At 52.2% G+C, this 256165-nt stretch overlaps 20 protein-coding genes and 2 long non-coding RNA genes across 58 annotated transcripts; 15 read left to right on the forward strand and 7 right to left on the reverse strand.

The window, feature by feature from the left end:
* Positions 1-8713: 8713 nt before the first annotated feature.
* Positions 8714-15567, forward strand: FMOD (fibromodulin). Its single transcript, XM_031605969.2, has 3 exons — positions 8714-9035; positions 11170-12180; positions 14093-15567. The coding sequence occupies exons 2-3, from the start codon at positions 11190-11192 to the stop codon at positions 14242-14244; spliced, it is 1143 nt and encodes a 380-aa protein (XP_031461829.1). The 5' UTR covers positions 8714-9035; positions 11170-11189; the 3' UTR covers positions 14245-15567.
* Positions 15568-21911: 6344 nt separating this feature from the next.
* BTG2 (BTG anti-proliferation factor 2) lies at positions 21912-25988 on the reverse strand. The gene is made up of 2 exons (XM_031605899.2): positions 25733-25988; positions 21912-24720 (listed from the first exon to the last, which is right to left on the reverse strand). The coding sequence occupies exons 1-2, from the start codon at positions 25884-25886 to the stop codon at positions 24380-24382; spliced, it is 495 nt and encodes a 164-aa protein (XP_031461759.1). The 5' UTR covers positions 25887-25988; the 3' UTR covers positions 21912-24379.
* Positions 25989-41369: 15381 nt separating this feature from the next.
* LOC149915027 (uncharacterized) lies at positions 41370-73246 on the reverse strand. 2 transcript variants are annotated; one of them, XR_016459832.1, is made up of 2 exons: positions 72739-73246; positions 41370-41649 (listed from the first exon to the last, which is right to left on the reverse strand). It is a non-coding gene; the product is annotated as an uncharacterized LOC149915027 (long non-coding RNA). The 2 variants fall into 2 exon arrangements; XR_016459833.1 differs by lacking the exon at positions 72739-73246 and adding an exon at positions 42209-42946.
* On the forward strand, positions 50507-56788 carry LOC116239304 (acidic mammalian chitinase-like). Its single transcript, XM_090124407.1, has 11 exons — positions 50507-50617; positions 51176-51205; positions 51638-51839; positions 52205-52261; positions 52360-52525; positions 52627-52751; positions 53236-53344; positions 53466-53651; positions 53806-53925; positions 54029-54170; positions 55079-56788. Exons 1-11 carry the CDS (start codon positions 50593-50595, stop codon positions 55093-55095), a joined length of 1179 nt encoding a protein of 392 aa, XP_089980533.1. The 5' UTR covers positions 50507-50592; the 3' UTR covers positions 55096-56788.
* On the forward strand, positions 56849-64237 carry CHIA (chitinase acidic). Its single transcript, XM_090124406.1, has 11 exons — positions 56849-58195; positions 58797-58826; positions 59362-59563; positions 59929-59985; positions 60084-60249; positions 60351-60475; positions 60565-60688; positions 60814-60999; positions 61315-61434; positions 61538-61679; positions 62048-64237. The coding sequence occupies exons 1-11, from the start codon at positions 58171-58173 to the stop codon at positions 62323-62325; spliced, it is 1455 nt and encodes a 484-aa protein (XP_089980532.1). The 5' UTR covers positions 56849-58170; the 3' UTR covers positions 62326-64237.
* LOC116237027 (acidic mammalian chitinase) lies at positions 67158-69993 on the forward strand. Its single transcript, XM_031605946.2, has 7 exons — positions 67158-67323; positions 67425-67549; positions 68034-68157; positions 68333-68518; positions 68645-68764; positions 68868-69009; positions 69310-69993. Exons 1-7 carry the CDS (start codon positions 67168-67170, stop codon positions 69579-69581), a joined length of 1125 nt encoding a protein of 374 aa, XP_031461806.2. The 5' UTR covers positions 67158-67167; the 3' UTR covers positions 69582-69993.
* On the forward strand, positions 70084-72722 carry CIMAP3 (ciliary microtubule associated protein 3). The gene is made up of 6 exons (XM_031605944.2): positions 70084-70165; positions 70482-70621; positions 70960-71058; positions 71612-71745; positions 72025-72151; positions 72554-72722. Exons 1-6 carry the CDS (start codon positions 70141-70143, stop codon positions 72620-72622), a joined length of 594 nt encoding a protein of 197 aa, XP_031461804.1. The 5' UTR covers positions 70084-70140; the 3' UTR covers positions 72623-72722.
* Positions 73247-74164: 918 nt separating the features above from the next.
* On the reverse strand, positions 74165-81312 carry TAF8 (TATA-box binding protein associated factor 8). Its single transcript, XM_031605849.2, has 8 exons — positions 81212-81312; positions 79884-80040; positions 78706-78804; positions 78408-78470; positions 77838-77962; positions 77386-77533; positions 76480-76622; positions 74165-76030 (listed from the first exon to the last, which is right to left on the reverse strand). The coding sequence occupies exons 1-8, from the start codon at positions 81269-81271 to the stop codon at positions 75887-75889; spliced, it is 939 nt and encodes a 312-aa protein (XP_031461709.1). The 5' UTR covers positions 81272-81312; the 3' UTR covers positions 74165-75886.
* A 175-nt stretch (positions 81313-81487) lies between these two features.
* LOC149915028 (uncharacterized) lies at positions 81488-100811 on the forward strand. The gene is made up of 2 exons (XR_016459831.1): positions 81488-81661; positions 95402-100811. It is a non-coding gene; the product is annotated as an uncharacterized LOC149915028 (long non-coding RNA).
* A 6384-nt stretch (positions 100812-107195) lies between these two features.
* On the forward strand, positions 107196-119980 carry CCND3 (cyclin D3). The gene is made up of 5 exons (XM_031605850.2): positions 107196-107448; positions 108950-109165; positions 115138-115297; positions 115810-115952; positions 118163-119980. The coding sequence occupies exons 1-5, from the start codon at positions 107251-107253 to the stop codon at positions 118322-118324; spliced, it is 879 nt and encodes a 292-aa protein (XP_031461710.1). The 5' UTR covers positions 107196-107250; the 3' UTR covers positions 118325-119980.
* A 1212-nt stretch (positions 119981-121192) lies between these two features.
* BYSL (bystin like) lies at positions 121193-123801 on the reverse strand. Its single transcript, XM_031605847.2, has 6 exons — positions 123398-123801; positions 123173-123311; positions 122791-122924; positions 122405-122565; positions 122019-122121; positions 121193-121808 (listed from the first exon to the last, which is right to left on the reverse strand). The coding sequence occupies exons 1-6, from the start codon at positions 123799-123801 to the stop codon at positions 121460-121462; spliced, it is 1290 nt and encodes a 429-aa protein (XP_031461707.2). The 3' UTR covers positions 121193-121459.
* On the forward strand, positions 123766-128235 carry MED20 (mediator complex subunit 20). Of its 2 annotated transcripts, XM_031605852.2 has the most exons (4): positions 123779-123896; positions 123984-124135; positions 125632-125885; positions 127585-128235. In XM_031605852.2, the coding sequence occupies exons 1-4, from the start codon at positions 123883-123885 to the stop codon at positions 127798-127800; spliced, it is 636 nt and encodes a 211-aa protein (XP_031461712.1). In that variant the 5' UTR covers positions 123779-123882; the 3' UTR covers positions 127801-128235. The 2 variants fall into 2 exon arrangements, with proteins under 2 accessions (XP_089980529.1, XP_031461712.1); XM_090124403.1 differs by lacking the exon at positions 123984-124135 and having other exon boundaries at positions 123766-123896.
* Positions 128236-130813: 2578 nt separating this feature from the next.
* Positions 130814-163273, forward strand: USP49 (ubiquitin specific peptidase 49). 8 transcript variants are annotated; one of them, XM_090124388.1, is made up of 11 exons: positions 131127-131149; positions 132692-132860; positions 133854-137429; positions 138588-138671; positions 144505-144550; positions 145495-145639; positions 146547-147957; positions 149719-149923; positions 151770-151878; positions 152607-152812; positions 155058-163273. In XM_090124388.1, the coding sequence occupies exons 7-11, from the start codon at positions 146575-146577 to the stop codon at positions 155246-155248; spliced, it is 2094 nt and encodes a 697-aa protein (XP_089980514.1). In that variant the 5' UTR covers positions 131127-131149; positions 132692-132860; positions 133854-137429; positions 138588-138671; positions 144505-144550; positions 145495-145639; positions 146547-146574; the 3' UTR covers positions 155249-163273. The 8 variants fall into 8 exon arrangements, with proteins under 8 accessions (XP_089980515.1, XP_031461704.1, XP_031461705.1 ...); XM_090124387.1 differs by having other exon boundaries at positions 132692-137429; XM_090124389.1 differs by lacking the exons at positions 131127-131149; positions 132692-132860; positions 133854-137429 and adding an exon at positions 130814-130837.
* A 101-nt stretch (positions 163274-163374) lies between these two features.
* On the reverse strand, positions 163375-164296 carry TOMM6 (translocase of outer mitochondrial membrane 6). The gene is made up of 3 exons (XM_031605846.2): positions 164125-164296; positions 163922-164023; positions 163375-163577 (listed from the first exon to the last, which is right to left on the reverse strand). The coding sequence occupies exons 1-2, from the start codon at positions 164256-164258 to the stop codon at positions 163927-163929; spliced, it is 231 nt and encodes a 76-aa protein (XP_031461706.1). The 5' UTR covers positions 164259-164296; the 3' UTR covers positions 163375-163577; positions 163922-163926.
* A 340-nt stretch (positions 164297-164636) lies between these two features.
* Positions 164637-176762, forward strand: LOC149915029 (uncharacterized). 2 transcript variants are annotated; one of them, XM_090124399.1, is made up of 14 exons: positions 164637-164690; positions 164864-164977; positions 166434-166571; positions 172370-172486; positions 172770-172883; positions 173094-173231; positions 173427-173506; positions 173843-173973; positions 174092-174225; positions 174323-174445; positions 174728-174841; positions 175402-175524; positions 176092-176199; positions 176445-176762. In XM_090124399.1, exons 1-14 carry the CDS (start codon positions 164652-164654, stop codon positions 176625-176627), a joined length of 1656 nt encoding a protein of 551 aa, XP_089980525.1. In that variant the 5' UTR covers positions 164637-164651; the 3' UTR covers positions 176628-176762. The 2 variants fall into 2 exon arrangements, with proteins under 2 accessions (XP_089980525.1, XP_089980526.1); XM_090124400.1 differs by lacking the exon at positions 175402-175524.
* Positions 176755-180018, reverse strand: LOC149915030 (mitochondrial import receptor subunit TOM6 homolog). The gene is made up of 2 exons (XM_090124405.1): positions 179857-180018; positions 176755-179755 (listed from the first exon to the last, which is right to left on the reverse strand). The coding sequence occupies exons 1-2, from the start codon at positions 179988-179990 to the stop codon at positions 179659-179661; spliced, it is 231 nt and encodes a 76-aa protein (XP_089980531.1). The 5' UTR covers positions 179991-180018; the 3' UTR covers positions 176755-179658.
* A 298-nt stretch (positions 180019-180316) lies between these two features.
* On the forward strand, positions 180317-192497 carry LOC116236960 (uncharacterized). Of its 2 annotated transcripts, XM_090124401.1 has the most exons (14): positions 180317-180412; positions 180586-180699; positions 182156-182293; positions 188092-188208; positions 188492-188605; positions 188816-188953; positions 189149-189228; positions 189565-189695; positions 189814-189947; positions 190045-190167; positions 190450-190563; positions 191124-191246; positions 191814-191921; positions 192167-192497. In XM_090124401.1, the coding sequence occupies exons 1-14, from the start codon at positions 180374-180376 to the stop codon at positions 192347-192349; spliced, it is 1656 nt and encodes a 551-aa protein (XP_089980527.1). In that variant the 5' UTR covers positions 180317-180373; the 3' UTR covers positions 192350-192497. The 2 variants fall into 2 exon arrangements, with proteins under 2 accessions (XP_089980527.1, XP_089980528.1); XM_090124402.1 differs by lacking the exon at positions 191124-191246 and having other exon boundaries at positions 180318-180412; positions 192167-192495.
* Positions 192498-192514: 17 nt separating this feature from the next.
* Positions 192515-199204, reverse strand: PRICKLE4 (prickle planar cell polarity protein 4). 7 transcript variants are annotated; one of them, XM_031605836.2, is made up of 8 exons: positions 198991-199202; positions 195815-195967; positions 195618-195725; positions 195398-195535; positions 195123-195323; positions 194718-194904; positions 194326-194640; positions 192519-194076 (listed from the first exon to the last, which is right to left on the reverse strand). In XM_031605836.2, the coding sequence occupies exons 2-8, from the start codon at positions 195962-195964 to the stop codon at positions 193601-193603; spliced, it is 1575 nt and encodes a 524-aa protein (XP_031461696.2). In that variant the 5' UTR covers positions 195965-195967; positions 198991-199202; the 3' UTR covers positions 192519-193600. The 7 variants fall into 7 exon arrangements, with proteins under 7 accessions (XP_089980521.1, XP_089980520.1, XP_089980523.1 ...); XM_090124398.1 differs by lacking the exon at positions 198991-199202 and adding an exon at positions 196214-196522; XM_090124395.1 differs by having other exon boundaries at positions 192515-194640; positions 195815-196041; positions 198991-199204.
* Positions 199205-200551: 1347 nt separating this feature from the next.
* FRS3 (fibroblast growth factor receptor substrate 3) lies at positions 200552-213510 on the forward strand. 14 transcript variants are annotated; one of them, XM_090124428.1, is made up of 9 exons: positions 200552-200725; positions 201263-201525; positions 202015-202110; positions 202530-202666; positions 202882-202970; positions 203469-203686; positions 205619-205780; positions 206324-206481; positions 208071-213510. In XM_090124428.1, the coding sequence occupies exons 4-9, from the start codon at positions 202664-202666 to the stop codon at positions 208977-208979; spliced, it is 1539 nt and encodes a 512-aa protein (XP_089980554.1). In that variant the 5' UTR covers positions 200552-200725; positions 201263-201525; positions 202015-202110; positions 202530-202663; the 3' UTR covers positions 208980-213510. The 14 variants fall into 14 exon arrangements, with proteins under 14 accessions (XP_089980554.1, XP_089980565.1, XP_089980559.1 ...); XM_090124433.1 differs by lacking the exon at positions 200552-200725 and adding an exon at positions 202379-202442 and having other exon boundaries at positions 200896-201525; XM_090124432.1 differs by lacking the exon at positions 200552-200725 and adding an exon at positions 200896-201131.
* Positions 213511-214011: 501 nt separating this feature from the next.
* Positions 214012-219050, forward strand: LOC116236958 (gastricsin-like). Of its 6 annotated transcripts, none has more exons than XM_090124440.1 (11): positions 214012-214181; positions 214286-214837; positions 215065-215335; positions 215531-215684; positions 216145-216262; positions 216502-216620; positions 216941-217140; positions 217703-217822; positions 218073-218220; positions 218544-218642; positions 218761-219050. In XM_090124440.1, the coding sequence occupies exons 3-11, from the start codon at positions 215280-215282 to the stop codon at positions 218914-218916; spliced, it is 1170 nt and encodes a 389-aa protein (XP_089980566.1). In that variant the 5' UTR covers positions 214012-214181; positions 214286-214837; positions 215065-215279; the 3' UTR covers positions 218917-219050. The 6 variants fall into 6 exon arrangements, with proteins under 6 accessions (XP_089980566.1, XP_089980567.1, XP_089980569.1 ...); XM_090124441.1 differs by having other exon boundaries at positions 214351-214837; XM_090124443.1 differs by lacking the exon at positions 215065-215335 and having other exon boundaries at positions 214807-214837.
* A 1911-nt stretch (positions 219051-220961) lies between these two features.
* LOC116237053 (pepsin B-like) lies at positions 220962-223871 on the forward strand. Of its 2 annotated transcripts, none has more exons than XM_090124445.1 (9): positions 220962-221035; positions 221370-221523; positions 221874-221991; positions 222087-222205; positions 222583-222782; positions 222862-222984; positions 223110-223254; positions 223480-223578; positions 223719-223871. In XM_090124445.1, the coding sequence occupies exons 1-9, from the start codon at positions 220962-220964 to the stop codon at positions 223869-223871; spliced, it is 1185 nt and encodes a 394-aa protein (XP_089980571.1). The 2 variants fall into 2 exon arrangements, with proteins under 2 accessions (XP_089980571.1, XP_031461836.1); XM_031605976.1 differs by having other exon boundaries at positions 220980-221035; positions 223110-223263.
* A 1602-nt stretch (positions 223872-225473) lies between these two features.
* On the forward strand, positions 225474-239612 carry TFEB (transcription factor EB). The gene is made up of 9 exons (XM_031605826.2): positions 225474-225631; positions 234626-234864; positions 234938-235192; positions 235265-235345; positions 236071-236191; positions 236451-236507; positions 236804-236879; positions 237015-237162; positions 237502-239612. Exons 2-9 carry the CDS (start codon positions 234670-234672, stop codon positions 237934-237936), a joined length of 1368 nt encoding a protein of 455 aa, XP_031461686.2. The 5' UTR covers positions 225474-225631; positions 234626-234669; the 3' UTR covers positions 237937-239612.
* The last annotated feature ends 16553 nt before the right edge of the window (positions 239613-256165 follow it).

The raw sequence follows: 256165 nt of genomic DNA on the forward strand, positions 1-256165 counted from the left end.
GGATTCCTGAAGCTGCAGATGCTTCAAGACAACCTCAGTCAGAAACATTTAACTGAGATGGTTGGGAGAGAGAAAAAGGAGAGAGGAGAGGAGAGGAGAGGAGAGGAGAGGAGAGGAGAGGAGAGGAGAGGAGAGGAGAGGAGAGGAGAGGAGAGGAGAGGAGAGGAGAGGAGAGGAGAGGAGAGGAGAGGAGAGGAGAGGAGAGGAGAGGAGAGGAGAGGAGAGGAGAGGAGAGGAGAGGAGAGGAGAGGATGCAGCCTTTCAGTACCTAAAGGGAGCCTACAAACAGGAGGGGAATCAACTCTTTGAAAGGGTAGATAACAGCAGGACAAGGGGAAATGGTTTTAAGTCGAGGGAGGGAAGACTTCGGTTGGATGTCAGGAGGAAGTTCTTTCCTATGAGAGTGGTGAGGTGCTGGAACAGCTGCCCAGAGAGGCTGTGGATGCCCCGTCCATCCCTGGAGGTGTTCAAGGCCAGGTTGGATGGGATCCTGGGCAGCCTGGGCTGGTATTAAATGGGGGGGTTGGTGGCCCTGCACGTGGCAGGGGGGTTGGAGATTCATGATCCTTGAGGTCCCTTCCAACCCTAGACATTCTTTGATTCTGTGATTCTGTGAGAGAGCTACACAGCTCACATGGAGCAGAGCAAAGCTAAGAAGGAGCTCAGAAAGTGAGGATGAGGCGCAAGGGACTTCCCAGTGATGGGGGCTGCTGGAAACCTCCAGGATCATCTTTGCTGTCTGGGGTAAAGCTGGGAGAAGGAGCTAGGAAGAGAAGCCTAGAAGGAATTTTTAAATTACTCTTGCAAATGTTTCCCCAACAAAAACCCCTTTAGTCCCAGGGCTCCTGGCCGCTTGCGTGGTGCCAAGGGTAACATTTGTGCATGTGGAGCTATAAGGAAATGTGTTTATTTTTCAGCACGTTTGTGAAATGCTGTGTGCTGGGTGGGGAGCAGAGCTTTCCCCATGCCAGCAGGGCCACTGCCAGCTTACACCAGCTCCAAAGCCCCCAGAGCCCACATGTAACCACATCCCCTTCCCCAGGACACCCACATCACTTCTGAGCAGCCACAGCTTCGGGCCCAAAGCACATGCATGGTTAAGCAGAGGAATGAGAGGAGGGGTGGCTGTGATGCTTGTGTCAGAGCAGCAGCAAAGCATGGGAACAAGCAGCCTAGAACAGAATGAGGAACTCCCTGGCACCCTGCACAGGACAAAAGCTTTTGTCATGATTTAAAACAAGCAAATGTGTTCCCACCACTCCCATGACACTGCAGGGAAGTATCCTGCTGGGATCAAGGCTGTCTTTGGGCTGATTCCCATCTGAGGGTCCCTGGGAGACTGCACCAGCAATGACAGTGTTAGCTCATGGTTTCTTGTTAAACACATCTGAATGGAGACATTTACTTAGGATTTCACATTATTAACAGCCACAGCAGGAAAAGGTCGGGGAAAGAAAAAAGCCCATGTTATTTCCCAGGGGAAACACTGAGCAAGAGGATGCTGCTGGGGTTTCCTCCAGCAGCTCCATAACAAAGGGGAACTTTCCACATTAAAACACCCAGGGAAAGGAGCATCCCTCCTGAAGGGAGGGGAGGCCTTGGCAGTGGGGAACCCCCATCCAAGGGTGAGCAGGATGCGGATACGTGGGGCTGGGATGCCCCATTATGGTGCTGCAGAGGCCGGGTACCACTGGCAGCATGCAGCCGTTCATCACCAGCCCCTGAGGCTGTGACGTGAGTGGATTAATTAATTTTTACACACCGCTCAGCACAGGGCTGAGCACAATCATGCATTATTCATGCATTCAATAACACAGCTGATTTATTAATGAGGAGGTCAGACTCCCTCCCTGGAAACGAAGGCTTGTTGTAAAATCACTTCGAGCTGGGATGTTTCAGAGGAGCTGCTGGAGCGGAGCCGGCGCGGGGCCACAGCGTTGGGACGAGGACGGCACGCAGAGCTGCCCTGTTCCTTCCAGCCCATTAATCCCCGCGCTGCTTCGGAGGCGCACGTTCCTGCTCCAGCACGGGCAGACAGCCGTGCAAATGTAATGCGGGAGCCGGAGGAGCAGAGCGGGTCCATAGGGGCGGCTTCCCGGCTGCCTCCTCCCTGCTGCAGCCATGGAGGACCTGGGGAGCCAAAGAGACCCAGAGCAGACACATCAGCATCTGGGCCTCGCAGGGAAACGGGAGGAGAACGCAGGCAGCCAACCCCTCCTTCCTGCTGGCTCAGTGGGAAGAGCTGGAGCCACCTCCAAAGCAAATGAAGAGAAAGAAATTTGTGCTGCAGGAGCTGCTTTCCCCGTGGTCACTCCCGGGGTCTGACGGCCCACCTATCTCTCCGTACTGAATTTGTCTCCTATTTGGGTGATCTTTTCCTCTCCTCGTCTCTCTCGGTGCTGCACAATCACAGAGGGATGGACGAGGCGGGGGTGGACAAAGTGAGGTGCAGGCAGCGCAGAAGGGCGATGGCTGGGGTGCTTTGGAGCAGGATGGGGCTTCTCCTACTTTGTCATTGCAAATTATTGCTGCTGTGGTTGGGATGGGGCAGAGCACTGGGCAGGGCATTGCTACTGTTTTGTACTTGCTCCTCTGTGGAGCAGAGGGCAGCCAGCAGCAGTGGGGAGATGATCCGGATCCTGCAAGAAAGCTTCTCCCAATACTGAGGAGCACTGAGGGCAGGAGCAGCCCCGGTGCCGCACTGGGGGCAATGGATCCGCACAGCTGGCGGCTGTCTTGGCTCGGACCAGCCCGCACACTTGGAGAGGGCCAGCAGAAATCAAAAGAAAACAAAGCAAGAATCAAACAGCAGCACGGCTGGGGCACCGCTCAGCCCAGCCTCCATTGCAAACCAAGGAGGGAAGGGCTGGGGGACCAGAGTTAATAGCGAGGGATGAGGGAAAGGGACACACGGCCTCGGGTGCCAACATGCGGTGGGGATGCAGGTGTCCTGCCTCGGGAGCAGCTCAGCCCCTGCAGATGCTGCCCTGCATGCCCCAGGCAGGAGTGGGTGACGCTTGGTGCCGGCATCCTCAATGGTGTCAAGATTCCCAGGCCCCAGCTCTTGGGGCTGTGGAGAAGAAGCCGCTTTGATCATCACTAATTATTGCTGCTGGGCTGACAGCACTCTGCTGTCCCACCCCCAGCTCAGCTGTGCCTGCCCACGTTCCCCCATCACCCCATGCTGCAGCGGGTTTGTAGGTGCTGCCAGTGGGGCTGGAGCCCCACATCCACCTTCGGCCGGGTGGACGGACAAACAGACAGCACCAGCAATGTGCCCCACAGCCCAGGGTATGACAGAGGTCCTGGAGCACCACTGCTCCAAACTGCAGGGATTAAACCCTCAATGCACATCCCCCTCGATGCTTTTTATTCCCCTTAAACTGCAAAGGCGCCGCCAGGTCCCCGAGTTCCCGCTGAAAAACACAATTCGGCTGAACAGAAGCAAAAGCAGAGAACGCCCACACCCTCCTCTTGCTCCTGTTTATCTCCAAAGCTTTTCTTTAAAAAAAAAAGAAAGAAAGAAAAAAGAAAAGAAAACTAAAACACGCCTTCCCTCAATGTGGAGGAGTGCTGCAGCTGAATGTGGAGACGGGAGATGAAGTGCAGAGGGCAGCGCTTCGCTGCAGTGCCCCTGGCCATGGGCTCAGAGGCTGCCAGCCGTGGGACCTGAGATTTGTTTGTGAGCATGGGAAGCCAGGTGGCAGAGCAGGCAGAAACGCTAATGGATTTCCCAAGCAGTTGATGTTATGCTTTCAAAAAAAAAAAAAAAACAAACTCATTTTTCAGATGCTTTAGAGAGAAAAACAGTCCGTGCTCGGTGCAGTGACCTTCCTGAACCAGGGTATGCCAGGGGAGCAGGGATGCTCTGTGCACATCGCATGGCTGCAGGCAGCAGGCAGGACCAGGTCCCACCTTCACCTTTCTTCCCCCAGCCCTGCTGCCCCCCTAGAGCCGGCCTCATTTTGGAGATGGATAGAAATGGGGCAGTGTGCGTCAACCACATCAGCACTGTCTGGCAGGTACACACGGCTGCATGCACGTTGCCTCTTCTTGTTTGCTCCCTGGTGCAGCTCAGGCTGCTGATTATGATTTATTAATGTCTGCATGGGTTTATATTTGGCTCCAAGAGCATCTGCAGCCACGTGCAGAGAGCGCTGGGTGCCGGGCGCTGTCAGTCTGCACTGAATGGGGCTGGGACAGAGCTGGGATGGGACCATGGGGCTCTGCTTACAGGAAACATGATTAGATCTTCCCCATCCAGGAGCCTCAGATGATGGGCTGGAGTGAACCTGTTCCCTTCTGCTGTTTGTTCAGGAGAGCTGGGAGGCTTCTGAAAGGAGCCAAGTGCTCAAAGGGCCTTTGACAACATGAATCGAGGTCTCTGAGCAAAGAAACGCTGCTTTTTTTTTTCCTTCTGCTCCTTGGACAGCTGCAGCCAGCATCTGGCAGACGTTCGTGCAACCTTGATGCACAGTGGGGAGAGGAGAGGAGAGAAGGAAGGTTCTTCCCTAACAAGCCTCCCTTAGCCACGACAATGTTCGCAGCACAAAGCAGACGTCCAGGGGCAGCCGAGGGAGCGACTGCATGAGGAAACGCTTCATAGTTTCCAGCTCTGTTCTAAATTAGGCACTTAACCTTTTCAAACACATTTGATGGTGGTTGCAGCGCAACCCGCTTTGTGCACAGCCCAGGGCCGTGCTGCAAGGAGCACTTCCATAGGAAATTCAGCAGGTGAGGTTTGCAGGGGAGCAGATCGGAACGCACACGGATATTCCGAGGCCATTTGTTACCCAGAGGCACACTGGTGGGGCCAGGGGCTGTGAGGATGTTGTCCACCCCATCATAACCTGCAGACAGCTATTATTACCTCAAGCACTGAGGCCCTAAAAGCAGCCCATAATTACAGTGGGACAGTGCAGAGCCTTCCCCAGCTAAACCATCACCCCCAGGGGTAGGGGACAGGTCAGGCTTTGTTCTCCCTCCCCTTGTGCCATCTCCCAGAAGAGATTTGGGGGGGGGCAAAACAGAGCCGTTTGCAGCCATCTCCCACCCCAATTTCAGCCAGGAAAGACCCAGGCTGAGCTCTCGCAGCTGACTGCATACAGGGAAAGCTTTGCAGCACGTCCCATGGAAGGAGCTGCGCCTGCACCCAACTCAAAGTTTCCAGCAGAACCCCATGGCCCCACCGCCGTCGCGCTGTCTCCGAGTGACCGATTCTCATCGCCTCAAATCTCGGTTCAAGAATGTTGTTTGGGTTGTAGAAAGTATGCCTAAAAGAGAAAAAAAAAAAAAAAAAAAAAAAAAAGAGAGAGAGAGAAAAGAGAAGAAGGAGGCCAGGGAGAGATGAGAGAGGTTTCACTCTGTCCTTCTGCGCTGACCGCTGTATTTCTGGAAAGGAGAGCACAGCCCCAGCTGCAGCAGCCACCAGATGTTGAGTGCAGTCCCTTTGTGGCTCGGCCAGACTGAACCCCAAGGATCTGCTCCCCTTCCTTCCATGATTTCCCCACATTTCTACCTTTTCTGGTCTGGTTTAGCATCTGGCACTGTGAACATTCCCACAAAGCAAGAGGGGTCTGCCAGCTGAGTTGGGGTGACAATCACTGGAAGGTGACAACCACTAGGGAAGCTGTATGGCTGCTCCTCTGGGCACAAGAAAGGCAAACCCCTCTGTGGGCATCCACTGTGGGCTTAGGAGATCAGTGAGGTGATGGAGAGGTGAGAAAGAGAAGAAGAAGGGAAGCTGCAAACATCCAGAAAGGCCATGCAAACCTGGATGCCACAGTCCTCCAGGGCACCTCTGCTCTGGCATTTGGAACAGGAGCCTGGTGCAAAGAAGGGGCTCCAGAACATGGCCTCGTGATGTTGCCCACTATGGTGGCTCTGAAGATGTTGCCTCATTCATTTCCACCTGGAGCACGCTGAGGTTCAGGGCCTCCCTGGGATCTTCTTGGATTCTTGTGACTGGAGCCCCTCAAAACAGCAGCTGGGACCTTCATCTTCAGGAATTGGCTTTTCATTATAAAATTCAGAAGAAGCCCCTGGAGCCCCCAGGTGAAAGCCCCAGGAAAGCAGAGCCAGCAACCCTCACCCCGCAGCACCACAGACCAACAGGCACTGGAAACCAAAGAAAACAGGGAGGAAGAGGACAGAGCAGCGAGCAGCTCCAGCAAGGCTGAAACTTCATGGAAATGTGGAAGAGGCAGTAATAACATTTCCATGAGTAAGAAGGGAAGCTGATCTGAAGTAGCCGTGCTTTATGACAATCGCTGGGTTTGGATGCGCGTGGGACATTTAATAGCTCAGCATCCACCAGGAAGAATGAGCCTTATCCTTAGCAGGAGCATCAGATTGCTTTGATTCTTCATTATGCAATGGAGCATTTGCTACCTGTGCCAGAGCAGTGGTCCATGCACAGGACAGTGCTCCAAGTTCCAAGTGCAGTGTTTGTAAATTAAAGGCAAATTTGGGCCAGTTTGCTGGTTTCAGATACAAAGCTCAGGAGCATTTGATCAAAACAACTGGAGCAAACCCAACCAAAACAGACACTGCTCACATCAGTTTGGTTTAGAAAACCAAAGCAAACCAATACCGCATCTGTCTGGCCCTGATGAAATGCAGACTACAACTGTTAAGTGTAACTGCGCCGGATGGGATTATGCAGTGATAGGGACCATTGGCTTTGAGCAAGCAGGACAGCGTGTTCCCAGCTCCTGGTACCAGTTCAAGTCTTCCTTTGAACAGTAAGCCATTGGGAAGAGGTGTCTATAGATGTCCAAAAAGTTTGATGAAAGTTGAGGACAGCTGCAGAAGCTTTGCACTGGCCTGAGAGGAGCAGTAGCATTGAGGTATTATCAACAGCCATGTTCATGCCAGCAGAACCAGACAAATCAAGCAGGATCACCCCAGGAGTGGCTCAGGAGACAATGGCCACCTGGAACATGAGATTGCAGGGTTAACCAGATCAGATGTACATGCTTCTTTAGATGGCAGCTTTTCACTTCCCTGAGACAGCCCCAGAGGACATTGGAGCTGGGCAGGATGATCAGGCAGAAAGCCCTGGTAACTATGGGGAACACCGAAACTGAGCCCCAGCATGTCATTCTGTTCTGGTTTAGGCTGGGAAAGGGGGATGTGAGCGTGGGAATGGAGCCAGCCATGCATGAGGGCTCTGTGGGACAGCCTGCCCCAAGGCTGCACACCCAGAGTCAGGAGTATTTTTGACTTCCAGAAGGTGGAGAGGCCGCCTTCCTTATCTAACCCAGCTACAGAAATGGTGCTTTTCCAGAAAAACATCCAAGCCCTTTGCAAGTCTCTGAGCTGCTGGCCAGCAGGACACCTCAAGCTGCCAGAGATGTGGGGCTGGTTGACACCATCCAAGCACCAAACAGCAGATGTTGCTGGCTGCCTTTCCCTGGAACGGGGCTGGGGCAGCAGGAGCCCTCTGTGTGGGGTTTCCCCCTGCACCACCCCCAGATTCCCCCCCCTCACACACCAAGGTTGTGAGCCCTTCTCAAGCTGCAGTGGCAGTGCCCCACAGGGACAAAGAGGTGCTGTCAGCTCAATGGAAGCCCATGGGGAGGCTCAGAGAGCACCCCCTGCCCCCCCGCTTGATGAGGGCTTTACCTTCTTTGGGGCAGCACAGCCCCCTATCCTCTTTCCCCACTTGAAGGCAAGGTTTCTCCCCGGAGAAGCAGCACTCTGCCTGCGGCACCACAGAGCTGTGCTTTCCAGGCGTGCTCTTCCTTCCCAGCCTCACATCCTGGCACAGTCCCCACTGTACAGTTTGTCCCTCACAACCCTGTCCATGAACCACCCGCACATTCCTCCTCCCTACAGTGAGGAACACAGATTGATAAGGATCTTTGCAAGTCTCCCCAGGGGCGGAGGATGTTTTGGCTGGGAAATATCAATGGGAAGCAGGGAGAAAGCAAGCCCAGAGGGAGCGTGGCACCTGCCAAGCTTGCTAAATAACTGCAGGCTCCTCAGCAGAGCCGGGTGTGCTGCTGGAACAGGGCACAGAGCAGCAGGCAATGGGCGGTCAGGGCTCCTCCTTCCTTCTCCCTGCAGGAAGAAATGCTTCAACAGCCATCAGAGAGCCATGGCCAGTGCTGAAGTGGGCAGAGACAGGGACCAGGGATCAGCACCCAGCACTCCACAGTTTTGCAGGATGCAGTGGGCACTGCATAGCAGGAGGTGCTGCAAGCTGCCATGTCCACAGTTCTGTCACCAAGAACATGTTCCCACCCCCCACCCGATTCCCTCCCCCGGAGCCTCAGTGGGGACCCTGCAGTCCTGGGTGGGAGGGCACATGCAGTAGAAATGCCAGCTTGGCATCTGTCTCCTTCCAAGCTGAAGAGAAATTCCCAGTGTCACAGTGGCCCTTTGGTAGGCAATTTATTTACTTTGGATGCTGCAGCCTTATCGTTCATGGAAATGTTTATCCTAAATATTTAATAGCAGGACTGCATAAACGGAGGTTTCCTGGGGAAGGAGCCCAGGCTGCAGTTGGGGAAGGCACAGCGTCCCTTCCCTCAGTACTGCGAAAGTTGCAGCTACTTTCTCACTTCTCCCCAAAAATCACATCCTCAGCTCCTCAAAATCAGGGAGTTTTTCATCTGGCCAGAGGCTTCTTCATCACTTCCTGATGAGAAACACAGGAGACCTAACAACAGCCCTTTTAAAAACAACATCCCTGATTCCACTAACTCGTTAAACAGAGAGAGCCTGAAAAGTGCCAACACTCCTATGAGAAAAGACGGGAGGGAGAGAGAGAGAGGGAGGAAAGAAAAAGCAGGTTATTTATAACGCCAGGCTGCGTTAGGGTCTCTTCAGTCTCTCCTGCAAACTGTCTGCTGCTAGGAGGTCACTCCCAAAAAACCTGCACAGCCCGTGACCTGCAAGCACAGTGTTTGATCTGGGATCTAGGGCGGGCACCAGTCCTTGCACACTGGGAGACGCACTCACATGCTGCTTGACACACGGGAGATCCCAGTGCAGCACAGCGAGGCTTTGGAAAGGAGGCTCTCCGCTTGGTAAGTCCATCTCCATATTTATTCTGATTTTTTTTTTTTTTTTTTAAAGCTCAATTTCCATAGCCCTGCTGTGCCACGCAGAGCACATGCCAGCGACACGGGTGGCACAGCATGGGTGCCAATGTGCCCTCTCCTGCTCCTGCCCCAAGCAGCAGCTCCCCAAATGTTTGCCATGGGATCCACAAACCCACAGCACATGCAGCCCCCTGCCCCACACAGCTCTGCCAGATCTTCTGCTGCTTGTGTCGTGCCTGCGATGCCACTCACTCTAAATCCTGCTCCCTCCCTGCGCAACAAGCTTGCCCTGGTGGGACACATGGCCCTCTAGCACAGAACAATGGAGGATGGGAGACTGCATGGATATTGTGCAGATGCCACCCAAAAATGGGGTTGAACACACCGGAGAGGGGAGAGCAGCCTTCAAATGGAGCAGGGGTGGCTGCACTGGGGCTGGTGGCACGCTGAAGGAAGCTCTGAGAAAGGGGCAGAGAGTCCTGGATCCATCCTGCCCCACACAGAGGGACCCCAGGAAGGGGCAGCAGCCCCAGAGCGGAGCAGATGGCTCTGTTTTACCAGGCAGAGTGCCCTGGAGCAGGAGGGAGAAGGAGGAGGAGAAACTCTCCTGCAGCTGCCAAGATCCTGCCACACATGCAGCAGCCAGGAGAGCCATGGCTCCTCTGCCCCTCAGAGCAAGAGAAAACACGAGCCGTGCCTGCCTCATTTGGTCTCAATCCCTGCTTTCTTCCAGCAGGAGCAGCCTGCTAGGGTCACTCAGGGGCAGCCCTGGGCAGAGCTGTGCCCTGTTTGTCTGATGGGTGAGCCGTTCCTCCTCGCTGCTGTGCCAGGGCAGGGGACCAGCATCCTGCAGGCTCCTTGGGAGCACAGTTTGGATGGGAAAGAGGGAGTGGATCCCCAAGGATGTAATTTGGGAATGACCAGTGGGCACAGACAGGTCAGCCAGCTCCACCGTCACAGCTCTGCAGGGCTAGGTGACAGCCCCCAGCATTGCAGGGGTCGAATGGAGGAGAAAACCACAAAACCTGCTGTTTTCACCATTTTACCAGCTGGGACAGGGTGAGGATGCAACATGGTTTCCCCATGCACAGCAGCAGAGCCACGTGTACAGGAGCCTGCGCTCCCCCTCCGAGCAGCACTGCTCAGAGTATTTCCTGGAGGCATTTCAAGCCACCTCGCTCTGCGTGCTGGCATAGCCACGAGGCTCAGGGAAGGACGAGAAGCCATAAGTGGTGTTCTCCCTCTGCCAGTGCAGTGCCCTGAGACAGTGCAGCGAAGCCCACACCGAGCCAAGGGACACCAGAGCTGTTGTGCAGTGCTGAGCATCCAGCCCTGCTCCCAGCTGGTCTCCAGCCCTACACAGACTGCTTCCCATAAACCAGGTCCCAATGGCAGCTCTGGGGATGTCCTCACTCTCCTGGGTCATGCTGGCCTTGATGGGATGGCAGGTGACAGCCGATTCTCATCAGGACAAGAGATGAGGGAAAACAGCTCTAAAATCATTCCAGTTTAAATTAAGGCAGAACTTGTTTACCAGGATTTACATCAGTCCCAAGCAGTGTGAGCATCCAGCATGTTTGTGGGGGAGGGGAGAGCTGGATTAAACCCACAGCAACCCGTGTCACCAGCAAGCACAGTATAAATATAGCTGCATCGAAACATGCCTTGAGCTCCAGCAACCTGCTCCTGCAGCTCCCGCTGCTTGGAGGGTGGCTGAGTCCCTTCTCCACCCTCCTGCATAGACCAGCAGAGGTGAATCGGGATGCTGCAGGCACAGCTGTGGCCTTGCACCAGTTCTGACAACGGGCCCCCATTGGCATCCTCTCCCCAGAAAACAACAGTGGGCAAAGGGCTGGCAAGAAAACGGGCACTAGAATGTTTCTGGAAAGTGTGAGATGAAAGAGGGGGAGATCTTCAAAATAGGGAAATGCTGGAAGGCACATTTGTTTTAATGAGATTCCCTCAGGTCATCCCAGTTCGTTGACTCTGCTGCCAAGTGCCATCAGCTCCACGTCCCAACCCATTCCACCCCAAACCCACCCAACCCAGCCTGCAGGGAGCAGCTCACCCGTCTGTGGCCCCCTGCACTGAGCCTGACTTTGCTGCTGGTTCCCCCCAGGTCCCTTCGGCGCCAGCACCATGCATTGGGCCACCATCCTGCTTGTTGCCGGGCTCTGCGGAGCCTCCCTGGGCCAGTACAACGAGGAGGAGGATCTGGCGTGGCTGCAGTACTACATGCGGCAGTCCCGGATGTCCTCCTACAATTACATGCCCTACTACGAGGATGAGAACAGCCCCTACGTTTATTCTTACCTCCCGGCCCCGGACACTGAGGCAGAGCCCGTCCCTGAAGCTCAGCAGGCCTCATCCTGGCAATGTCCCCAGGAGTGTGACTGTCCCCCCAACTTCTCATCAGCCATGTACTGCGACACGCGCAACCTGAGGTATCTGCCCTTTGTCCCCACACGGATGAAGTACGTCTACTTCCAGAACAACCAAATCACCGCCATCCAGGAGGGAGCTTTCGACAACGCCACTGAGCTGGAGTGGCTCGCACTGCACAACAACCAGATCAGCAGCGAGAAGATGGGCAAGAGGGTCTTTGCCAAGCTGAAAAACCTGGAGCGCTTGTACATGAACAACAACAACTTGACCAAGATGCCCAGCCCCTTGCCCCGGTCCCTGAGGGAGCTCCACTTGTCTTACAATCAGATCTCCAAGGTCCCCTCCAATGCTCTGGAGGGTCTGGAGAACCTCACTGCCCTGTACCTCAGCCACAACTACATTTTTGAGATGGGAGCATCCCTCAAAGGGCTCAAGTCCTTGATCCTCGCTGATCTGAGCTATAACCACCTTAGGAAAGTCCCTGATGGGCTCCCGATAGCTCTGGAACAGCTTTACCTAGAGTACAACTACATCAACACGATCCCTGATGACTATTTCAAGGTGTCTCCCAAGCTGCTCTATGTAAGGATGTCCCACAACAGCTTGACAAACCAAGGGCTTTCTACCAACACTTTCAACAGCAGCAGCATCCTCGAACTGGACCTCTCCTACAACCGGCTCCAGAAGATCCCCCGGGTCAGCACCAACCTGGAGAACCTCTACCTTCAAGGGAACCAAATCAATGGTGAGCAGATGCATGTCAGCCACGCATAGTGGGGATGGGGAGGTGGGGAGGGGGAACTGTGCATGAGGCTGCCCAGGGAATGGTTTGAGCAGGACACTGGAATTTGGCAGATCTCTGATCTCCTCGGTGCATGGCTGCAAGGCAGGAAAGGGGCTTGATCTATCGCCAGCTCTGAGATCTCCTATGTGATGCACAGAGACACTGCTTTGGTTTTATTGAGCATCTTCTGGCTGGACGTGCCAGAATTGTGGGTAGAGACTGATGTACAACCTGGGGAGGGGCCTCCAAGGATGAAGAATCACCAAGAGTCCTGGGAGGGTCACTGAACATGGGAATAGGCATCACCCTTGACAGGGCTAGTGTGCGGCTGCAGGCAAACCCTGCAGTGCTCAGTGCTCTGCAGCACTGGGGCCGGCACATCCCCCTGCAGCCTCTCTGCCCTCCTTGGCAGGATGCCCTGAGCTCTCCAGCTGCAGCTCTCCCAGTCTGACACCTCCAGTTTATTCTCAAGCCTTCAGTAATCCACAGAAGATGTGGCTCTGGTCGTTCCCAATGTGCCAGAGGTGGCCCTGATGAGCCCCATCCCTCCCCCAGCCCCTGGAAGCCCCCAGACCTCCCCAGGAGCCACTGCCTGCAGCTGATGGGTACATCCTTGCCAGGGCTGCGACAGGCAACAGCTTTTAGTTTTTAGAGCATCTTCTGCCAGGACTAACATTCACTCTATTTAATACACACGCACACATACACACAAATAAAAGGAACACTTACTGTTTGCAAAATAATAATAATTAGAACAACAAGCAAATTGTATCTCGTGGAAAAATCCCCGCTTGCTTCTCTTACCTGGCAGGGCTGAGGGCAGAACCCTCCAGGAGCAGTGCTGCTGCACCGGTGCAGCCATCAGTTGTTGCAGGGAAAACAACCCCACACTGAGGAACTGACAGAAACACAAAAACAAGAACAGATTCCCAAATGTTTGCTTTCAACATTTGTAGCTGTTAATGTCTGCCCACAAACTCCATGAAACCACTGTGGAGTGGAGCTTTCCACGCTTGTCTGAAGCTCTGCTCCAGATTTGCTGCAGACCTCTGGAGCCCCGTGTGCCCTTCGGTGGAGAGCGGGGCACCCACATCACATCTGGGTGCTGTGCAGCCCCCCGGGAGATGCTGCTGCCTTCCATGTGCCCCCTCCTGCCACCAACCCCCCGTCCCCCGCCTCTCCTCCCTGTTTCAGACAGTGCGGAGCTGCACAGCCCGTGAGGAGCACAGGCTGAGCGCAGACAGGGGGTTTGGGTGAGGGCTGCGCACCCCAGTGCGCCCCAGAGTCTTTCCCAGAAGCTCGCCTGGAGCTTTGCTGCCCCCTAGGCGGTCGTTTCTCTCCTGAGTCCCGCAAAACACGAGATTGGTCCCGTATCCCACCTGCAGACCCAGGGAGGGATGGGCCTGAGAGCTGCAGACAGCAGTGGGTGGCAGAGAGAGGAGAGGGAACACGGATGGGACAGGGACCTCCCCCCACAGACACAGTGCCTGGGTGGTCCCGCTCCCCGTCGGTGCCAGAGGGTCTGGATGCTGCAGCATGAACTCATGAACTGCAATGACACTTCCCTTTGAAAAGTGACTGGTTTTGTCTGACACCACCCAGCTCTGTTCTTTTATCCTACCAAGATTCCAGCTGTGCTGGGCAAAGTCACAGCTCCGAAAGCCCTGAGCACGCACAGCCTCAGCGCTGCTTTGGGCTCCAGCTGGAAGCACCACCCACTCTGCTGGTTTAGGATGGAAAGGCGTGGAGTCCAATTTAGTTGTAAACTGCTCATTTAGGGTTGCGATTGTTGTTCTCCTGCCTGACCTGCGTCGGCTGGGCACCCTCTGACCCACTGCAGAACGGGGCCTTGACAGCTTTCCTTCCCCCACAGAATTCTCCATCAGCAGTTTCTGCTCCGTCGTGGATGTGATGAACTACTCCCGGCTCCAGGTGCTGCGGTTGGATGGGAATGAGATCAAGCGCAACGCGATGCCCCCCGACGCCCCCCTGTGCCTGCGGCGTGCCACCGTCATCGAGATCTAGCCTGCTGCCAGCCCTGCTCCTCAGGACTCTGCTCCCTCCTTCCCGGGGAGACACTCACTCCTATTTTAATGCAGCTTGACAGTTTGACTTGGCTTCTGCAATAGTGCAATAAGGGTGCTCCAATGCCAGCCCACGCAAGGGGGCAGGATCTGCTCATCCCTAAATCCCCACCGTCTCTCCGGCCTCACAGATCCCACGTAGCCGTGCCCGGTCCGTGCAGGAGGCAGTGGGGAAGGAGAGGAGCTCATCCCATCTCCGAAATGTGGTGCTGAGCATTCGGCTCCGGATGTGGGTCCTGCAGAATCACCCTGGTGGCTCCCCCTAGGCAAGGGTTTGGTGATCGCTTGGAGCTCAACAGGTAAAGGGTTACAGATTTCCCAACCACCAGCATTCCTCTCTCTAGGATGGGAATAAGCAAATCTTTATCTCTACTTCCCCACATTTCCCTGAAGCTTCCTGCTCCAAACATCAAGCCAAGAGGAAAAAAATCTTTCCTGCTGCTGCCCAGCAGCCTCCAGCTGCTGAGGTCAGAGAGAAACTCCTTGAGGAGCAGCCATGGCCAGAGGGACCCTCACACCTCCCCAGGTTTTGGGACAGGACTGGGGCCGAGAGACGGGCACATTGCAGTGCCGTCACCCCACAGAGCTCCGGGTCCATGCCAGGAGCAGCCCTCTGTCCCTGCTGTCCCTGCCCAGGCACCAGGTGCTGCTGTGAGAGCAACTGGGCCACATTCTGGGTCTGCGCACAGCCGTGCCCTCCCACCCCATTGCTGTGTGCCACTCAGCTGCAGCTGCCCCAGCTTAGGGAGAGCAGCCCCACAGCAGGTGAGATTTCGAACCAGGTGGGATCCACCTGGCTTTAACAGGGGAGGGTTTCCTGGTGCCTGACTCCTGTACTCACCCATGCTGCAGGATCTGCCCTACTCGTACCACTCCTCCACCTGTTGGCACAGCTCTGGACTTCCCACCCAGGGAACTGGGCTCTCCCATTAAGAATAAACGATGCAGCAGTAATGTCTGCATGGGCAGCACATCTCGATTTACAGAGAGCTGAAACACCCACTTCGTTCCTTGGACAGGCTTACTGAGAACCAAAGGGGCAGCTGAGCTTTGAAGATGACCTGCAAAGCCAAAGAGGTCATCCAGACCCTCTGCATTTAAACTGCATGCTAACATTATAGAAACAAACAAAAAAAAAAAAAAAAAAAAAAAAAAACCTGCACTATCACCGGCGCATGAACTGTAGATGTCATAGCGACGAATAAAGCCCTTTCTGTAACTGCACAAAATGTGTCTGAGGAATCCCAGCGCCACGTGGAGCCGCTCGCAGCTCAGACCCTGTGATAACGCTGCGCTGTGCATCCGCCGTCTGGTGGCTGCTGCAGGCACTGCGCTGCACTGCGGGGTTCGTAGAATCTTGGAGTGTTGGAGTTGGAAGGGATCCCTCAAGGCCATCCGGTCCCACGCTCTGCAGTGCACAGGGGCACCCACAGCTCCGTGCTCACAGCCCCATCCCTGCCCTTGGGGGTGTCTGGGATGGGACATCACCACCTCTCTGGGCAGCCTGTGCAGTGCCTCACTGCCCTGACTGCAAAACACTTTGTTCCTATATCCAACCTAAACCTCCCCTCTTTCAGTTTGAAACCATTTGCCCTTGACCTGTCACACAGACCCTGCTATATAGAGTCTGACCCCTCTTTCCTACAGCCCCTTTAGAAACTGAAGGCCGCTCTCAGATCTCCCCACAGCCTTCTCTTCTCCATGCTGCACAGCCCCAGCTCTCAGCCTGTCTTGCAGGGCAGCGTCCCATCCCTGGGATCACTTCTGTGGCCCTCCTCTGGATGTGCTCCAACAGCTCCACGTCCCTCCTGTGCTGAGGACTCCCCATCTGGACGCAGTGCTCAATGCAGAGCAGAGGGGCAGATCCCCTCCCTGGCCCTGCTGGCTGCGCTGCTTTGGATGCACCCAGGATACGGTTGGCTTCCTGGGCTGCGGCCGTCGGGCAGCGGGAGAAGCGCTCCGGCCTCACTCCGCTCACCCCGGCTCCATCCCCTCCGCACGCCATCGCTGCCCCCCGCAGTCACAGCCCCTGTAGGGACAGATGGACAGGAGTGGGGCAGACGGGGCCGCGCAGAGCCCACACACGGCTGGTGCCGAGCTGCCCCGAGGGGACGCTCCGTCCTTCCCGGCGGGGCGGCCTCAATCTCGGCAGCGGGGAGGGGGGAACGAAGGGCAGAGGGGCTGCGCACTCTCCCTTCCCCACACTCCCCCACTTCTCCCCCCTCCCCCCAGAAAGTGGCAGATCCCATTGGTCTTGCGAGCCCGCTGGCGCCCAATCAGCGCCGTGTTGCTGTGTAGGGGACGGCAGGATGGGGGCTCGCGTCCCCTTCCTCCTCCTCCTCCTCCTCCTCCTCCTCCTCCTCCTCCTCCTCCTGTTGCTGGGAGGAGCGGTGTCCGGGGCCGCAGCGGTGTCCCCCCGGGGAGGAGGGGCGCGGGGTTTTGACCGGACTCACTAAGAGCCATAAAGGAGGGGAAAACCCCAAAGCAACTGAAAGCGACTCCGCTGCCCCCCCCCCCCCCCCTCCCCCGAGGTGTCCCCGTGGCTTTGTGGGGCACCGCACACCACGACCAGCAGCTCCCACAAGGACGGGCAGGGCTTCTCCACAGTCCCCCCAAACCCCCTCACATTTCAGCTCCCAAAGTCCCCAGTTTTCAACATCTTTTCCCACATTTTCTTAGCCTCCTTTCTTCCTACTCCTCTCTCCCCTACCCCCCTGCCTCCCCCCTTTTGAAGCATCCCTTAGCTCAGACCTACCCAGGGCGCTTACAAACAGCCCTTTACCACCACATTTCTCCACGGGATTTATGTTTCAACAGCACCATCTCAGATTTTACCCTCTGGGGACACAGATGAGAATGAAGCAAAGGACACCTGTGACCCAAAGCCACTCCCAGGACACGAGTGCTGGGCACAGCATACACACCCCGTCCTTCAGCATTGCTCCATTCTCCCCAGCCTTAACCTAAAACCTTTATTGTTGTGATGTTAGGATGTGTCAGTGCAGACAGAGCCATCGGGATTTCTGCTTTTTTCTGATTTCTGCGGTGCCTCATTTCTCACACTGATGCTGAGGACAAAAGGACTGAGTCCCACACACGGCTGTCTGCAGACGGGCAGCAATAAAGGTTGATTATTAATAAACCACATGGATTCGGGCCACGGCAGCTGCGACATTGCTGGGAAGAGATAAAGAAAATTGCAGAGGTAGAGGGAAAACATGCCAAGGGGGGGGACCAGTGTGTTCCCAGCAGAGATCAACCAGACCCCAATCTCTGCGTGGTCCCACATTATGGAGGAGAATGAGGATTGGAGACTACCCAGCTCCCACTCCTCCACACCAGGGCTGAAGATTCGGGATGTGGGGTTTCAATGCTCAGGCAGCAGTCAGTGTGAAAGTTTTGGGGGCTGCTGGGCAGCCCAGTGCCCCCGCATTGCAGAACCCTGGGACAGAGGGAAGGGCAAGAAATTCCCAATCTGTTCGGCTCCCATTCTTGCCTCCCCTTTTGTTCCACTCGCCATCTGTCCCACAGCCCCGCGCGCCCCGCGCTCCCTCTGCACGTGCTGTAAATATCAAGCTGGGTTTTGTCTCTGCTTCTAAAGGCACAACGCACCCAGAGCCGTGCTGCAGCCCCAAGTGCCAGCCTTAAAGCTGCGAGGGCTGGCCCTGCCAGGGGTCCTGCTGCTCCTTCCTGACTGCTGGGATCAGGGGGGCACAGCCCTGCCCCGCTCTGCTTCTCGGGGATTTGTAAGTGTGCCGTTCCCTCTCAGAGCCATCCCTGGGGGAGGAGGGTCCCAATCCCTCTCTAGGAGAGTAGCACCCCAGCAGCTGTCCCAGCCTGGATGCGGCCTTTAGCTCACAACAAAGCCACCAACCCGTCAGCAAGGGCAGCTGCTCTGCTTCAGCTCGGTCCTTCCCCTTCCCTGTTTTATCTGGGGCTATAATAGACACAAACTCCCGGGTAAAAGGGTATTGTCAGAGGGAAAATGGGCCTCACCCTTCATCTGGCAGCTGGGAGCCGGGGGACAGCGCGGGCTCAGGGGCATTGTTGCAGTTTCCATAAGGCGTTTCCTGGTGTGTCCCGGAGGAGCAGTGCTGCACGCAGTGTGTCACCAATCCCAGCTCATTCAGTGGGTAACGGAGCACAGAGAAAGCCCAACATTACTCACATGGCTCTGAACCTCCACCTGGCAGAGTCCTTTAGGGGCTCAGCATCCCAGACAATGACCTGTGGGAAGTGGTGATGCTCCCATCCCAGGGCCAGCCAGGCACCATGTCCCCACTACTTCAGTCCCTTGGTGTGCTTTGGGAACGGGAGTAGGGCACAGCCCTCAGGGACAGTGGCACAGCATCTCCAGGGACATCAGGGCATAGCACTGTCCCTATGGTTCATGCCCCACAATGTGCTGGGACACTGCATTCCTCCCAGCTCACAGAGTGGAGGACAAAAGAGTTCAGGACCAGGTTGCCCAGTGCCAACAGACTCCTCAAATAACAATAATTACTATTAGAATATTTAATAAGAACAGCATGCAAAGCAGCAAGCTCTGCCCTGACCTGCACGGTGTGGGGAGCTGCTTTTCTCCCCAGCGCTCCCAGCCCTTCTCTTGGAAAACAAAAGGTGCAAAGTTCAGTGGTGCATGAAAGAGAAACAAAACCTGGTCCCAGCTGCAACTCCCCCACCCCCCCCAACAGACAGATGGCAGCAGTTGTCCCTGCACACCAGTTGCTCACTGTTGCCAATAAGCCCCTTTATCCCCCAACAGGTCATAAATGAGAGCATTGGAGCTCAGCAGCCGCTGTCATGGAGGGGCTGGAATGGGGACAGAGACAGGAATGGGGATGGCATGGTATAGGAATGGAGACAGGGATGGGGGTGGGGACAGGGACAGGAATGGGGACAGGGATAGGATAGAGATGGGATGGGGATAGGGCAGGAATGGGGACTGAAATGGGGATGGAGACAGGGATGGTTCTCCCCATGGGATGTGCAGTGGAAAACAAAAAAAGCAGCTCAGTGCCGCCTGCGCATTTGTCAAGGCCCCAGGAGACACAGTGGGAGGGTGGCTGGGGAGCCCCCAGGATCCCATTACCCTGTTTTTACCAGGGATTGGAAAGGGGTGATCTTCTCTGTGCTGGTGTCTGTAGGGCTGGTGGGGACACACAGGCTTAGGGTCAGGGCTGCAGGGAGCTCAGGCTCTGCTCTGCAAATGGTGTGAGGGGAAGGGAGGAAAGGTCTGTCAGGACAGAGGGCAGGTGGGGAGCACGGCCTCCCAGCAGGATCTGCTCTGCCAGCCCTGGCGAGGGCAGAAACCAGCAGGAATTCACACGCAGCACAAGATGTGGGTTCGCTGGAGCTGGTGCTGCTGCAGCCCCTCCAACCACACAAAGCACCGTCCCGTTGCTGGGCCACGTGAGCGCAGTTTCTCCAGCTCTGGCAGATCCTGGGAAGATGGTTTGAGCTGCGCACACCGCAGGTGACGGCGTGCCCTGGGCATCCCCTCCCATCCCCAGGGCTGGGGCAGAGCTGCTGGATTGCCCCAGATACAGGCACCCACGCAGTGCTGATTGGCCTCAGCTGAGCCGAGGTCCCCGCTCCCGTCCCAGTGGCAAAGCCCGGGCAGGAAGCACCTGGAGGAGTCCGACCCCACGCCATGTGCTGGGGCGGGTGGAGGCTGGGTTTCACTTCTGCTGATGTTGCTTTTCTGGTAAGTTAGAAGTGAGAAATGCTCAGCTTCTGCTAAAGGGACCCCTGGAAAGAGTGCAAAACAAACACACAAAAATCCAATAATATTTTGTCATGAATTGAGCAAAATATCTTCACGGAGTCTGTCCGCAGTGGTCACTGCCTTCAGGTCAGGACATTTTCCGCAGCTGATTTGGACTTTGCACAAATGGCATTTTTCCAGCAGACAGCCCCAACCCAGCAGGAAGGACAGGTGGGCAGAGCAAAGGGCATCGGGCAGTGCTCCGGCCCAGGACACGTCGGGGATGAATGCTGGTTTGTGCAACACGCCAATTGCTGGTGGTAGGGGGAACCGACCAACCTGGGCTCCTTGAATCAAACACTTCCAGCAGAAACATCCAAATTAAAATAATAATAATAATAATAATAAAATCCCATCAGGAATCCAGCAAAAAGCTTGGCAGAAAGAGTGTCAAGATGGTAACAGGAGGTGGGGAGCAGCGGTTGTGCCTTTATTTACTTCCAGTCTGTCCTGAGCTGGTCCTGGGGTGTCACCCTGCACCCCTCCCCACACCCCAGAGCTGATCCTGAGGGACCACGATCCGACCAGAAGGAGAATGATGAGCAAAATAAAAATAGGAGATGAGTCACCTACGAGAAAGCCAGTGGGCAGACCTGGCGGCTGTGCCATAGTGCTGACTCCTCACTGAACACTCCTCTACGTGAGAGCTGTGTTTTTATCCAGGCTGAGAGCACTTCAGTTTTGGGCCATCACAGCTCTGCTTGTGGGGACTCAAATGGTGGTGGCTGCAGCCCTGCAAGAACCCAGACAGAACCCATGGGCACAGCGGGGTCACGGGCTGTGCTGCCCCCCCGGATCATGTACACAGCAAATGGGCACCAGCCCACCACTCTGTGCCTTTGAACCCACATGACTCCAATGTAATCAGCAACCAACGGATCCCATTCCTCCCTAACAGCCCTGTTTCACAAACAGCAGCAATTTGGGTGTGCTTACTGAAACTAATGAAGGGATGAGTTCAAAAAGGAGTGGCCTTGACAGAGCACCAAAACCGACACACCAGTTGTTTTCCAGGCAGGATAAAAGCAGGAGGGGGACATGGCTCTGTTCCCAAGCCAGTGCCCACACCAGCATCACTTCTCTGGAAGCCACCAGGGAGCAGCTGGGGGTAGCAGTGCCACAGTCCAAAGACTTTTGGCAAGTTTAGGACCAAAGCTAGCACCTACGTAAGCTGGCTTAGCTCAGTGCCCCTAAATAAGGTCATCATGAAGAGGAAAGATGAAGCACACAAGCCACACAGTGAACAAGCTGCAGTCACCAGCCTGGGCACAACTGAAACAGGATCTCCCATGAATCAGCCCCAGGTGCCTTTGTTGTAACAGCCCTAAGCATTGCCCGGACATTGCGATCCTCTGATCCCTCAGCCTTCCTCCTGCTGACTCAGCCACCCCTGGAAGGAGGGCAGGAAGGGAGCAGGGTGGTACCTCCAGATACCCAGGAACTGCCCATGCCTGGCTCAGGTCATTACCTGCTCTTTTCCAAGGTGAACAGTGGTTCTAGCATTGAGTAAGAGACCTGGCAGGCAGCTCTATGCCCTTCATGCTCTGCACTCAGCCCCCCAACTGCCTCTATGGGACAAGCCAAGGCAGCCCCATGGAGAAGGGCAGCACCCCACAGCCCCATGTTACTCATCAGGCCCAGCCCCACAGCCCAGCCCCCAGCTCTACGGGGCTGTGCTCAGCCAGCACATTGAGTAAGCCGGTTTTTCTAAACCTCCTCTGTGAGAGGAGAGAAGCAGTCCCCACTCTAACCAAACCCCAGCAGCACTGCATGGTCACAGGGTGGGATGGAGGCTGCAGTCCACCCCCCATCGTCAGCCCAGCAAGGAAACAAGGCTCAGCAACACTGCTACATTTTTATTAAAGTAACAAAAGCATAAGGATCTGTACACTCCGTATATAAAAACACTACTGTACAATTAGTAACCATCCATTTCTTCCTCCATGTGTAGCTTACAAACTTCCCACCACATCCACCCAATAAAAAAGCAGGTCCCGGTCAACAGTCCAGCTTTGTTTAAACAGTGAGAGAAACCCCCCCAGCCCCAAACACCTTCTGAAAACACACCATTCAGGCTTGTAGGCAAGAAGGCAACAGCACAGTAATTCACAGCTTTTACAAGGAACCAGCTACAAGAGGAAGGGGTTGCACCTGAATTTGATTGGGCTTGAAGCTAACAAGACACTTGAATGTGAGGCTCCTCCACGCCAGGGACAAGGAATGGGACGTGGCTGCTTTTGTGCTAGAAGCAGGAGCACAGTAAGTGCAACAACAGCATGTTCCTTTGGTGTGGGCTGATCCTCTGAAGTTCTTTTCTGCTAAGAGGAGGGAACAGTAACAGGGAGGCAGACATTAAAGCCCAGGGAAGCCCACACCCAGCCACAAGGGCCAAAGCAAACGCAGCATTTGTCCTGAGCACACTGCAGTTCCCACATGAGCAGATCTGAAGCATCCTGATCCTCTCTCTGCTGGAAAGGGAACTTGTTTTTTTGGAAGTTCCCAAGTGCTCCCCTCTTAGTGATGTCACCTACTGCACCAGGGGAAAAGTCCCAGCATTTCAGTTCAGCTTCTGCTTTGCTGCTGTGAGGAACTGAAGTGATGCAACTCCAGAGCCACCGCCTCGTACTGCTCAAGGACAAAGTAACACCACTTGACTTTTAATCAAAACGCTGGTTTTCCAGTTCAGGAAATCATGATTTGAAACTACTACAGGAATCTGTAAATTTTCCTACAAAAGTAATAGTCAGAGTTGGGGAGCTGCACTTCTTTGTTTTCAATTATTAAAAAAAAAGCCAAGCAGCAGACAGGAGGCTTCCTTCCTCTCCCAGAGCATCCATGGTTTTGAAATATATTGCACAATTGTCTGAGAACTTGAACCCAAGGCTGGGAAAGAGCAACTCCGGGATGCCAGTCAGCTGCTAGCTCAGGAAGGAGGAAGGTTAGAGTAAGTGTTCTGCAAAACAGATCTGAGGAAGTTACATTAGAACAGGCCACGTCAATGCCCTGAATTTCCTCATCACTTCTACTGGGATCATTGGAGGAGCACCAGCTGGTTCCTAAGGCAGTGGATCTCATGCTGGTGAAGGCTCACTCCCCAGCAGGCAGTGTTTGGGGCAGCTCTTTTGGTTCCCCCCTCACCTGCAGAAGCCAGAGGGCCAAACACCTGAACACCACTCAGGCAAGCCTCCCTGCACACAAACTACCAGCGGGACAGTGAGAGGAGCTCTGCTTCAAGAGGTGAAGGGCCAGGCATTGTGCAAAGCAGGTACCAAGAAAACAGAACCAGACACTGCCCCTTTGAGATCTCAGCTGAGACAGCTCCAAGGCTCAGCCACAAGCTGAGCACCCAGGGGAGGAGGGGAGGGAGGAAAAGATGTGAATTTAAAAGCAACATAGACACCAACCCCAGGCAGCCACAAGCATAGGGGAAGAATCTCCCAATACTTTTAAATTTAAAGAGAGAGGGCAAGAGGGGAACTTACACACCAACTTCTAGGGCACAAGGTGAGTTGCTTCAGCTCTTCCAGAGAAGTGATGCAGAGCAGTATCAGCATTGGATTAGGCAACTTTTACACACAAGAAGGGATGCAGCTGCAGGACACGGGCTGATGTCTGAACCCGATGGAGCAGAAAGGCCTCACAGCTCAGTGCTGGTTTCAGAGCCTGGAGCAGCCCTTCCAGCAAGCAGCAAGCTGTGGCGACAGCCAGGTGCTGGGCAGCACCAGGAACAAACAGCACTGGGTGCCACCACAGCATTTACAGTATTGGGAACCTCCACTGCACAGGAATTCCAGGGTTCCCAGCACCACCCAGCCCTTGAGGTTACCAAACACCATCCCCAGAGAGATCACACCAGCTTGGGCATGAGCTAGTGAAGGAAATGCAGTAACTCGCTCATCCCTTCCTTAACAGCACTGCAATGCTTAGTGACACTGCAGCACTGCTGGGTACCAGGATGGAGATGAGGTGACACTCAGGTCCTGTCACCAGCCACACTTCCCAGCTGGCCTCCTCCCCCTCTTCCTTCATTCCAAGCTGCCCAGTGAGCAAGCCAGCTCACCAAAATTGCCATCCAACACTAATTAGGTAGATATCAGCTTTGTAATAAAAACCTCAAGACTGCAACAGCTTTAAAAAAAAAAAAAGGCACCTAAGAACACTGCTTCTGTCTGAAGCAGCGCCTGATATTTTAATTTTGATTTTCTTGGATTTTCTTAAAAAATATAAATAGCTCTTCATTTTAAAAATAGATCCTCAGGTGAGGTATACAGTAGCCCATGTCTTGGCAGTGTAAGGACAAGAGGAGTATTTAGCTGGAGACAGTCATGATGTAGTTCTTCGAAGGGCTGGTGCGACCTAACATCATCTGGTTCTTACAGGTAAGCATCCCATAGGAGCTCACAGGCTTGGCTGCTGTCGCTTCATACAAGACACAGATGGAGCCATCCTCACCAATGCGGTACGAGACCTCATAGGGGTCCACCCAGAGTGTGAGCTCGCTGGGCAGGAGCTGGTAGAGCTGCGGGAGGCTGAGTCCGATTTGGCTAGCTGCCTTACTGATAATGGGGTCCATTTTGTGATTGATCCGGATGCAGCGGTACCCAGAGCCTTTGAACGGTTTCTCGGGAAACCAGTGGTGTTTGTAGTGCTCTGCAAGGAAAGTGAGAAGGGAAGCATGGTGAGCAGGCGTGCAGCAGCAAGGTCTGCATCTCACTGCAGTCCCGAGGGGTCCCACATCTCAATGCAGGCGGAAGAAACCATGTCCTGCTTCAGCCACCTCTGTCACAGCAGCTCCAGAGCAGAGTGCTCAGCTGCACAGCTGCCACTTGCAGAACCCAAGGCAGAACACAGCTCTTCAGGTCCTGGAAAGCCCCAGTAGTGCCATGGGAGCACCCCAAAGCCTCCTCACCCTGGGACTGAGGGAGATACAGTATCACCAGCAACAAAACCAGGGAGGTCAGGGAGTGGCAGATGGATCATTTAGGGCACACTGCTGCCCCTTATCTTGGCAGAGCAGCAGACAAGTGCCCTCCTTTGGGCTGATAGCACCAAGGCTGCGCTGGGAGGAAAGCCTCGCACCACCCCACAGGACACAGGGTGGATCTTCACCTGTCAGGGACAGGGCACAGAACCCGGCTTTGGGTCCCCCAGGGCAACCCCCAGAGAGGGTGCTGAGGGCACAGAGCCCTCCACACGGGACAGACAGACAGCTGTAGGGCTCAAGTACCACAGACACACGGGTAGGTGCCCACAGGGACATAAGTGGGTGCCCACACCGAGGGGGGCACAGCCGGGTAGTGGAGAAGGATGCGAGCAGCAACCGGCAGGGGAGTCCCGGCCCCGGGAGTGACACGGAAGCTTCTGGCCTCGACAAAAGGTGCCGAGGACCGGATGGAGGTGGGCTCCGCTCGCTCCGGGCCTCCCCCGCAGGGACCGCGAAGCCTCAGCCCCATCCTTGGAGGTGCCCAAGGCCAGGGATGGGATTCTGAACTGGCGGGGGGGGAAGGGGGCACTCAGCTCACGGCAGGGGATGGGGCTGGGAGTAGGCGTAAGGTCCCTTCCAACGCAACCACGCGGCGATTTCACAGTTCCACGACGGCTAAAGTCCCTTCGACCCGAATCACGCTGCGATTCCTCGGCGAGCCCTCCCCGCCCCCCTCACCTGCGAGCGCCTCCCGCAGCGCTCCGCTGAAGACCTGCAGCTGCTGCTCGCTGACGCAGCCCCGCGTCCTCAGCAGCCCAGAGACGAAACCGACGGCGGCGGCGATCTCGGGCAGCATGTCGGCCCGCGGGGGGGGCCCACGGCGCTGGCTCATGGCTGGTGGGGAACGGCTGACGGTGGGTGGGTGCCTGCCGGGTGCCTGCCCGCTCGGCTACGCGCGGCGCTGCCCGGCTCAGCTCGCAGTGCCGCCGCCCGCTCCGCTCCGCCGTTAAGTACCGCCGCGCGGGGGGGCGGCAGCGGCGCCTCGGAGCCCATTGGGCGCGCGGAGCGGTATGCAAACAGCGGCTGAGCTCAGCGCGGTGGAAGGAGTGACGTCGGAGCGGCCGTGAGAGGGCGGCGAGGGTGGGGAGGGATGCTTACGGGAGGGCTATTTTTGGGCTGACCCGGGAGGGGAGGAGGAGGAAGAAAAAGGGGCCGGGGCCGGGGCTTGTCGCGCTGCCGTGCTCCAGGGCAGAGGACCGGCTGAGTGCCAAGAGGGTGGGGGGGAGGGGGAGAGCGGTCTCCTTGGCAGCTCCGGAGCTGTGGCACCTATGGGTGCCCAAGGGGTGCCAGGGGGTAAGGGGACCCGTTAATGGGTACGACGCCCTGCGAGGGTGAAGCGAAGGCCACTCGCCGTCGAGCTGTCGGCGACCTGCGACAGACGGGCGCTGCGGGCTGTGCTGCCGAGGATCGCTTCCCGGACAGCCGCTTCGGTACCGCCCCGCTCTCGGTGTCCGCGAGGCGGCACTTCTGCTGAGCTGTGCTGCAGGGATCGGCCACCCCAGGCTGCCTGTGCCGGCCCGCCGCCGCTGGCCCCGGGGACGGACCCGGGGTTGCCCCCTCCTCGTAGCACCGCCTCTCCCCAGCGGCCTACGGGCACGCTGCCGCATCTCCTTCCCCAGGACACGTCCGACCATCCACGTTCTCCCATCACCCAGTTCTGGATAAGGCCAAAGCCGTGGCGGGGTTCCCTGAAACGTGCAAGGAGGACTCGGCATCCTCTGTGCTGTCCCAAGTGGGTGAGGGGGACATCGCAGCCCCAGTGCTGGCTTTCTGCCCGGGGCGAGGGGTGAGGGCAGCCACCTCCAGCCAGCAGCCTAGACAGCAGGAGCCGGGAGGTGGCTGCAGCACGGGGACGTGGCACACCACGGAACGGGGAGGGCAAGGCAAGCACGGAGCCCGGACAAGTGTGCTCGGGTGCCTCTGTCCAGCCCAGTAGCAGGGGAGAAGAGCAAAGCAAGCAGCACACGGCCTTGATGCGTAGCAAGATGCAGGCAGCACCCAAAAGCCACTACAAAACAGGGAGCTGCAGCGGCCGGCCCCACTGCCAGGATGGAGACGCTCACCCAGCTTCTGGTGAAACTGGCCTGAAGCTAAAGCAACAGTGGGAGACCAAGCTCTGTTCTTGCCTTTGCTTTGATCCAACATGAGACAGTTGGTATCAAAACAGGATAGGTTTTCTGAATATTCCCTGGCAGAGAGCTGGGATCGTTTGGAGCCATTGTCTGGAGCCATTGTCTGGCAGCCCCAGATCTCTCCCTTGGTGTGTGCTGGGGAGGATTTGAAGCCACAATGTGATGCAAACCGTGGTGGAAAGGCATTCTATGGCCAGGGCCTCACCTGGCTCCTCCACAAGCAGTGGCTGCAGCTGCAGGCACCAAAGCAGGCCGGGAGCTCACCTGGCTGTGAGGGCAGGCTGCAGCTGGGGCACGGCGGTTCCCACAGCACCGCTCCTGTCCTGGCACTGTGCTTGTGCCTGATAAGGCTCCCTGATATGATGAGGTGCGGCTGCCACTGAGCTGTGTGGGACCCACCTGGGCACCCTGCTGTTGGCAAGAGCCATCTGACAGCATTCTCCGCCAACAGTGGGGAGTTCAGTGTAGTGAGGGCTGTGGGGGGACTTTCCAGCACCTGTTTGCACAGCAGGTCTCAGAAGTCCCAGCTGTTGTCCATGGCTTGAGGGTGCAGCTGGATTTTTTGGAGGCTTTTTGCTTCCAGAGTCTGCAGTTTGTTTTATTCACACCTCTGTCATTCCTATCTGCAGGCACTGCACAGGGGATTTCACACCTTCCAAGGCATGAAACTATGGCTGTGTAGCAATGTATAGCCCAATAAAAGGAGCAAGGAGAAGAAAACAGCTTTTAAATCGTGGAAGTTTGTAACAGAAGATAATGCCCAAGCAGAGGTCTGTACTGACCCCATTTCTTGTTCTGCACAGCTCAAAAGAAATACTTTGTGCAGCAGCACAGAAGTAGGGTCAAGCAAGCAAGAAGAGGGAGCCAAGGGGTCCTTAGTCCTCCCCCCCACTCCATCTGCTGCTCCATTCATCCACAAAGCACAAGGAATCGGGCAAATCTCTCGCTATAAACCAGATTTGCCTTTGTAATCTTTGAAATAAACCTAAGGATTAAAGTCTAAGGACTTTTTTTTTTTTTAAGTCAGTAACACACATGAAAGAGCACATGGGTCCATGTGAAACCCAGCACAGGGCACAGTGCAGGGCAGGGTGTTTGTACTGGAGCAGCAGCTGGGGGCCCTAGAAGAGGCTGCACAAACACGGAGCGAGCCTGTCCGCACAGAGCTTGATTACTTTAAACACACCTGGACTGTCAGTCAGCAAACACACTTGGAGCGCGTGGGTACAGTCATAAGCGGCATGAAATTAGGAAGTAAACAAAGCCGTCCTCATAGAAGACACCTTTATAGAAATGCATCAGGAAAAGCCAAAGCAAAAACAAACTTTTCTACCACAGTAAAAGGCAGGAGGGCTGAGCTGTGCTTGCAGCCTGACTGAGCAGGCTGGGAAAAGGGGTTGTTCCCCATCCGACAGAAGGAGCCCATTAAAAAGTACTGTGATGGCATCACCTAGAACTCAGTCAGCAGAAGAGGCCCTCTGAGCTCTGACTGCCAAGAATAGCACTCATAGCACCGCCGGTTTGTTCGCCATCAGGGCTCACAGTGCTCCCTAAGTGCTGCTGAAGCTCTGCCCTTGGCAAGCAGGTTCCCCTGGTCCCCCCTGCTCCACAAGTGGGTGCAGTCAGCAGTGGCACCATTCTCCAAATTCAGATCCTCCATTTGTCCTTAATCACTGAGTTAATACAGGCTCCCCTCACACTGCTCAGGGCCTTTGTCTTCTGTGTTTGATGGTCTGACACGGCCCCAGGCCCTGCAATCAGATTGTCTTCGTTAAGCCCTTCCAATAAGAGATTTCCTGAGGAGCTGAAGGATCTCTAAGCAGGTTATGTGCCCATAACTTCTGGCCCTGTTGCAGTAAGACTGCAGTCTTAAAGACAGGGCACAGGCTTAATACATGCTCTCAAATTGCTTTGAGGAGTTAGGGAGTAAACAAACAATTAGAAGATAAAATTCATTTGAAAAAGAGAAGTTAGAGCTGTTTTCATGTCAGTCTGGTAGATTCGTTTCTGCCCTGTGTCTAGCTGGAAATGGCTGAGATCATTTTGATTGCAGTTTAAAATAAAACAAACAAACAAAATCAAACAAAACAAAACCACCAATAAAACTCTCCATAGTGATTGGCCAGACTAGATTTGTAACTGGTTTGATGGGAGTTAAACGTCAAATACGCTTTCAAACACTTCAGCCCTGTTTATCCAAATAAGGTTCAAAACCAGTTGAGGTGGAAGATTTACAATAAAAGCGTAATATTTGGCTTTCAATGAAGGGTTAAAATTAAGCATGGACAGAACAAACTGCTCACATGACTCGGGCTTTTCCAGAGTCAGCAACTCCAGTGTTTTATGTACACCTAAAAGGCGACTGTTCCCACACTGTGCTTTCATCTCCTGGGTTTGGAGGGACACCCATTTACCACGTTGGGCTGCAGTTCATAAGGCGTTAGACACAAAACCCAGCTTTTGAATATCAGAAGAGTCAGCTGCCAGTCAGACAGCCACAGTGTGAATCTGCAGCCCTTGTTATCAGTAGTGAAATAGTTACATACAGAACTCACATCCAAATCTGCCTGATTAGGCATGCCCAAAGATTGCTAAATTAGCTGTCACTTGTCCCGGTTGGGTCCCTCCTAATTACCCCAGCACCTGAGAAAGACTGTAAGGTTATCTGTGTGGATGCAGAAAGGCTTTCTTTACATTAAAAAAATAAAAAATAAAAAATAAAATAAAAGTTTCCAGAAGCTTCAAATCTCATTATCTGGCTCTGCCGGAGACGGCACAGACATCATGATGGTGCTGCCAGCAGCCACCTGGTTGCTAACATGGGTTAAGCATGATCAATTGGAATTTAAAGGGAAAAAAGCCCAGGGGTAAGCAGGGCGAGTGTGTTTAATCATAGCTGTAATTGCTAACCTGGGTCTGACCCCAGAAACAGGCCTAGCAGGCAGGGTAAACAATAAAGCAAGAGTCTTAAGCCCAACCTACACTTAGAGCTAATAAGTCCTTTCAAAACACACAGTTGTGAAATATGGCTGTGACTGAACCATGTGAAACACAGTTGAGAGTGGGGAAGGAGCTGGACAGAAAACAAAGACTCTTTAACCTGCTAGCTACCGAGATTAGTCCTCTTTCTGCAGCACGTATGGATTCCTGGCAGCGTGAACCAGAGCCAGAACATGCCCTAGCAAGGCCCAGCTCTTGGGAGCTCAGCATCCCGCACACCTGGGCTTCACTGAGCACCTTGCTGAATGGCTGCTGGCAGCTCAGTCCTTTCTTGTCCCAGTTTGTGCTGTCCATCACATGGCTCCCTCCCACAGTGCCTGTGCAGCTGCAGCATGGGATAGATGGATGGAAACACTTTGGGTTGTTCCATTGGGCAGTTCCATCTGCAGGCTATCAGGATGCTGAATATTCCCCTCTGCCTCATCCACAGAGGGTATGGAGCGAGGGCTGGATGTTCTCCAGCATTTTGGGAGCACAGCCCGGGGCTCCAGCCGCCTGCTGCATCCCCAGGAGATGCCTTTCACCCAACAACCTCCCTCTGAGCCTCTTTCCTTATAGCAGGCCGTATTCCTCATGGAAAACAGCCTATCTGGCTCACTGCAAATGTCACATCTGTTCAAAAGTATTTTAGGAAGCAAACACTGTTGTACTCAAGGGAGCCATAAGCAAAGTAACTGCTTTTTCTTCTAATTTCTTAGGACTTTGGGCCTGGTTTCCAATGGTGCTCAACACTCACTGGCTCCATGTGCCTTCAGCACAGTCTGGGAGGTTCTCCTCAGCCTTCCCAGCTTCTTGCTGAACCCAATGTTGACAAGCATCTTCTGTAATATATTTGCTCAAAGCAAAGTATTATCAGCTGGAGAAGAAGCTTCAGACAATAGTTCCTCCTGAAGCTGCTGCATTGGGGAAGGTGTGTAGGTGACCTCGTGCTGATTTCATAGCTGTTTCCTGTTCTTTGCACTTGGTTATTGTTTCTTTCCACATCCTCTGTGCAGGATGCCACCACCTACACCTACATCTATTCTGGTTGAACAAAGCTTGAGGAGGGTAAAAAAAGGGGACTTTGGCAGATCCAGAGAAAGTCGCCAGCTGTAAAGCCTGGAACGGGCTTGTTGCTTCATGAGATAGAACGAGTCCAGAACCCTGGCTCGTGCTCTGAAATGGAGCAAGGATCAGTGGGACTCTGGCAGATGCATGTCCTGCTCCACCCCTCTGCCCCCAGCAGCCCTTGGCGCTGAGATCTGCCCCCAGCCCCCACCTGCAGCACAGCAAGGCTAACACTGCTGTGAGACACAGCTGTGTGCAGAGGCAAAGTGCCCTTGGCCCATCTCCGCTATTGCAGCATCCTGAGGTGTGGCTGCTCTACAAAGTCCCCAGACACAGACTAGCTCCAGTCAAAACATGATTTCCCTCCTCCTGGGGATAGGTGAACACAGAGCAACTGGTAGCAAACCCACCGAATCCACCTTGGGACAGGGATCCAAAGCTTCCCCAGCACCACAAAGATACATGGACAACCACATGAGAATCTCACCATGTATGAGGGCAGGAAACTGAGCCTGCAGGGTGCTGGGTTTTGTTCCAAGCCGCGGAGCAGGGGTGGGACGTGGGACCCATCCTCCCCAGTGCTACAGCACGACAGGGGTCCTCTGGTCCCCCTCCACATTCCTAAGCAAACCTCCCCCCTAGGGCCTATTGCACATCGTTCATCGAGGGGAAGCTGCAGGGCTTTCACACTTCCCTGCAATGCAGCCATGCTACGAAAAAGGGATTTTTTTTCTTTTCTTAGAAATGAGAAGTTAAGAAAAACCCTCGGGCTGAAAACCACAAGACAGGATTTTTTTTCAGCAGTGAGAATGTGGTTCATCTGCCAAACTCCAGCTCAGCCACGGAGCAGTGCTGTGATGGAGCTGCCAGAGCAGCACATTGCCGAAATCTGTGTTTATTGCTTATAAAGCATTAATGCAGGATAACGTGTCTTGCAGCACCATAGCAACCCCAGTCATCAGCAACAAAATAAGGGCAAGAGCACCAAAGGCACTGTTGCTGTAGCAGCTGGTAAGTGAGTGTACTGACCCTGTTCAGAGCCACCTGACATCTTGGCACCGAGTGAGGAGTCTGCTGGGCTTGAAGGTGGGTTCAGGGACAGCAGCTGATTTACCCACTGTCAAGGAGGAGATGGTTACAGATTAAAGTGATTTCCATCGTGGCACAAGAGACCTGAAGGTCTCCACACACAGAATCCTTTTCTCAAGGGTTTTGTAGGACATATAGTGTCAAACAGAAAATGAGATCTTTCTGAGATGATCTGTGCTTTTCCACAAGGCTGAAGAGATGAGCCCATCTCACACAGACTTCAAAGTAGTAGCTGGTGCTGCTAACAGGAGAAGGTAAGTAGGTCTACAGCTTCCAGATTTTGGAGTACACCAACAGTGGTACAAGCCAACTCGATCTCATTTATGGCTAACTCCAGAACCTCATTGCCATCAAACCTATGGATCTGGCTTCCCTCTCCACCAGTCCTTTTCTTGATTCCCAGCTAAACTCCACAGCATGGATTAGGCAAGGCACAATCAATAGCTGCTGTATGGACAAAGCTTTGCTCAGTGCACCCTCTCCTTGTGGCCTCCATCTACACAGAATGAAACCCACAGGGGACTTTTGTCTTACAGCTAGGGAGAGCAGCAGTGTGCAGATGGTCTGGGCTCCAGCGTGGGAGAGAAGGGACACTGGGAGAAGGTCCTTGGGGTTCTTCTCAGGCTACACCCACAAATATGAAAGAAGCCAGTAGTTCTCAGAGCCCAGCAAACATCCCAACCCCTGCAAACATCAATTAGTGCACAAAGGCAGCCCAGATAAAGCAGGGCAACACCCTACAAGAGTTTAGATCTGGGTGGTGCCCTTTCCCAAAAGGCAGCCTGATCCTCACTAGGAGAGATACCTCCTGAATAGCAGGTGGACTCTGCAGGACTGCTGTAGGCTGTTCCCAAGGATTCCTGGCCCTCCCTGGCAAAGTCAGTTTATTGTTTTTTGGTGAGTGCTGCACCTGAGCAGGGGGAGGCAGGCATGGGGTGTACCATATGCATCCACCCCCTCCTAATTTCCCAATCTCCCCACGGCCACAATCCCACAAGCAAGCAGCACACTGTGTTGGCCCCTGGCTCTCTCTGAGCAGCACACTGCTCATTTTTGTAGCTGATGCCAACAGACAGCCAAGCACAGGGCAAAGACAGAGCTAGTATCTTCCCTCAGTGGTGCTTGGAAGGAAGGAAGAATGCAGCAAGTATTCATTGGGAGCCAGCATTGAGGTGATACTGTTCTCTTCAGCAGTATCTGACCTTCCTCATCATGATACTGATGAAAAACTGACTGAAAAACAGCCCTCCACTTCCCAAATTCTATTCACCCCAGTGAATGCCCCTCACTTCAGCTTGCTAACTGCATTCATTCCTTTTACTGCTGCCCTGAAGACTCCAGCAGAGGAAGGAAACGTGGTTTCCTTCATTTTATCTGTTGCTGAAGTCCCACCGAAAGTTTTATTTGTTAAGCAAGTTGTTAAGAGAGATGGGAATTGGACACATGGCTGGCGAGCTGGAATGCACCCCACACTGCCAGGGTGTGTGCAGCCAGGGAGGGAGGGAGTAGGTGAGTTAAGGGGTCATTTGCCCCAAAAAAACTGGGTTTAGGCATGGCTTTGGATTGCAAATAGAGTTCATCCGGGTTTGGATTCCAAGTTTCAGGTTAGAACCACATCTGTTACTCACAGAAGCAGCACATAAACTCTCTTCATATTTCTGCATATCAGCAACAACCAAGGCTTTAGCACAGTCTCTAGGGGCATTTTTTTCCCCACTTGTATTTAAAAGCATTAAAGCAGACATGATTTTATCAGTGTACATTTGAGGAGAGGAGGTGGGGTCTGGATTCCTGAGCCATTTTCAGGTTGGACCTTGGTGTCTGGCCAACGCCCTGCCCTGTTGCTCAATTTCTGCTCAGAACTTTGGTCTTGCTTTATGAAAACTCAGGAGCTTCACACAGAAGCTAGGTTTGGAATGAAACTGGTACACTTGAACCTGCTTAAGCTAAACATAATGTCAGAGTCCTGGAAATGGCCTCTGGGAGGCTACCTCCAAGATATGCAGGGATGCAGTGGTCTAAGACTTGGCCTCAAGGAGTCTTTTAGAGCTAGGGCAGCAGTGCAGAAGATCCTGAGACCAGCGACCTGGCCCAGGCTTCAGTGCTGCCCGTGCTGATCAGCATTCCCAGAGCACCTTGAAGTGACTGACCTCCACATGCATCACACCATAATTAATGCTTTTGGGTGCCCAGTTATACCCCAGCCCTGCTCCACCCCACCCACCTGTAATGGCAGGGATGGTCCCACTCCTACCCCAGACAGCTATGTTCCCCACTGGGAGGTCAGTGAAGCTGTTTGGGATGTCACAGCACTTCTGGAATTTGAATGGGCACCAAAAACCAAAGAGGTGGCTACGCCAAGAGCGACAACTGGAAATCCAATGCACGGGCACCGTTCCCTGTGAGGCAACAGAGGAAAAAGCCATGCAACAGAAATGGTGATGGGATCTGCCACAGTGCCTGGAAGGCTGGAGAGTGGTGTGAGAATGGTGTCACAGGGGAAATTCAGATCATTGCTTGTAAGAAAAACAACACGCAGCTCTCTTGCTCGCACACCTCCCCTCTTGGGCACAGCAATCTCTCAGAACACCTTCCTTCAGAACAGCACTCTCCAATGAGGCTCTGGCAGCAGGACTTTGCAGCCACATTCCTTAGGAAACAAAAGAAGGTTTGGAAAAACAATAAACCATCTTCCCCTCTCTGTACTGAGCCGTGGCTGAGGCCACGCTGAGTGAATTATACATGGAGCTCTGTCAGGAAGCCTCCCTCCCAGCTGGGAACATGCAATCCAGTCTGCCCACAGCTAAGACATAGCACAGACCAGGGCTGGGGGACGGGAGGCCCGGCTGCCTCCCTTACAGCCTGTGTGTGCCGAGCTCCTCGATTCGGCAGCCCACCCTGCCTTCCTGGGGTACGCCAAGGCCTGCAAGACTGAAGGGCACACACATTCCCAGTCTCACCAGAGCCCAGAACTGGACACAGCAGTCTAAATGTGGCCTCACCAGGGCAGAGTAGAGGGAAAGGATCACCTCCCTCAGTCTGCTGGCTGTGCTCTTTTGAATGCACCCCAGGACCACAAGAGCACACTGCTGGCGGCCAGCCTGTTGTCCTCCAGAACACAGAGCTCTTCTCCAGCGGGTCATCCCCTAACCTGTATTGATGCATGCAGTTATTCCTTCCCAGGTGCAAGACTCTACACTTGTTAAACCTCACCAGGTTCCTCTCTGCCCAGCTCTCCAACCTGTCCAAGTCTTGTTGAATGGCAGCACAGCCTTCAGGTGTGTCAGCCAATCCTCCCAGCTTTGTATCATCAGCAAACTTGCTGAGGGTGGACTCTGTCCCTTCATCCAGGTCACTGATAAAGACATTGAACAAGACTGCACTGACCCCTAGGGAACACAACTAGTTACAGGCCTCCAACCAGACCCTGCACCACTTATGACAACCCTCTGAGCTCTGACAGTTCTCAGTCCACCTCACTGTCTACTCATCTATCCCACATTTTATAAGTTTCACAGCAAGAGTGTAGTGGGAGACAATGGCAAACACCTTGCTGAAGTCGCGGTACACAACATCCACTGCTCTCCTCCCATCTACCCAGCCAGTGAAATCATAGGCTATCAGGTTGGTCAAGCCTGATTCCCCTTGGTGAATCCATGTTGACTACTCCTGATAACCTTTTCTTCCAATTGCTTGGAGGTGGCATCCAGAACAAGTTGCTCCATCACATTTTAAAGTTGATCCTGCTGCTGGTATTGCAACAGCAACTTACATTTCCTTAGTATGTACTTCAGTTTTCAGATGCACGTGGATACTTCTGAACCTGAAAGTATGCACATCCAATGAGGGAAAGGAGCCAGGAATGTAGCTATGTAACCATCCCCTACAATGAAAAGGATGATTCCTCACAGAAAACACTGTGCAGATAAAGAATCACAGAATCGTAGGGGTTGGATGGGACCTCCAGAGATCATCGAGTCCAACCCCCCCTGCCAAAGCAGGTTCCCTACACCAGGTCACACAGGTAGGCATCCAGGTGGGTCTTGAATATCTCCAGAGAAGGAGACTCCACAACCTCCCCGGGCAGCCTGTTCCAGTGCTCCGTCACCTCACCTAAAGAAGTTCTTGCATGCATTTGTGCAGAACTTCCTATGCTGCAGTTTCTGGCCATTTCCCCTTGTCCTGTCTCCGCACACTGCTGAAAACAGTCTGGCCTCCCCACTCTGCCCCCCACACCTTAGATATTTATTGACCTGGATCAGGTCTCCTCTCAGCCTTCTCTTCTCAAGGCTAAACAGGCCCAGCTCCCTCAGCCTTTCCTCATAGGAGAGACGCTCCAGGCCCTTCACCATCTTTGTGGCCCTCCGCTGGACTCTTTCCAAGAGATCCCTGTCTTTTTTGTACTGAGGAGCCCAGAACTGGACACAGTACTCCAGATGAGGCCTTACCAGGGCAGAGGAGAGGGGGAGGATCACCTCCCTCGACCTGCTGGCCACGCTCTTTTTAATGCACCCCAGCATGCCGTTGGCCCTCTTGGCCACAAGGGCACACTGCTGGCTCATGGCCGACCTGTCGTCCACCAGGACACCAGGTCCCTCTCTGCAGAGCTCCTCTCCAGCAGGTTGTCCCCCAACCTGTACTGGTGCATGCAATTATTCCTCCCTGATGCAAAACCCTACACTTGCTTTTGTTTCTTTCTGCCCAGCTCTCCAGCCTGTCCAGGTCTCACTGAATGGCAGCACAGCCTTCAGGCCTGTCAGCCAATCCTCCCAACTTCGTATCATCAGCAAACTTGCTGAGGGTGGCCACTATCCCCTCATCAAGGTCACTGATGAAGATGTTGAACAAGGACCCAGCACTGAACACCGCTGGTTACAGGCCTCCAACCAGACTCTGCACCACCAACAACAACCCTCTGTGCTCTGCCAGTCAGCCAGTTCTCAGCCCACCTCACTGTCCACTCATCTATCCACACTTCCTCAGCTTTGTTATAAGGATGTTGTGGGAGACAGTATCAAACGCCTTGCTGAAATCAAGGTAAACTCCCCCCATCCATACAGCCAGTGACAACATCGTAGAAAGCTACCAGGTTGGTCAAGCACGACCTCCCCCTGGTGAGCCCATGCTGACTACTCCTGATAACCTCCTTTTCTTCCAGTTGTCTGGAAATGGCATCCAGCACAATCTGTTCCATCACCTTTCCAGGGACAGAGGTGAGGCTGACTGGCCTGTAATTACCTGGATCTTCCTTCTTGCCCTTTTTGAAGACCGGAGTGACATTGGCTATCCTCCAGTCCTCAGGCACCTCCCCCGTTCTCCAAGACCTCTCAAAGATGACAGAGAGCGGTTCAGCAATCACCTCTGCCAGCTCCCTCAGCACCCGTGGATGCATCCCATTGGGTCCCATGGATTTATGAACATTGGTGTTGCCTAGGTGCTCTCGGACCACCTCTTCCCTGACTAAAGGGAAGTCTTCCATTCCCCAGACCCTCTCACTAAACTCCAGGGCCTGGTAGTCCCAAGGGAGAGCTTTTTCACTGAAGACAGAAGCAAAGAAGGCATTCAGTATCTCCACCTTCTCAGCATCCCCCGTTACCAGAACACCCCCCTCACTTAGTAGGGGAGCCACATTCTTCCTAGTCTTCAAGAAGAGAGTGAAAAGTCACCTTGCAGTTTTCCAGTAGCTACAAGCCCTATGAACACATGAGGCACATGTTGTGTTATGATCCCTGCAGAAGAGCCATTCTTGGACATATCACGGACACTCAGTACAGCAATGGCCCCGTGGAGCAGGGAATCATTTCCATAACTCCTGGCTGATGGCTCCAGGGATCTCCGCTCCCTCCTCTGCCCCCCACTCTCCCCATGATAACCACTTTAGATTTGCCTCATACACATGCCCTTAAGATCTGCAGAGGCTGAAGAGTAAACAGACCTTAAAAGGGGCTGAAATTCCTGCCTTCCACTCCCTCGTTCTCAAGAGTATTCTTCAGCAAAGCAGCTTTTGCAGAGACCAGGCAACCGAAGTCCCTCTTTATGATACAAAGCAGCTAATAATAACCCATGCACACTTTACCCTGCCTGCTCCAGAGCCCAGGAGAGCCCCTGCTCAGCAGATGTACATGTTTTTCTGCCGTAAGTGGTTGTTTTCCCTCTTTCTAGCAAGGCCACATTGTGCTCAAACTGTTCTGTTCCGCCATCATAAATTTCAGCTCAAAATCGCCAGTGCAGATCTTATCACAAGACTCCTCATGTTTGGAAGCTTTTCTTCTCTCTGCAAGGGCTGAGCTTTTAATTTAAAAAAGGTTGTCACTAAAAAGAAATCTGAAAACATGAAGTATCTCAAGTTAAGGTCTGAAACAGGTGTCAGCTAAAACAATCAGAGAAAATGAAGAAAGGAGGTCAATGAGAGAGAAGAGGTGGTATGATTTTAAACCTTTTAGATCTACCAAAAGCAGTGAATTCACTGACATCCTTGAAGCTTCCTTGGATGGACACTGCAGAACACAGGGCCCAGTGCACCAGAGGGGCAGGACGTTGTAGCAGCACATGCTGGTATCTCAGTGTTTTCTGCATAGTCCCAGAATGCATTCACAGAGCCTTCTCAGTTTTGCTTTCATAAAGGGAAGTCCCAGCACTATGTAGCTTGGAAAACATGCAGTAGGAAACATCCTGGATGTGTTACTGGCAAACTAGAGGGGGTCTGGCCCAGCCCAAGAGCAGTCGTGCTCTGCAGGCATCTCTGCTGCTTCCCAAAGGCCATTCCTGCTTTTGATGCCCCCTCCTCAAAGCACACATGCAGCAAGATGGGCTCTTCCTGGAAAGTGGGAGAGGGAAAATGAAGTAATATTTTTCCAACCTACAACTTCCTACAGCTTCTGAATCTTAATAGTGTCCTTTCCTGGTGGGTTCTATCAAGACTGGTACTGATCGATATTCAGCAACTGTAGCCAGATCCTGGCTTCTATGTGCCTGGATGAGGACAGAGTGACTCCATATTCAGAGCTGAGGTGCATGGTAGGATCTGGTTTGCCTCAGGCATTTTGCTGATTGAGCAGAGGTCCATCTCCAGGCAGAGAAGGGATAAAATGGCTTCAAGAACGCAGCAAAAAGCTAAAAGAGAGCAGAAAGTTGCCTTTTGTCTCATGGTATTTGCAGCAGGATCAATGTGTCCTTTCACTGAGAACAAAACATGTCAAGGAAGTGTGTTCATATTAGCACTGTTTTATTGGGAACATTTCTCAGAACCAGGGTGGAATTTCTCATGAAAAACAGTGGAGGACAATGAGCAAGTGAGCCTCTGCCCAGAGCAACCCACATTGCACCTGTGAATGAGAGTGCTCCAAGCCAAGGCTGCCTTCTGGCAGGTCACGTCTGAATCTGGGTCGCTCACATCTCGGGTTTCAGGCTGTGTCAGAATAGAGACAAGACACAGAACTCCTCTTTCTTATTGAAAGACAGAAGAAAAAAAGAGTACTTCTCCAGCCAGCTGTTTCCCAGCAGGAGCACAACAATAAAGTCCACTTCAAAGATGTCACCTAAGACACACCTAAGGTGAGTGCTTTAGAGACATGTGAGCAGGTAAATCATTTGAAGGGCCACTCTGGGCCCTATAACTGCCCCTGGGTATGCTAAAAATTGACCACAATTACTCTGTGGGGTGCTTACCTTACATAATCATCTTAATTACAGGGGTCTGCCTAATTACACTTTATGCAGCTTTAACTATGCGAAGGCATCACATGTGGGATAGAAAAGATTCTGACCAAGTCTTGACCAACGTGAGAAAAACAGAAGTAGTCCTGCTGGACCCACAGTGCCTTTTGCCCTGTGACCCTGCTGAGCAGGTTTCTCCCACTGCCCCGATAAGATTAGAAACCTGGGTGTAACCCTGGCTTATGGCAACACACATTAAAGCAGGCAGAACCCTGGGCTGGGCTGGGGGGGGAGGAAAGGGGCTTTCCAGCTGAGCAGCCGATCCCACAATGGCAGCACTGTAATTGTCTTTCATTCCAGGCTGTTTATGCATGGGTAGAAAGCTGTTCTCAGATTAACTATCTCCTCCTCATAGCTCTGTAACCTTGGTAACCTGATTTATTTATTTTTTTTTTTCCAACTATGCCACGTAGGCACAGAGCAGAGCTGTCTTATCGCACAGGCACCCACATGAAGGGAACTCTGCAGCACGCAGCCATGGCAGAGCTGGAGGGAAGGCAGAGCAGCAAAGCCTTGCCAGGCAGGTAGGACGGGTGTGCAGGAGAAAGGTGCCTTGCTATGGATTTTGCATCTAGCTTGGAGTTTTCCCAAAGCTGAGAAGCAGTCAGGTGAGGATCTGACATAAGTCTGTCTTAGAGAATTGCTGTCGATGCCCAAATTGCCAAATGTGTGTGTGTACAGCTAACCCACTAGGAATAACACACCACCTCGAGCATGCTCTCGGCCTGTTTTGTTTCCCCTTCCTTTGGGCACCTGAAAGCCCCCAGACTGAAGCTGAAGGTTCAGTTCTACCACACTGGTCCTTCCACAATACACCACCTTCCTGAATCCCCCAAACTGCCCCAGTTCGGGAGCTGCCTTGGGACACGAAACTGCTAAGTTCTGTGGAAGCAGAATAATTGTTTTCGTTTCATAAAGCACGGTGTTACAGCTCTGTCAGAGAAGCTGGACAGGGGGAGTGCTATCAGAGAAGAAAATCTAAATATAACTCTGGAAAAACATTCCACTCAAATTAATTATCAGCACTGAAATAACATTTTTAAAAGAGAAAGGAAAATATTGTGCTGAGCTGAGAAAAAGAGGGAGGTCTGCCAGTCCAGGCGTGTGTTTATCCTGGACATTGTTTAAGCTCTCAGTGCTAAATTACTGACAGATCCCAGCTGTTCATGAATCTCAGCCCTCCCCTCTGCTCAGGCCAATAGATTTCGCTCTAATCTGCACCCAAAAAAGGACTGTATTTCCCTTCCTGGCCGTGCCTGACGTGGCCTGGCCTGCACACGTCAGCAGGATCAGCTCCCCAGCAGGAAGCTGGCGAGAGCTTCTTGAAAACATGTGACGTAGGAGACAGCCACGCAGCACCTCCGCACCGAGCGCGGAGTGGGGATGTGGAGCAGAGCCATGCTTCCAAAGAAGGAGAGCCTGCATGGCCCTTCCCTTGGTAACCAAAGCTGTGTAACAGCCTCCCAAACCTGCAGTGTTGCTGCCAGGACTGCGCGGGCTCGCGGTGTTGTGGTGCTGGCAGATTGTACGTGTTTGGCACAAGAAGAAAGGGCTGCCTGTGAGAAGCGTGTTCAGGGTGTCCGGGTGCCTGAAAGGGTGACTGCATCCAGCCTGTAAAGAAGGAGAAGAGAAGCAGCACAGATGTATCACCTTGGGCCTGCACAGCACGACTGCTGCGTCCTGCGAGGAACATGGGTGTGTTCAGTTCCCTGGGGCAAAAGCAAAGGATCACAAATCAAAGGGAAGCCCCATCACACATCCCTTCCCACGTCTGATCAACCAGGAAAAATGGCTGCTGTGTGAACCGAGTATTTTGAGACAGATGCTTCTACCACTTCCTTCTCTACCCGCAACCCCCCCAAAAAACCTGACTAACCAATCAAAAAAACCCCAAACAGCTGATAGCCCTTCAAGCCTCCCTCCACAGCAGAGCTGCCCCAGGAGTGCCCAGGAAAAGGCAGGAACAGAGCATTACGCCCAGGACAGTGCTCTGCTCCAGCTTTCCCACGCCCTGCTGAGCAGGCTAGCCAGCAGAAGCGTATTCACACGCTAGAAACCTAATGCTTCCTTCCCTGCAGCATGTCCCTGAGTAAAGTAAATAATTGGCAGCTCCTTTGATGAATTTCACTTTTACTGCTTTCAAGTTAGCCAGGTTAAGTTTTCTGCTTACCTGGGTTTTCTCTCATGTCTGCAATATTCAGAATTATTTACTGAATTATACACCAAACTGGTCTGCACTGAGTCCAAGGAGCCTCCTGAAGCCTTCAGCTAACAGCAAGCAGCCATCTTTCATTGGTGCCCACAGCTCAGTCCCCCATCTCATCACCACCTCACACCCCACGAGGAAGAGATGGGAGAGCTCAAAGTGTTTCCCTCCCGAGCCAGCTCTGAACTAACTTTATACTCATTCAGGCTGGTTTGTCTAGCAACAGGGATCAGTATTTTAGTCTAAGGACCGATATATTAGTTTACCAAAAGGAATCAATGAGTGCTAATTCTAAAACTTTCCATTTCAACAAAGCCTTGTTTTCTCTTAACTCTGCTTCACAAGAAGCACTGGAGTCACAACAAACTACTTATCTTTGCATTTCATGAGGTGCAAGGACACTTTCCTCAGATTTCACAATATATTGTTTTGGAAGTGGCCTAACAAGTAATGGGAATTTGCCAAATGAGGGAAAAACAGCTAAAGGTCAGCCAGAAGTCTCAGTGATGAAGTTGATAGTGGAAAAATGGGGATAAAGCAAGTATGCGTACGCCCACTCTAAATGAGAGCACGCATGCCCAGAGGCACATCAGCATATATTAATGAGTTCCGGGAAAGGAGCGGCGCTGTACGGCAGCGCACCGCATTTCTGTCAGCCCCGCGCGCCGAGCCGCGCGCCCACGAGGGTTTATGGCGCCACCTCGCGGCGCAGCGCGGCGCAGCACCCGGCCCTGTGCCCCACCTCCTGGGGGGAACCCTTAGAGTTTGGGACCTTTAAAAGTCATCGAGTCCAACTCCCCTGCAGTGAACAGAGACAGATCAGGTTTCCCAGGGCTTGATCCAGCCTCGCCTTGAAAGCCTCCAGGGATGGGGCATCAACCGCATCTCTAGACAATCTGTCCTTACCACCCTGACTGTAAAAGACTTTTTCCGTACATCCAACCTAAATCTCCCCTCTTTGAGCTTGAAGCCATTTTCCCTTGCTTTGTCATCACAGACCCTGCTAAAGAGTCACAGAATCACAGAATTGTAGGGGTTGGATGGGACCTCCAGAGATCATCAAGTCCAACCCCCTGCCAAAGCAGTTCCCTACACCAGGTCGCACAGGTAGGTGTCCAGGCGGGTCTTGAATATCTGCAGAGAAGGAGACTCCACCACCTCCCTGGGCAGCCTGTTCCAGTGCTCCATCACCTCACCTAAAGAAGTTCTTGCATACATTTGTGTGGAGTCTGTCCTCTACTTTCCTCTAGCTCCCATTTAGATATTGAAAGGCCACTGTCAGGTCACCTCACAGCCTTGTCTTCTCCAGGCAGCACAGCCCCGCCCCTCAGCCTGTCCTTCGGATTATTTTTGTAGCTCCAGCACCTCAGTACTGGACTCCACATGTGGACACAGTGCTCCAGGTGAGGTCTCAATGCAGAGCAGGGGGGGCAGGATCAACTCCCTGGCCCTGCGGGCAGCACTGCTTTGGATGCGCCCAGGACACGGTTGGCTTTCTGGGCTGGGAGGGCACAGTGCTGGCTCGTGTCCAGCTGCCATCCACCAGTACCTCCAGGTATTTTTTGACAGGGCTGTGCTCCATCCTTTCATCCCCCAGCTTGTATTGGTAGCGAGGTTTGCCTGGACTCAGGTGCAAGACCTTGCATTTGGATTTGTTGAACCTCATAAGCTTCACCTGGGCCCATTGCTCAAGCCTGCCTAGGTCCCTGGGGATGGCATCCTGTTCCTCTGGTGTGTCAACAGCACATGAGATTTTGGATCATCTCCCACGCTGGAGTTAAACATGGGAGTTAAACAGGGCTGTGTGTGCATTTGGCTTGCTTCCATTTTATAGAGTTGAGCTCATGTCTGTGTGCTCAGGAATTGGTGAGAATGGGCCTGTGCCGTGCCTGTGTCAGCAGGCCTGCCTGGTGCCTGCTGCCTTGAGAAGTTTGCTCACAGCTCATAGGCTTTCTGCTTTTGTTGCTGGTATTTTTCCTTGGCTCTGAGGGAGCTGAGGAGGGACCACTGCCCTTTTTGTGGCCTCCTGTACTCTTAGAAGCAGTTATCTGCCAATCCTGCCCCTATATCTTGAGATTTCTTAACAGGTTGTGAATGCTTTGGCTTCATTACAAGATAATAATAATAATAATAATAATAATAATAATAATGATGATGATGATGATGATGATGATGAGTGGAATAGTAGTAAGCCCCTTGGTTTTCATAGAATCATGAATGTTTTCATGAATGTTTATAGGCAAAATCTTACCCTCTGTTGGCATTAGTTGCAGTTCAGAGAATGTAGTATATTAGCTAAAGATGTTCTCTTTGCTGCCCCAGAGACTGAAACCTTGGATGGGAAAAAGGGCAACGTCAGATAAATCCCCATCCTGGCAGTATTTTGAAACTGTTCTTTCAAAACAAGGACAGTATCTGATGAAGTGCAGGGACATAGATATGTCTCTGTCTAGAATTAAGGACACATTTCACCCTGTTCGAGAAGGCTGAACAAAGGGGTCAGACTGACTTCTAACCTGTTTTAAGCCTTTGAGGTTAGAGGGCAGTTAGAGCTGCTGCTTAAGTAGAGAATGTTTTATTTAAAGGCTGTTTGGTTGCTAGAATTTCTAGGGCCCTAAGTGCTATTGAATTATTTTAAAAGCTTTTATCATGCTAATGTCGCAAAAACACTCATGAATTTGAGAGGAGCAAACATCCTTTCGCTAGTGCCTGATGGCCCACATACCCCGGGCTCAGACATAGAGACATTTTTCTCATTCAGTTGCAGCATGGCAGCTGGAGGATGGGGGTCAGCTCCCCCCACACACCCACACCGCCTGTCTGCCTGGTTGTCTCAGCAACTGTTGCTTCAGTGCTCTGTTGTTATGTCCTGTAAATGTTTAATGGCAAGCTTATCTCTCTTACCTATACAGATGGCTGAGGTTATTGAGCTTGTGAGCAAGGATTAATTGGAAATGGACGGATGTCGTCTACCAGAAAAAGAGCTTAATAATTAATTAGATGGGATGCTGTTGTGGGAGCAAAGCCTTCTCTGAAGGTTTCAGAGCAAAACCAAGTCCAAAAGGAACTTCCTGGGGCCTTGTTATAATTCATTCTTAGGGATAAGACCTCATGAATGTGGTCACAAATGCAGATGATGTCTGTACTTCAGACCTCTGCTTAGTGATGGCAGTACCCAGTGCTCTCAGCTAGTCACAGCTGGTCCTTTCCTTGCAGACAATGGGGATTGATGGGTGAGATAGATGGGGAAAATAGGTCATGTTACACGGAGCAGCCTGATGGGACCTTCCAGTTCTGACTGTAAGAAGTTTAAGATCTGCATGCTTAGTGATGACATACATATATAAAAAAAAATAAATTGTAATAGATTAGGCTCCAATATGCACTGTCAATCTTAAGTGGATTTTTTCAGATCACATGCTTTAATAAATCCAAATTTCAAAAGGTCACACTATAAATAATTGCATGTGACATGAATTGCCTAAAAATCGAGAAAGAAAAATTCAGAATAGCTAAAACAAAGCATTCTTCATGTGATATGTCCATAGCTAAAATAACACCCATGTGCATATTCATTCATGCATATACCCTTTTTCAATGAGTTTTGCTCACCTGCACACACCTGCATTTGGGCACAGATATTTAAGTGCAAGCGAGCAGCCTGTGAATCTGTATCACATGCACACACACCCACTTCTGAAGGCCTGTTCTTACTGGCAGGCAGAACACAAAATCTTGGAACTCAGACAAGGATAGGAGGCAGGATCCAGCTCTGCTGCCCGTTCCTACATGCAGATAGCACCCTATTATTCGCTGGGGTTAACATCCACCACAGAGAGCTGGTGAACTCATCCCCTCAGTCCTGACCACCTGGGAATATCAGGCAGATGCTCACAGTGCAGAGGCAAGATTTATTTAAAGAACAGGATTGGCAGAAATCAAGCTTGAGTGTTTCCTAACATCAGAGAAGCTAAGGGTGTGTTTACAGTGCCTAATTACAGCTATTTAGTGCCAACAGACAGAAAGGAAAGATAAAAACTGTGATGTCAGGAAAAAAAGATGTAATGCCCTATTGCAATATTACATCTAATTCTTCATGAAAAGGACACTTCAAGGTCCTAATAAAACATACATAGGGACAAAAGGTGGATAAACGATGACATTCTGTAGAAGTAGCTTGGGAAATGGCTGCAGCGTTTTGTAATCACACTGAGTCAGGGTTATATTTCTGGGAATGTACATGCAGAAGGGAGGAATTTCCCCTGTGGAGCCAGGGAATGGTTGGCATCTGAAAGTCAGCAGTTCTTTAGTTCCATTCAGTGAGCTGCTGAGAGGAGGGAAATCAAATGCCAGAGAAAGATGGTGTGAAGCAGAACAGATTCGGGAACAAGGAGTTAGTGCTGGGGAAACCAGGTGTAAGAATGGAGATCTTTAAACAAATGAATTGTTTTCATAAGTATCAAAGGGATACATCTCTCCTGACTGCCCTGTCTAAGCAAAGACTCCTGTCTGTGCCATGTTCCTGCCCAAAGCCTATGTGGTACGATTATCTTTTGGAGAAGAGAATTTGAGGATCCTTAAAGCTCCTAATTTCTTGCTGTGAATCTGAACAAGAACTAATATCAGACATTTCTTGTACGACCTGTGCTCCTGAACAAGATGACATCACACTGCAGGTAGCATTGCTGGCTCTTTGGCCTGGACTTGCCACAGGGTAGTTCTTACAGCACCAGCAACAGGAGTCTTTCAGCTATACCAAATGATCTGTTTAGTAGGACAGAAAGAGATTTTAGGCATTCCAGCTATCTCCTCGTTGCATGGGGTACTGTTACACCAGCCAGCATCAGCTCAGTGGGCTGCACAGTGGAGGACACCTACAGGGGTTATACGACCTGGAGGGCAGCAGAGATCCTTTTTCATGACTCCATTTACAGGCACTGGATTATAGTGGCAGTAACTTAAGCAGGTGTACGTATACCAAACTGGATGTGGGGCCAGACTCTTAAAGAGAAGGAGACAGTTTTTCCAAGGAACTCAGTGTCCTTCAAGAAGAGCTCAGATATAAAAAGCTGCTAAGCTATTGAGGAAGCAGCATGAAGGCTCTTGAGAAAAGAACACAGACAGGTTCATCTCTTTTAGATGAACCTCTAATGGAATTACATCATGCAGTCTCTTTATTCCCCTGCCCACAGCCCTACTCCATCTTAATCCCATTAGAATCCAAAGTGATCAGACTCTATCTAAAGCAGAAACCAAAGCAAGAAAGGAGATCAGGTATCTCCTGACACCTCTTGGACTGGGCACTGGAAGCGGCATAACTCAGTGGAGCAGTCAGTGATGCACTGATATCCCTCTCTTAGATTATAAACCACATCAAGCAGGGAGACTTTTGCCAAGATAGCAAGGTTAAACTAAAAAAAAAGCTAAAGCTGAGACCTTGTAAGAAATAAAAACAGCCTTGAGTCAAGCTGTCCGAATCATAGAACAAAATCTCCCTCATTTTTAGCAAAGTGGAAACAAGGGGTTACTTCTTTTTTCAAGCACTTATGCACACACTGGTTGTTGATTTTGTTCTGCTTGCTTTTCGACACTCCCAAAACTTTGATATTTGACACAGCACAGCAGAGGCAGGGCCAAGGTGTAGGTCATTGACATGCTCTGGCATCAGGAAGCACATTCCTCTTTACAGGCCCCAAAGCAGGAGCTGAACTCCAAATGGACCAACCCCTGTGTAGGAATCTGAAGCTGCTTACTACATCTTGGAAAGACATGGCTTTGTTTAGTTTTCTAGGAAGAAGTAGAAAAAATTGCTCTGATCATCATGATAGAATGCTTATCATGTATATAGAGCTTTGAGCAAAACCAGGCAGTTCTTTGGAGAAGTGCTGCTGAACTGCTGTAATAAATACTGTAACGCTTATCACTGAAATGAATAATCAGTGTGACTGCTTTGTTCTGTGTCGTGGCAGTGTGAAAACCAGGGGTTGCTCCATAGCAAAAAAGTGTCCAATAGAAAGGAAAGGGTTAGGAACCTAAACGCATCTGAGATGGTTTGAAGTCTTAGCATAGGAGTTAATAAGGGCCATATGCCAAGGCCACACAATTTCACCTGAAGCCACTTGAATAAAATTAGGCATGTTGAAAAGATAGCAGACACATCACATGGAAGCTGGGAATTCAGTCAGTCTTTAATCTGAGCAGTCAGGCCCAGTTTCGCCCATAGTAAGTATTTACTGTGCTGGCAGACAAAGGTGGAAGAAACAAAAGATGAGCCTAAATTATTAATTAGAGATATAAGCAGGTGATTTAGACATTTGAGGTAGCCAAAAAATGTAGGTTTATCATTTCCCTTCTAAGGCTCTGGGATACCCTCCCATGGCAGACACCATGGCTCCTAACATGTTTCAAGGTTAGTTTTTTGGGCATAAATGTTTAATAGTTCCTCTTACTCTCTAACATCTTATGCATGCAGTACAGCTCTGGATAAGTGAACTGAAATAAAACTTGCGTTTAACGATATTACTTTTCTATACCAAGAATGCAGCACTCCATTTGTGTGTTGATCTCAGATCTCTATTTACAACTAAAAAAGGAGAAGCAGCAATTAAGCTTTTTGGTCTGCAAGCACACTGCCTGCCTTGTTACCAGAAGACTGCTAGAAAAGTGCTCTATGTGTATGACTAGGAAGAGCGAGCAACATTGACACCTACTGTTGGATATATTAATTGCTGATAGTACTAAGGCACCAACTTTCCAAGATTCTTGTGAACCAGAAGACACTCTCCTTACTTAAAACTACACGCTGTCACTTTTATTTTGCTTTTGTGTTGCCTCCTGCAGTGCTTTCACTTAATTGCAAACCAAGAATCTGCACGTGAAAGGAAATCTCTTCCTTTAACTCAGTTTCCTCCTTTCCTTTTTTCATGGAATTAAGTGATCCTTAGGCAGTGAGAGCTTTTAGTGAGGCTAGCTTATAAAAATGAAAGACCTGAAAACAAATGCTGCTGTTCTCAGACTAGGCTGTACTGTATGCAAAGTGAGAGTGTGCAGATTATTCAGAAGAGTCAAAGTTTCCACCTCATAAGGAAATGAAGTTCACCTACAGATCTTGCAGAGCACATCAGAAAGTACAAACCAGCCAAGTACAGAGCACAGGTGTGAAAGAAAAAGTTTGCTGTGCCTTATGGATAGGGACAGATCATTTCTAACACTTTCAGAGTTCTCCACATTAAAAAGTTCGTCATCATGATTTCATTCATGCAATGCTTGCTGTTTTTTATTTTTTTGTTCCCAGCCCAATTGAGAGATTTCATGTGTAGGGTTAAGTGACTCTCCCAAGAGATGAAGGAAGAATTTGGCAACCAGGCTGAAAGAGTTAAGCTCTACGTCTTCTTTCCTACCATTAATTTTCTCTTCATCAGGTCCTTTCAGCAAATGAGCTTCAAGAGAAGACCTACATACTCTTGTGAAACGCTTCCTATTTTTCATATCATCAATTTGTAAAAAGAGATGAGAGAGAAAATGCTCTGGAGATAGGAACTTAATGGCAGTTGAAGAGAAAAAAGGCTGAATATAGAACTTAGCAGTGACTGTTTGCTTATATAGTAATCCAAAGTCCTCTACTACAATAGTAAAGTCGTATTAATATGTCCTGATTAATGCAGTATCCCTGGGCACTCTCTCCAAGCGTGTGGCTTCCAAGAAATAATGCTTTTCTTCAAAGGAAATTATTCTAGCCATGTACCAGCAAACATTTACTTTTTGGGCCAGCAGTGCACTCACCATTGAAGGCACTTTGTTAGAGCATTCTGTCCACCTTCTTTCCAACAACAGTCCCGAGAGTAAGTGAGAGAACTCCTCAGCACAAGCTGACTTGCTTTGCCTTTACTGACAGTCACCAGGAAGCCCACTTCACTTCCACAAAGTCACAACAGGCTCGGGTGACACGGGCAACAGAGGCATCAGAACAAAAGCCCCCTGGCTCCTGACCAGTCTCCTGCCAACAGCTCTGAGCTCCTGAGTCCTCCACTGCTGTAGGTCCAAGCTCTGCTCAGTCTCTCCTCTCTGACCCCCAGCCAAGGAGACCAAACCCTTGTAAAGCACCTTGGTTTGGCAGCACCTGCCGCCTCTGGGCAGACACAATGGCAGTGCAAGGTTGAACAGACATCTGCGTAATCACTGATATCGACACAAGGTCTGTCATGGTAAAGAGAATTTCTAAGAAAGTCATCTAATCTTGTGTAATGCCCAATAATGTTTCAGCATCTTTGTTGATACAAGACTTGCAAGAAGTGAGAGCAGCATATAAAAGTGAGAAACAGCCTGCAGCAGATCAGTTCTGGTCAAAGATGGCCAAGCTCATTCTGCTCACCGGTAAGTCCTGCTTCAAAACTTCTTCTCCGCCTTTATGACAGGTATAATGGCTCTGTCGCTCTTATACTGGGGATTAGGAGATATTGCACACTACTATGAAAGGAAAAGATACAACAGGGAATTTCAGGAGGGGTACTTTATTTTTCAGTAGAGCTGGGGTGTATACTTTATACATTAAAAAACAATATGGTTCTTTGCCATTTGATATTTAAGAGCAGTTTTTGACCATGGTAGGAAACTTCTGGATAGGATTACTTCTATTTCTTTTCTATGTTTCCACCTGAAGTTGTTCTAAAAATTGCACCACCTCTAAAAAAACAATCAAGCTGATTCACATTGTTTTGATTTAATGAACTGCAATGATCACAAACATAAAGAAATAAGCCTTTCACAATATATGACTTCTCTGCCTTATTCTCCCTTTCTCAGAGTGAAAAGTCCCAGCAGTCCCAGTTATGTTAGATTTGTTCCATATTAGGGTCAGTCCAGTCTTGCACTAGAGCTTTGACTTTGCAAATACAAATACTAATCCCTTTTGATTTCTTCACTTCTTCAAAGGTCTGGCCCTCCTGCTGAACGCCCAGATAGGTACGTGCTTCACACCCCAAAGCAGCTCACCAAACACCTTTTAGCATGGGCACACACAAACAAGGCAGACATGCAGCATGTTAGATACACCAACAGCCTTCTCCATCCGGGCACTTCACTGGAGATCTGTTCTACATCTGTTCTTCCTCATCAAAGGGAGAAAGACTCGTTTTGGGAAAGAGACACAGCAGCCACAACCACCCTGATTCATGAGTTGCAGGGTACAAAGAAAGAAAGAAGGAAATGCATTTTTGACCTTAGGGAGGCAGTTCCCAGAAGGATAACTGGTCTTACTTCTCCTTCACTGAACTCTTTACTCCCAAACAAACATTGCCCAATCATTTCTGATGAGACCTAGTTATCATAATCTTTCTTAAGTTACTATCTTCTCTTCAGTGCAGTTCATAATTACCTACCTCTATTTCTCTGCAGGCACTGCCTATGTGCTGTCATGCTATTTCACCAACTGGGCTCAATACAGGCCAGGCTCGGGGCGCTTTACAGTTGACAACATCGACCCATGTCTCTGTGACCATCTGATCTATGCCTTCGCTGGGATGTCCAACAATGAGATCACAACCATTGAATGGAATGATGAGACCCTCTACAAATCCTTCAATGGACTGAAAAACCAGTATGTGCTGACAGCATCAGGCATCGTGTGTTTCCCCATTCAGGTTCTGCAAATCACTGAGCAGCTGTTCTTTATATGATGGCAGCTCAACCCACATGCTGAGGGGGGCAAAGAGAAAGGGGCAGACAGTGATGGCAGCGAAGGCTGGCCAGGCTGCCAGCACTGATTCTCTGGGAATGAGGAACATCAGTCACTGTGCTCCCAACTTACTCCTTGGGTGTGAGTCCATGACATCACAGCCTACAAATGCAGCTGCAACAGCCACAGGAGCACTGTGCTTCATGTTGGTCTTTTGTCTGAAGTTAGAAACAGCAATACTAAACCATTCTTTGCAGTGAAACGTGTTCATGTCCCTCCTTTTGCAGGAATGGAAATCTCAAGACTCTCCTGGCAATTGGAGGATGGAATTTTGGGACAGCCAAGTAAGTTCCCACTTCCCATAACGGCACACTGGAAAGGGAGGGGAAGGGGAAAAGAGGCACCAGCCAAGCCCCAATTCTGCCCTTCTTTGCTTCCCTAGGTTCTCCACAATGGTTTCCACTCCTGAGAACCGCCAGACCTTCATCAACTCCGTCATCAAATTCCTGCGCCAGTACCAATTTGATGGGCTGGACATTGACTGGGAATACCCTGGATCAAGGGGCAGCCCTTCTCAGGACAAAGGTCTCTTCACCGTCCTTGTTCAGGTAAGACACAACAAAAGGCTTTGATCAGGCCCCCTCATCTGCACTGCTCTGACCACAGCCCCAGTGGGGCTCACGCTGAGCCGTTTGTTGTCATCCTGCAGGAAATGCTGGCTGCCTTTGAGCAGGAAGCCAAGCAGGTGAACAAGCCCCGTCTCATGATCACTGCTGCCGTTGCTGCAGGAGTTTCCAACATTCAGGCTGGCTACCAGATTGCTGAGCTCGGAAAGTGAGTAGCAATCTCTCTGGTATGCTTTCTAGAACTTCCTTCAAGAGATTTCTTCCAGCACTCTTCCTGCCAGTATTGGGCACGGCCCATCCTGGGCATCCTGAGCCTGAGCAGCCGCCACGCTGTTGTACAGGGCAAGAAGCCATGCAGGCAGTGCATGTTTGGTGCAGAAATGGATACCTGAGGGAGGAAAGGGTAACAGCAGGTGGGCTGCAGCCACTCCAAGCCATCAGAGAACATCTCTCAGTTCCCATAACTTCAGCACAAATCTCACCCTGCATTGTCCTCTGCCTCCCTCCTCTGCAGGAGGAACTTGTCTCAGCCCTTGGAAGGCTTGCTCAAAGGAAGTCTCAAAGAAACCTGATTTGGAGAAAGTGTGGGCACAGCCAGAGTTGTTGTGGGTTAAATGGCCAGGTCTGAAGGAACTGTTGGTTCTGGGTGATGGAATTGGCCAGGGTGCAGACACAGGCACCTTTCTCCGCAGGTACTTGGACTACTTTCATGTGATGACTTATGACTTCTACAGTTCTGGGGATGGACAAACAGGGGAGAACAGCCCTCTGTACAGTGGCAGTAATGTATACCTCAGTGTTGTAAGTACAGTTTGGAAGTCTGTCTCACTAACCACTGTGGTTGCTTAGTGCAAAGTTGAAGTATTCATCCTACAGCCTACATATTGGGACACAGAATGAACTAAGATACTTTTTTTTATAGGATTATGCTATGAACTATTGGAAGAGCAATGGTGCTCCAGCTGAGAAACTCCTGGTTGGATTCCCAACCTATGGACATAGCTTCAACCTCCAGAATCCATCCAACACTGTTGTAGGAGCACCAACATCGGGCCCTGGGCCAGCTGGGCCTTACACAAAAGAAGCTGGGTTGCTGGCTTACTATGAGGTATGTGTATTCTGCCACATCTATGCAGTCAGGAACTGAAACACACTTCAAACTACCTAAAAAGGAATTTTATGTCATGGATTCATGGAATATTCCAGCCACCCATTTCTATGGGACTGTTACTAAATTCCCTCTCTCTGCTCTTTCCTCCTAGATCTGCACATTCCTGGACTCTGGAGCCACCCAGGCTTGGGATGCTCCCCAGGATGTGCCCTATGCCTACAAGAGCAGTGAATGGGTTGGCTACGACAACATCAAGAGCTTCAACATCAAGGTACAGTGGGTGGGAAGTGCAGCTGTACTAAGGGCACTGCAGGAGCCCTTCTGCAGTAGCACGTCTTGGGACTAACAGGCCTTTCTCCCCTGGCATTACACAGGTTGACTGGCTGAAGAAGAACAACTATGGCGGTGCTATGGTTTGGACTCTTGACATGGATGACTTCACTGGCACTTTCTGTACACAGGGCAAATATCCCCTGATTACCACCCTGAAGAATGCTCTTGGTCAGCAAAGCAGCAGTAAGTAACCTGAGCAGCATGGAGCTTGTTAAAAATATGTCAACAACAAAAGGTTGTGCTTATAGCACCAAGAGACCATGAAAAGAGGGAAGGAAAAGAGGGAAGGTAGGGATGCTTATTGGAAATATCCATTCACAAAAGGCAAACAAAAAGGAAGAATTAATTAAGAGCAGCCCTGAGGTGAAGGATTTGTGGGTCCTGAGAGTGAGTGGCTAGATGTGAGCCAAAAGTGTCTTTGCAGCCTGGAAGGCCAACATTATCCTGAGTTACACGGAAGGAGGGGTGACACCAGGGCAAGGGAGGGAGATTTTATCCCTCTGCTCTGCTCTCATGAGTCCCCATCTGCATTACTGCATCCAAGCCTGGGCCCCCCAACAGAGTAAATCATAGAGGTGTTGGAGAAGGCCAAGAGAAGGCCACAAAGATGATCAAAATGGAGCACCTCTCCTATGAAGAAGGACTGAGGGAGCTGTGTTTGTTTAGCATGGAGAAGAGAAGGTTCCAGGGAGATTTCATTGTGGCCTACCAGTACTTAGAGAGAGTATATAAACAGGAGGGACATAGACATTTTGCATGGTCTGATGATGACAGGTCAAGGGGCAACAGTTTTTAAGCTAAGAAAATGGAGATTTAGGTTAGATGTTAGAAGAGGGTGGTGAGGCATTGGAAAAGACTGCCCAGAGAAGCTGTGGATGCCCCATCCCTGAAGGAGCTCAAGGACAGGCTGGATTGGGCCTGGGAAACTTGACTAATGATAACCTGTCCACAGCAAGGAGTCGGGAACTAGACAATCTTTGAGTTCCCTTCAAACACAAGCCATGCTACCATTTCATGATTCCATGATTCTGTGATTCTATGATGCTGTGATTCTGTGATTCTATGAAACTGTCTTCCTGATTTCCTTTCAGGCTGTCTGACCTATTAGCAATCCAGTCCTCAAGTCCCTGCATCTTCTAACAGCAGAAGTAGAAGTGGAAATAGTTTTGTGAGCAAGTACTAAAGTAGTAATTCCAGTGGGAGCAGATTCTGTGCTGGTAAAGTGATCCAGACTTATTCAACAAGAGCAGCTTCTACCAATACTTGAACATCAAAAATTCTTTGCTAAACTGCCAGGTCATGAATGACCATCTGCTCCTGCTGAAACTGGGCATGATGACACCAATTCTGTTACAGCAAACACGTCCTCTTGATCTAATTCCATGGAATAATAATGATAAATAAAGTGTTCTGCAAAAGTAAAAATGCATGCTGTTTTGACTCATCTTGCTTGTAATATTGTTGTCTCTCAGTACTTACATCCATGCCCAGGGTACAGCCCGAATCCAGAAGTAGCATTTCAACAGCCCTGGAAAGGTGTTTTCCAGGGCTTTCTTACTTTCCCAGTGGGCAGTCAGTCAGAAAGGAAAAAAACAACAGTAAGACAGGACGGGGCAGATCATGCTGTGCCATGAGAGAGCACTCAGAGCAAGGTGGCAGCAACAACCGAGAGCCTGGCTCTCCAGAAGCCCTTGTGCAAGGCCTTTCCTTTGGCCTAGGGAAAAAAAAAAAAAAAAAAAAAAAGCGTTCCCCTTCTGGAAAAGTTACCTTCCAAAAACACCAGTCTTCAAAGGTCCTGCAGCTCTTGTGCTGAAACAGCTGCAGCAATTCCCCCACCAGTGCAGGAATGAGCATGTACCAGTTTACACACATACTCCTGATGTGCCCTACAGCCCCAAACATCCACTGCATGGCCTCAGCAATAAAGGAGTCCCATACCCCAGGGGAGATCTTTCCTGCTGCTTAGGCATTTTTGTCCTTCCAGGATGCAGTGTTGTCTTTAAAATGTCAGTTAAGCACTTCTGCTCTTGGGATGCAGGAAAGGAGAATCAGATACTCCCTGAAAACAAACCACAGGCCAAGAAGGGCTACATGGTAGGAGCAAGAACCAAGTGTTTCATACCAGAGCCACACACAAGAAGAATTTGCTTAAAAATAGCAAAGCCTCAGCCTTGCAAGCATTCACAGTCTGTTACCACCATAGACGTGTTTCGATCACATGTGCCTGGGTTGCAGTTCACTCAGGCGCAGCACTTCAGTTCTGCACATCACTTCAGCTCTCCCTGAGAAGCAGAACTGAAATGCTGCAGCAAGTCCCTTGTGGGGGCCTTACATCCAAGGGCACATCAGCCCTCATTGCACCTCAGCACTACTGGCTTTCATTACAGCTGCCTCCAATGTGCAGAAATGAAAAAAGTTCCTCAAAACACTTCCATCTCCTGTGCTTATCAGCTGCTCCAGCTTTTTATCCTTGCCTTCATTGGAAGTGAGCCTATTTTTAGAAGTTCCAATCTGTATCAGGAGACCAATACTTGTACCTCTGTATCCAGATAAAGGTTAGGGCAGGGTTATCCAAAAGATACTGTTCCACTTCATTGACCTTTGCAGTTCTCCCCAGGTGAGCCTTCCACAGTGACCTGCCTAATCTCACAGCAAGGGCAGGTAGAACAAAACATATCCAAAGCGCTGCCTTGGGTCCCCCAGAGTTAACATGGACAACATGGTTAAGGCCTTCCCGGGATACAGCACTTGTCAGAGAGTTGGCTGGCAGTCACCTGCTAGAAACAGTGGGTGGGTGCAAGGCTGTGCCAGTGCCATACCTCACCCTGGCAAAGCACTTCAATCATCCACGTCTCATCTCATTCCTCCATACTCCATGTTTACAGCCTAATGAGCTTTTAAGGCAGTTCCATAGTTTCAGAGCAAGTACGTGACACGGACAACGCTGTGGACATTTTCAAGGCTCCTGTTGCAGCAAGTCTTGGCAACCGCCTTGAAATCCAACTTCACATCATCTTAGCATAAATAAAACTATGACTCATTGCAGAGAAAATGGCCATATGCACACTGCGTCTTACTTCCCCACTTGCACAAGCCCTGGCAATGAATAGCATCCAAAAGGAAAAGAAAAAAACAACACCAAGCACATTTTCCTTAGAACACAGCAGCACCTTTGATTCTCTACCTGAACTGAAAATAAAATAATTTGCAGAAAGAATAGATGAAATAGCATCATTTTCAGCTCCTCAATCTGCCATTTAAAAAATGCCATTGTGATAGGATCAGAAACACAACACTGCATCTTGAAAGCAAGTGACACTTTTACGCTAAATCAGGTAGAGTCCCTTAAAAAAAAAGAGCAACTTTCACAAAAACAACGACTGACAAGCTCATGTACAATAAGAAATAATGCTTCTTCCCAAAGAAAATAAACTTGGCAAGACGCTGCCATGCTTGTTCACTGCTAAACATTCACTTTTCAGGCCAGCAGTGCACTCACCATTGAAGGCACTTTGTTAGAGCATTCTGTCCACCTTCTTTCCAACAACAGTCCCGAGAGTAAGTGAGAGAACTCCTCAGCACAAGCTGACTTGCTTTGCCTTTACTGACAGTCACCAGGAAGCCCACTTCACTTCCACAAAGTCACAACAGGCTCGGGTGACACGGGCAACAGAGGCATCAGAACAAAAGCCCCCTGGCTCCTGACCAGTCTCCTGCCAACAGCTCTGAGCTCCTGAGTCCTCCACTGCTGTAGGTCCAAGCTCTGCTCAGTCTCTCCTCTCTGACCCCCAGCCAAGGAGACCAAACCCTTGTAAAGCACCTTGGTTTGGCAGCACCTGCCGCCTCTGGGCAGACACAATGGCAGTGCAAGGTTGATCACTTCAGACATCTGCTCCGCCGTAATCTCCAATATTGACACAAAGTCTCCAGTGGTAAAGAGAATTTCTAAGAAAAGTCATCTAATCTTGTTCTTCCACTGCTCAGGCAGCATCACAAAATGGCAGAGCATGATAATATTGTTTTTTTTTCCAAATAGAGTGTTAAGGCCAATTGTATTTCTATCATTTTACTGTGACACTGATCTTTACCAACTTGCACAATGTTTGCTGACACAAGACTTGCATGAAATGAGAGCACCATATAAAATGAGAAACAGCCTGCAGCAGATCAGTTCTGGTCAAAGATGGCCAAGCTCATTCTGCTTACCGGTAAGTCCTGCTTCAAAACTTCTTCTCTGCCTTTATGACAAGTATAATGACTCTCTCACTCTTACACCAGGTGATAGAAGAGAGGTTCTATCGCATTCAAGATGTTGCATTTTCTATTTATTCAAAGGAAAATAACTACCACATTTTCAGGTTGTTTATATGCTGGAGTGCTCTGGTGTCTTCTTCTTCTTCCTTAGATATGCAATTTCTTTATTTAACTGATTTCTTTAACCAAAACACAACCTTGGACCAAGACATAACACTCTAAGGATAAAAATTGCCATGCTGAAAGAGCTATTACTGTCCATATTTGCCTGTAGTCTCTGTTATTTCAGCTATGTTCATAGGAATCATCACCTACTTAAGGAATCAACTATAGCAGCATACTGAGACCTTAAGGACCATAAGCTTTTCTGCACATTTGCTTCCCTCAGAATGAACTGTGGCCTCAGACTGAGCTTTTGTTGGGTTCATACTGACCTAAAAAATTGGCACAGAGCAATTTTATTGTCTGTAGAACAATGTACCTATCAAATGATTTCTGCTTCTTCCAGCACTAATGTTTATTTCAAAGACTAATCCTTCTCTTTGTTTTTCAAAGGTCTGGCCCTCCTGCTGAACGCCCAGATAGGTACGTGCTTCACACCCCAAAGCAGCTCACCAAACACCTTTTAGCATGGGCACACACAAACAAGGCAGACATGCAGCATGTTAGATACACCAACAGCCTTCTCCATCCAGGCACTTCACTGGAGATCTGTTCTACATCTGTTCTTCCTCATCAAAGGGAGAAAGACTTGTTTTGGGAAAGAGACACAGCAGCCACAACCACCCTGATTCATGAGTTGCAGGGTACAAAGAAAGAAAGAAGGAAATGCATTGTTGACCTTAGGGAGGCAGTTCCCAGAAGGATAACTGGTCTTACTTCTCCTTCACTGAACTCTTTACTCTCAAGCCAACATTGCGCAATCATTTCTGATCAGATTTCATTTATGTCATAATTTACAGCAAGTGCAGCCCATGGCAGTGTTGACTAAACTGAGGGACATGAAAGATGGTTACAGGAAATCTCATGCAGTCACATGGTCAGCATACATAACAGGCCATTATAAGCATCTCCTATTAGTCTCTTCTCTCCCTGCTCCACCTCCTCTATTTCTCTGCAGGCTCTGCCTACGTGCTGTCATGCTATTTCACCAACTGGGCTCAATACAGGCCTGGCCTGGGAAAATACATGCCAGATAACATCGACCCATGTCTCTGTGACCATCTGATCTATGCCTTCGCTGGGATGTCCAACAATGAGATCACAACCATTGAATGGAATGATGAGACCCTCTACAAATCCTTCAATGGACTGAAAAACCAGTATGTGCTGACAGCATCAGGCATCGTGTGTTTCCCCATTCAGGTTCTGCAAATCACTGAGCAGCTGTTCTTTATATGATGGCAGCTCAACCCACATGCTGAGGGGGGCAAAGAGAAAGGGGCAGACAGTGATGGCAGCGAAGGCTGGCCAGGCTGCCAGCACTGATTCTCTGGGAATGAGGAACATCAGTCACTGTGCTCCCAACTTACTCCTTGGGTGTGAGTCCATGACATCACAGCCTACAAATGCAGCTGCAACAGCCACAGGAGCACTGTGCTTCATGTTGGTCTTTTGTCTGAAGTTAGAAACAGCAATACTAAACCATTCTTTGCAGTGAAACGTGTTCATGTCCCTCCTTTTGCAGGAATGGAAATCTCAAGACTCTCCTGGCAATTGGAGGATGGAATTTTGGGACAGCCAAGTAAGTTCCCACTTCCCATAACGGCACACTGGAAAGGGAGGGGAAGGGGAAAAGAGGCACCAGCCAAGCCCCAATTCTGCCCTTCTTTGCTTCCCTAGGTTCTCCACAATGGTTTCCACTCCTGAGAACCGCCAGACCTTCATCAACTCCGTCATCAAATTCCTGCGCCAGTACCAATTTGATGGGCTGGACATTGACTGGGAATACCCTGGATCAAGGGGCAGCCCTTCTCAGGACAAAGGTCTCTTCACCGTCCTTGTTCAGGTAAGACACAACAAAAGGCTTTGATCAGGCCCCCTCATCTGCACTGCTCTGACCACAGCCCCAGTGGGGCTCACGCTGAGCCGTTTGTTGTCATCCTGCAGGAAATGCTGGCTGCCTTTGAGCAGGAAGCCAAGCAGGTGAACAAGCCCCGTCTCATGATCACTGCTGCTGTTGCTGCAGGACTTTCCAACATTCAGGCTGGCTACCAGATTGCTGAGCTTGGAAAGTGAGTAGCAAACTCTCCAATACAGTTTTTATTACTTAAACGGCCTTACTTCGAGCAATTAAGAGAAATTGTGCCATTAAAACTGTCAGGTACTTGGACTATTTCCATGTGATGACTTATGATTTCCATGGCTCCTGGGATGGACAAACAGGGGAGAACAGCCCTCTGTACAAAGGCCCCGCTGACACTGGTGACCTCATCTATTTCAACGTTGTAAGTACAGTTTAATGATCTGTCCTACAGGCTGCTATAATTGCACCACCAGTGAGAAGTTTAAGAATTCATCCTATAACCTAAAATTCAGGGCACAAGCTTAACAAGGATTCCTTTTTTTTTAGGATTATGCTATGAACTATTGGAAGAGCAATGGTGCTCCAGCTGAGAAACTCCTGGTTGGATTCCCAACCTATGGACATAGCTACATCCTCAAGAATCCATCCAACACTGCTGTTGGGGCACCAACATCGGGCCCTGGGCCAGCTGGGCCTTACACAAGGCAGTCTGGTTTCTTAGCTTACTATGAGGTATGTGTGTTTCATCACATCAAGGCAGCCATGTATGGTCTCAAAACTTCCTAGAAAGGAATTTTATGTCATGGATTCATGGAGTATTCCAACCACCCATTTCTATGGGACAGTTACTAAATTCCCTCTCTCTGCCCTTTCCTCATAGACGTGCACATTACTATTAGGTATGTGTGTTTCATCACATCAAGGCAGCCATGTATGGTCTCAAAACTTCCTAGAAAGGAATTTTATGTCATGGATTCATGGAGTATTCCAGCCACCCATTTCTATGGGACTGTTACTAAATTCCCTCTCTCTGCTCTTTCCTCCTAGATCTGCACATTCCTGGACTCTGGAGCCACCCAGGCTTGGGATGCTCCCCAGGATGTGCCCTATGCCTACAAGAGCAGTGAATGGGTTGGCTACGACAACATCAAGAGCTTCAACATCAAGGTACAGTGGGTGGGAAGTGCAGCTGTACTAAGGGCACTGCAGGAGCCCTTCTGCAGTAGCACGTCTTGGGACTAACAGGCCTTTCTCCCCTGGCATTACACAGGTTGACTGGCTGAAGAAGAACAACTATGGCGGTGCTATGGTTTGGTCCCTTGACATGGATGACTTCACTGGCACTTTCTGTAAACAGGGCAAATATCCCCTGATTACCACCCTGAAGAATGCTCTTGGTCAGCAAAGCAGCAGTAAGTAACCTGAGTTGTGGCGCTTTCTTGAAAGGGATCCCCCAGCTCACTGCTGGTGCAGAGCTTCAGAAGCCCATGAACTTTCACGTCTAAGGCTTTGGTGGACACACGTCCTTTGTGGAAGCCACAGCAAGAGATTGTGCTGGAAACACCCCTTTACCCTACATCCCCAAGGATGAAAGTGTCACACTTTCTGGAACTTGCAACTCGGTCCAGATTTTTCAAAGGCTAACTTTGAACCCAGCCAGACTTTGAGAGGGACAAAGTTTAATAGCTCTTCTGATGCCAACCCCAATAAGACTATAGCAGAAAAGGGGAGCTGAGAAACCGTTCACAATAAAATAAGCTTTTTCCTGCTCTTCTTTCAGGCTGTGTGCCCCCAGCTCAGCCCAATCCTCCCATCACTGCAGCTCCTAGCACTGGAAGTGGGAGCGGAAGTGGGAGTGGAAGTGGAAGTGGGAGCTCAGGTAGCAATACTGGTAGCTCAGGTGGGAGTGGATTCTGTGCTGGTAAGGCCGATGGCATCTACGCAGATCCAACCAACAAGAGCAAATTCTACAACTGCAATAATGGCGAAACCTTCACGCAGACGTGCCAGGCCGGTCTCGTCTTTGATTCCAGCTGCTCCTGCTGCAACTGGGCATGATGACACCAATTTTGTTACGGCAAGCACACTACTCTGATCTAAGTCCATGGAATAATAATGATAAATAAAGTGTTCTGCAAAAGTAAAAATGCATGCTGTTTTGACTCATCTTGCTTGTAATATTGTTGTCTCTCAGTACTTACATCCATGCCCAGGGTACAGCCCGAATCCAGAAGTAGCATTTCAACAGCCCTGGAAAGGTGTTTTCCAGGGCTTTCTTACTTTCCCAGTGGGCAGTCAGTCAGAAAGGAAAAAAACAACAGTAAGACAGGACGGGGCAGATCATGCTGTGCCATGAGAGAGCACTCAGAGCAAGGTGGCAGCAACAACCGAGAGCCTGGCTCTCCAGAAGCCCTTGTGCAAGGCCTTTCCTTTGGCCTAGGGAAAAAAAAAAAAAAAAAAAAAAAGCGTTCCCCTTCTGGAAAAGTTACCTTCCAAAAACACCAGTCTTCAAAGGTCCTGCAGCTCTTGTGCTGAAACAGCTGCAGCAATTCCCCCACCAGTGCAGGAATGAGCATGTACCAGTTTACACACATACTCCTGATGTGCCCTACAGCCCCAAACGTCCACTGCATGGCCTCAGCAATAGGCGAGCCTCACTCCCATTGCAACAGCCTAAAGCATGAATCACAACACTATTCTTCCTTGTCTTACAACTAAGATTTATTTAAAAGACACATATTTAGAGAAAAGACTTATGTTTTGTTGATCAGGCACTTCTGTATTACCCCTGATGCAAACGGTGTTGAAAAATGCTTTTGAGCCACAAGGAAGGAGCATCAGATACTTACTGAAAACAAATGACAGAGCAAAAAAGGCTATGTGATGGAGCAAGAGAAGAACAGCACTTCATCTGAGAGTTAAGGTATGACAAGCAGATTTCAAAGCGCCAGAGCCACAGCTTGGCAAGAATGTGTAGGTTCTTAAGTCATTTTGGTCTCACTTTTAGTGGTCATGAAAGTTTTTCAGAGAAACAGACTGGGAAGCAGAGAGAGAGCTAGAAAAGCAGTCAGCTTTTCAATACTCCTGGGTTAGCAGACTGGAAAAAAAAAAAGGAAACAGAAACCATCCTTAGTATACAGGGAAGTCATAGATCTCCCAGTGCATATCCTTATGAACAGAAAATTCTAGGCTATGCCTAGAGGCTGATAACTGATTGCATGAGCTCTAACAGCAGAGATGCAAGATATACATGTACAGCTTTTGACCATGTATATATATTAAGGGTAAATTACCAAGGGAAAAGTCCCAATGAATTTCTAAGAAAATCACTTCACACTAAGGAGAACCAGACTGGCAACAGATTTTCTTTGAGGTGGTAGGACATTGCCTGCCTGCAGTGAGGAAACTAAGAGCAGCAGCTGAAGACAAGCGTAATTCTCCCCAAGTTTTCATTTGCTTCTGACATCCAGAAGTTAAATTCTGAATGCATTTATACTAGCTCAACAGCAATATGACCTAAAGCAATTTTACTTCATATGGGAATACACAGCCAGATCTATCATGCATATAGACAAACGCTCATCTATCCAGTATATGCTTCTGCACTGCAAACATGGCACGTGGCTGCGGAACATTTCCATCAGCACAGATGTCAGTATTGGCTGTCAGCTCAAACCACCCTGTATCAGGAGACTGATAACCATATCTCTTTATCCAGATAAGGGTTAGGGCAGGGTTATCCAAAAGATACTGTTCCACTTCATTGACCTTTGCAGTTCTCCCCAGGTGAGCCTTCCACAGTGACCTGCCTAATCTCACAGCAAGGGCAGGTAGAACAAAACATATCCAAAGCGCTGCCTTGGGTCCCCCAGAGTTAACATGGACAACATGGTTAAGGCCTTCCCGGGATACAGCACTTGTCAGAGAGTTGGCTGGCAGTCACCTGCTAGAAACAGTGGGTGGGTGCAAGGCTGTGCCAGTGCCATACCTCACCCTGGCAAAGCACTTCAATCATCCACGTCTCATCTCATTCCTCCATACTCCATGTTTACAGCCTAATGAGCTTTTAAGGCAGTTCCATAGTTTCAGAGCAAGTACGTGACACGGACAACGCTGTGGACATTTTCAAGGCTCCTGTTGCAGCAAGTCTTGGCAACCGCCTTGAAACCACCTTGAACCATCTTCACATCATCTTAACATGAATAAATCTATGACTCAGTGCAGAGAAAGTGGGCATGTGCAACGGAGAGTTCAGACCAAAAAAGCCCCCTGGCTCCTGACCAGTCTCCTGCCAACACCTCTGAGCTCCTGAGTCCTCCACTGCTGTAGGTCCAAGCTCTGCTCAGTCTCTCCTCTCTGACCCCCAGCCAAGGAGACCAAACCCTTGTAAAGCACCTTGGTTTGGCAGCACCTGCCGCCTCTGGGCAGACACAATGGCAGTGCAAGGTTGATCACTTCAGACATCTGCTCCGCCGTAATCTCCAATATTGACACAAAGTCTCCAGTGGTAAAGAGAATTTCTAAGAAAAGTCATCTAATCTTGTTCTTCCACTGCTCAGGCAACATCACAAAATGGCAGAGCATGATAATGCTTGGGTCTCCAAACGAAGTCTTGAAGTCTATTGTATTGGTATCTCAATTTCTATGATACTTATCTTTACCAACTTGCGCAGTGTTTGGGCATCTTTGTTGACACAAGACTTGCATGAAATGAGAGCACCATATAAAATGAGAAACAGCCTGCAGCAGATCAGTTCTGGTCAAAGATGGCCAAGCTCATTCTGCTTACCGGTAAGTCCTGCTTCAAAACTTCTTCTCTGCCTTTATGACAAGTATAATGACTCTCTCACTCTTACACCAGGTGATAGAAGAGAGGTTCTATCGCATTCAAGATGTTGCACACTCCTTTCAAAGGGAAAAAATAGAAGAGTAGCTTTCGGGATGGATAGTTAGAGTTTTCAGTACCGCTGAGAAGATACTTTATGCACTGAAAATCAATATGGTTCATTGTTATTTGAAATTGGTATTTTCTTTCTGTACAAAACAAAGGAAAAAAACACAAAATCTCAAAATTCTCAATGTGAGCTATCCAGCTTCTTTTCTATTCTTCTACATGAAATTGTTCCACAAATTATACCCATTTCCAAATGAACACTCAGCAGACCTGTCCTGAACAATCTATGTTCCTGTATATTATTCATGGAAACAAAATGATCGCAAATTCAATTTCATATTTTAATGGCACATGACCTCTTTACCACAGTTCACCCTTTCCTCAAAGTGACCAGCAACCTGGGGTACAAGTTACATTAGGGTTAGCCCAGTTCTGCCTTGCATTTCTCACTTCAAGGACTAATCCTACATTTTTTTCTTCAAAGGTCTGGCCCTCCTGCTGAACGCCCAGATAGGTACGTGCTTTCTGCCCAAAACAGCTCGACAAAATGTTTTTCAGCATTTGCAGCAATCTGGAATGGGCTCACCAGCTAACTCTTTTACAAGACAGGGAGGACTCAAAGGCTGCTTAGCACTCAGTAGTTGTGTCTCTGCAGACAGCACTTCAACGAAGCATGGCGTGCACGAAGTGCAAATATGCTGCTGGCTTTCATACAGGTTTCCCCTTAGTCCCTTCCTGCTCAGCTTTAATGAAGTCTGAGTGCAGCCGCTCTGCGGCTATGCAGAAAGGCTATGATTGACTTTCACAGACAGGTGAAGAAAGCAGTAGAGCAGATACAAAAACAACCTTCCTCATTCTGAGTGCCTCACAGGAGATCCATTCTGCCTCTGTTCTTCCTCAGCTGGCAGGAAGGGAGAAAGACTCAGTTTAGGGAAGAGACTCAGCAGCCATAACAACCCTGATTAATCGGTTACAATATGCAAGAGGCTCCTAGGTGGATTTGTTTATGGAAATAAAGAAAGAAGGAAATAAATCAATTATGATTTTGCTGAGACGGCTCACAAACAACCAGTCCCATTTCACTTTCACTGAACTCTTCTCTGCAAGGAAGTATTGTCCAATCATTTCAGATCAGATTTCATGTAGGTAGCAAGCCAGTGCTGAATTACTGAGTGGTAGGAAGGATGGTAATAAGAAATAACATGGCCTCATGCAGCTACTTACATGGACAGCATGCATGTCCAACAGCATTTCAAACACATTCTCTCTGTTTTCTTCTCTCACTATCCATTTCTATTTCCCTGCAGGCACTGCCTATGTGCTGTCATGCTATTTCACCAACTGGGCTCAATACAGGCCTGGCGTGGGAAGTTTCATGCCTGATAACATTGACCCATGCCTGTGCACTCATCTGCTATACGCCTTCGCTGGGATGTCCAACAATGAGATCACAACCATTGAATGGAATGATGAGACCCTCTACAAATCCTTCAATGGGCTGAAAAATCAGTATGTACTGACAGCATCAGGCATCATTTAATCACTTGTTCAGGACCTGCCCATTACACAGCAGCCATTCCCTGCATGAGCAGTGGGGTGCTGAGAAGAATGGGAGACAGCGATGAGCAGCGAAGGCTGGCCAGGCTGCCAGCATTGATTCTCTGGGAATGAGGAACATCAGTCACTGTGCTCCTGACTTGCGCCTTAATGTGACTTCACACAGTCTACAAATGCACCTGCAACAGCCACTGTCCAAAAAACCGGGAGCTTCGTGTTGGTCTTTTGTCTGAATTTAGAAACAGCAATACTAAACCATTCTTTGCAGTGAAACATGTTCATGTCCCTCCCTTTGCAGGAATAAAAACCTGAAGACTCTGCTTTCTATTGGAGGTTGGAATTTTGGGACAGCCAAGTAAGTTCAAACCACTTCTTTCCCTGAGATAGAGGAAATATAAAAAGAGGCACCAATCAAGCCCCAACTCCTCTGTTTCCCTAGGTTCTCCACAATGGTTTCCACTCCTGAGAACCGCCAGACCTTCATCAACTCCGTCATCAAATTCCTGCGCCAGTACCAATTTGATGGGCTGGACATTGACTGGGAATACCCTGGATCAAGGGGCAGCCCTTCTCAGGACAAAGGTCTCTTCACCGTCCTTGTTCAGGTAAGACACAACAAAAGGCTTTGATCAGGCCCCCTCATCTGCACTGCTCTGACCACAGCCCCAGTGGGGCTCACGCTGAGCCGTTTGTTGTCATCCTGCAGGAAATGCTGGCTGCCTTTGAGCAGGAAGCCAAGCAGGTGAACAAGCCCCGTCTCATGATCACTGCTGCTGTTGCTGCAGGACTTTCCAACATTCAGGCTGGCTACCAGATTGCTGAGCTCGGAAAGTGAGTAGCAATCTCTCTGGTATGCTTTCTAGAACTTCCTTCAAGAGATTTCTTCCAGCACTCTTCCTGCCAGTATTGGGCACGGCCCATCCTGGGCATCCTGAGCCTGAGCAGCCGCCACGCTGTTGTACAGGGCAAGAAGCCATGCAGGCAGTGCATGTTTGGTGCAGAAATGGATACCTGAGGGAGGAAAGGGTAACAGCAGGTGGGCTGCAGCCACTCCAAGCCATCAGAGAACATCTCTCAGTTCCCATAACTTCAGCACAAATCTCACCCTGCATTGTCCTCTGCCTCCCTCCTCTGCAGGAGGAACTTGTCTCAGCCCTTGGAAGGCTTGCTCAAAGGAAGTCTCAAAGAAACCTGATTTGGAGAAAGTGTGGGCACAGCCAGAGTTGTTGTGGGTTAAATGGCCAGGTCTGAAGGAACTGTTGGTTCTGGGTGATGGAATTGGCCAGGGTGCAGACACAGGCACCTTTCTCCGCAGGTACTTGGACTACTTTCATGTGATGACTTATGATTTCCATGGCTCCTGGGATACACAAACTGGGGAGAACAGCCCTCTCTACCAAGGCCCAAATGACACTGGTGACAATATCTATTTCAATGTTGTAAGTTTATTTTAGGAGCCTGTGTAAGAAATGTTAGCACTATGATCAGAGCAGTGATGATAATGCAAGAATTCACCATCCTGTCTACCAGACCTTGCACAGACTGTAATTCTGGGGTTTTTTTTGTTTGTTTATTTTGTTTTGTTTTGTTTTTGTTTTGTTTTGTTTTTAATAGGATTATGCTATGAATTACTGGAAAAGCAATGGTGCCCCAGCTGAGAAACTAGTTGTTGGATTCCCAGCCTATGGAAACACCTTCAGACTGCAAAACCCATCTAATCACGGTCTTGGTGCACCAACTTCAGGACCAGGACCTGCTGGACCTTACACACAGGAGGCTGGGACGCTGGCTTACTATGAGGTGTGTATAATATTTTTTTGACATTTCTTCAAATAATTTCGCAAAAAGGATTCATGGAACTTTCTGAATGGCTGCTGCATACAGCATGATACTCAACAACATTCCTCCTTCTCCCTTTCTCCCCAGATCTGCACACTACTGAATTCTGGAGGCACACAAGTTTGGGATGCTCCCCAGGATGTGCCCTATGCCTACAAGAGCAGTGAATGGGTTGGCTACGACAACATCAAGAGCTTCAACATCAAGGTACAGTGGGTGGGAAGTGCAGCTGTACTAAGGGCACTGCAGGAGCCCTTCTGCAGTAGCACGTCTTGGGACTAACAGGCCTTTCTCCCCTGGCATTACACAGGCTGAATGGTTGAAGAAGAACAACTACGCAGGTGCTATGGTTTGGGCCATTGATCTGGATGACTTCACTGGCACTTTCTGTAAACAGGGCAGATATCCCCTGATTACCACCCTGAAGAATGCACTTGGTCTTCAAAGCAACAGTAAGTAGCAGGGCTTACTTGCAGGGGATCCCCTAGTTTGTTATTGGTGCAGAGCTTCAGAAGCCCATGAACTTTCACTTCTAAGGCTTTGGTGGACACACTTCCTTTGTGGAAGCCACAGCAAGAGTCACACTTTCTGGAACTTGCAACTCGGTCCAGATTTTTCAAAGGCCAACTGTGAATCCAGCCAGACTTTGAGAGGGACAAAGTTTAATAGCTCTTCTGCTGATGCCAACAGCGGAAAAGGGGAGCTGAGAAACTGTTCACAATAAAATAAACTTTTTCCTGCTCTTCTTTCAGGCTGTGTGCCCCCAACTCAGCCCAGTCCTACCACCACTGCAGTCCTCTGTAATACACAAGGAAGTGAAAGTGGGAGTGAGAGTGAGAGCTCAGGTAGCAATACCGGTAGCTCAGGTGGGAGTGGATTCTGTGCTGGTAAGGCCGATGGCATCTACGCAGATCCAACCAACAAGAGCAAATTCTACAACTGCAATAATGGCGAAACCTTCACGCAGACGTGCCAGGCCGGTCTCGTCTTTGATTCCAGCTGCTCCTGCTGCAACTGGGCATGATGACACCAATTCTGTTACGGCAAGCACACTCCTCTGATTTAATTCCATGGAATAATAATGATAAATAAAGTGTTCTGCAAAAGTAAAAATGCATGCTGTTTTGACTCATCTTGCTCGTAATATTTTGATGCTCCCTGGTTCTCACAGTTTTTACACTTATGCTGAGGGATGGGCGCAAATCCCAAAGGTGGACTTAATTCCAGCATCTCTTTTTCCAGGAATTTCTTGCTTATCACATCATGATAGCCAGACACAGGGAAAAAGACAGGGAGCAGATGACATGGGAGATTGCTATGCCTGAGAACACACAGTGAAGGGTCCTGGCAGCATACTCTATAGACTGCTTTGCCAGAATCCTCTCCACCACTAAATGTCACAGTGCAAATTGCAACTCCTGGGAGTGAGAGTAAGCACAGTGTGATCCTTGGGGCTTTTATCAAAGCTGCTCCTTTTCCTGCACAGTTTAGGAGCTCCTATTGCCAGAATTTCCTCCAGCACCCCTCCCCGTATCTATAGCAACTGCAGTACACAGACTTCCCTAAGTGCCTGATCTGACAGCATGTTTGCAGAGTGGCAGCCCAGAGGTGAGCTCTGTGAGGTGTGCACACCAAGGGGGCTACAAGCATGGGCTCTGCATCTCCAACAGCATCAGGATTCCCTAGCAGTCATTCCTGTGACTGGGCTGCTATGCACCTCCTTGCCCAGGTTGGGGAAAAAGAAGTCTGTGGCAGCAGGGAATAGTCATTCAAAGAGCAGGCCCTTCCAGGATATCCAGGAGCAGCTGAGAGATAAGGCTCACCTCAGGAAGCAGCAGACACCTGAGGAGTAAGAGGAGCAGCAAGTGGTCAAATCCATGTGAGTGAATCACACTGATCACATTTCCCTCTCCTGGTTTCACAGATGTGAGGAAACAAATTTGGTTTGGGTCACACCAAGATAAAAAAATGTTCCCTCTCCACCATGCTCCAAACGAGATGGGAATCCAGCTAGCAGCCATCAGGGGAAAACGCTTCCTAGGGCCAGGCTGTTACTTACAGAAGGTAAGTTTGTTTTTTATTCTCAGAGCTTTTCTTTCACAAAAAACATACACTATAGGAGTAGTAGTAAGGAATAAGTAATAAGGAACAGGTAATAAGACCATGGCCAGCCAGACACAGTGTACTCCATGCCTGCCCTGTAAAGCCATTGTATAAATCTGCATAGATACCTAAAAAATAAATTTATCTCCTAGAAAAGCTACCTTCTAAATTTACCAGTCCTCAAAAGTCCAGCTGTCCTAATACTCTAAATTAGTGAGAGATTAAAGGAATGATGTCTGCTGCTCAGGTACTTCTCCTATTCAATTGATGCAAACAATGCTTCTGCTTTTTAACCACAGGAAAGTAGCTTCAGATACTCCTTTGGAACAAAACCACTGAGCGTGAAAGGTTATGTGATAGGAGCCCGAACGGCCCAGCGATTCATACCAGAGCCACGGGTAAGAAAAGGATGCTTCAGAGAAGCAGTGCCGCAGCTTTGACAGAATTTGTAGGCTGATCCTACCATAGACTGTAAGTTGTGAACACATGCTGGGCCTGCCTCAAGCTTAAAGTAATGGTGGTCATAGATCTCCCCATGCATAGCTTTGTCGCAAGCACTGAGGCTAGAAATCAATCACCAATCATGGGCGCTCTGGAAACACTGATGCATACACACATATCCCTTTGTATCTCTCTCACGCACACCTAGATGTACTGAGGCAAAATCAGGAAGGGAGCTCAAGTTGTGCTAACTGAACAAAACTAGTTTACTGGCCCAGCTTCTGAAGATTAACACTGTATTAGGAGAGATGTCACAGGATACCCTGGGTAAATAGCAGGGAGCTCAGATTTGATTTGTTCTGCTCTTTTTGTGCTATCAGGATAGCCAAGGCATGCATTGAACAGCAGGTCTGCAATGCCTAGCCAGCTGGCATTAAATGCTCTGACTAAAAGCATTCTGAAATGGCTTGCAGAACAAAATCTTCTGTACTGATTTTTTTTCTCTTGCAGACTGTGACTCCCGGACCAGGAACATACCAGCCACTCTGGAATAAAGAGAGAAAACGCCAGCTTAACTGTGCTCCATTTTCCTCTAAGACACCACGATTTCCTGATAAACCTCCAAATAAAGAACTTTTCCCCGGGTAATATAACTCATTTTCTTACTCTTCTAGTAACAAGTAGGAGTACTAGAGACAGAAATGGAAGATATGTAACTGAGTTCCCAGTAATGCTTTGTTTCTTTTCTTTTTTTTAAATTATCTTCAAAAGGCTCCTTAGCTTTAGTCTTCAACCTAACATGATGACTAGAAGACCATAAAATGCATTTTTCCCATAGGTCAAAGCAGGTCTGATTAATTCTCATATTGCAAACATCATACACCAGATCTAGCAATGAGATATTTTGTTTCTGTTCTCTTTAGACCTGGAACTTATGATGCAGAGAAGCGATTACACAAAAAGATCACTTGGCCAATGAAGTTTGGGTCTCCAGATTGGTCTTTAGTGCCAATGCCAGCGAAGAGGATGCTAAAAACGGAAGTTCAGAAGGTATGGACAGGGATGAGGGGATGCTATTCCCAGCTTAATACTTCTCACAGAGGAAATCAGATGATTACTTAAGCACTACCTTTTGTCATCCTTTCCTCTCCGGTCTGCTGGGTGTGTAGCTGTACCAGCTTAAGGAGCGAGACACAAAGTGAGCTGCTGTCAGAAAATGCCAGTTTGCAAAATCAGCCACAGTCCTTCAAAAACACTTTGACTGGGGAGTTTGCTCTAGAAGTAAGCTTCCATCACAAAATGAGAGGACTGGAGTACAGATTTCTTTCTCTGCACAGCTCCGCCGGAAAAACTTTCCAGTTTGAAACACTGAGAGTCAGGAAAACCACCTGGTAAACCAGCCTGCAGTGCTCAACACCACCTTGTGTCTTCCTGTGCTCTCTTTTCTTTCAGCTGATTATGGACAGAGAATTCAGGAAGCATCGGAACCGTGTGGCCTACCTGAGTTTATATGAGAACTGATAGCATGTTGCATCCCTGTGCAGCAGAGCCTGCCCATAGACATGTCTGCCTGCAATACTCTGCCTCCTCAAATAAAACCTGTTCAAAGCGGCATTTCTTTGATTAGTTTTGATTACCTGATCTGGTACCTGGTTCTCTCCTGGCTCTGCAGGTGTTTGGTGTCGTCGGGGCCAGCGTTTAGCACTGCTTCCCTCAGCTCCTGGTCCAGGCATGGGGGCGGCCATCTTGGGCAGATTGCCATGGAGACACTTCATGGCACTGCGCTGCCCAGCGTGGGTTCCCGCGCCACAGGGGGCTTTACCCCCATATCCAGCCCTTGATGGCATCAGAAAGGAACACAATTAACTCCTCTCCACCACTACGTGCCGTCCTCAGCTTCCTCACCACCTCAGGGTTTCCTCTTCCACTGATCACCTTCCAGCAGAAGAACGCACCGCAGTCAGAGGAGAGCTGTGCAGAAGAAGCGTAATGGCTTTGTGCACAGCCAGCTGTGTTAACCTCACAGTCTGCAAACATCCTGGGCATGGAGTGCTGGGAACGGCCAGACCAGATGGCCATGTCTGTGCCTGACCACAACTGTCCCTATGCACATAAAGAGCTGCTCTGAATCTATGAGCAACCTGTGAGGCCACAAAAATAAACCTAGTATGAAACAGAGAGGTTCTGGTGTTTGCCTTCAGGTGCTTCTGTAAGGCGCAGCTCAGACTGTAGAGACTTCTATAAATATTTACAACCTGCCTGCACACATGGTGATCAGATCTCAGGGGAAAACTAGGAACTCACAATATTTGTACTTGAAATAACTGCCAACCACAATGCAAGCTTTCGCATTCTCTGGGTCTACTTAGCTGTGACTGCAGCAGTTTCACCTGCAGCCCAGTTTTGTCTATAAAAACGAGATATATTCTTCCAGTTTCCCACTTTCAGGCTTCAAGTGCTCTCACACATGCAGTGCAGCTGCTCACAGCCTTTATTCTCAGTGCACAACCCTCCCAGCCACACAAGCAGCTTTGTAGCTGCAGCAGCCAGAACGGGATGCTGTTGCTGACTCTCAGTTGCCTCTTTCGATGAAAACTCTTCAAGGAGGGGGTGTTATTCCCTGCACATTTACTGTTGTAAGACCTGTTTTTAATGTCTCTGCTTCCAGCTCCATCATTGCATTCGTGACTGACACTGCATACTTTTCATCTTTCTTGAGCTTCTTATAAGGAAAAAAACATGACAGAAAGGTGTAGAACCACCTCAAGAACACCAAGGATTCTGCAGTCTTTTTCAACCACATGTTCCACTTGTGACAGAGAAAAATCTTCTTATAAAGGGAGGTACTTTGTCATCACTGAACACACAGTGTTAGAAAATACCCAACCTCCTCAGCAATCAAACATCATTGCTAAGAAAGGAAGAGACACAACAGGAAGAATAAAGCCTCCTACGAGTTGGTGAGAACTTCACCAGACCCCAGTGAGCACACATTCAGGCTCCATTCAGGTGTTTTCTTTCCACTCTTTCTGAAATGTTAAGAACTCAGTCATTTTTGCTTGTAGAAGATAAAATTTATTTTATTATGAACATAAAAGATACTATTTTCATTCCAGATTTTCCCCTATCCAGAAAGGGATATTTTCATTATGAAAAACACCTAATCCAAGGTAGAAAAAAAAAAGATATATTTTTAATATACATATATATATATACATAATGTCTGTACATTTGATTTTCTGTACAACCAAGGCACCAGCAAAAGTGGCAATGGCACATGCAGGACTTTTTTTTTGCTAAAGATGCAATTTCAAATAGTTTGTCAGGAATACTTCCAATCTTCCTGAAATAATTCCTCCTCATCTTCCTCCTCTCTGGGTGATGAGGAAAGAGGGGCACCTTCACTGAACAGAAGAGAACAGCACACACATAACTCTGTTCCCTCTGACTGCAACTGACTGTGCACTCAGGTACTGCTCTGGGAAGCAGTAAGTTGACAGTCTCAAGCAAGCAGTCTTTGCTGCCTCTCAGCACCAAATTCTCAGCTAAAAGAGGTGCAGTTTTGACTACTGCTTAAAAGCAATTTTCCCTTCAGAACTTACCTGCATGAATGAGAAAAAGCTGATGTAGTATGAACTACAGAATTCAGGCATTAATATCATGCCTGGGAGACTGTACCAAACAATAGGAGTATTTTGTTACAGGAATTTTGTGCATATTTTCCCTAAGTAAAGACAGAATGAAATGTAAAGGAAAGGCCTCTAAAACTGGATAACAATTACAGCAATCCCACCAGCAGTCATTTTCACAGCTGAAATAAAGGTCCTTCTCTAAGGAAAAAAAAAGGAACAACAACAACAACAAAAAGCAAGAAAAAAAAAGCAACTTCTGTTGATAAAAGCCCATATCTGAACAAAGACAAAATTAAAAAGTGTGATCAATAGCACAGCCCTGCAAACTGTAATCATTACAGCTTTATTCCATACTCCAAGCTTTGCAGCAAGCATCTTTCAAAACAGCTGGTGAAGGCATGAACTCTCAAAGGACTTGTGCTGGTGTTGAAACTAACAACAGAACTAAAAAAGAGCCCAAGGCAGCTGTTGAATCCTGCCATTGATACTGCTAGAAAATAATCTCAAAGCAGAGTGGGGTAAACACCACACTCAGCACTTTTAAGTTGGAAGTGCAGCTGCAGTCAGAAAAGTTGAGAATAAATGCTGTCTTAGCTTTGTATTTACACTTCACTCTTCAATAAAAGTGTTTGCTTTTACCTGCCCATAATCAAAAGAAAGAAACCTCTGTGGGATTTTTCTCTCTCTTAATACATGCTCCACAGATTATAAAGCCAAACAAGGTTCACTGCAGAAGTTTCTTTTCTAGCTTGAAAGGCAGCCAAAAACAAATTATGTCTTCGTGTTCTGTAGAGCAGCAAGAATCTTTGTATCCCACACCTCTTTAGGGAGTGAATCTCCCCACCAGTCAGAAGAAACCAAAGCAAATGAGACAATTCTCATCTGTAACTCAGTGGCTTTCGCCACTTTTAAGGCAACTGACCACTTAGCATTCCCAGTTAGGAGGAAAGCAGAGGAGAAAGAGGGAGCACTGCAAACAGTGATGACAGTGTAGTTTGCTAGGCAGACAAAGATCATTCCTCTGCTTCTGCCATTCAGTCAGACTGCCTCTCCTGTCTTGCTCCATGCCTCCTACCCACAGAAGCAGAGGTGACTACTCATAACAGCCAGAGAAATGGGCTCCTCTTTCTTCTAGCAGCCAGCTGACCACATTTCATTTCTTTCTGCGGATCTTGGGCTTTTTCACTGGCCGAAGGTAAGGATTGTCTATCATATTCTCCTCCCCGTTCCGGCTGCCAGACAAGGAAGTGTTCTGCTGTAATACTGAGGCATTCTCTTTTTCAGGTCCTGAATCATCCTGGCACGGGGAAAAAAAAAAGCATAAATAACCAAAGTTAGTCTAAACAAGGCTTAGAAGTTCAAACCACAAAACACACGGGTGAAACATAATCAACAGCCAAGATAAACAGAAGCAAACAAAAAGCTGCATTAAAGGTGAGAACTCCAGATTTTTAATACAAGCAGATCCCCTTTGAGAACAGCATGGAATTGTGGGACAATCCTCTCTCCTCTAACATGGAAATAAAGGTTGCATTGAAAGCTCGTGATCCAACATTGGATAACCTCATTATACAACATATTTTGCAGAAAGTTGAAGAACCATGACAATGTTAGTCATTTACATCTGGTAAAATGCAACCTACTTTGCCATTTTCCACCCCCTATGCCAAGGAAAACAAAGAACCAGGTTTCATATGTTTAAGAAAGTCAGGCCTTAGGGATGTTGATCTCTAAGGGTGGGCGTACCGTGCTCATATGCAAGGGCAGGTTCTCTGTGTCTGTCTGGTCGTCTTGCTCAGATGAATCTGTTTCTTCCATTTGCTGCATTTCCAGCTCAGAGGGGAGAAGAGCTGTCAGGTAGGGTACAGTGAAAGGCCTGGCAGCAATCACTAGGGTTGAGGAAAAGTGAGCAAGGTGGGAGATAGCTCATCAATTCAGAGATTATGAAGCACAAAGCTAACCAGTTTCTTTGAAACCAAACACTTTTGTTAGTTCTGATTTTAAACAGAACAGGCACACTCTTCTCCTGCCACTCCCAGGGATCAGGAATGAAATATCCGGTCCCTAAAAGATGGCAGTCTCTAATTTCCTATTTTCTGAAGACTCTTTATGTTTCCGGCCATGGACATAGCATTATACAAACACAAAACATTCATTCCTGACCGTTTATATAAGTTCAATTCCCTCATAGGCTGAAGTATTTACTTAGTTCCCCAGAAGATAACACAGGCTGTGCTCTCAGCCAAGCTTGGGAAGGTGGGAATTCTCATCACTGCTTTGCAAGCAGAGAAACACAACAACCTCCACTGTCTCACACAGAAATGTGTGAGAAAAGAAATGACTTGTGCAAAAGTTACAGAAACTCAGACAGCACTGGGATAAGGGAGGATCTATCAGTCAAATCCTTCTCCACCACCACAGGAAAGGGGGCATTCATTTAGAGTGGAAGCCTACCATTAGGCACAGCCAGGTATGATTATGAACCCGAGGTTTTTATGCCTGTTTAAAATAGAAAGTCCCTCCTTTCCAATGCCTCACAAGGCTGAACACAGTGTGATCCCTCAGTGCCCACCTTCTGCAATCACAAGAACACTAGATGTATACTCTGTTAGATAACTGTCCTTTACAGCACAAGCTTCCTAGATAACTCACATGGGAATGTGCTAACGTCATCTTTGAAGAGACTCTGTGTTTCTCCTGTCTTAGCCATGAAGCGGGTGAGAGCTCTTTCCACGTCGCGCCTCTGAGACGCTGCCTTTTCCCGTAGGACTTGATAATCAGACACTGGCTCTCGGTATGTCTGTAGAGCAGGGAGGACAAAACAACTACAGTCACTAGATTCAATGAAGACAGATCAAGTTCAAAACACTGCTAGGACGCAGGTGCTGCAGGCAAGTACTGACCTTCAACATGCACAAGTTTTCATACAGACATAGATATCAGCCATAAAACTAAAGGAAGTACAATATGCAAATGACAAGCATTGTGCCAAGGTAGCAGAAAAAATATTCTGGACAGCACTACAATAAAAATACACATGCACTTTCCTAACATTACTGACTTCAGACAGAATCCAAACAGCACAAAGGTCTTTTTTCACTCACTGGTGTCTTGATGTAGGTGTGAGGATCTGGAAACTCAGGAAAATAGCCAGGGATGTGGGATGGATGTGGCTTGTTCTGTCCAGCTGTCAGGGCTTTGGGAGTCACAGGCTGATTTGTCACAGGAGCTATGGTTAAAAAAGCACATGCACTAAATTAGACAGCATCAGCCTGCCAAATGTTAGGCATCAAGAAGTGCTAGTCTATACCAAGCTGCGACCCACGTCTCCAGGTCCTGTGATAGGGACAGAGCACATGCCACGAGCAACAGTTTCAGATTGTGTTTGGCATCCCAAAAGGGAACAAGGCTTACATGAGCCCTCTCCTACACAAAGAGAACCAAAACCATCTTGAGGATTCTCACGTGCAATGAGGATGCTGAAGCAAAAGCAACTGATTTGGCAAAGGATACCCTCCTTCACATATTACATCATAATTACAGGAATCTTTAACACAAACTGCATGCCCCGGAGTACCAGACTGCACTATTCATGAGAAAAGCAGCAGCCCTCTGGATGCCAGCAGATAGAAATGACAATTATTTCCTGCACAAGAAAAGGACTTCTCACATACGGGCAGTGATGACCATCCTCTGGGAGCGCTTTGCATATGCAGGAAGCATTTCAACATTGAACCCTGAAATACAGAATAAGAGGAAAAAGGAATCACACCAAGAAGAAAGAAAATTATGTACTCTGTATGCATACAAACTGCATCAACAACAGTGATATTGGATCACCTGCGTGAGACCTAGAATGGTGGACATCACACAAGTACCAGAAACACCAGCAACACATTGTCATGGCAACACAGATCACCCATTTTCTGCAATGTATGCATCTGGAATGAGTGAGATGAGTCAGCTACTCACCCATTTCCACTAAAGTAACCACTATATCAGAGAGTGTAGGCTGTGTTCTGGCTGTATGCTCACAGTAGGACTTTGCACTCCTTCCAATTTCAGAAATATCTGGAGGGAAAAAACCAACAGCAACCATTACATACTCACTTCAGACAGCGACCACACATTTGTGTCAGCCCAACACCTGAATTTTTAGCAAATCTAGTGTCATGGTTTTTGTCATCAGTATTCCACATCATAACATCATGTAAAGCACAGGGAGTTAAAGAGTTTATGCTCCAGTTCTGTGGACTGCTGATTTTTTGGATACCTGGCTCTCAGAAGAGAAGAACTGCATACCCCAGAGGACTTTACATTCAGTGGGAAAGATAAAACTGATCGCAAGTCAGAGACTGCTCTCTCCCATCTCCCTACCCTTCCCCCTTTTCCCCTTTCCTTTCTGCTGGGTGTTGGTCCCTGGGTCCCCCTGCCCCATCAGCCACAAAACTGGGCCTGTAAACCATTTCCCCCCCCCCCTTTTTTTTTTTATTGGTGGGCCTGTGGGCCTGCTGCTCCCCTGTCAGGGACACAGACAGACCTAGAGTGACACCTAGCAAGGAATAAAAAATAGCTCCCAGAATCTGGTATCTTACAGCCTGCATATCTCAAAGTAAAGGACAGCTGAAGTATGGAAACACTGATGATCAGAGATGGATGCTTTTCACAAATAAAAAAGGCAAATCTGCAGCACAAGCATGAAAAACTACCAAACTTAATCATTTATCAACATCAGAAAACTGTGTAAGCTGAGATCCTAGGCACATCATCCAGGAAATTAAGAGCAGAGCTGCCAGACAGTCCCACTTCTATAGCCTTCACTAACCAAATGTCTGGAACTTCGTTACTTGTCTGTTTATTCTGGTAGCATCTCAGTCTTGGGATACCTTATTGGGATTCCTAAAGCCCACTGAGTAAGATAAGCACCACTGAGTTCAGCCAAACTGCTCACAATCAGAAGGTCTGTGACCCCAGGGCTGTGCTCTAATGCCCTGCCAAGCCTTCTGCTTTTGCTAACATCATTGTAAGATATTACAAATAAAAACAACAAAACAAACAAACAAAAAACAACAGAAAGAGCAAAAGCAAATTTGAATTAACTGCAAGGTGATTTTGCCCTAAATCACCACACTGGTGACACTGGGACTCACAGCTCTGTAACATCTCTGTCAGTGTTTCCACCGCAGCCTTTTCAGCGCTCTCAAAGCCAGCTTCAGTGAGCAAGGAGCTGACCACCACCTGCAGAGTCCTCCTTCGGGCCAGGTAGTAGTTATCCGCCGGCGTGGTCGTGTGCTTGCTGCCCGACCTCTGTGGACACAGAGCCCAAACTGAACCGGCCCTGCCATGAGCCCAGGCAGCCTGCCTGCATGCAGCCAGCACCCACTCTGGGCTCACACGTCCTGCACACATCACAAGTGTACATATGCAGCACTGACCCACCTGCACATATAGACACACATGTACAGACATACATGCTTGAGGACTGCTCTGAAAGTAATGCCTCCTATTTTATGATGTTGTCCCTTGACATCAAAGGTGGATGTTGGTAGTATGGTAACAGAGGCTGAACCTTTCTGCCAACATTCTGTTACATTATATTGCCACGTGACAGATGGCAGCAGCCTGACAAGATGGTGACTAATGTAGAAGTGTGTATGAATCAAAGAGGTGTTACTGAATTCCTCTGTGCAAAAAAAAAAAAAAAAAAGGCACTCATTGACTTCCATCGATGCTTTCTGGATGTTTCGGGAGACAGAACAGCAGATGTGAGCACAGTGAGGCTGAGGGTGGTGTGTTTCAGCAGTAACAGTGGGTCACTTAGGCAGTATGAGTGCAGCATGCAGGCTCTTGTTTGATGCTGATAAAAATAACGGTGACCATGTTGAAAAGTAGTGTTTCTATCTGCAAACGCACTTTATTAAATAGTATTATTGGGCTCATTGTAGATGTTGCAGCTTCCACGCAAATAAATAAGAGGCATTACTTTTGGAGCAACCTATAACTAGAGATTCTTCACATACACATACGCACACGTGAATACACAGGCATATCGACACATCTACACACGTGCATATGCACACAGGCATATAGAAATCTGCATATGCACAGCTACACAGTTATACAGATGGACGGACGGACGGAGCAGCACTCTGCGCCCCTCCCCGCTGCAACCCGGCTCTCCCACACGTGCGCGGTCCCTTTAAACAAAGCCGCCTCGCGGCCAACTCCGCCCCGCGGCCCTCTCCGCCAATTCGAGCAGAAGAGTTTGGACCAATCAACGACTGCCGCCAAGCCCCGCCCCCGCCCAGCCATCCAGCCAATCAGCGCCTCCTTCTCTTCGGCTCCCCCTAAAGGCTGCCGCGGGCAGGCCGCAGCCATTTGGGCTCCACGGCCGGCATAGGCCGCTGCCGTTCCGCCCGGTTCCCCAGAGGGACGCCCTCCATAACGACCCCGCGGCCCGCCGAGGAGCTGCCGTTACCGTGCCGGAACCGCCGGGCGCCGTGTCGGCCATCTTGGAACCATAGAGCGCTATGCGCATGTGCGAGGCGCCGGGGCCGCGCTCGAGGCGCGCGGTGCATTCTGGGGACTGTAGGCGGCGCGCGGCGCCTGCAGCTCATCCCGCCTCTGCCGGTGCGCTCAAGAGGGAGAGAGGAGAATGAGCGTCGGTGGTGGCGTTCCATCGCGAGCCTTCGGAAGAGCGAACAGCGGTGCGGGCGGCAGCGCTTCGGGCCAGACCGCTGAATGCGGCGCGAACCTTCAGCCCGATCTCCGCCCCGCCCCGCGCTTCCGGCGCTGTGCGGCAACTCGGCCCTCCGCGGGGCGCGGCGTAAACAAGCGCTGCGGCCGCATGGAGGGGAGCTGAGAGCGGGACGGGAAAGGATGGATCCGAGGGAGCGTCGTGCGGGAGTGAAGCTGCTGGATAGCAAAGGTAGGAAACGCCGCTCAGAGGTTGGGAGTGCGGGGGAGCGGAGGGCGAAGCTGTGACAGTACGGCGTGGTCCCCGAGATGGCCGCGTGTGAAGGCGTTGGTTGGCTGTGAGCGAGGAGCTCCCTGCCGCCTGGGTGTCCGTCGGGGTCCCGCCGGGCTGGAGGCTGTCATGGGCTTCCCTTGAGGGCTGTGTGCGGAGTGCTGGTCCTGGAGGTCTTGGTTGCGGTGAGTGGGTTAATGGGGCTGAGAAAGCCGGAGGAGGTGGAAATGGGAACGGTTCGCGTTGTGAAGCTGTAACCTGCTGGTTAACTGCTGAGGGGTGACTGAGCCACGTTGGGGAGGGAGGGGTGTGAGAGTTGGCAGATTTGTGCTGAAAGCAGTGCAGTGAAACCGCTGAGAAGACGCTCAGGCTGAACTGAAGTTGTGTGTAGGAGTGATGGGGAGCTGTGGATGGCTCAATACCACGCATAGGGCCCCGGGAGAGACTTGTGCCCCTCGGTCTAAGCTTGCTGTGCGGTTTCATTTTTTGTAGCAAATCCAGGGGAATGGAACATGGAAGCATGTAGAAAGGTGCTTTTGCTTGATGAGTGCTGTGTGCATCAGAATACGCGGTGTTTTCTTCTCAGAATATAACATGCTAGCCATCGTACTCAGAAGAAGGGCAAAAAGAAAACAAAGCAACATGAGTGGTGTGGAGGTAGACACTGAAATGTTTCAGGCAGAAAAGAGTGCTGGTGGGAGCCCATTGCAAAATGAGAGGGTGAACTATGGTTTGGAGATGCATGCAGCTTGGGACTTTGGTGTGCTGTTCCCATCTGCTAGCTCTCCCACATCCTTTTGCTTCCCTGTCTGTACAGTGGGGCTGATGGGGATACTGTTTAGCTGAGTTACTTTCTAAGATTGGGAAAGGTACGTTATTATAAATGCAGCATGTGGTGGATCTGTAACTCCTGGTGAGTTCTCATGCATGAGGACAGTTTCTTCTTGGTTTCTTGTCTCCAGTACTCTGTAATGTCACTTTTTAGCGCATTATTTATAGCATTTGCATAAAAAGAAACAATCCTGGGTTTAACTCCTTGCCTCCAGGTGTTTACATATTTATTTGTTTCATATAAAAAATAGAAACAATCCTGTAGAATACTGACCAGGGCCCGATGCCCCTCTCCCACTCTGGAGACCTATCTGTTGATCTGCTGAGCTGTACAGCTTCTTCCTGCCCCAGCTGACTTTCAGATTCTTCACTATGCTCATCAGTATGGATGGAGGACATCCACTGTCTTGCCAAGCAGCTGAAGACATTTCTCTATGAAGCAGAAAGAACAGATGCTGAGCAGTTATAGAAAATGAGGGCGCCGTGTTTCTGCCTTTGGTGCTTGTAGGGAGAAGGAAGCCCTGCAGAGGCTCTCAGACCCCACAGCTGTCAGCAGCTCCCAGTGAGTTATTTAAGTCTTTCTGAATTGCCCTGTTCCCACCTGGGTGTTGGTCACTTAGCCTGGATTCCCACTGCCTCCATCTGATCTTCATCTTCAATGGCTGCATTACTTGGTTTATTCACGTGTGGGAGCTGTTGTATAAATGAGAGTACTTCACAGCCCTGTGCTGCCTGGTTGGTTTTTGTTGAGTTTGTGTGTTTTTGTTTTGTTTTTGTTTTACTCTTGGGAATATTTTTTTTTCCCATCCTGAATATCATAAACTTCAGAAAACAAAACTCTCTTTGCATACCGGGAAGGGGATGGCAGGGGAAACCCTGCAGTGAGGGGTGCTGGGGGAGGCTGGGTGCTCTGATGATTATTGGTGCGGAGCACTGTGTTATTTTGGGCTCTAGTCCTGACTGCAGCCAGCCTGCTGAATAGCCATACGCAAGTCTCTTTGCTCCTCTGAATGTCGTTCTCACGTCAGTAAGTGTTGGCATGCATTTTGAGATGCCCTCAGAACTGATAAAATGCAGCCGCTGATGTTAGAATACTCTTGCTAGCAGTGCAAGCTGGAGCCCTTAGGTTCTTCCCATAGCACTGCAGTCCCTGCTGGACTTGGTCACAAGCTGAAAATCCAGAGCCTGGTGGAATTTCCCTTGGCTAAATATGTGCAGAAGTTCCTAAAATCACAGGTGCTGCATCCCATTTTATGGCGTAGGTACATCATTCTGTTATGCATGGCTTCCCTTTGCCTGGTGGGGTGGGATGGGATAAGCTTCCATAAAGGTCTGGCTCCTCTGTGATGTCAGGGTTTCTCGGTGTGTGTGAAGCAGCAGCTGCTCGCAGCCACTGGAGGAGACTGGCCAGCCAAGAGGAAAGGGGCATAGTGAAAAAAGAAGCGCTTCAGGGCTGTGCTGAAAGATGTTGCCAGGGATCCGATGTGAAGGAGAAGGAATCTGGAAGTGAGCAGAACCATGCTGGCTGTTCGTGTCCATAGGTGGAGGGTGGCATCCTTATTTTGGAGCCCATGTGGAGTGGGAATCGACATTGCCACTGGAAATGTTTGCCAGTTTATGGTGCCAGCTTCCTCTGCAGTGCTGTGAAATCGGTCAGCTGGCAGCAAAACAAGAAAATGCAGGATGGTGGGAGTCTGTGCGTCTTCCTGAGCGTGGTGTTTTTTCCCAGAGATTGGAACACTTCCTTTTGCAACAAGAAGCACTTTCAGATTGGTTTCAAACTGAGAAAGGAAAGAAGCTCACGTGTTTTTACAGAATTTCATGCAGATTATTTCAAAGAAGATGTAGGAGGTGGGAATCCCAAGTCCTTATTGTGTCACCCCGGACAAACATATTAAACCTCAGTGAGCTACAGCTGAATAGTTATTCTAATACTGTCAGTCCTGGGGGGTGGGGGGGAGCTGTGAAGCCTGTTGAAATTCAGCTTTGTAAAGAACGATGGGAATGGATGACTGTCCACTCTCTGGTAGGGAAAGCCCAAGGCTTTTTCAGTTCTGAACTGGGTGGTGCTGGTGCAGCAGGAGGGCCTGCAGGAGGCTGGTGTGGGAGCCTGGTGTTTCTAAGCAACAATTGAGATGGGTAGGTGGTAATTGCTAAGGTCGATGTGGGGGTGAACTTTTGCATGTGCTTCTGTCCCCCAGCTCTGCCCCGGGCCCCCAGTACCACTGCCACCAGGGGGCATGTTGTCACCATGTGCTCTTCTTATTGGCTCATGTCAGAAACCAAAATAGCTAGCAGTGAATTCATTTAGACTCTTACAGCCCCCAGCAGTCAGGATGTCACCAAAATCTTCCCTGTGCCCATTTGTTTCTGAAAAGTGAAGCCCCCAAGCCCCTTGACTGATGCTGTGTGAGGGTTGTTGCGTAATATGATGGTGACAAGCACTTGATACGCAGGAGAAGGGCAAGGAGGAAATAAGTTGTCCATCTGAGAATGTTTCTCCTAAGGATATTGGCCTATGGCTTGCAGACATCATGACCTGAATGCAGAGAGGCTGCTTTGCTACTATTGACAAATACTCTTCTCTCTAATGCAACAGCGCTGTTAATGTTAGCAATATACTTCTGTGTAGTAATACCCTGTGGACTTGTTGTTTCCTGGTGGAAGAGGCTGATGCCTTGGCAGAAAGCACTGCCCTGCCTAGACTTGTGAGATGGGGATCTGTGCAGCTCTGCAGGGTTGCTTCTGGAGTTCACATATATCTCTCAAAATGATGTTACATGTGTAGAAGATGGAGTTCCCAGAGTGTAGAATCCATCTCAGTACATGAGTTAAGTGTTCCTACCTCGGAGTTCTGAGTAAAGCTTGAAGCCATTTCATCAAGCCACATATGAACACAGATAGCCACAGGGGGAGAAGGCATCAGTGATGGAGGTCTCTTTGATCAGCAAAGCACCACCCAGGTGCTGGAAATGCAGGTCAGTGGAGTTAGAGGAGGAAATGAGGTGTACCTCTGTACAGGGGAATGCAATTAGGCTTCTCAAGGGTGCACTGTGCTCCCAGACATGTCAAGGCTCTGGCTTTGTCTGGAAGATAATGCTGTTGTTTAAATGTCAGCTGCAGAGCTAGACATAGAAATGTGTGGTTTTTTTGTTTTTTTTTTTTACAGGCAGTGAGCGAGGTGCTATTACCCATTCAAGGGTTGTGCTGTATGGCAGTGTTAGTGCTAGAGCTGGGCCCCAAAGGGTCCCTGCCTCTCCCTGTCACACTCAGCTTCCCCTCACCCTTACTATAGGGGCTGCAGAGTTGATGTGTCCGGGGCCTTCCTGGGGACTGCACTACATTAAGATGAGTCTTCCATAGCAAGGAGTTCCCAGGAGCTTTCTTTTGGCCTAACTGGAATGTTAACTGGAAGAGCATCTTTACTGGTTAAAATGGGCCTAGAGTGGTTGATATCCACTGGACTTTTTATTGTAATGCTATTTAGCTGATGTAAAAACTGTTCTTTCCCATCCCACAAGCTCATAACTGTGAGTCAGTGCTGTATCTCATCCAGCAAACATGTAAACCCACACTTCCAGGCTGTCCAGAGCCTCTGTTGCCAGGAACTTACTGCAGATTCCAGGTCAGCTTTTCCTGCCTCATTGGTGACTCAGTGGATGTTCTCGATTTTGTTCCTTCTGTTTTCTTCAAACTTTAGAGTTCAAAGGTGATGAGGAGATGGGCTGTGCTGGTTGCTGAGGATCAACAGATGTAGAGTCTGCTGAAAGAACAGGCAAAGGAACAGTGTCAGCTGTGGTGATGTTCTGCTCTCCAGATCCTTACAGATAATACAACTAGTCCTGTTCTGGAGAGCATAAGATCTCTGCCCAGTCCTGTCCACAAGCTGTTGTTGTGTGTCACCATCCTTGTTCTGGCCAACTGTCTGCAGCTGCCTTGGATGTGCCAGATGCTGGATGCAGCAAGCACTGATGCAGTCCCTTGCTATGGAGTATGCTGTAAATCAGTATTTTCACAGCAGTGGCAGAGAGCGGCAAGGGCAAGTGCAGCAGAAATGTGCATCTCAGGGCTGGAGCCTGCTCCTCACCTTGGGCATCTGTCTGACCTGTAGATGTCTTCACATTGCTGGAGGACCTGCTGCAACAACAAGGTAGGCTCAGTCATTGGTAAGGCAGATGTTAGCAGTGAAGCTGGGCCAGGACAAGGTCTCTTGCCTGCTTTTTGCACACTTCCCTCTGTGGAAAGCCTGCCTGTGGAAGCCATGTCTTCTCTGAGCCAGAGCTGCATTGCCCATGCCTTTGATATGTTGCAAAGAGCAAGGTGTTGCTGCTGGCCCCACGGGGTGATAACGCTCATGCTTCGAGGTAAGGCTGGCAACCTGCACAGCTCAGCAGAGGCCACTTTACCACATTTGCGTTTCTTACTGCTGTCTTTGACAAATATCTGTTGTTTCAGGAAACCACACACTGGGTGTTGCCCTTCCAGGGCAGGGGTGGGGGAGGAATCCTGCTCCCCCAGGCACAGATCCAGTGGGGTCCTGGGATTCTGCTGCTCTCTGGATTGGGCTGGGGCTGTCTCCTCCTGCTGAGCAAGGTGAAGCCATCTGTGTTGTCCCCAGGCACGGAGCATGTGGGGCCAGCAGAAGTAATTCCTGAAGCTGATCATGAGCTGTGCTGTGAGTGGGTAGAATGTAAATTTGGAAACTTCTGAGCTGCAGTTGTACACATTTACTTATCCCAGCTGGGCTTGGGATTCTTCTGTGGAACTCTTCACATTTGTTGCAGGGCAGGGAAGCTATCTGGATGGGTTGTGAAGAGCCCCCGTTCCTAAGTTGGGGCTCACACACATGGACACTGCTTGCTGAAACCATCCTGGGTTGGACTGAGAAGCTTTACTGGCTTATGGAGATGCTTGCCATAGTGGTGGACCTAGTGCAGGCTCTTCTGTGGGCTGCTGGGCCACACTGACTATAATACTGGGTTTAGAAGAGTGTCTGGTTCTGGCTAGGCTGTTGGTCGTTGTATATAGCAAGGTACTTCCTTTTCTCTACTTCTTTGAAATGGAAGAAGATAGCTTAAGAACTATCAGTAATTTGACTGGAAAAGTTGTAACGCTAAGCAGTTGTCTAGCTTTGCGAGAGTGGGATTGAGTGGGGTTATTACCATCACATTTAAATACCTGTTAAAATCTGTTGTTTTAAGAATGTTGGCGTTCCTGACCAAAGACTTTAAGGAAATGCCTTTATCTGTAAATTAGAGCTTGGCGTCTGATGAAAGTCATTTTTTTTCCTCCCAGTGGGATCCTGGAAATACAGATGCAGTAGCAATGGAAATGTAGAACTGTTTCACACCAGCTGCTCTGCAAAAGGTTTTCGGTGCTGAAAAACCTTATGCTCTCCCACCTACTCTCACCTCCTTGAGACAAAAAAAATACAAGTCTCCAGATCTTGTCATGGAATAAGCTGGGAAAACTTCCTTTTTTTTTCCCTCCAGTTGACCCTCTGTACAGGACTCTGGTCTAAAGGCTGTGAGTCTACAGAAGTCCTGAATCAATCAGACCCAATGGAAACCCAGAACGGAATCCCACCAGAGATCTGCAGCACTCCAGGCTGGCGGTGTAGCATCACTCCTTGGGCCTTGCTAGCCAGGCTGAGCAGTTTGCTTTTCTGGGGGCTCCATAAGCAGCAGGGACAAGGGGTAAGGCAGAGATAGAGGGTGGCAGCAGCTGTTCAGGATGTGTTGCTGATTCTGTGACATCTCCCACCCTTTTTGGAAATTGAGAGTTTTTAGAGCAAGACAGAAAGAAGAAACAGCCACTGATAAAGCCTTGTGGAGATGACAGTCCTGTTCTCAACGGCCTGCAGCCCACAGCATGTCTCTGAGGACCCATGCCAGCTGGGAGGCAACGATAGGCTTCATTTCTTGCTCTGGCTGTTCATCTCCCTGTGCTGGGCATGGGGATGGATATCATCTCCTTTCCTTCCTGCTCCTTCCCTTCTTCCCATGTCTCTGCTTCTTCCTCTGTGAGTGTGAAGCTCTCTGTAAGCCCTGTTAGCTTGCCCTGGCTGTGCTGCTGGCTCTGCTCACTGACCTTTTCTACTGTGCAAATCCCAAGGGACTTTCAGCCTTAGTTCCCTCAGGGGTCCAGTCTACTGATGGCAATAAGACACCTACTGGATCATAATGAAGAGCACTCACTGGAGCTCAGGGCGATGAGGAGCAGGGGAAGCTGCTGCAGGATTAGGCATGGAACAAGCTTTCTGTGGCTGTGAACCCTTCTGGTTTGGCCAGAGGGATGGGATCTGTGGGGCTGGGGGTAGCAAGGATTACAGTGGTCTGTGGACATGAGGAAGACTGAGCCTGTGCTGTAAGGGGCTCCTTGGGCAAGGAGGGCTGAGAGCTGGGAGGGCATACGGTGTCTCACAGAGCGCGCGTTTCCTCCACCTAACCTACAGCAGGGTCTGTTTCAACTGAGTCTTTGAGGATCTGATAAAATGAGTTCCCATGCCCCAACAAGGATCCTGTGGCTTCGGTGTGTACAGAGGGCTGCAGGCCATGTTTCACGTGCAGACAACTGTTACCATGTGCCATTTTTCTTTCCTTTTTTTTGTATAACGAATGGGGTCCCCACATCTGGTTGTGGCGGTTAAACAGGCTCGATTTAATCATAGACTGATATAAGATGCAGAGAGAAAAGAGGGGAGAAGGGTGAGAAGCACAGAGCACCTGCTTACCCCCGGGCAACATGCCCTATTCTGGGCCATGGTACATGTGTGGAGCCAGTGTGCAGGGGAAGGTGGGTTGCACAGATCCTGCCTGCTGGGAAGTTCTGTGCCTGGGGCCTTTTGCAAGGTTTTCTGCATGTTCCATCAGGGTAGGTGGGAACAGGGCAGGGGTGTTGCAAAGGGGTTAGGGCTGGCTGGAAGGACTTGGTTAATCTGCCACACAGCAGCTTTTTCAGCAGCACAGTGCATGTGTTGAGGGGTAGAGACAAATCTGATGACTTCCAGGAAGCAGGAAATCTATTCTCTGAGAGCAGGTTGTTCCCTAACTATATATTAGAGGCTGCCTTTCACTTGCTGCTTAAATTTGTTGGAAAGCATGCAATGCTCGGTCAAGGTAAAAAATCTTCTCTTCTGTGAGAAGTCCTTGGAATTAGGATTTTGGAGCTGGAACCCAGAACTCGGAGAGCCTATGCAACCTCACAGGGGCTGGCTTTTTCCTCTGGGATCCGAGCATTTTGCTAAGATGCCTCGGGTTTTGCCATCCAACCTGGCACCAGGTTTCATTTTTGCTCCCCCCTCTGTTCATCTTTTACAGTGGATCTGCATGTTAACTCAAGACAGCAGTTTTTCCTATCCCTTCTTTCCTCCCTCTCCTCCACCCCCCCAACCCACTTATCGATGAAAGCAGATTTGACATGTGATAGATCCCAAGATATAAAAAAAAAAAAGCATTACAGGAGAATATAAGCAACAGCTCAGGAGGGGAAAACACTCTCAAAGAGTTGACAAGGCACAACCAGGGTGTTTGATGTCTGCCTTGGGTGCAGCTGGGAAGGGGCCTTACTTCTGGCAGGGGTTAGTGCCAGGTCTGCTGCTAGGCTCTGGAGGCCTTTTGGCAGAGGTTTTGAAATCTGATTTTTCTTTCTGCAGCCAAGTGAGATTTTTATCAACTTCCTATCTGAGAGCAAAGTCAGCTGGTGCAGGAGTACTGGCTTGTGTCCTCCTGCCCCATGCCTGTACATGTGATGGGGTGGCAAGGGTGCTGGCAATGCAGGACCTGCAGCTTGTGCAAACGGGAGATGAAAGGCAGGGTACAGCCCTGTAGGTCAGTGAGACAGTGTCCTGTTTGCTCTTTCCAACACAGCACAAGCCAGCCATGCTGCATGTAGAATGTGCTCCTGCTTAATCGTTGCAGTGTCCAGTTTCATCTTGCTTTTGTGGCTGATGGCCCACATCAAACTCCTGCACAAAGAGCAGAGCAGCCAATTGCAGCACTTCCTGCAATGGAGATAAGTCCGAGTGCAGAGACCTCGCTGAACTCCAGGATGAGATGAGGCCCAAAACAGCCTTCTTGTGGCCTTGAGGCCTACTGCCACGCATGCTGCTCCTGAGAAGTAAGGCACAATGTATTTGTGCAGATAGCTCCACTCTGCATTCTGATGTTTAGCTGCAGCAGAACTGAGTGGCATTTTACCAGCACAAGGAAGGCAGAATGGAGCAGGTCCTTGCATCATGCAGATACACACAAATACACTTGCTTTGACCCAGAAATCATTTGCACAAACTTGCTTCTCAGTGTTCCTTTGCATATGCAGCTGGCACTTTCTCTTGCAAGGGCTTGCAAGTGGTCTGTCTGAAACTCAGGGATTTGGGGATTTGCTGTCTTCAGGACAGATCTGGTTTCTGTATGCACATGTCTTATGGAGGAGCTGAGCTTGGGCAAGCACAGATGGACTTCAGGGTTGTGGAAAGCACCTTTCAAACTATCCCTGTTTAAATTTCTAGCCTGAGCCAGAAAATTAACAAAGAGGAGAGGTCTGACTTTTTTTTTTTTTTTTTTTGGACCGTTATATTCAATTTAATTCATAATCAGAGCCTGGACCAACCTCTCCACTGGAAATACCCCAGAAAGTCTCTGATTTGGCAGAGATTTCCCCAAATTCTTCAGCTGGGGGTGTGACACTTCTCATTGTTAGCCAAAAACTATCTCAGCATTTTTCTGTCATCTTACACAGAGCCAGCTGTGGCTGCTCAGGCCACCTCCCCAGCCCTGGCCTAATAGGACACTGACATGTAGGTCAGTTGCTCTTCATTGCATGGCTTGATTGGGGTGTCACAGACCTGCATCAAATGATGAGCACCGTCAGAGTAAGTGCAGAGCTTGGCAGAGGAGAGTCTCAGTTCTCATTAGAGCATCTTGTTGCTGTCAGCACGTATAATACTGCTACCAGCATGTGTAATGGGGTATAAGAGCAGCGGAGATGGCACTGGAGCTGGAAGAGTCTTACGTATTCATGGTTGTGACAGTGCATGCAGGGAAATAACCACTGAAATGCTTTGTGTGCCACTGTCTGTCTTCAAAGGGCGTCTGCCACGTTTGTCTTCTGCTTCACATACATCTATTGTTTTTTTCTTCTTTTCAATGCAGCTGTTAAAGCTCTTTGAAATTATGAGCTTGCAATGCTCATAGGGTAAATGCAGGACATAGACTGGGCCTAAACACAGTGAAATTATTATGACTGAAGACTGTCAGTATAATCTCTGCTGCCAGAATGCTATTTCAACTTAGTACATCTAAAGTGGTTTGCAGAGTGAGCTCAGAAGTGTCCACATGCACAGCCAGACAAGTTCCTTAAGCACCTAGTTGGGTCTGCAGGGTCTTGGCAGGCAGGTTTGCAGGTGCAAGAAGTGGCGGGAGATGGAAGTGGAAATTTGTCTGTCTGTACAGTAGTTGTCAGTTGTGCATCCAACCATCAATCTCAGCAGGTGAGCAGAGATCGTTGCTGAGCATCTATTTTCTCCTTCTTAACTTACACTGTGCAGGAAGTAAATAAATACATATACTTCTAATGCGTTTGTCAGCTAAGTGCTGGTAGAAGTTAGGTTTGCATATTGTGGGGCTGAACGGGCTCCTGTTTGTTTAATATTGCATGTGGGAGCCCATTGAAATTGGTGAGGTCCCAAGGGTCTAACTGATGGTAAATACCAGCCCTCTGTATCTGGCTGTCTCAGTGGCTGGCACGCAGGCACAGCACTCTGTAGCCCTGCTGTCATTAGCCACAGGGTGACCTTACTGCTCCTTGGCATGCAGCACTCAGACTGAGTGCTCACATCAGTGCAGGAGGTGTCCGTGGTTTGGATGGTTAGAACTGTGAAGATAGAGTCTGGTCTTTTGTTTTCTAGTATCTCTTAACTCCAGACCCCCACCAAGTTGAGAAGTACTATTGCACATTTCAGTTTATTAGCTAAGTAGAATCAACTGTAATCTCATGCTGTGTATATCTGAAAATGAAAGATGTACAGCTGCCATGGTTATCAAATTGGTATACAGAGCTGAGTAAATCTGCTGACCCAAGTAGGAGCTTCCAGGGCACATAGTTAGTGTTTCTGGTGTCTCTGGTTGATTGTTTGCAGTAATAGCTGTCACTGAGATGAATGTGAGTCTCCTCTCTTAAAGATGCATCGTAATCTCTGTCCTGAAATGACTCATGCAGACACTTGGCATCACTGCATAACAGTCTAATAGGGAGGAATGGGGAATGAATTTACTGGAGGAATGTAAGGAGTCAAAGCAAAAGGTATTGTGTCAAAAAGGTATTGTGAGCAAAAAGATTGAGGCAGGCATTTGTCAATTTACATAGGCTTTTGGGCTTGATTGGGCTCTCCTGTGTCTCATCCCAGCCTCTGGCGCCTGCTTTTCTGGGAGCAAAAGGTTTCTGAGCATTTCAGTTTCTATAGGTGGTGATGTAACAGCTGCATGCAGTAGCAGGGGTGCTGTGTGCCTGTAGGATGTTTTCCATCAGTGCTTACATGTGCCAATTTCTTCCTCTGCACTGTGTATTATTTTGGATCACCAAAGTTTTAACCTAGTCACCACTTTCATAAGTAAAAACACAATGCCTGTGTTTCCTATTAACTTGGCACCTTTGCTTCTTCACCAAATTCAGTGCAGCAGAAGGGAGAAGCAGCACATCCCGCTTGTGTTGCTGGAGAAAATTGTGGCGAAGGCCACAATTTAAAAATAAAAATAAAAAAAGAGGTTTAGCAGCTCCCAGCCATACCATACATGAGATTTTGGAAAGGAAATGAAAAGCAACCTTTCCCATGGGAACTACAGAGGGAGGCAAACTGAACTGAATGGAGGTCTCATAAATCAGTGATGTGGGCTTTTGACTTTCTGTGCTGTAGCCTTGGGCAGATGGTATTTATATGCCCGGTCAATAATTAAGGAAAAGCAACAAACATGAAAATTACAGCAGCAATTACAAAAATGCCAGGTTCTATGAAATCTCCTTCCATCAACCTCAAGCTGCAGAAGGGGAAACTGAGGCAATGTGCATGGTGTCTGCTGGCTGGGGGCCATGCAGAACATCAGCCCTGCAGGGAGTGATGAACACACACCAATACAGCTGTTCTCCTGCATGCTCATCTTCCTCATCTCCACCCTGAGTGAGAGAGGAAGAGGTTAGGCAGTGTGACTGGCAGGGACACCTATGTTTTGTTCTGGTTATCAGCTAAATGTGTGTTCATGAGTTTTCTTTGTGGAGAAGCAGCAGCAGTATTTGTGCTGCCTGTGCAAGTCTAGCTGGCAAAGCACATTACAGGTATCAACCAATTCATCATCGTTAAACTGCAATGATGGGTTTTTCCAAAGCTGTCGCTGTTGGCCTAAGCTGCAGTAGCTGTGATGGGAGAGGAAAAAAAAAAAAAAAGGTAAGCTGATTTAAAATACAAGAGCCTAGGGAGATGTGATTCAGTACGTATGATCTCAATTCTCCATCAGCTGTCATCAGAGTACCTTCCAGTTTGTTACTGATTAAATACAGCTTATTTTCACCCATTTGCAGTAATCAGTTTGTGTCCCCTGTTGCTGTCCCTCCTAAGCTTAGGGCTAGTAAAGGAGTGGGTTTTGCTCTGTGCCTTTAGCCTGGATGCTAGCTGAGTGCTTGGAGTCCTGTCCCTTTTGCTCATCATCAGCCCCAGTGTGGGGTTTGGAGGTAAGTCAGGCTTAGTACCTGCTCTTAGCACCAAGATCAATTTCATCTGATCTGTATGTCCTTTTAGTTCACGGACTTTCTGTCAGCCTGCAGCAGTTAAAAGTGCGCTAGTGCAGTGCATCTCTACATCTTAGGGGGTGTGAGTGGATTCTCTTGTCCTGCACTTATATTCCCTGCACACTTGCTTGGGGGAATCACTTGCTTGGCCTGCAATTGTGACTGCAGAGCTACCTTCAGAAGTGCAGTCAGCGCTGCCTTTTGCCTTCCCTGCGTATAGGGGTAGGGCCCTGCTAATGCCTTAGGCAACCTCTTCCTCTCACCTAGGTATTAAGAGTCAGTGCTGGGACTTACTTGCAAGTTGTTTATTTTCTTTCTTCTCTCGAAGGCAGCTAGATTCTAAGAAACCCAGGCAGGGAAACAGCACAAAGGGACCTTCTTCTTATCTCTGACCTTTCTGGCAGGGATGCTTGTTGTGGGGTGGCCTCCAGGACTCAGATAATGCAGGAGGTGGTGTACATGATTAGGCAGTGAGACACCACCTGCAAAGGCCTGGTAAAGAGCTGCAAGCTGGCAGGCAAAGGGAGAGAATGAATCAAGGAAATCTGCTCTTCCAGGAGGTGGTGGAAGGTCTGGGCAGAGGGTGGAGCCCGGCAGGGGCTTTGCAAAAGGGTAACTTTTTGCAAAGTTTAAAAACAAACAAACAAACAAAAAACAAAAAACAAAACTTGGGTGTGACTGTGGCCTGTGTGAGTTCCTTGCTGGTGAGGGCTGCAGGATTGCTGCCTACAGCCTGTGCCCTGCCCTGTGCAGGCCTGTTTTATGTTTTTTTTCTTTATCAGCATGGAAGTGGGCGAGGGCAAGAGAATGGGTGTCTGTACTGGCTGTAGGTGTATAGATTGGGTGCACATTAAGAATTGTAGTCTGAGGAAGCACATCTCAGAGCCAGGCTTTGAATTCCCATGTCCCAGTCATGCCATGGTGCGTGAGGGCCTTGCAGACACTGCCAGGAGCAGCAAAGCCAGGCAGTGCCCACTGCCAGCAGAACCAGTGCTCCTGTGTCTGCTACGAACTGGTTTCCAGAAGGACTGGAGCTTTATGTGTCTGAGGACTGCTTTTCTGTAGCAAAGTGTTCTGTCTCATTTCTCCCAGGCTGCCTGAAACTTGCAGGAACATCGCTGGCACCACATCAGCCAGACTTGATTGAGATTGGCCAAAGGCTGAAGAATATATAGGAAGGGAAGGACTTACCCACACAGCGAGATTGCGTATGGCTGTTTCTTCACAAAATATGACTGGAACTCTAAAAGATCTCAATTTCATCCTGATGCAGAAGAGGAAGATGTTTGTGGGATGGGAAAAATATTTCCTGCCCATCTGCAGTCCTGGAGGGAGACCCACTGCGGTCAGCTGGGCTGCAGCAGCATGGCTGGACAGACAGACAGACAGGACCACAGGGCGTGCTTGTGTCTGGTAGCCTCCGTGAAAATTCCCCTGGTGTTTTATTTTCCCCTCATCTATGTTTAGGCTGTAGTGACCCAGCTCCAATTTCCTTTCTTAATTAATGGCAGCATGGCAGGACAGAGCTCTGCCCATGCTGCACCAGTTGTGATCTGCTGATGAGCTGCAGGAGGTTTATTTGCCAGCATCAGGCGAGCCACAGAAGCACTGATGGCTGCACTGACATGAAGTGCATTGTATTGACATAACTTCTTCATGGATATACTCATTTAAATATAGCTAAATGGCTTTGCGACTCTGATGCTATTGTGTGGTGGGATGAGTAAAGGTTTTTTCTGGGCTGAGGAAAGGAAGAAGCCCATTTCCATGCAGTGGCTCCAGAAAAGGAGCTCACGGCCAGCCGGATCTCAGCCGTGCCCTGCAGAGCTGGGCCTGGCAGTGGGCACAAAGGCTGTGCTGGAGGGCTGGTGGCGGGGAGAGCAGCGCCTTTGGCAGCAGCCTGGACTCGAGCAGCTTCACCCAGGAAACTAGGGCCCAAATTGTCCTTGCTTTCCTGTGGCGGTTTCTCATGCAACTCCTTTGTCTGCCTTATCTAGCTGGATTGGCACCTCTTTAGTCTCTCCTTGAGTGCATGGCAGCACTGGGCTCGGATCCGGGGGTGGGGGGCCTCTGTACCATTATAAAGCAAATCATAGCTGCTGCTTCCCCATCCTGGAGCTTGCACCACTTCAAGGAGGCAGGCCACTTCAAAGTGCTGTCTGGGAGCTGTCACTATAAAAGCTAGCACTCAGCTATTAAAGTCTCCAAATCCTGACTGAAGCTCATTAATTTACACCAAGTTAATTACTAGGTCCCTTTCCAAGAGTCTGATCGGAGTCGTCCCATTGCTCCATGTCATTTTCGGGGAGAATTAAATCCTCTGCTTAAATGTTTATAGACTTGTTTCAAAGACATAATTGTGTAGCTTCTTCAGCCTGGGAATTTTCTACCATCTTGTAGGCTTTCAGCATCATTAATAAATGAACATCATTAATGATTAATCACCTAAATATGAATGGAGTAGGCTTGGTGCCAGATAAATGCAGACTAAATGCATATACCCACTCCATTGCATACATGTACTTTGGAGTCTCTGGCAGCGATCCCACTGAAATTGATGGAGAGTTATGCTCCTCCATTACCTCCTTTTGCTGGGGGGAACTGTGGCACGTGGTCTGTCCAGGCCAACAAGCAAGGCAGGAAGGAGCTACGAAGATAATCCACAAATCCCAACGCTTCCTGGCTCTTTCCAGTGTGTGCTTTTTGTTTTTACTATGAATGCTTATTGCATATTTTTATGCTATTTCATATTATCTGGATGAGGAAATTAATGTTGTCCATTCTCTCTGGGAAAATTGCTAAGATACTAGAAAATAGAAATTGCTGTGCTGCTGAGGCTTTACTCCAAGGAATGCAGAAGAACCTCCTATAAGGAGACCAGGGATAATTTGCAAGAGCTGTTACTGATGTCAACTCTGAAGTGTGTGATTTAGCATCTTTTCTTACACTTCTTATAATACAAGATAATCTTGATATCTGAGCCCCTTCTGGCTTGTAATCTTGCTTAGGAATCGCAAGAAGTTGGCATTGTAGGCTGGAAAGGAAGTGGCAGGAGCCAGAACTGGTTGTTAGCTGTCAGACCCCAAAAGGTCATGCTTAGGTTGGTGCACTGAGAGGAACGAGGTAGGAGTGCTGTTGCAAATGGAAAACATTTCCGTGCACTGCACTGTTGTATCTAGGAAACCTTTCAAGCATTCCCAGACCCAGCAATTCACTACGAAGACCCAGATCTCGTTCCTTTCACTACAGACGCCAGTGAAAAGTTTTTTTTTTTCCAAGTAGAATCTGCTCCTGGCTCCACTGGAGCTGCTCACAGCTTTTGTTCCAAAATGAAGCCCTTCCATATTCAGCTATGCTTTAGGCAGCAGCACATCTCCTGGTCATTATGTGGGTACAAGGGAGTTGCCTGCTAACCCAGCGTGTGGGGCAGGGGATCGACCAATTCCCCCAACAGCTGCATTGTGAATCAAGCGCCGAGTGCTAACTGCAAACTTGTGTGCAACTCGTCTGCCACAGAGCACGACCACAGGAAAGGGACTGTGTCCAAAATAGCAAGCGATGCACTGATGCCCTTCAGCAGTGCCAGGCGAGCCAGCGGGCATCAGGAGAACATTGGACCGTGGAGGGGCTCCCAGAGGCTCTCCTTTCTGCTGGTGCATCTGCTCTCAACATCAGGCACGGGTCAATCCTCTCAGGCTTGCTTTTTTTTTTTTTTGTGTGTGTGTGTGTGTTATTTTTGAGCTATTTTCTCAAAGGGACCCAAAGGACCTGGAGTCACTCCAATTTCTTTGGCCAATTGTAGGGTATACAAGAGATCTAACTAGCAGTGAGGTCTCTTAAATGTCATCTCCCACCACTTCCAAACTTTCTTTTTTTCCTCCAGGGCCTCCTGTTCTTTCCCCCTCTGTAGCAATTAAGAGTTCATACAGTTCCCAGCTGACCTGGGCTCTTTTGTTAACTCTTGGAGGCGATCTGACGGTGCTACTGGTCTCAGCATCTCCTAGGAATCAGCTGCTGTGCTGTATGTTTGATTTTCTCCTGAGTTTTTCAGACCATGATTATCTTGACCCTCACATTCTGCACTGCAAAGACTGTCAGCTGCCAAGCAGGGCAAGACCACATAGCCAAGAGGCTGGATCCTGCAGGAGGAGAGCCAGGTCACCTCCCAGCACTGGGCCTGGCACATGTTCCCAAGTGGCAGCCTTCGGGCAGGCCATGACTCTCAAAGTCCCTGTTCAGATAACCAGAGCCGTGCGCTGCAGTGGTGACCACAGGATTACACCTTTAAATCAAACAGCTCTCGTCTGTGTGAAATCTTCATCTGAGATGTGGAATGGGAGGGGGCAGGTTTAGAAAAAAAAAAGCTCAGCTATCTCCAACGGCAATCCAGATTCTGTTCTTCCACCATTGCCTTGAGAACAAAAAGATGTGCTGGCTGCTGTGTGACTTAGAAAATGCAGCCCTTGATCTAGCTTTCTTCCCTGCTTCCTTGCCCTCTATTTTCTTTCCCCTTCTGGCTTTCCTAGCATCCGTGCATACATCTTACCAGTTTCTGTCTCGGTTTAGGTTGAGAAGTCAAAATCATGAGCCAATTTGACATTTGCCTTTTCTGAATGCAAGAAGCGGTTGGAGCTCAGGTGGGAGGAGAAACAAGTCCCTCTGCTTTCCATCACATGAGCCGCTCAGAGCTCAGCCTGGGAAGCAAAAGTTCCTTGGCTGAATGTGATGGGACCATTTCCTCCTGTAACCTTGCCAGCTGAGCTGCACACATTTGTCACAGAACAAGCAGAGCAGTGCATTTCAGTCTCCGTGCTTTGCTCAGTCCTCCACACGCATCTTCCACTGGTTGCCTGCAGCTCTCTGCCCACGCCATTCTCTCCTGTTTGCCCTGCTGTGCTGGGTGGTAGGGTCTCTTTCCTTTACTTCCTTCAAGGCTCGTGTTAAGTTCAGGTTGGTCAGGGGACCAGACTGGTCCAAAGCACCGGACAAGAAAGTGTGAGTCCAAATCTCCAGTTTGAACATCTAAAGCTGCTGGGCCAGCATTTTTCTGCTGCTTGCAGTAGGCTTTGGATTGAATATGTGAAGGAGTTTTTATCATAAGAAGTTTCTGGTAGGTCTGGCAAGCCTTGTCCTCCATGCTGCCAGTTCCGAGCTGTTGCAGATAATCAGCAGCTGTGACATGGGCTGGTCAGCAGTTCTGCACTTACCATTGCTTAGAGCCTGCTCTGGGACTAGCACAGCAGCCCTGGGCAGGGAGTCTCCCCACTGAAGAGGTGATGAGAAGCCAACACCAGTTGCAAGGTCCCTTTGTTTGCCAGGCTATGGGAAATCATCCAGAGAGGAGTTTACAGCCCTACATCACAGAGCAGTGGAAAATATGTGCAAGTGAGTGCCATACAGATCAGTGCCTGGGGCAAGAGAGCTGTGTCTCTGGCACCAAGCACACAAGAATATGTCTGAGAGGAGCTCAGCACTGATGTTGTCCCTGCAACTTGTTTGATTGTGGTGGGGAGAGCTCTGAGCCCTGGCTTTTGCTGGGAACTGTGGGCTCCCTCTCCAGGTGGCTTGTCTGCCAGGAGCACCGAGCAAATCCTTTTGGTACTCCTTGCCCCAGTTTCCCCATCCGTAGGTGGGGATGCTCCTGCGCTCCTTTGCAGTCTAAGCACTGCCATCCCATTGTCTCTACTTTCCCAGCTGCTGATGGGGAGCAGTTTCAAAATGCTGGCAGCAGTTGTGGGTTCTTCAGTGTGACACAGATATCTTGGGTGATCCCTGTGTGGGAGCACACCCAGCCTACTTTCAGGTCCTCTACTCCCATCCCTGTGCCCACAGCAGGCTGCTTCTGTCCTGACGTTAATGCTTGTTTTGAGGACATGGTCTGTCACCTTGCCGCGCAAAGAATGCTGAAGAGCTACAAAAATAAGCACAGAAGCACTCATGCCTGATTGCTGGAGCCTGTTTGTCAGTTGACAGTGGGAAGGAAGTTGGTGTTTTAATTGCTGCAGGCAGTATCCTTGTAGGAGCCTGACACTGGCGTGGCAGTACATCTAATTCCCATCCCCTGAGTGTTTCTGCACACACGGAGCAGGAGGGCACAAGGCAACAGGTCTGATTAGGTGGCTGCTGTAGGAATAGTTGAACAGGACACAGTACCAATTTTTCCAGCTCAGCACAGTCACGTAAACCACTACTGATTTCAGCTTACAGTGGCTCAGGAGGCAAAAGTGTCTTCCTTGCTGCTGTGGTATTAGGAGAGGCAGGAGCTGTATGCTGTGCTGCAGGGCTCAGAGCAGGCATGGAGCAGCAGGTTAGTGTTGGAAGAAATAGTTAATGTGTCAGGCTGCTGCTGGAATCACTCCACCAGAGATCTGCCTAAATACAGCAGAAGTGCTCCTTGCTCAGTGATGTGTATTCACTCACAGAGTGTGTCTCATTAGCATGTTGTTAATGTCAGTAATTATTGATGATATGAATGCAGAAGCATATGTAGATAATATACAACTAGCAGAAGTGCTGGGAGAAATGCATCCATATGTTATTATGGATATTAGCATCTCGGTGAAGTTGATCTTTTTCTATCTGCTGAGATGTGTGGAGGTACCGGGATATGGCAGTCACAAGAAATACGGTGACATCTGTGCCCCTGGGAGGGGTGTTGTTGAGCACGCTCTGATACTCAGCAAGAGACTTCCGAGAGATGCCTTGTGCTGCTGTGTGGATTGTATCTGATTTCCATTTATTAACACAGAGGTTTGACATTTTGCCTTTGCCTGTGCTTAATCACTGCGCCTTGTAGGTCCTCAAAGTTTTCTTTCTCTGGCTGCCATCTGAACTGCTGCATGTGTTCCTCACTGCCCAGGTGGAGGGATGCCTTCTGTCATAGATGCATTGACCTACTGTGTGCCAAAGCAGTTTGGCTGCAAAGACAGGGGGGCTTTGGGGCTGTCCCTGGGGCTGCAGGGCCGAGGATCTGCCATGCACAGACGTGGGCTGGGAGCAGCTCAGCTCAGTGCCCACTGCCATCTGAGCGAGGCGGCGTTGGTGCAGGATGTTTCCTTTCAGTTACAGCAGGGTGTGAAGCGAGGGCAGCCAGCAGGCTCACAGTAAAGGCTTGTCTGCAAGGTCTGCCTCCAGTTCAGAGCTCTTATAGGGTGTGCTCAGGCAGTGCTGGAAGGGAGCAGCGAGCCAGGTGCACTACGAGTGGGGAAGTCAGGGAGTATCAATCTGTTTCTTTCTTTCCCCTAAACAGTTGTAGGCCCACACACACATCGTCCTGTTCTGCCTCCCTCCAAGGACTCGGACCTGGCACAGGCTCAGCTCTGATGACATTCCTGTCCTCCCATTACTGGCACTGTGGAATCTCTGCAGCCGGAGAGCTCAGTCTGCTCAGGCCCAGCCTGCATCCCTCACTGGAGCAGCAGCGTGATGCTGCTGTTATCCTCTGCTTGTCTAAAGGGAAGCGAGGACCAGTGTCCTGATCCAGCCTTGTGCAGACGTGCCCGTTCTCTGGTGGCCTCGCCTTCCAGCTGGCCATCTGAGTTAAACCCAGCCCTCCTGACCGCCAGCCCGCTGCGCTGCCTCGCAGTGCTGGCTGTGGCCTTGCTGCTGTGCCTCTGCTGCCCGCCCTGCTGTTCTGGGGTCCTGGGAAGCATGGCCATGTGCAGGAACCCAGGGAGCAGCTGTGGCAGTCCTATGGCATACCTGGCTGCAGGTATGCAGCAGCACTGAGCGCAGATCTCAAAAGTTTTCCCTTCTCCCTGCTGTTTTCCGGCTGGGCCAGTCCCCTTCCTCATCATTTCCCTTTCTGCAGTGCAGCCCATGGCAAATTCTGCCTGTGCTGATGGGAACAGTTGTGCTGGCTCCAGCTGGCAGTTGGCACTGGCAGACAGGCGGTAGGCACTGGCACTGCCATAACAAATGAGAGATGCCATGCAACCCAACGTTCTTAGTAAAACCCAAACACATCCAGTCTGCTGAACACGTGAGACATACGTAGACAACCAGATCATCTCAGGGCAGGGAATGAAAAGGGCAGGAAGGATGGGCATGGGAAGGGTGGTTGAAAAAATACACATTTTATGCATAAAATTTCAGGGTAGTATTTTTTAACAATTTGCATAATTGGCTACCACAGATATTCCCCTGAAATTAACTAAATATATCGCAAGTGGGGGCTTTCCAAGCCCTGTTAGCTTTCTGAAATTGATTGGTTTCAACTTTGCTTTTTTTTTTTTTTTTTTTTTTTTTGCAGTCTTTCTTTCTATCTTTACCAGCAGAATTGGGCCGGTTTCTGAAATGTCTGATTTAGGAGCAAAACTGAGCATTCACCTGGGGCTGGCTCAGTGTGCCATGAGTCTGAGTCAATGAAAATGGGGTTTAATTTTAGAATTTGTTAGGAAAAGGGAACCAGGGCAGAAAACAGCTGCTAAAATGACAGTTGAAGACTGACTTGTTTTAATGCTTTTTGTAGAAAGTCAGGTGGAACTGCATTTAATGGTTAGCTGTGGCAATCTGGCCTGGCTGCACTGGGGTCAGATCTGGCCCAGCTGCTCTGAAACGCAGACACCCCAACGCCATGACAGCATCTGGAAATCTTCTCCTAAGTGATTTGCCAAAGGGAAATCATTGGTGAAGTTCTTGTGTATGACTGCATCTCTGTCCATTCCTGCTTGCACCTCTTTGCTGTCACCAGGAATGGGCACATGTGGGTGTAGAAGTGATGGATGTAACATAAACTCAGCACTTTTATTTCAGTTTAAACAGAGGATTGGTCCAAATTGCAGCAAAAGCTGCTCTAATATGGGGAGTTAAATTGACAGAAAGGTAGTATTTTGACCTTAGGAACACGGAGCTTTGTTCAGAAGGCTCATGTACACCAGAGCCAGCCGTATCAGAGCGCTGCGGGGAGTCGGTATTCAGATGATATCACTCTGAACTAATTAGTTGTACTCAAAAGTCTGACCAAGTCAGAGGAAAGGGAATGCAGTGGTTGCCAGTAATGGGAAAGCTATTAGGAAACACATCCCCTGGGTCAAATCTTGCAACGTTACACTTTTCCCAACTGCTCTTCAGTTCAGTGAAAGCTTTTTTCTTTTTTTTTTCCCCCCTGAATTTTAAGAATGAATGAGATAGGAGATAAGAGAGAGAGCTGCTGTGGGGAAGAGCAGTTGTCTCATGTTGAAGCATGGGAGCAGGACTGGGAAATGCTCAGCTCCCCTGCATGGAGAGCCAGGGAACGGCTGCAGAAGCAGGATGCTGTGTGCCCCATAGTGTGTCCTGCGAACACCAGCCTGTCTTCATGGACACTGCTAGGGAAAACTGAATGTGCAATACAACAGATTGAGGATTTGAAATCCTTAAAGCAGAAAGGGTGAAATACCGCCTGCGCTCTTCCCCTCTCATACACAAAATGGTACCTGCTTTTCATTTTATTTGGGGGATTTCCTATAGCAAATCATATGGTTATTTGTTCATTGGATTTGGTTTTCAAGTCCTTCATGTATGTTGAGCAGTTTCGTGTTGATGTCACTGCTGACACTGTAGTTGCAGTATGACCAAGGACGAGAATGGCTTAGATCTTGGTAGATCAAAACTGGATGGGAGGCAGCTCAAAATGCATCAGAACGCAGTGTGGAAAAAATACAGCTTCATTGAGAGCCTTTGGAACTAGATCCTCCACTGATACCAAGTGATGTAGCTTGAAATTCCTGCAGAGAAGAGCTTTCAGAAATACCCCTTCTGAATGGCCATCCCAGCCATGACCACCAGAATCAGCCCTGCATTCGCATCGCCCCTTTAAAAGCCCCAGCTGCTGGTCAGTCTTCTCAGTTCATCAGAAGCATACCAAAAAAATGAGCCCGCTTTATGATTCAGCAAAGAACAACACTGCTGGTTGGAGATCCTGGAAGTCTGGAGGCTATCTGTTTTTTAATTTTTACTCTGAAGGAATTTCCTTTTTTAATGTTGCTGTGCTCTCTGTTGCCAAGGCCAGGAAGCTGACTATCTACAGGCAGCAGTGACCAAAATTTGGCTTTCCTGGAATTTTCTCTTTCCCCTCTGCATACCCACACAATAGGCTTCTGGGGACGCCTTCAGCCTGTAATTTGCCTTCCTAGCCTGATAATGTGGCTTGCAGAGGCATTGGTTTTGCCAAGTCATCATCTGGAAGGAACACTTTCTTACGCAACTGGCTTATTTCTCCCCCCGTGCCCCATGGGCCACAGTTGCCACCGAGCCCAGCTCCGGCCAGAGGGGCTGCCCTGTAGACACCAGGGAATATGGGAGCAAGACCATGAAGTCTGGAAAAGGGCCCAGAACTTTCAATTTCAAAAGGCACAGCCCAGAAACCAGAAGGACCAAGAACCCAGAGCTGTGGTTTCCCTTTGCCTGACTAAAGAAAATAGCTGCTATTTTTACTGAAAATGTGGGACGTGGGGCCCTTCTCTTCCCCTGCACAAATGGGGGCTGCCGCTCACAATGAGAAAATGGGGGAGTGGAGCTGGGGGTCGTCCCAGGTGAAAACTGCAGACTGCTCCACACAGACCTCTCCCATAGATTCTTCAAATATTTCTTGCCTGCACCATATGAAGATTTATTTGTAAGGTGAAAGAAAATGAACTGGGAGAGGGATTTGGGAATCTCATCTCACCTACAAAAATCCCTCTTCTTCATTTCAAGGAAGGGATGGAATTGATCGGATTCATTCTGCTGTCACCCATTCTTTCCTCCAGCTCTGCATCACTGCTGTGTCCTATTCTGGGGGCATTCATCACAACAAATTGATACAGTTGCATCAGTCAGCAAATGAAAGCCATCTGTGTGAGTGCAGAGATGGGATCCCCACGTATGAGAAGTATTGGGAGTGTTATGTATGTGACCTTTGTGTTCACGGTTGTGAGTGGTATTGCAAATCACTAAACTGATCAAAAAGATGTTTTTCATTTTCAGTGTGGAAAAAGAGAACAAAGACTTCAGTCTTGTTTTACTTACACTTACTAACTTTGTATGTTCATTCTTCATTAAAAGACTCTTTTTAGATGATTGAAAATATGAAAATGTACTGAGTGCATCAAAATGACACCCATAGAAATGAGTTACTGGGGGCAGTAGCTCTTGTGGCAAATCACTTCACTGATAGCTCCTTTGGTTCTTTGTTCCTTACCCTAACCGTATGTACAGGCGTATATATTAAAGAATGACTCCAGCAGAACTGCTCAGAGATGTTCCAGCTGAATCCTCTTTAGATGACACTGCATCCCAAAAGTTCTCAATTGCTACAAACTCAATTATTTTGTTCCTTGCGGAACACAAGCAATTATCTTCCCAGGACTGCAGATAGATTGCTGCTGTGAATTGGATTTGGGTTTATCTCCATCCAGTTCTGTGTATCTTTCCCCAGCACAGCCAAAATGCAATATATAATGCTATATATTTGAATAAGTGCCCCATGCAGATCACAGAATCACAGAATCACAGAATTGCCAGGGTTGGAAGGGACCTCAAGGATCATGAATCTCCAACCCCCCTGCCACATGCAGGGCCACCACCATTCCTCCTAATGCTAGACCAGACTGCCCAGGGCCCCATCCAATCTGGCTTTGAATACCTCCAGGGACGGGGGAGATGCAGAGATGTGTTACAGCAGCGCGTGCTGCAGAGGTGTTTCATTTCAAAGGCTGGGGCAGGTAGAAATGTCAGGGAATCAGTCCAGCAGAGTGAGAGACATGGGTGATCTGCATTGTGTTTCCCCCCTCTGACATTTGTAGCTGTAACCCATTGCTGCAGCAGATGCCACACTGCAGCATCATCCCAGGAGGGCCGTATGGGCAGGTCACCCCTTCGGGAACGTTGCCTCCATCACTGGTTTTGTGAACTTCCATAGAAATGGAACTCCAGAGCTTGAATTCTTTTAATTTTCAGACTCAAAGACAAACCTTGACATCCCAACTGCAGAATCTGCTGTACATTTTAGAGGCTGTTTTCTGGTGCAGTAGAAAAGTTGAGACATCCCAGTTTTTGTAGGCACTTAGAAACCGTATGGAGCAACGTGGGTGGGTGTGTATCCTGCTGCCTTCAACTTCCCATGCCACAGAGCAATTACTGCTGGGCCAGGTGCAAGCAGACTGAATGAAGTACCAGCCCAGAACAAACCCTGTGCTGCAGAAGGCACGCTGCAAACTTATTTGAAAGACTTCAGCTTCCCTGAAAATTCCTGAAGAAGTTGCTTGGGGTACAATTTGCAAAGGTATTTCCAAACTATTGTTCATCGTTCTGAAAAAAACAGCGGAGCCCTGCAAGGCCTTATCTCTGCAGACACTGAGGTTGCTATCTGCTGAGGAGCTGCACCAGTCACAACGTGAGGGTAACTTTTGGAAGACAGCAGGCTAAGTACAGACTGGCTCCGAGTTGTGTACACAGCTGATTATTTTCCTAGCCTTGAAAGGCTCTGGCAAGGGAAGGAATAGGACTAAACGCTGAAAAATTACTGTTAGAAATAGTAACGATGGGTTTGATGTGCATTCTTTGTGAGCTCGGGGACTGTCCCCTTGGAGCCTGCCTGGACATCCCTCGCCCTCGCGGGCGCCTCGACCTCGCCGGGGCACCGGGAGCAGCTCCCGCAAACCAAACGGACCTGGGGCGGGGGCCCACGCAGCCGCCGGATGGGCCGGGACAGACCCGGGGGCGGCCGCTCCCCGCCTCCCCCCAACATGGCAGCGGCTCCCGCGGCCGCCCCACGTGCTGCCAGCCCGCCGGCGCGAGCCCCGCCACTTGGGGGGGCGTGGCCACTCCGGCTTTCGGCGCGTTACGCCGAAGCTGCCCGCCGATTGGCTGCGAGCACCGAGGCCCCGGCCCGCCGAGCCGAGGCCCCGCCTCCCGGCGCGCCGCCCGCTCCCGGCGTCTCGCGGCCGCAGCAGCGGAGCCGGCGTTGCCCGCCCGCGCCCATGGAGCTGCTGTGCGTGGAACCCGCGGCTCGAGTACCCCGCGCCGGGCGCGACCCGCAGCTGCTGGGGGACCGGCGGGTGCTGCAGAACCTGCTAAGCCAGGAGGAGCGTTACAGCCCCCGCGTCTCCTACTTCCAATGCGTGCAGCGCGAGATCAAGCCCTACATGCGGAAAATGCTGGCGTTCTGGATGCTGGAGGTACGGCCCCCGCCGGCGCCTCCTCTACGCCTCCGCGCTCAGCTCCTGGCCCTGGCCCTGGCGCTTTCTTGCACCCGTCGTCCTATCCCGCAAGTCCCCGCGCCGGCGGGAAGGAGGCGGCGAGAGGCGGGGAGGAGGGCAGCTCCCGGCACGGTCCTTCGTGCGGCGTGCGGGGCGGCCCGGGGGGCGGCGGAGGCGTCGTGTCCGTACTGCTGCGGCTCCGGTGTGCGGGGAGAGCGAGGGGGCAGCGCTTGTTCTGGAGGCGATCGCCCCGAGCGAGAGGAGCGGAGCCCCGAGCCGCAGCCTGTGCACCCATCCGCTCTCGATAACGTTCTGGGAGCCCCATCCGCACCATGCTCTCCAAAAAGCGCCCAGGGAGGGGGGCTGAGCGGCGATGGCGGTGCGGAGGATCGCGTGTCCTGTGCGGGGCCGAGAACGCCTCGTTAAAAGGGGGAAATAATATCGCTAGCGTTTCCTTCCCTAAATGAAAAACGAATGCGGCTCTGTGGGATGCACTGCAGCGGGGACCTCCTGGTGAGGCGGTCAGAGCGTGCAGTCAGCAAGCACAGAAAGAAAGAACGTTCTGCAAAAAGCAGATGACTTTGGATCGAGCCCACTTCTGGTGAAAAGGACCGATGGGGCACGGTGCTTTTAGCGAGTGTGTTTGTTCTTCTTCCTATTAGCATTGTCCTGTTTCTGCCATTCCCTTTCTGAGAAGGTTAGTTAGACAAACGCTGCTTTGGAGCCTGTTGCTGGGGAGCTCGGAAGGCTGTCAAAAAGTAGGTGACACCTGGCACCGCTCCCAGCACTGCGTGCAGCCCATGCAGGGTCGCTGCTGGGGAAGCACAGTGCTGCCTGAGGAGAAACTTCAATATTCGTATGGCTGTGACTGCTGTTGTGCTGACTTATCAGAGCAAAGGACTGGAATGGAGAGCCTTGGGGTTCTGCTTATGGTGGTGGTGCCAATGTGGCTGAGGGAGGTTTGGGGGCTGGCTGGGGATGCTGCACAGGCGGCTCTCCAGCTGGGCGCTGCTGGCAATGTGAGTTTCCCCCCATGGTCCCAACTATCCGGGGCTGCTCAGTTGTCAGCAGGCATCCCCAGCAGCAGTTAGAAGGCTGCAAATAAAGCAACCGGGCTCTTTCTAACCACAAGTACAAGTTCTGCAGGAAGAAATGAATGAAGGCATACAGCTTTGGTGGAATCTGTTGCTATTGTGGAAGCTGTAGACTTAACACCTGTAACTCATTTGCACTTTTGCACTGTGGTGCTGTCATAGCCCTGCAGATAGGTGTGAAACACCATCCTGACCAGAACCTTTGAAGTTGCGGTGCAGGCAGGATCTGGGGAGTCCGGTGCTGATTAAAACTTTCTTTTTTTCTTCTCTTCTCTTCTCTTCTCTTCTCTTCTCTTCTCTTCTCTTCTCTTCTCTTCTCTTCTCTTCTCTTCTCTTCTCTTCTCTTCTCTTCTCTTCTCTTCTCTTTTGTAATTGGTTTTTCTCAGGTGTGCGAGGAGCAGAAATGTGAGGAGGAGGTGTTCCCTTTGGCCATGAATTACGTGGATCGCTACCTGTCGTCCGTCCCCGTGCGGAAGAATCACCTGCAGCTTCTGGGGGCAGTCTGCATGCTGCTGGCTTCCAAGCTGCGGGAAACCATGCCCCTTACTGTGGAGAAGCTTTGCATCTACACAGACAACTCCATCACGCCTCAGCAGCTCCTGGTAACCACCCCTATCTCTAAGGGCCCTCCAGCCCCTCCCCAGCCCTTTTATCTGCTGCGTGCTGCTACTTGGCAGCATACCTGCCCCTGTGTCTCCTTGTGCTTTTTGTCCCATTTCTCCACCTTCCTCTTGGTTCCCCAGCCGACTTTCTCACCTCTTTGCCTTGGTGGGTTTGATGTCTGTAGGTGGAGACTTTTCTCTCCTTGGCACACTCTCTCCCTGTTGTGGGAAGCAGGATTTTCACCTCCACATTACAGAGAAACTTCCTGTGCCTTACATGCTGGCTGCCAGCACAGAGCTTGCTCCTGAGCGTTCTCCTGAACGAGTTCTGGGGAACAAAGGCCCCATCTGCATTGCAGCGGAGCAGGAGGCAGGTGCTGCAGTGTGCCCCTCTGCTCCAGCTGCATTGCACTGTGCTCCTGGGCACGGCATGGGAGCTGCATTTCCACCTGCTGGGGAAATGAGGCCTTAGGTGCCAAGTTACCCAGTGGAATGGGTGGGAGCAGGATGACCTAGGATCTGGCTTGCTGGGTTGCACCGTCAAGGCTGCCAGTGCTGCTGTGGTGATGGCAGTGCTGGGAGCTTGCTGCTGCCCAGGCCCTGCTTCCAAGCCTTGAGTTAAAGCAGGGCTGCTCTGCTTAGTCCCATCAGATACTTGGGCAGTAGCTGCATAGGCTTTGAAAAGCTGAATGTTTTCTGGTCTGATAAAAGATCCTAACCTCTGAATTCAGCTTTGGTGGTGGGGGAGGGAACCAGAGAACCCCTTTATTTGGGGACCTCCCATGCTGCTGGGTCAAAGCTCTCAGGAGGAAACGGCCACCTCGATTCGTGTAATAAACATCCCCGGAGGTTTATCTGTGAGAATTTCTCAGGGTTAGTCATCGCTGTATTAAATATCTGTTTTTCTGCTGGTGGTGGGTGAGGTGATCTAAGTATGATTTGTCCCCGAGGTGGGGACAGAACTTTCAGGTGTGAATCAGAAGGCAGGTCTGCAATGGGCTTTGCTCTGACTGTGGGTTTTCCAAGTGCCAGTGAAGGTTGGGGAAAATCCCTTCCCCTCCATACATCTCCCCCTTTAGTTATTTGTGGGTGATTGTTGCCTTCTCTAGCAGTCATGAAGAAAGTAGAATCATAGAACCCTTAGTGTTGGAAAGGATCTTTTAAAGGTCATCTAGTCCAACTCCTCTGCAGTTAACAGGGATATGTACAGCTAGATCAGGTTGTACACAGATCACTGCCTTGAGTAACAGTGAGGGATGGAAATGCAGAGGGGATGCACATGCTCATTGCTGATTTCGATGCTGAGCTAGGGCTGCCACAAAAACCATGCCATGGTTTTGTCCACCTGTCAGCAGGATTTTGTCCTGGAGAGCAGCTTCTCACCTGTCAATGGATTCTTCATGTGCATCTTCCCAGGGCTGGGGTCCATCACATACCAGCTTGTAACAGAAAGGTTCCTCTTGGCATGGTGTCATTGACTTACTCGTGTGTTTCTGTCTCCCTTTCCTACCATTGTCATCACCCCTGCAGGTTAGGGGTGATCATCACAGCAGATCCTAATGGTTTCTGCAGCAGGGACCTTGGGCCACAAGGGGTTGGACTTGGCAGATACCATGTCTTCTGCAGATTCTTGTTTATTTGAAGACTCATTTTTGGTGCAGTTTTTCTCTGTCAGTCAAATCTCTAGCTTTGTTTTAACAGGCTCCTTCCAGAGAACAGCTAGGAGATGTGTGGGTGGGCAGTGGGCATGGGATGTGTTTGCATGCAGAAGCACCATCCCAGAGGCTTTCCTTTTCCCTCCACTGAAATGCTGAAGCCTCCTTGCTGGAGGCCGCCCTCCCGCCCCAGAGGTTTGTCAGCAGGAAGCTGTGGCTAAGCCATGCCACAACATTCATCTTCCTTTCTCCCTCTTCTTGCTCGTGTTGCAGTGGAAATGGAGGAGAGTAGTGCTGCCTGCCAGCCACCTGTTGCTTGCTTTTTTGTGCAAGTCTTTGTGCTGGAGTTCTGCTTTTCCTGTGCAGTTTTCCCATCAGGATCCTGGGACACTGCAGAGTGGGGCACAGCTGAGTAGCTGGCAGGTGTCATTCCTCACTGTGCACTGGGGTCAGTGTGACCAGAGCAGCTTCCCAAGGCTTACTTTTGGTAGATGCTTAACCTTGTTGGGTGCAGATCCTGCTCCCGTTCTCTGTTCTCCACTGCAAAGAGGGAGCAGAGGTAGCATCTAAAGATACTTGCCAGGTCTCAGAGTGGAGAAAAACCTTTCAAGAGTTAACGCCCCAATTACAAAACCAGGGTGAGCTGCTGTTTCCCTCCGCTGTGGTAATGTTGCTTCTCTTTCACAATCTTGCTCTGGAAAAGGGTGGGGAGGGGAAGGGGAGCTTCTTCATCAAGATGTGGGCAGTGGTACAGCCAGGCTGCCTCCTGTGGATCATTGCAGTTTCAGCTCCCACTGGTCCCTCCTGGCCTTTGGGAGGAAGCCAGCTTGCTTTCCCGTGAGCTTTGCTTCCTTCTCCTGCGGGGATCCTTGGCACCAGCTCAGCAGCTCAGAATGGACACATTTGAAACACAATCTAGCTGAAGTTATTCTAGAGAGAAGGAAGTGATGCAACGAGGGACTTGTCCATTTGGAGGAAGTTGGATTTCCGTCAAGGGCGTTATCTAACCTACCTTTTTTTTTTTCCTTTAATAAAGTGCAGGGTTTTTTTTGTTTGTTTGTTTTTCTGGCTTGTATAAGAAGGCATTCAGCTGCTCAAGGGCTGGGGAGACCACTTGTAGGTCACCTTATTCTTTGGCCTGCATGCATCTGCCTGATCTGCCCCTAATCTGTTGGCTTGCCTTTGAGCTCTTTGATCTAAGATCAGTTGTTCGGATTCCAGGCATCAACTGGCACAGACTGTGAGCAGAACCAGGCCATGAGGCACACAGTGAGGGCAGCAGCAGAGACACCAGATGATGAGGAGTGAAAATGAGAGGAAGGAATAACGGCTGAGCAGAAAGAGATGTTCGGTTGTGATAAGCATTGACCTTCCAGAATATGTGCGTGCCTGTGGTTTACCTTCTGTTTGTTGCACGGGTGGAATAGGTGTGACTTTCTGCCTCTGAAGTTGGCACCTTTACTCTTGGCATCCAGTTTTGAACTGGTTAGTCAGGGGATGGAAATGAACATTTGCCCCAGATTTCCTATTTGTAGATGGGCTGTCATGGCCTCTCATTTCTGTAGCTGCGTCTCAGCTGCTGGGGAGGGTGGGTTGCCGACAGCCACATCAGCAGCTCTTCCACCCTTCCTTTGAGTCAGCTCATGAGCATACCAGAGCAGCTCCTGCTCTGCTGCTGTCTTATTGAGGCGCTGGTGGTGTAAAATGGTACCTTATCAACCCAAGTGACAAAATCAAGCGCGACTTCCTTTCTCTTGCAGGCAGGGCTGCTGCAGAGGAGCTGGGCTCTGCTCCCTGTGCAGCATTGCCAGATGTGTTTACACAGCCTCGTAGGCATGGCGCGTGTGTGGGTGTTGCTGAGGGCAGAGCTTGATTTACAGGGTGGCTGTCACTACAAAACAAGGAGAGAAGCTGCTGTAACTGTCACATCCGAGTTGGAGCTTGCAGAACTGCAAACTGAATAAAACCATCTTTCCTTGTGACTCAGATCCCCCTTGATGAGGGGCTTGAGATTGTTTCACTGCAGTAGGACCGTAGTGAGCAGAGAAGGCGCTGGACAATGCTAGCTGCTTCCCTTCCTTTGCTTTTGTAGGATGCAGCCAGAAAGGATGGAGGATGCAAGCTTGTAGGAAAAGCCCAGCTGTTATGTGGTTTCCAGCCTGAGAGATGCTGGCCAACTGTGGGGAGCTCTTATGGGGCAGGGGCTGGGTGTATTCCTGGTGATGGGATGCTTTCTGAGTGATGCTGGCAGCTTGCAACCCTTCCATAGGGAGGTGGGACTCCACAGGCAGGAAAAACAAAGGAAACATTTTCCACTTTCTTCCTCTCTTTCATTAGGCAAGCAGAGACTGATTCACTTAGGTGCAAAACAAAATGCCAGGAAAAGGATGTTTGCTACACTGAGTGGTGCTGCTGTCACAAACCTACCTGCCTATCTCTTGCAGCCTTTTGTTCTGCTTCTTCCACAGATAAAGTGATTCAGAAATTCTGCCTTGCTGATCAGAGAGTGGGGAGTCCCATGGGTGAGCAGGAGAGAAAGGAGGAGTGAGCTGGTGTGGCCAGAGGGCAGCTTTCCCCATGAGCTGGTGACAGTCCTCAGCTCCTGTCATCATCAGCCAGCACCGTGAGTGCCAGCTAGGGATCAGCCTCTTGTGACAAGGTTTTCAAGAAGCTGAACCGTTTTATGAGGTGGAAGAGAGCTGCTTTTGTGCACTGCAGATGGACAGGCTGTTGTGCTGGACCAGTCCCAGTGTGGCAGGAGCCAGTGTGCCCCAGGTGAGGTCTCACAGCCAATCCGCACCTTGAATTTTCTCCTTGGGGCAGAGTGTGTCTCAGCAGGGACAGGCCTTCTGCCACACCAGCACCAACGCCACATGCCAAGAGCTGGCTTGCAGCTCCAAGAAGACACACAAGGAGCAAGGTCTGGAATATGCTGGGTTGGCATCTCCTCTGTTCTCAGGAGCTTCCTTTTCAGGTGTAGCGATGCATTTGAGGCTTGCTTGATGAGCAGTGATGTCCATTTCCCCCTTCCAGCCTTGTCCCTGGGTCACAAAAGGGCTGTGTTTGTACCTTGTGCAGGGGGTCAGGTGGGAGCTGCTGGGCTCTCACTTCATGCCAGCACTGCATGCCTTGGGCTCCAGCTGTGTGGAGCACAGCAGCTCCCAGACAGCACATGGCAGTTCTCTTGCAACTCTTCCCTCGTGTCACCTTGCTGTGTTGCTCAGTTGAGCTGGTGGCCATCTCCCATCTAAGCCTAATTTTTTCCCTGCAGAATCAGGCATCCTGAGTGCCCTGTGCTGTGGTACCGAGGCTCTGGGTCTCGTTGCTGCATTTCTTCTTGCTTTTACTCTGTGGATTTGGCTAAAAAATACAGCAAGCCTGGCAGGCTGGCTGTCCATATGGGACACAGCAAGTCTGTTCTAGCAAAGCACAGCTTTCTGGTTGGAGAAGCACAAGCTGTGAAGCAGCAAGTAGCACATTGGGCCTGGCAGGGGATTTGGAGCAGGTTGAGCAGTGCTGTTCATTTAAGCAACTCAAAACCAGTGTTGTTGTCTTGAGAGGAAAGTGAGTTAAGGGGAAAAAAAAAAAAAGAGAAAAGAAGATGGAGATCTGCCCTTAGGAAAAAATCTCACTTCTTCAAATCCATCTATTCTGGCAGCCCTGTGGCACTTCTGTGGGCAGCGCTGACCTTGTAATCCTAGACTATTTGGACAAAGAACAGATACTGTGCTGGACAAGACTGGGCCCTGCAATGGAGATACCTGATAGGAATTCCAGCTCAGCTCTGCCCTTCCAGCCCCAGCACAGAGGCTTGGGTGCATGCTGCAGTGCTTTCCTTCCCCTGCACGTTTGCAGGGTCTCTGTGTTCCCTATGCTGTGACACCAGATGGTCCCTGTTGGCCCCACACTGTGCTGCTCCTGGGAGACTGGGTGGCTCTTTTCAGGAGTGAGGAGGGAACAGATGAGTGATGTGTGTGCTGCTCCCTGCTCTGTTTTTCTTACTGTTGCAGCAGCATTGCAAAACAAAGGAGTGCCCAGAGGAATGTCTACAAGGCAGGAGTTTAATCTGGTTGTGCCTTGGGAAGAAGAAACCGGATTTGTCGCTTCCTCTTCTCATCTTTGCTCCAACCTTCGCAGCGGCACAAGGCTGGATTTGTGCCATAGGCACAGTGCGGGGACATTCCCTCTCATCCTCACTGCCTAAAGGGCTGCACTGCTTTACTGGCCCTTCCCCAGACTCTGGGTGTAACTGCCTGTGAGTTGAGTGTCTCTGCTGGACTTAGCCCTGCTGAGTAATGTCTGTCTGTCTTTGTGCAGGATTGGGAGATTCTGGTCCTGGAGAAGTTAAAGTGGGACCTTGTCTCAGTGATAGCAAACGATTTCTTGGCTCACATCCTCCATCACCTCCCGCTTCCTAAGGACAAGATGGAGCTGGTGAAGAAGCACGCACAGACCTTCATTGCCCTGTGTGCCACAGGTGGGTGCCTGCTCCTGCTGGGGAGAGCTGTAGGAGAACGGCCTTGGGTGCCTGCCTTCATTCATACGGGAGTGCTTTGCTGCTCAGCAGCTTGTTCTCTCTCCCTGACAAAGTAGAAGTGTCCTGGGGGTTCTTAGTGGGTGCCCGGGAGATGGTGGGAGGAGCAGAACAGCTGTGCCATCGTTCTGCCTGCAGGAGGCTGTGTGCTGGAGAGCATCCAGAGCAAAGGCAGCTTCATTGTGAGCCTGGGTCGGCCTTGTTCTGTCAGTGGAGCAAGGTCACCTTCGGCACTTCTTTTGGTGAGCGAGGCCCAGGGAAATAGCTTGGTGAAGCTTGCTGTTGTGATGCTCAACCTGTTCTCCATTGCTTTGCTCCTGTTTCTCACTGCTAAGCTGGAGACTGCTCTGCCCTCACTAGTTTCCCATGAAAATCAATCCGAAGAACTTAAGAGTTTGCACACGTCCTTGCTAACAGCTTCTTTTTTCTCTCATGTGTCCTCAACCTGGTTTTAGACTACACTTTTGCCATGTACCCCCCCTCCATGATTGCGACGGGCAGCATCAGTGCAGCAGTGCACGGCCTGAGCATCTCCGTGAATGGCTTTGGTGGGGAGGCGGTCACCGAGCTGCTGGCCGGCATCACTGGCACAGAGGTGGTGAGTGTCGGCTGGGCAGCAGCGGGGAGGCTTGGCTGTGGGATTCGGTGGAGACTCTTACCCTTTCTGCAGCTTGCTTTGGATGGAGGGGGTGAAATAAGCTGTCTGTAATGATTCTGGCCCTGGTTTGATGAAGGCCTGACAACCAGAGAGCATCTCTAGATGTGCTGCCCTCAGTGCAGCCCATGGCTGCAGGCGGCTCCTGGCCCTCATGTGCCATCTGTGTTGAGGAGATGAGCTCAGAGCCTTTGAAAAGCAGCACAAAAGGGAGCGTCTGTTCCCTGCGCAGACAGGTGTTGGTGGGATCGGGTTGACCAGGTGGGCTGGGGCATGGGGCGAAGCTGGGCTTGGCATCTGCTTGACTCCATGGTGTCTGGTTGCAGGTACCCAGGCTGGGGGCATGCAGCATTTCAGGATGTTGGCATGGGGTGGTGAGGGGCATCCACCCACCCCTCTGCTGCCTCTGAGTGGGAAAGGGGTGTCACCAGGCTCCCCATGTGCTGGTCACTTTGGATGCTATGAAGCCATCGGGAGCCCTTATCCTGCCTGGGCCCCTTTTGATCTTCTGCCCCAGCACGAATGCCGGCAGCCGGCATGGGGTTGGTTTCAGTCCCCTGACAGCAGTGCTGGGACTTGGAACTGGTGCCTGTGCCGGATGGGAGGCTGTGACCTGGCTTTGTCCATGCAGAGAAGGGATGGGGCAGGAGGATGTCTTGCTTTATTCCTGCAGCTTTTTATATATTTTTTTGTTTGCAGGAGATTTTTTAAAGAGTTAATCAGTGCAGCCAGCTGCTTTCAAGCTGCTGCGGTGAATGGGACAGGGGCTGAAACCTGCTGTGGGCTGGGGTTGGTGGAGGGAACAGGTGGGAAGCAGGGAGGACACTGCAGAGGGAGTGGAGCCAAAACAGTCAGGGACAGCTCAGCTGCCTTCCAATCTGCTCGGGTGCTGCACAGCCAGCCCCTGCCCAGCTCCTGCAGCAGGAGGAAGCCCTGGGGACGTGCCTGCAGCACCGCAGGGCTCCCAGAGGAAGCTCCCAGCCTCCCATCTCACTGCAGGGCTGGTGGTTCTCCCTGAGCACGGCCATGCTCTGTCCCTGGGCTGTGACTCAGAGCTGCACCATTCTCCCATAGTACGCTCAGCCTGCAGAGCCCACAGCTCAGCTGCCCATGAAGTCAGGGCACGCAGACTGGGGCAGCCCCTACAGCCCCCAGCTCCACTGTCAGGTGGAGGGCTGCGTGCAGCTGAGCCGACTCTCAGCATCTCTGCCAAAATTGCCCATGGAGAGACTGATTGTGGCTCCTCTGCTTCCATCCCTATCTGCAGACAGGTGGGAGGCGGGGGCAGCTCCATTACACTGCGCTGTGCCCTGCGCTGTCTCCTCGGCCCGGCAGCGGCTCTGGGCTGCAGCGTGTTTGGGCTGCACTTACTGGAAGCGGCGCAGGGCAGGGGTGGTGGGCGTTGCTATTTCTGCTCGCCACATCCTCTGACAGTTTCTAAGAACCGGCGGTGGATTCCTGGTAAGAGATTTCGATGTGTGACAATATCCCGCGAGCGCGCAGCCCCATGGTAGCCGGCTGGGCTACAGCCCTGAGGTGCGAAATGCTGCCTCGTGCCGCTGAGTGACAGCGTGTGAGAGAGGGGCCAGGCTGTGCCCTTTTGTGGTCACAGCATTGCTGTGGTGAGGCGGGGGAGTTCCCTCCTCTGGTCACGGCTGGGTCCCGGCTGTGTGGAGATCCGCAGTGATGTGCGTGACACCGGGCTCCCAGCAGGGATGACCTGGTCCTACTTGGGCAGGGGAAGGAGTGGCGGTGGCACGATGAGATGCAGAGCTTGAGGAGACCCTGAGCCTGAGGGAGGCAGCTGGGTCCCCAAGCCTGCACTCGTGTGTATCTGTCTTGAGGAATGGTTCTGGCCAGCCCAGAGGTGTTCTGCTCTGCCCCTGCGCTTGTTTGGGGTGGCTGGCTGCAATGCTGAGTTCACTGCTGCATACAGTGGGAAGAGGATAACCAGAACATGGGACTTCTAGGAAGGGTCTAAATGACAGGCAAGCTGGAGGTGTCTCCTACAGGAAAAGGGCTTCTGTGTCTTCTGTGTGTTTCGATGTCCCAGGGGCTGGAGGTATAATCCAGCAGCCGCTCACAACTGTTCTAAGGCCCTCATCTCTATGAACAGCAGAACTGAGGCCTCTTGTCCCATCCCTCTCCCACAGGACTGCCTGAAGGCTTGTCAGGAGCAGATTGAGGCAGCCCTAGCCGAGAGCCTGAAGCAGGCATCCCAAAGCCAACAGGAATACAGCACCGCCAAGACTGCTGCTTACCCAGCCAGCCAGCCCACCAGCACCCCCACAGATGTCACGGACATCAACCTGTGACAGGCTGCACCCGCCTGAGAGCTGCCCGTCCCCACGACAGCAGGACCCAACCCCAGGCACCCAGAGCTCGCTGCATCCCCCTGGCCCATCTGAGAGCCCCTCCACCAGAAGCCTGTTGTGGGGATTTGCTCTTCCTGCTGGCTGTGTGAGGACAGCTCCATGCTCATCCTTCTCCCCACCTCCAGCGCCAAGAGGGGGGCAGGGGGAGGGTGCCAGGATCTCTGGTGACTCTGTGGGGCTCACTGCTGCTTGAACTCTGCTCGCTGGCTGCTGGGGGTGGTGGGGGCGAGGTGGCCCTTCCAGGGGGGAGGGCGGGTTGCAGAAGAGGTGAGGAGGGGAGCAGAATCCAAAAGGAAATGGTAAAATGTTTCTGTTTGCTTTCTTTGCCCCCCTGACTGGCAGAGGTCTGCTGTGCTCAGTTGTGTTTACTGCAATGACTTCCAGCCCTGCATGGACCACCATTCGTGCACAGCCAGCTCTCACCTGGCTTACGTGACCAAAATGTCTGTCACCCCCTCACTGAGCACAGAGGTCCCTGGGTCTGGGCTGCTGTGTGGTGGATAGCTGTGGCTCTGGGGTGGTGTGGCTGCTTCTGCTTGGAGGGACGTGTGTGCCTTGTTTCTAGTTGCCATTAGGTCTGGGATTTGCGGGTTCTTGGCTTTGCTTGGGAGAAGCGCTCCCTTTTTTTGCGTGGATGGCAGAGAAGTCCTCATCCTGGGGCAGCCCTGGGGAGACGAATGGGTGCAGCACGATGCTGCAGTGCAAACCCGTGCAAAGTGCCTTGGCTTTCTGCTGCCCCACCGAGGCTGCTTAATTTATTGTTAAGTGCTATGAAAAGGGGAGGGAGGAAGGCTGCTGCTCCATGCGGTGGGGCCTGGATGCTGGTCTTTTTTCCTTCCTAAAGTGCCTTTATCCTTTGTCCACTTCCTTTGCTCCCTGGGCAATGGGAGACTCTCACTTGAAAGCTGGTTGGCTGTAGGTAGCTCAGAAGTCAGGCTAGATTTAAAGAAAAAAAAAAAAAATAATCACTGAATGTGCTGCTATAGTCTGAAATGCATTTTCATTCCTCTAAGCCAGGGATCTCAGATCGTGTCCGGGGGGCTGTTCTGCATCAATACCTGTATGGCTCTGAGCTGTGTCCTCACAGGATAGAAAACTCACTGCGCACTTGAGTTGAAAAGTGATTGCATTTTGTTGTTGTTATTGTTGATCCTGTCTGTTAGTTTTACAGAAAAAAAAAAAAAAGTGTTGTTTTTTTAAAAGAAAAAAACATTATATAATGCTGCTTTTCTAAGAGAGAATCAATAAATGGTAGACTTGTATTAACCAGGAATAGCCAGAGAGCCGCTGCAGGGCGGGAGGCAGTGCTGCTGAGGGTGCCCTCTGGACACAGAGCTGTGGCTGCTGTCCTCCTGGGGGGGAAATCTGCTCTGGGTGCCACCAGAAATAAATTTTATCGGGTGAAAAAAGCTGGGGCTGCTGTTCTCCCACCACCACCGTGTCACGAGGAGCGTCTGTACAAACAAATTTATATATATATATATATATGAGTGAGTTTTAATTTAAGAATAATCTGTTTTGGTGTTCACATGCAAGAGTCCTGCTGCTGGGAGAGTCAAGTACCGTATAATGTTGCAATAAAGTATTTTAAATGAGCACAGTGGTGTCAGGGCTTTCCCTTTGCAGCCTTTCTGTGCTGCTGAAGCATTCCCTGCACAGACAGGCGCTGCGCTGCAGGAAGGTGAGCGCATTGCATTGCGTGTGCTGGCAGCATGGTATATCTCTTGCTTATCAGCTTCTGGGTTTTTTAAAGAAAGGAAATATGAATCAGGAAACCAAGAAAAAAAGAAGTGCTGCGGTGTGTGAGCAGCCCCAGGTGTTGTGTGCTGCTCTGCTCTGTGTGGCTGCTGGGGAAGGGGAGAAGTGGAGCTGGGAGGAGGTGGTGCTCAGCACTGCATGAAGCTGCAGGGAATCTTCCCCATGGGCTGTGATGCTTCCAGGAGCGAAGCTGGACATCTGCAAGCCCTGTAGTGTCCAGGTGAGCACCCACGGAAGTGCAGAGCCTTGTGGGATGCCCCTGCTAGGTTTTCCAGCAGAGGTGGCACTTTGTGGGCTTTGCCACACGTGGGCTGTGGCCTCACTGGCCAAGGGCAGCAGTGCTGTGGTGCTGGGGCTGCTCCATCTCTATGGAGCAGAAAGCCAAAGTCCTTGGAGCAACTGGGAAGTGTTTGGGAATGGTCAGTGCAGGAGGGGCTGCCAGCACAACGGTGGATTGCTGAGAGGGGAGCAGGCAGGAAGGAGGCCCAGGCCATGAGACATCTCCAAAGGGATGCACTGCAGGGAGTGGGGAGGAATAGGGAGCAGTCAAAGGCTGCCAGCCCTGCAAGAACCGGGGCTCTTAGAGAGCTTTCTCTCTGCTCCCAGTGCTGCTGGGCAGCTTCTGCCCTCATCTCTGCCTGGGGCTGTACACAGGGTCCCTGGGTTGGCACAGGAGGTCAGGTGCTGGCAGCAAACCTGGAAGCACCACCTGTAGCACTTTCTTCATTTTAGAGTAGCTGTGGGCTCTGGGAACAGTCTGGGGGCCCCAACCTTGGCCCCCACCTTTCTCACTGAAGGAAGATGTTTAACCCCTGCCTTTTTGCCCAACATCGCACAGACCACTTAATGTGCAGCAGTCGGAAACGTGCCTGCTGCCAGCAGGGAGACGAGAGTCGCACAGCCCCTGCCCTCCTTTTGCAGTCGGGACAGCTCCTGCAGTGCAGTGCTGCAAGGAGCCCAGGGTTGGTGGCTTTGCTCTGCCCCCTGCTGGGGACAGGACAGGACGATGTGTGGATGCAGCCACAGAAAGATGCAAATGCAGAATAGGGCTACTCTAGACTGCGGGACCCAGCTTGGGCTTTATTTTCCAGAACAGGAGCAGGACAAAACCTACTGCTTTCCTGGGTGCCAGGGGCATGGGGCTGCCTTGCAACAAGCAGTGCAGGGAGCACAGCCCAGCCCTGGGGGTACAGCACCACGAGCAGTGGTATCCCAGGGCTGGATGTTCCCAAACACCTCCTGGAGGCACTGCTCCCAGCAGTGTGCAGCAGCCCCCAGGAGCAGGCCAGGCTTACGCTGTTTCCCCACCTCCTCCCCTCACTCCATGGCTGCAGGCTCCTGCCCCTCCACATCCCGCGTCTTGGAGTTTGCCAGCTCCCTCCGGATCTCCACTGAGATCTGCGGATGGCTGTGGAACTTGAGCAGCTCGAGCAGAGCCTCCTTCTGATCTGAAGACAGGTCCTCCTTGTAGCGCTGGGCGAGAGCCAGGAAGCTCTGGTGCCACAGCACAGGCAGGGTGCGCGGGTCTGTGCGGAAGGCCAAGAAATGGAAGACCAGGGCATCCACCACGCGGAAGGGCAGCGCGTACTTCTTGTCGATGAGCAGCCGAAGGAAGATGCTGTTGGCACCGTTGTATGGCATCTCAGCGATCTTCAGCATGGCTGCACTGTGGGGACAGAGGGAGCAGCAGGTGAGGGCAGGGCCAGCAGCAGCCGGGGGACACCCAGCACAAAAAGGACAGTTTCCAATCTCAGCCCTGGGCAAAGGTGATGAGCAAAGTTCTCCCACTCTGAGCTGCTGGATGGGCTGAGGGATAGATCTGGTGTCCCTGAAAGCAAACTGTTCTCCCCACGATGACTTTGCCCCACTGCGTTACCTGGAGTGCAGGACAGGGATGGAACACTTGGTGAGGATGCTGCCGATGATGATGGCCTCCCGCAGCGTGCAGGTCCCCGATTCACACAAAGGGATGAGGATTCCTGTGGGAGGAGAAGAGTTGGGCACCACTGTTCATCATCACAGCAGGCAGAACTGCAGGGTGTGAGGCTCAGCCTTGCTCTCTCGGGGCACATTTAACCCGAGGAAATAACAGTTCCTCTGCATCATGGACGTCCTTTCACCTTCCTCCACCACACTGAGCCCCCACAGCCACAAAGAGAGCAGTGTACAGAAGTAGTGTTGTGCAACACACTGCCCTGCCGAGCTGCTGCACACTGCAGCAGGCTCCCATGGGTGGAGTGCAGCCCCGCAGGAAGCCCCTACCTTTGAACCACGCTCCTGGCTTGAATAGAGCCTTCTTCAAAGCCATGTAGAGGTGGAAGTTGAGGCGCTTATACTCAGCAATATCATCTCTGACCCGTGGCAACAGCACCAGGTTGTAAAACCTCTGGGCCATCCTCTCCTTCAGGTTGGATGAAAATATCCTGTGAAATGCAAAGCATGAAGTGAGGTGTGTGCTCTGCATCTCCAGAGCCAGGTTCTGAGAGCAGGGGACTGCAGGAACCCTCTCCTCTGTCTCTGGGCATTCCTGCTGCTCCAAGGCACGGGGAGGGAGGAGCAGGGTGTAGGACACACGATGGTATTTTGTACATCTCGTTCCATTGCGGAAAGAGAAAACAACAGCTCAGAGTGCACTGTGCTGGTCCCACCTTGTGGCCTGGTACATTGCCGCTGCCGTCCACGTCTCAGGCTCTGTGATGTAGAGGATCTGCTCCCAGTTGGACAAGGCAGGAATGATTTTAAACGCCTTGGGGAGTTTCCCACTCCTGTATTTGGACAGCACCTTCAGTGAAAGCAGAGGGGGTGTGGTTTGTCTCAAGGTTGTAAGCAAGCTGTCTGCTTGCTGGAAAGGCGCTGTGCTGGGTCTCTGCTCAGCGTGGGGCAGTGCTGCGTGCCGCGTGCGTCCCCATCATCAGCGTCCCCCACCATGAGATCTACGGCATCCCCGAGGAAGCAGCAGCGATGCCATCGCTGCACTGGGGTGGAGGTGCCACAAAGGTGTGCGTGGGGCAGGGGCCGCAGTGCCCTCACCTCCCGGACACCTCTGTACACCTCCAGCACGCGGGGGTCGAGTTGGGGCACGGGGCGGCCCGACAGCTCCGACAGCACCGTCTGCACCTCCGTCTGCTTCTCCGTGATCTTCTCCATGATTACGTCAGCCAGCGTCCGCCTGGGGGGCCGGGAGGGGTCGGTGCTGAGGAACTGGGGCTCCCCGTCCGCCGCCCCCGCCCCCTCCTCCCCCCCCCCGCCCCGCACCTGAGCGGCGGGGCGCGGCTCATGAACAGCTCCAGCGCCTTCTCGTCCTCGGGGTCCACCTCCACGTCCCCACCGCCGCACCGCCCGTCCCATTCGGCGGCCCGCCGCAGGGTCGGCCATTCCTCGTCCTCCTCGTCCTCCTCCGAGCCGGGGCCGCCCGGGGTCGCGCAGCGCTGCGGCAGCGGTCGGGCGGGCGCCCCGGGGCCGTGCTCGGCCTCCAGCTCCTCCTGCTGCCTCCGCGCCTCCCGCAGGATGCGCCGGGCCAGCCGCGGCCCCACGTAACCTCCGTCCCGCTCCTCCGCATCGCCCTCCGCCTCCCGGCCCCGGCGCTGCCGCGCTCGCGGGGCGGCGGCCCTCAGGATCTGCTCGTGCAGCGGCTCCGCGCCGCGCGCCGCCTTCGGCATGGCGGCCCTCGGACACGTGCTGCGCGTGCGCGCGCCCGACCTTCCGCCGCCGCTTCCGGTGCCGGGCGGGGAGCCGGAGCGATGGGGGTCACCTGGTGAGGGGCCGGGGGGGGCTTTTGGGGGGGGGGGGGGGGTTCCGCGCGCGTCCCCGCGGCTGCTTAGAGCCGTTTGTCGCCCCGCAGCGTGACGCAGGTGCCCGTGTTGGAGGGGAAGAGCGTGCAGCAGACGGTGGAGCTGCTGAGCAAGAAGCTGGAGCTGCTGGGCGCCGAGAAGCACGGCGCGTTCGGCGTGGACTGCGAGACGTACCACACGGCCGCCGCCATCAGCAGCCAAGGTGGGCGGCGGGGCGGGGCGGGGCGGTGCCCGCCGTCGGGGCAGCTCCACGCGTGCTGCCGAGCCCGAGGCTCGCCGCCCGCACAGGGATTTCGGCCTGCGGCCCCTCCAGGGCTCCTGGCGCAGAACGGCCGGAAAGGAGCTCTGCGGGGAGAACCTGGGGGTCCCGGCGGCCGGCAGGGCGACCGCGAGCCGTCAGCTGCCCCGGTGTTCGTGGGGCGCGCGGCTCAGAGCGCAGCCGGCGGGGCGAGGCGGCGCTGCTCCGCTCCGCTCTGCCCGGAGGAGCCGGAGCGCTGCGCCCAGTGCCGGGCTCCCCAGTAATGGGCGGACACGGGGCTGCTGCAGAGCCCGCGGAGGCGGTGGGAGCCTGGAGCGTCTCCTGATGTTTCCATCAAGGCTGAGAGCCCTGGGGCTGGAGAAGAGACGGTTCGGAGGAGGGGGGGAATCGTAGCAATCTGTACAAATATTGTAGGTGGGTGTCGAGATAATGGGGCCGTGCTCTGTTTGCTGGTGCCCCGCGATAGGATGGGGGGCACTGGGCACAGACTGGAACTCAGGAAGTTCTGTCTGAATATGAGAAAAAACTGCATTGTGGCCCAACTGGAGCTTGGCAAGGGGTGCAAAGAAGAATAAGAAAGGCTTCTACAGGAGCCTCAATCACAAAAGGAAAGTCCATGAGTAAACTCTCATGGACCCCGTACACATAAGCAACACAGACTGGCTGGTAACAACAGACAAGGAGAATGCTGGAGGATGCAACAACTTTTTGTCTCAGTCTTTACTGCTCTTCGCACAGCCCTAGAGCAGATGGGTCAGAAGCTGGGAGCTGGGGGAGCAATGCCCTCCTGCTGGAAGCAAAGATCAGGTTTGTGACCGTCTGAGGACTGTGAATGACGCTAAGTCCATGGGTGCAATGAGATGCATCCAGCAGTCCTGAGGAAATTGGCTGACATGGTCACCAAGGCACTCAGTGACATTTGAACAGTCGTGGTGACTACCACCCTGTCCACCCTACCTCCATGCCAGGAGAGATCGTGGAGCTGATCCTCCTGGAAGCCATCCTGAGGCCCATAAAAGAGAGGGAGGTGATATGGGATTACCAGCTGGAGTTCCCAAGTCAGGTCCTGCCCGGCTGACCTTGTTGCATTTTATGGTGGTGTAACCCCAGCAGTGGACAAGGGAAGAGGCACTGATGTCCTCCATCGGGACTTCAGTAAGGTCTTTGACATCATCCCCCACAGCATCCCTTTCTCCAAACTGGGAAGATATGATGGGTGGACCATTTGATGGATGAGGAACTGGTTGCAAGATTTCTTTCCTCTTTAAGTGTTAAGAAGTAAATACTGTCTGTTCACTGAACTGCTGGATAACAGTGTGTGTGTGAATGGTACAGGGACAGCGGGACTGAGGCAGCAAGGAGAACAAAGGAAGAACAGGTGCTTCCTTCTTTAAAGCACGTACAAGTGCAGCTGAAAGTGCTGTTGCTCTTTATTTCAGGGCAGACGGGCAAGCTGATGTACGTGATGCACAACTCTGAGTATCCCCTCAGCTGCTTCGCTCTCTTTGAAAACGGTCCCTGCCTCATAGCAGATGCCAACTTCGATACGCTCATGGTGAAGCTGAAAGGCTTCTTCCAGAACGCCAAGGCAAACAAGATTGAGAGCCGGGGCACGCGCTACCAGTACTGCGACTTCCTGGTGAAGGTGGGCACCGTTACGATGGGTCCCAGCGCCCGGGGGATATCTGTGGAGGTAAGAATCACCTATAAAGGTATGAAATCCAGCTGCAGGTAGGGAAATCCTATGCTAGAGGCTCAGCTGGAAACCTTGAGTCCCTTCTGTGTATCAGTTGTGTTATTAGCTGCTGGCAGTTTGTACTGGATGCGTTCATGTGTGCAGGCAGAGCATTTATCTCCTTTTCACACTAAGGTTTAATTCAGGTACTGCAGGGCTCAGCTCTGCCTACAGAAAAGCCTGCTGTTGAGGTGTCCATAGACAAAACCCTGAAGGGATGCCATCCAACCAAAAGTTGCTTAAAGTCCTGATGCACAATGCTGGAAGTGCACTTCATGTTAATAAACATACTGAGGTGGGTAGAACACTTTGCTGCTAATTTAATGCTGGTTTGGGTTTTACTTTCTTTCCTGACCTTGTGCAGACAGTGGCTGGGCTGAGCAGCACCAAGCGTTGCCCTCCTGCCACAGGTTTGGCTCTAAAGCTGTCCTCATCAGAGAGCTGTGTGCTGCGGGTGTCAGTGCTGCCCCACGTGTGCTGACCTGGGTTGCTGCACCGTGGGGTGCTGTGTGGGCTCAGAGCCTCTCATCAGATGGCTCTGCTCAGTGCTGTGGCTGCTGATGAGACTTGAGAGCATCAGTCCCAGCATGGCCACTGTTGTCGGGTGTCCGATGGGGTGGAAGCTGGGCTGCAGCAAACCGTGAACACTCCAGAGGGAGATGCATCTGTGCACGTGACCCTTTGTGGCAGGACCCAGGAAGGCATGTGGGGAGGTGGTTGGCTGATTGCAGGTGTGAGCGCAAGGCACTTAAGCTATGGACAAGCCTTAGTATCTCAGAAACATCTTGGATTAAGACGAGGAGCTGGGCTGTGCTGGTACAGGAAGGGCAAAGCAGAGAGCAGGTGGGGCTCCAGACACGTAGATGTGTTGGTGCCTAGCAGTCTTTCGGGTAGCTGAGAATTAGGTGTTGGAAGATCTTTCAAAATCTGAGCTTATGTCTTCCTAAACACAAAATCCTATTAACTGGTCTATAATTAATAATGATGCTGCATCTACCCAGGCAGGTGTTCCTAGTTAGCAGGGATGGGATTGAGAAGTGTCTTCATAGGAATAAACACAAATGTAGTGGTGTGAGCACTGCTGTTGACCTGGGGTTAAAGAGAATCTTGTTTTACCCTAAACTTGAGTTCAGGACCAGATTTTCCTGGCAGTCTGGTTGCTTCTGCTTCGGTTTAGTTGTTTTCAGGGTGTCCATTAGGACATAATCCCTGATCTGGAACTGCAAGTCCTTAAATCCCAAGGGCTTATCATTACACACCTGAAAGATGTTATGGCCACATAAGCTGTTAATATACCAACTTGTGGGAATGAAGTTTATCATTGTTTTTCCACTACTGGAGATTTAATGTGACCAGTGAACCTACAGGGTAGATTTACCTTTCTTTTTCTTCTCTTTTGAAGAGGTGGCTTGCGTATTCCCTGCGTGTCATGTTTGAATGTGTTTGCCCATCCTTCTGCTGTTATATGCTCAACATTCGCAAAGAGAAAAGCACTGTTATCCCTCTGCAGCCACAGCACAGAGGGGCTGGTTGCTGGCTTCAAACTCTTGATGCATATCTCGTATTTAAAACAGTGAGGCAGGGAGAGGAACATGCGTTGTCCTCTGCATGGTTATGGCCCTGCAGTGAGCTTCAGGGCTGTGTTTTTTGTTGCCAGGTGGAGTATTGCCCCTGTGTGATAGCCAACGACTGCTGGAACCTGCTGATGGAGTTCATGCAGAGCTTCATGGGGAGCCACACTCCCGGCATCCCGTCTGTGTTTGGCACCAAACATGACAGCATCTACAGCCCCGCGGACACAATGGTTCAGTACATGGAGCTGTTCAACAAGATCCGCAAGCAGCAGCAGGTGCCTGTAGCAGGAATCAGATGAAAGGACTCCCAGAGCTCTGTGCAGAGCGGCTGCATCCTTTCTGCAGATCAGGAGTCCCCCCCCAAAAAGCGGCACTGCAGTCAGCCCGAGGTTTTTTCCTTCCAATTCTCTTTGCACCATTTGAAAGCAAGGGTTTTGAATGCCATGAGGATTTCTTCTTCTTGTCCTTCTCCTCCTTTTTCCTTCTCTGTGTGTCTGTGCTCAGGCCCATGGCTCTGATGGTTCTCAGTGCAGTGCTTCATGCAGGGGATTACCGTTTGTTGGCAGAGGAATCCCAGCCAAATGCATGCAAAGGGCAGAATCTCATTGAATGCAAACAGCTAGGAGAGGATTTTTATTTTTTTTTACAATAATATTTGTGTGCAAATGTCTTGTTATTTTTCATCAAAATAAAAAGCTGTCTTTTTGTGAGAAGATGGAGTCTGTGCACAGCGAGTGTTGTTCTGCTTTGTACTGTTTGTTCACAGGTTTTGAAATGTTCTGTTGCATGGAGACAATTCTTTAGCAGAGTTTTATCTTTGATTAGGTTCAAGAGCTTTATACCACTGTAGCAAACTAATTTCCCTGTGGCAAAATCTCCAGGAATTCTTGCATTCCTGTTATAGGTATGTTCTTAGCTTGCCTTCATCTTTTATATCAGATGGGAGTATTAAAGTCTTCCACTTCTCAGTTAAAGCCCAGTGCTAAATAAATAAAGAAGTGTGGCAGGAGCCCTCTCATGCACTGGAAGAGAATACCAACTGCTTTGTCTCACTGTTTGAAAGGTCTGCAATAAATGTCCCATTCCTGCACACTATTCCTCTCTGGAGAAATCCTGGTGACATCAGCAGATTTACTGGAGTAAGGAGGATCTGGGGAATGAGAGCCAAAGATTTATGATGAGGCTTAACGGTACAATATCAGTTGAATATTTTTCGGTGATGACTTATTTTTATGGCAGGAAAAGCAGGGAAATCACATCCCTTTTGAGCTATTTGTCCCCTTGGTTTTACATATTCAGCATCTGTCTGGCTTGTAGATGCAGTTTTTCCCTCTCTGACCCCCCCCCTGCTCCACCCCCTGCCTGGTCTCAGAAGCAGCACAACACCCTCATTCAGCCACCACCCTCTGTGCTGAGCTTCCCTTGCTGAGTTCCTGGGAAGGCTGTGCTCAGCACGGTTCCAGCTCCGCAGCCATTGTCCTGGACAAAAAGAAAGGTGTAAGGGGATTTGCTAATGGAACAATGGGCTCCTGGTAAAGAAGCAGTGTGTCTTGCTAGCAAGAACAATTTTGGTTACTTGCCGATAAATGGGTCCTGAAGATTCTGAAGAGAAAATAAAAGAAAGAGATTTTTTTTCCTCTCAAATAGATTTTTTTCAATCTGAAACAGCAGGCAGTAAAGAAGCTGCTTTTTAGTTGATTTGCTGACTGGTGGAGAACTAATTACTTAGCAGTGGCTTCTTTTTTATTTTCATTTATACCTGTAAACCTAATTAACTCTCAAAGGGTCTAGAGCTTTCAGCATAGGCATTTAATACATTTAATCAGCACTGGCTCTAGAAGGAGCTGGTTGATAAGCCATCATAAATAGCAGAACGCACTGTAAGTGCATGAGAAATTCCAACATGCTGACCATGCTGCGTTTCTGCAGCTCCCAGCTCGAGTTGATGAGTTGTGCACTGACTTCAGCAGGACTATTGGTTTTCAAGTGATGGTTACAGAACGTGAGCTGCAGTCAGCTAAGTGTGGCTGCAAAAACACACTCAGCTATTTGTATGGGCAGTTATTTCAGTCTTGTGTCACTTTTTAAATCTTAAGCTTAAAAGAAAAGAATTTCCTTTTAATGACCAGATTAGTCACACTGAGCAGTGCCAGTGCTTTACTAATTCCTGAAAGATGGTCTGAAAAATACAAAACATGTGCTGGAATCTCTGGGGACTTCTGTGCTCTTATTAATATGCTGTGCTGTTCCCAGAGTAACAAAACGGGACCCCTTGAGCTACGTTCTGCCTTCAATTACACCACTGCAGCCACTGACGTCAGCAGGCTTCCACGTGTGTAAGGACGGGTAGGATTTGGCTCTCTATGCCCGAGCAAAAACGTCTGCTGCTGTTGCTGCATTCTGTAAGCCAGGGGATCAGCTGTCCCAAATGAGGGGCTGCTTTTACACCGGGACTTTTCACAGAATTGCCCGGGTTGGAAGGGACCTCAAGGATCACGAAGCTCCAACCCCCTGCCACACGCAGGGCCACCAACCTCCACCTTTCATACCTGCCCAGGGCCCCATCCAACCTGGCCTTGAACACCTCCAGGATGGACGGGGCATCCACAGCCTCGTGGGCAGCTGTTCCAGCACCTCACCGCTCTCACAGTAAAGAACTTCCCCCTGACGTCCAACCTCAGTCCTCCCTGCCTATCTTTCACATTCCGATGGACAAAACAACTTCTTTCCTTTCAATCCCCATCAGCTGCAGTAAAGCCTCGCTCGGCCCCCAGCGTCACCGCGGCTCCGAACGCCGGTCTGCATCTCGGCGAGTCTTCGGGGGGCTTTCGGTAGCGCCAGCTTAACGGCTCGTGCCAGGGTATCCGAAAACCACCTCGCTTTGCCAGTCGAGGCACGGTGCGGAAGGCTGTTTTCCCCAGGCCTCGTCAATCATCAACTTTAATCACCCGTTCTAATTCTTCTGTCCAGAATGGCGCGCTGGGGTTCTGTAAGGTGAGGAGGTGGGCTGGGGGGTCCGGCGTCCCCCGCTGGGTGCCCCGTGCTGCGGCTCGTGTTCCTCCATCAGCTCAGCGCCCCGCCGCCCCCCGAGGGTCTCCCCGCCCCCACCGCCTCAGAGCCCCGTCAGCGCCGCGCTGCCCCTTTAAGAGTCCCTTTGTCTCCGCTCCATCCTTATTTACCCTCCTGCTTCTCAACCGAACTTCAGCCCGGGATTCACAAAGCCCGCTACGTCACCGCCCGGGGCCGGGCCCAGCCGCTCCCCGCCCCTCAGCGCCGCCGTCCCTCTACTCAACCGTGAGCCATTCAGGAGCGCCCCCTAGCGGCTGCGCAAAGCTCGTAAGCTCCACCAGAGCTTCCTCTACCCCGGCGCTACCTACGCAAACAGCGTCCGCTTGAACGCCGGCCGCGCCGTCTGCGCCCGGGACGGCGCCGCGCTCTGCTACGTCCGCGCCGGACGGAATTGGCGTAGGCGGCGGCGGTGAATGGGGAGCGAAGCGAGGGGCGGAGCGAGCGCGCTGTGTGGCGCGCTCTCCGGCCAATAGCGGGGCGGGGCGGGGCGCGGCGGGCGGCCAATGGGCGGGGAGAGGGCGTGGCCGGCGGCGTTGGGGTGTCTCACGCTGGTGACAGCTCGCGCGTGCGATGATGGCGGTAAATAAAGGGAGCGGGGGGGGGACCCCCTGCGGGGCGGGTGGGAGGGGTCCTCGTCCTGCAGCCACCTGGGGGTGGGGGGTCGCGGCCGAGCGCTCCCACGGTGGGGGGCGCATCTCGGGGGGGAGGCGGGGTACCTGCGAGGGCGGGCAGGGCGCGCGGGGGGGTCCGGGGGCTGAGCGGAGGCTCCGGGCCGGGGGGCGCCGCGCCGCCGCCTTTGTGTGCGGGCGGGAGCCGCGAGCGGCCCCAACTTTCCCTTTGTTGCGGCGCGGGGCAGCGCGGCCGTTGTGAAGGGGGGGGGCGGGGGGAGCGGCGGCGCTTCTGGCGGGAGGACGAAACCCCGGCAGCTCCGGGCGGGCGGCGCTGCGATCCGCTCGGCCCTGCGCGTGGCGCTGAGCCGCGGGGCCGCGAGGAGCTCGGGGAGTTCGGCTCCGGGCTGAGGGAGGCACCGAGCGGGGCGGGCGGGACGCGGGCGTCGAGGAGGAGCTGCTGCCGCTAAGGAGCCGGGCTGCCCGGCGGCGGATTCGTCGCTCCGACGGGAGGAGATGGCGGGTATTCGGGGCGCTCAGACGCGGCTCTGCCAGCGCTCGTTTTCCCCCGTCCTCTTCCCCGTGGATGGCGGAGGCTTCACGTGAGAAAGGGGCTCTGAAAGTGGCGGCGTTCCGGGGCTGGCGCAGCTGTCGCTGTTGCGCAAGTTGTGTTTGTCCCCGGTGCATTTTTTTACCCGGCGGCAGCCGCACGCGCGGCGCTTTACGGAGCGTTGAAATCGGGGTTGAATTCAGCTGTTGCGCATCCGGAGATCGCTGCTGAAGAGTTAAAGGTCGTCGCAGCGGCCGCGGAGGTGCAGCGGCTCCGTCACGCACTGCGACGGAGAAAGCGTGCTGAGCCCCGCGTGCTGCGGCTCGGAGCGGCGCTGCTGTGAGCCGAAGCGCCGCGGAGCACCGCGCTGCCGGTGGTGGTTCGGAACCTGCGGGGAAACCGAGTCCCGCTCGGCTCGGGCCGGCCCCGCTGCTCGCGGTGTGGAAGAGCGGAGCGCGGCTTCCTGCTCGGAACGCGGCGTCGTCTCTCATCTGGGGTTCGCTTGCTTGTAGCTCTTCCCTGCTCACATCTGACAGCTCGCTCTGTTTCCTTCCTTGCTAAGGTGCACTTAGTTGCTGATCGCTTTCTTTAAATGATTGCTTGGTTCTCAGCACTTGTACATGAGCACTTTGGTGGTGACAAAAGTGATCTGTGTTACAGAATCCATCTTTTAAGATCTTATTTTGATCAGCTTCAGGGTTTCCTTTGGTAGTGTTGTGTCCTCCCCCTCCCTTCACCTCTCCCCTCCTTCCCCCATCCTTCCCCTTTGATATCCATTTCTACACTGAAGTTTCTTAGGACTTCTGCTAGGACTCACAGAGTGAGGCGTAGCTGTGTGCTCACCGTCAGAGGGGGTTAGCTGGTTGATTCAGGTCAGCCAGGAAATGGAATTGCTTGAAAATTTGGCTTCTGTCTTACAAGACACACACATGTGAGCTCTTCCACATGCGTGTTTGGTTTCAGGAAGTATGTGAAGGTTTCTGAAGCTGTCCTCAGTTCTGAGTCAAAGCAGAACTCAAGGCTTCTGCCTTCAAGTTGCACGTTAGAAAGGAACAGAGAGGTGCTGAGATCGGTGGTTTGAAAACCTCACCTGTAACGCCATACAGCGATTGAGATGGAATGGGAGAAAAAGGTAATGTATGAGTTCCACAGTAACAGCCAGCTTTGAGCTGCACTGCTTTATGTGCTGTGAAGGACTCTGCCTGATAGCTGAATGCTGAGAGTTCTGTATGGGAATTCTCACTGGTGGATGAGCGTGAAACTTCTGCTGCAGCATCGCTGTGGTTCTCACCTCGAGCGTTCCATCAGGGCTTTGGCTTGGGGTTCTGTGGATTGGTGTTGTTTTTTTTTTTTCCCTCCCCACTGTGGGGAGTGAAACGTCCAGAGCTGCTGTTGTCTCAGCAGCGTGTTGTTAATTGCTGTGTGTGTGAACTCTCCACCTTCCCTGAGCACTTGAGCACAACGAGCAGAGCTGTGCTGGGCAGCAGGAGCCCCCATCGCTCTCTTCAGTGGAAGACCTTCCTCGTTAGCACAAAGCCCTTGATGAACAATTGCTCTGGAGCACGAGCTGCACTAAGCAATTGCAATGTATATATATTATTTAAATCAGAAATCAATGTATTCCTAACATTCAGTGCATCAACCAGAACGTGCTGCTTAGTTCTTCCTGCTTGTGAACACTGCTGCTGCCGCTCTCCACTTCTGAGATCAAAGATGGCTCTGCTGATGCTGCTGAGCTGCACACAGCTTTGCCACCACTGAGTTATGGGCCCCAGCATGCAGACAGCAGCACAAACAGCCCCTTCACCAAGGGGTGATGGAGAAGAGGCAGAAGCCCACGCGGAGTGCTGTGAATGTCATCAAGAAGTAATTCCTCCGCGGTCTGAACAAGTTTGTGGTACGCCTGCAGCGAGTAATTCCTATCACAGCTACTGAGCACAATGCGAATTAAAGTGCTCTTTATTGCGCTGTTTTCTGCTGCTTTTGAAGGATCTTCCCCTTCCCCCCATACTGTTGCAAAGTGATTTAGTAGCATAGGTAGAAACAAAGAAAACTTGGCTGCGTTGTGCTAAATGTTGTTAATTAGCCGACAGTAATGAGCTGACGTTAACTATTACACCTCCAGTGCACGACAAAGATGGGTTTGAAATCTCTGAGGAAGTGCCAGCAGTCTTGTTGGGGAGCACCTTGTGTGGAAGGGATGCTTCAAAAGGAAGCTCACAAGGCAAGTTCCAGTTCATCAGAACAATCGGATATCACACTGTCCTTTTCAGAGCCTCCCTGACAAAGCAGCAGCACAACACGGACAGCTGGCTGTGTGTCTGAGGCTCCTTCCTCCAGCAGTGCACACCTGCCCTCTCCTTGTCCCACTGCTTTGCTCTGTGGTTCAGCCGTGTTTTCAGGTGAAGAAGAGCACTGAAATATGTGGATGCGAGGGCTCAAAGTTGGGATGAGTGCATTTAAAATGTATCTCGTGTAACACGTTGGTCGTGACAAATGTGTGCTCACAATAGGAGATGTGTTTTCAGTGTTTTCTAATTGAAATGCAAAAGGCCGCTTTAAGGAAGGAAAAAAACATCTTCAGACACAGGAATTCCTACAGACCGTTGCTAAATAACTGCTAAAAAACTGCTAAATAACACGCTCCATCTCGGTTTTCAAAAGTTTTATTTGTTATGGTACATCCCAGTGTGTAGTATATATCACAAAACCTTTTACACCCCAGCCTCTAGCCAAGTGTACTGGAAAAGAAGCTTTCTTTTTTTTTTGCTCTGTGTGAGACCAGTGGTGGCTTTGAAAGAATCAATTTAATGGAGAAAAGTTCATTGATGCTCTTTTCAGTCTTTTCAGTCAAACTATAGAAGATCAGGCCAAGAGTTATGGGCCGCAGCTGCATTCTTCCATTGAGACCTTCTATAGGACATCAGCTGAGCTGATTAAGAAATGGTGACCACAGCTATGTGCCCTTGTTCACTCTGAAATGCAAATCCGTCCCCTTGATTGCGAAGCATTGCCTTACAACCATATTTTCCCATTCACTTTCAGTGGGCGGCTTGGGTTTGGTTAAGAAATACTGTCCTGTAATTACATTCTGTCTCTCTCTCGTGCTATGAAAAGCCTCTGGAGAGAATTTGAGGATTTGGTGAGGAAGAGGGACCTTTGCAGCCCATCTAGGTGGGTGTGCAGATGGAGCAACATGTGGCTTTTAGCTAGAAGTACTGACAGGGTATCTTAAGAAGGGCAGTCAGTGCTAGTTTGTGTTCCTGCACTGCTGCTGCTTTGATCCCCCATTTCCTGGAAGAGAGCCGTGGCTCTGAGCTTGGCTCCATTCAAATGATGCACGATAGGTGTGCTTTCCTTCTATTCCAATTGCAAAACTGCACATTGGATGAACTCCTTTCCTTCCTGTGCTGGGGCCGGGCTTGTCTCTCTCCCAGTAACTTCACAACTCACTTCAGAATGTCACTTGTGTTGCACACTCAGTGCATTCCGGCTGGATAACAAGTGCCTTGTCTGAAGAGAATCGCACAGATGTGTGGCTGACTTCTAACTCAAGCATTATCTGCGAAAATACAGAACTGTGGGCCATCAAAACAAGTGATTTGTTCACATACTGCACTTCAGCTTTGGTGTGAATGCTTTTTCTCCCCTCTGTGTGCAGATCTGTGTAATGCTGTCACGTGAGGGCCTTGTGGCTTTTTTGGCTAATTAGGGGTTTGCTTTTATGTTCACTGTGTGGTTTTTGTTGCTCGGCTCTGTAGCTGGCAGTAGGTGGTGGATTTTCTGGGTGGCAGTTCCAAGCATGGATCGGAGCAGCCCACGTGGGTGGATGCACGTCTGTGCAGGTGTGCTGCTGGAGCAGAGGGAAGCCACGGCTCCTGATGAAGGGGTGGTGGCTGGCTTGGGATGTGCCAGAGGGGCCCGATGATGAATATTGAATCTTGGATTGCCTGCTCCTGAAGGAAAAAGAAAAGGTCATCACCTGACGGGGACAGATTGGTGGCTGGCTTTGGGCAGGGCACGCAGGGCGCTCTGTTGTCTGTAAGCTATCAGTGTGCCAGTGCAACATCCAGGAGCAGCACTGCACTCTCGCAGGAGCGTTGCCTTCAGCTTTTCCTCCCAGTGACCTTCATTAGTAGTTACCGGCTCACTTCCTTTTGGTTTCTTAGGGAAACTTTTTCCCCCCTCACTGCCCCTTCCCCTGCTTCTGTCTTGGAAATGCAGAAGCGCCGCGGTGAGGCAGCTCGATGCGCCAGGCTGTCAACTGTGCCAATTAAATGGAAGTCATTGGTAGATATCAGACCAGGTGCATGGGAAGGCTGCTGCTGGCCTTCCTTGATGCCTGGGGAGCGGGAGGAGGCCTGGTGCTGTGGCCCTGCACAGGTTGCACCGGCTCAGCACTGCCGCCCTGCTTTGTCGGTGTGCAGGGAAGCTGCTGGCTGACGGAAGGGAGCTCTTGGATGCTGCATGTGCAACGTTTTGTGTACAAATAAGTCCCACTTAAATATGTGCTCGATGTGCTCAGCAGACAGGAGCTGTAGCTCGTTGCTGCATGCGAGCGCTTCGTTTCCAGGCTCTGTAGCATCGGCCGTGTCTTCTGCAGCTCGAGCAATGTGCTGGGAACAAAAGCGCCGTGCTGAGCACAAAGAGCAGCTCGCTCTGGATAGCTGCTTCTCCCTGAGGAGAACAAAGTTTGGGGTTTTTGTCTGTTTTTTTTTCTTTCCGTATGTGCTTGCACACAAACATGGAAAAAATGTGTCTTAATTAGGGTGTGTGGGGGGGTTATTCTAGGCTTAAAGCAGTATGAATTATTTCAGGGGGAAAAAAAATCCACATAGAGCCCTGCTGTTCTTTTAAAAAAGAAAAACCACCCAAAGAAATCAAACCAGCCAACTGTTTGTGTGCAGGGGTTGGGAGAAAGAGCCCTCAGCCTGGCTTTAATGATGTTTAATCATTCTTTCGAAAATACAAAGGAGGTACTAAAAGCTGTTCAGCTAAGCTTTAGAGAACTAAGAGCTATAACTCAGATTCAGAAGTGATTTAGTTCCCGAGGTAAGTCTATAATCCTACCAGCCATGAGTTAATCTGTCATCAGACTAAGGCTGGAAGCAAATCTATTTAACTAAGAATAGTTAATTCACCTGACTGTGCGCCACGATGAAGACCCTTCTCCCAGCCACGACTTTGTTTTTGACAGGGGATGACGATAGCTGCTGTTTGTCAAAGGCAGGCAGAAAATCATCATTTGGATTTTGTGGTGTGGCGTCTCTGAGCATTTCTGGTTCCTTTCGGATGCTGGGGAAATGAGCGAGTCCCTGAATGTGAGGGCTGGTCTCCTGTTTATTGTAAGGTTGGAAGGCTGTAGGAGCAGCTTTTTGAGGTGGTGATGTCCAAACCAAATCCACCTCTCCCTCTTTCCTTTTCTTCTTGTCCTTTTGTTGTTTCACTTCAAAGCAAATTGATATGATGACCTCTGACCTCAGAGTAGGATAATTTACTAAAATAACAGATGCTGGCGAATTGGGCCTCAGCTGATTTTAAATTCTGTGAGATTATCAGTCTAATAGTTTGCAAATCAGGTTCCCGTTCCCTCATTCTGCCCTGGGAGAACAACGGCGCTGCCCCTCCGACGTTGCCTGTCGTGCTTCAGCCAGAGCTCGACTCACAGCACACAGATGAGGCACAATGCCGTCAGGAAGGGGTGCGAAAAGCTGGAAACCTTCCGTTGTTTTTGTCTTGTTTTAACCTCTGTTCTTCAGATGTCTCAAAGTGGAGCCTCGCAAAACGTGGCTGTGGAATGCTGTACTTCTATTTAATGCTATTTGCCTATTCATTACAGCCGTGCAGATAATAAGCCACAGCCTGCTGGGGTTGTCTTGTTCTTTATTGCTTCGGTAGATGGCACTGACATGCTCATTTGAGTGATTGCTTTCTGTGTTGTATCAGCTGCGATGTTGTTTTAGATTAGTTAATAGTCTGTCTAAGATTTTGCCAAGATGAGTATGAATTGGAATGGGGGAGGAAGAGCACCAGAGGACTCTACCCATAACTTACAAGTATTCACTGCCCACTCTAATCCGTCTTTGTGTCCATCACAAAGAGATCCTCGTGGACTGTTAGCCTGCTTCTGAGTGCCAGGGCTGCTCAGCTGATCTCTGCTGCAGCCATCGGGTTTGTGTGCGAGCAGTGCCAGGAGAATTCCGTGATGTGCTGGGGCTGTGAAACTTCATCTCATACCTGAAACAGCGCCTGGGTCTGCTTTGCTGTGTTGAAATTGGGTGTGTTTTGCTACCAACAACTGTCAGGTTTTGTGACAGACTGGGGGAACGGAGCGAGATGCACAGGTCAGAATGCAGCCTGTTCTGACCTTGTTAATAAAGCTCTTCGCCAGTGGTGGGAAATTGGTTTTGCTGATGCTGTTGTGAAGGCAGGCAGAATTTGGGGAGAATTTTTCCTATAGAAGGTTGAATGCAGTTCTGAAGTATTTTAAAAATACGGTGTCTGAACTATTACTGTCAGCCTCAACTCTGATTGCATTGCTTACATCAGAGCAGGACCAATGTGATCTACACTGGGTGTGAAAAACAGTGCGTTAAGATTCTGGTCCAAAGAAATAATGGCTTCTGCGTTCTGAAAGCAAACAGAATGAAACAGAGCAGCTTTTTTGGCTGTGCCATAGCAGGCTGTGATGAAAGGGAGTTCTGAGGTGGGGAAAGCGGGCACAGGAGAGAGTGGCTGTTTGTCTGTCTCCTTTGCTCCTGCTTTGTTAGGCCATGTTGAAAGCTAACGGTGCTTGTTTTGCTTAACTTGGACTTTGTTAGTTATGCAGTTATAGCATTCCTTGTTTGCTTGTGTGCAGGTCCTGCCCTGTGGATACGTAAGCACGTGCTCTGCCCGTCTGAGCAGCATCACCGAGCGCCTGTCCTTGCTGAGCTGGTCAGTGGTAAGTGGAAGGCAGCTCTGGTGCCAGCCCTGCTGTGCATCCCTGCAGTTTGGGGGTGGTGGGTGTCAAAACTGTAGTCTGAATGGCCAAATAGTGAAAATCGGTGTAGCTTTCACTTGGCATCAGTACTGCTAATTTTACATCAATTAGAGCTCCATTTTGTTTCTTTTTCCCAATTTTGACTTTTATTGTTTTTTACAGGAGTGATGTTCAGGGACAAACATGTACTAAACTTTAAACTGCTCTGCCATGCCACTCTGATGTTGTCAGCCATTAAGGATAACTGTAAATTCATGGATTCTGTGAAGCTGGTTGCTTGGCTCATAAAGTGAAGTTATTTGATACTGGGCAGCTAGCATCTACGTTCAGAGTGTTCTAATGCAAAACAATTCTTCACATTTTATTCTGAAAATTCAACCTATGTGTCTTTGCTGGAGTTGCTTTGGGCTCACACAGATGTAACACGCAGTGGAATTGCTGGGCTGCCTCTTGGCCTTGTTGACTGTTTCACTAAGAGTAGAGGAAGTGAATGGTTTTAATGTGGAGTGCCTCTTTTATACAGTATATCCATCTCATGTTTCCCAGCTTATTAACACTTCAAAAAAACAAACCAGAAGTAAAATCTGTGCAAAGAAAAGGGGAAGGAGGGATTTTATGTGCTTCAATAAACAAAGAAACACGGACTTCCAGAAAGCCACGAACTAAGAAGTGTATAGCATTTTGATAATGCTCTTTAACATGAACAGACATTCTGTAGAAAGTTCCCAGATTTTCATAGAGCTGCAGGATGTGTATATTTTCTTCCTGTTTAGTTTAAGGTGACTGTAAAAAAAGAAATAGCTCTCTTAAACCTGAGTTCAAGAGGTGATCTTACCATGGGAAACAGTAAGGGTGCTGGGGGCATTCCCTGAGATTGTAGGCACTTATTTTTGTCCATCTCTTGCACTTGGACATGAAGCAGTGCAAGTTTGGCTTAATAAGGACGTTTATATTTCATCTTTTAATATTTTCTTTTAAATATTCATCTTTTAAATTTTAAAAGCTTTCACACTCCAGTTTGTCTTGGCTGGGGAATTTCAACAGCAGTGCAAATTGGCTAGTTTATAAGGAGAACTCTAAAATGCTTTGGGAAATGAAGAAATTAGTCTTCTCTTTGCCTTCTTGTGATAATTTTCAAACTATAAATTGCCAGTTATGTTCCTAGTGAATGCTAAACTGTACTTGGTTGAAGGGAATCTTCATTAGGAAGGAATGTAGATAGAAGACACGCAGCTTTGTTGGCTGGCATACAGTATGAATTACTGCTCTTTGAGGACAGTCAGCATGCGGTCTTTTGTTTTAGTTAAAATTTCTTGTAGGAAAAGAGAGGGAGTTTTTCTAACTGAGATTTGTCAGCCAGCCTTCCTGGTAAAGGCAGATCATATCTGCAGCTGTGCTGTGTGTGTACAGCAGCTCACCGAGCACAGCAGAATATGGCAGCAAAGGAGACAGGCTCTTGTGTCTGCCCAGGGCATTGCCTTGTTTAGCAGCAGGGCCTGAGAGGACTGTACTTGTTTTCACTCTTGATCAGCACAGGCATGGTAATGGAAAGCTTCAGTTTACATGAGGCTGTAGGTTGAAGAATGTCAGTCATACTTAAAATAATCTGGGATGTGTTAAAACTTTTCCTAAAGTACTCAAAATTCCAGAGTTTTTGGGAAAAGAGAATGTTTTCTCATCACTGCTGCTTTCCTGGGGAAGCTTTCAGTGCTGAATGGAACTCAGCCTTAAGGATTTCTGTGGTGAACTCGGTGGTCAGGTAAACAGTACCTGAAGGAGTTGTGTTACTGTGCTGGTGTTGGTGCTGGGGTGACAAGGGGCCAGCACAGATGGCTGCTGCTGCTGGCAGTGCTGTGCCCAGTGTGCTGTGCTGCTGGGCTCTTCATGTCTATGGCTTGGAAGCTTTGAGATTTGTGCAGCTGTTTGCTGGTGCAAAATGTGAAGCACGTGGGCATCTTCTGGGCCACTTATCCCTGTAGTGGGGTGAGCTTTGGGGGGTGACTGATTCCTGCATTACGGGCACACTGGAGCCCCCAAGCCTTGGAAATGTTAGCAGTGGAGTGTGCAGTGCCTTGGGGAGTCTGTGCTCTTCGTTGTACACTTAACACCAGCTATGGACCAGCGCCCACCAACCTGAGCTTCCCAAGGCCTGGAGAAATCACATTTACGCTCACTGAGGATGCCAGGGCAGGACATAGGATATCCACACTCTCCGTGGTTCTGAGTGTTTTTTTTTTCCTCTTTGCAATGACTGAAGATTTCTTTGAAAACTGATTCCTAAGATTATGGGTTGCATGCAAAAGATGAGACTGCTCCTGTCACAGCTGGTCTGAGCTTCCCTTGTCTGGCTGGCTCTAAGCTGTGTTTCATTCATGTGTTCACTCTCCTTGCTTGTCCATCCTGTTCAAAGAAATGCTGTATACCTGATCTACACCTTCCTAGTGCTTTAGTTTTTTGTGTGTCTTTGTGTTAATTTGCCTGTAACTAACTTCAGTCTGTCATCTCAGCTGGAGAGAAGCACCCATGAAGCTGACAACTTTAAATTAAGTGTGCTGAGTAATTGGAAAAAATTGGTAAAGCACCTTTTATTTTCAGTGATACAGCATTGCTCCTGATATTGGGGGCCAGCATCATAAAACAGGAGGCATTACTTTTGGAGCAGCCCTCACACATGGGTGGCTCTTGCCAGCAGAGGAATGGGACTGTCTTGAGCAGGAAATTTTTGTCATCAACCGAGCAGCTCAGATTACATGTTTTCATTAGACATCTGGTTGGATAATTGGCTCCTCACAAGCAGGTAGGTTGAAATAATCAGAGGAATAAAGTTGTGAGTAGTTGTATGCAATTTTCAGCTACCCATTCTCCCTGCTATCTCCTCCTTTGCATTTTTGAGTTTTTGCAGCAGGCTCGAAGTTCTGCTCTAACGCTGTGTGTAGGAAGCTGTTTGCAGGCTGGGGTGACTGGAAGCTCCTTGCTTTTTGAGCCCAAGGTTTTTAAAGCAATTTGACAGAATGCAGTGTATTTGCACAGGATACCAAGGTTTGTTGGAAACCAAGAGCACCTCAGGATGCTTCACCTAAAGTGTTTTAGAACAAAACGAGATTCACATGAAGGCAAACGTGTTGTACTAAATGTGATACTTATACCCCGTGGACCAGTGAGATGCTGCTGTGTTTCACTTTTGCCCTTCCCAGGAGAGGAATGAAGGAATTTAAATGTCTTTGAAAGGTGACTTCCAGACTGCAGTGAAGGGTTTGGTGTCGGTGTTCCAGACTTCTGTTTATTCTGGATCCATTGGACAAATGCATGGTGTGTCTGGTTTCCACAGCTGAGCACCTCCACCTTTCCTGACGCAAAACCTTTTTTGTTTCGTGAAGGTTTATGTAGGAAGAAAGTAGTGAACGTCAACAGATCTGTACAGATGTCTGGAATCAGTTTCCAAATGTGTAACAATGGTACAAAAGAACGTAATGAAGTCATGTGCTTTATCTTAACACTCCTTTAGTGTTAAAATTGGTTTTGCTGCATTTGATTATTGAAGGTCTTATAGGATCTTGCCTTGAGTTTTCCCAGGATTGAGCCACACAGGTAAAGAAAGCAGAGGCTGACTTGTGCTTAAGGACTGGAAGTCATTCGCAAAGTGAGAATTTTTCATGCTATCTCTAGAACATTCCTGGTAGGCTGAGAAGAGCTGCTTGGTTGTATGCAATTAAATTCTTCCTCCTGCCCTTTTTTTCCCCATCCTATATTCGGAAAAGAAAAGGTTCAAGAAGGGAAGGAAAGGACCATTAGATAGCTTTATTTAAAATTAGATAAATTTGATGGAAGAAATTGTAAAACCAAGAAATAAACCCAATGTATTGTAACTACCAGGAGAAGATTTTGTGTTTGCTGGATCCAAGACCTTAAATGCAGGGAGCTGATTCTCCATTATTAACCTGGTTACTCATGCCTCGTGCTAGAGGGTCAAGCAGCCTCAGAATCATAGAATCATAAAATCATAGAATTGCTCAGGTTGGAAAAGACCTTAAAGATCACTGAGTCCAACCACGACCCAGCCAAACTACCCTATGAAATGTCTTCAGTGCCTCCAATATTCTCAGGCTTTCCCCCCCACCTTGTGCAACAGCACAGAGGTTCTAACTCATCTTCCTGTTTTCCTCTAATCATAGCTTTTTAATTTCCCCTGCCAGTGTGTTGTCTTTATTCTCTCTGGTAGTTGTGGCATGCAGTTTGTTTACCTACATAAAGCAGAGGAACGAATGTAGTCCTTAATTTGCCCTTAATTGTCTGCATGTGCCTTTTCCTGACTTAGTGATCTTTGGCATGTTGGCAAGGCTTACCCTCCAGACTGCTGCCAGCACGTGTTGCACAACGCCACAGAGCAAACTTCATTTATTTTTTTTTTCTCTCATTGGAGGGGTCAATTAAAGCGAATCAGTAGTGTGCGTTGTAACAGGAGGAAGAAATCCTGAGCTGAGGAGCCTGGCGGAGGCTCAGCTCACACAGCAGCCAGGTGCACTCACTGCGAGCCCTGGGAGGATGCTGGGGCAGCTTTGGTGTTAAACCCACGCTGACGAGAAACCAGAGATGTGCTTTGGCGGCTGTCTTGGGAGAGGAAGTTGAAAAGATGTGTAATGTAAGTCGTTCAGGCCGAGTCAACACCGTGCATTTCCAGCCTGCAGGGAAGCCCTGTGCGTATGCTGTTTGTGCACGGGGCTGAGGTGTGCAAGGGAAGCATCCTTAGGTGCCTAAAGAAAAGGAGGTGGGGAATATCATGTGTGATATGAGAGGTGCTTTTGTCCTGAGAGAGACTGAATTGAGGCACTGCAAAGCTGCTTTGTTAACTGAACAAAGTTGTTAAAATATCTGTCCTTTGCACACAGGAGATCTCGCTGGCCCACACAGGAAAAGCAAAAGCTGTTGACAAAAGGCTGTAATTCATCCACCGCAGCCTCCTTCATTGTTGAACATGGTTCCTTAATGCACTGTATCTGGTGTGTGATTGATTTCCTTGTAGCCTGTTACCCAGCTGAAACTAGCAACATATCTGCTTTTTTGGTGCTTTTTTTTCCTTGGAAATTGAGAATAAATGCAGTGCTCTTTGAAAATGTTGAGTCCTGAGACCTTGCAGAGCTGGTGAGTGCCTGTGCTTGGCAGCTGCTTCATCAGTCTCTAGAAAACAGCATTCAGAAACCCCGTCTTTTCTTTCCTGGTACAAAAACTGGGTATGCTGGTGAGACTCAAGGGTTAAATTCCCAACACTGTCGCATATGGCAGTGAGCAGAATCACAGATGTTGATGATACAACATAATTAGTATTCTTTTATGTAAATGAAGGCTGTCAATGTTACCATAGTGTCTATACTCTTTCAAGCTGGAATCTATGTGATGCCACTTGGATTCTCCAAGCCTAGACAGGATTATTTCACAATTTTCTATCAGGACTTGAGTGGAAAAATAAAGAAGAAGAGGGAAAGGAGGGAAGAAGGGGAGAGAAGGTGAGAAGGAACGCCTCCAGTTTGGAAGGAGGAGACCAGAGCTGTCCTTTTGTTTACTGGAGGGTTTTCAAAAGTCTCTTTGCAGGTCCTGGAATTTGTGAGAGAACGAACACAGTCCAAATGAGAGCTGCAGCCAATCTTTGAGCTGCTTTGGAGGGACAGTTCAGGCACTGCAGTCACCGCATTGGAATTAATTCTGAAGTGGCCGCTTGTGCTTTAATCTGAAGTAGAGAAGAGTTGAAGAATAAAAGGCCTTTGTGGTACATAGATTTATTTGTCTTTTTCTTTAACAGATTTCGTCTTTAGCAGCAGCATCACTGGAAAAAGACTGCAATTGAGGTAAATGTGCATCATTTTAGGTCCACTAAAAATAAGTCGTCTTAGCCTGGCCAGACAGGTTTTCTATATACATTCACAGGCAATTGTTAAATATTTATTCCATGGCTTTTGGAAAGCGTGCTCTTTCCTTCGTTATATTAAACCCTGTTCCTCAGAAAGTGGTGTTTTTGTGTTTTTTTTTTTCAAACTAAGCATTCTCTCCACCAGATCTGACACCATCTGTGACATCTGTAACCACCTTGTGTTTGTTATTGCTGTCCTTCCTCTCAGTACTGTGCATATTGCAGTTCTGTAGCCACAGAGGCATAAGCAAGCTAATTTAGTCTCTCTTGGATTATTACAACAGATACTTTTTTTTTCCCAATCTTTTTTGCCTTTGGCAAACTGCAGGTTTTTCCAATCTTTCTTTCCCGTGTAGTTCTTATTTTGTTGCAGTTCACTCTTGAAAACCATTTGTTACTTCATTTTTGGTTTTGTTTGAAAAATCGTCCAGAAATGAAATTTAATTCAGGAAAGATTCCCCCCCACACTGCACTCCTCCCCCCTACTTTCACAAAGTCACCAAAGCAGCCAAAATTGAAGCCATCACAGGAGATGCACGTTTTTGCTCCATGTTTTTGCTCAGATTTTTCCGCTGCCATATGTTGGGTCACCCACTACAAAAGGCTGACGACGAAGAGGCTACATGTGATCAGCAGATTTATAGATGATCAGAAATGAAAACAGAAAAATGAAATTCCTGAGAGTCTCTTCCATGTGAAATTTCTTAACGTCTGCATGCTTGGGTTCCTAAGCGCGCTCGTGCTTGGACTTCCAGATAACTCTGTTCTCTGGGATAAACGTGTTCTCTGCAGTAGCTCTTACGCCGAGGGGATTAATTCTGTTCAAAGCAACCTTGCTGGCTTTCATAGTTTATGTGCATCACGAGAATATTCTCTCTCTAGGGCTTTGAAGCTGCGCTTCCTTAGAATGAAGACTTAAGTAGTAATTAAATTCTTGAAGAACCACCAAGACTCCTTTGAATGAAATGGGGATGTTCCAGGCTCTGAGCATTGCGTTGGAGAGGAAGGAATGTTTCAACGTGACTCAGTGAGTACTGTGTGTCAGTGAGGGGGTCTGGGTGCTGCTCTGGTGCTCCGATCGCTTTCGGTTGTGCTGGGATGTCGGACTGCACTGCTGGGAGCTGTGCTTTGGTGTTTTGCCTGTGCTCCTTGCACAACCGAATGTCTCCTATAAAACACACAGGATGTGGATTGAAGGCTTTTTCACACTACAATTATGGTTTTAATACCCAGATTTGAATTCTCTTCTGCTACAGTATATTAATTTAGTGAATCAGCTTTTTCTGGTTATGTGTTCATGCACACATGTACGCGTGCAGCCATTCCGTTGGGTTTACTGTAACAAGTTGTTACATATTTCATTTTTCCCCATGCTTATTTTTTTTAAACATTAGAACATTTGGGAAAGTGAGGGGAAGTCAGAGAACTCGGGTAGAATGTAGAGCCTGCGGAGCTGTGGGTTGCATATAGGCTGATTGTGGTTATGGCAATTGTCTGATATTTTCATGGCTTCTGTGGAAAGCTGGAACCCTTGTCTGGTTCCTGATGACATGCATTCGAATTCCAAATTCATTTCATACGTATCAATTTCCAGAGGGCAGCTAAAGATCAAATGTGTGTGTGGACTGAATTAATCTTTTTCTCTCTGGAAGGAAGCCACGCAGTTTGGGTGGCAGCTGTCTGGGCCATCCTCACCACACAGTTAGACAGTTTGGTTCTGTACAGTTTGTCAGTCCAATATTTTTTGCTGGTAATGAAAAATGCATTTAAAGAAATTGTGTGCGAAAATAATGTAGTTGTTTGAAGGAAAACTGTGAGTGGAATGATACAAATCTGTATTTTTATAGTTCTTTACATCTAGTACAAAAGAGATTGTTTTAGATGTGTACTGGCTCTGAGATTTTTCTATTTTTTATCTTTTTTTGCCTTACAAGGTCAAAGCAGCGAAGACTTCTGTAAGAGATGGATAGATGCAAACATGTTGGGCGGCTACGACTCGCCCAGGACCATTCTATCCTGAACCCTCAGAAGTGGCACTGCGTGGACTGCCAGACAACTGAATCAATCTGGGCTTGTCTGAAATGCTCCCATGTAGCCTGTGGGAGGTACATGGAGGAGCATGCACTTAAACACTTTGAAGAAACCAGACATCCATTGGCAATGGAAGTTAATGATCTGTACGTATTCTGTTACCTTTGTGAAGATTACGTCTTGAATGATAACCCGGAGGGTGACTTGAAATTGCTGAGAAGTTCTCTGTCAGCGATTAAAAGTCAAAAACATGATCCATCAACAAGAAGTGGGAGGACGTTGCGATCCATGACTTTGGGAGAGGACGTGTACAGCCATCAGAGGACCCCTCAGGGACAGTCTCAGATGCTTACAGCTCTCTGGCACAGGCGCCAGTCTTTGCTTGCCAAGGCACTGCGGACCTGGTTTGGTAAGAGCTCCAGAGGCCAGCTGAAGTTAAAACAAAAGAAACAGATGGAGGAGTTGGAGAAGAAGAAGGAGGCAGCTAGGCGGCGACGGCAGGAGATGAAGAGACAGCTTCTGGAGGAGCTGGCAAACACTCCTCCGAGGAAGAGTGCAAGGCTGCTGTCGCACGTGCACAGAGAGAACTTGATTCCAAGGAAATTCAGGGAGGTGGCGACCGCTTCCCCTACCTCAAGGCAGATGCAGAGCAGCAGATTCAATCAGTTTTATTCCATCCGGCGTAAGCCTCTGATGACTCCCGGGGTGACGGGTCTAAGGAACCTGGGGAACACATGTTACATGAACTCCATTCTGCAAGTGCTGAGTCACCTCCAGAAATTCAGAGAATGTTTTTTGACGCTTGATCTCTGTGAAACGGAAGAACTCTTGGCCAAAACTGTGAACGGGAAGTCTAGGTTGCCTGGCAGATTGGCAAATGGATCTGCTGCTAATGAGTCAGGGAGGACTGACAAAGTGGGATCATACGGCACGCAGAGCTTGCCAGCTGGCTTAAATGGCAGCTCCTCAATAAGCAGGAGTTTAGAACTAATACAACCCAAGGAACCACGTTCAAAGCACATCTCCCTCTGTCACGAATTGCACACCCTCTTCAGAGTGATGTGGTCTGGCAAGTGGGCACTTGTGTCCCCGTTTGCCATGCTGCACTCTGTGTGGAGTCTGATCCCAGCGTTCCGAGGTTACGATCAGCAGGACGCTCAGGAATTCCTGTGCGAGCTGCTGGATAAAGTGCAGCAGGAACTGGAGTCAGAAGGAACGAAGCGCAGGATCCTCATCCCTTTCTCGCAGAGGAAGCTCACCAAGCAGGTCCTGAAGGTGGTGAACACCATTTTTCACGGGCAGTTGCTTAGTCAGGTAAGCACCTGGTTTCGCACAGAAATGAATTGGAGTGGTTAACAACAAGAAGCAAAGGTTTTGTTTCTTCAGAAACCACCAGATACTGAAGGAATTGATTGGGAGTGCCTCCTAAGAATGAAAACTGCTTAATTGCTGTGCAGGTTCTCAGGGTTTTGATGCTTTTCACATCTGTTGTTAATCTAGTGCCACTTGAGGATGATGTCTGCACTGGTATGGAAGGTCTGAGCCCTTAGTTTTAAGTTTATTATGTTTTTAAAGTATCTTTGTAATTTTTATCTCTGTTTCTGTGGCTAGAAAGAATCTGATGAAGGACAGAGAGGGCAGTCATCCTATGCTCTGAAGAAAAAGCTATTCATGACCATTTTTCTTTGCAGGCATGTGAATGTCATCTTGAGATACTGAGCATGCTTAACGTATGTTTCTGCAGCAATGATTGCACCCACACTGTCACACTGCTTGGTCTCTTATTCCTGTGCCATTGCCCTGTCTGAAACACGTTATGCCCACAAGGCTGACCCTGCAAGCACAGTGTGTTTGAAAGTCCTCAACTGCTTTTCCTTTTCAGGAGAAATGAAATGTGTGCATAACTTGATGCTGCAGGGCTTGCAGGGTCGGACACGAGGCGCCTCGTGTAGGTGCGATCCTCATCAGTGTTCATGCAGTCTTTCCCAGTGCCAGTCTTACTAAGCTTACCACTCACAAGAACTTCTGTGTACATTAAATATTAAATATAAAAGGTGTATTTTTCAAGTTAAAGCTTTTGGTTTTTTTAGGGAAAGAATGCTTGAAGCCATGCTTCATCTGAATCATCTTTGCACTGCATGAAATCCTTGTGTGCTTCTTTACCAATCATTCTTTGTTCAGCCCTGTCTCTGGAGTTGTGTTGTGCCCGAGGTCAGTGTTTCTAGGTGGCCCCTGTTACCTGTGTGAAGATGTTCACAGATCAGTGTAATTTATCTGTTATTGTTATATGCTGTAAATAACTGGACAAGCTGTTTATTCAACTTACGTAACTTGTATGCAGAGACTGTGTTTAATTTTAACCCCTGTAAGACTTCCTTCCTTATCCATTCTGACTCCACCTTGGAGTCACTGCTGCCTTCAGTGGATGGAGTTGGCTGGAGAGCCAGTGCCAAGCTGGAAGCTGACTTCCTGGTGGATGACTTTCATAAGAATGCGAAGTCTGAACCTGCTTTCTGGTTTCGTTACCTCTTCTCACTTGTTGCCTCTGAGTTTAGTTGAGAACGTTTCTCCTGTTCTCACTAACAGTATGCCAGGATGATGTGAGAAAACAGGTGCTTTTGAAATTTGTCCTTTCATGCGCCAGTCATGAATAGCTTTTGCATTGTTAGCAGATGAAATGTGCAAGGAAAACAAAGAAACAGTGGAAGGAAGTGACACGATAAATGCTAACGCTTACTGGTTGCAATTCCAAACTGCTTGTTGCCCAGCTGTGAAGAAGTCTCATACCTGTGTTACACTTGTAATGTTCTTCCTCTGAGACAGTGAGCATCATGAAGGTGAATATGGTCTCCATTTTTGGAGATCTGAGGGAAGTAGTTTAACTTACTTGCTCAGGATAGGTTTAACTTTCATACTGGAGGCAAGTAGCATTTCTCTTGACCAATGATGGTTTCTGTGTCTGTGGAAACACACTGCCTTCTGGGCATGAGGTTGCTGTTGAGATGTGAATGTAAATGCCTGTCTGCAGTGTCCATGTGCATAACTTCATCTGTGTATAAACATTTTAATTCCCAGGTCACCTGTATAACATGCAACTACAAATCCAACACCATTGAGCCCTTTTGGGATCTTTCCCTGGAGTTTCCTGAGCGCTATCACTCTATTGAGAAAGGGATTATCCCTGTTCACCAGGCAGAGTGCATGCTGACGGAAATGTTGGCCAAGTTCACAGAAACTGAAGCTCTGGAAGGGAGGATCTATGCGTGCGACCAGTGCAACAGTAAGTCCAGAGCTGCTGCTGGCTTTGCCAGTTAGAACCACCATGTTTTCCAAGTGAGAGGTTTCTGTTGTATGTTTTGTCTTGAGAACACGTGTTGTAACCAGTGCATACATTGCTGTTCATGCTGTTCTGTGTCTTCCTGCTGGTGGCTTCTGCTGCTCCTTCAGGAACCAGTTTGGAACCAATAAGTCATTCTTCTGTTGTCTCTGCCTCTGCGCAGTGCAATTTACCAAGGATTTAATACAGCTCTGCTTAGAGCTGCTCTCACTCTGTGTGTTGGAGGGAAGGCAACTGCAAGAGTTTGGGTGCAGAAGGGTTGGACTTACGGACAAAAAGGGACCATTATACTGTATGATTTTCACATCTGTGTGGCAGGAAAGCTGTTGTAACAGGTTTTCTGTATGTCATCTGTTCCCTCATGTCCCTTAACTGGAAATCACAACCATGGATTTCTCACATCTGCCACCAGGTTAGTTTTTTTCTCTCTCTGTTGGTGTTTGGACAAAAAGCAATGAACTGGCATTATTATGAAAGGCTCAGGTTATTATATTGCCTATTATTTGAATGCATGTATTTTGCTGCGCTCAGCTGGAAGATTATTTCTGCTTTCCTTTATAGGTCTGACTGTAAGATCATTATATGAAAATAGTTTTATCCTTTTGTATAATCGTGTAGCTCAGCTACTCTGATAAGCTGGATTTGAAATTTTTGTGTGTAGGTATTTATGGCAAATATTCATCCCCTTGTGTGGAAAATCCCAGTAATTCAACTTACTTTGCAACTAAGCAGATGAAGTAGCAAGCATTCGTAGAAATCTCTTTGCTATCAGTGTGTGAGTCTGCTCTCGAGCGTATTCCCAAAATGAATAACCATTCTGTTAGATGTTCTTAAAACAAAGCCAAATATAGTTCAGATTCATAAATAATGTTTGCAGAGTGTCAGTATGGGCAAGTGTGGCTTTTACCTTAACTCAGTTTTCTGTAGTTCCTTGTGAACACCAGAGTTAAATGGCTACAGAAACACTAACCAGCTAAAAAAAAAAAAAAAAAGGCAAAGGCAGACAGCCTGCATCTGAGTGCCAAAAACTATTGGGGGCACTGCTTGTCAGACGACATAGAGGAGGAGCAACCCATCTGTTCCAACCTGGTGTGGTGAGATGCAGAAATCTAATTAGCAGGTACATTGCTTATTGGAAGCACTGACAGCCACCTGTCTTCCTCATGGTGTAGTCATATGTTTGGTGTACTGGAAAGGGTGATCACTGGGAAGAGAAACCTTCCTTCCCTCTTCTTCAGTTTTTGTTTAGCAGTTCCTTTTCCTCTGTGACCAGTCAGAACTCCTCCTGGAAGTGGAACCTTGCTGGAAGCATTTTTCCTCTGACTTGGATTAATATCTTAGAGCCATCTTGTGATGGCCTGGTAAATGGATCAGAGTAGTACCTTAAAGAATACGCTGTCAAGGACTGTTGTTTGAATGCTGGTAGTTCACCTGTTGAAACTGCTGCAGCCCTGGGTGCCATTGGCCTAGCTTCCCCTAAAGCTTTGGTGCTCTTCTTAGAGCAACAAGTCAGCACAACAGCTCAAAGTTTGATATCTGATTGTGTGCTTTTCAGCATCACAGGAGGAAAAAAAAAAAAAAAAAAAAAAACTTGAAATATTTTCAAGCATGGCTTTTATTTCTAGGAAAGTTGCTGATTTGCGGAGGCATGCATAGGATGGAAGTGCAAGTAAACATACCTTGTGTGTTTGTGAGATGTCTGTCGCTACTAGAAGAAAAACAGGCTCTTTTCCTTTAAAAATAACAATAATGACACCTTAACAATCTTTGCTGATTTTTTGTTTCATAGGCAAACGACGAAAGTCTTCTCCCAAACCTCTTGTTCTGAGTGAAGCTAGAAAGCAGTTAATGATCTACAGACTACCTCAGGTCCTCCGACTGCACCTTAAACGATTCAGGTGAGTGGGGCAGCAAGGGGGAGTGCCAGGCAGACAGCTTCTGTCTTCTGGAAGAGAAGCGGTCATTGTGGCCCCTTAGCTTCTCTTACTTTGAGCAATGTGTGCCTATAAATGTTTTACCCAGCCCAGCTGTGCAGCGCACACTGAGTAACACTAATGTTGAAAACAGTGATGTTTGTGCCGTGTTTTCATGCAGTGCAGTGCGTTGTGAATTGTGCTCAGCAAATTTGTCTGATCTTGCAACAGCTTGAAGCAGTGGCTGTGAGACAGGTGAACTGATCTGCTGAGTGAAAGATGGGATGAAGCTAGAACCCCTGTGATAGTTAACTGCCTTACTATCAGCTCTTTACCTATTGAATTAAGACTTAAACACAGTTGAAAATATGAAGTTTCTAAAATGTTAGTGTAGGAAATGATGTGGTGTGAGGGTTTTATATTTCTATAATTGTGCTTGACCTTTACAGTAGATGTTCTATTTTCTTTGAAATTGGCTGTTATAAATCTAAAACATATCTTCAACTAATAAGCATCAGCAACAGAACAGTTTTATGCCAAAGATGACTGCAGTAAATGTTGAAGTGACAACAGATGAAAAAGTTGTGGTGCCTACTTGAAGGAAAACTCCTCAAACTGTGCTGCAGTGCTCCTGAGTCCGTCTTCGATTCCTGCAGCCCTCTGCCACTGCCAAGAAAGATTCAGAGCCTTTGATGATGCTCTTGTGTTTGCAGGTGGTCTGAACGCAATCACCGTGAGAAGATTGGGGTCCATGTCCTCTTTGACCAGGTACTAAACATGGAACCTTACTGCTGCAGGGACTCTCTCTCCTCTCTTGACAAAGAGACCTTTGTCTATGACCTCTCCGCTGTGGTGATGCATCATGGTAAAGGGTTTGGCTCAGGACACTACACAGCATATTGCTACAACACAGAGGGAGGTGCGTGTGCCTTATTACAGGGAAACAAATTCAAGAAATTTGTATTTTATTCCATAGATGTAGCGTATTGTAAAGCTTCATGATCAAGGTTGTTTAGAAACAAGTTTCCTGACATTCGGTAGTTTGTTTCCCAGAATGTATTACTACTGGTAGCACGTTTTCTTTCTCTTTTTTTTTTTTTTAATGGTGTGTGTGTAAAGACCACAGATTGCTGCTCTTTGCTGTGCGGCACTTTGGGATGCCTTTTATTGCTCACTGTTAACAGCATGAATGCTTCATTTTCTTACGGGATGTAACTCTGTGAAGCTAATCCAGCTGGGTCTTTTCTCAGCATCCTTGGGATGGTGAGATAAACAGAAAGTGTTTTGAAACTGGACAGGAACTATTCATGAATAACATCCTCAGGGTTTTTGTGAATTTCCAGCAGTCTCTTTCTTCAACTGAATCAGCATTGATTCTGCCTTTTAACTGATGGAGAAAGAGGTACAAATCAGCTTTCTCCAGGGAATTCTTATTTTCCTAATTGAGTTTTGGGGCCATCATATGCAATTGGTTAAATTATCATTTGATATTTGTCAACCATGTTAACAGCACAGAAAAGGTAAAGTGTTTTCCATATTAGAAGCTCCTTCTGAAAGTTTCCTTAGGGGAAAAGGCAGAGGAGCCTTTTCTCCTACATAACACTTTTTCTCTGGGATGTCTCCCATGAACAATTCCAAAATGCAATTGGAAATGATTGAGTCTTGAAGGAACTGGCTGATGTAGTCACCATGCCACTAGTAATGATATTTGAAGTCGCAGTGATCAGGTCCCCGGTGACTGGAAAAAGGCAGAATAGCATTCATTTTTAAAGAAGAGTAGAAAGGAACCAGGGAACAAGCACCCTGTCTGCCTCACCTCAGTGCCAGAGGAGACCATGGAGCAAATCCTCCTGGAAGCTATGCTAAGGCCCATAAAAGAAAAGAAAGGGAGGTGTTATGGGATAACCAACATGGCTTCCCCAAGGGCAGGTCCTGCCTGACCAACCTTGTCGCTTTTTACAATGGTGTAACTGCAACAGTGGACAAGGAAAGAGCCACTGATATCCTCTGTCTGGACTTCAGTAAGGCCTTTGACATTGTCCCCCACAACATCCTTCTCTACAGATTGGAAAGATACGGATTTGATGGGTGGACCATCTAATGGAACTGGTTACGGGATTGTATGTAGAGAGTGGTGGTCAGTGGCTCAGTGTCCAGATGGAGATCAGTGATGAGTGGTGTCAGGGCTTGGTACTGGGACCAGTGCTCTTTAACGTCTTCATCAGTGACATCAACAGTGGGATTGAGTGCAGCCTTAGGAATTTTGCAGATGACACTGAACTGTGTGTGGTGAGGTCACACACCGAGGGCTGGGATACCAGCAGAGAGACCAGGCAGGCTGAGCAGTGGGCCTAGGAGAACCTCATGAGTTCAATAAAGCCAAGAGCAAGGTCTGCACCGGGTCATGGCAGCCCGCACTGTCAGTACAAGCTGGGGGTGTAAGGATGGAGCACAGCCATGCCAAAAAGGACCTGGGGGTACTGGTGGGTGGCATCTGGGCATGAGCCAGCACTGTGCCCTCACAGCACAGAAAGCCAGCGTATCCTGGGTGCATCCAAAGCAGTGCAACCAGCAGGGCCAGGGAGGGGATCTGCCCCTCTGCTGTGCATTGAGCACTGCGTCCAGATGGGGAGTCCTCAGCACAGGAGGGACGTGGAGCTGTTGGAGCACATCCAGAGGAGGGCCACAGAAGTGATCCCAGGGATGGGACGCTGCCCTGCAAGACAGGCTGAGAGCTGGGGCTGTGCAGCATGGAGAAGAGAAGGCTGTGGGGAGATCTGAGAGCGGCCTTCAATATCTAAAGCGGGGGTTAATAAGAAAGAAGGTGACAGGCTGTATAGCAGGGTCTGTGTGATAGGACAAGGGGAAATAGTCTCAAACTGAAAGAGGGGAGATTTATGTTGGGCATAAGGAAGTAGTTTTTTACAGTAAGAGCAGAGAGGCATTGGAACAGGCTGTCCAGAGAAGTGGTGGATGCCCCATGCTTGGAGGCATCTGAAGTTAGGCCTGACCAGGCTCTGAGCATCCTTACTGAGCAGCAGATGTTCCTCTTCATTCCTAGGGAGTTGAACTGGGTGATCTTTAACAGTCTCTTCCAACTCAAAAGATGCTGTAGGTCTCTGATCCTCCCCTACTAATGTCTTCTTTCTCACTTTGATTCCTAGGCTTTTGGGTCCACTGTAATGACTCCAAATTGAATGTATGCAGCGTGGAGGAGGTGTGCAAAACCCAGGCCTACATTCTTTTTTACACTCAAAGAACCGTGCAGGACAAAGCAAGAATCTCAGAAAAACAACTCCAAGCTCAGGTGCTCTCCAAAAATACTGATAAAGACAGAAGACTGACATTCCCATGATGGGAAACTCTATAACTCAATTGATGGTCTCTTGTTTGTTTGTTTTTGTTTTAAACCATTGTGTTCACATCTTTCCTCTCTGTAGGGAAAAGGGCTGGCTGCAGGAAGGGGATCAGATTGTGGTGTTGTTTGCCCAGGTTTGGAGAAGTGTATCAAGCTGTGCAATTCCGATATGTAAGACTGTAGTCAGAAACTTGTTTTTTAAACAATATTGTTAAATTACTCAAAACAAAGAGTTTGATGCTTTGTATCATTAGTCTCATATTAAAATGGCATTGAGCAAGGCATATAAGAAATGAGCACCACCAAGAACTAGAAGCATTCAGCTGGTATCATAAAACCTTCAGTACATAGTAGTGCTGATAAACCTCCAGAAGGAGCAGGTATAGTACCTTCCCTTTAACTGTCACTGGGATTTCCACCCAGGTATTTCTTTTATGGTTGTTGAATAGTTGGAGCTGGCTGCCCTAAAAGCCTTTCTTCCTGAAGAAGTGTATGACATTCATCAACAAGAAGAAATGTTCCCCAGCCCTCAGCTATCTCTGTGGTACCGATTTCTTTGCCCTCAGATAAGGGCAAACAAATGGCTGGCAATTTCTTTCAGTAGCTCTTTTTCTCAGTGTTACTGGGACTGTATGCACACTTGATAGCCTGTTCTCTAGGCCGAACTGAAGTGGCAGCTAAATTCGCTAGGAATGTAATTCTGGAAACAGTTCTGCTCTGGTGAATGTTTTTTGTTTTATTTTTAAAAAAATATAAAAAAAACCAAACACCCTGTAATAAAACAGGAACGTGCCTGTGTGATCAGAGTCGTATCTGTTTGCACTGGCAGCAAAAATAAAGCCTACACTGCATGTTTCTGCTGGCATAACTTTGCTGATCAGGATTAGGAAGAAGTGAAAACCTGACTTGCACAGCTGTGACGGCAGAAGCAGTCACTGGGAGGCAACTTACACTGGCAAATGAGCACTTTGTTTTGTTTTGGGAATATGTCCAGGGGAGTAGTGTGGAGGTAACACCGCAAGAGAGCTAAGTGCTGATAACTGCTCCTGTAGTGGCAATACTGACAAACTCTGGTTGTCATGCGAGACCCTGAATGACTGAAGGCAGTGAGGTTGTGCAGATGCAGTGGGCAGAGTTTAACCTGTGAAGCTGTTATTCCTGCTGGGTCGTAAAGGGAAGGAATTAAGTTAACTGTCATATTCCTCAGTGAGTTTGAAAAACTACAGAAATGTCTGTGAGTATCATGATTTTAGAACATAGGGCTCTGATTGACTGTTTCTAGTCAGTTCTCAGCCTACTGTTGGACCTCAGGAATTCTTATAATTTGGAGTTTGGCTGCTCATGTTTCTTATTGTCATCAAATCTGAATATGTGACTGCAATGATACGTGTTATATTTCAATCTTGTTGTTCTTTTTTTCTTCTTTCCTGAAGCAGCTATGGGTTGAAGCATGCAGTTCTTCAAACGCTTGATTCAGTGTTCAGGTAGGGGAGCTGGAACCATGTTTTTCTTCCCCTTCCTACTTTTATCCTGGCAGGCATTGGCCCATCAGCCACAAATTGACAGCTGTGCATTATTGTTGGAGAGGGCAAAGAGGAAAATCCCCCAAACACAATTTCTCTTCTTTCACTGCTGCTACTTCAACTTTTGATTTCCTGTACTGTGGGCACTTCAGCTGCTGTTAATCACTTTAGTCATGCAGAGATGAGCAGAGCAAACAAGAAACTCCTCTTTTGTTAGAGCACAGCGCCGCTCTACGTCTCCTCTGTCCATAAAGAACCCATTTCCTCTGTCTGAGCAGTGTGCCACTTTTTTGAGCATACACAAACTGATCTTTTAGCAATTAAGAATAATTTGAGTTTATATGCTTGCTTTGTTTTGTGGAGGTTTTGTTTGTTTGTTTGTTTTTAGACAAGCCAGTTTGAAACAGTCTTATGGGAACAAATTAAAAGGTTTTAATTCTGTTTCTCTAAATGTTGCATGGTCTGGAAGGATTTCCTGTGAATGTCTGCATATCTACGTATTTACTAGGTAGCTTTTTTTTTTTTTTCCCCCCCTACTAGTAATAAAATTAAATAAAAATATTATAGGCCAGACTGAGATACAAAATGACCCAGCTTAGTGCAGGGGAAGCTGGTCTGGCTTCAGCACAGGCAGAAGTTGACATTCATGAAAGAATGAAAAGGAAATGCTTGTGGTGTTCAGATCTGTGCTGGAGTCTTTTTTAGAGCAGAGTGCATGCTTTGTGAAGACTACTTGTCTCAAAGGGAAAATGAAAGGAAAAAAGGTGTTCAGTGTTGCCTTCTTAATCTCAGAAGTGGAAGGGAAAATGGAACAGTCATGGTTTGCTGTGACTGCCAAATACTGTGATTGCATTCTGCAGCCCTTACCGTGCTGGCCCTGTTTGTATGAAGATTGATTGTTGTCACTGTAGTGAGTTGAGACTCTTTGCTATGAATGCTCATCTTTTGACTGAGTGTTTTGCATTAATATTTGTATTCAGGTAGAAATATGGTTGTCATGTGAATTGACTGGATTACAGAGGGGAGTGGGAGCAGCACTGTTAGCCATGGGTACAGCTGGTTGCCCAAGCAGATTGTGTAGCGTTTGCTGTTGACATTGTTGACATTAGTGACTTCTCCATGTGACATTAGCCTCGTTGCGCTGAGATGTGGAGATACTGCAGTCAGAAAAATATTGCCCTGATAGGGAAGGAATGAATTATACTTCAAAGTAAACTTGCTTTTTCCAGCACTGTGAGGTTTCTGTGATATTTAGCTTTTATTTGGAAGCGATAGCGTATAGCATTTTTTATGCTGTTTGGTTTATATTGGTCTGCTGTAGGCATCTTTATATAAGCATAACTCAATGTCCCTGTCATGGTGGACACTGTTCTATAGTGTCTCGTTTGCCAGAAATAAAATTGGAAGTTATCTCTTTATAAACATCCAGCTTGCAATTACTGTGAAGCCCACTGAAGTGAATGCCTGCCCACAGGCTGCCTGCAATGCAAGCTCTGTCCCTCCTATAATGGTGTGGCTTGAAATCCTGCTCCAATCCAGGTGTGTATTTAGAATAATTCCAAATGTAGGCTTTACTCCTACAAGCACCTAAGCAGCTGATCTAACTTAACTCAGGTGTGGAGGTGACGCTTTTGAGTCCCGAGCTCAGCATCTGCAGGATTAGAACCTTTGTTTTGGTTGAACTGGGAGTGGAATTTGTTTCTGTACGTGCAGGCACACCTGTACTGGGGTTCAGTCATGTCACAAGAAGCCAGCTGCCTTGAGAGATGCTGAGAGCAAGTGTTAGGCGCCTGGCACTGTGCAGGTTGCTGTCTGAAGACAAAGTAAACCACAGGACACGTGCAGGCTGTCAGGCTTCTGAGTAGTCAGCCCTTGGCACAGAACTGTTCCCAGCATAACCTTATTCTCTTCAACTCGTACATAAACTGGTGTTAATTTTATGCTTTTGAGAATGAAGAATCTCAATGTATTCATGGCCAGATAGGGTACAACATTGGCTGTAGTTATTGGGAAATACTTTATTTTAGTTAACATTCTGCCTCTAGAAGTTAGTTGCATAAATTTGCCTTTGTTACCACTTTACTACCTGCATGCCCAAGTTGAACTATGCATACTGCAAGAAGAGTTTCTCTGCAAAGCAGAGGGGAAAAAAAAAAAACAAAAAAACTTTTTTTCCCCACTGTTTCTAACCAGAACAGTTCTCTGGTCTGGCTTTGAAGTTGTCAATACGAAGCAGCAAACAGAATCAGAATAATGTGCATTAAGTGTTTGATGTCAGACTTTTCTTGGTGGCTGTGTCACCCCCATTTCCTTAGGGGATTCCAGCCATTCTTTTTCAGCAAGGAATATAATTGGAAACAGTAAAAGCACTGAGTGCACCCTATGGATTCACTATCAGAAGTTATTTTTGCTTCTAAAAGGAGAAAGACATCTTCCTTATGTCCAACCTAAATCTTCTCACTTTTAGTTTGAGACCATTTCCCCGTGTCCTATCACAGCCCCTGCTAGAGTCTGTCCCCTTCTTTCTTACAGCCCCTTCTGATACTGAAATATTGTCTTGGGGGTAATTTAGACACACTTATGTTGATTGTAACATCCCCAGGCCCGAATGTGCTTAATTGCATCCTAACAAAACTTCTGGCTGCTGCTAGATCCCCCAGGATAAGCTCCAGTGAAAGTAACAGTGCTGCAGAATGAGAAATACTTATGGAAGATACAATAGACAGAGATTAGTTTTACCTGCCAATACAATTTAGTGAGCTAATTTTGTATGATTCCTTAGATTTGGTGCCTTGTATTCAATAACGTTTTGCATAGAACAGAAACACTGGGAAATAAGTCCTGACTGAAGCAGCAGATTTGTGTTTTTGTAAGTATTCCCAGCATCATTGGCATCTTCACATTTCATGTCCATATGAAGAAGTTTACCAGCAAGCTCAGAAGCTATGATTTTGTCATTATATGTTTGAAATATCTGTATATGTCATAATTCAAGGAATGATTTGTTCAAAGGCAAATTGGATTTAAATTTTCTCATGTCATCTGGGCCCCTTCCAGTCAGTAAGTAAGCTGACATCTGGCAGTGTGTGTGGTGCAGAGCAAGGAATAAAAACTCCACTGGGAGTTTTTGGTAGAGGAGCTGTGCCTTTGGAAGGGGCCTTCTGTCCCAAACCTAGGTTTGAATATAAAACCTCAATTAAGTGGTATCTTTCTTGTGTCCATTACATTAATATTGATACCTGTTTATTGCAGATGGGAATCTGAAGCATTCTAGCAAGCTTTTGGATTTTGAAATCCACAGCATAGACTGAATTATCAAAAGCAGAATGTGTTTGTCACCTGTACCTATTTGTGATTATCTGTCTTAGTTGATTTAAGGGCCGTGCCTTTAGGCCACTCCTGTTGTGCTTATTTTAAATTCTATGATTCTCTGTGTGTGAATGGGTTCCACTTGTTTAAATGATAATTTTGCATGGTGGGCCAAAATAGTTTTGAAATCTGATAGTGCTAATAATACAGTTTGGAAAGTACATTTCCAGATGGGAGGGTGGGGGGGTAGAGAGAGGACGGGAAAAAAAAAAAGACAAGACCAGCCCAATGGGCCCAGGATTGACTTTAACCACTGCTATTTGTTGTTCTGAAGTGTATGCATGACACGGAGGAATGCACTGCAGTTACAGTGGAGTGCTGTGCTACTGATTTTGTGCAGGCTGGGGACTGGGAAGGAGAAAGGGAGAATAAAACAAATGGATAAACAAAGCCAGGCTGAGCACAGTAATGATCTACTTCCAGTAGAAATAGGAAGCGCTTGATTTGCTGACCTTATGTGTCAGAGGATCCTGTGTTCTGCAGGCAGAGACATTAACAAAATCCAAATGCAGTCTCATTAGCTGCAGTCTGGGGGCAAAAATTTCTCCTAGTGGTAATCTTATACTGGCAAATAAATGATGCTTTTCTATTAAGTATTTCTAAGGAGCAGGACCCCAAATTCTCAAGTTTTAAGAAGGAGCTGCCTACTTAAAGCCCACCGTGTCACTGTAAATGCTTGTGTAACTGGAAATGAAAAAAGAGATCATACAGTTGATGATTTGGACACCATTTGATTTGTACTTCTTAGTCTCAGTAACGTACTTTTCATGGAGGTGGCAAATGTGATTCTTGCCATGCTGAACTGCTGGGTCTGGTCCTGACTCATCAAACTAAGACTTTGTGGGGTAGAAAAGGACTCCCTCTGTTTCTGCTCCTGTTTTACACTTTCCATGTGAGCACTTCATTGGAATGTAGGGCTTTTGAGTGTTTCTCCTCCTGAAGGGAAACAAAGAGGAACAAACACATCCCTCCAGCACGGGCAGTGTTAAGTGTCAAGAATTTAGGCTATAGCCTTATCTCCTTAGAGAACCATATCCATGCTATGGGGATAATTGTGTTACACTGAGTTAGTATGAGTGAATCCGTGTAGCATTTGTGGATTCACGAGGTTAAAGAATGTATTATAACATAGACAAACCAGAGCTTTGCAGATGTCATTGCAAGCTTGTGGTGCACTGCTGAATGGAATCTGTAGCTGAGGAATTAAGATGACTTACCCACATGGCTCCTCCTTTGCACAGTGAGTGTAATGTCTGTTCTGTATAACTCTATACCTCTGACTCATGAATACTTCCTAGCAAGTTCATCTTCATTCTCCTCACATTTATTAAATGAAGTTACTAAGCCTGGCCCTTATGGCTGTTGCCTACTGCTATGAGATGAACTACAAATATCCACGTGAAAACCAAGTTGATACCTTTGCTGAGTACAGTAGCATGCCACTAGCAACCCGTCCAGCCCATTTGGAAGAGGCCCTATTTCTTGTCTGCTAAACTTCAGCTTTGGTTAAGCAGACACAAGCTATTTAAGGCACAGCCTTCTGTATGTCTACCTAAATGAGAGTTTTACAGGAAAAGAACAAGTAGATAAGTTTGTTTCCAATAAAACTTCAACTAGTTTGCTTTTGGGTAAAAACAGCTGCAATGGTTGGGATGGTTAAAACTGTCTCCAAGGAAAGTGCAGCCCAGGCAAACTCCCTTGAGTTGAGACAGGCTTGCAAGGGATGCTGCCAAGGGAGCCCCCCTTTCTGCTCTGGAAGTGCCCTGGAAGTTCCACTGCTGACCTGAGCAGGGGTAGAAAGAAAGCTAATCTTCAGGACTTCTGAAGTTAATCCCACTCTAAGGCTGCTGGAAAGGTGCTGGTGCTGACAGACTGGTTAGAACACGAGCATTTCTCTTTCAGTATGAAATCCCCTTGGAGCCACTGTGAAAACAAGAGTAAAAAGCTACTCTGCTTCCCTGGATAAGGATCAAAGCTGGAGTTTGGTGGCTTTCCTTTTTTTTTTTTTTCCAGTGACTTCTGTGGGGGCTTTAAGTCAGAACAGCCTCTGGTATCTGCTCTGAGTTTCTGCTACTTTCGTCACTAATGACTTAAGCTGCTGTATCCCATGCTGTGTTCATGAATGAGGCTGCCTCTGCTTCAAGGATGCTTCTAGGCAGCAGCAAGTGACGAGAGAATCCAATTAATTACTGAATATTTTCTGGCAATCTGGCTGTCTCATAGCTCAGTGCAAACACAGTTGAAGCGCTGCTTCTAATTGCAGGTTCAACAACTTTTATTTTAGTCAAGGTTTGTTAAGACAACAGCCAGTAGGTGACCTATGGCAGCCTTATGTACTTAACTGTGTGAACTGCCCCCTGCCTGAACCCAGGCCTCAGGAGGAGATTTGTGTGTTCTAAATCAAAACTAAGATTAACTAGAAAATGACCTAATGTTCTAATTAATCCTTTTCCTTCAAAAAACTGTTCCTGCAAAATTTGACATTCTTTTGAAGTACAGATAATCCATTTCTTTACAAATGTTAAAATTTGTGCTTTGAAAACAGCATTTTAAAATATGTTTCAATAGTGGAATATACTTCTCTTTTGGGGCAGGTAGAGCAGCAGTTCTCAGTCACACAAAACACAGTGGCAGTACAACTGCAAAAGAATGTTTTAATTTAAAACCCTGTGCATAATTGTCCAAAGAATCCAAAGCCATGTTGCAGTCATACTGCCACAATGCTCAGGGCTGGGAAGTTATTCTGCTCTACAAACAGCATCTTCTGGGAACTGCAGTGTTCTGTCTCTGATTAAATTACAGCTACAGCTCTCACGTCAGCCTCACGTCATGCTTTCACTGTCCCTTGAACAGCTTCATCACCCATAGTGGGACTTGAAGTCAGTAAAGGCAAGTTGTAGTTTCAATCCAGGGCACAAACATGCTATGCAACACCAAATGGCTTCTTCCCACAAAGTCCTGATTCCTTTACAGTAAGTGTACCAGCTTCATCTCAGCCAGACACGATCCATGAAACCTTCTGGTGGTTGGAGTTTACCTACGGCTTCCCACGGTTCTGTTTTCCTTTTGAACAAGGATCCAGCATACAGCCCAGGACTGGATTTGATTGTTTGTCTTTTGGGTGTGAAATAAAAATCATGTTTTTATGATTTTTGTAAATCTTTACTCTTTTTACACCTTCTTTTTGTAAACTGAAGTTTCTTATTAAAAAAAAAATAAAATTTCACTGTGTCATGCAATTATTCTACATTTATTAAGGAACGACATGGTGATACAGAAAAGAATTCCAAGCACAATGGCTTCACATCCTCCAAGAAACAATTCTCATTGCCTTCTGAAGAATGGGTTGGATAGGAATTCTCCCTCTGACGTGGAAGGTTTTCTGCTCCCTGGCATTGCTTCACATGGGACAGCTTTCAGTGGGAGCAGCAGTTCTGCAAAGGACAAGAATGGAAGATGCTCCGTGAGCACGTAAGAGCTTATAACTGCTGAACAGCTCTCATTTGGTTCCCGGGCTCTGTAAGAATGGAGTCAAAGGGAGCTGCCTCAGTCTGCGTCCCGAGGGCAGTTCAGCGCAACAGCCTTCGCACAGCGCAGGCCGCCTCGGGCCGAGGCGCGCTCCAGCCGCGGCCCCCCTCCCATCGCATCTGCCTCCGACGCAGACCCGCAGAACGCCCCGAGCCGGAAGGGCCCCACCGGGAGCACCGCGTCCCCACCCAGGCCGCCCAGCCGGATCCCCGCCCGCACGGCGAGCCCCCACCACGCCGCCGCCGCTCACCGCCGCTACGCCACGGGCTGCGGCGCCATCAGGTCGATGTCCGCCAGGTTGCGGGCGACCCACACTCCGGCGGCGAACAGCCCCACGTTCACCAGCAGGTTCCTGAAACGCACAGCGGCGGCTGCCTGCGGGCCCCGCGCCCGAGGAGCCGGCCCCGGCCCCGGCCCGGGCCCCCCTCCCGCGCCGCGCAACGCCGCACCGACCTGCGGAAGTCGTTCCTGTCGGTGGCGAAGCGGTACGCCGCCCGCAGCCACCCGCCCGGGCCCTGCGGAGGAGGGGGACGAGGCTGCGGAGACGACGCGGCCGACCCGCCCGCCTGCGCGCCGCCCGCCGCCATCCCGCCTCGCGCCGCCCGTCGCCGCGCGATGACGTCACCGCCGCCGCCGGCCGCAGCCTCGCGCTCCGCGCCTGCGCGGTGCCGCCCCGCCGCGTGCCGAAGCCTCCCGCGCGTCGTCGCGACGGTAACGGCCGTTGCGTCCCGCGCCTCGCGACGCGGCTGCGGCGCACGGAGCCTCGCCTGGCCTGGCCTGGCCTTGCGCAGCGCAGCGGCAGCCCGATCGATCGGCTCCTCGCGCCCTCGCCCTTCGCGGCTCCGCGCCGAGCGGTGGGAATCGCGCCCCCTCCTCCCGCGCCCTCGGCGCCGTTGCTGCGGCCCGGGCCGCGCCGGTCCGCCGAGGAGCTGCTCCCTGCGGGGAGCGGCGCGGAGCGGCGCGGAGCGGCGCTGGGCGGGATGGCCTCGAAGCAGTCGTGCGGCAGGGCGCGCCGGGAGGTAGGCGGGGCTGCGGCAGCGGCTGGGAGCGCGGGAGCTCTGTGGGACTTGGGAGCGGGGCGCTGAGGGTGGGGACCCGCCGCTCCCAGCCTTGGGACGCGGAGTGGCTGCGAGAGGCCGCGGCAGCGGGGAGGCTCTCATCCTGCCTTCCTCTCCCCGCGTCCCCTCTGCAGCCCTATCCGCGTCGGGCCGGGCCGCCGCCTCCGCGCGCTCACGGCCCCCGGGACGCCTGGCGCGACGCTCCGTGGGAGCAGCAGCCCCGGAGAGCCAGGGGAAGAACGCGTCCGGTAAGAGATGGGGGCGAGCAGCTGGGCAGCACGGGGTGGGCAGCGCTGCTGGGGTTCTCCTCCAAGTTTGGGTCGGCCAGAGGGTGGGTCTGCCCTGGGGAAGAGGAGAGTTGGAAAGAGCTCAGTGGGCACGGCCCAACCCAGAGCACGGCCAAAATCCCCCTGGGAGCCTGCAGGAGGCGTGGCTGCTCCCGGGGATCAGGCCCAGGCAGCACGGGTTCACAAAAGGCAGGTCGCGCTTGACCGACCTCATCTCCTTCTACCACTGGGTGACCAGACTGGTAGACGGGGGAAAGGCTGTTGATGTTGCCTGCCTAGACTTCAGCAAAGCCTTTGTCACGGGCTGTCACAGTATTCTCCTGGGGAAACTGGCTGCCCGTGGCCTGGACTGGTTGACCCTTTTTTGGGTAAGGAACTGGCTGGAGGGCCGTGCCCAGCGGGTGGTGGTTAATGGAGTTAAGTCCAGCTGGCAACCCATTCCAAGTGGTGTCCCCCAGGGGTCGGTACTGGGGCCCATCTTGTTAAATATCTTTAGTGATGACCTAGATGAGGGCATTGAGTACAGCCTCAGTAAGTTTGCAGATGACTCCGAGTTGGGAGGTGGTGTCGATCTGCCTGAGGCCCTTGAGAGGGGATCTAGCTAGACTGGATCGCTGGGCTGAGGTAAATGGGATGAGGTTCAGGAAGGCCAACTGCCGGGTCCTGCGCTTTGGCCACAACAACCCCAGAGGCATGGGGCAGAGTGGCCAGAAGACTGTGAAGAGGGAAGTGTTGGTTGGGGGTGTTGGTTGATGCTCGTCTGAACACGAGCCGACAGCCATCCAAGGTGGCCAAGAGGGCCAACAGCATCCTGGACTGCATTAGAAATAGCGTGGCCAGCAGGAGCAGGGAGGTCGTCATCCCCCTGTACTCAGCACTGGTGAGGCTGCACCTCAAGTGTTGTGGTGTTGTGTTCAGTTTTGGGCCCCTCACTACAAGAAAGACACTGAGACCCTGGAAAGTGTCCAGAGAAGGGCAGCGAAACTGGTGAGGGGTCTGGAGCACAGTTCTTATGAGGAGCAACTGAGGGAGCTGGGACTGTTTAGTGTGGAGAAGAGGAGGCTCAGGGGAGACCTCATTGCACTCTGCAACTACGTGAAGGGAGGTTGTGATGAGGAGGGGTTTGGCCTCTTCTCCCAGGCAACAAACAAGCCCCGAGGAAACGGCCACGAGCTGTAGCAGAGGAGGTCTAGATTAGACATAAGGAAAAGCTTTTTCTCTCAGAGAGTGGTCAGGCACCGGCATGGCTGCCCAGGGAGGTGGTGGAGCTACGGGATCTGGTTTAGTGCCTGTGGTAGCAGTGGTGATGGGAGGACGGTTGGACTAGATGATCTTGTAGGTCCTTTCCGACCTTGTGGTTCTATGATTCTATGATAAATGAGCTGCTGTCCTCACCTGCGGCTGTTTGCTTTGGCAGCCCGATCCCAGGCAGCCCGGGCCTTTCCCTGGCCCTGCTGACATCCTCCGCAGTGAGGAGAATTGGAGAGGGGCACCGCAAGACTGTGATGTGGCACCACCTCCCTCAGTCTACAGAGAGGAGCACCAGAGCTGTGAGGTAATGTTTGTCAAGGACCTGCAGCCGGTGAGCAGAGGTGGGCTGGGGAGGGGTGGCGGTGTGATGAGGTGGCAGACAGGGTCACGTTTCTCTGCTGTGCTGTTAGTGGGGGCTGAAGGCTGCTGTTGTGGATGCGCCACATCACCGAGTGGGGAGGCAGCCTTGCGTCCGTGCAAGGATCCATCCGTTGGGACGTGTCACATGGAGAAGTTCTCGTGGGGCATCTCTCTCTGAGATGCTCTCTTTTGGGTAGATGCTGAGTTGCCTTTCAATCTTTAGGCCCAGCTGGAGAGCAGTGCCACCTGGAGAGGCCAATGCCGGTTGCAGACTTTGGCTTTCCCACGCCGGTTTTCAGTTTCCCAATCTGACCTGTGCTTTCCCAGGCAATAGGACCGTTTTTGTGGTTTCTTTGTGCTGTACTTACCGCAAATCTCTCCAGGTGTCTGAGTTTCTTCTGTGTATAGCTCAAGGATGCTCTTCAAGGCCGTGCTGTGTTCCCAGGTTGGTGGGTCCTGGGCCAGCAGAGCTGTTCTTTCTCTGTATTTTTGTCCAGTTCTAACCCGGGATCCCGTTTATGGCGGCTTCTGTCACTAAAGGAAAAGCCTTGCTCAAGCTCATGGCCAGCAGACGCGTGCTGCACGCTGGCTGGTGAGCAGGCACATCCAGCCCAGGCCTGGCAAGCTGCCCATGCAGCGGTTCAGTGGCAGGAAGCAGAAGTCTGGGGTGTCTGTGGCCATGAGCTTCCCCTGTGCGGAAACTGACCGCCTGCTGAGTGCCGTCAGCTCCTGGCCGAGGCTGGTTGGACTGGAAGATTTCTGTGCCTGGGAACAATGTTTCATAGCGGGTGATAAGGGCAGCTGTGCTGCTGCCTGAGGCTTGCTGCCTGCAGGACGTGAGATAAGAGAGAAATGCATAGAAAGTGGGGGAATGCCTGAAACGCTGCGTGGGACGTTGCCTGTGCCTGAGCGAATTTTCCAGGCAGGGCTGCCAGAGCTGGGCTGTTTGTAACCACGCTGCTCCGATCCAAAAGGCGTCGCTGTGGAAGCACTGCTGGTACACGTGGGCAGGATGGTGTTTCAGCAGCGTTGTTTGGAAAATATCCCTTCTGTTCTCTCTGTCCCACCCTGCACGTGCCTAAAGTTTCACACAATTTTGTGTTCACTTTGCTGAACCGCCCAGCTCTTGGCTGCCTGCACGCAGCTCCCGCAGGTCAGCAGCAGTGCTGGTGAGCCCCGAGGTTTTGCAATAGTTGGGCACAGCCCTGAGCACGAGCTTTTTGCTCGGCTTTGGCTCTGCAGCACAGCTGGTCACCCGCTGCTTCTTTTGGCTGCTTCCTGCTCTTTTGCTCCACTTTGAGGACCTGTAGCAATTCTCACTTCTGCCTTATCCCTGTCAGCCTTCACTGCTTTTTTTGTGTGGAAGCTTTGTTCTGTGCAGCTCTACAGGGCACTTCTGCACCACCGGGGCGCTCGCAGAGGTTTGTGCTGTCCCCACTGCAGGGCGCGCACACAGCCGTGCAGCTGATGGGCGCTGTTCGTCAGGAGATGCTGTGCTGCTCTCCCCAGGGACAGAATAGCTTTCAAACTTGGGTCTAGCCCAAACTGTTCTCCAGTGACAGTCCCTTCTGCTTTTCCTGCTGATGTTCTGCAGGATTTGTGTGGTTGTCTGCATTCAGGTAGATGTCGTGACACCTTGCAGAGTCACCTGTTTGCTGAGCTCCGCAAACGCAGTCCTGGACTTTTACACCAGGAATTCAGTAACTGCTGTATCCTATAACCTTACTGTACAAGGAGTAAATACTAGAAATAGTTGGCAGCGTCCCCACATCCGTGGGAGCTCCTTATCCTCCTGTCTGCGGATGCCCGGGTCGTCAGGAGGAGGACGTGGTCTGGTAGGTAACAGTAGGCAAGGAGCCGCCGTAGCTGCTGGTGCTCCCCTCGCAAGGTGACGTGCTGCCACAGAGGCCACGTAGGCTGGGGACACTTTTGTCCGTGCTGCTGGATTCTTTTCCCAAATCGCAAAGAGCTAATTGATCCGCCCAGTTAGTTAATTGATTTATGGCTATTGAGGCTGCAATTAACCGACCAGCTGGAAAGCTGCATGTTATCTGCGGGGTGGGAGCAGCGCTGGGAAGCAGCCAGCCCCGATGGGCCACGAGCTGCCCCCTCAGTGTTTGCAGCACTGCTCACGTGGCATCTTTTAAGGTTTGAGTCTGCTTCAGACTTGGAATTTTCCTTGCTATCTCCTCCTTTGCTAATGTTTGGCACTGGGGAGCTCAAGCTTGGTCTCCCTGCTCTCCCTTATCTCCCTCGCGCGTTACTGCAAGGTCACAAACTCTGCTTTACTCTCTGGAATAAGGAGGGAGTTTGCATTGCAGGCCAGGCCAGTTTGGACCAGCTTGTTATCTGTGCGTTGCCAACCACCATCCATACCCACGTGAAAGAAAGCAGATGTTCATTAAGCAGCAGGAAAGTGAGACGTCTCGTTATGTGGCTGGGCGAGCTGCCTGCCCCGAGCACTAACATATCTGGCTGTCCAGAGCTAAGGAAATGGGAATGTGGCTCCTTTGGAAGCACGGGCAAAGAGGAGGCGCCGTGTGCGTGGCCGCACCAGCAGGGGGTGTGCTGGGCCGGCAGCAGCGCCGTGGGCAAAGCTTCGGAGCAGCCCCGGGCTGAGGCGATGGGGTTTGCAGCGCTGCAAGCAGGAGATGAAGGCAGCCGTGGTGTTGGAAGGTGAGCAGACACGGACGGCTTTGGCAGCTCTTGGCCAAGCCAGCAGTGCTGAACTGCAGCTTCCCAGCTGTCCCGGCGCGGCTGAGCCAGCCCTGCCCGAGGAGCGGAGCTCTCTGCTGCTCAGCTTCTGCCATCCGCGTAGGTGGGTGTGAGGGCAGCATCCCTTTGTGCTGAGCGCTGTCCTGCCAGGGCCACCACGGCCACCACACGCTCCTCTCAGCCTTCCTTCTCAGCTCCTCGGGCTGTGCCAGAGCAGCCATGCTGCTGGGGTGCGCTGCTCCCCAAAATGCCCCTGGCACAAAGCTGGGAGCATCCTGGGGAACACGTGGCAGCGACGGAGTGGGGCAGAGGCACGGCCTGGGATGTGGGCTCTGTGCGCAGGAGATGTGCTTGCTGTCTGCCTGAGCGACCGTGCCTGCAGGAGCCTCCAGAGCTGGGAATGAGGCAGCAGTGAGGGCTGTTGTGGGGCTGATGGAGTGACGCACGGCGCAGTGAGTTTGCAGGCTTTGCATTAAACTGCTTTAAGCAAAGGTTGGTGAAACAAAGAGAGCCTAGGGAGAAGAAATTGCCTGTTTCTGTTTATTGGAGACCGGTTGGAGAAGAGGTGCCGTTTTGGGTGTGTGCAGCCCTTAGGAGATAAGGGGGGGCTGCAGTCAGCTCCGAAGCGACCAGCGGGAAGGCAGTGATTGCAGCACGCGTCACTGACAGCTATCAGCTGCACTCAGACAATGTACTACACGTGCTCTGAGCACAGACTGCTGTTGCAGTCTGTACCTCATCGGTATCCCAGAGAAGTTCAGTTAGGTCGGGTAAGGCTGTATGACCTGTCCTGCTGGTACAGTGGTCGCAGGTCTGGATCTGGGGGTTGCGTGCTGGGCAGGTCTCAGGCCGGCTGAGAGGAACCCCAGAAGATGTCCTCAGCATCCTGACTGGATCCCCTTTTCTCACGTGATTTCCCGTGATAAGCAAGAAAGTACTGTGTCACAGGTTATGCAAATTAAGAAATAAACATGGGTATAGAAAACGTATGATGTGCAAAGAAAAGTGAAAGAGAATCTTCGCTTGATTCCTTAAGACCTCATTTTTGTTACCTGCTTTTATGCTTTCTGTGTCTTTGCCATGGGAGTTATTCTCCCTTTTCCTCGACAGATTGCAGTCACAGCTCAGACTCTTGACATGAGTGCTAGTCTGCGTGTTGTTAAGCCTAGATAGGGCAGGTGGAGTGACAGAGGCGTAGCCGTGGCCTTATCCAGCCTGCCCAACTTGGGGCAGCTCTCGTTATCAAACAGAGGCTGGCTACCAGACCTGTGCTGCGTCCTGTTCTCTGGTCTTACCCCACCTCTCCCCTGCTTCAGCAGGCTGTGCTTGGGCCATATTCCACAGCTGCCAGCCATGCTCTGTGCCCCTCTTGTGGATGGGTGTTGCCAGCAGCTGCGGCCAACATCAGGAGGCGCTCTGTAAAAAGTAAAGACTCCTGGAAGGTGTTGCTGAGATAGTAAGCTGAAGAATACAAGATGTGAGGGTCTATAACACCGCTTGGTTTTGCTAACTCAAAAGGAATTTGCAAATAGCATTGCCTAGTTTAACTTTTGCTTACTCGGAAGGAATTGCTTAGTTTAACTTTTGCTAGCCCAAATGCATTCCCATAAGGAAGCCTTCTCAAATCACCAGAAGGGGGCCAATGAGAGAACAATGGAAAGGGGAACAAACAGGATAAGAAATTGCAGAGGCACGCAGGGTGGGAGAAGAGCTCAAAACTGGGACAAAGGTCGGAAGGACATGGCGAGGAAGACTACTGACTTCATCCAGGGATGACCACCAGGTGGGGAGGGAGATGTCGAGCCTTCATCCAACGACCACCAGAGGAAGCTACTGCACATGCACTAGGGGGAGGGACAGTGTTTCAACGAATTCCCAGAAAAGTACTGAATGTGTCAGTAGGTCTTGGGAAATACTGCTGAATATGTATGGGCTTGGCTTATGAAGGTATTGAGATCCCACTCTGGTGTGCAAGCTAGGAGCAGCGATCCCCCCTGTACCCAGTGTGTGGCACAGCGCTGAAATAGAACATATCTGCTCTTATAACCTTTCGTGGGTTAGAGAGTTTTATTCCGCAAATCATTGCAGCTTGGCTTTTGGCACCTTGCAGCAAACAAGCGGGCAGGAGGGGTACAAAGGTAGCTGGCCGGGGGGGGATTAACAGCCAGCTGCTGACAGCCGCTGCTTCCTGTTGGGCTGCATTCAACAAACAGAGGTGGTGCGATCTGCCCTGTGCAGGGAGGAGGTTCCATCCCCGCTGCATCCCACGCTTGCTGGTGCTGGGCCTCTGCCAGCAGGTCAGCCCCCTGCAAGGCCCCCTGGGACTGACCTGCCAGGTGAAACCCCAATCCGGGGATAAAAGTCTTTACTTTTTTACTGCTGCACTCCTTGCTGTCCAGTAGCTCGGTCCCTGCTGCTCAATGGGACGAGGGGAGGATGTCTGTGCTGTGGCTCCTGGCAGGATGCTGAGGATGCCTGCCTGCCCTGGCTGCTCCAAGAGCCCACTGTCCCCAGGTCGGCAGTGTCAGGGCATAGCCAGCCCTGCTTGCCCTGCTGCTGTTCTGTGCCATAAGCACTGAGCCCTGAGCTGTGCAGGCGCTGTGGGGGGAGATCACCAACGCGTTCCCAGGCAGTCTGTGAAGTGCCCTGGTGCTGTGAGCCAACACAAGAGGAACAATAGTGGGGTGGTGCTGCTGGGCGCTGTGACCTGTGCAGGGTGCAGCGGGCAATGGAAGCATCGCCGTGAGCAGGTGGAGATCTGGGATGGGTGGGGAGACCCGGCAGTGGATGTGTGCAGTGTGAGGGAACAGCAGCAGCACTGCGGGGAACCTTGTCCCCTCTGGGGATGGGGAGCAGTTCTGCACTGCCTTTGCTGCTGGCAGTACCGCGTTGTGCTCCAGGGGGCCCAAGTGCTTGGAGCTCAGCAGAGCAGGGACAGCTGTGGGTGGCACCACTGGGAAGCTGACCCCAAACAGACGGTAGTGCCCATCCTGCAGGATGTACTCACCCACACCACTTTCTCTGCAGCCCAATGAGGACTTGCTAAGGACCTCCTTCCCAAAGGGATCAAGGCTGGAGCAGCGCTTTGGCAAGATGTCCTCGAAGCAGTTCTGCAGGAGGGGGCCCCGGGCCTTTCCCTGGGGGGTAGGTGGGGCTGCGGTCGTGGCTGGGAGCACAGGAGCTTTGTGGGACTTGTGTGTGGGACAGTGAGGGTGGGGATCCAGTGCTCCATGCCTTGGCATGCAGAGAAGCTGGGAGAGCATTTCCGTGGTACAGGAGGGAGTTGGGAAGGCTGGGACTTGTCTGTGACTACAGATGGCAGGATTTTGGGCTCCCCATCTCTGCGTGACATTCCGTGAGGATGGGGGAGGCAGCAGCAGTGGGGAGGCTCTCATCCTGCTTTCCTCTGCCTGTGTCCCCTCTGCAGCCCTATCTGCGTCAGGCTGGGCCACCACCTCCACGTGCTCATGGCCCCTGGGATGCCTGGTGCGATCCTCCATGGGAGCAGCAGCACTGGAGAGCCAGGGGAAGAATGCATCTGGTAAGAGGTCGGGGGTGGGCAGAGCTGTTGGGGTTCTCCTCCAAATTTGGGTTGGCCAAAGGGTGGGATTCCACTGGGAAGAGGGGAGGTGGAAAGATCTCAGTGGGCAGAGGAACCCAGAGCACAACCAAAATGCCCCTGGAAGCCTGCAGGGTGCCTGGCTGCTCCAAATGAGTTGCTGGCCTCACCAGCAGCTGTTTGCTTTGGCAGCCCGGTCCCAGGCAGCCCTGGCCTTTCCCTGGCCCTGCTGACATCCTGCAGAATGAGGAGAATTGGAGATGGGCCCCCAAGAACCATGATGTGCCACCACCTCACTGGATGTACAGAGAGGACCACCAGAGCCATGAGGTAATGTCTGTTGAGGACTTGTAGCCGGTGAGGAGTGGTGGGCTGGGGAGGGATGGCAGTGGCCGTGACACTTGGGATGGGTAAAGGGCAAAAAGGGCAGTTTGCTACTCTGCGATGAGGATGGCAGATCACATCACTTGTGCCAACTGGTGTGTCTCCTTACTTGCTCAGTGTGTAAACCTCTGCTCTCCTCAGATACCACAGCTGCATCACCGGGACTTCTTTGCCCAGCCTGAGTTCCCCAGCCAGGAGCAGCGTCCTGCTGGATTCCCATGGTGGGTGCCTGCAGCGAGGCTGGGGCAATGGGCTGGAAAGGGGTTGTCTTCTACATCCTGCTGGGGGTCTGGGCTGAGCATAGTTCGCATGGGTTGGCTGAGGAGTGGTGGTCCCCTCTGGGATCTCGGGTGGGGGGGGAGCTGTGCTGCATGTGCAAACAGGTCTAGGCTCAGCTGTGGCACACAGCAATTGGCTGCGGGCAGCAGGCGGGTGCAGTGGGTTAAACAGTGCTGCAGGGCAATGCAGCGTTGAAGCTGACCCTGCCAAAGGTGGGAGGTTGCGCCAGAGATCCTCGCCAGCCTGAATTTCCCTTGGGGCTGCCTTTGCTCCTGTAGGGAGCAAGAAGTCTCCTGGGACAACTGCTCACCCCAGCGCCATTGTGGCCCACGCCGGAGACGCTGCCGACTCCTTCGGCCCATCCAGCAGGAGACAGCAGACCACAGCCGTTCTCCCAGCAGCTCCCAAGGTTGGTGCTGCTGCAGCGCTGGCTGCCGCCCAGGACCCCTGTGTGGTGTGTGCAGCCAGCAGCGTCTGCATGGGGAGGGTTGGCGCTTTGTGTATTAAGTGCCGTTGTGTTTCCACAGGGTGCCATCCATCCTCCAAGCCCTCTCAGTCCTGCTCCGCGGAGAGCCAGCTGGGGCTCAGAGAGCAGCTCGCTGCTCCCCAATCACTTGCTGCCTGCAAGAACAGTCTGCAAAGCGAGCAGCAGGTGGATGAGGTGGGTTTTTACCCCAGGTACACGGCGGTGACTCCAGTTTCATGGCCACGTGATCCCTTGGTGCTGCCGTGGCCTTGACCAGCAGGATTTCCCCCAGGGCCGGCTGGTGGCAAGCAGCGAGGTGCTGGAACGGCCCGGGCATGCAGAGAAGAGCCCAGAGAAGAGCCCGGGCACTGACCCCCAGGCAGCGGAGCAGGAGCCAGCGGCAGGATCAAAGCCAGTATGTGTGCACCTCTTTCCTGAGTGCATACTGAGAGACTTTCACCCAGGAGCTGCCCAGCTCGGGATCCCTTCCACCTGTGTCACACCTCGCTTCTCTCCTGCACTCTTCACCTCGGTATCTCTTGGACAGAAATGGAAGCAGGATGTTTTCCTGACTTTTCTCTTGGGCTGCACATCCCCTGGTTTCCTTTGGGTTTCAGCACTCTGCCTGTCCTGTCTACCCGGCTCTTTTCTCTGGGACAGATGAACATCCCTGCCTCATGCTATTGCGTGCCTGCAGGTGGAGCCCGAAGGAGGAGAGGAAGCTGCAGGCAGCCAGCAGCTCTGTGCCCTGGAATTGGAGCCAGTCTCCTCGGAGACAACCAGCACCAGCGAGGAGGAAGGCTGGGAGCTGGTATGCCCTCATGCATCTGTCTCCTCTTTCTGCCTAAATGTCGTGCCACCAGGGAGGTGGGGTTTTGTGGTCCCCTCCGTGAACCTCATTCTTCCTTTTGCCCGGGGTCTATCACAGTGCCTCTCTATGGACTCTGGAACGCATCTGTAGTGCTTTGCACAGATAAAGCCACGCAGCCAAAGGGTCCCTGAGGCTAGTGGAAGTGCTGAGCTGTATCTGCACAGTCCATTATCTCTGTAGCCTGCTGAGGCTGTCAGTGCTGGCCCGTTTTGGAGGTACATGCTGAGCTTTGCCTGCCCTCTCAAGCATGGCAGCATCTGCCATGTGTTGCTGGTGCAGCGGAGGCAGCAGCTGCCCAGGATGGGGTGGGTTTGAGCCTGTGGCTGCACTACTCTGTGGTGTTTCCTCCTGGGACAAGAGAGCCTGAGGTTTCCCCCTCCTGAAGGCAGCAGCATCAGCTTGCAGCGCTGGCTCCCACTGTTCTCACCTAGCGTCTGCCTTCGTCCCCTGGGTGCCTTCCCACTGCATCTTTGTGGCCTTCACCAATCTGAAACTCACAGATCCCGCTGGAAGTTACTGTGGAGCCCAGCAGCACACAGCCCAGCGAGGCCGGCTCCAGTGTCTGCACTGAGGCAGCAGCAGCAGCCAGGACCGGGCAGCCTCCTTGGGCTTGGACAGAGCTGGTACGTGCACAGCCCTGCCCTGTGCACTGTGCAAGGATGGTGCCCCTGTGTCTCCGGGAAGCAGCTGCAGGGAGGCCCATGAACACCAATCTAAGCCAGCAGCCTTGGGGGGAGGTCCTCCTGCTTTCTTTGGATGCAGAGCCCACAGCAGCCCTGCTGCTGGCTCTTCAGGAGAGGCTGATAAATTGGAGTCCGTGTGGAGAAAGACCAAAAAAGTAATGTGGAGATTGAGAGCGTGCTGGAGCGTGAGCAAGCCCAGGTGTTGAGCTTTAGTGAAGCAGGCAAAGGTGCTGCAGAGAGGCTGAATTGCTGCCTGATGGGAAAGAGAAATCAGCCAGTGGGGCCCTCGGGTTTTGAAGGCAGGGCTGCTGGAGCTGCAGTGGACGTGGGAAGCAAGGGGCAGCCTCCTGCACGAGAGGGAAGGGTGGCGAGGTCCCAGCAGGTTCCCCCCAGGGTACCTGGTCCCCAGCTGGCAGCTCCAGTGTGGTGCCACCCACACCTGGTCCCTCGCCCAGGCCTTCTCCCCTTCAGAGCATCCAACCTCACCTCACTTCTTCCACTGCCCAGGCTGCAGGCTTCCAGAGCGTACCCCGCCCCCCACGCTCCGCACATTCCCCCAGCAGCACAGACCCGCGCTCTGCCGCCATCCTCACCAAGAAGGAGAGCATCGAGCAGGTGAGCCCCGGCACAGGCGAGGGCGTGTGGGACCAGTCAGGGACAGGAGAACTCTCGGGAGGTCCAGAACCCACAGGGGAAAAAAGCAGTGCTGGGTGGTGGGCGAGCCCTGGGGCAGTTCAGCACAGCTGCTGTGGGAAGAGGCTGCCACCTCTGGGACACCCTGAGGGGGGAAAAAATCCCTTTGTGCTGCTGGCAGGGAGGTTCTGGGGTGCCCCGTGCTGAAGCCAAGCTGCTCCCTGCAGGGCTACCACGACTTCTGCCTCAACTTCGCCACGGTGTCCACAATGCTGCTGCAGAAGGAGCCCTCCATGGAGGCGATGCTGATGAAGGCACTGAGAGCCAACCTGCGCGAGCTCCGCAACCACCTCCTCAAGGAGATGGAGGACTTCATCCAGCAGTACGATGCGACGCACCCCAGCTGCTGAGTGGGGAGCTGTAGGGCTGTGCTGGCACAGCCTGCACTGGGCCTGTAGGGATGTGCTGATGCAGACCCTCTTGGAGGTGGGGGTTGGTTGGAGGGGGCTTCGTTTGGAGGGTGGTTGGGTCCGATGTAGGCAGAAACTGGGACTGCGGGCAAGATAGGAGCCATATGTAGGCCTGTATTTTAGTGACAGAAGGTGATGGTTTTATTGGAGGGAGGGGGGAGGGAGAGCAACTGTGGGGAGGGGCCTCCCCTTCTCTTTATTCTATTCCTGTTTTTAATAGATGTTCTCTTACAATTCATGGTTTGTTCTTGTTTTCATAAACAAAAAGAAGTTATTTTTGCAGCCCTGGTGTAGCCTTAGCACTGCCATTGCTCCCTTCCTGTTCCGCTGGGGCAGCTTGCACAGGGAGGGGTCCCACAGTGACACCCCAGCCCAGTCCTCCCCTGGGGACCCTCAGCTCCCACAGAACAGCCTGTGTTGCAATGGACCTCCAGGACCATGAATCTCCCACCCTCCCCACCACATGCAGGGCCCCCAACCTCCCCATTTAATACCTGTCCAGGAACCCATCCAACCTGGACTTCAACACCTCCAGGGATGAACGGGCATCCATAACCTCTCTGGGCAGCTGTTCCAGCACCTCCCTACTCTCATAGTAAAGAACTTCCTCCTGACATCCAACCTCAATCTTCCCACCCTCAACTTCAAACCATTTCCCCTTGTTCTGCTGTTGTCTATCCTTTCAAAGAGTTGATCCCCCTCTTGCTTATAGGCTACCGTTAGCTACTGAAGGCTGCTATGAGGTCACCCCACAGCCTTTTCTTATCCAGGCTGAACAAGCCCAGCTCCCTCAGCCTGTCTTTGTAGGGAGGTGCTCCAGCCCTCTGATCATTTTTGTGGCCCCCCTCTGAACCCTCTCTAACAGCTCTCTGTCTTGTATTGGGGGCTCCAGACCTGGGCACAGTACTGCAGATGGGGCCTCACAGGAGCAGAGTAGAGAGGGACAATCACCTCTCTGTCCTTGCTGGCCACCCCTCTTCTGATTGAACCCAGGATACCGTTTGCTTTCCTAGTTGCAAAAGTACACTGCTGGCTCATGTTCAGTTTTTCATCCATCAGGACCCCCAGGTCCTTCTCTGCAGGGTAGCTCTCAAGGACTGTTCCTTCCATCTGTATAAGTGCCTGGGATTCCTCCAGCCCAAGTGCCAAACCTTGCACACTGTTGTACTGAACATCATTATAGGTTCACCCGGGCCCACCTTTCAAGTCTGTCGAGGTCACTCTGAATGGCATCTCTTCCTTGTACCATGTCAACCGCACCACTCAGCTTGGTGTCATCAGCAAACTTGCTGAGGGTGCACTCCATTCCACCATCAATGTCACTGATAAAGATGTTAAAGAGCACTGGTCCCAAGACAGACCCCTGCGGGACACTGCACGTTACCGGCCTCCACCTGGACACAACCATTAATCACCACCCTCTGTCTGCGGCCTTTCAAGCAATTCCTTATCTGTTTTGTAGTACACCCATCAAATTCCACATCCCTCCAATCTGGAGATAAGGATGCGGTGGGGAACCATGTCAAAGGCCTTGCACAAGACCAAGTAAATGACATTGGCCACCTTCCCTTTGCGCACCAATGCTCCATAGAAAACCACAAGACTGGTAAGGCATGACCTTGCCCTGGCTGTCTCGGATCACACGCTCATTCTTTATGGGACCAAGCATATTGTCCAGGAGGATCTGTTCCATGAACTTTCCAGGCACAGAGGTTCCAACTCACCGGCCCGCAGTTGCCCAGATCCTCCTTGATCCCTTTCTTACAAAAGAGAGTGATGTGACCCTTTCTCCAGACAATCATGACTTTTCAAATAGGATGGAGATCGGTTTGGCAACCACCTCACCAGCTCCTTCAGAACCCAGGGATGCATGTCATCCAGCCCTATAGGTGAGAGATTCCCACCTGGCGTCTCGATCTGACCCTGGTGGCCAGATCTCTCCTGGACAGTCTGGGCAGGAATCCCTGCAGCAGCTGCCATGCAGGTGTCTGCCCTTGTCCTAAGTCCTTGGCTGCCCTCCCCAGAGCACAGCTGCTCTCTGGGGCTTTGGGTTTGTCTGAGACAGCAGTCAGAGACCATACCCCAGTGCGGGCTGCTGGTTCTCCGCTCCCTGCTCGCTTTACCTGTTCCTAATTGAGGGAGAGGCCAGCAGGAATTGCAGGCTGTGCTTTGCCAGCAGCTGAAAGATCCCAGGTGAAAGATCCCAGCAGCTTCTCCCTCCCCCTCCGCCACCTCAGCCAGGGCTGTCTAAAAGGTCTTTGGAATGCATTGAGACCACTGCAAGTGCTGGCAGGATGGCAGTGCCATACAAGGCGCTCTCCCCTCCTTCCCCCCCGCCTGGTGCATTTGGCACCCAGCTGCTGCCCCTCTGCTCAAATACCATGCAAAGTGCCTCCTTGCCCCGCAGCCTCTGCAGCACCTGGGGACCCCTGCTTGCCGAGTGTCCCTGCGCTAGGACACGCTGCAGTGCTTGCTGCTGCCCCGCAGCTTCGCCTTCCTGCACCCCGCCTGCTCCAGGCGCTGGGGCTCCCTGCCCACAGAGTTCATCCCGGGCTTGGGGATGGGTTTCCCAAAGAAGAAACCCTCCGCTTCTGAGTCCGAGGCCGAAGAGAAGATAAGGTGCAGGCGGGACACGGACAGCAGTCCTTTACCGCGACACGCGGGGGGGTGGGAGGAGGGAAACTCTTCTGCCTCGCAGCCGAGATCTTCCCGGGTGGAGTCAAACGGAGCCGCCTCAGTCTGCGTCCCGAGGGCAGTTCAGCGCAACAGCCTTCGCACAGCGCAGGCCGCCTCGGGCCGAGGCGCGCTCCAGCCGCGGCCCCCCTCCCATCGCATCTGCCTCCGACGCAGACCCGCAGAACGCCCCGAGCCGGAAGGGCCCCACCGGGAGCACCGCGTCCCCACCCAGGCCGCCCAGCCGGATCCCCGCCCGCACGGCGAGCCCCCACCACGCCGCCGCCGCTCACCGCCGCTACGCCACGGGCTGCGGCGCCATCAGGTCGATGTCCGCCAGGTTGCGGGCGACCCACACTCCGGCGGCGAACAGCCCCACGTTCACCAGCAGGTTCCTGAAACGCACAGCGGCGGCTGCCTGCGGGCCCCGCGCCCGAGGAGCCGGCCCCGGCCCCGGCCCGGGCCCCCCTCCCGCGCCGCGCAACGCCGCACCGACCTGCGGAAGTCGTTCCTGTCGGTGGCGAAGCGGTACGCCGCCCGCAGCCACCCGCCCGGGCCCTGCGGAGGAGGGGGACGAGGCTGCGGAGACGACGCGGCCGACCCGCCCGCCTGCGCGCCGCCCGCCGCCATCCCGCCTCGCGCCGCCCGTCGCCGCGCGATGACGTCACCGCCGCCGCCGGCCGCAGCCTCGCGCTCCGCGCCTGCGCGGTGCCGCCCCACCGCGTGCCGAAGCCTCCCGCGCGTCGTCGCGACGGTAACGGCCGTTGCGTCCCGCGCCTCGCGACGCGGCTGCGGCGCACGGAGCCTCGCCTGGCCTGGCCTGGCCTTGCGCAGCGCAGCGGCAGCCCGATCGATCGGCTCCTCGCGCCCTCGCCCTTCGCGGCTCCGCGCCGAGCGGTGGGAATCGCGCCCCCTCCTCCCGCGCCCTCGGCGCCGTTGCTGCGGCCCGGGCCGCGCCGGTCCGCCGAGGAGCTGCTCCCTGCGGGGAGCGGCGCGGAGCGGCGCTGGGCGGGATGGCCTCGAAGCAGTCGTGCGGCAGGGCGCGCCGGGAGGTAGGCGGGGCTGCGGCAGCGGCTGGGAGCGCGGGAGCTCTGTGGGACTTGGGAGCGGGGCGCTGAGGGTGGGGACCCGCCGCTCCCAGCCTTGGGACGCGGAGTGGCTGCGAGAGGCTGCGGCAGCGGGGAGGCTCTCATCCTGCCTTCCTCTCCCCGCGTCCCCTCTGCAGCCCTATCCGCGTCGGGCCGGGCCGCCGCCTCCGCGCGCTCACGGCCCCCGGGACGCCTGGCGCGACGCTCCGTGGGAGCAGCAGCCCCGGAGAGCCAGGGGAAGAACGCGTCCGGTAAGAGATGGGGGCGAGCAGCTGGGCAGCACGGGGTGGGCAGCGCTGCTGGGGTTCTCCTCCAAGTTTGGGTCGGCCAGAGGGTGGGTCTGCCCTGGGGAAGAGGAGAGTTGGAAAGAGCTCAGTGGGCACGGCCCAACCCAGAGCACGGCCAAAATCCCCCTGGGAGCCTGCAGGAGGCGTGGCTGCTCCCGGGGATCAGGCCCAGGCAGCACGGGTTCACAAAAGGCAGGTCGCGCTTGACCGACCTCATCTCCTTCTACCACTGGGTGACCAGACTGGTAGACGGGGGAAAGGCTGTTGATGTTGCCTGCCTAGACTTCAGCAAAGCCTTTGTCACGGGCTGTCACAGTATTCTCCTGGGGAAACTGGCTGCCCGTGGCCTGGACTGGTTGACCCTTTTTTGGGTAAGGAACTGGCTGGAGGGCCGTGCCCAGCGGGTGGTGGTTAATGGAGTTAAGTCCAGCTGGCAACCCATTCCAAGTGGTGTCCCCCAGGGGTCGGTACTGGGGCCCATCTTGTTAAATATCTTTAGTGATGACCTAGATGAGGGCATTGAGTACAGCCTCAGTAAGTTTGCAGATGACTCCGAGTTGGGAGGTGGTGTCGATCTGCCTGAGGCCCTTGAGAGGGGATCTAGCTAGACTGGATCGCTGGGCTGAGGTAAATGGGATGAGGTTCAGGAAGGCCAACTGCCGGGTCCTGCGCTTTGGCCACAACAACCCCAGAGGCATGGGGCAGAGTGGCCAGAAGACTGTGAAGAGGGAAGTGTTGGTTGGGGGTGTTGGTTGATGCTCGTCTGAACACGAGCCGACAGCCATCCAAGGTGGCCAAGAGGGCCAACAGCATCCTGGACTGCATTAGAAATAGCGTGGCCAGCAGGAGCAGGGAGGTCGTCATCCCCCTGTACTCAGCACTGGTGAGGCTGCACCTCAAGTGTTGTGGTGTTGTGTTCAGTTTTGGGCCCCTCACTACAAGAAAGACACTGAGACCCTGGAAAGTGTCCAGAGAAGGGCAGCGAAACTGGTGAGGGGTCTGGAGCACAGTTCTTATGAGGAGCAACTGAGGGAGCTGGGACTGTTTAGTGTGGAGAAGAGGAGGCTCAGGGGAGACCTCATTGCACTCTGCAACTACGTGAAGGGAGGTTGTGATGAGGAGGGGTTTGGCCTCTTCTCCCAGGCAACAAACAAGCCCCGAGGAAACGGCCACGAGCTGTAGCAGAGGAGGTCTAGATTAGACATAAGGAAAAGCTTTTTCTCTCAGAGAGTGGTCAGGCACCGGCATGGCTGCCCAGGGAGGTGGTGGAGCTACGGGATCTGGTTTAGTGCCTGTGGTAGCAGTGGTGATGGGAGGACGGTTGGACTAGATGATCTTGTAGGTCCTTTCCGACCTTGTGGTTCTATGATTCTATGATAAATGAGCTGCTGTCCTCACCTGCGGCTGTTTGCTTTGGCAGCCCGATCCCAGGCAGCCCGGGCCTTTCCCTGGCCCTGCTGACATCCTCCGCAGTGAGGAGAATTGGAGAGGGGCACCGCAAGACTGTGATGTGGCACCACCTCCCTCAGTCTACAGAGAGGAGCACCAGAGCTGTGAGGTAATGTTTGTCAAGGACCTGCAGCCGGTGAGCAGAGGTGGGCTGGGGAGGGGTGGCGGTGTGATGAGGTGGCAGACAGGGTCACGTTTCTCTGCTGTGCTGTTAGTGGGGGCTGAAGGCTGCTGTTGTGGATGCGCCACATCACCGAGTGGGGAGGCAGCCTTGCGTCCGTGCAAGGATCCATCCGTTGGGACGTGTCACATGGAGAAGTTCTCGTGGGGCATCTCTCTCTGAGATGCTCTCTTTTGGGTAGATGCTGAGTTGCCTTTCAATCTTTAGGCCCAGCTGGAGAGCAGTGCCACCTGGAGAGGCCAATGCCGGTTGCAGACTTTGGCTTTCCCACGCCGGTTTTCAGTTTCCCAATCTGACCTGTGCTTTCCCAGGCAATAGGACCGTTTTTGTGGTTTCTTTGTGCTGTACTTACCGCAAATCTCTCCAGGTGTCTGAGTTTCTTCTGTGTATAGCTCAAGGATGCTCTTCAAGGCCGTGCTGTGTTCCCAGGTTGGTGGGTCCTGGGCCAGCAGAGCTGTTCTTTCTCTGTATTTTTGTCCAGTTCTAACCCGGGATCCCGTTTATGGCGGCTTCTGTCACTAAAGGAAAAGCCTTGCTCAAGCTCATGGCCAGCAGACGCGTGCTGCACGCTGGCTGGTGAGCAGGCACATCCAGCCCAGGCCTGGCAAGCTGCCCATGCAGCGGTTCAGTGGCAGGAAGCAGAAGTCTGGGGTGTCTGTGGCCATGAGCTTCCCCTGTGCGGAAACTGACCGCCTGCTGAGTGCCGTCAGCTCCTGGCCGAGGCTGGTTGGACTGGAAGATTTCTGTGCCTGGGAACAATGTTTCATAGCGGGTGATAAGGGCAGCTGTGCTGCTGCCTGAGGCTTGCTGCCTGCAGGACGTGAGATAAGAGAGAAATGCATAGAAAGTGGGGGAATGCCTGAAACGCTGCGTGGGACGTTGCCTGTGCCTGAGCGAATTTTCCAGGCAGGGCTGCCAGAGCTGGGCTGTTTGTAACCACGCTGCTCCGATCCAAAAGGCGTCGCTGTGGAAGCACTGCTGGTACACGTGGGCAGGATGGTGTTTCAGCAGCGTTGTTTGGAAAATATCCCTTCTGTTCTCTCTGTCCCACCCTGCACGTGCCTAAAGTTTCACACAATTTTGTGTTCACTTTGCTGAACCGCCCAGCTCTTGGCTGCCTGCACGCAGCTCCCGCAGGTCAGCAGCAGTGCTGGTGAGCCCCGAGGTTTTGCAATAGTTGGGCACAGCCCTGAGCACGAGCTTTTTGCTCGGCTTTGGCTCTGCAGCACAGCTGGTCACCCGCTGCTTCTTTTGGCTGCTTCCTGCTCTTTTGCTCCACTTTGAGGACCTGTAGCAATTCTCACTTCTGCCTTATCCCTGTCAGCCTTCACTGCTTTTTTTGTGTGGAAGCTTTGTTCTGTGCAGCTCTACAGGGCACTTCTGCACCACCGGGGCGCTCGCAGAGGTTTGTGCTGTCCCCACTGCAGGGCGCGCACACAGCCGTGCAGCTGATGGGCGCTGTTCGTCAGGAGATGCTGTGCTGCTCTCCCCAGGGACAGAATAGCTTTCAAACTTGGGTCTAGCCCAAACTGTTCTCCAGTGACAGTCCCTTCTGCTTTTCCTGCTGATGTTCTGCAGGATTTGTGTGGTTGTCTGCATTCAGGTAGATGTCGTGACACCTTGCAGAGTCACCTGTTTGCTGAGCTCCGCAAACGCAGTCCTGGACTTTTACACCAGGAATTCAGTAACTGCTGTATCCTATAACCTTACTGTACAAGGAGTAAATACTAGAAATAGTTGGCAGCGTCCCCACATCCGTGGGAGCTCCTTATCCTCCTGTCTGCGGATGCCCGGGTCGTCAGGAGGAGGACGTGGTCTGGTAGGTAACAGTAGGCAAGGAGCCGCCGTAGCTGCTGGTGCTCCCCTCGCAAGGTGACGTGCTGCCACAGAGGCCACGTAGGCTGGGGACACTTTTGTCCGTGCTGCTGGATTCTTTTCCCAAATCGCAAAGAGCTAATTGATCCGCCCAGTTAGTTAATTGATTTATGGCTATTGAGGCTGCAATTAACCGACCAGCTGGAAAGCTGCATGTTATCTGCGGGGTGGGAGCAGCGCTGGGAAGCAGCCAGCCCCGATGGGCCACGAGCTGCCCCCTCAGTGTTTGCAGCACTGCTCACGTGGCATCTTTTAAGGTTTGAGTCTGCTTCAGACTTGGAATTTTCCTTGCTATCTCCTCCTTTGCTAATGTTTGGCACTGGGGAGCTCAAGCTTGGTCTCCCTGCTCTCCCTTATCTCCCTCGCGCGTTACTGCAAGGTCACAAACTCTGCTTTACTCTCTGGAATAAGGAGGGAGTTTGCATTGCAGGCCAGGCCAGTTTGGACCAGCTTGTTATCTGTGCGTTGCCAACCACCATCCATACCCACGTGAAAGAAAGCAGATGTTCATTAAGCAGCAGGAAAGTGAGACGTCTCGTTATGTGGCTGGGCGAGCTGCCTGCCCCGAGCACTAACATATCTGGCTGTCCAGAGCTAAGGAAATGGGAATGTGGCTCCTTTGGAAGCACGGGCAAAGAGGAGGCGCCGTGTGCGTGGCCGCACCAGCAGGGGGTGTGCTGGGCCGGCAGCAGCGCCGTGGGCAAAGCTTCGGAGCAGCCCCGGGCTGAGGCGATGGGGTTTGCAGCGCTGCAAGCAGGAGATGAAGGCAGCCGTGGTGTTGGAAGGTGAGCAGACACGGACGGCTTTGGCAGCTCTTGGCCAAGCCAGCAGTGCTGAACTGCAGCTTCCCAGCTGTCCCGGCGCGGCTGAGCCAGCCCTGCCCGAGGAGCGGAGCTCTCTGCTGCTCAGCTTCTGCCATCCGCGTAGGTGGGTGTGAGGGCAGCATCCCTTTGTGCTGAGCGCTGTCCTGCCAGGGCCACCACGGCCACCACACGCTCCTCTCAGCCTTCCTTCTCAGCTCCTCGGGCTGTGCCAGAGCAGCCATGCTGCTGGGGTGCGCTGCTCCCCAAAATGCCCCTGGCACAAAGCTGGGAGCATCCTGGGGAACACGTGGCAGCGACGGAGTGGGGCAGAGGCACGGCCTGGGATGTGGGCTCTGTGCGCAGGAGATGTGCTTGCTGTCTGCCTGAGCGACCGTGCCTGCAGGAGCCTCCAGAGCTGGGAATGAGGCAGCAGTGAGGGCTGTTGTGGGGCTGATGGAGTGACGCACGGCGCAGTGAGTTTGCAGGCTTTGCATTAAACTGCTTTAAGCAAAGGTTGGTGAAACAAAGAGAGCCTAGGGAGAAGAAATTGCCTGTTTCTGTTTATTGGAGACCGGTTGGAGAAGAGGTGCCGTTTTGGGTGTGTGCAGCCCTTAGGAGATAAGGGGGGGCTGCAGTCAGCTCCGAAGCGACCAGCGGGAAGGCAGTGATTGCAGCACGCGTCACTGACAGCTATCAGCTGCACTCAGACAATGTACTACACGTGCTCTGAGCACAGACTGCTGTTGCAGTCTGTACCTCATCGGTATCCCAGAGAAGTTCAGTTAGGTCGGGTAAGGCTGTATGACCTGTCCTGCTGGTACAGTGGTCGCAGGTCTGGATCTGGGGGTTGCGTGCTGGGCAGGTCTCAGGCCGGCTGAGAGGAACCCCAGAAGATGTCCTCAGCATCCTGACTGGATCCCCTTTTCTCACGTGATTTCCCGTGATAAGCAAGAAAGTACTGTGTCACAGGTTATGCAAATTAAGAAATAAACATGGGTATAGAAAACGTATGATGTGCAAAGAAAAGTGAAAGAGAATCTTCGCTTGATTCCTTAAGACCTCATTTTTGTTACCTGCTTTTATGCTTTCTGTGTCTTTGCCATGGGAGTTATTCTCCCTTTTCCTCGACAGATTGCAGTCACAGCTCAGACTCTTGACATGAGTGCTAGTCTGCGTGTTGTTAAGCCTAGATAGGGCAGGTGGAGTGACAGAGGCGTAGCCGTGGCCTTATCCAGCCTGCCCAACTTGGGGCAGCTCTCGTTATCAAACAGAGGCTGGCTACCAGACCTGTGCTGCGTCCTGTTCTCTGGTCTTACCCCACCTCTCCCCTGCTTCAGCAGGCTGTGCTTGGGCCATATTCCACAGCTGCCAGCCATGCTCTGTGCCCCTCTTGTGGATGGGTGTTGCCAGCAGCTGCGGCCAACATCAGGAGGCGCTCTGTAAAAAGTAAAGACTCCTGGAAGGTGTTGCTGAGATAGTAAGCTGAAGAATACAAGATGTGAGGGTCTATAACACCGCTTGGTTTTGCTAACTCAAAAGGAATTTGCAAATAGCATTGCCTAGTTTAACTTTTGCTTACTCGGAAGGAATTGCTTAGTTTAACTTTTGCTAGCCCAAATGCATTCCCATAAGGAAGCCTTCTCAAATCACCAGAAGGGGGCCAATGAGAGAACAATGGAAAGGGGAACAAACAGGATAAGAAATTGCAGAGGCACGCAGGGTGGGAGAAGAGCTCAAAACTGGGACAAAGGTCGGAAGGACATGGCGAGGAAGACTACTGACTTCATCCAGGGATGACCACCAGGTGGGGAGGGAGATGTCGAGCCTTCATCCAACGACCACCAGAGGAAGCTACTGCACATGCACTAGGGGGAGGGACAGTGTTTCAACGAATTCCCAGAAAAGTACTGAATGTGTCAGTAGGTCTTGGGAAATACTGCTGAATATGTATGGGCTTGGCTTATGAAGGTATTGAGATCCCACTCTGGTGTGCAAGCTAGGAGCAGCGATCCCCCCTGTACCCAGTGTGTGGCACAGCGCTGAAATAGAACATATCTGCTCTTATAACCTTTCGTGGGTTAGAGAGTTTTATTCCGCAAATCATTGCAGCTTGGCTTTTGGCACCTTGCAGCAAACAAGCGGGCAGGAGGGGTACAAAGGTAGCTGGCCGGGGGGGGATTAACAGCCAGCTGCTGACAGCCGCTGCTTCCTGTTGGGCTGCATTCAACAAACAGAGGTGGTGCGATCTGCCCTGTGCAGGGAGGAGGTTCCATCCCCGCTGCATCCCACGCTTGCTGGTGCTGGGCCTCTGCCAGCAGGTCAGCCCCCTGCAAGGCCCCCTGGGACTGACCTGCCAGGTGAAACCCCAATCCGGGGATAAAAGTCTTTACTTTTTTACTGCTGCACTCCTTGCTGTCCAGTAGCTCGGTCCCTGCTGCTCAATGGGACGAGGGGAGGATGTCTGTGCTGTGGCTCCTGGCAGGATGCTGAGGATGCCTGCCTGCCCTGGCTGCTCCAAGAGCCCACTGTCCCCAGGTCGGCAGTGTCAGGGCATAGCCAGCCCTGCTTGCCCTGCTGCTGTTCTGTGCCATAAGCACTGAGCCCTGAGCTGTGCAGGCGCTGTGGGGGGAGATCACCAACGCGTTCCCAGGCAGTCTGTGAAGTGCCCTGGTGCTGTGAGCCAACACAAGAGGAACAATAGTGGGGTGGTGCTGCTGGGCGCTGTGACCTGTGCAGGGTGCAGCGGGCAATGGAAGCATCGCCGTGAGCAGGTGGAGATCTGGGATGGGTGGGGAGACCCGGCAGTGGATGTGTGCAGTGTGAGGGAACAGCAGCAGCACTGCGGGGAACCTTGTCCCCTCTGGGGATGGGGAGCAGTTCTGCACTGCCTTTGCTGCTGGCAGTACCGCGTTGTGCTCCAGGGGGCCCAAGTGCTTGGAGCTCAGCAGAGCAGGGACAGCTGTGGGTGGCACCACTGGGAAGCTGACCCCAAACAGACGGTAGTGCCCATCCTGCAGGATGTACTCACCCACACCACTTTCTCTGCAGCCCAATGAGGACTTGCTAAGGACCTCCTTCCCAAAGGGATCAAGGCTGGAGCAGCGCTTTGGCAAGATGTCCTCGAAGCAGTTCTGCAGGAGGGGGCCCCGGGCCTTTCCCTGGGGGGTAGGTGGGGCTGCGGTCGTGGCTGGGAGCACAGGAGCTTTGTGGGACTTGTGTGTGGGACAGTGAGGGTGGGGATCCAGTGCTCCATGCCTTGGCATGCAGAGAAGCTGGGAGAGCATTTCCGTGGTACAGGAGGGAGTTGGGAAGGCTGGGACTTGTCTGTGACTACAGATGGCAGGATTTTGGGCTCCCCATCTCTGCGTGACATTCCGTGAGGATGGGGGAGGCAGCAGCAGTGGGGAGGCTCTCATCCTGCTTTCCTCTGCCTGTGTCCCCTCTGCAGCCCTATCTGCGTCAGGCTGGGCCACCACCTCCACGTGCTCATGGCCCCTGGGATGCCTGGTGCGATCCTCCATGGGAGCAGCAGCACTGGAGAGCCAGGGGAAGAATGCATCTGGTAAGAGGTCGGGGGTGGGCAGAGCTGTTGGGGTTCTCCTCCAAATTTGGGTTGGCCAAAGGGTGGGATTCCACTGGGAAGAGGGGAGGTGGAAAGATCTCAGTGGGCAGAGGAACCCAGAGCACAACCAAAATGCCCCTGGAAGCCTGCAGGGTGCCTGGCTGCTCCAAATGAGTTGCTGGCCTCACCAGCAGCTGTTTGCTTTGGCAGCCCGGTCCCAGGCAGCCCTGGCCTTTCCCTGGCCCTGCTGACATCCTGCAGAATGAGGAGAATTGGAGATGGGCCCCCAAGAACCATGATGTGCCACCACCTCACTGGATGTACAGAGAGGACCACCAGAGCCATGAGGTAATGTCTGTTGAGGACTTGTAGCCGGTGAGGAGTGGTGGGCTGGGGAGGGATGGCAGTGGCCGTGACACTTGGGATGGGTAAAGGGCAAAAAGGGCAGTTTGCTACTCTGCGATGAGGATGGCAGATCACATCACTTGTGCCAACTGGTGTGTCTCCTTACTTGCTCAGTGTGTAAACCTCTGCTCTCCTCAGATACCACAGCTGCATCACCGGGACTTCTTTGCCCAGCCTGAGTTCCCCAGCCAGGAGCAGCGTCCTGCTGGATTCCCATGGTGGGTGCCTGCAGCGAGGCTGGGGCAATGGGCTGGAAAGGGGTTGTCTTCTACATCCTGCTGGGGGTCTGGGCTGAGCATAGTTCGCATGGGTTGGCTGAGGAGTGGTGGTCCCCTCTGGGATCTCGGGTGGGGGGGGAGCTGTGCTGCATGTGCAAACAGGTCTAGGCTCAGCTGTGGCACACAGCAATTGGCTGCGGGCAGCAGGCGGGTGCAGTGGGTTAAACAGTGCTGCAGGGCAATGCAGCGTTGAAGCTGACCCTGCCAAAGGTGGGAGGTTGCGCCAGAGATCCTCGCCAGCCTGAATTTCCCTTGGGGCTGCCTTTGCTCCTGTAGGGAGCAAGAAGTCTCCTGGGACAACTGCTCACCCCAGCGCCATTGTGGCCCACGCCGGAGACGCTGCCGACTCCTTCGGCCCATCCAGCAGGAGACAGCAGACCACAGCCGTTCTCCCAGCAGCTCCCAAGGTTGGTGCTGCTGCAGCGCTGGCTGCCGCCCAGGACCCCTGTGTGGTGTGTGCAGCCAGCAGCGTCTGCATGGGGAGGGTTGGCGCTTTGTGTATTAAGTGCCATTGTGTTTCCACAGGGTGCCATCCATCCTCCAAGCCCTCTCAGTCCTGCTCCGCGGAGAGCCAGCTGGGGCTCAGAGAGCAGCTCGCTGCTCCCCAATCACTTGCTGCCTGCAAGAACAGTCTGCAAAGCGAGCAGCAGGTGGATGAGGTGGGTTTTTACCCCAGGTACACGGCGGTGACTCCAGTTTCATGGCCACGTGATCCCTTGGTGCTGCCGTGGCCTTGACCAGCAGGATTTCCCCCAGGGCCGGCTGGTGGCAAGCAGCGAGGTGCTGGAACGGCCCGGGCATGCAGAGAAGAGCCCAGAGAAGAGCCCGGGCACTGACCCCCAGGCAGCGGAGCAGGAGCCAGCGGCAGGATCAAAGCCAGTATGTGTGCACCTCTTTCCTGAGTGCATACTGAGAGACTTTCACCCAGGAGCTGCCCAGCTCGGGATCCCTTCCACCTGTGTCACACCTCGCTTCTCTCCTGCACTCTTCACCTCGGTATCTCTTGGACAGAAATGGAAGCAGGATGTTTTCCTGACTTTTCTCTTGGGCTGCACATCCCCTGGTTTCCTTTGGGTTTCAGCACTCTGCCTGTCCTGTCTACCCGGCTCTTTTCTCTGGGACAGATGAACATCCCTGCCTCATGCTATTGCGTGCCTGCAGGTGGAGCCCGAAGGAGGAGAGGAAGCTGCAGGCAGCCAGCAGCTCTGTGCCCTGGAATTGGAGCCAGTCTCCTCGGAGACAACCAGCACCAGCGAGGAGGAAGGCTGGGAGCTGGTATGCCCTCATGCATCTGTCTCCTCTTTCTGCCTAAATGTCGTGCCACCAGGGAGGTGGGGTTTTGTGGTCCCCTCCGTGAACCTCATTCTTCCTTTTGCCCGGGGTCTATCACAGTGCCTCTCTATGGACTCTGGAACGCATCTGTAGTGCTTTGCACAGATAAAGCCACGCAGCCAAAGGGTCCCTGAGGCTAGTGGAAGTGCTGAGCTGTATCTGCACAGTCCATTATCTCTGTAGCCTGCTGAGGCTGTCAGTGCTGGCCCGTTTTGGAGGTACATGCTGAGCTTTGCCTGCCCTCTCAAGCATGGCAGCATCTGCCATGTGTTGCTGGTGCAGCGGAGGCAGCAGCTGCCCAGGATGGGGTGGGTTTGAGCCTGTGGCTGCACTACTCTGTGGTGTTTCCTCCTGGGACAAGAGAGCCTGAGGTTTCCCCCTCCTGAAGGCAGCAGCATCAGCTTGCAGCGCTGGCTCCCACTGTTCTCACCTAGCGTCTGCCTTCGTCCCCTGGGTGCCTTCCCACTGCATCTTTGTGGCCTTCACCAATCTGAAACTCACAGATCCCGCTGGAAGTTACTGTGGAGCCCAGCAGCACACAGCCCAGCGAGGCCGGCTCCAGTGTCTGCACTGAGGCAGCAGCAGCAGCCAGGACCGGGCAGCCTCCTTGGGCTTGGACAGAGCTGGTACGTGCACAGCCCTGCCCTGTGCACTGTGCAAGGATGGTGCCCCTGTGTCTCCGGGAAGCAGCTGCAGGGAGGCCCATGAACACCAATCTAAGCCAGCAGCCTTGGGGGGAGGTCCTCCTGCTTTCTTTGGATGCAGAGCCCACAGCAGCCCTGCTGCTGGCTCTTCAGGAGAGGCTGATAAATTGGAGTCCGTGTGGAGAAAGACCAAAAAAGTAATGTGGAGATTGAGAGCGTGCTGGAGCGTGAGCAAGCCCAGGTGTTGAGCTTTAGTGAAGCAGGCAAAGGTGCTGCAGAGAGGCTGAATTGCTGCCTGATGGGAAAGAGAAATCAGCCAGTGGGGCCCTCGGGTTTTGAAGGCAGGGCTGCTGGAGCTGCAGTGGACGTGGGAAGCAAGGGGCAGCCTCCTGCACGAGAGGGAAGGGTGGCGAGGTCCCAGCAGGTTCCCCCCAGGGTACCTGGTCCCCAGCTGGCAGCTCCAGTGTGGTGCCACCCACACCTGGTCCCTCGCCCAGGCCTTCTCCCCTTCAGAGCATCCAACCTCACCTCACTTCTTCCACTGCCCAGGCTGCAGGCTTCCAGAGCGTACCCCGCCCCCCACGCTCCGCACATTCCCCCAGCAGCACAGACCCGCGCTCTGCCGCCATCCTCACCAAGAAGGAGAGCATCGAGCAGGTGAGCCCCGGCACAGGCGAGGGCGTGTGGGACCAGTCAGGGACAGGAGAACTCTCGGGAGGTCCAGAACCCACAGGGGAAAAAAGCAGTGCTGGGTGGTGGGCGAGCCCTGGGGCAGTTCAGCACAGCTGCTGTGGGAAGAGGCTGCCACCTCTGGGACACCCTGAGGGGGGAAAAAATCCCTTTGTGCTGCTGGCAGGGAGGTTCTGGGGTGCCCCGTGCTGAAGCCAAGCTGCTCCCTGCAGGGCTACCACGACTTCTGCCTCAACTTCGCCACGGTGTCCACAATGCTGCTGCAGAAGGAGCCCTCCATGGAGGCGATGCTGATGAAGGCACTGAGAGCCAACCTGCGCGAGCTCCGCAACCACCTCCTCAAGGAGATGGAGGACTTCATCCAGCAGTACGATGCGACGCACCCCAGCTGCTGAATGGGGAGCTGTAGGGCTGTGCTGGCACAGCCTGCACTGGGCCTGTAGGGATGTGCTGATGCAGACCCTCTTGGAGGTGGGGGTTGGTTGGAGGGGGCTTTGTTTGGAGGGTGGTTGGGTCCGATGTAGGCAGAAACTGGGACTGCGGGCAAGATAGGAGCCATATGTAGGCCTGTATTTTAGTGATAGAAGGTGATGGTTTTATTGGAGGGAGGGGGGAGGGAGAGCAACTGTGGGGAGGGGCCTCCCCTTCTCTTTATTCTATTCCTGTTTTTAATAGATGTTCTCTTACAATTCATGGTTTGTTCTTGTTTTCATAAACAAAAAGAAGTTATTTTTGCAGCCCTGGTGTAGCCTTAGCACTGCCATTGCTCCCTTCCTGTTCCGCTGGGGCAGCTTGCACAGGGAGGGGTCCCACAGTGACACCCCAGCCCAGTCCTCCCCTGGGGACCCTCAGCTCCCATTAAAAACAGTTCTCTAGCAGCACAGTTAATGCTGCTGCAAACCCGGGCTGAAGAGGAACAGACCCGGCGGGGTCAGCTCTTCTGCATTCAGGTCTCAGTCAAGCTTTATTGGAGCATCGTCTGTCATGGTGGCAGAACTGCCTCACTGGTCTCCTCCCTGCAGTGGCAGGGGATACAGCTCCATGTGAGGCAGCATCAGCTCTGGTCCTTCAAGATGTCTCTATATGTGAGGATTCTCACGTGGTGTCTCGATCTGACCCTGGTGGCCAGATCTCTCCTGGACAGTCTGGGCAGGAATCCCTGCAGCAGCTGCCATGCAGGTGTCTGCCCTTGTCCTAAGTCCTTGGCTGCCCTCCCCAGAGCACAGCTGCTCTCTGGGGCTTTGGGTTTGTCTGAGACAGCAGTCAGAGACCATACCCCAGTGCGGGCTGCTGGTTCTCCGCTCCCTGCTCGCTTTACCTGTTCCTAATTGAGGGAGAGGCCAGCAGGAATTGCAGGCTGTGCTTTGCCAGCAGCTGAAAGATCCCAGGTGAAAGATCCCAGCAGCTTCTCCCTCCCCCTCCGCCACCTCAGCCAGGGCTGTCTAAAAGGTCTTTGGAATGCATTGAGACCACTGCAAGTGCTGGCAGGATGGCAGTGCCATACAAGGCGCTCTCCCCTCCTTCCCCCCCGCCTGGTGCATTTGGCACCCAGCTGCTGCCCCTCTGCTCAAATACCATGCAAAGTGCCTCCTTGCCCCGCAGCCTCTGCAGCACCTGGGGACCCCTGCTTGCCGAGTGTCCCTGCGCTAGGACACGCTGCAGTGCTTGCTGCTGCCCCGCAGCTTCGCCTTCCTGCACCCCGCCTGCTCCAGGCGCTGGGGCTCCCTGCCTACAGAGTTCATCCCGGGCTTGGGGATGGGTTTCCCAAAGAAGAAACCCTCCTCTTCAGAGTCAGAGTCTGAGGATGAAGAGCAAGTGGGACACCAGGAATCGTCCTCTTCCATGATATCCTGTGGGTCAATGTCCTGCAGACATGGGCTAGATCGGGCAGGGGGCAGACCCACTTGGAAGCGTGGGTTTCCATCCCCTGCCAGTATTCGGGGTTCAGGACCTCCCAGAAGCCTGCATGGACCCTCTGTGCAGGGCTGAACATTGGACGGGTGGCTGGCTGATGATTCCAGCATCCCTGTGCACACAGAATCCTTGCTCCTCTCCACAGCTGCTCCGTGGTCCTCTGGGCTCCTGAACGCAGGATGTGTAGAGGCCTGATCTGGTAGCATCTCTGGAAGAAAGCAAGCAAGGAAGGGTGAGGGAGAAGAAGGCTGAGCCTGCCTTGCTGCAGTTGCCTGTGCAGCAGGGGCTGTCCCGGGATGCACACCAGGGTTGTCTTCACCAAACCTCAGCCCACAGCTGCTGCTACAGCCCTGAGGGGCTGCACACATGTGCTGTATCCCCAGTGAAGTACCCAGAGCCTGGTTTTGCTTCCATTTCTCTCCCAACCCCCTGCAAGTGGAGCACTCAGGTCCCCTACCAGCCCTTTCCACCCGCTGTCTGCAGCCCCCAGCTGCCGCGGTGCTCCCAGCCCTGGTGGCATGGCTGGCTCTGGAGACAGGTGTCGAGTCAGGGGACGGTGCTGAGACAAAGGCCGAGTCAGAGGAATCGGAGGTGGTCGAGGCAGCAGAGGACGCATCCTGGCCCAGGCTGCAGCTCTCGGAGCAGAAGAGCCGCCCGCAGTGGGCAGTGAGTGGCTGCCCACGCAGTGGCTTTTGGCAGAGACTGCAGCAGAAGCAGGCGGCGCAGGCGTGCCAGTGCAGACCCTGGTGTGTGGCCTCTTCGCTGTCGACACCTACAAGGGAATCACAGGTTAAGGGGGGTAGGGGGGTATCCCACAGCCCACCTGTCTCTCCGGCAGCATGGCCGTACCGATGGGTTCCCCGCAGGCCTGGCACGGCTCGGCAAAGAGGTTGTTGAAGCAGCTGCGGCAGCAGGGCCGGCCGCTCCGCATCACGTAGCGCTGCCCACACAACGGTGCGTCGCACTCCAGGCAGCAGAAATGCTCCGGGTGCCAGCGCCGGCCCTCAGCCTCGATGCACTCTTCCAAGAAGATCAGCTGGAAGGGAACAAACAAACTGTCCCAGGAAGCACCCAGCCACAGAACACACCGCCCAGAACATGCTTTTTGTGCTTTGGGGTGGGCATGGGGATCCCTGGGGTGCAGGAAGGGAGCTCCTCTGGCCCGTCCTGCTGCGTTTGCAGCTGCCAGCAGAGCACAGCAGCACCTAACGACAGCACAACGGAGCCCAAAGCACCTCCTTGCCTGGTGCCCACCTGGTCGCAGGAAGCACAGCGAGGCCGAAAGAGCTCGGCGTGGTGCCGACCGCAGTAGATCCTCCCATCCTGCTGGAAGTAGATGAGGTCCACCAGGGGCTGGTGGCAGACGTGGCAGCAGAAGCAGGGTGGGTGCCAGAGCTGCTCTCCCAGCCACGATGCCGCAATCCCGAGGTCTCCTTTGCTCAGCCTCTTGCCGCACTGCAAAGCACGGGGTCGGGGTCAGGCTGCGTTTCGGGGGCAGCTCCGCGCTGTCCGTCGGGAAACGGCCTCACCTTCCTGCACGGATAGCCGTGGCGGGCGCCCGGCACTGGCACTGCCACCCCCTGGCCCAGCGCGTCCCGTCGGCGGCGGGCGCTGAACGCCCGGAGCTGCTTCCTCTCCTCCTCCTCGAGGTCGGGGCAGTACCGCTCCTGCGCGGGGAGGTGGAGGTGAAGGACCCGCGGCAGCGGAGCGCGGGGAGGGCGGCATCAAACAAACGCGTGCGTTTCTTACATCGCAGTCCTGAGGCGGCAGCTGCTGCAGGAGGGCTCTGACACGGAGCAGGCTCCGGTCGGCAGGACGGGGTTGATCTGTGGGTCGGCTCTCGAAGCAGGCGGGGACCTTGGGAAACACAGGCGGGTGACCGAGGAGATGAAGCGGCGTCGCTTCAGCTAAAGGCGCGTCTGCCCCTCGGGGTCGGAGCTGCTCACCTCGGGGGGCGCGGGCTCTGCGGGGGGCTCCGGGTATTCTTCCAGGGCACAGCCGGAGTCGCTGTCGGACGAGGCCGGGGGGAGCGCGGTGGCGGTGCCGCACGGGGGGGGCTCGTCTCGCTGCGGCCATGCGGGACTCGGCCGGGACATGAGCTGCGGAGAGAGGAGCGGAGCTGCGGGAGAACTTCGGCACGGCGCGCAGAAGTCTGTCCCCAGGAGGTGTCATCCTGCAGGGACAGCGCGGCGGGGATGTCGAGGCTCTTCGCTGAGTCCCTGCAGCGATCGCCGGGGTTACAAATAAGTCCTGCGGTGGGGGCTTTGCCTGCCGGGCGTGGAGCGCTGGGAAAGGATGTCGGGGGACTTGGGGGAGGGGATTGGACCGCGGGCGTTTGTGCTCACCCTGGGGCAGCTCCAGGGGAGCCGCACTTTGATGTTTGCGCACCCACAGTGGGAGATGTCCCCCAGCTGCCGCCAGCCCTTTCCCAGCACGGCTGAGCCCCGAGTTAGTGGCCTGTCCCTGAGCAGAGCAGTGGGAGGAGACCGAGGTCTCGCCCAATTTGGTGGAAAATAATTTATTCCCCCCGGGCTGCTATTGTTCTGCCCCGAGCGGCTGTTCCTGCTCGCCCGGCGTGCCTGGCTCAGGGCTCTGCGATGCGAACCCGTCCCGTCCCCTCCCCACGCAGCGTTTGTCACTGCTCGCTTCCTTCCTGCCTTGGCTTTTCAAAACAAAGCGATGCGGCGGCTCCTGGGGGCTCAGAGCACAGCAGCCCGGGGCTCTCCCTGTGGGACCCTCTGCACCGTGCTGCCCCCCCTCCCCCAAGAGCTGCCCAAGAGCTGATACCCCCCGCAAAAAGGCTCCCCGGGAAAGGGCAGAGAGGTGTGAGCATGAGGGTCGGTAGCCTCAGCCCTCGGAGGCTCCAGGCCCTCCCGCAGCTCTGCCCCAGCTGCAGTGCATCCTGCAGCTCGGCACCAGGATGTACGTGCACGGCTCAGAGCTCAGGCTTCCCAGCCGTGCAACGGGGTCAATGATTAACGCGGCAGATTGGCAGTCAATGGGATAAAGCAGAAGGGTGGCTTACTGCCAGCGTTAGGGCAGGCCGGCTGCATGCTGAGAATGGCTACAGATTGCTGCTTGGAGGAACGCACCTGACCCACTTCTGTGCATTTGCAGCCCACAGAGGTGCCGGCTTGATGAAGGACCACCAGTGGTGTTGGATCAGTGAACAGCCTCAGCCTCACAGCTGTGATGGAGCACTGCTGTGTCCCTGGGGTGCTGAATTGAAACCCCTGTGGCTGTGGGGTGCCAACCCTTCAATTGCCTTCAATCCCTGTGGGTAATGCATCTCTCCCATGGGACATAGATGGCATTCCCAAGCTTTGCTCTGTTTGCTAAGATCCCAAACTGCACGGCTGATCTACTGTCGTTGGACCCCCTGGGTGCCCCACGGATGCAGGGCCCTACCTCATCCCAGGGCTGCTGGCAGGAGCCCGCTGGGGTAAGGCTGGGGACAGGGCTGTGAATCAATGGGGCCGTGCAGGAGAGCCCAGCCCATCCCGGTTTGATGTGATTACGATGGCTGGCAGCCGTCTGGGCTGCAGACAGGTCCCTGTAATTAGCCGCAGACTGTGACAGCGGTACGCGCCTCCCATGCTAAGAAGCCGGGCAGCCCCAACAGGTCCGTCTCCTCCGCTCCCATCCCCTCTGCCCTCCCCTCTGCCTCCAGGCGGTCCCACATCATCCTTCCCTGAGGAGGGATGCGGGATGCTCTCAGCACAGAGCTGGGCACGAAGCTGCTGTCTCCCCAGAAGGAACCGAGTGCCACCACATGGAGTGCCCTCGGGCTTTTAGAGCCCCTCAACCCGGGGCTTTCTCCAAATTGCCACCGTTCAGCTCTGCTCCAAAGGACGGCTGATGTCCCTGTCGTGCCCCCCTGCCTGTTTGGAGCTTTTCGGTCCTCATGGGGCTGTGAACAGCCATCCCAGCAAATACTGGCACCACCCGCCCCAGTGACGCCACAAGAGGCCCCTGCCTTGAAGAAGGGATCACAGCTCCCTGAAATCCACAAGAATTTTAATCCCCTTCAGTTCCCTGGGATCAGCCTCTGTCTCCATCCTGTTGCGGGAGCGCGTGGGGCTCCTGGACCGCTCCCTGCGGAGATCACAGCATTAACACTCAGCGCAGCTGATCTGTGCCTGCTGCAGCCGTTGGGATCCAGAAGCCGCCTCCCCATGGCGGCAGCCCTACTTCCAGGCATCTCTGCCCCGTTTTCCCGGAGCACCAAACAGCTCCACGGCCCCGAGGAAACACAACAGCTGGCCATTGCCAAAAGGACCAGATTCCCCTTCCAACACCCCAAACACCGGCAGCTCCCAGGGGCTCTGTATGCACACCTCACCCACGGGATAACCTGTTTGTGCTTCAGCTCCTGTCAACACAGCTGCAGCGAACGTACATGGAAATAAAGATGCAGAGCCATAAAGATGCATCTCTCTGGGGGTGAGATAAGCTGACGTCTGGCAGGGTGAGCCGGAGCAGCTCGTCCTGCAGCACGGCGGGGCCAAGCTGGAAGAGCAGCCCGATGCTCGGCGTCACAGCGCAGCCACCTCCAGGGCCATCGGAGCCCCGCAGTGCTGCAGGTTGGGGGGGGTCTCAGCATCCCGCTCTGCCACCCAAGAGAGCGGAGGGGACGGCGGGGCACGGCGGCTTGTTTGCCGGCAGGGGAACAGGCCGGTGCTGTAAAGGGGCATTTCGGAGCGGCAGTGACCCATTACCCCGCTGCAACGCGGAGCCGAGCGCAGCCCCAGCACCGCTCCGCGCCATCACGGCCAACCCCGCACCGCCCCGATCGCAGCGCGCGGAGGAGGAACCCCGCGGCACAACGGCCGTCCGGAGCTGCGTCTCCCGGGGCCGCCCTGCGCCCCGCACCTGCAGCCGGAGAGTGGGCGGGGGGTTCCCGAAGGACGTCGCCGTCCGGGGACACTTTCCCCGAAGACAAAGGCCCCTGGAGCAGCGCTCCCACCGCCGATTCCTCCCCGCAAACAGCCGACCGACCTCTCTCTCCCTCGCGCCGCTTTCCACCCTTCCTTTTCCCCCGCAACAATTCCCGGACGTGGAAGCCATCCGCTTCCCCCCGTTGCTGAGCTCCCGCCCAGCCCCGCGGGACCCCCCCCCCTACCTGCCCGGTGCCGTGCCGTCCCGTCCCGTCGGGTCGGAGCTCTGAGCCGAGCGGACTTCGCAAAACGAAAGGAAAACATCCAACAGCCAAACGCAGCCGGGGCAGTGTTTCCTTTTGCTTTGTTGGTTTGTTTTTTTTTTTTTCCTCCTTTCTTTCTTTCTTTTATTTTTCCTTTTCTTTTTTTTTCTTTTCTTTTTTTTTTTTTTTGTTGTTGTTGTTGTTTCGATCTGCCTGCCCAGGAAACTGGAGCCGTGTCAGCTGGGGTCCCAATTAGAGGCTCGTTAGCCTAAACCCACAGCGGCAGCCAATGGCAGGGAGCGGGGAGGGGACGGGCAGGGGCTGGCGGAGGGTTAACCCTGCAGGGAACGCGCTCCCCTCGCATCTCGTTTTCTTGCCACCTCTCATTTTCCGAGCATCCACGCCCCGCTTCGCCCCAGGTCGGCGTTTGGATGGCTTTTATGATCCGCCACGATGTATTTTTCCTCCCTACATCAGAAAGAGCTGGAGCTTCATGAAAAGAGGGGAGGTGTCATTACGCCCCAGCGGAGAGGTGGGGAACCTCCGCGGGGATCTGACCGAGCGCTCAGCCGCAGGGCAGCCGGGATGTCCTACTTTCCTCCCCAAACCACTGAGCGCGGCTTCGGCGACGGCATCGGGGCAGGAATCGGAGTACGAGCTGGGTTGGGGCAGCGCTCCGGTTCCTGCACCGCCCTGTCGTGTTTTATATCCCTGATTTTTGAGATTTCTATTTTGCATCTGCAGTGTTTTCCCTCTACAAAAACCCCTGGGCTGGGGAAGGAGGAGCGTGCGTGTGGGGCTACAGGGGTCGGGGATGCTGAGTCCCCCTCCCTCCCCCGCTGCCACACACAGGGGACCCGTGGGGCCGCACAGCGGCGATTCCCAGGGACCCCACAGCGCCCAGCGCCGCTCCGGGGGCGGTCAGCGCAGCGGGGGCCCTCAGTGCCACAGCTCTGCACCGCTCGGTCGCCGGTGAGGACTTTGCTCCCCAGGGCCCCGCAGCCGCCAGCACGGCTGCACGGGGAGGGAGGGGGTGATGGGCAAAGCCCGCACGAGGAGACAGCGGGCCGCCAGGCTGGGGGTCGTGCAGAAGGCAGCGGCTGGAGTCGCTGTCCTGCGGGCACCGCAGGGCCCCCCGAGCACCGGCTGCGTGTGCTGGGAGGGCAGCGACTTCTCCAGCGCCACCGCCACCTCCACGCAGCTCCTGGCCCCTCTCAGCCCTCCCATCCCCTCCGGTTCCCGCAGCAGCCCCGTCCACCCATCGGTCCCTTATAATTTCCGGCTTTCCCAAAAGTCTTTTTGCGCTACTGACCCCTTCGATAGCGCTCCCTGCGCCCCGTACCCCGCAGCGCCTCCCTCCCATTCATCCGCGCTCCCCACCGCCCCCCCGGCTCTCTCGGCCCCGCCCCTCCACGTGACCCCGCCCCTCCGTCCAGCCCCGCCCACGCAGCCTCGGCGCCGCGAACCTCGCGCGCCCCCTGGCGGCCGCGTGCCCGCCTGCCCGGGGTCCTCCCAGCGCGACGCTCTAGGCGGCGGCCGGCGGACTCGCTGCTCCCGGCGGGCCCCGGCCCGGGCTGGGGGACGCGGCGCTGGTGGGTCCCGGTCCCCGACCCGGAGCTCGGAGCCCGCGGGCCGGGCAGGGGCCGGGCCCGGGTCCTGCGCGTAGCTCTGGGTCCGGGCCTCAGCTCCCGGACGGCGGAGCCGGGCAGCGCCTCAGGTACCGACCCACGGCCGGGCCTCGTCCCGCTCCGCTCCGCTCCCGCTGCCCGGCGCGCTGCGTCCCCTCCCCCCCGCGGCGTCCCCTCGCCCCACCTGCAGCTCCCCGTGTCCTCCCGCTCCATTAAACCCCTTTGTGTCCCCCGTCAACAACCCCCTCGTGCCCCCCGCTGCACCCCTCCCCCGACCCCTTAGCCCTCCCCCAGTCGCCCCGCACCCCATCCTCCCCCCGTCCCCATCCCCGTGCCGGGTTCCGGTGCTCGTTGTGTTTCTGTGGAGCCCTACGGGGTTTGGAGGGGGAGGGGGGGCTGAGCGAAGGGCTGAGCCTGGTGCCCCACCCCCCACAGGCCCCCCTTTAAGGATGGGATCTCCCTCTGCTTTTTCTCCTCGCCTTCACGCTGGCTGCAGTGAGTTTTCAGGATAGGCGATGGCTCTGCATCCCATCGCAGGGCAGAGGGAGCGCTGGAGGGAGAGGGGAACGAAGAAGAAAGAGAGGGCGAGGGTAACGTGTTTTCTGTGGGATTTTTGTTTCCGTGAGGGAACTGACGGGATGGCAGCCCCCGGAAACCGGCCTGAGGAGTCGGCAGCGGATCGGCGATCGGTGCTGAAGGTCGGTGAGGAATAAAACCACGCAGTGCCGGGATGCAGAGCGGCGGAGATGTGCTGGGTGACAGCAGCTGACAGCTCCAGCCTGCCCCACGCCAAGCCTTCCCCCACTAGAGGACTTTGCGGGATGTGGATGCAGCAGGGAGGTGTTGAAGGGCCGGAGCTCAGGCAGGGTGACGTGGAGCTGCAGGGAAGGTCGGTAGGTTGTGGCTTGATGTGAGAACCAAACAGGGGAGCCTCTGCAGCTGCGCAGGGATGTGGCCCCAGGAGTCACTGTTTGACTCGGAGGGACTGGTGAGGTGGATTCTGGTGTGACAGAGCGGGAGACTTCCAACAGCCTTTTTGTTGTATGTGCTGCTGCGGTGCCAGGCTGGGTACCTGTAAGGCCTTGGATGCAGAGGCTGTCGGTTGTTCTTGCCAAATAAAGCATGACATCTTCCCGTGTTAACTTGCTGCTGAACCCAGTGCTCCGGAGTGGGTGTGGGTCTGTTGGGATTGATTCAGAGTTGCCCTAATTTCTCACTACTGGGTGTGTAGCTCCTGTGTGCTCGGTGCTTGCACTCACTGACTTTAGCAGAGAGCTGAATTTTTGTGTTCTTTGGCATTTGTTAGTTTTCAAAGTCTGAAACAGATCGGCGGTTGTGTTCAGTTGCTGATAGGGCTGCTTGTTCTGTGACTCTCAAGGACTTTCCATCAAATGAAGACACCTTCCCGTCCCTGAGCAGCAGATGTCACATGCTCTGAGTCCTCACTGCTCTCTGCCCTTCCATCCGCTCCTCGGTACGATCCCAAAGCTGAGAAATCAAATCTCTCTTAGTTTTAGGCTTTCTAGATGTGTTTTTTTCCAAAGTTACGTCTTTAAAAGTACTAGCTGGTCTCTGCCCTTTGGGATGCACGTGCTTTCATCTCCAGTGTCTGCTCTGAGTTCTCAGTGCTGTATGTTTGCTAGAGAATGGGAACAAATGGCAAAGAGGGACGATTTGCAGTGGCCATACAAAGTGTGTGTCTGAACCTCTGATGTCTGCTTGAAGTGTGCCATGCATTTTAGGAGCGGAATTATGATCTGCATTCATTGAGGAGCACAAAGTGTGCCTTCTTCCTTCCCGTGATGTGTGAGGAGACATTCCCAGTGCCATCCCTTCCCCACATGTTTATTCTTCTTTGTTTTCTTATCTCTTGAACTGTAACTTTCTTTCCAGGTGGAAGATGGGGCCGTCTCCCTCGTGCTCTAGGTGACTCTGACACCTGGTTACCCTGAAGTCCCAAAGGAGATAAAGGGACAGTGGTAGTGGGATTTTCTCACCTTCAGAAAACCCAAACATCCAGTTGCCTAATGGTAAGAAAGCTATTATTTTTAATTAGGCTTATATTGCACAGGGTCCATTCATTGGGGGACGCACTGCAAAGCAGAAAAAATCTGAGTTCCAAACATGCTGAGCCACATGCAGGGGCACCCAGGAGGGTATGGGCTGTAAATGCTGCACGCTGGCAGGGACTGGGAGGAGCTGGTCTGAAAATTTGATTGCTCTCTATTTTGTGTCCTTTCCCCAGGGATTACCTCTCCTGCTGGCGTCATGGGGAGCTGCTGCAGTTGTCTGTGTGGAGACAACATCCCAGACAACCACCCCAGCAAATTTAAGGTAAGTATTGGACCTTCATCCCCATTATAAAATCTGTGGCAACACTGACTGCTAGCAAAGCACAGTGTGGGTTGGGCTCTAGGCATGAAAGCAAAGAAAAACTGCTCTCGCAGATAAGTCTTTCACTTGATAAGATTTGCAAATATGTTGCTTTTTTTTTTTTTTTTTTTTAATTAAGTACCCTCTGCTGCAGATATTTTTGTATTTGCAGTAGAAATTTCCTCTCTGCTGAGATTCAGCCTGAGCAAGGAAATGGAGAGCTGGAGAGAAACCTTCTATTGCTCAGGGCTGTGTTCCAGTGTCTGTGCTGAGACACATCAGCTGAACTGCTGAGCACGAAGTCTCCAGGCCTGCCGGCTCTGCGCTTTCTGCCAGCAGTGAATTCATGCTCTCAGCAGAGAAAAAGGCATCTCAGGAAATGAAGGGGAAATCCATGGGAATTACCAGATCTTTGTGGGAGGGCTTCTTTTTCTTTTTCCCTTTTCTAAACGCACCAAGCTTCCCGGTGCGAGCCGCGTGGCTTCTGCAGGTAACGAACGTGGACGATGAAGGTAACGAGCTGGGAGCTGGGGTTATGGAGCTGACGCAGACAGAGCTCATCTTGCACACTCACAAGAGAGATGCAGTCAGGTGGCCCTACCTCTGCCTGCGCCGCTACGGCTACGACTCCAACCTCTTCTCCTTCGAGAGCGGCCGTCGCTGCCACACGGGGCAGGGTGAGTGCTGGCTGATTCCTGCAGCAGGAGCTCTGGGGTTTCTGCTCCCAGGAGTGTGCTGCTGCTTGTGCTTTCCCACATTTCTGCATCTGATGAACCAGTGGGTGTTCATGCAGCCTCTGCTGCCCCCTGAACATTTGTGTGCATGCATAATCTCAATTAAAACGCTAATGAGAGTGCTGTTGTGGCTCAGAACCTAGCGGTCTCATCTTGCTAGTGCATGGGCACTTAGGAGGTTAATTGATGAACCAGGCTTGAGCTGAAGTTTCCAACAGATGGAACATATTTAATGTCAGAGTGTTGCTTACAGCCCAGCTCCAAGCTCGGTACCAGGCACTGAGCAGTCTACAGCTGTGCGTTGTTTCATGGGGTGTTAGGAAGTGCTTTTTGCAGGACTAGAGCTTTGTTCAGCCTCCTTTAACTCTGAAAGGACATCAGCTGCACTTTTTCCCAGACCCCTCTTCAGATCTGGTTATTTCGCAGAGTTCAAATGTACATCAGTAGCAGCAGTGGCTTAAACACGATTTGTTTTTGCAGCACATTCTCTCTGCTGTGGTTGGTGTTACTTCTGCTTCACACTTTCTATTTTGTGTCTGGCAGCACTTTGTAATGCAAAGGAAAAAGAGTTTTGTGTTTTACTGATTTTTATGCACGGGGATGCTGTGCACAGAAGAGGGAAGTGAGTCACCTCGGGGTATGTGCCAAGTCATCAGCAGCACTGGGAATGGTTTTACTATGGTGCCTGTTAGCTCCCCTCCCCGTGTGCCTCTCTTGCTTTTAAAGAGCTGAGCACTTTCTTGGTGTGTGCATCCCAGGACCCGGAGGAGTTTGTTACCTCCTTCTGTTGATGTGTTTGTAGACTCCTCCTTATCCACAAGGACTCTTCATGACTGTGTCTGTGTAAAGGACTGCACTATAGTGCCCTATGATCCTTTTTAATGTTTGGGCTTTTCCTCTTCTGGAATCGCGTTCCAGCAGTGAGAATTGGTTGTCTGCTTTGCCTTATGTAGGATTAGGGATTAGAATTCTGCTGTGAATGTGTTTTGCTTTTATTTAGGCCCAGACTGGGATGATGGATAAAGCAGAGCTGTTTGCTCCGCGTGTGTTAGAACACATTTTGCAGACACATGCTTGCCAGTCATAATGCAGACAGAAGTCAGAGGGGTGACACTGTTGTGGGGAGTTTTTTCCCTTCCTTGTGGGATTTTTTTTTTCTTCTCAGTTAATTTCATTTGGAGGATCCCTTCCTGATGCTGTCTTATATAAGGCAAATCTAGCTATGTTTTGGTTGGAATGTTTTGAATGTTATTTTTTGGAGTCACAGCTGTTGTTGCCATGCCATCCTTGTTGCTATGGCTTTTGTGCATGTGTGTGTGTGTGTTGCAGTGTGGGATTGCTCAGCTCTGCACATACCAGCTCTGGTTTGGGCTGCTTGCTTGGAGAGACACTGCTCAACTCGATGCTTTTCTGAAGTAGGACACTCCTGTTCCTCTCTCACCTAGAAACCCCACAGGGCCCAGTTCAGCTTCCACCAGTCCCTGGAAAGCCTTTCCCCGGGCAGTGAGAACTGGGTGGTGTGCCAGGGGAGCTGAAATAGAAGATTAGAGACGAAACAAAACCGGTTAGCTTGTATCTTTCACACCTCTGTTTGTCAAGCACTGAGTGTCAGAAGATAATTAGGGTGCTCTGTTTTTACAGTGGTGCACTGCTTGGCCAGATGGCAGTCTTGGCACTGCGTGGTGATGTTGATGCAATAATTCACTCAGATGTTAGTTGTTCTCATGTGGCTGTGAGTTTCAAGGGTTGATTATGTTAAACACAATAAAAGAAATCAAAATTGCCAGTTCATTTACAGCCCAGAATTACATATCCCCTTGTTAAGACCAGAATTGCTTTCTTGCTTTTCTGATCCTCCTCCTCATTACCCTGCAGGGATTTTTGCCTTCAAGTGTTCCAGAGCGGAGGAGATCTTCAATCTGCTCCAGGACCTGATGCAGTGTAACAGCATCAATGTTGTGGAAGAGCCTGTTGTCATCACCAGGAACAGTCACCCTACAGAGAGGGAGCACTCCCGGACCCCCCAGGGTCCCCCCAGTAAGTTTATCTCAGCCCATGTGGCAATGCCTGCTGCTACTCATGTAAAACTGCCCTTTGCAGACCATGGATGTTTCCCAAATGCTGCCTTGCTGCTGACCTGTATCTTTATGTCCATGTGAGCCCAGTACAACTTGTTTATTTTAAGGCCCCACTTGTCTGCAGTGTGGTATTTTGTTTCCAAGGAAACAGCAACAAAAAAAAACCCTTCAATGGGGTTGTCACCCTTCAGCCTTTGTTCACCTGGAGCTCTGCCAAAAGGCCTTTTTAAGTGGCACCTACAGGGATCAGGTGGTTCCCAAAGGAAACCATGTCTGGAAGAATTCAGGTTTGCTCAACTCCTGCTTCCATTAGGAGTCACTTAAATAAATGTAAACAGGAGGGCCTAAGCCCTTGTATTTATATGAGGCACTTCGTGATAGGAGTCTTCTCCAGACAAGCTGATTCTGACTTGCAGGGTGCAGTTCAGGGACCAGCTTGCTGTGGAAATGCAGTCAGCTGTTTTATGCACTGGACCAATGCTCTGTTGTAATTCTCTCCCAGGTCTGGGGTACACAGTTCCAGGATTTGCCAATGGATTCCACAGTTTCCCTGGAGAAAGCCTGTCATACTTGGCAGCTCGCCACCCCTCCATGAGCAGCCTGAGGCATTCCTCTGTGGGTGAAGACTCTACTCATGCCCTCATTGGGCCTGACGATCAGGTAAACACAAATGCCCTAAATTCTCCTGTTTCCAAGCAATGAACAACAAGTTTGATTTGCTAGCAGCTCTGTGGAATTCCAGGTTTCTCTTACTCCAGCAAAACTCAGGTGATCTGATTGTACCTTTGCCACTCTTCTCTTTTGCTTCATTTTGGTCTTGGGGACTTCAGCTCTGATGCTTCCCTAAAACGGGCACTCTATTTAGGTGGATTGATTTGGTTTCCTTGATCCCTGGGTGGTGCAGTTAATGTGACAGAGGGAAGGGAGCCATCTGGAGGGACCTGAACATGTTTTAGAAGTGGGCCTACATGAACCTAATGAGGTCAACAAGGCCAAGTGCAAGGTGTTGCACCTGGGTCGGGGCAGTCCCAGATATGAGTACAGACTGGGAGAAGAATGCTCTGAGAGCAGCCTTGTGCAGAAGGACCTGGGGGTCCTGATGGACAAAATGCTGGACATGAGCCAGCAGTGTGCACTTGCTGCCTGGAAGGCCAACTGCTCCTGGGCTGCATCAAACAGAGGCAGCAGGGAAGGGAAGGGGTTGTCCTGCTCTGCCCTCGTGAGGCTCTATCTGGAGTTCTGCATCCAGGCCTAGGGCTCCTGGCACAAGAAAGACATGGGGCTGTTGGGGGAGGGCCGTGGAGATTCTTTGGGTCTGGAGCACTTCTGCTGCGAAGAAAGGTTGAGGGAGCTGGGCTTGCTCAGCCTGGAGAAGAGAAGGTTTTGGGCCTTCCAGTACTTGAGGGTAGATTATGAACAGTAGGGGGACTGACCTTCTATGTGTCAGACAGTGACAGGACAAAGGGGAACAGTTTTAAACTAAAGAAGGTGAAATATAAATTAGCTGCTGGGGGAAATTCTTTGCTTGGAGAACACTGAAGCACTGGCACTGCTGCTGAGGGCTGTGGATGCCCCATCCCTGGAGGCAGGCAGGGCCAGGCTGTGTGGGGCCCTGGGCATCCTGACTGGGTGGGGGCACCCAGCCTACAGCAGGGGGTTGGAACAGAAGAGTCTTTAGGGACCCTTCTAACCCAACTGTTCTGTGATGCTATGATTCTGTAGCATTCTCTTGACACTTAGCTGTGAGTCTGTCATATTGCCTTATCAGCTATTACTGCATCCCCTAATCTGATCTGCAGATGCGTAGCCAAATTTAGATTCCTTTTATTTTTATTTTTGATGTTCAGCTCTTTGTTCTCAGTTGTAGAATTTGAGGTTTTCCCAACATAATCCATCTTATCTCACTCATTGTCAGACAAGCCCATGCGGGTGTGAGCACTGCAATGTATCAAGTATAAGGAGCTCAAGAAAATACTTTGCAGGTGGCTTTGGTTTTTGTTCTGTGCCATATGCATCAAATGTGAAATAGATTATTCGTTCCTTCTGCAGTTGGGCTCCTTTTTTTTTTTTCTCCTCCATCAGCCCACAAATCCAGAAATGTCTTTTGAGTTTTGCTTCCCAAAACCTTTTCAACTTCTGAAACTCTTTCATCTCTGGCTTCATCGGTCTTTCCTGTTAGTTTCTCAGCTGCTGACAGCTGCTTTGCTCCTGCTTCTCCTTTCACTGTCCCTCTGCTTCTCTCCTTGCAGTCCCACACCTACGTGAACACAGCCAGTGGTGATCAGGAGCTGAGGGGCCAACATTGTATGCACTCCTTGCCTGAAGTCCACCCTCCTTTCCCCCATAGGAAACGCAGCTGCTCCCTCGAAGACCGCAATCCCCAGGTCTTCCTGCAGCCAGGGGAGGTGAAGTTTGTGTTGGGTCCTGCACCCAACTACAGGCGCATCAGTCGGCACCACCGGGAGTGCAGGACACACTTCTGTGCTCCCAACAACAACAACGAGCGCGAGGATGAGTGCCCTTCACCGCAGTGCGTCTACGAGAACGTCAACGGCCTGCTGCCCCCCAGCACCTCGACCCTCTGCCGGGGCGGGCGCGTGAAGGTCCCCCATGAGGACAAGGGCTCGTCCAGCTGCTCCCACCGGAGAGCTGCATTACTGCACTATGAGAACTTGCCGTCGCTGCCTCCGGTGTGGGAGTGCCAGCCGCTCCGCCGGGGTGAGGAGGACGCTGGGGACGCTCTGACGCCTTCTCCCAACGGCTATCCCGAGGCTGGAGAAGAGGATCCCCTGCAGAACTACATGAACTCAGAGAGCACCGTGCTGCATGGGGGCAACACCCTGCGGCGAGGCACCTTCCTGCCCAAACCCCAGCGCAGCTGCGTGCCCAGCGTCTTCAGCTTTGACTTCCCCCGGCCCCGGCTGGAGCAGCCGCGGCAGCTCAACTACATCCAGGTGGAGCTGGAGGCTGAGCCTCACAAGGGCCATCCCAACACCCCAGCCTCCCACACCGCCTCCCACGAAGCGCACCGGACGGATTCCTACGCGGTTATTGACCTCAAAAAGACAGCAGCCATGTCCAATCTGCAGCGGGCCCAGCCGAGGGACGATGGGACTTCACGGAAAACTCGGCACAACAGCACCGACCTGCCTCTGTAAGGGGACCCAGTGCAAGCACTGCCTTGTGGCTTTGGTACCCACCCTTCAGCGTGTTGCCCGGTGTGACTTCCATCTGCCATTGCCTTCTGCTTCCCCGTTTGCCCCATTACCTGGTGTTATGGGATGGCTCCTACAGCTGGTGTTCACACTGCTCTATCTGTCTGTCTTCTCCTCTCCATCTCCTGTGCAGTTTGTTTTACGAAGCCTTATGGGATGTTTAAAGACGCCATCTGGAAGTTATGTTGTCTTTCTGGCAAGAAGGACAGTGGGTGCCCATGGTAGCGCTGGAACTGCGTGGATACCACCTTCAACAGGGTTAACCCTCCTTTATTCCTGCCGCTCCGTGAGCAGTGCCAGCAGCCTGGGATCTTCTCTGGGGAGACCTGACTGCATCTCACTGCCCCAGAGTCAGTTTTTGCCTTGTGATTTCTCTGGTCCCTCATGACATGGGAGCTCATGCTGCAGTCTTTCCCTCCTCAACTTGCTCCTTTCTTCTTCTGCACTATTTTCTTGAAGCTCATAGAAGCTTCTCATACTTCTGTCCCTTTCTCAGATTCGATTTAGATTGGGCAGCTCTAGAAACTAATAGAAGAGGACAGACAGCCATGGACACAAACACTGTGATCACAGAAACCTCATTTCCCGAAGATACTTTGCTTATAAAGAGGAGGGGCAGACTGCAAGTGTGAGGGGCTGTAGGTTGAGTATAGAAGCCTTCAGTTGTATTGTACCCAGTTTTGATTTCTGGGAGGGGGCTGTTCAGAAACACTGTTGATTTGTTTACTTATTTTATTTATTAAATGTTCTTTTTGCATCCCGGTGGAGATGGCCAAAAGTGGTGCCACCGTGACATGTGTGCTCATGTGCCCTCTGTCCGGGGCTGTCTGAGCAGAGCTGCTGGCTTTGCAGGGCTGCCGTCAGTGAAAAGAGCAGCTGTGATTCAGTGTTTTTTAACTGGGATTCGCTGTTGCAGAGAGGGTGGGTGGTGTGAGGTGGCCGGGCTTGGAGCGCTATCAAAGTGGTTGCCTGCACCCACGTTCCTGGCCGGGTCCATGAGAAATATTTGATCCTGTTTAGAGTGAATGTGTCATTTGTTTCCTACAGCTACAGACTTGGGAAGGGCTAAATTTCCGTAAATGTGTGGCCTTTGATGTGGAGTTTTCTGTTGACGCTGAAGCTGAGCTGTCAGACCTCCACGTGAGGTCCTGTGTCGGGTCTCTGCTGGTGCAGGGCATGCCTCCACACCCCTCTGTGTGGTGACATGCTGCAGCTTAACCCGCATTACTTTTTGCCTCTGTGGGCTGTATCTGTGAGACAGAAGTGCTCTGGAGTCGCTTTGGAGTCCCACCTTTCTGCTTTCTGCTCTTCTCCCTGGGATGTGAGCGGAGAGGCCCAGCACCCAGCAGGTTGTCCCACTGCCCATCTCGGCTGTGCCCTCCTCGTTCCAGCGTGGAGGTCGGTGAGCAGCTGCTGTGAAGGAAGACAGCACACAGTCATCACCTGCTTTGGAGGTGCACAGACCCCATTTCCATATTTTTGATGTTTTTCTAATGTTGTACTGAAAGGTGACCCTTTTGGGAGGAAGGGCAGAGCCATGCGGTTGGAGAAGCAACAGAAGTGTGCGCAGTGCTGCGGGATCCCCAACTTGCTGTTTGTTGCACTATAAATCCAAAGTGCCCCATATGCTTAAATTCAGCGGGTTTTCCTTATTTTGGGGAAATTCTTCTCGTCCATTCTTTTTTCTGTCCCAACCTTTACGTGATTTGTAACTGAAAGGAAACCCAAGGGATGTGTTTTTGTATTATGCCAAATGACTTTCTTTGAAGGAAAATGGGCACCCCCCTAAAATCCCTCTCTAACTTTCATTTGGAGAAGTGAGAGAAGAAATTGTTTACGTATACATTAAAAAAAAAAAAAAAAAGAAGTGACGTGTATAAAGCTTTAACAAAACTCTGTAAGTATAGAGCTCTTTGCTCAGTAAGTTCACCCCTTGGGGTGGCTCCAGCAGCACCAGGAGGAGCCGGGTTCCAGTAGGAACCTGCATTTCCAGCATCACAGCCCAGTGAGAAATGCTATGCAAAGTCCTCCTACCAGACAAATGAAAAAGGATGGAACATTTTACACTTCTATGGAGTGAGATGACAGGGCCAGGGCTGTGGATTGGGTACAATAAGGGTGTGCTGCTGGGGTGTGCTCCAGAATAGGGCTCACGTCTGCCCTGGGCCTCCCTTTCCTCCCCCAGCAAATTTGGAGCCCCCAAACCTCACTGGGATATCAAAAGCAGGAGAGGTGAGGAGGGCACGCACAGCAGGGGCTGCATTGCAGCATTCCCTGCATTGCTATGCCTGTCTGAAGGAGAAAAATAACTCCCTTGTCTCATTTTTAAGGAAGAGCTGGTGTCTGTTGCTGCTGCACTTGCTGCTCTGAGAGCATCCAGTCTTGCTGCTCTGTGCTCCTCAGCGTGCAGCCCTGACCAGGAGCTGGGAGCTGCAGGCTCACAAGTGACTTCCTCTGTTTTTCTTGCTTTTGTGAGAAACTTCACAACGTCCCCTTTAAATAACCGGGATTCTCTCTTAACTTCTTAACCCTCTGTTTTGCAAAATGCAGGAACAGGCCCGAGTTGTTTGAACACGGTTTCAGGAATGTCACCGTCTGGGCTTTCGCCCCAACATTTCCACCAGCTCTCCAGTGTCACAGCTTCCTCTAGTGGTCAGAGCTGTAGCAGCTGCAGGAGGAGAAACCAGTAGGAGGTTGAGGTGTGGGTCGGTTCTGTCTAATTCCTTCAGTCCTGGGATGGGCAGCACAGAGCCCTCCTCGTAACCCTGCGGGCTCCTTCCTTCTCACGGTTTCTTTTGGTTAAAAATCACCTTTATGAATTATGTTGTACTTGTACAGCACTTTGCAAAGGTGGGTCTGGCAGATCTTGCTTTGAGCCTTATGTGCAAGTTTGCTGGGCTTTCTCAATGAATGCACACTGATAGGTGTGTGAGTGCCTGCTGGATGGGAACCTTAACCTGGGGCAGCTGATGAGCATCTCATGCTCCGTCCCTCACTGCAAGGACGGCCTCCCCAGGGCAGCATGCCTAGAATCTGCGCTTGCATCCATGAGTGTGGTTTAGAGATTGAGGGATTCACCCAAGGCGGAGTGGTTCCCGTTTGAGTTTTGAGTGAACCAAGCAGATTTTTTCCCCTGATATTTCTTTCCTGGGGACTGCATACCCCAGATCTTCTGCCCATCCATTCCCCAGACTCAGTTGGTAGGAATAGAGCTTCTCATGGCTCTCATGGCTCTCAGCTGTCTTTTATTGTGGGAGGGTTTATCTTTTTTTTTTTTTTTTTCCTAACCAGTTTAACGTGCCTGCTTTTCCCCCTAGGGAAGGAGCTTGGTTATTTGTGAGCTGTTTTTGCCTTACAGAGAGAGAGTGGCAAAGAAGAGGCTGAGGATTAAAAGATCAATATTTTTGCAAAGAGCTTTGAATGTCTCAGATGTTACCGAAGCACTAAGTGTTATTTTTGTTATCCAAGCCATGCTGGTGGCTGGGAGGAAACCCAAGCCCAGCTTCAGCTCCTGCTGTCCGTGTTTCTGGTTGCATCCCTCCGAGCCCCAGAGCCCCATCCCAGCAGTGTTCCCAGCTCTGGTTCTGTGTGTCCTTTCTCTGTGCCTCAGTGTCACTGTGGCAAAATTAGGGAAGAGGCACCAAACTGTTGGTGTGATGCTTTTGAGATGCGAGTGAGAGCTCTCTGTCAGGGCTCAGTACCACATCTGTATGTTCTCAGCTGTTTTCTCTCAAAGTCGTTCTTCTGTCTCTCTGTGTTATGCTGCTTAGCCCTTCTTGGGTTGTATCTTGACTGTGAAGCGTCATTAATGAGCGATTGTTAATGAATGCATTGCCTCATATAGAATCATAGAGTGGTGTGGGCTGGAAGGGACCCCAGGGATCATCAGGTTCCATCCCTGAGGCCCAAACTCAGCTCTGGGGGGCTGACGTTTGACTTCCCCCGCAGCCTGGCTCCTCCTGAAGTGCCGTGCTCAGGCAGCAGAACAGGTTTAGGTTCCTGTTCCCAAACAGGACCAAAGGTGAATACATTAGGGGAAATCTGGAGAGCTTTGAAGTTGGCAGGTACAGGCCAAGGCATAGAAAAAAGCTAATACTAAAGAAGGGAACTCATTTGTTTTTCTTCCATCGGCGAATGTGATTTTGAAGTCGGAAGGCCCAGATGCATCTGCGTTCTCTCGAGCTCTCCTCCTCTGTGCTTCCCCTCTCTGTGATTCGTCCTGCTGTCTCTGAGCATTTCTGACATGGCAGAAAAATGACGGTGCTTTGGGGCTGGGGCTGCTGTGCCCAGGGGGCCGATCTCACTGCAGTCATGCTTCTTCAGGTTTTCTCCGTGGGTGTCATTCAGTCTCTGTGTTTCATCCAGGTGTAACCTCGCAGGTGAAGAACAATAGTGCTATGTGACCTGAGGAGTGCTCATGTCTTACGTTAACGTGCACTACGAATGTATACTGAATAAATGGAATATGGTGATGTTGCAGGGCTCGTGTCTTACTTTGGGTGTTGCAGGGAGGAGAAGCGACACATTTCCAAGGAAGCTTTGCTTTTTATTTAAAATTATAAGCTCAGGGGAGGGGCATGGGATGGTGTGAAGCTGGACTTCCCTGTGGACCTCGCACACCGCTGGAGCAGTGCTTGCTGCCTTCCCCCAAGCAGTCTCCTTGTGTTGGCACATTGCATCAGACTGCTTTGACCTTGAGGATCTTCAGCTTTCTCCTGAATTTGGGGGGTTTGGACATCTTACCAGCTGCGTATAACTCCAAAGTAACCTCTGCTACTGCTGCCAGACCCACTGTTCTGAGTTGCATCCTGCTCCTTTCTCTTACTATAAACAAACAAGGACCCACATGCATTAGGTATTACAGACTCTAATTTTAAGATGCTCTGAGTTTGTTTTGTTTTTTTTTAAATCCAGATGATCTTCTTGAGCCTTCAGGAAAGAAGAAAGAGACAAAGTGGCAATTATTGAACATGGGCACGGTTCAAAGTGGGGAATTACCTCTGAGCTGCCCCTGGAGATGGCGTACCACCAGCAGCCAACCTCTTTCCTAGAGTACAGTTGGGTTTTTTTACAGGTGGCAGTAAATTGTGCACCTCCACCATGAGCAGAGGTTGGTCCGTTGTCTCGTCCTTACAGACTCTGAAGGTGAGATATAGGTTCCATAAAAGCCAATCCAATCCGTATGGAAATGTTGTCACTTGGTGTCCCCGGTCAATCCCATTGTTTCTGTTCCTCTTGTTTTGGCCAAGGGGTGAAGCCAGACCTCGATGATAAGATTACATTTGAGCTGAAAGGTATTTTGTACTTCTGATAGTAAGGCAGAACACGCAATGTTTGCCATGGAGTGCGTTCCTCAATTGTGAGCTGAGGAGGAGAGAACCAATGGTGCCAACAGCTCTGCATGGCCGTGTTCCTTTTCCCTGAGCCCCTGTACCTCTGAAGGAGGGAGAGGTAAACGTGGCAGCTGAGTTTCTGAACCACTGGCCCTTCTATGAGATCTCTTAGGGCACAAACCCATTGGCCCACCCCATGGATTCTGCCGTCGCTCTGTATGGAGTGGATCTGCCTGTTTTTCCAGAATACAGCTGCTATGATCTCATTGTACACAGGGGCAGTCTAATGCTTTGCCTTTTGAAAGTCCCTCCTGACAGCTCTTCCCAGCAGGAGTACATCTAAGAGCAGCCAATAGAGCCACATGCACCTTCCAAAGGGAGCGTGTCTTGGGGTGCAGTGTCTTTCCAACCCAAGCCCTTGCGTTTCTTTCCTCCAGGGTCATTCTGGGACTTTCAAAAATGCAAGAGGTAAGAACTGGAATGGAAACGGGAGATAACAGAGCTCTTGATAACCCGTGTTATTCTTTCCATTGTATTCCTGGAAAACACAATGAAATCTTTTCCCCTTTTTTCAAGGGAGTCTTTGATAACCCTATCAAGTCAAAAAGAAGTTGGGCAGCAGCAAACTCGACTCTTAGGACTTTTGCTTAATTTTACAGGGTCACTCTTATCGGCTGTTTTTTTTTTCTTTCAAGGAATAGCTTGCAAACAGATGGGTGTTTGCTGCTGATATTTGACTTCAGAGTTTCCAAGATATTCCTTAGCACTGCGGGGAAATTTTTGGGCTGCAGTGATAACCTTTGGCTGCGTGCATGGCACTGGTGGAGGCAATAGGGACCGTGGTGGGGTATATAAGGGTGCACGTGGAGCTCTGGAGGTCTACTGGGACGGCTTCCGAGAGCAGCTCACCATGAAGTGGCTGATCCTCACCGTGCTGTGCCTGCACCTCTGCGAGGGGCTGCTGCGGTGAGCGGGCAGGGTCTGCCTGTCCCTGGGATTGGGGCAAGTCGGGAGGGTGGCAATGTGAAAGGTGCACGGGGAGCTCTGGGTTTTAACTGGGGCCCACAAGACCAACAGGGAGCAAAAACGAGGGAGTGTGATGAGCAATGCAAACCTGCTTCCTATCACACTGAGCTGATGGCTGCTGCTCACTGCCTGCAGGGTTCCTCTGAAGAAAGGCAAGTCCATCAGGGAGGCGATGAAGGAGAGCGGCGTGCTCCACGACTACCTGGCGAATCACCGCTACTACGACCCTGCCTACAAGTTCTTCAGCAATTTTGCCACTGCCTATGAGCCCCTGGCGAACAGCATGGATGTGAGTATCCATCCCTTGGGAATGGTGAGGGGAAAATGAGACAGGAGGAACGGGATGCGAATAGAGAAGTCTGGGAAGTTCAGTGTAAGACCTTGAACCAATGGTTTATTTCAAGAGCTGTTCTCGTGGTCGTGCAGGAAAAGAGGGGTGTTTGTGTGAGTGCTGATGGAGCCGCTCAGCTGTGTACTCTGTTTTGGAAATACACTGACAGTGGCACTGCAGGAAGGGTCCGGGTGCCTTTGTGCTGCTTGTAAACACAGCTGCTGTGCTGTTCCTGCACTGGTGGGAGAAGCAGCAGAGAGCAGTGCCATGCTTAGAGCACAGTGCACAGCGCTGTTGGAAAGGGACAGCGGGAATCTGGCAACCCTGCAGCCCCAGGAAGCCTGCAGTCCTGTGGCTGCATGGGCTGAGATTTAGCATGAGGAGTTACATGGAGTAAAAATTGTCCCCTTTCCTCCAGATGTCCTATTATGGGGAGATCAGCATTGGGACCCCCCCGCAGAACTTCCTGGTGCTCTTCGACACCGGCTCCTCCAACCTGTGGGTGCCCTCCACGCTCTGCCAGAGCCAGGCCTGCGGTGAGCAGCTGGGCAGGAGGGTGCACAAAGGGGGTCCTGGGCAGTGGGGGGACTTCTGGCTGCCACTGTTGTATTTACCACAAGCAATGATTACCACCACTTATCAAAAGCAGCCCACGTGTGTGCTTTGATTGCAGGTCCCTGTTGCTCGCCCTGAACCTCTGTTGCTTGCCACTCGGCCTCTGGTTGAGTGCCCCTGGATGGAACCATCACTCTTCTGTTTTGTTTTTCCAATCTAGCCAACCACAACGAGTTCAACCCCAATGAGTCCTCCACATTTTCAACTCAGAATGAGTTCTTCTCCCTGCAGTACGGATCTGGCAGCCTCACCGGCATCTTTGGCTTTGACACAGTGACAGTGAGTGACACTGCAGATGGGGGGAGTGAGGGGTGCCCCAACTTTGCCCTGCAGCCTTGAACTGCGTGCCGAGGGCGTGCACCTGGGAAAACATGGGCTGATCACTTCTGGAGACCAAGGGTTTTCCTTTGGGAGCAAAACAGGGGAACTCTTGGCTCTAACTCAGTCCCCTGTTCTGATATGTACGCGTACAGCTGCAGGATGGAGCCCCGTGTTCGCTTGGTGCACCACTGCATGGCCCAGTGTCCTACTGTACCCGTGGGTCACAGTGCTCCATGCAGTGCTCTCAGGGCAGCTCTGCCTCTTTTCTTCATCCCTAGATCCAGGGCATCTCCATCACAAACCAGGAGTTCGGCCTGAGCGAGACAGAGCCTGGCACCAACTTTCTGTACTCTCCCTTCGATGGCATCCTGGGGTTGGCCTTCCCTGCTATCTCTGCTGGTGGAGCCACCACTGTGATGCAGCAAATGCTGCAGGAAAACCTGCTGGACTCCCCCATCTTCAGCTTCTACCTGAGTGGGTAGGGATGCTCCTGTTCTTCCTTCCACCTTTTGCTGCCTTTGTCCTTCCCAGGAATATTCTGTTTTTTTTTCGTGTTTAAACCTTCATGAGAGCCTGTAGCTGATGCTTCCTTCCTGCTCTCCTGTTTGCCCAACCCCTTCTACTTACTAGCATGCTGGCTGGTACTGGTAGCTGTCAATCTCTACTGACACCCATGAGTGTGACCTTCAGTATCTAAAGGGGCTGTAAGAAAGAGGCGTCAGACTGTATATAGCAGGGTCTGTGTGATAGGGCAAGGGGAAATGGTTTCAAACCAAAAGAGGGGAGGTTTAGGTTGGATATAGGAACAAAGTCTTTCGCAGTCAGGGTGGTGAGGCACTGCACAGGCTGCCCAGAGAGATGGGCCCATCCCATGCCCATCCCAGACACCCCCAAGGGCAGGGATGGAGCTGTGAGCACTGACGGAGCTGTGGGTGCCCCTGTGCACTGCAGAGCGTGGGACCGGATGGCCTTGAGGGATCCCTTCCAACTCCAACCCTCCATGATTCTATGATTCTGTCACTTGTGCCTTCCTCCCGCAGGCAGGAGGGCAGCCAAGGTGGTGAGCTCGTCCTCGGCGGCGTCGACCCCAACCTGTACACGGGGCAGATCTTCTGGACTCCTGTCACCCAGACCACCTACTGGCAGATCGGGATTGAAGAGTAAAGTGTTGCTTTCTCCAGCCTCCTCCACACCAGCTCTGGTTGTTCTTAGATCTGTGGCCATAAGAGGAATCTTTCTGTCACCTCTGGTGGCTTCAAGGATCTCAAATCTCAAGCTTTCTGGGCTCTGATGGCTATTCTTGACAATGCTGATGTATAACTGTAGAGAACATTCCTCATACACCATGCCCCTGTGTTCCTCTTGCAGCAGCAAGGAGTTTCATGAGCTGCCTGTTTTCTCTACCCACAGCTTCACTGTTGGTGAGCAGAGCAGTGGCTGGTGCAGCCAGGGCTGCCAGGGGATCGTCGATACAGGAACCTCCCTCCTCACCGTTCCCAACCAGGTCTTCAGTGAGCTGATGCAGTACATTGGAGCTCAAGCTGATGGCAACGGCCAGGTAGGGAGAGTGGGCTGGGAAAAGGAGGGGAGAGAGGCAAGAGATGCATCTATCTGGGTGAGCAGTTGCTGTTGAGCATCAGGGTTGGAGGAGCATTGGAAATCCAGTTTCAGAGAATCATTGAGGTTGGAAAAATCCTCCAAGATGATCCAGTCCAACTGCCCACCTACCACCACCATTTCCCCACTAAACCACGTCCCTGAGGCTTTGCTCTAATCCCCGCAGAGGAAACGATGGATCTCGTAAAGTGTGCATGTCTGGGTTCATGGATCACTGACAGAACTCACCAGGCACAAACCTGTGGTGGCTTTCTCTTTCCCCAGTATGTGGCAAGCTGCAGCAACATTGAGTACATGCCCACCCTCACCTTTGTCATCAGTGGCACCAGCTTCCCCCTGCCTCCCTCTGCCTACATGCTCCAGGTACAGCATCTCGTGCTCTGGGGACCTAATGGAGAGCAGCCAGGGGGACGTGGGCTGGGGGACAGCTGGAAGATCTGTGCAGCCAGAGCTTTCCAACACGGTTATTCCTTCTCAACAGAGCAACAGTAGCTACTGCACCGTTGGGATTGAATCCACCTACCTGCCCTCCGAGACTGGGCAGCCCCTCTGGATTCTTGGAGATGTCTTCCTGAGGGTCTACTACTCCATCTATGACATGGGCAACAACAGGGTGGGCTTTGCCACTGCTGTGTAGGCAGCCTCAGTGCTGTGCCACAGCTCTGTGCGTTGGAGCATCTCCATCCCCGCAGAGCCCAGACCCCTTCTCTTGCGAAATCTTTGCATTGAAGATGGGTTTCTTTCCAGACTGTACTGTGAAGAAATAAAAGAGCTGTGAAAATAAGATTATGTCATTTGTGTTTTTTTATTTCACAATGTGTATGCTCCTTTTTTTTTCTTTTTTTCTTTTTTTGGTACAAATGAAATCAAATGAGGCTGCAAATATTCCCCTTTCAAAACATAATAAAAGTGAGGGGGTAAAAGCAGAGGACACAGCCAGGCTTGCTGCAGGTAGTCCTTTTATAGCAGGAGCAAACTCAACATTCAACCACGCACAAGGGTGTTGTGTAGCTAAAATAATGCTTGGAAGCAGCCAGGCGCTAGGCAAACATCTCAGGTTCCAAATGCTCAATCGTTCCTCATTCCACAGGTCTGATATCCCTGCCCTCTCTGGCTACACATTTCCCAGCACAAGCCCATGGGATGTGGAAGGCGGGCTTTGCCCAGATCTCTGCTCAGTGTCTGTGGGAGGTGGAGGTCTGTGCCTTCAGGAGAGGTTCCAGCTGGCACGGTGCTTGTTGGAGCAGCCCTGTGCCCATGCTCCCCTTGTTCCATGCTCCCATTTGCTGAGATTATATCACAATATCTTGTGTCCAACAGGTCCAGGAGAGAGGGTGGCCGGTTGCTCTGGCACTGGGACCAGTCACCTCTCCATGCTTTTTGCCATGGGTAGGACAAAGCCTAGAGCAGACCAAGAAATCAGAGGTGACTGTGATGTCTTTGGGAATGCCTTTGCTCCAGGCGGAGGCTGGACTCCACTTCAGAGCTGTTTGCAGCCTGGTGCAGTGCTCTCCTGAGAGCTGCTCGGTCTGTTGGTGCAACAGGAGGAGCAGGATGTGCCCAGAGCCCAGCCCCAACACGTGCCCATGCCCAGCAGTGCAGCTGAGCTCTGCCCCTACAAGGATGCGCCATCTCTGATGGCAGAGACTGGAATTCCCCAACTCCTGTTGGACTAAGTGCCTTAGCAAACAGATGCTGTTTAACTTTTCGGGGGTCAAAAGGAAACAAAGGTAGCATGTTTGCATGTGCTATAGAGGGCATCTTATTCCTTTGTCTTTTGGCAAGCCTGAGTCCCCTTGGGACCTGCAGATAACACGCGGTATGTTGACGTTTTGATAACTGTTCTTTGCTTTCAGCCAGAATTTGCCTTTTATCCAATCTTAATAAGTTGATCTTTCTATCAATCCTGCTAGCAAACAAGATAATTGCTTTATTATACTCAGTATCCAGCAAAGGACACACACTTCCTGGCGCTCCCAAGGGAGCATACGATGTGCAAAGCGCCAGCGTGGGATGAGCGCAGTGATAGCGGTGCTGGGTAGGCAGCAGCTATTGGGGGGCAGCAATGAGCCTCCTGGGGTGCAGGGTGCTGTGGGGTGGGCCAGGGGTTGGAACTCAGGGATCTTCCCTTCTGACCCCAGGCCTTCTATGAACGGCTGCTGGGCAGGTGCTGCGGGCATGTCTGCAGCAATGGCACCGAGCAAGGTATGGAAGGGTTCTTTCAGTCTCAGCCTCAGCACCCGTTTCTCCGTCAGGCCCCAACATCCTCATGGCGCTGGGTCCTCCTGCAAGCCAGTTTCCATCCCGCGCTGTGAGCTGTGAGAGCCTTTGTTTTGGGAAAGGTTGAAGCGATTTGGAAGGATCCAGATAGCACTGCAGCGTGCTGGCAGTGCGATAACTCCTCTCCCTGCTGTGATAAGGGCGGCCCTTATCGAGTGGCCGCACTTTGATTTGGCCGTGGAAGGTGGCGAGGTGCTCTGTTCTCATCCGGGTGCCCCACCAACGACAAAAACTTCTCAAGTTCCTCGTGGTCCAAAATACAAAGAAACCCTTCAAGCCAGGGTTACACACGGCGGTAATGGAAAACAGAGGCACGCAGATAAGGCGGTCAGTGCGTGCCAGTATAAAGGCAGCCGGGCCGGGCAGCTCAGCCTGGTGCTGTGCTCTCCAGACAGGTGCACCATGGCCACCAGCTGCACCATGAAGTGCCTCGTGCTGGCTGTGCTGTGCCTGCAGCTCACAGAGGGGCTGGTGAGGTGGGTGCTGTGCTGGAGCAGCACAGGGCTGGGGGGAACTCGGGGAGCAGAGACCGGTTGCGTTCATCACATATGTGTGCTGCACCTGGGGCACTGCTCGGGGATGCTGTGTTCTCAGTGTACCTGGCCACGTGCATCTCCAGAACCCATCGTGGCCATGCCAGCAGCAGCCCAGGCTGTGCCCCTGGCCCAGAGATGCTGTGCAGATGACTCGCAACATGGCAGGATGCAAGGGAACCCAAAGGAGAGGACACCTGAAAATGCCCAAATCACCTCATTTCCTGCTTTCTTTGGTTTGCTTTTTGTTTTTCTCCCCCCCACCCCCTCTGCGCAGGATCAAGTTGAAGAAAGGCAAGTCCATACGGGAGAAAATGAGGGAGGCAGGAGTGCTGGAGGAATACCTGAAGAAAATTAAGCACGATCCAGTTAAGAAATATAACTTCGGCAAGAACTACGTTGTGTACGAGCCGATGACCTCCCACCTGGATGTGAGTCCTCTCACTGCTCCCCCTGCCCCTCTCCTGCTGTCAGAGCAATCTGTTTGCCCTGAGCCTCCGAGAGTGGAACAGTTCTCGTTCTCAGACTTTTTTTAAGCTCCTGTGTCAGAGTTTAGCAAAGCTTTGCCCCAGCTGCCTGAAAAGCTGTGGTTTCCCATATGGGACGCAAGAAATATCTACTAGCACTTCATTTGGGAGTAGATCGCTCAGCCCCTTTCCCCTCTTATCGCTGTAAGAGTGAGGGGATCCCCAGCATTGCTGCAAGGTGCCAGGATGTGGCGCATGGTGAGGAGGTGGAGGTGAGCCCCATCCCATGGACATAACCCACCTCTTGTCTGCAGTCCTCCTACTTTGGGGAGATCAGCATCGGGACCCCCCCGCAGAACTTCCTGGTGCTCTTTGACACCGGATCCTCCAACCTGTGGGTGCCCTCCACGCTCTGCAACACGCCGGCATGCGGTGGGTGCCCCACAGCCCCTCCCCATCTGTCCCCCTGTGCAGCTGTGAGCTGCAACAGCACCCCCAGCAGCTCTATTTCTTCGTCTCTCCTGCAGGAAACCACGCCAAGTTCAAACCCAGTGCATCCTCCACTTTCATCAACAACGGGCAGAAAGTTACGCTGTCCTACGGCAGCGGGACACTGACAGTGGTGCTGGGCTACGACACACTGCGGGTGGGTGCTCCACTGGGGGGGGAACAGCTGGGGGAGGCATGGGGCAGCTCTTGTGCAGACAGCATGGTAGAAACCAGGTCCTGAGACGGGCAGAAACTATGCAAAGTGATTATTGCTCCCTTCGGTTACCCAGCTGGATTTTTTGCTTTGCTTGCATGACTGCTGATAGTTTTGCCAGGCGCCCAGGGATGTTCTCACCAGCCTTGCAGGGTGCTCTTTGTCTTTGCACTCTGGTTTTGCACTCTTTGGCTTTGCACTCTCCGTTTGCAATCTTTGGGTTTGCACCCTTCTATTTTGCACTCTTCGATTTTACCTTCTTTGGCTTTGCACTATTTGCACAAGTGCACAGGCTGACACAGTGCTGCCTCTCCCTCCAGATCCAGACCATCTCAGTCAGAAACCAGGAGTTTGGGCTAAGCCGGGATGAGCCCACCCAGCCGTTCTACTACGCCCAATTTGATGGGATCATGGGGATGGCTTACCCTGCACTCGCGGTTGGAGGGACGCCCACCCCCCTGCAGGGCATGCTGCAGCAGAACCAGCTCAACCAGCCCATCTTCAGCTTCTACTTTTCTCGGTAAAACCCCTCTGCACTTCTGTCCCTCTGGCTGTCCCCACGCAGGTTCCTTGCTGCTCTAACTGCGTTGTTCTTGCAGCAATCCCACCTACAACTATGGAGGAGAGCTCGTGCTGGGAGGAGTGGACTCTCGGCTGTTCACTGGGGACATCGTGTGGGCACCGGTGACCCAGGAGCTTTACTGGCAGGTGGCGATCGATGGGTGAGTTGCATCCATTCCTGATGGAGCTGTGTGCAGCCTCAGGTTCCAGCCTCCAAGACCTGAACAAGGTGGGTTCTGTGCCCAGTGGGGGCTCAGAGTGACGTCCACCACCTTTCTGTACTCAGGTTTGTTATCGGACAGTCGGTGATGGGCTGGTGCAGCCAGGGCTGCCAGGCCATCGTGGACACAGGGACGTTCCTGCTCACTGTGCCCCAGCAGTACCTGAGCAGATTCCTGCAGGCTGTGGGCGCCCAGGAGACCAGCTATGGGGTAAGGGAGGTGTTTGGGGTCAGGGTGGGGTTTGTAATTGAGCCACGAGCCCTGGGTTTGGACAAATCCTGCAAAACTCAGATGGTGTCTGCAGGGCGCAGTGCTGTGTGTGAAGCAGGGACGTGATGTGGCACGGCTGGGGCCTCGGGAAGTGTCATGCCTCACAGCCAGTGCTGCTCCCTGTGCTGCTCCAGCCATAACCTCCCCATCACCCTCTCTCCACAGTACGCAGTTGACTGCAATGCGATCCACAGCTTGCCTACCATCTCCTTCATCATCAGCGGGGTGCAGCTCCCACTGACCCCCTCTGCCTATGTCCTCAATGTATGTATTACCCTCCTAGTCCCAGGGGTCCAGCAGAGAGCCTGGTGCTCCCTGGGTGAACAGCAATACTCCCCTCCCCACACAGTTGCGGGGTCCAGGTGCTTCCCCAGGCTCTGACTCCCCATTATTTCCCCTTACAGAACAATGGGTACTGCACCATTGGGATTGAAGTCACCTACCTGCCATCCCAGAACGGGCAGCCACTCTGGATTTTGGGCGATGTCTTCCTCAAGGAGTATTACAGCATCTTCGACATGGCGTACAACCGCATCGGCTTCGCCAAGTCGGTGTAGAGGAGTGGGGCAGCAAAACGCAGCCCCCTCCTGCTCTGAGCGAGCCTTGCTGTGGGTTTCCTATGGGCCTTTACATTCCTTTACGTGCTCTCTGTCTCTCCGAGGTTTCTGTGTAAGGCTGTGCTCTCAGTCTCCTGCTGCAAATAAACTGCAGAGCCTCAGCGCTCTCTGAGCTGAGTTTGTTCGGTGGTGGCAGAGCGCAGGCTGACGGCTCGCGTGTCTCAGCCCCTCCTGCTGCAAGGGAAGCTCCTGCATGGCAAGAGTGTCCTGCCGCCCAGCCCCTGCTTGAGGGACCCTTGGATACCCATGGTGTTGCTGTTACACCCCAAGCACAGCTCTGGGAAGAGGAATTCCCTGAGGGGTTCTCCAAAAGCCATCTCTGCTCCCGGGGAGCAGGCAGATCCTGCAGCACAGGAGCCCTAAGCGTGGTTTCTTAGAAGCTCTTTATGACTGCGGCTCCTTCTCAGGTCTCTCAGTAGTTCTGTCATCTCACCAGGGAAAGGACACCAACTCCTCCACGCTTTGTGCAAAAATATTGGCGCAGCCCGAGCGCAGCAATGCGGGGATCAGGCAGAGCAGGAGGGGGTCGGGCATTGCTCCTTGCAACACAGCAGAGCTCTGGGAGAGCAGCACAGCCCCTCCTGCCTCATCCCAAAAAGAAGGAATAATTGTGCACCACTCTTCCAGGCTGCTGGGGATGTCACCACAGGAACGCATCTCTAATGCACCAAATGCACAGACTGAGCATCCCTGGTGTGATTTGGAGCTGCAGTGAATCAAAGGGTCTTTTCTTTTTTTTTCTTTTGGAGATGGTCAAGTGGTTGCAATTGGGCAGCTAAAAACTGGCTCATGCCAGCAGTGCAGCAGGAATTGGATGCAATATTTTGTGTGCTGTGGGCTGGGAGAGGTCAGAGACTTCATGCAAGGGATGCACAGGGGGTGCAGCACCAAAGGGTCCCATCACCTATGGTCCAACACCCATATTCCGGTCAGATGGTGGCCAGCTGCTGCAGCGTGTCACCTCCTCTCCAATCTGCTCCTTGCAAACTGGTCTATGCCTGGGGAATTCCTGGCTGTGGGATGGGAGGTGCTGGCAGCCCTGGGAGGTCCCTGCTCCCTGCTACAGAGCACCTGCACAGCTCATCTCACACCGAAGCTCTGCAATGTCGGTGCATCTCCTCCCCAGGGGTCCCACACAGCCCTGAGCCTCAGGCAGGGACACACTGCTGTTCCTCTGTGTCTCACTGCTAACCCCCAGTAAGCAATAAACAGAGGTGCAAGGAGCTGCACGGTACTGGGCAAAGAGCTGCACAACCCTGGTGCAAGGAGCTGCACAACCGTGGTGCAAGGAGGTGCACAATCCTGGTGCAAAGAGCTGGCGTAAGGAAATGCATGGTACTTTGCAAGGAGCTGCACAACCCTGGTGCAAGGAACGGCCTGCCTGGAAACCCGACGTTCGGCAGGAAATCACGCACAAAACGCCGCCGCTGTGGCCGAGGCGGGGACTCCAAGTCCCGGCAGGCAGCGCTGCCCCGCTCCGGACTACAGATCCCGGCGTGCTGCGGTGCGGGCCGTGCTGAGCCGGGCCGGGCCGGGCGGGCAGTGCTGCCCTCCTTTGGCACGGGAGCAGCGGAGGCCGCGGCCGGCGGTGGAACCGGGCCGGGCCGGGCAGAGCCGAGCAGAGCCGAGCAGAGCCGGGCCGGGCCGCCCCGAGCCGCCGCCCCGCGGGGTTCCGCGTTCCCTCCGCCCGCAGCCGCAGGGTGAGTTGCGGGGCTGGGGTGCGGGAGGGGGCGATGGGGGGGTAGGGGGGCTGCGCTTCCCGGCACGGGAGCAAACTTGTTCTGGTTTGTTTCCTCTCGGTTTGCTTATATGTATATACATATATATATATAGTATTTTTTTTGTTTGTTTATTTTTCACCCCCCCCCCCTCCACTCCTTTTTCCGCCTTCTCTCTAAATAACAGCGGGGGAGCAGCCGCCGTTTCCATAACGCTCTCGCGGGGCCGCACCATCGCTTTATTTTTAATGGGGGTGGGGGGGGAGGGGTTGCGCTTCGTGCACGGCGGTGCCCCCCCCCCACAATACGCACACATAGGGAAACTGAGGCACAGATGCTCGGCCCGCGGTGTCCCCCCTCAAGGAACGGCCCGCAGTTTTGGGGGTCGGAGCCCTCCCGGGATGATGGGGGGGGGGGGCAGAGGGCGGCCCCCCCGGGGTCACAGCGCTTTTTGGGGGGGGTACACACACACACAGGGACTGCGGTCCCCTCCGCTGTATTCGCGGGTGAATTGCGGAGCGGGGAGGATTGCGACAGCCCCGCTGAGTCAGGCCGGGGGGGTGCGTGGGGAGGGGGGGGAATTTCCTCGGTTAAAAAAAAAAAAAAGAAGAAAAAAGGCGAAAATGTTGTGGTGGTTATTGTCGCGCTGTACCGACATACATAAATAACGCCGTGCGGGGCCGGACGGGCGGGGCTGTGGGAAGCGCTGCGGGGCGCCGTTCCCTGCCCCTGGAGAACGGGCTGTTTGCACGGAGGAGTTTTTTGGGAGGGTTCCCCCCCACCCCCCCTTTCGCTCCCCCCCGTTTCTCTGTCCCCTGCCACGGCCGCACGGCTGCACGCACGGCTGCTCCACTGCGGGGCCGCGCGGTGGGGGGGAGGTGAGCGTGAGCTGAACTGGGAAACACTGTGCTGAGCGCCGGGGGGGGCAATGAGCTGAGTTGTGAGGAGTGGAACTCGCTGTACTGAGCTCCCGGGGGGGACACACGCTGTACTGAGTCCTGGGAGGAGACCCTGTGCTGAGCTATGGGGGGTGGGACCCTATGCTGAGCTTTGGGGGGGGGACACACACTGTGCTGAGCTATGGGGGGGGACAGACTATATGGAGATCTGGGAGTGAGACCCTATGCTGAGCTATGGAGGGGACACACGTTGTGCTGAGCTTGGGGGTGGGGGAGGAGACCCACTGTGCTGATCTCTGGGTGGGGGCTGCGCTGAGCTGTGTGGGGTGGGGCTCTGCATAGGGCTCGGGTGTGGGCTGTGCAGTGGGGCTCGGCGCACCGTGTGGCAGTGAGCAGCACGTGCTGACCCCGCTGTTTTCGCAGGGATGCCGCCATCGCCTCCCGCCCTTATCGGGAGGAAACTGCTCGGGGTGGGGTCGGGGTGGGGTGACCCCATATCCGGGCGTTTTGGGGCATGGCTGCACTGCCAGTGTGTTCTTTCCTTTCTGTGCTGTGAGCTGCTGGCACGTGTCCTCTGCTGTGCTGAGGTTTCCGCGATGCTCTCAGTGCAGAGGGGGGACCTCAGGTGTGCAGAGCAGTGACACATCACAGCGGGGCACCTCTGGGGATGCACCCCCCAAAAATACAGGTGCACTGCAGGCAGCAGCGCCCGCCCCACAGCCCTTGGTGTGCACATCTGTGTCCTCGTGTGGCTGTTGTCCCCTGGGGAGCCCTGTGGTCGTGCTGCTGTGATGCTGACCCATGGTGGCTGCATTGTCCCCCTCTCCGTTTGCTTTGGGGGCTGGCAGTGTGCATCCTGGCACGGGGCATCCAGCAGCAGCTGTCAGTGACACATCTGCATCCCCTCGCTGGTCCGACAGCCTTCACTGTACTGCCTGGGCCCGAGGTGTGTCACCCCACGTCCTGCAGCCTGAGATCTCTTGTAGTTAAATCAGTGCAACTTTCTCACTGGATAAACCTGAAAGGCCCCGACTCGCCCTTTTTTCCCTGCCATACTGCATGCATGACATTAATGAAAGTGATTTACTTCTTGCATGAACAGCTGTGGAGCTGAAGGCGGTGAAGAAGCGCTCTTCCTGCTGCCCGCGTACTCCCCCCTTGCTCCGCTCCTCTCCCCATCCCACTGCAGCACTGCTGGGAACACCTCGGTTGTAAATTCCCCTCTCGGCCCAGGGCTGAGTCTCAGGTGCAGTTTGTGCAGCTGCTGTGCTGCCTGTCGGGTGCCAGAATGCACAGTGGGAGCAGGATGGGAGCAGGGGCCCCGGGAGCGGGCGCTGTTCCCGATGTGGGATGCTCGAGGATGGGCTGTCTGCAGGACATGGTGGCTTTGACATAGGCCGAGGAGGAATGGCACGGGGTGAGGAGAGTGTGCTGGGCTGTGTGCCCTGCTTGTGGCTCACAGCATGGGGCCAGGTTGGTCCTGGCAGCACCCGACACAGCTGGCACTGCTCTGCGCCCTGCTCCAGGCCATGGGCTGCAGCTCCCCGCTCCCGCTGCAGGCGAAGATCTCGCCCGGATAAACCCAGCCTGCCGGGGCAGCGCCTCTCAGCTGCTCCGTGCCCAAACCGGTGTGACCGTGGCGTGGGGCTGAGAAAGCGCTCCCAGCCGCACTGCTGCAGGACGGGCTGCCTGCGCAGCGGGGCTCCGCGTGTGACCTTCGCAGAGCACGTGGGACCCGCATCCCTGCTGCGGTGAGCGGCTGTGAGTGGGGCTGGCGGCAGGGAGAGCCCGGCCCTGGGCAGGACATGGCACAGCCTGTCCCTGTCGTGTTTATTGCTGGGGCTGGAGAACAGCTGCAGCTCTGGGCTGGGGCGGCCGCGGCGTGGGGCGGCCGGTTTGGTTACATGAGGCTCCGGGACGCGGCTCCAGGCGGGACGTGGCGTATTTATAAATGTTCCCCTGGGGGCCGGGAGGGGTGGGAAGAGCCGGGGGTGGGGGTGGGCTGGCGGTGCCCGGAGGGCACTGAAGGTGCGGTCACCCCTCTCCCGGCACTGCGGTGGGCTCGGGGCAGCCCTGCAGTGTGGTGTTTGGGGAGGTGTGCATCGTGTCTGCTCTGCGTGCATCCTGAGGTGCGGAACTGGGGACAGCGCTGTTCTGCCAGGTTCCCTTATTGCTTATCGATGCACTTTACCAAGTGACCCCAAGGCAGCAGCACCCTGTGGTGTGGGGCCCCCCAGGATGGGCTCCGCTCTGCTTTGTGCAGCATGGTGTCTCCTTGTCCTCCCCCCCACCCCAGGGCCTCCCCAAGGTCACTCCGCTCTCTCTTTTCCACTGCAGATGGATCACTCAGCCCAGGTGGTGCCAGGCACTGCTGTTGGCTCATCCTCACCCTAGGAACATCCTTCTGCCCGTTAATGCTTTTATTTTTAATTGCCTCCCTGCTCGGATGGGAGGGGAGGGCAGGAACTTGTCGGCTCGGGCTGTGCGCAGGCAGGCTGTGAATTCCCGCGGCGGTCAGTTGGACAGTGATGTTTCAATCAGTGCTGCACTCCTGCAGTTTTGGCTCTGCTTTGGAGGCAGCGGTGAGGTCCCAGCAGTGCCCGCAGGGATGGTTCCATTGTGCCAGCCACTGTTCTGGTGCCACCTCACACCTTTAGGGGTGAAGGAGCAGGGCCTTATTGTTAACCCCATAGAGGTTAACTGCATGTACAGGTGGGAACGCAGATCCTGGGTGCCCTTGGTGCCACCTCAGCCTTGCTGTGATGCGCAGCCCTGGCTCAAACAGTGATGCTTTTTGGTCCCCAACAGCTCCTCGCTGGGGTGAAGGCTTCTGGAGTGCCGTTGTCACCCACAGCTCCGTTAATGTTTTTACTGCACTAAATATCTGGGCTGCTTCCAAGAGCAGCATTTAACGCATGGAAGGGAAAACATTTGGCCTCTGACCCACGCTCCTGTTAACAGCGCCGTGGTCCACATTGCTGAAATGCCGGGGCTAAAAACAGTGCTGGTGACTCAGTTGCTCGCTGGTGTTGTCAACTGACTCCGGGCGCGATGTGCCAAGTTCCCCCCTTCGCCTTCTCCCTTTCAGGGCTGCATGCTGGGGCCGGGGCTCCGCCGTCCACCTGCTGCTCCATCTCCGAGGGCACTGCTGTGCTCTGGGGACAGTGCTGCTCCCCCTTCTTACCTCCCATCCTCAACCTCGAGGGCTGGGTGGGACACGGGGACCTTTGGAGCATAGCTGTGTTGGTGCCGGATCAGTGTGCTTAGGGCTGAGTGTGGTTTGAGCACTGCGTGTCTCCAAGGATGGAGAGTGCCACCCTCACCTCCAGACCCCATCCCAGGACATGCAGTGCACAGAGCAGAGCTGTGCTCCTCCATGTGCTGATGAAGACGAAGGCCCTCAACCATCCTCCCACCAGGTGCCAGTGTCACCCAACCCAACAGCAGCCACACGGCCAAGCTGGGGTGAGGGGAGGCAGCGGGCCAGTCCCAGCTGTATGGCAGCAGCCAGGTGCCAGCCTGCATTGCTGGCAGCGTGGCATGAGGGTGGCACGGTCTCCCTGGGGGCTCGCCCATGGGGCTGCAGGGAGGTGTGTGCACAGCATCCCATAGGGCTGATGGGGATGCTGGAGCTGTAGCTGGTTGCATGGTGGAATGCAGCCCTTTGGGTGCTGTCAGCACAAAGGGGAGGCGGTGCCAGGAGGCTTTGGAGAAGGAGGGGATGTGGGCATCACCCACGTGTCCTTGTTGACCTCCAGCTTTGTCACCGCCATGCTGGCTGGTGGCAACAGCATGGCCGTCCTGATGCAGTGATCGCTGGGAGGGGGACCCCCAGTGCCAATCCCTCAGAGGAGCAGCGGCAGCGTCTGTCCCTGCGCCGTGCTTGCAGGCGGGATGTCAGCCGAGGGGCTGCATGGGGCAGAGCCAACAGCGGGTGGAGGTGGCTGCGTCTATTTTTGTCCCTCTCTGCCCTGGTGGGGTTGCTGACTGCAGCACGGCGGTGAGCACAGCAAGCGGCTCTGGGGCCTTTTTTGCAACTTCCTCCGCCCGCGCTGCTGTCACATTAAAAGCAGGGTCCTAAAAATGAGGAACCACGGAGCCGGGCAGGGCAGGGAGGAGCGCGGAGCAGCTGTGACCGGCCAGCCCTGGTGCCCGGAGACCCCCTAAGCCCCCCCATCGCCCCCGACCCAGGTAACGCGTGTCCCCTTCCCGCCTGGCCCTGGCGGCTGTGCGGGTGTGGGGTCGGCTGGGCGCCGTCATTGCCGCTCTGCACCCAGAACAAGGCTGGAGCAAAGCCGTGGGGTGGGAGCAGGGAGCGCCGGGTGCTGCAGGAGCGCATCCCAGTGGGGGCCGAGAGGCGCTGTGCCCCCCCACATCACCTGCAGTGCTGCCATGGGGCCGGGCTGGGGCATGAAGGGGGGTTTCTTGCCCGCTGCCCCCCACGTCTGCCCCACGCCGCCACGTTTGAAAAATCAGAACCAGGAAGGAAGGATCGGTGGGCACCCACAGCAAGAAGCGGAGCTGCTTTCACTTCTTCCTTCTCCATTTCCTTTTCTCAGCCCTCGTGCTTGTCAGTGGAGCAGCACTGGGGCTGGGGGGCTGCTCACTTCCCTGACTGCCTGGGGCCGGGGCTGCCTGCATGCAGGGCTCTGTGCTGAGGCAGAGGGGTGCAGCAGTGCAGCGTTGCTCCCTCTGCTCCTCCACTTTTCTGCTGCGAGCAGAGGAGGAGATGCTGTGCTTGCTGCATGCACTGCTGGCAGTGTGGGTGCTGCTTTGCTGCAGAGGGCAGCGTGATCCTTCCAGGTGCTGCATCTGAAAGCTGCCCTATGGCACATTTTATTTTTAATCCCCGCTTCTTAAGCTGCTTCACTTTGCTATCCGGGCACTCCTGAGCCCAGAGGTGCACCTGGGGATGGGGCAGCAGTGGCACTGAGAGCAGGGTGCTCCTGGCTGCATGTCCTCTGCGTGTGTTGTGGAGCAGCACCGGGGTGGCACGGCCGAGTGCACAGCAGTTGCTGAGCAGCCGATGCCGGCTCCTTTATCAGCTGTTGTCTGCGGCCCGTTTAGGGGCCAAAGGGCAGCGCGGGGGCCACGCACGGTGCCGCAGGGTCGGTGTCACCAGGGCGGCTCCGGCCGCAGTGATTCCTGAGTGCTGCCGGGGTGAGGGAGGGGCAGGCTGCTGAAATAACACCCCCGGAGGAGAAGCAAGGAAGGGCCAGAAATAACCGTGTTGCTGCAGCATGCTGGAGGTGCTCGGAAGGGAGAGAAATCCCCCTTCTGCTTTTGGGGCCAGGAGCCGATGCACGCTGCCCCTGCTCGGGCATTGGGGTTCAGTGCTGTTGTTGTGGGGCTCTGCTCCTCGAGGAGAGCCCTGGGGTGGCTCTGCAGGGTTTGCTGCCCAGGTTATGTCTCCTGTGGTGCATCTCTGCTGTGCACCTGGCAGGGCAGTGTGTTCCCCCCAGCCTGCCCCATATTTCCCCCTGGCCCTCTCTCCATCCCTGCTGCTCTTTGTGCCCCCCACCGCCCCTTTCCATCCCCAGCTCTGCTCTCCACTTGGTGAGCGATGCGCGCTGCCCCGAGCAGTGCCTGCACACACCCTGCTGTCCCACAGCTGGGCACACTGGGACCATGCATGGGGACAGATCCTCACCCGGCCCGTGGGATCCCCTCCATGCAGGGCTATGCTGGGACAGTGGAACAGTGCCGGCAAGCACCGGGCACGCTTCTTCCTGGATGCCAACACCTTTCGCCTTCCCTAGAATAACAGGAATCCCAGACACGGTCCAGCTGAGGCAGGATGCATCCCCGGGGTGGGAGGTGTCCCTGGGGTGGTGCTGGGCAGTGCCAGTCCCGCAGTGCTGCCCTGGTCCGTGTCCCACCCCAGTGTCTCCCTCCTGCTCTGGGCTCCCACTGGGGCTGATTCAGAGTGAAAGCAGAAGCTGCCGGCTGCCCTGGGGGGGTGAAGCCAAGCAGAACCCAATGGGTTATTTTAAACCTGACCTAATTTCCCACCCTTCTCCTTATTGCTTGCCCGGGGCAGAGCCCCACTCTGACCACCTTCCCCATCCCTTCTCTACAGATGCAGGGCTTTCACAGGGGGACAAGGAGTACTTTTTGCTCCCACTGCCCTCAGTGCCTACAAAGGGGCAGCCGGGGGGAGTCCTGCAGCCCGGCAGGGTGGGGGGAACGGTGCCATGGGGTGAGCAGTGCTGTGGGGTGAGCAGTGCTATGGGATGAGTGGTGCTGTGGGATGAGCAGTGCTATGGGATGAGTGGTGCTGTGGGATGAGCAGTGCTATGGGATGGGGGATGCTGTGGGGACAGCAGTGCTATGGTGGTGCTGTGGGATGAGCAGTGCTATGGGATGGGTGATGCTGTGGGGTAAGCAGTGCTATGGGATGGGTGATGCTGTGAGATGGTAGTGCCATGCCATGGATGGCAGCCTTCTGCCTGCTGTGCCAGCTGCACTTTCATAGAGGCGCCCTGGGAGCCTCAGAGAGCTCTGAGCAAGGCAGCTCTGCTCTCCTTGCTCTCTGTGTTTCCCGGTGCCTGAGGTGTTGGCCACTTGTTGGTCACCTTCCTGCTGCTGCCCTCCCTGTGCTGTCACTCTACTCCTACCCAAGGATGCACCTTGCTGGGGTGTGGGGCCATGTGGAGCTGTTTGCTTGGAAAGGAGCGGATGATCCCAAAGGTTCATCATGAAATCCTATCTGTCTGTCCCCTGGTGCTAATGCATCCCAGAAAACACCATTGTCTGTCGACAGTGCTTTTCCCCCTCCAGCTCCGGCTCTTTGGATGATTTACCCAAAGTCCTGGCTGCCCTCTGAGGCCTTCCTTTTTGCCTTGCACTCAGCATTTGGGGTTATGGTGTCCCTCGTGTGCATGAGCTGTGATGTGTCCCCTCTGCCTCGTGTTGCTTACTGCAGGCTATCTGTGGCCCCTCTGGCTCCCACCAGCCTCTGGGATTGCTGTTCATCCCACATCCTCCTGCTCCGAAGCTCCATCTGATGCCTGTCCCAGGCTCCTCTTCTCCCATCCCCCTACGGATGGGCCACCATGTCTAATTAATTACCTTCCTCTTGCCGTTCAATAGCTGGCTCTTGATCCATGTAATCGTATTTCTGTCCATGCTGGCTTGATTTAATTTCCCCCTTAGGATATTGTGTGGCACTGCGTATCAGATGCCTTTCTGAAGCCCTGGTGTGTTGTCCCCACCGTGCCCCCTTTGTCTGCAATTATGCATTGTATTTACACAGCAGAGCCCTCCAGATCTCACTGGCTGTAAACCAGAGCCTGGATGCCTGGCTATGCTCCGTGTGCTGTGAGAGGGGATGGGGACTCTGCACAGCCCCAGTCCCGCACAGCAGCTCCGTGCCCCCATCTCAGCCCCATGTGGCAACCTGGCACCGTGGTTTGCAGCGCTTTGCATCCCAGACAGGGCTGTGCCCCCACCCCATGGCTGTCCCCTTGTCCCAGCAGCCCTGTCCCCTGCTCTCCCCGGACCTCCATCCCCTTTGTACAGGGGAACAAGGGCTGTGCTGTGTCTCCCCGCACCCCGCTCGCGTGCCGGCCCCGCACAAAGCTGCGTTGTTTGCCCGTGCTGCTGGCTGCAGTGCCTGGCACCACACTGCCTTCTCTGCCCAGCCTTCCTTCACTTTCTTGTTCTGATTTGGGCTGCTCCTGGTATCTGGCTTGTTGCTCTTGCTTTGTGCTGTGTTTCAGTGTTGGAGGCTCAGAGCAGGCTCCTGCAGATGCCCATCTGAGCTTCTTGAGCGCAAAGACCCGCCATGCTCCATCTCCTTCAGGCTGTCCCCACGTGCCCTGTCCCCTCCTCCCTCGCTGTGCCTGGGGAGCTGCAGGCAGAGCTGTCTGTCATTAGGGTCTGACTCACCCGTATTCAGGCGGTGCTCAGTGTCCGGATGGCGGCGCGCAGACTGGAAGCTCAGCGTAGTGAACTCAGATTCAGGGCCGCTCCTGCAGCTCAGGCAGAGCACACAAGGCATGCCTGCTCCCTCCCTGCGCCTCAGTTTCCCTGCCGTGTTTCCTGATGCACAGCGTTTCCCCCTCCCTCCTTGCAGGGTCACCTCCGTGCCTGGCCTGCATCCCACCACCCCGCTGCACCATGGCGTCCCGCATCGGGCTGCGGATGGAGCTGATGAAGCAGCAAGCACAGCAGGAGGCTGAGCGGGAGCGTGCCCAGCAGCAGCTGATGATGAACTACATGCAGCAGCAGCGCATGCCAGTGGCCTCCACCCCCGCCATCAACACCCCCATCCACTACCAGTCCCCACCGCCCGTGCCTGGAGAGGTCCTCAAGGTACGGTGCCGGGGGGATGGGATGCAGGGACCCCCCGGCGGTGCGGGGATGCTGATGGGTTTTGCCCACACAGGTGCAGTCCTACCTGGAGAACCCCACCACCTACCACCTGCAGAAGTCACGGGACAAGAAGGTTCAGGCATATCTCTCTGAGACCTATGGGAACAAGTTTGCTGCCCACGTCAGCCCTGCCAGCCACTCACCAAAGCCACCCCCGGCTGCATCCCCCAGCGTCCGGCCCGGCCACGTCATGTCCTCCTCAGCAGGCAACAGTGCGCCCAACAGCCCCATGGCCATGCTCAACATTGGCTCCAACCCTGAGCGGGAGGTGAGGAGGGGCTGCTGGGGGCACAGCCGCCCCAGAGAAGTCCGCTGACAACCTGATGCCTTTCCCTTTCAGTTTGATGAGGTCATCGATGACATCATGCGCCTGGATGATGTTCTGGGCTATATGAACCCTGAGGTCCACATGCCCAACACGGTGAGTCCAGGAAGGTGGCACAGAGTCCAGGGAGGTGGCTGTCCTCCATCCCTGACTCTGCAGCAGTGCTGGAGCTCGTGGCTGCTCTCATCCCAGCAGGAAATAACTCACACAGAGCAGCCCACGTCCCTCGGCACTGCTGTCCCATGTGCCATCGTGCCAGGGGGCAGCAGGCACCAGAGCAGGCTCATCCCCAGGGGAGAGATGAGAGCAGTGGAATGGCCCCATTTGACATGGGGCTGGGAAGGGTGGCCAGGAAATCTCCCTTCTGCAGCTGCCAGAGCCAGCTCCTTTTTAATGACAGTTTGCAGCCCTTATAAAATACTAGAGAGGCAGGAGGGGAGCATGGGGAGGGCGTCTGGAGTCAGGAGGGCTCTGCAGTTCACTGTGTCTCAGCCCTGGTCAGGTCTGTCCAGCAGCATGCTGTGACGTGGGGCTCGTCCTATTGGGCCCTCCTCGTCCTGCTGGGCCCTCCTCAGCTGTGATTCATCTGTCCCATTTGTGATGCTGGCTGTGGGAGGGCACCAGCTGTGCCCTTTGAAGTCCTGTTTTTCTTTGCTGCTCTGATTATAACTATTTTGAGTGCTGGGGAGGGCAATTAGAGCTGCCTTGTCTGTGCACTTGTGTCCAAGAGGCCGAAGAGCTGGGCTTGAACCCCGATCCCACGGCTCGGTCTGTCTCCTGGCCCCGGATGGAACTTACCTGCCTGTCCCTTTGGTTTTCAGCTGCCGATGTCCAGCAGTCACATGAATGTCTATAGTGGGGACCCTCAGGTGACCGCCTCTCTCGTTGGTGTCACCAGCAGCTCCTGCCCTGCCGAGCTCACCCAGAAGAGAGAGCTGACAGGTATGTCCCAGACCTGGGTATGTCCTCGTCCCCCGTTGTGTGCCCAGACCTGGGTACATTACATCCCCAGACCCAGGTGTGGCCCCCGACCTGGGTATGTCCCCATGCCCAGGTATGTCCCCAGCACCAGGTTTAGTCCGTGGCCCCAGACGGCAGGACTACCCTGTCCATGCGGGCACAGAGGATGGCTCTGGGGGATGCTGATGGGGCAAGGTGCAGCCTCATCCCCTCCGGGTGACACTGTGGGCCTCCATTTCAGATGCTGAGAGCCGAGCCCTGGCAAAGGAGCGCCAGAAGAAAGACAATCACAACCTGAGTGAGTTGGGTGCTGGTTGCCCATGGATGGCATGGTGTTACCTCTCTGACCTCAACACTCTTCCTCCTCTCTCCAAGCTGGGCCCCCTTCCATCCCATCTCACTCTTAGGGACATACCCCCATAGCCACTTCATTCCCAGCTCTGCAAAGCACTCATGGCGCAGAGGGCACCCTGTTGTTATTCCCATTAGCATGGGGGGAAGGTTGGATGGGTGCTGGACTGGGGTGGCAGCTGGACTGGAGGGCATCGAGGTGCTCCCACCTCCTCACTGCTCTCCTCTCTTCTCGCCCCGCAGTTGAGAGGCGGCGAAGGTTTAACATCAACGACCGCATCAAGGAACTGGGGATGCTGATCCCCAAGGCCAATGACCTGTATGTATCCCTAGTTTCTGTTGGGCTGGGATAGCAGTGGGCATTGTGGGCTTGCTCCTCGCCCTGTGACAGGAGGTACTGTTTTGGGGAGCAAGCAGTTGCAGGTGCCTAGCTCTTTTCTATCCTGCACCATAGGGATGTGCGCTGGAACAAAGGGACGATCCTGAAAGCTTCTGTGGACTACATCAAGAGGATGCAGAAGGACCTGCAGAGATCGCGGGACCTGGAGAACCACTCGCGGCGGCTGGAGATGACAAACAAGCAGCTGCTACTCCGCATCCAGGTGAGTTTCCTTCTGCTCTTCCCTCCTGCTTTCTCCAGCCTCTGAAACATTTCAGTCCAGCGTGCCAGGCTCTCCTCTCTTAGGCTGACAGGTCACCAGGCACCTGGTGTGGGCATTGTCCAGCTCTGCAGGGGTGTTCCAGACTGTTCTGTAGGCTCCTTCCCAATGATCTCCACAGTCCCTCTGTCCTGTTTTCCCTTCAGTTTCTGTGCCTTCCTCCTTTCCTGCTGCCTCCATGGATGCCCACCTCCCGTGTCCCTGCGTGCTGTGTCCCTAAGCACTACATCCCCATATGCTCTGTCCCCGTGTGCTGTGTCCCACCAAAGTCCTCTGTTGCAGGAGCTGGAGATGCAGGCGCGCGTGCATGGGCTGCCCACCTCCTCGCCCTCAGGTGTCAACGTGGCCGAGCTGGCTCAGCAGGTGGTCAAGCAAGAGGCCGGTGCAGATGAGGGGATGCTGGAGCCACTGCTGCCCCCTCCGGACCCCGAGTCACAGCCGGTGCTGCCTCCACCGCCGCAGTCTCCCTACCACCAGCTGGACTTTACCCACAGCCTGAGCTTTGACGACGGCTCCCAGGGCTTCCCGGACAGCCTGGAACCCGGCCACAGCACTTCCTTCCCTTCCCTATCCAAGAAGGAGCTGGACTTGATGCTGCTGCAGGACACCATGCTGCCCCTGGCCTCCGACCCCCTGTTTTCGGCCGTGTCCCCCGAGGCTTCCAAAGCCAGCAGTCGTCGGAGCAGCTTCAGCATGGAGGATGCAGACATGCTGTGACGAGGAGCTGCGCCCGTGCTGGGGGCGAGGACTGGGCCTTCAAGTTTGGTTAGTGAAGTCACAGGGCACTCTTCCTCCTGGGGGAGGAGCCCGTCCTGCTGAGCACTTGAATCTACATAGGAGTACATTTTCTCTATGCAATGGGGGTCTCGCTTCAAGGCTCGCCGGGTACCACCATGTCTTTTGCAAGCTTTTTGTTGCCCAGAGCTGGAGCCGACCTTCTTGGCTTGCCATGGCGTTGGCCTGGCTGCAGCTTTTCCAGCCAGGCAGCATGATCTCGGCTGCTTCGCCTTCCAACATGTTCCTGCTGTGCTCCATGTGTGGGCTCGGAGCTCCATGTCCTGGGTGTGATGCTCACAGCTCTCTGCCTCGCTGCCCCCTCCCAGTATTCCCCTGCTGTGCCACTGATGGCTTTTGATGGCTTTGTCACAGTGTCACCTCCCTGCTGGGGCTCCTCCTGACAGTGCCTCTCCAGGGTTGTGGGGAGAAACGGTGCTCCAGTGGAGCAAGCAAATTCCCAGGGCATGGGAGGGGATGTCCTATGGAATTTTGTTGCTTCGATGTCCTGGAGGTCCAGCAGTACTGTGTCCATCAGCCTCCACCCCACAGAAGTGCCTCTGCCCTGAAACACCACACTGTGCTCTCAGCTGGGGAGCAGCATGTGGTTTTGATGCTGATTCTTTGCGCGTGTGCTGAGAGCTGACGTCCTGCCCTGCATCAGCATGGCAGCTGTGCCAGGCGTGGTCTGTGCCCATTGCTAAACCTGAGCATCACTGCTTGTCCCACTGTTGGCAGCATGCTCCCAGCCTCACCCATGGGGCTGTGGGATGTGGGTCGTTGCTTCCCTGGCATCAGGGGGAACGGCTCAGAATGAAAATACTGCACTGATCTGCTCTTCCAAAGGGGAGCACGAGGGAAGGCTGCATGGAGCTTCTGCAGGGCCCCATCACAGTGCAGCGCTGTGGGGCTGGGGGAGGTTGGGTGTTGGAGATCAGAAGTCAGAGTGTGCCCTGTTCCACCATGAGGATGGGGAACAGTGGGGCGAGGTGGGGAAGGGGTGCGTGAGGCAGCCCCCGAGGAATGCAGGAGAGGTGACTGTGTGGTGTGGAGGGTGTGGGGAAGTGTGGAGGGTGGGGTAGAGGAGGGAAGGGGCAGAGGGGAGATGGCAGCAGGGCTGACAGGGGCCAGTGGAATTGGGGCTGTTTCAATCCATGTGTTCACCAGAGGCCTTTGGGCATCACTGCTGTTAGTGCCTGCAAAGACAGAGCGCCTCCAGGATGGGACAGTGGTCCTCCAGGATGGGACGATGGTCCTCCAGGATGACATGATGTCCTCCAGGATGAGACAGTGTCCTTCAGGACAGGACAGTGGTCCTCTAGGATGACACAATATCCTCCAGGATGGTTGTGCCAGGCCCTTCTGCTGCTGGGGGGCATCTCCCAGTGCGTGAGCAAGCAGCTGTGGATTATTGTTATTTTTTAAATCTTTTCAGAGGTTTTGTTTGTTTTTTTGTTTTTTTGGTTTTTTTGTTTTTTTTTGTTTTTTTTTTTAATGCACTGTGCTCTGATTTAAAAAAAAAAAAGAAATTTTACTACTGTTTTATAAAGAAATGTATAAAAGAATGAACTGGAATGGAAGAAGAATCATTAAAATATATTTATTTACAACATACTGGAGCCTCGTGGTGTGGGCTGTTTCTCCTCGGGGCACTCAGAGCTGTGTTCCCACAGTTGTGTTGGGGCTGCATCCCCCTTTCTCCTAGGGTTGGATTTTGGGGTGCCAGGTCTGGCTGGGTGCTGGACTTCCAATTAGCATTCTGCTGGTTAATTAGAGCCTTGGGAAAGGCGGGTATGCGTGGGGTTGGGTGGGGGCTGGGTGGGGGTACCCTGTGGGTGCGATGTGCTGTCCCCTCTGCTCCCACTGCTGCTGGGTTAAGCACACACACACACAGGGCAAGAGAAATACAAAGAAATTCTGCCTTAAAATAGACTTCCAGGGTGGAAAATCGCAGGGGCTGATCTTGGAAACTTCATTAAAGGGAAAAGGGGAAAAGTGAGAGAGGAGTTGGAGGCAGGGGGAGAGAGGGGGGGTTCAGAGACTTGGAAAAAAAACCCACCCTGATTTATCTGGGGAGCGTGAGCACTAAATAGAGAACAACGCCTGAAGTGTGAATGATTTCCTATATTAACACAGAGAAAAACTGATAGCCTTTTCATGTCAGGAGAATAGGGGGGGGTGACATTGTTCCGTCGCTGGGTTTGCTCACTCTTTATCAGGCGGAGATCAAAATTTATTCCCAGGATGAGGCCCGCGGCCCGGCTGAGGCCCTAGAGATTTTTAAGGGCCTAATTAAGAAAACAGGATGAAAATGGCGAAATAAGAGGGCAATTTACTTCTTGCAGAATAGGGAGATCAAATCAACTTATGAGCAATTAATGTGCACAAGGAGAGAATAAAGGGATGCCGGGATATGGTAGAGGGCCTCATTTTAATGACATGCTCTGGTGTTGGCATAGAGGATTACTCTGAAGGTCAGATGTAGATTGAAACGACCTTGCAGATTCTTAACCCTCCTTCCAATTAACAGAACCAACTCAGAAATGCAAAAGACCCCGGCTTGGAGCACTGTCATCCCTTTATGTTCAGAAGGGAGAAAAAAAAAATCATCATAAAGGAGAGAGAGGACGAAAGGGGGTTTCCTTTGCTTAAACAACAGCTGCTGGAGATGGAGCTCGGGCAGGCGGGAGAGAAGGGCTCTTAATTACAGCATGTGAGCCACCCACCAAACAGAGCGGTGTCAGCACTGCCAGTGGGTGCAGGGGAGGAGGGAGAGGGGCTGCAGGGCTGTGATGAGCTGCGACCGGGCTCTGCTGTGGGGTTGGGGTGGGTGGGAGGATGGATGGATGGGTGGATGGGTGGATGGACAGACAGATGGGTGGGTGGATGGGTGGATGGGTGGATGGATAGATGGACAGACAGATGGATACGTGGATGGATGGATGGATGGATGGATGGGTGGACAGGTGGGTGGATGGATGGACAGACAGGTGGATAGATGGGTGGCTGGACAGGTTGATGAGTGGATGGATGGACAGACGGATAGATGGGTGGATGGATGGGTGGATGAGTGGATGGATGGATGGACAGACAGATGGGTGGGTGGGTGGGTTGGTGGACGGGTGGATGGATGGATGAACAGATGGAGAGACAGACAGATAGATGGGTGGCTGGATGGGTGGATGAGTGGGTGGATAGACAGATGGATAGATGGGTGGCTGGACGGGTGGATGGGTGGGTGGATGGATGGACAAACAGGTGGATAGATGGGTGGGTGGATGGACAGACAGACAGGTGGATAGATGGGTGGCTGGACAGGTGGATGGGTGGGTGGATGGCTGGACAGACAGGTGGATAGATGGGTGGATGGATGGGTAGGTGTATGGCTGGACAGGTGGATGGATGTACGGACAGATGAATGGATGGAGGGGTGGATGGATGGGTGGGTGTGTGGATGGACAGATGGATAAACAGACGGATGAATGGACAGGCAGATGGAAGGATGGATGGGTAGGTGGGTGGATGGACAGATAGATGGACAGATGGAACAATAGATGGGTAGATGCATGGATGGATTAGTAAATGGGTGGATGGATGGGGGGATGGTGGACAGCAATGGTGCTGGGCTGCAGGCTCACAGGTGCTCCTCATTCAGGTCATCATCAAGCATCTTCAGCACACACTGGGGTCTCTAAGGATGTCCTCAGTCCTATACTGCCCCTCCTGCACCAACCGAGCTGCAAGTGTCCCATCGGAGTGGGACCAGATGGGCCTTAAAGGTCCCTTCCAACCCAAACCATTCTATGAGTCCTCAGTGGCTCCACTTTGCACTCTTTGGCACATTTTTCCATTACCCCATGCAGCATGCAGTTGTTGTTTTTTGGGTGGATCCTAAGCAGTGCTGGGAGCGGCCGCACCCTCTGGATGAGGGACTGCACGCTGGTCCTTCGGGGGCAGCCACGACCCTGACTTTTCTCACCCGGTCGGGCTGTGTCCGCGCTATCCGAGCGCACCCGCGGGGTCCCGCAGGGCTGGGACGGGGTTGCGCTGGGGGGACACGGCGCCGAGTGCTGGGCAGGAGCAGTGAGGCTGCACAGGGCCCGAGCAGCCACCAGAGAGAGCCAGACTGTTGCTGGAGAAAGCCGCTCCGTGCCGAGCCCGGCCGTGCCGCCGGGTCCCTGCTCTGGCCGGTCAGCTGCCCCTGGTCCGTAGGGTTCAGACGGGGCTCCTGTGCCACCGAGCAGAGGGAATGCAGGTATCTCTTGTGGGGCTGCTGCTGCTTTCGGCTCGAGATTTGGGACCGAGGAACTGCGTCCCAGTTGCTGGGACTTGCTGGCCCCAGAGCTCAGCCCCGTTGTGCTGCTTGCAAGGAGGGTCATCTCCTGCCTGCTCTCAGCCCGAGCATCCCGTGCCTGGTGTGCTGCTCCCTGCCCTCCTGGGATGGTTTTGGTGAGCCCACGAGGGGAATCAGCTGGAGCAGCTCTCTTCTGGTGCCCTTAGTGCTGCCAGCAAACCAGCTCACCCAGCTCTTCCAGTCTCTTAAAACTGCAAATCCAACTTTCTGAGAGCTCTAAACCCCCTTCCTCTGGGCTGAGCTACAAAACAGCACAGCAGATCTGTGGGCTCCAGGATGGGACAAAGCCCTCTGCCATGCAGGGCTGGGGGTGGGATGTGGCCGTGTGCCCTGCTGTGCTGGGCCTGGTTTGGGACCTGCCCAGTGCTGCTCAAACTGCATTTGTCTGAGAATGGGTTTCCTTCTAAAGAGATCCCTGACTCCCTCAGTGCCATCCTTCACATGCAGACAGACAGACTGATGCTGCTGGCATCCCAGACAATTTTCTGCAAGAAGATCCCTTGGAAGGAGTGAAAAACCTTAATGAAATAGAAGATGGGCTTTATCCTGATGCCAGCCCAGCACTCCAGGAGCGCACTGCTTGGCAAGCAGGGCAGCCCTACCCCATGAAGGGAGCAGTGTGGAGCCTAAGAAGGAACTGATCTAGGGGCTTCCCCTGCCCCACCCCACACCTTGGGATGGGTGTGGGACTCTGCAGCATTGCTGGCCCATGACCAGCCGGGCTTGCAGTCTGGAAGCCATCCCCTGTCTTGCTGCCGGGCTGTTGCTGAGTTTTCCTCCCCCCGCCATCTCCCCTCATTTCCTTTCTGGCTCTCACTGAGCTCGTTCTGTGGTTTCAGCTCTGCTCCTTCCCCACCTGAAGCCCCAACACTGCGCCGGTGACGTCAGCTGGGGTTGTTGTGGCAACGGTTGGGATGAGGTCAGAGGGAAGGGATGGCTTTTTCAGGTGGGGAGCAGGCAGTGCGGCCGCCGTGGCTTCGAGAACCCGATGCAGCTCTTTGCAAGCAAATCCTAGCGTGCAATAAAGAGGGAGAGACTGGAAAACCTGTGATGTCTGTCCAGACATCGCTTCCAAAGAGAAAGGGGTCCCTGACTCTGAAGGGTAGCTCCCTGGGTGCCCTTGGCTGCTGTTTTTCTGCCAGCAGCTTGTTAAAGCCATGGGGATGGTTTAATCTCCGTGGGACGTCTGGTGCTGCAGCAGGAGCAGCCGTGTGCCCTGAGCCAAGGGGCAGAGAATGGGGGCAGAAGGATGAAGAATGCTGGGAGGGACGGTGCTGGGAAACAGACATGGGAAGAGGAAAAGGCAGTGCGGGCAGAATGCAGCTCCCTCCTGGGGAAGGACACTGAGTGTCCGTGCCTTGGTTTCTCAGCAGCCTGGATGACGATGCCAAAGAGACACAGCGGTGCTCAGTGCAATGCAGGGCAGCTGGTGGGGGGCAAATTCCCTGGGTCTGAGCCCTGCAGAGCCAAAGTGCAGCTCCTGGCCGCGCTCCTTGGCCCCAGCGAGGGGCAGAGCAGCAGAACTTGTGCCTTTGGTCTCAGCTGGAGCTGAGCAGCCCTTCCTGCCCTTCTCCACAGCCCTGCCAGGACTGGCACCTCTGTCCCACAGACCAGGAGGGCTGGGGAGCAGCAGCCAGCTGTATGTTCCATGCCTGGTGCTGAGCATGGACCAGTTCAGGAGCACACGGGGGTGCTGGGATCCCAGGATCCAGGCTGAGATTGACAGCACTCAATTTGTCCCAATGTTTAGAACCCGATTGGAAGGAAACCCAGTCCGGTTTGTTCAGGGACCTCAGGGAGGTGGGATTCCTCATCCCAAGCCCCCGTTTTGGGCTCATGTATCTCTCAGGCCACAGTGCAGCCCTTCTGCCTCTTCCCCTGCGCTCCTGAGCTGCTTTAATCAGCTCATAGTTTTCATTTCATGCCTTTCTCGCTCTCCTTTTTGAGGGGGCAGTGAAATTTATACAATATTTAAGCAGCATAGTGGAGTCCTGGAAGATATTATTAATGTAAAAGGGACAGGCTGGAAATGCACTTGAACCTGGTTACAATTAGAGGGTGATTTTTCTAAAGGTCAATGAATTCAGATAATATCCACAGGGGGGAAAAGAAATTTAATACCTTTTTAGTGAATTAATTAATTATAATATTATATCGGCTTGGGGTTCTTTTCCAGAGTGATTAAGGGAACGATCTGTCTTCGGAGAGGCTGGGGGGTGTCAGTGAGCTGAAGACTGACAGAGGGGCAGGGAGAGGGGGAGAGTTTAATGTGAGGATAATGGAGCCTTTTCTTCCCTTTAAAAACTTGCTGTATTTCCAAGGCCGCGTGATCCCTCCTGCTGGCCCGGACCCTTCTTTGCTGTCTCTCTGTTGGAGGGATTATTTTGTATTTTTGTCTTTCCAGAGCTGTTTTGGGTGCTTGGATGATGTGCATGGAGAGGGGCGGTCAGACTTGCTGCTGTCCCAGTGCTGTGTCACTGGGAGGCACTGGGAGGCACAGGGAGGCACTGGGAGCTGCGGTGCCGCTCCTGGTAGCACTGGGTTATCTGCAACCCGAACTGAGGCTGAAATTTACACTCTCAGCTAATCCAGCCAGCCCCAGAAATTAATTACAGCCTTGTACATTAAAAATTAACATAACCTTTCTGGATATATGTTCTTACAGCACAGGAGTGGGCTGGAGTCCCTCAGCCGCCTGCATTAGGAGCTGCTTTTCTTCTAATTGTTCTCCCCTCTTGCCCCATTTTTTAAAGATGTGGACTTCTAAAGCTGTTAATCACAGTAAAGTTTAAGAAGTTTTAATTGTGTTCTGTCCCGGCTGCAGGGAAGGGCTGGGAGGGAAGGGGTGCACAGTGTGCACTCAGATGGGCACACGCAGGTACCAAAATCCAGCAGGATCTGGGCATTAGCCACAGCTCAGTCTGGGGAAATGGGTTGAATGCTGCATAACTGCTCTGGGATTTCCAGCATCCCCTGTGCAGATGTGGCTCCAGCAGAGGGTGGTGATGAGGAAAGTCAGGATGGCTCAAACCAACATTTCATGGGCATCCAGCAAGATGTGTGCTGTGGGCTGGGGGGTTTCCTCAGGGGGATTTGGTCTCTTCTGCCACAGCAACACGTCCCTGTGCTTCTGTCCACTCTGTGTGTGGGGTTCTGTGTTCCACCCACCTCCCTGCTCTGGAGCCCTCTCGTTTCCTCCCAGGAAACCCAACCCAACCCAAGTGCCATATGGATCCTGCCCATTTCCTCCTTCTTATTGCCTCCAATGGGACAAAGCCCTTCCAGGCCATGGTCACGTCTTCTCTTTCCCCCCTCTCCTTCCCCTCTCTTCTCCTTCACCCCCCTTCCATCACACCAGCCCTTCCTTTCCTCCTTCCCCCCTCAACCCCACCACCTCCCTCAGCCCGCGCCTGTCGAGAGCCGCCTTGCTCCCATTGTGCTATCTTTGGGTCCTAAATTAAAATTTATGACATCTTGAAATGAGCAGTGAGGGTAATTTTGCTTCTGAGCGAAGATGCTAATGAGTCCCCTTAATGGCGTGAATAAGGAGTTGACGGGTCGTGTGTCACTTTGCGCAGACCGTGCTGGTGGTGTAATGGCCGCAGTAAGTGTCTGTAATTATACCCTGTCTCACTGTATTTTGGCAGCCGTTGTGGGAGAGCAGGCGGCTCTGCATGTACAAGGCAGGGGGGGGGGAGAGAAGGGAAAAATCCCAGCCCCTCCCGTGCTTCCTGGGCTCGGCCCCCGCCCGGGGGCTTTGATGGAGCTCTCCTGCCTCTTCGTCTCCCCTTTGGAACAAGGTCACAAAACCCATGAGTACCAATCCCCGAATATCTCAGTCCCAGTGTATCTCCATCTGCATTCATCTCCGCTCCCACGTGTTTGCATCCCCACATGTCCATGTCCTTGCACATCTCCATCCGTGTGTTTCCCCATCCCATCATTCCCCATCCTTGCACATCCCTGTCCTCACACGTCCCCATCCTTGTTTGTCCCTGTCCCTGCGCATCCTCATCCCCACTCATCCCAATCCCTGTGTCCCCCAACCAAATGTGTCCCCATCCCTGCACACCCCCATCTCCACACACCCCCATTCCCACACAGCTCCATCCTTGTGTGTCCCCATTCCCACACATCTCCATCCTTGTGTGTCCCCATCCCTGCACATCCTCATCCACACCATCAGGGCTGCAGCACCACGTGGGGATGGCACTGTCCTGTGGGCCCGAGCATGGGACAGCCCTGTGTGGCACCATGGGTGACACATGGTCTGTCCCCACCAGCCCCCAAAGCAATGTCCTGGCTCTGCTCAAGGGTTGAACTTTGCTTCCAAAAGCACAAACATTCTGAAAGCTTTGGTCTGACAAAGCAGCCCATTCCATGGGTCACTTCACCTCAAGGCTCCCTGCAGTCACAGAGCAGTCCATGGTACAGCTCACCTCTCTTTGGCAATCCCCAAGAAAAGGGGTGTGGGCTGCTGGTGGATCCATCAGGCACACTGTTCCCTTGGGCTGTTTGTTTGGATGCTTTTTGAGATACACAGGTGCTGCTGCAACGCCTTGATTCACAACCAGGCCACTCATTGCCACTGTATGTGAAAGCAGTGGGTGAAACCCAAACAGCAGCAGCAAGCTCCTCAGCCAGGCTCAGTGCAGCAGCACTGGGGAGCATGCAGCCCCATGGTTTGTGCGCTCAGGGGTAATAGCACATGGGAGAAAGTGCTGCAGCAAGGATGGGGTGATGGCACAGCTGAGCTCACAAGCCTTTGGCACAGCGTGGGTTGCAGAGTAGAGTGAGGCTGGCTCTTCTTGCATTTTGGGACTTGTGAGCCTTCGAGCTGCTGCAGAGGGATGATTTATGCACTGCTGAGCACGTTCTTGGTGGATTTATTTCTGTAGGTGGGATTATTGTATGTGCTTCTCCTGAAATCCTGAGAGCCCTGTGTGTATTTCTGCCTCTCCTCCCCCTGCCTTGTCCCAAAGTGAGGAATTCTGTGCAATCCCAGCCCTGGCCCAGGGATGCAGGGCCCCTCACTGGGGGTGCTGCAGGTGTTGGGAATGGGAGTTATTTGCCCCAAGTCTCCATTCTCTCTGCCACCACCTTCGGATCTTTGTTAGAACCCCGGAGCAACGACAGGAGGCTCTGCAGCTCTGCTGAGACACATCTGGCTCTGGGCACGGGCGCATCGCTGTCATCTTTGGAGAGGAGGACGGCTGAGGATAAAAGTGCTGAGTGCCCAAAACGCCGCAGCTGCAGGGCTGTGTGCTTTGCAAGGAGCTGGGAGGTGCTGGGGAGCTGTGCAGGGCTGTCCCCAGCTGCTGGGTGATGCTGGCAGAGGGCTGCCTGCCCCATAGAGCCCAGGCAGGGGGCTCCAGCAAGCTGAGTGCTGCCACGTCATCAGAGCATCGATAGGAGCAGGGATCTGAGTGGCAGCGTGGAAGGACAACATCAATAAAGTGCAGAGAGCTGCGAGCAGTGAGGGGAGGGCTGGCGGCAGGCTGCTGCCTCACACCACCGAGATCATGGCCATTGAAATATTGAAGTACTTGCATATAAACTGTGCTTTCAAGTATTTTTGACAAGGGTACTAATTAAATCTTAATTGACATTGCACTAATTAGCTTCTTAATTACATGGAACCACGTAATTAGCAGCACACTCTGTGCTAATTGTTAATTAGGAAAACCAGGCTTCCCCTTACGCCCACCCCCCCTCGCAGTCCCTCCTCTCTTGTTGTCACTTTTAACTAAAGAGCCTCTGGTGGGATGAGGAGGAGGTGGCTGTGCTCCCAGCACACTGATGTTGGAATAGGGATGCATGGTTCCAGGTGGAGCTTGGGCAGAGATGGGGATGCACACCTATATGTGCACACCTTGGATTGAAGTGCTGTAGGCACGGAGTGCTTGTTAGGGGTTGTTAATGATGAGTATGGGTGGTGTGGCATCATCCCTCTGCTTGGGGACAGCCCCATGCTGGTGCTCTCCTGCACTTTGGTCTCAGCAATGCAGCATCGCTGGGTCAACCTGCTATGGCCTCAGGGAGGTGGTGATGGTGGTGGTGAGCCCTCATACCAAAATACTGCCCTAACTTTTGCTGCCTCCTCAGGATGCTACCTGCACATAGCATCCTGCCTGGGCTCCAGGCCCTGCTGTGCTGCTGTTCCACCCAAGGGTCCCATCAGATTGCTGGTGCTGCTTTGTGAGCCCTTGTCCCACAGCAATGTGGTTGATGTTGCCCAAACAAAAAACTTTTCTCTTTTAGCAAATCCATCTGCTTGCTCCCTTTATTTGCTTGGATTTTCTCACTTCCCTCCTCGCTCCACCTCTCTCTTCCAGTAGCAGAATTTGGGAGCCCGTTACTGGGGGCCTTTGACATCCCTTCCAACCCAACCATCCCATGGTTCTATGGTCTTTAGGATCCCATTCAGCCCAACTATTCTATGGCTCTATGACATTTAAGGTCCCTTTCAACCCAACCACCCCATGGATTTAAGGTCTTTAAGGTCCCTTTCAACCCAACCATGCTGTGATTCTGTGACCTCCCAGCCCCAGAATCTGCTCTGCTAGCAGCTTTGCCTACCAGCACCCATCCTTAAGGTAAGGGTGACGCCAAAACCCACAAGGCTGCAATTTTGCACGTACTTTTCTCTCTCTCTCTTTTTTTTTTTCCAATTGTTTATTTATTTATTTATTTTTAATAGCTCCGTTATTCCAGGAAATACAAGAACAGCTGAACACCTGCTGTCCATCTTTCATGAGAGCCCGGAGGAGCGCAGTGCAGCTGGGAGAGCTCAGCCCCCATTCATCCGAGAGGTGGAAGGAACAGAAAATATCTGTGTTTGCACTGGGGCGAAAAGAGAGGAAAAGGGAAAGAAAAGAAAATGAAGAGGTGAGAAAATCGTTCGCATTTGACAAATCTTTCTAATTAGGGGCCAATTATGTCCTCAGATTCCTAATTGGGATTCCGGCAGGTTTTCAGGCTTGTAGGGTAATTACAGGCTCGTAATTCTATTAAGATGGAAATTTGGGAGAAATACCTTATCATAACATTTAGATTTTGCCATCTGTGTTGATGGGTTGAAGGAGGGTGCTTGGCACTCCGTGTTCAGGGCTCAATCCTCTGCTGCTGCCAGGCAGCATCACAGGGCACTGAGGGGCTCAGCATCACCCCAGTGCCATGAGGGATCTCTGGGGTTGCACTGGGACAGGTGGGATGAGAGCCGTCCCGTCCCATCCACCGCCACCAGCTCAAACAACCCAGGTGATCCCTTTGCACTCAATGTAATCTAGAGGAGAAAAGAGCTGAGTAGTTTTCCAGCAGCCCCTGTTTCCATTGGCACCAATTCCATGTGGGTGTGGGTTTGCAGCTCAGATTCTCCCCCCCCCAGGGATGCAGCCGGAGTGCAGTGCGATGGCTTTGGGATCCAGCAGCCAGAATTAGCCAGAGGGAGGAAGAGAACAGGAGCTGGGCTGGAGGGAGAGCACTGTGCCCATTTGCTTTGCCTAACCTCAGCTGAAGGGTTTTGTGCCGATCGCGTTGGCTATCAGAAAGCAGCTGAGTTACCCAGTCTGTTCTCCTTCCAAAGAATGGGGGAATTTTAATATTTCTTATTTTTTCTTAAAAAAAAAAAAAAAAAAAAAAAAAGCACTGACCTTGAACAACTGCAATGTTCCCCCTCCCCCCCATTCCCCCTGCCTGCTGTTCAGCCTGGCTCAGCCACTCCAGCAGTCATCAGTGTGCTGACATCTCCCCATCTCTGCGGGCAGGTTGGGGTTGTGGTGCAGGGTTTTCCCCTGGGGCTGACCAGGCGTGGTGCTCCTGCAGAGGTCAGTGCCCCACACACCTCGTGCACAGCCCCAGATCCCAAAGAAACCCAGAAGATCCTGCTTGGACCAAGCTTCCCAATGGGAAATCCCTTCTTCTCTCCTGACTGGGAGCGTTTTGCGGCTGTAGCTGTGGCTGAGCAGCATCCCCTGCTCTGTAGGGGAGGTTTGGTGCTGGCTGGGGATGCTGGGCAGCACAGTCCCCATGAGGGCGGCTGCAATTCAGGGCTCTTGGCATTGCTTTCCTCTTGGCAGCTGAAAGCAGCTGCTGGTAATTATTTTAATCTGCGTTACTGGGCGGGAATGCAGCTTCTTCTGGATCTGCAAATTTATAATAACACTAAAAAGAGGGGGAAAAGGAGAGAGGGAGAGAAAGAAAAGAAGAAAACCCTCCTCTCTGTAAGAGCCTTGCTTGCTTTGATCTTTTGTGTGAGGCCTCTTATCGGGACGAGAGTAGGTTTACATGCTGGCAGATAGGGGAATAATACTCAGCGGAGATAAGCTGCAGCCCCGGCTCTCCTTTGTGTGGCAAATTTGATAGTACTGGGAAAATGTTTACTGGGAGACCTGGGGAGAGAATCAGTCCCAGCGCAGCTGAGAAAAATAATTGCTCCATGTTATAATTAAAGGGTTTGGGCTTCTCTCACTGCCCTGGGCTGCAGGAAGGCATGGCAGTGCAGGTCCCGGTGCAGCCCATGGGGGAACAGTGGGCACACACAGCTGCCATCGCTTATGGGGACACAGAGGAAATCCTTCAGGATGGCTCGAGGGGTGTTGAGCACAGGGAAGCAGCAGAGGGAAGGAAAACCCGATGGATTTCTGCATCCTGCAGCTCTTACAGGTGCCACAGAGCTGCCAGCAGCTCCGTCGGCATCTCTGGGTGTCCCCCAGGGCTGTGCAAGGACGTGGGCTTGTGGGAATGGGGCTGGAGGGGAACTTGGGGGTCACAGAGGGTCACCCCCCCCCCCCCCCACACACACCCTGCATAATCGGTTTCCTATTAATCTGGCGTTTTATTATTATTATTATTGTTTTTATTATTAAACATCTCTCTTCTCCCAAATCATCTCAGAGCTGCGGCGAGGTCCCCGGTAATAGCTCCATAAATTTCAGCCATAAAAAGTAATGGAGGGAGACAAATGAGATAATTAGGAATAAATCTTGGCGAGGTCTCTATTCATCAACATCCCCCAGAACCGGCCAATATTCCAAATCATTAGCAAAGCCCGTAATTAACAAAGAGCCAAGGCTTCCAACATTAATAAAGCTCTCTCAACTCTATATTATCAGGTAGTGGCTGACGAATCGGCCCCGTTAATATTACGGCCTTTGTTCAGTATCTACTCTTTCTCTCTCTCTCTCTTCTTTTTTTTTTTTTTTTTTTTTAAGCTAAAAACCCCCATGCTATTTTCTTTTTCTTTTTTAATTCTTCTGCTAAATTTTAATTAGATTTTGCGTATGCGTCTGTAGAGGGCAAGTGAGGGGACAAAAGGACAGGGCTTTTCTTTTCTATTTTCTCACTGCTCGTCCCAAAAGGCCAGGGTCAGGGATGCTCACAGCCAACACAGAGCAGCGTTTACCCCACAGCTGTCCCTGGGGGTCCGTGCAGGGATGCGCCCTGCTGGGCAGCTCAGGCTGCTCAGAACTTGAAGTAGGAAATAATCAAAGGGCCATTTGTGTGCTGTGGTCACAACAGCTTCCCATACGCAGCCAAGAAATACTGCCTGAGATGTAAATGTTCGCCTCCTGCTTGCTTCCTTCCTCCCTGAGGTGAGTGTTGGCTCTCTGTTAGGAGGCTGTAGGGGAGCAGAGCTGGGCTGGCAGATGGATGCAGGACCGGGGTGTGCAGTGTGGTCACCAGGCACAGCCTGGGGCATCGCTGCACCCCTGTGTGCTGTGCTGGGGCTCTGCAGATGTCAGCACAGGTATCTGCACACAGAGCAGGGTGGGTGGGAGGGCAGGAGGGTTTTCATTCTGCTCTCCTTTCTGCCATCAAGGGCTGTACCCACGAGACCAGCTTGCTCTGCACTCCCCAAAATGGGGATGGCGGTGTCTGAGGCTGCGCTGTGCTGCTCACACTGCAGGCGTGGAAAGCACGGCATAAATGCAAATCCTGCAAAGTGCAGTCACTGCAGAGCTGTTTGCTTCTCCTGTGTGAGACACAGGGATGGAGGATGTTGAGACCTGGTGCAGTCCTTCATCCCAGCCAGGGGAGCAGAGCCTCTTTCCTTGGGAACAGCCCTGGGATCCATCTGGCTTGGCGAAGCAGCCCATGAGCAAATCTGCACCTCCAGGAGCCTTCCTGAGACTGAAGCTTTCCAGGAAGAGCAAGAGCAACAGGCTCTGTAGAAACTGAGCTGCAGAAAGCCCCAGCACAGCCACCAGCAAACAGTTCATCTCATGTGCTACAGAGAAACCCTAGGGCTCAGAGGAGAGAAAAACCCAGCTAGGAAGGGAAAATCTGCTTGATGCAGAAAGAAAGCTCTGGGTCTTTGGGACATAGAGCTCTAAAGAAGGAACAGGAGGATGCAGCCCCAAAGTCACAGAATTCTTCAGCACAGCATAAAGAGAGGTGGAGCTGGCTGTGTGGGCTTCCCCTGTCCTCCCTTCCCATCACCAGCCTGGGTTACACCAGCTGCTTTCTGTGCTTTGTGGGGGAAGCAGAACATGTGTATCTCATCCTTTCACTGCACAGCTGGTCCTACTGACCCTAGAAAGGGAACCCTGGTGCAGGGAGTCCTGCCTTGCTGAGGGCCCTTGGCACCTCAGCCCCTGTACAGCCCTATCACCACTGAGATCTGCTGCTGGCAAATCCTGCATCCATCTCCATCACTGCTGCAACACCCCACGGCTGGCTGGGCCCAGAGCTCTGCAGCAAAACCCCCCACAGAAGCCCCAGAGCCCCTCAGGGGGTGTCACTGCCACGGGGCAGGCAGAGCTGAGCAGCCCCGGCACTGTCAAGGCAGCTTCCAACAGCTCTCTTAGTGTGCCTTTTCCTTTTTTTCTTTCTTCCTTTTTCTTCCTTTCCTTCCCTTCCTTTCCCTCCTCCCCGCCACCCCCCATTCCTTTTTCTTTTCCTCCCATTCTTTTCTTCCCTTTTCCTTTCTTTTTCCTTCCCTTTTTCCTTTCCCTTTCCTCTTCTTTTTCCCTTTTCTTTTTCCCCTCTCTACTCTCCTTTCCTCTTTCCATTCCCTCTCTTCTGTTCCTCCCTTCCTTCCCCCAGAGGAATCATCAAAGAGCTTTCAGACCAGAATCTGCTGCAAGCAAAATTCTATACCCTCTTTGCTGACCGGAAGGATGTCACTAAGAGACGCGGTTGCTGAGCGCTTCTGCAACAAAACCCACCTCCATTCCCTCCCCCGGAGCTGAGCGGCTCGGGGCCGGGATGCCCTGCGGTAGGGGGCAGCCGCACGCCGGTAACATCAGCTCGGAACTGCGAGGAGCCGGATGGGCCTGGTGGGAGCATCCAGAGCACTTCACACCTCGGGCGGTCTGGTGTGTCCGGGCGGTATGGAGAAGGCCGGGTTTGTGCTGTCAGCATCTGTGGGGCTAAGGATAACCCGTGCTATGGGGCTGCGGCCCGGAGCAATGCAGCCGGGTGCTCGCGGCATCTGGAAGCCATCTCGGAGCTGGGGTGCAGACGGGGCCATGGCAGGGGCCGAGCACAAAGAGAGGAGGTGTGGAGACAGCTGGGAGGTGCGCTATTGCAAAGAGAGAAAAGGCGGCTTGGAGGTGTGAGGTCAGCTGGTAATCACCAGCACAGCCCGCGGTGCTGCCAAAATCTCGAGTAAAACAGCCAAGGCAAACACAGGTGAGCTGCTTACCTGCCCTTGCAGCAGGCAGAGGATACCAGCAGTGCTGGGTGTGCAGGCATGCTTTGAAACTCAGAGCCTAGAACGCAAAATCCATCGTTGCCCATAGCCAGGAACAGGATTAGGTGCTAACGAGCTTGGAAATGAACAGTGCAGAAATAGGAGCCATCAGCCCCACCTCCCTCCAGATAATTAACACCAAATGGCAGCGCAGGGGGTGGCTCCCAAATTGCTGACTATTGCATGGGAAGGAGAACGAAGGGGGTATTTTGTAGAATGGAGAGCAAACACGGGGCATCCCAGTGCTGGGAGAGCCACACAGAGCCCAGGGGAGCAGAGCCTGCTGCTGGGATGGAGCCTGGAACAGTGGGATGGTGTGGGGAGGAGTGCTGGGGGTGCACAAAGCTTGGGCGTGAGCAGATGCGTGCACAACGTGTGTGTGTGTGCATCTCTGTGTGTCTGCATCGATGCAAGCAGGCAACCATACATATGGATCAGCGTGTGTGAAGGGTTTTATTTATGTATGTATGTGTATACACACACACAGCCAGACGCTGTGGCACACAGAGGGGTCCCTCTCACACATACACATGAATGGAGGGAACGGGAGGCTCAGGTCACTCCCAGGTGCCACCTTCACATTTGGGAACAGCCGTATGAGGAGCCCATATGAGGCTGAGCACATAAATAGGAGTGAATTAATGCTCGGGAAGGGGCGGCTGCTGGCCCTGTCCCACACGTGTGTGAAACACGTGCCAACTTTCCCTGCTTGGGAGGGATGGGCTTAAAACAAAAACGGTGCCACTTCTTTCACCCTATAACTCACCGCGGCCGCTCGGTGCGTTTCTGTGTGGGGTTAAAGGTAGGGCCGAATTTTCCTCCGCAAATATTCCCCTTAATGGCTTTCAAATGTTGGCACCCCCGCGGGTGCTGCCTGTCTGTGTGTGTGCATTGGCTGCCAGCGCTGTCTCACGGCACCGCAGCTCCCAGATATTTCAGCTCTCTCCATCCCCTCTCCGGTTTCAGCCGCGTCTGTAAAGAAAACAACTCCCACCGCCTGCAGCAGGAAATCACTATTTGGCTTTATGAGGCACCTCTTCCTGACAAGCTGCACACAGTGGTCTCCGCTCACTCTGCAGGTCGGGTAACCCCCCAGTACCGTGCAGCAGGATGGACTGGTGGCACTGGGATGGCCCTCGTGCAATGGCTGCAGTGTCTGTGGATGGGGGAATGAGGGCTGCTGGAGCTGCTGGCAGTGGTGGTGGCAGCTGAGACGAAAGAAGGGAGGTAGAGGCAAAGCGGCGCCTATGGGCTCACAGCACTCTGTGTGCATTAAGGTGCTGAGTGTGTAAGGAATGTTAGTGAAACGGAAATAAACTTGCTCTGAATTTTATTGGCCACGTTTCCCAGCTCAGGCCCATGGCAGAGGATGCGACCAGTCCACGTAACATGAGGTGTAATGCCAGGCAGGATCCGGCCCCCCATGGCCCCACACACCTAACCTGCCCCATGCCTGGTGGTGCTGAGATCCTTGTCTCCATCTGGCTGTCCCATGGATGGACTTCTTGGAACCACAGCTCAGTTGGAGCCCTTACAGCCTCCCCAGATCCTCCCTGCTGTGGGCTGACTGCCCCTCCCCCCAGCTCAGGCTGCCCAGAGATCCCATCCAAGGCCTCGGGTACCTCCAGGGATGGGGCACCTACAGTTCTGGGCAGCAGTGCCAGCACTGCCCCTAGGTAAAGCATTTCCCCCTAACATCTGACCTAAATCTTCCCTCTTTCAGTTTAAAACTAGGCTTCTACCATGGTGCTCTGCTTCGGGCAGGAGCTGAAAGGATTTCACTGAACACATGGGCCCCGGGTGTGTGTGTGCATGGGTACACGTACGTGTATGACCCCCTGGGAACCATAGGTCCAGCAGGGACACGCTTCCTGGCTTCATCCCTTTCTGCATCTCTGAGACCTCAGTGTTTTGGGGGCACAAGCCCTGCACTGCCCACCCCCACCCTCCCCATTGGGTCCCAGCAGCCTTTAAGGGTGAGGGACTGCTCCTCTGCAGCACCCAGGAGAGGGTTAACACCAACCGCTCTGCGTTTTCCTTTTCCAACTTGGTAGCAAGGCAGAACGTGGAGATATACGGACTCCGCTTGGGTCCCAGCCCCGGGGCCGGCTGGAGGAGCGGTG

The sequence above is a fragment of the Phasianus colchicus genome, chromosome 25, assembly GCF_987193195.1.
Source record: "Phasianus colchicus chromosome 25, bPhaCol1.hap1.1, whole genome shotgun sequence".
NCBI lineage: Eukaryota > Metazoa > Chordata > Aves > Galliformes > Phasianidae > Phasianus > Phasianus colchicus.

Excerpts from the sequence above, each read along its gene's own strand:
- FMOD (XM_031605969.2), top strand. The coding sequence starts at position 11,190 with ATGCATTGGGCCACCATCCTGCTTGTTGCCGGGCTCTGCGGAGCCTCC. Across the intron at positions 12,181-14,092 it reads TCAAGGGAACCAAATCAATG|AATTCTCCATCAGCAGTTTC; the intron begins GTGAGCAGATGC and ends CTTCCCCCACAG.
- BTG2 (XM_031605899.2), bottom strand. The coding sequence starts at position 25,886 with ATGAGCCAGCGCCGTGGGCCCCCCCCGCGGGCCGACATGCTGCCCGAG. Across the intron at positions 24,721-25,732 it reads GCTGCGGGAGGCGCTCGCAG|AGCACTACAAACACCACTGG; the intron begins GTGAGGGGGGCG and ends CTTTCCTTGCAG.
- LOC116239304 (XM_090124407.1), top strand. The coding sequence starts at position 50,593 with ATGGCCAAGCTCATTCTGCTCACCG. Across the intron at positions 51,840-52,204 it reads TTCAATGGACTGAAAAACCA|GAATGGAAATCTCAAGACTC; the intron begins GTATGTGCTGAC and ends CTCCTTTTGCAG. Across the intron at positions 53,926-54,028 it reads TCAAGAGCTTCAACATCAAG|GTTGACTGGCTGAAGAAGAA; the intron begins GTACAGTGGGTG and ends GGCATTACACAG.
- CHIA (XM_090124406.1), top strand. The coding sequence starts at position 58,171 with ATGGCCAAGCTCATTCTGCTTACCG. Across the intron at positions 58,827-59,361 it reads CCTGCTGAACGCCCAGATAG|GCTCTGCCTACGTGCTGTCA; the intron begins GTACGTGCTTCA and ends ATTTCTCTGCAG. Across the intron at positions 60,476-60,564 it reads CAGATTGCTGAGCTTGGAAA|GTACTTGGACTATTTCCATG; the intron begins GTGAGTAGCAAA and ends TAAAACTGTCAG.
- LOC116237027 (XM_031605946.2), top strand. The coding sequence starts at position 67,168 with ATGGTTTCCACTCCTGAGAACCGCCAGACCTTCATCAACTCCGTCATC. Across the intron at positions 67,550-68,033 it reads CAGATTGCTGAGCTCGGAAA|GTACTTGGACTACTTTCATG; the intron begins GTGAGTAGCAAT and ends CTTTCTCCGCAG. Across the intron at positions 68,765-68,867 it reads TCAAGAGCTTCAACATCAAG|GCTGAATGGTTGAAGAAGAA; the intron begins GTACAGTGGGTG and ends GGCATTACACAG.
- CIMAP3 (XM_031605944.2), top strand. The coding sequence starts at position 70,141 with ATGTTTGCAGAGTGGCAGCCCAGAG. Across the intron at positions 71,059-71,611 it reads GATTCATACCAGAGCCACGG|ACTGTGACTCCCGGACCAGG; the intron begins GTAAGAAAAGGA and ends TTTCTCTTGCAG. Across the intron at positions 71,746-72,024 it reads AATAAAGAACTTTTCCCCGG|ACCTGGAACTTATGATGCAG; the intron begins GTAATATAACTC and ends TGTTCTCTTTAG.
- TAF8 (XM_031605849.2), bottom strand. The coding sequence starts at position 81,271 with ATGCGCATAGCGCTCTATGGTTCCAAGATGGCCGACACGGCGCCCGGC. Across the intron at positions 78,805-79,883 it reads GACAGAGATGTTACAGAGCT|ATATTTCTGAAATTGGAAGG; the intron begins GTGAGTCCCAGT and ends TTTTCCCTCCAG. Across the intron at positions 78,471-78,705 it reads GGTTACTTTAGTGGAAATGG|GGTTCAATGTTGAAATGCTT; the intron begins GTGAGTAGCTGA and ends TCTGTATTTCAG.
- CCND3 (XM_031605850.2), top strand. The coding sequence starts at position 107,251 with ATGGAGCTGCTGTGCGTGGAACCCGCGGCTCGAGTACCCCGCGCCGGG. Across the intron at positions 107,449-108,949 it reads TGGCGTTCTGGATGCTGGAG|GTGTGCGAGGAGCAGAAATG; the intron begins GTACGGCCCCCG and ends GGTTTTTCTCAG. Across the intron at positions 115,953-118,162 it reads GCATCACTGGCACAGAGGTG|GACTGCCTGAAGGCTTGTCA; the intron begins GTGAGTGTCGGC and ends CCTCTCCCACAG.
- BYSL (XM_031605847.2), bottom strand. The coding sequence starts at position 123,801 with ATGCCGAAGGCGGCGCGCGGCGCGGAGCCGCTGCACGAGCAGATCCTG. Across the intron at positions 123,312-123,397 it reads AGCCGCGCCCCGCCGCTCAG|GCGGACGCTGGCTGACGTAA; the intron begins GTGCGGGGCGGG and ends CCGGCCCCCCAG. Across the intron at positions 122,122-122,404 it reads GCCAGGAGCGTGGTTCAAAG|GAATCCTCATCCCTTTGTGT; the intron begins GTAGGGGCTTCC and ends CTCCTCCCACAG.
- MED20 (XM_031605852.2), top strand. Across the intron at positions 124,136-125,631 it reads CGCCGCCATCAGCAGCCAAG|GGCAGACGGGCAAGCTGATG; the intron begins GTGGGCGGCGGG and ends TCTTTATTTCAG. Across the intron at positions 125,886-127,584 it reads CCCGGGGGATATCTGTGGAG|GTGGAGTATTGCCCCTGTGT; the intron begins GTAAGAATCACC and ends TTTTGTTGCCAG.
- USP49 (XM_090124389.1), top strand. The coding sequence starts at position 146,575 with ATGGATAGATGCAAACATGTTGGGCGGCTACGACTCGCCCAGGACCAT. Across the intron at positions 147,958-149,718 it reads ACGGGCAGTTGCTTAGTCAG|GTCACCTGTATAACATGCAA; the intron begins GTAAGCACCTGG and ends TTTAATTCCCAG. Across the intron at positions 151,879-152,606 it reads CTGCACCTTAAACGATTCAG|GTGGTCTGAACGCAATCACC; the intron begins GTGAGTGGGGCA and ends TTGTGTTTGCAG.
- TOMM6 (XM_031605846.2), bottom strand. The coding sequence starts at position 164,258 with ATGGCGGCGGGCGGCGCGCAGGCGGGCGGGTCGGCCGCGTCGTCTCCG. Across the intron at positions 164,024-164,124 it reads GACAGGAACGACTTCCGCAG|GAACCTGCTGGTGAACGTGG; the intron begins GTCGGTGCGGCG and ends TGTGCGTTTCAG.
- LOC149915029 (XM_090124399.1), top strand. The coding sequence starts at position 164,652 with ATGGCCTCGAAGCAGTCGTGCGGCAGGGCGCGCCGGGAG. Across the intron at positions 173,232-173,426 it reads AGGACCACCAGAGCCATGAG|ATACCACAGCTGCATCACCG; the intron begins GTAATGTCTGTT and ends TGCTCTCCTCAG. Across the intron at positions 175,525-176,091 it reads CTTGGGCTTGGACAGAGCTG|GCTGCAGGCTTCCAGAGCGT; the intron begins GTACGTGCACAG and ends TCCACTGCCCAG.
- LOC149915030 (XM_090124405.1), bottom strand. The coding sequence starts at position 179,990 with ATGGCGGCGGGCGGCGCGCAGGCGGGCGGGTCGGCCGCGTCGTCTCCG. Across the intron at positions 179,756-179,856 it reads GACAGGAACGACTTCCGCAG|GAACCTGCTGGTGAACGTGG; the intron begins GTCGGTGCGGCG and ends TGTGCGTTTCAG.
- LOC116236960 (XM_090124401.1), top strand. The coding sequence starts at position 180,374 with ATGGCCTCGAAGCAGTCGTGCGGCAGGGCGCGCCGGGAG. Across the intron at positions 182,294-188,091 it reads AGGAGCACCAGAGCTGTGAG|CCCAATGAGGACTTGCTAAG; the intron begins GTAATGTTTGTC and ends CTTTCTCTGCAG. Across the intron at positions 191,247-191,813 it reads CTTGGGCTTGGACAGAGCTG|GCTGCAGGCTTCCAGAGCGT; the intron begins GTACGTGCACAG and ends TCCACTGCCCAG.
- PRICKLE4 (XM_090124395.1), bottom strand. The coding sequence starts at position 195,964 with ATGTCCCGGCCGAGTCCCGCATGGCCGCAGCGAGACGAGCCCCCCCCG. Across the intron at positions 195,324-195,397 it reads ACGGCTATCCGTGCAGGAAG|TGCGGCAAGAGGCTGAGCAA; the intron begins GTGAGGCCGTTT and ends CGTGCTTTGCAG. Across the intron at positions 194,641-194,717 it reads GGCCTGCGGGGAACCCATCG|GTGTCGACAGCGAAGAGGCC; the intron begins GTACGGCCATGC and ends ATTCCCTTGTAG.
- FRS3 (XM_090124428.1), top strand. Across the intron at positions 202,971-203,468 it reads ACCACCCCAGCAAATTTAAG|CTTCCCGGTGCGAGCCGCGT; the intron begins GTAAGTATTGGA and ends AAACGCACCAAG. Across the intron at positions 205,781-206,323 it reads GACCCCCCAGGGTCCCCCCA|GTCTGGGGTACACAGTTCCA; the intron begins GTAAGTTTATCT and ends ATTCTCTCCCAG.
- LOC116236958 (XM_090124440.1), top strand. The coding sequence starts at position 215,280 with ATGAAGTGGCTGATCCTCACCGTGCTGTGCCTGCACCTCTGCGAGGGG. Across the intron at positions 215,685-216,144 it reads CCCTGGCGAACAGCATGGAT|ATGTCCTATTATGGGGAGAT; the intron begins GTGAGTATCCAT and ends CCTTTCCTCCAG. Across the intron at positions 218,643-218,760 it reads CCTCTGCCTACATGCTCCAG|AGCAACAGTAGCTACTGCAC; the intron begins GTACAGCATCTC and ends CCTTCTCAACAG.
- LOC116237053 (XM_090124445.1), top strand. The coding sequence starts at position 220,962 with ATGGCCACCAGCTGCACCATGAAGTGCCTCGTGCTGGCTGTGCTGTGC. Across the intron at positions 221,036-221,369 it reads CTCACAGAGGGGCTGGTGAG|GATCAAGTTGAAGAAAGGCA; the intron begins GTGGGTGCTGTG and ends CCCTCTGCGCAG. Across the intron at positions 222,985-223,109 it reads TGGCAGGTGGCGATCGATGG|GTTTGTTATCGGACAGTCGG; the intron begins GTGAGTTGCATC and ends TTCTGTACTCAG.
- TFEB (XM_031605826.2), top strand. The coding sequence starts at position 234,670 with ATGGCGTCCCGCATCGGGCTGCGGATGGAGCTGATGAAGCAGCAAGCA. Across the intron at positions 235,346-236,070 it reads AGGTCCACATGCCCAACACG|CTGCCGATGTCCAGCAGTCA; the intron begins GTGAGTCCAGGA and ends TTTGGTTTTCAG. Across the intron at positions 236,880-237,014 it reads ATCCCCAAGGCCAATGACCT|GGATGTGCGCTGGAACAAAG; the intron begins GTATGTATCCCT and ends CCTGCACCATAG.